Raw genomic sequence first — 288,358 nt, 5'->3', positions numbered from 1 at the left:
TTTTTTTTCCTTTACTTTTATAGAACTTTTATGTGTATGCTATGAATATACTTCTTAAACCTTATCTGTATATTTTTTAAAATATTCTCTATTAGTAATATTTTTTAATATTTTAAATATTCAGTAAAATTTCTGTCTGTTAAATATTATTTGCTTTCCATGAAATGTTTTTATATAATTTATTTATCTGTGTATAAACTATTTTATCATATTATGATGTAATAATTTGTAATATTATTCTTTAATATTTATTATATTATATTAATTATTAAAAAAATAATACAAATATTTTTGAAAGGTAATAATAATTTGTTTAGTTTTAGTATTTTTGGTTTAATATAATATTAGTTACTCTGGCAACCAGCTCATTTGCTAGAAATATTGGTTATGTTTAATATCTGAAAAATTGTTTAGATACTACTTCATACCTATGATTCCACAGTTTGTCAGACATTAAAGCTATGTTATATTAAATGCCTTACATTCTGTTTATTGTGTACATGAGCTTTTCTAATAGAGGCCAGACCCATATCATTTTTAAAAACGTAAATATTCAGTTCATCTATCTTCTAACTCTTGTGGTATTGTAACTTCACTTTTTATTTATCTTGTGATCTACATAGGTATTTAATAAAATTATATTTCTCTAGTTTTCAACAGTGGAAGCAAATCATGTGATTAAATATTTGATGAAACAACAGAAACACTTTGAGGGCAATAATATAATAAGTTATTAAAAATTAGACAAAATATTTTTAAGGAATTGCCAAAATTTGCATTCTATAATATAGGTATCATTATGAAGGTAATGTTTAAAATTTTGAAATGTTATAAAACTTATTTTTATGCTACAATATTTTCAGAAATTATCTAGGGAAAAATATCAAAAATCAATTAATTCTTAATTATTTAAAATTCTTATTAATTTTTTAAAAAATTTTCTGACATGCTCATTCCCACCCTTCAAGGTATATTTGTGGCAATTGCCAAACATTTTGATTTATAGTGTACTAACACACACACAACATATACACACTTACATATTCATCTTTATTGTTGATAGAAATATGTAAGGAATGAGAAATTTGCTAATGAAAATTTATTCTAAAATTATTATTTTTTTACTTTGAAATTTTTTATATCATTACTTTTCATTAATATTTACTTTTTATATAAATTTTGGAAATATCCTTCTTTATGTCTATTATTTCAAAATTCACATTTAATTTGCTACTTTTTACAGTTTTTATTTTTTCTGCTACTTTGCTAAGTTAATATAATTTTGGAAATTTATTTATGTATGTGTCATTTCACTCATGTAAGGAAATGGCCATTTATAAATTAAATAAAATGACACACAAACCAAAAAATATATTTTCCACTAAATATCAACATTTTAAATACAAGTTGAGTTGTTTTACTTCTACTGAAAATTTAGCACTATATTATTAGTAAAAAAAAATTATGAAACATTTGATTACAATGTAAAGCATATTTCTTCATAAATGTTGTGTTAATTCAAGTATCGCAGTTGATGATCATCAGATTTTTTTTCTGATGCAGTGAGATTAATTTTATTGATAACACACTCATATCTATCATATAAAAATATTCTTATTCATAATACATAAAAATAATAATACTTTAATGAATAACTGAAAATTTAAATATACTAAATAAATTATCTTAAATAATTTTTTATTAACAGATTTAATGCATCTACTCCGTTTACAATAATTTTTTGCTGTTTATTTTTTTAAATCTTTTTTTATTTAGATAACTGCCTCATATTTATATATTATATGATTATTAATGATGTCCATTAAATTCTTAAATTGAAATTAATGGTATTTAGCATTATTTTCTTAAGGAATCATCTAATTTATAACAGTATCTTTTGTGTGTGTGTGTTTGTTTGTTTGTTTGTTTAATACATAATATGATGTAATGAGTTTTTTGTAATTGTACTGTTATTATATTTTATACTTTCACTTCAGTATAATTATGTGATAATTGTTATCCTCAGGCACCATATATTTTGAAATATTCTTGTTCTGTAAGTGAGTATAGTAACTGTAGAGGTGACTAAAAAATTTGACTCATTGATGCATGCTTTTTAGTAGAAATATTGGACCGATAGAGTGAACCTTCATGTCAATCTGTGAGGGCCATTTGTTCTGAACTATTATTGATTTAAAAATTGATTATAACCTTGTGCAACAGTAAAAACGTTTTAGAGATTGCACAGTTCTCAGTGGAAAATATTTTTAGTTTGAAAATATAAAGATGAATGGTATACCTCACCATCTGGTTAAACATTTTGGGTACAAGCCATCCATATTTTGTCTAAGAGCAAATGCAAATTAAAGTTTTAGTGCAATATTTGTGTGTGAGAGTATGACTTTCTGCATATAACAAGTATGTAATTACTTTAAGCTGATATTTATTGTCAATTTTTCAGAGCATTTTAAAAAATCTGTAGCATTTTTACTTGCAATTTGGCTATCAACTTACTTATAGGTTCATTAGAAAATGTTTATATATACTATTTCTGTTATCTGATCTTCTAAGAAAAAATATTTAATTTTATAATTTAATTATCAATAATAATAATTAATAATTTAATTAATATAATTTAAATTATAAATCACTTGATTAATATAATTTTAAGAATATATAATTCGATTAATATTATTTAAGCAAGATTGTAATCATTTTAACCAATTAACTTTAATCTAATGTTTTCCTTTTTCTTAGCTTTTATGGCTTTTTAAATGTTTTTTAACTTATCACTTTAATATATCATTTAAAAAAATAGTAATGTGAATGATTAGTTTTTGGCTTGTTCTTAATGATGCAGAATGTATTAAATGGTTGATTCATTGAAGTGTATTTTAATTTGAAAATAAAAATTATATACATTTAGAAAATGCTGAAAGTATATACAGAAAACACTGATATGTATAAAAAAATGATCAAATATATTTTGCTTTCAGAAAAACAATTTTTATGCGAGATAAAGAGATTCTACAAGATTATCGTTTTATGCCTGAACCAAATCTCCCACCTATCCGAATCTGTGATGAAAACGATGATCATGAAATTTGTGATAACCTTCCAAATATTGATGAGATCCGAAAAAGGATGCCTGTCCTTCCAGAAACTGAAAGATCTCTCTTATTAGAAAAGTACAAATTGCCTTTAAGCATAGCGGACAGGATAGTGGTAATATTATTTTGCAAGTGCATGATTATATCTTTTAAATGCTATTGTAAAACCTAGTACATGTATATTATTGAAAGGAAATATTTTGCTAACTTTGTATATCGAAGTCATATTTTTTATATATTTATTAGTTTTTAAAGTATAGAATGCAACTTTTAAAATAATCATATATTGATTTCTGTCTATTTTTTGCAATAAAACATCTTATCTAAGAAGTGAAAGCAGTTTGATAATAAGGAACTAATTACTTGAATAGATGTCAATAAAAGTTTTGACTACTCATCACCCTGACTTACCCATTTTGAAATACAGCTGTTTTTGCAAAATATTATATAAAAATTTCTAATACCTGATTTTTTAAACTGAATTATTTTATTTAAAATGAATGTCTTTGAACCAATTAACATTCATCCACTTTTTAAAACATGTTATATATTAATGTATTAATGTACTATTTACAATAGTTACAGCCAATCATTGAAATAATGATTGGCTGTAATTGTTTAGCTGTTTGTTAGTAAAGTCTGAATACTGAGCAACATATTTTGCACTCATACTTATAAGACACAAAGCACGAATTTTAAAAAGATACAATAATGAATTTTTCTGAAACTAAGAAAGTGATTTTTCATTCTGCTGTGTGAAGGAATTTATTTCAGAATATTTTTTTTATAAATAATTAGCACTTCCAAAAATATTTGATGAAAATTTAGAATTTTTGATAAATTTCTGGAATTAAATATCGTATCAAAAGATTTATTGGTTTAGAATGGAATGGACTCTAAAATTATGCCCCATTGAAGAAAACAAAAGCATAAACCAGACTTCTACTCTTCAAATGTACATATGAATGTATTAGGAAAAAGAATCTAAAAATCTATTTTATAGGTTGCGATTACTTCTATCATTATAGTTACTGTTTAATTTAATGAAAGAAACTTAACACCTTTACTTATAATATTGTATCTGGCTCAAGAATGGAATAATTGAATTCTTTTTATAAATTTACATTCAAGTCATTTTAACTTACAAAAAAAATTATTTGATTTGTTACACTTTTATATATATTACCAGTATTGTTCAAAATAATTTTAATTGGGATATTGAAAAAGTTTTTTGACTAAAGGATCAATTGCATATTAAGGATAAATGGTGACAGGGGCATAACATGATTTTTTCGTCCCCATTTCATCATCATCAGCGGTTTAAAAAAAGTGAATAGCATTCGGAGTATTATGATCCCCCCCCCCCTCTTATCATATATGACTTTGAAGTGTGGCATAAATGCACTAATCTTTTGATGTCATGTCCTCATATGACTGCAAGGGATTAAATAGAAACAAACATAGATATAAATTGAAGTTTTTCAATGTAATGATTAATTTAAGATATTGATGAGTTCATTTATCCCAAAGAAAATTTTACTGATGTTAAAAAAAATGGTGCCAACAAAATTTTCATTAATGCATTTCTTCCTATTTTACTTTAGTACTCATATTTTATTTAATGTATTATTTTATGGATGTGCTGTGTATGAAATTTTGTAAATATTTAAATTTTAATACTGAAAATATTTTAACACTTTTGTGATTTTTTTAATAGCCTCTGTTTGTAATTACGAGTGATCACTTTTTTGAATTGTTAGCTTATTCTTTAATTTATTATTTAGCGTCTAATATCAGTTACATTTAAATTTTCTATGATTGTATTATAGTAGGAATAATATATTATTTTCCCTATATTTCTATTGCTCATGTAATTTATTCATTTAATGCTTAATGTAGCATTCTGAAGGTTTGAAAGAAGTTTTTGAAGTAATGGCATCAAGAATAGATGATAAAATAGCAATATGTAAATTTCTTTTTTATACTCTGAAAAGCCAACTTAATATTAAGAAAACATCTTTTAAAGAGAGGTAAGTAAATTTTCATTATATTTAATGACATTCAATGCATAATAAGCATGATTTTATTACATGATATTCACAAAAGAAATTGTTCATTAAAATAATAAAGCATTTTTTTAATTAATAGAAATACAAATATTAATTAATAAATCAAAACTGAAATTATTATAATATTTTATAAATGAAAATGGATGTAAAACTGGTAGGCACAAGCACTTTATGTTTTTATATTTTTCACCAGTAGTGTTACAAAATGAGCACATGTATATATGTAAATTTATTTTTATAATTTACATTCAACAAATATTAACTACCCAAAAATATAGCAATTTTTATATTCGTAATACAATGACTACTTGTAATATTTATTTATTGTTTAATTTTTTTTATTTTGAATTTTTTAATGGTTTATTATTTATTATTTTTTCTATAAATCCATTGATCCATTTTTATAAATCCACTGATCTTTTTCACATTTTCTCTCTCTTTTTCTCTACTTGCTACCTTCTTCTCTGTATTTCTGTATTTATTATTATTTTAGAGAATACATTAGAGAATTACAACTTTGAGAAACTTTTTTAATATGCATACATTTATCTTCTATTTCATTTTATTCAGTTAAGGCTATTGTGAAATTAAATAATGTATCATTTTTCTGCTAATCTTGCATTTAGTCACAAATTTAACAACAGAAATTCCAGGAAATACTTTACCTTGACCTGTGTAGATTTTCTGGGTTTTATGATAAAATTGTGAAAATATTTTTGTTTCTGATTCAACAGTTACAGAGGAAATTACAAAAAAAGATTTTTAAGGATTTAAAATTAAAAATAAATCTTTTACCCACAATTCTGATTGCAACCATATTTTGTTAATAGTGTGGTGAAGTTTGCATTTTTTTATAGAAGGGAAGTGAAGCTTTGCGTTCCTTTACTATAAGTTATCTGGTTTTCATGTTGGGAATATTACAAATCATTAAGTATATAAAAGAATATGCAAAACATTAGTTGTATTATACTCACAGTGTTGCTACTTGTTGACATTAATGCTATTTAGATGTATTTAGGTGCATTACTTTCATATGGAATTACCTCAAATTTTAAAATTTTTTGATGAAAAAAATTGTAATTTGTATAAAATGTTTGATTTGTTTGTTTACATTTATTATCATATGCAAATATAATGCTGATTTGAGTAAATATACAAAATCATGTATAAAATTATATTGCAATAAATAAGGTAGCATCATGCCACTGGCCCATCAGAATAACTGCCATAAAAATATTCATGAGAAAATGGAAACTCTATGTAACTTACAACTGACATTTAATGTATATTAAAAATGATAAGTAGTGGTTAAGTTAATAGATAAAAAATAAAAGTTATAGAATACAACATTTTCGACAATTTTAGATATGTTAGTAAATAAATTTAAACATATATACTTTTGAGACACTTAGTACTGAATTCATAAACCAATTGTTCATGATAATTTTTCATACTAATTGATTGATGATATATAGATGACAATTGTTTATTTCAGTGGACACCATTTAGTAGTGGATTGCACTTAAGGATAAATATATAAAAATATTAAACACATTTGCATTGCCTGATGATCAATTTCATGTACAAATAAAATGGCAATCCAAATCATTATTTAAAAAAAAAAAAATATGGAATATACTTTTGCACATAGCATTGTATTTATTTTTCTTTATGATAGTTACCTAACTGCAGACCAAGTGACAGACTTATTGGAACTTCTTTTGTCAAAAAAAATTAGTGATGCAACAACTAGTGATGTCTTACAAATGTTATTAAATGGAGATCAAAGATCTGCTTTAGAAGTAAGAATGTTTCTTTTCTTTTCTATGCTTTTGCACAGTCATTTTTTAAAGTTGTTTTAACCATGCTTATATATTTTCAGATTGTTGAAAAATACAATTGGTTTCTGATATCTGATCAAAAAGAACTGGAAAAATTATGCTCTGAAATAATAAACACACACCCAAAAGTAGTGAGTATCTGTTTACATTTAAGCAATATTTTAATAACACATAGACTAATATATTGCAAATCTTATATAGTATTTTACTATTTCTTTATATTAATTTTAATAAAAAATATTTTATTAACGAATAGAATAATATGTTGCAAATTTTATGTAGTTTTTTACTATTTCTTTATTTTAATTTTAAATTCATATTCACTATTAACTTTTTTATAATATTTCAATTTATTTTCAGGCAAAAAAATATGGAAATACTGGAAAACAAAGACATATGACATCTTTATTAGTAGCTTTAAATGAAAAAGTGAACAATAGAGCATCTATTAAAGATGCTGAAGCTGTGTTTAAAAAAATAATTAGTGAGAAATTTCAAATAAAGAAAAGTTAATATGTAATTTCTTTTTGTAAATTATTTCAAAATTTTTATTCATAATTGTGTATACGTTTTCGTTCATGAAACTAATTTAAACAAAAATAGTTTGTTCCTATTTTCATTATTGTAATTCATTTCTGTTTGGTGAAGTTCATTCACTCATTTTTACAGCTGTGTTAGGTTTAGAAAATTGTAAAGATTCAAGATAATGATGATGAAGTAGACACACAATATGTATCTACATTTGAAATTATGTATAATTTTAAAGATTTCCTGTTATTTTTCGAAAAATGTATTGCAATATGTATATAGATATATACAAACTGCATATAGATTTATTTTTTGAGTGCCTAAAAAAAATCTTTGCCTTTTAACAAATTGGCTAAAAAAGTACTAAACAAAAGTAAATGATTTATTTTGGTACTCAAAAACAAAAGTTTGTCAAAATTTTTGAAGAAAATACTTTAAAAAAAGTCAATGAATTTGTCATGATTTCAGTTCAGGATACAATATAAATAAATTATTAAATTTAAATTTGTATTGTATGTGAAACTCCAATATCTTACCTACATATAATGAAAATCAACCATCAAAACCAAACATGATTAAGTCAAATCATTATGGCCATCAAGTTATCAATTCTGGAATGCTTCATAGAACCTAGTTGTAAATCTCTTATTTCTTTGATAAGTTACTTGTGACAAATGTAGGCAAATTGAATGTTCTAAACATCTTCAAAATGAATTTTGTCTTTATTGAATATAAAAAAACCCATGAATATATGTCTTTGCTTTTTATTTATAATAAAATAACTATAGAAACTTTTTTGGTGTAAAGATATTTCTAAACGCCTTGTCTATAAATATTGTCACGAAGATGGGAATAATCATAGAGCACAATTTGGCAATAAACCAAATTTATTAACTTGAAACAATTCACAACTTAATGGAGCAGAAAACTTCCCCACAACTTGTAGACTCATTAGTAATGCATTTAAAGAATATTCTAAAATACTTCCGAATTTTAAAGGAAGTTCTAGAATATAAATTAACAGTAAATAAGAATTTGAATTAAAATGGTCCTCTTTAGATTAGTCAGTCTACTTAAGCCAGAAATCTGAACCGGTATTAGATAGGAAGAGATTTTACATAGATACGAACATTATTTAAATTGAAAACTTTTGTTTGGACTCCATTTTGATTTTACATCTCCTGAAAAAATAATTCTATGAAGAATATTTATATATTACTACATGAATTCAGAAAGTAAACCTCTAAAAAGTAAATGGACAATAGAAAAGGAGATAAAATTATAATTCCTTATTTTTATGAAAAGTTATTGGAATTTAATCTGATCAGTTATGAATTATTATCAAAAACTAACATAAAAAGTATAATTATTTAATTTTATATCAGTTTTCCATGTATCAGATTCTTTCTCTTAAATTAGATATGATTACAATTATTAAGAATGTTTCAATTAATGCAACATAAAAAAAAAATCCACAGTGTTTATAAAAATGCTTTTAGATAAAATGACTAACTAGAAGAAGAAAAAAAATCTTCAATAATATTTTTGTTGATGGTGGTTTCAGTTATTTTCATTGAAATCTCATCACTAACAATGTAGAAACAATCAATTCGGTATATTTGAAAGAAACTGCTTATTTACTATCGAAGATAGAAGTCTTGAAATTTTCTTACCATTGTCTGTAATCAGAATGTTTTCAATTTTAGCAAAATAATAAAGAAATGAATTAGTTGAAGAATTTTATGCAAAGACTTCTCATGTTAAGCTTTTAAAAAAGAATCCTCACATGAGAAAGCAATCGAAAAAGAAATTAGCAGAATATGTCAAAAACATTTATTTGGAATGATATTAACTTCAAAAGTATGTGTTTAAATAGTTACTTGTTATTTCTTTTTTAAACTCTATATTTTAATGTTGGAAATCATAAAATCAATTCATATTTTGTTACATTCTTGATGTAAAGTAAAAATGTCAAATTAAAAAAAGACAAAAGACATGTCAATTAAGAAGACATTTTTTTTTTTTTTGGAGCTTGATAAAATCAATAAAATAGTAAAATGTTTTAATACGATTCCATAATATTTAATTTGACGAAAGTTTAAAATTAATTTGAAAAGTAAATTGTTAAACTTCCATGTGATTAATACTGCATCTTCAAAAGGCATTGAATAATTTCATTTAAAATCAAAGATAATGGATTATCCTAGATTAACAATAACTCTTGCAGATGATTCAATAAAATATATATGAAGAAATGCATACTGACAAATTCAATGCAAGCATTTTCTTTTATTTTGCATTTAATTTTAATTCCATCTTTACTGAACAAAGCTTTGATCATTAATTGCGACCATGCATTGAAGCTTACACTCCTTTGTATAGGTGAAATCTGTAAGAGTTAAATGAATCCATTCATAGTTTAATAATTAGCATTATTTGCTGAAGCAATTAATTTAAGGGAAATCATTGGTATTGACGAATAAAATTATATACTATGTTTTGTTCTCCATGGAAAAATAATGAAGATATTAAAACAAGTTCAAAGGATCAACTAGACTTCAAGTTTGGTATTACCAGAAACAATAATTATAGAATGACTGAATAATATTAAATTAAAATATTTTGAGCATTTAAATGTGTCCAATTTAAAGCATTTAATGTCAGCAGTGATTATATTTTATATTTTGTATTTTCCTTCTTAATTAAATATTTCATTTCTGTATTTTTGTTCTAAAAGAAGGGAGTGGGTAAGTATACATTCGAAAACTTGTATATTAAAAATAATTAAATTGTAAAAGTGAATTTCAAAGGGATATATAAATAGAAACCTTTATAGCTCAGTGTATTAGTTCGCTATACTCATTAAAAATTTATGTTTTATCATATATATTCTGTAGTAAAGAAAATGTAATTTTTGTTCAATTAAGCATTCAATAATTATTCGCTCCCTCGGAACATTTCAGGATAATAAAACCTGTTTGACTTTAAAAAAATCTCTTGAATTGATTTGAAAGTAAAATATCTTTTCGGTTAAGATTATCAATTTTTCATAAATCAGAAGATATATATATATATATATATATATAGAGAGAGAGAGAGAGAGAGAAAAGCTAACAAATTTCGATTTTACTTTATATTAAGAGTTGCTCCTATCTTGCTTTATATTGACACGTTTTAAATTTAATATTAGATCTTAACAGTTCTGCATGTTCTAAAATCCTTTTTCCAATAACCTTTTTTTGTTGAAATGGGTGTCCTTCCGCTTATGTGGTGTGAAAGTTTGGAGGGGGCATTCCAGCTCAGATGTCGTCCTCGTCATCTGGCCCTGGTTCAAAATTACTAGGTCCTTCCCAAAACACCCTAATGTTGCATTAAAAACCGGATGTTAATATTACTAAACTAAACTGGATGGAATGAGCAGTTTCTGTCTATGGACTATTGCAACATACTTAATGAAACAATTGTTCAAATCGCCTATAGTGCAACCGTTCCTTAGCAGCACTAAATGTCCAGTGGCATTTTTATGATATCATCACTGTGTTTTAAGTATTTAGAATATCAAACTACACCGTGAAGATATCGTACAATATCTTGTACTGATTGAGTGTGACATAGGACTACCAAATTCGTCATTTTATTAATTCTTGGAAATTAGATCTTCATTAATATTTTTTTAAAAGCGTAATAATATTTTTAATTAGAGATTTTTCAAATGCTTAATTTTTTCACCTAATTATTGCTGAGATATTATCGCACAAAACCCATTCTGCATCACTTTAGAAACCCCAAAATAAGTTTTTAGTGTTTTTTTTTTTTTTTTTTTTTTTTCAATTGCTTCCTCTTAATGTTTTTCTTCAGTTTAATAAAGTTTAAAATATTTTTAAATATATTTTACAACAGTACTTTCCTTTGTTTTAGTTTCTGATATTATATTATATCAGAATTCGATATTTTTATACTCACACGCATGGCGACTCTAAACACATTTTTATATGTATGTATTAATGGCTTTATATAATTAAAAGTAAATATTTGATATAAAACAAAGATGAGTGAATAAAACTTAAAAAATTGCCATATTATGATGCTTCATACTACGGGTTCGAATAGTCCAGAATTTTTTTCTTTTAATTTAAAACCAGTCCTTGAATAGCCTTTTCGTGATACTTTACGAGTAATTTTCATGGTGCCATCTAGAGTCTTCTTTGAAAAATAAAAAAACTGTCCTAAATAAATAAATCTCGTAAAAAAAAAGTGAAAGTGGCATTATGACTTTTTGTGACGTCAGTCAAATAATTTTTAAGAAATCCATATTTAAAGCCAAATTTCTGACTGTAGGCTGAACATCGAATTGAAATTTTGTTCACTGAGTAATCATTCAACAAATAGTGTTAAAAACAAGCATCGATTCAAAATCCTGATATATTTTTGGTATACTTGATAGCTGAACTCATTTAGTCGGATAACATATTTGATTAAAGGTAAATAAAATTCAAAGTAATAGTTTCCACTTTGTTTTTCTTGGTATATTTTTAACTATTAACTTTGCTATTACTACTCTGTCTTAATATACTACTTAGCCACAAAATAGCGTGTATATATTAGCTACAAAATACTTGGAATTCATTTTTTTTTTTAAATCTGTTGAAGTGAATGAAAATAATTTCGATTTACATACTATTCTGATCATGAGATTTCGACTTACTTAAAAGAATTATAACTAATTCAAATGCCCACCATTAATTACAATATAGGCAATGTTGATTTGGTCTAAAAAAATACAGAAATCGTAAAAATTTTTCGATACATTTTATGTGGCATCGATGATACATGTTGGTATGCGAGTTGACTTTTTAAGTATTCCAAAAGATGCATACTTTGAACTGCATGGCGCAATTACCAAGGAAGAAGGTGGGGAACCTTGGGTCCCAGTCATAATAGGATCATGTGCACAAAACATTAGTGCATTTATAGCACTTTTTAAAGAAAAAATACCATAAAAAGACGACAAAATAATGTCATGCCCTGCATTCCTAGTCTCGTCATACCGCTATAAAAAATCAAGCATTTGAACTTGCAATATCCGTGTCCCTTCAATTAGATAGATTATCAATGTTCCAGTTCGAGGAATTCGAAAGCTATTTGCAAGGAAATGCATGCTTAATTACCTGTCATCCATACCATGTCGCATTGTTAGCAAAAACTGTTATAATGACATCAATCTGTCTTGCGTCTTAAACAATTTCAGCCTCAATTGTGTTTTCCTATATAAGTCAATTAATCTGAGAGTAAATCCATTGGACCATATATATCAATAATAAAATTTGTAGTTGGAAATTATGATTCCTGCAATTCCTACGGCTAATTAATTCTTAGGCAACTACGCTTACAGCGCCAGATTGCAGTCACTATATTACTATCATTATCCATATTTTTCATAAATTAAAATTTCATAATTGGCACAGTTAATTGATCAAATTTGGTTGCATTTGGCCGAACTGATTTTTTTTTTTTTTTTTTTTTGGCACAGAAGTCTAAGTATCTTGCATTATTGTATGACCATCCGGTGTATTAAATTAAACGGACAAATTAAGCCACCTATAAGTGTAAGTACATCCCCACTTCTTCCCAGTCGTAAATTAGCATCCCTATACCTAGATAGCATAAAAATATCCCAGTTCTCTACAATCCATGAGTTATACTACTCTTGCAGGGTAATGTATGGTATCAAGATGATATAGAGTCCAAATTCATGCAATATTACATCGAGGAGTCTTTCATTTCCAACTAGATAAAGGAACACGGACTTTATTTCATCGAATATCTTTACCATAACAGTTTTGCAAATTCAGATTCATCAATAGTAACATCTGCAGCTACCAAAGAATAGACACAGTATTATTCTATTACACAGAATTCTTTATTCTGTCCTATACATCTTTATTCTGTCCTAAGAATATTAAAGACAGTTGGGCCTAATTCACTCTTGGAGAGTGAATTAGGAAAATACCTATTGAGAGTGAATTAGGAATTAGAAAATGCCTATTGTATTATTTTATCGACTGTACATACGATCTACCAACTAGATGAGAGAAGATACATCTTATGTCAAAGAACATGGTCATTTACCATCATAACTTTGCAAGTTCAGATTCAACAATAAAAACTTCTGTAGTTGTAAAGGAATATACTAGTATTATTTTGCGCCAAATACTGTAACTTTGATGTGCCCTAGCATATAAATAGCTGTGGTAGAAAAAAAATTTTTTATACAAAAATGTTTAAAAAGAATTGCGATTCAATCGCTTCCTAAGCTGAAAATTCAAAGCATCATTAAATTCATGTACCAAATTCAGTGGGCGTGGTCTTCCCAAAACTTTCTACCATATTCTCCAATAACGGTCTTATAAAAGGTCTCCGTTAAAGGTCTTTTCTTCTCATAAAATTTTGGGTCCGGTAAGACCACGAATTCTTTGCATGACATTGGTAAACGATTATTACGTAATATTGATATTTGAAGTGAATCTAGTATTTTCACTGACTTTATCGCGATAATATGTATTTTAGATGCCATTTCTTTGGCCAACTGACAACAAAATTTCGCACAAAACCATAAGTTGACATAAGATTAATATACTAGATTTCATTGATTTAAATTATTGTAATTATCAGTTCTGGCTTTCACATGTATGCGAAAACACAGACCAACATGCGGTGAACCGTTTGACGAATTTGGTTCAAAATTTGATAAATATCTATATTTTGGATGTTTACCGTGTGTGCCAAATTTTGTTGATCTAGCTCTTTGTGCTTTATAGTTATCTAGCTCATTTTTACCCAAACAATCAGACAGACAGACTTACTGTGAATGGATATCGTTCAAAATATGATAGAAATCTACAAATTTGGTCGTAATTTCATATACCAGACATAATGCCAAAAATATGTTTTTGTACTTAAAAAGTTTTGAAACGTAGAGATTTGTCAAAATCTCGAATTCGAATTATTTTGACGATTGTAATATTTCCTCTGTATTTTATTCATGACACCATGTAAATGAAATCTATCGTTCCATTTTGCTTTTCAGCGGAAAACTGTGTTTCCGTCAAAACTATGTTTTACAGACTCTGAGACATAGAGATTCATTGAAATCTCAAGTTCGAATTTTTCGATTACAATACTTCCTATATCTTTCGTGTACGAGAAAATAAAAATAGTTATTTCCTCCTGATAGGAATTTAATAATTCTTCATTTCCTGGATAAAGTCAACAAAATATCTTCCTCGTCACCAAACTATCTATTACCAATCTCAAAGCTTTATAGGATCCTAGAAGTATATCCACATTCGATAAGAACCAAACCAAAGAGGTGACAAGATTGGTCGCTGTAAAGAGGCAGAGGAGGCTCTGCAAAACTGACCAACAAGAAACTAGAATTCGTTAAAATTCTTGACCTCATAATTCATAATTTACTTGCTGTTCCATTTTACTAACTACAATTCATCTTCTGAACATCCAAAAGATGAATAAAATATTCAATAACATTGAAATAGACGTGTGTGGGATGTTTTTAAAGGATAAGAGACATAGATAAGAACACATCAATCATTTGCGTTAGAAAACCAAACTATATGACAGATGAATAATAAAAAGAGATGACGCTTAACTCCTAGATGCTTACGGAAATTTTCACGCCCTATTTTCAACTGGAATGTATAAACACACACAAAAAAAAGAAATAAAAAAGCATTTTTATTACCTAAATGCTACAAGCGAAATTGAAAATAAAAATTGAAATTGACAGAAAAAGGAAATCTGGGTTATCTGTGCCAACGTAGTGAGTAATTCATGTCGGTATGAAGTTGATTATTATGATATGCCACTTCATTTTATAAATTTAAAAGTCCTTCATAAAATAAAGGCCACCGTGGAAGAAATGACCATTAAATTAACATCTGCCTCTGCAAGTCATCTCATCAATCAACATAAGAATAATAAAAAATAACCTTCTCTATTTTCTATTTGAGAAGTAAGTATATCTGAACACATTTGATTAAGAGATGTTTTTTTAAGAAAACTTTCATCCTACCTTTTTTGTAATATTCGGTGTTTTTTTTTTTTAGTTTTATTAGTTTTAATATGACTACTCTTTCTTTTGGTATATATATATCATATTTCTTCATATAAAATGAAATCTCTTTAAGGAATATAATTGATTCAGGAATTTTACTCATAATGGGAGACAATTTTTTTCCCCATAGGAATCCATGTAAAATTAGACAACGCGCTTTATTCCGAAAAAAGAACTCTAATGGATTTATAATTATGCAATTTATTATTTATAATACATGCTTTTTTTGTACAGTAAAATCGTTTAAAGAAATTTGAAATTGGCTACATTTCAATATTTGACGAAAAAGAAATCGCATTATCGTTTAATGATTCTGTTGAGCACATAGCTACTGCCTGATTTGGGCGATGTTATTCAATAACTTCACCTGCTTTCAGCATATCGCTTATTTTATTGGAAGGTTGTTGCTCTGCTCAGGCTATTATTTCCTCTTCTTGTAATCAGTAATTTTTTTTCTGTGATACAAGATCCAGCTCCATAATGCCAGAACATATAAGCTCCATAAGATAATAATTCCATAATGAACATACTATCTTCGATAGTTGTGGCTATGTTCTCTCATCACCTCGGTAATATCGTTTGTATCCCATCAGATAATGTCCCATAATCTTGGTCAGAGACACAATCTCGCTGATAAATCTAAAATATGCTGGATTTTTATTAAATTTCAAAACAAATCTCTCAAAGAGCTGGATATCTATTGGTCTTTATGTTTTCTAATTTGTGGAATCGTAATAAATCTTAAATGCAATGGCAAATCGTTGAAGATCAGAATGTGACCTTGTAACCACAGCTGTAGCTCTTTATCAAATAATGGCTTCAAACATTTGTGAAAAAGCTGTCCAAAACGCATATTCACATTATTGTGTAATGAATTAGTCCTATAATCTGGACCAGAGACACAATCTTGCAGATCAATCTAAAATATAGATTCTTGTTAAATTTTATACTGAATCTCTCAAAGTGTTGCCCATTTATTGGTCTTTATACTTCCGAATCTTTGTGAACACAATAAATCTTAAGTGAAATGACAAATCGATGAAGTTCAGTGTATGACCACAACTGTAGCTCCATATCAAATAATGGTTTAAGTTGTCCAAAACGTATATTCGTATTATTGTTTAATGAATTAGTCCCATAATCTGGACCAGAGACACAATCTCGCCGATCAATCTAAAATATAGATTCTTGTTAGATTTTATACCGAATCTCTCAAAGTGTTGCCCATTTATTGGTCTTTATACTTCCGAATTTGTGTAAACACAATAAATTTTATATGAAATGACAAATCGATGAAGTTCAGTCTGTGACTTTGTGACTATGGCTGTAGTTCCATGTCAAATAATAGTTTTAGTCATTTGGGAGAAAGTTGCCCAAAATACATATTCACACAATAGATTTAGTAAAAATATTAGATTCACGCCAAAGATCCATATTTTGTAACTATTATTCGCCAGTGCACTGCCAAGCATTCTTGGCCTTATCCAAGGTCCACAGTTTTATTGGTTGTGAAAGGATAAGACTTTTATTAGAAAGTATGCGAGAAATCTTCAAGGAGACCACTACCACTGGTTTTCCATTAGATTATGCATACCTATTACTAAAGGTTAAAGAATTAGAGCTTTGCCATTATTAGAATAGACAATTTACATATTTGTGACTGTTTTAAAGCTCGATCCCAGAAATATAACATTTTGCTTGCAATCTCAATGAAAAATGAACATATGATGCATTAACCATGAATAATCTATACTTATATAAAGCTCAATGTGTGTGTGTGTGTTGGCGCTCTACAGGCCAGGCCATTTGACCTACAGTTACCAAATTTGGTACATGTTTACCTTAGAGGTCGGGAATGTGCACCTGGGGTCCCTTTTTTTTTGAATTTTTAATAAAAATTTCAATTATTAATTAAAAACTAACTTTCTCGCCAAAAGTCTTCCATTTTCCCCACCGCCAAATGAGTAAGGCTTCAGTTGTTGTTTTTTCCCCCAACAGTAATGAGGCTAGGGTTAACATTTTTCGACCGATTATTTCAAACGATTCTGTTTATTTTCTTAATCTTTTATGCATTTAAAATTAAACATTGTTAATGAATCGATCTTTCAGATTCATCCTGAAGTACTTTTGAATTAAAATAATACAGAATAAATGAAATTAAAAATGTCTCATCTGCATAGCGTTACCCCAACTGGCGTAGAAAAATTCAAACATTTGCGTTACCGTAACTGGCATTGAAAATTCACGCATGCGCATTGTGTTCTGATTGTTGACAATATTATCAATGGATGATTCTTGATTTAAATTATTTTTTGGTTAGTTGCATGCTTTTCTAATTAAATTGTATTTATATTAGTTATATATTTTTTGTATATGCTTATAGTTTTAAGTACATCGTTTTTTAAGTATTTTTTTAAACCTGTTTTCGACCCATTATTTTAAACTATTCATTTTATTTTCTTAGTGTTTGATGCATTTAAAATTAAACATTGTTAATTAATCGATCTGTTCATGATGAATCTGAGAAAATGTTGTTGACAAATTCTTGAGATATTACATAAATTAAGAAAGATATTCTTTAGTGCCCATAAAGTTTAAACGCTCAGTGACTCTGTTATCAGTAATCATATTATAAAAAAATATTATTATATTGCAGATTAATTCTTTCCACTTTAATTTAAAGCATACATTCTACGGGAGCTAACAGAAAATTAGAGAGATACATATTACGTTATGACTGAAGGCCTTTATAATATTATGAGTGAATTATATGACTATCAAAATTTGAAGTTTTAAAATATTTTGATGAAGCATCTATTAAAGTAGGAATTGCGTAAAATATTTTATTAATAAAATTTAAACGAACATTAAGATTGGCGAACCAGCTGGTAGCCAAAGGCGGCTAGTTTAAAATAAAACAACTAACATTAGATTCTAAAAAAAATAATGAACGAAATTTAATTTAGAGTTATTCTGTATTTCAAATGAACTCGAGATACAGTAGGTAGTCGTGCCCTAATTATCTTGAGGTTATACCTATCCATTTATTTGAGAAAGTTAAAAAAGAAGAAATTACATACGGACATGAGGTGAATTGGTTTAATTTTAAAGCAATGAATGATTTTATTTATCAGTTACTTTCATTTATCTTAAACTACGATGTTAGTAGAGTTGGTAAAATAAAATGATGGTTATAACTTCTTTAATGAGATTTTAATGAGTTTATCGAATGATTATTTGACAATTTAATTTTTTTCTAATTTGTTTCTATTTTATTCCTCTTTAGAAAAAAATTGTTCCATTATCATGCCTGGTATGATTGGTAGCATTCGCAGAGCTCCAGTAAAACTCCCCAATTGAATAATAGAAAAAAAGGCTGTACTCAGCCATAAAATGACTCATTAAATTGATGACTTAAAATACGATTTCTTAGTGTACTATCAATATATTCAGTTTATTGTAGAACCTCAATTTTCCGGAGCTCTATCAATCGATGTTTCTTTTAACCAAATCAAAACCATAGCATTGCATTGTGTTTTACATTTTTTTAAAAAGTAAATCAGAAAATGTTGCTGAAAAGATATCAAAGTTGGCATTGGAATACAATGCAAAAGCTTGTAAAAATGTCTTATTTTTGACCTTATCTGTTATAACTCAAAAATTTATTTAGAAGAAAAACAAAAATAAAAACATAGTTCAATTCCGAAGTACTTCAATAGCAATTTGAGCAAATTCCATAAAGCTTCACGATTCTCTCCGAAACTTTCTCTCATGCTCTGTAATAAATGTGCATTACTGGCTGCATGCCACTGACGAACAGCAGTTAATCAACATGTATTTTTTAAAGATTTTTTTTCTTGGCCTTAATCGCTATGATACGGCTAATTAAGAAATAACAGAAAATCTGATATGTATTTTGAATGTCTTTTTTCCAATGGAGTAAAACCAAAGGGTGACATAGAAATAAAATATTGTCAAAAAATCACTTAACAAATTTCATACATTTAAAATCGTTTCGTTCTGAATTATTGCATTTAGATACTTGGAAAGTACAAACCGACAGGTGGACAATCCCGTGACAGATTTGGTTATAAATTTGACATGATTCATATTTTAGATGCTTAACCTGCGAGCCAAATTTTATGTATTTAGCTCTTTTCGTTTTGTAATTATCGTGTTCTCTAGAAAAATGATTCGGGCAGTCATACAAATAGATTTTCTCTTAATGGATTTCATTCAAAATTCGATAGAAACTGCAAATTTGAAATAAATATAATATACCAAATTTCATCTCTTTAGCTCCATGCGTTTTTAAGTTACCTTTTTCACAGAACCCCCTCCCCCCCTTTTTCTTCTTCTTCTTTTTCTTCTTTTGACTAAGGTATGTTAGAAACATGTAGATTCGCCAAAATGTCGAATTCGAATTTTTAGACGATTATAATACTTACTCTTTGTACATTTCGTATAAGAGAAAGTAAAGTAAAAAAGGAGGAGGCGAGGTAGCGGAAAGTCTCGCGTTACTGAGCGAGGGAAATATTCTTTTAAGAACAACATTCTCAAAGAATCATTCCGAAAATGTAAAGAAGAAGGAAAAAATCAGCAATATTCACTTATCTTCTGATCGATAATTAATTCTTAGATATGTCAAGATGTCATTACATGGTAATACTTGCGAAATTATTTTTATAATTTCAAGTAAACAAGTCATGATTAAAAATTTAGGGTATCGCGATTAAAAAAAAATCCATTAATCGATTATCCGAGGTAATTATAGTATCAGTCAGTCAGTGGCGTAGTGAAGGTAAGTGGTGCTCGTAGCATGGCATTATTTTATCGCCCTCTTAATATATTTCTCTATAAAAATTTACATAAAACGTATTAATGATGTGGGCCTATGATGCTCGCTAAAACTTCTTTACGACGTTCTATTGCCTTTATGGATATGGTCATAAATTTACCATTTAATCCATTGTAGGACCACTCTCACCTGTGGACGTCGATCAGTAGTTTCCTGCAAACTGTCGATAAAATGAACAGAACAGGTCGATCAAAGAACCTTGGAAAATCACAAGTGAGGGGAAAGAGAGCTAAATGCTCCGGACTCAAGGCGCGCACGGGCTGTCGGAACGGGGCTTTAGATTAGTTCTTTGATTTAGCTACGCACCCACATTTGGTCTTGATCTCTACGCATTGCATGGCTTTCCATGAAAATTGTTTGGACGTTCTGTTATCGGCATTCCTACGTTATTTAAATTCACGTCTCGGTTTGAAACTGTGCGAAAATAGTTGGACATTGCCTTAATGACTTTTAATTTTTCAATAATGGAAATAAACTGATCATGATTCTCATTCGATATACTATTTTTACATTATACCGGGTAATCTATACCCCCCCCCCCTTTGGTACCTGTCGCTACGCCACTGCATAACTTTCCAACGAAAAAATGTTTTGAGTTCTGGTCTATGTGGGTCTATTTTATTTAGATTAACGTCTCGGTTTGAAACTGTACGAAGTCTTGTTGGAGAGTGACTTAGTAATTTTGAAAAATGAGTGAATCCTGAATTTCTGCTCGACAAACGTAATACATTTTACAATATACGGTCATGAAAGAATTTTATACTTATTTCGCCTTTATCTTACAGTAATAAATGAAATATGCTTTCCTCGATTTTCTCGTATAAATAATTCGGCTTATTTTGTGATTCGCTTCATAGCACAGAGAATAAATTAACGTCAGTTAATTAAATTAATTAATGCAATTAATGCAGTTTGTTAGTTGCAGTTTGTTTTGCAGTTAATGCAGTCAGTTAATTAAATTAATTAATGCAGAGAATAAATTAAGGCAGTTTGGACTTTTTCCCTTTGACAAATTAGTGCACAATTTAAACAAATGTTCGATCATGACAACAAGATCTCAAAACAAATTTCATTTATCTAGCTAGTTAAATCATCCTGCTCACTCATGTATGAATAGACAAGCAAACAGATGGTCTATTGTTTGATAGTTTTAATTCAAAATTGGTACTAATCAACAGTTTTGGTTTAAAAAACTAAAATTCATCAATCAATCATTTTTAAATTCTCATGTTTGCACGCACACGAAAAAGAAAATGAATTAAAAAATAAACTTTTCGATGGTTTGGTTCAAATTTGATACAAATTTAGAATTTTAGTTAGAAAAGCAGGTACAAAATTCCACATATACAGTAAATTGCGTTCTTTAGTTATCATATTTGCATGCACAAAGACAGGTATGCTCTCAAAATACAAATAGAGTCCAAAATTTGACAAAAAGCAATAATTCGAATATAAAAACTGCATTCCAAATGTCATCAGAGGTCGATGTTATAGTTTTGAGACAAAATTCCAAAAATGATTTTAGTACTCAACGCATTTAAAAATTGGAAATTCATCAAAATTTATTCATTAATTTTTTAAAACGGATTTGGGGCTTTCACTTTATATATTTTGCATACGTGTATTTCGATACGTATACAAAATGTAAGAAAAATAAATACGATGAATAATTATTAGAACGACAAAAAAAATTATTGAAATCAATTAGCTTGATGGGATAATGCTATAGTTGACATCATTTTCAAATCATTTATCTATTTTATTTTTGTTGTAACCTGGAATTTTCTTTTGCCAAACTTATTTTTTTTTCCTCTCTCAAATAGAATAAATAAACTATCAGCAACACAGTACAAACCATTTGTACTCATAATGATGAAACGCTACATAAATATTTATTGTTATAGAAAACATGTATCATGCCTTGTCAATAATTTAGATTCAATATACATTTTCTTGTATTATTATTTTGCTTTTTTTCATTAAAAAAATTCTTTTGCAATAAAATAAGAATGAATATTACTAGTATAATTGTGAAATAAGGAAATTCAAATAAATAATTGCTGTTTCATAAAACCTGTTAAGTTTTGATAACTGAGATTCGATAAACATTTTCTCTTTCTGCCATTTTCAATTTTTTGCAATCAAATAAAAATAAATAATTTATTAATATTTAACATTATATTAATATTAAACATTATTATTTACATTATCAATTGACAAAAGCATTTTTATCAATAACAATGATTAGATTAAATTAATAATTATTATTTTAGGGAAAAAATGTTAAGAACCTTGTTGATACGTTTCCTTAATTTTCTTTCTGCTATTTTAAATTTTTTAGAAATCAAAAAATAATAAATGATTGAAAAAAATGGAAAAAAGCATTTTTATCAATAATATTAATTTTATGCCATTTTTAATTTTTTAGAAATCAAAAAATAGTAAATGAATTATCAGACACCTTGAGAAAAACATTCTTATCAATAATAATAATAATTTTATCAATAGTATCAATTTTTTACAATTTTTAATTTTTAGAAATCAAAGAATAATATAATAAAGATTATCAAAAACTTTGAAAAAAGTATTTTTATCAATAATGATAATATTTTTAACAGTAGTTTCAATTTTCTGCAATTTTTAATTTTTTAGAAATCAAAAAATAATAAAGGAATTATCAAAAGCATGGATAAAAGCATTTTTATCAATAATATCAATTTTTTGCTATTTTTAATTTTTTAGAAATCAAAGAATAGTAAATTAATTGTCAAAAACACTGAGAAAAGCATTTTTATCAATAATAATGAACTATTGAATAAATGGTAACTATTTTAGAAAATGTGTTATGCCTTGTCGTTAATCTAGATTCGAGATAATGTTTTCTCTTATATTACTTTCTACCTTTTTAATTTTATTTCTATCAAATAAATATAACTAAATTATCAGCAAGACTACGAAAAACATTTTTATCAGTAATAATGAACAAATAAATAAATTTTTATTGTTTTAGAAAAAGTGTTATGCCTTTCCGTAATGCAGATACAAAATATATTTTCTCTTAATTTTGTTTCTGACTTCTCCTTCTGCAATTCTTTGAAGCTAATTTAGAATTATCGTCTTTTTGTTTAGCCATACAAGTCGAAGGCTATCTAAACCTAAACAAACAAAACTCATTTAATGCGCTTTATTATCGGAAAACAGGGGCATTTTGTTGTAGCAATGAGCATTAGCAGTATCTGTATTACCCCATCCATCACCTGTAATAAACAAGAACTTCTAGCTGTGAGAGCCATTAAGCGAGATATAATTCAAGTCACTCGGACAAAGCCGTACGTGAAAGTCGAGACAATGAGAATTGTTGTGGCTGACTGTCTCGTCCAGTTTGCTGACCGGAAAACAATATGTTATTTTGACAAGGCGGACATCCAAGCGAAGGCAGCAGCAAAATGTGTATCCTATTGTTGGACCAACCGTGGATTGCATTTTATTGTGGCTGACATTTACATTCTTGCAGGTTCTATAGCGTTCATTACTCAATTTCAAAAACAATCTGATAGATGGAACAATTGGAATCAAATGCTAATTCAAGCATGGATAGGGTCATGAGGTGTTTATTGGTACTTCGTTGGATGAAATAAAAATTGGTGATTGACGCATAATCGCAAGGAATCGGTGGATTATTCATGGTATTCACGTAAAATTTGTAAGAAAACAGAATGCGAGTGTCATGGTATATATATATATATATATATATATATATATATATATATATATATATATATAATGGAAACTCTTGAACAAGAAATTGTTTCTAGTAGTAGGTTTTTCTCTGTTGAAATTTACTTTCATAGTTATTTATTTCCAAGGAAGTGTCAGAAAACGATAAAAAATAAAAAAAAATTGGAAAATTGGTGAAAGTGAATCATAGAAAATGTGTTTTCTATTTTATTTCTTGGATCTTATTCATAATATTCAAAAAGTAATTTTTCAAAAAAAAAAAAAAAAGCACAGCAACTTGTATTTGATTGAACTTTTCATATATTTGATGTTCGTAACGTATTAAACTTATAAAAATAACTATAGAACAAAAAATCGTTTTCTAATAGAAGTGTTTTTTTTTTCTGTTGAAATTCTCTCATAGTAATTGCTTTCCAGAAGAACGTCAGAAAAGTTTGGGAAAAAAATTTGGAAAACTGGTGAAAATGAATCATAGAAAATGTTTGTTCTATTTTATTTCTTGGATCTTATTCATAAAAATCAAAAAGTAATTTGTTTTTTAAATCACAGCAAATTGCATTTGATTGAACTTTTCATATATTTGATGTCCATAATGCATTAAATTAAAAAAAATAACTATTGAATAAAAAAAATCGTTTTCTAATAGGTTTTTTTTTTTCTGTTGAAATTCATTTTCATAGTTATTCATTCCCGGTTGAGTTTCAAAAAAAGATTTAAAAAAATGAAAAATTTGGTAAAAATTAGAAAATTGATGAAAGTGAATCACAGAAAATGTGTGTTCTATTTTATTTCTTGGATATTATTCATAAAATTAAAAAAGTAATTAAAAAATCTCAGTAACTTGCATTTGATTGAACTTTTCATATATTTGATGTTCATAATGTATTAAACTTATAAAAATAAAAAGTAAAATCATCGGATTTTTACAGATACAAAAATTGTAGATGCAATTAAGATTATTAAATTAATCCTACAGATTTATTAAATTAAATTAGGAAAATAAAAATGAGTTAAGTGCTGAAAATTCGGTTTGTGTTATGGTGTTTTTCCTATATCCAACAACGTCTTATTTTATTTCATAAGTAACCACTGTACCTGCCACTTCGCTTATATCTATTTGTTCTAAATGAATATACGGAAAAAATATATATGTAAGCCCACAATTTATAATCGTACAAAAAAAAAGTGGAATTGATAAAAGTTACTTTTTAAATGAACTTTGATAAATTGATTGAAAATCTGTTTTAAATGGTATTGGAACTGAAGTCACTATAAATCTAATTTGAATTTTAAGATAGTTTACAAGTACGTGTAATTTTTTTAATAACAAGTTATTAAAATTTAGCCTAAGATAGTATTAAGATAGTGCAATTTTTTTTAATTTTAAGATAGTGAAATATTTGTACGATGATTTGTTCAGAAATTATAGCAAAAAAATCTAAAATCTTTTCATTTCTATTCAATCATCTTAGAGAGAAGTTGAAGCTTTTTAAGTCCATTCAGTCATCTGGGTGCCAAGATACATATGAGCCAAATTTCATTAGAATCAGTCAGATGAAATAATATGAGGTATTGTATGAACAATCGTACGACGCTCAAGCGAATAGGTATTCAGTTTTATTTATATAATTAGATAATACAGTCTTCCATTTAACGAACGAACTTTCATTAATGATATTGTTGCAGAATTTTAGCTTTGATCGACATTAATATACTACTTAATCTCTATATTATAGAAGATAGTTTCAGTATAATTAAATTTTTTCGACTTAATTTTATATTATTATCCTTATTTTGTAATATTCCAATGTTTCTAATTTTTTACAGTTTCAAAAAAAAAAAAAAAAGGAACCAAATCATCTTCGTGGGGGAAAAAAAAGCAGCATAAAAAAAATGGCACGTTGATGAAGGCATAGGAACTAAAGAAAGTAAGAGCTGTTTAATTTTTTTCACGTTGATCAAGATATAGTAATTGTTGAATATCCTTTGGAGCATGACATATTGCAAAGTATTGCGAAATCTAATGAATACACTACTGTGAGTAATGGAGATAATAGTGAAGTATTAAATAACGTTCTCAAGAAGAAATGCAAAATGCATTTGTAAATAGTAGCAATATCTTTTTGCGAAAGGTGTTATATTATGTGTTTTAAACTTTAAAAAAGTGAGAAAATTTTATGTAAAATGTTTTCGTTATAATAAGTCTGCACAAAACAGGATTTGTAGATTTTTTTTCAAGTTTAGGATATTTAGTAAAGTGTATTAGTAAAACTTCATTCTTCGATTTTTTTTCTATTTTATATCTTAATTTAATTCCCTAATTTTCTATTTAGTGAATTTTCTTTATAACGAAATTTATAAGCGGAGTTGTGAAATTTATTTAAATAGAGACTCAACAGCATTTCTGTTTCCTCAATACAAATAAACTGAATACAAAGTTTTTTTTTTACTATTTTAGAATTTTTGCATTTTTAGACAATTGCAAAAATTCTGAAAATAAATCATAGACTTGTTTCTAAAAGCCTATTCATAGCTCATTCTGTTTAAATAAGAGGACTGATTCAACATAATTTTGTTAAAAGCAACATGAGAATTGCTTTGGAAAGGGTCTCATAATTTTGAATCGAAGTAAAAAAAACAAGTGAAAAATCTGAACTGGCAGCTCCTATTGAAACTTCCATGCAACGCTACGCTGGCAGTAATACATTTGATTCTTAAAAGCGAAATTAACGTTAAAGGCCCATATATATAGGATCTTTAGCGAATCGGGTAGCGAGCTTAAAAACCGCTGGCTTCAAAACCGAGACTTTACCACCAAGTCACTGTGATTGGAAAATTAAATGGACAGGAATTTAGAGATATAGCTGTTAATCATAAAAGACAAATATCATCATCATTTTCTTTAATCTAGTTACAAATGATATTTACAATACTTTGTAAAACTTTGAAAAAGTCATTTGATTGAGATTAAATTTTCCGCAAGGGGAATATACATAGTCATCAATAATATCCAGTTCAGTAGAGTAGCGACCGATAGTAAAAAAAATTCCTTGCAATAGTCCGGGAAAGACAGGCAGAAAGGAAATAGATACGAGAAAAAAGAATAAAAAAAAGAAAGAAAGCGTTATGCCCCTACTGACATTTTATTTTACTATGCCAGTTGTTCAGTCACTGAAATGGTTTTCTGGAAATATCTCACTGATACCAGTAAAAAGCAAAAAAGCGTTGGAGAAATATTCTTCATGTTCTTCTGTTTTAATATCCTCTGATATCACATAGATGAAATGGACTGAATGAAATATTCTTTGAATTGAATATTTTATATAATCATCAAAAATGAAATATCTATAGATTGACAGTCACTGAAATGGTTTTCTGGAAATATCCCACTGATACCAATAAAAAGCAAAAAAGCGTCGGAGAAATATTCTTCATGTTCTGTTATAATATCCTCTGATATCCCATAGATGAAATAGACTGAATGAAATATTCTTTGAATTGAATATTTTATATAATCATCAAAAATGAAATATCTATAGATTGACAGTCACTGAAATGGTTTTCTGGAAATATCCCACTGATACCAATAAAAAGCAAAAAAGCGTCAGAGAAATATTCTTCATGTTCTTCTGTTATAATATCCTCTGATATCACATAGATGAAATAGACTGAATGAAATATTCTTTGAATTGAATATTTTATATAATCATCAAAAATGAAATATCTATAGATTGACAGTCACTGAAATGGTTTTCTGGAAATATCCCACTGATACCAATAAAAAGCAAAAAAGCGTTGGAGAAATAATCTTCATGTTCTTCTGTTTTAATATCCTCTGATATCACATAGATGAAATAGGCTGAATGAAATATTCTTTGAATTGAATATTTTATATAATCATCAAAAATGAAATATCTATAGATTGACAGTCACTGAAATGGTTTTCTGGAAATATCCCACTGATACCAATAAAAAGCAAAAAACCGTTGGAGAAATATTCTTCATGTTCTTCTGTTATAATATCCTCTGATATCATATAGATGAAATAGACTGAATGAAATATTCTTTGAATTGAATATTTTATATAATCATCAAAAATGTAATATCTATAGATTGACAGTCACTGAAATGGTTTTCTGGAAATATCCCACTGATACCAATAAAAAGCAAAAAACCGTTGGAGAAATATTCTTCATGTTCTTCTGTTATAATATCCTCTGATATCATATAGATGAAATAGACTGAATGAATTATTCTTTGAATTGAATATTTTATATAATCATCAAAAATGAAATATCTATAGATTTTTTTAAATGCAAAGATCACACAATAGAAATCATAGCTTCATCAAACTTCCCTCAATTTCAGTACTTGCGTTTGTGTACCTAAATAAAGCGATATTGATTCTTCAGTAACAATAGCACTTCTTCAGTTGGGTATTGCTTACTATAACTCATTCGCCGCAGCAATTAGTTTAGAACAGTATAATGCACCAAATTTAGAGTTTCCTGCGATTGTTTTAAAGATGGTATCAACTCTAGTTGTTTCTGTATGATTGATTTTATTAAGATTAAGTTGTCGTTTTGTTTACTTAGAATAGTTAGATGTCTTGTTTTAACGCTAAACTTGGACTATTTTGGCACAGAGCTAGTAATATGAAACTAGCTGATGTGATGACATCTGAGGACGAACCCCCCTTCTGAACTTACACGCATAGCAGAGAGGAGGCATCTGATTTCTCTGAATCTAATATGCTACGAACTCAAACTCGCAGTATATCTTTGGTGGAATCAGTTTTCGAACCACGCACATTAGTTCCACAGCCGAGACTGTCACCAAATTATTGCTTTTTTACTTTCATTGAGAAACAACATTTATTTCTATGGGAATGGTAGGTATTCGTTATAATATTATCTGAATATATCGAAAATATGGTAATTGGAAAATACTGTAGAATTGAGATAATGTCTAATGAAGAAATGGATTTTGTGTACATGCATAGTGTCATACATTTGTAATAAAGTCTCAAAATTTTCTAAAAAAAAACTTAATAATCATTACAATCCAAAGAGTCTTAGTTTCTTTCTTTCTTTCTTTTCTCATTTTCTCATATATTTTTAAAAAGTTTCATGGCCGAAGAGAGAAACAGTCTTGTAATTTCAAACTTCGCTTTATTTCATCCCGGGAGGTATAATTTATGTACAAGTGAGAAACGATAAGGTACTTCAATCTAAATCAAGAGCAAAAGAGTCAAAGAAGACAGAAATATTTATTCCCAATGATTATATACTATGAGATTCTGATAGGGATTTCTTTACATGTGTCAATTTAGGTAAGGGAGAAATAGGTATCTTTTAAAAGAATTTGTTCAGGTTGGCAGATTTTTATCCCTTCATTCGGAGTGTGGGAATTGTCAATTTCAGTTTTAAAGAGCTCATCTTGAATTAATTAAATAAAAAAGGGGGAATTGGATCAGGAAATAAGAGAACATAATTTTGCAGATGCGTGGCTAAGAATAAAAAAACTTTTGGATTGAATTTCAATTTATTTTACCACGGGAGCCATAATTTGTACAAGAGGACGCAAGGCGGAACACGTTTGTTCACCCAGAACACAAGAACAAAAAGTGACAGAATTTCTTTCTCCTCAGTACTATGAGATTATTACTTACTATGAGATTCTTATAGGGATTTCAACAAGTGTCGACTTAGGAAAGGGAATCTTAGGTATCTTTGAAAAGGATGCATATTAATGTTAAGCATTTTTATCCATTTGTCCAGTGTGGAAACAAAGTAGTCAACAATTTCTTTTTGAGCACGTATTAGAAATAATTAAATGAAAAAGGGGGATTTGGATCAGGAAATAAGAGGAAATTTTAAAATGAGGTAACATGGGCTAATTTATAGTAAAAATTAGAAAGTAAATTAAGATTTAAATAAAATTCAGAGATATCATTACACACATAGTATCCCAATAAGCTTTGTGATCCATATTCTAAAAGGCCATATTTTAGTAAATAAAGTCTTTTTTTTTTTTTTTTTCGTTTTTTGAAGTATTGAGTATTATTATTAGTTATAATATAATCGCAATTCTCTAAAATGTTTTATTTAATTTGTAATGAAAGCAGAAAATTTAAATTGTGGTTTGAATATCCAAATGCGGCTTCCAAATTTGCAATTTTGAATTTGGTAACAGAACTGCTAATATAAATTAGATTAGTTAATTTTTGCAAGCTGATATTATTATAAAATTTATCAGGATTTATAATATTTTTTTCTGATAATTCAGATTTCTGATTTTTTTTTAATAAATGTATTATAGATCTTATTGCTTGGTCAGCTAGCTGATTTTCCCTTAAATTAAATCCGATACGATATTCGATCTTTTTTTTATGCGTTGTATTGAGTACCTGAGAGGGTCTATTAAAATGTCAGTATATTTAGTTTTTCTTCAGTATTAAAAATTCTCAAAATAAAAAAAAAAAATCTGATGATTAATGTTGAGAAGAATAGAGTAAAAACTTGTTTTCGGCCTCATTAAATTGTTATATATATATGCAATAAAATGATTTGACCAAAAAAATAATGAATCTAATGACATTGTCTTTAAAAAACCGACCTTGAAGAATTTTCGATATTTTTTTTAATCATTATCTTCCGAAACAAGAGGGAGATAAAAGCTGAAAAAAATTATCATAAAACTGTTTAAATTAAAGCAAAACTACAATAAATTATTGCAACTGCGAATCTGTAGCAATAATTTGTTGCTGTTTCGCGATTTTGTCGAAGCACTGACAATATAAATGATGCATATATAATTCTTACTTCAAGGAATTATAGAAATGGAAGTACAGCTACTTTAATTTTCATTTTCATTTTCCCCAAAACATTTCTGTTACATACACATTTGGAATCACTATGCATTTTTGGCACAAAAGACTCGACGAGTGAGAAATGTTTTAAGACCTATCTTAAAACACAAATCTTATAAAGTAAAATTGACTCTTGCAGTGTACCATGCTTCGTTTTAAATAAAGCGACCAGACATCTCAGATTACATATAATGGTCTCGAATTTTGAATGGTTGCTCAAGATTAAAAAATGTTCCCAGTTTTTTCAAATTTTATTTATCATTTAATATCTTGGTTAAATTTTTATTACAGTTAGTTTCTTTTGCGAAGTTCAATAGTTTCTTTTCTAGTTTAAAGCTAGTTTTTTTTTTTTTAAATCCCATCTTTACTATTCAAAGAATATAATCAAGCTAATATGAGTACGTTGATTAAATCAGCCTGAAGAAGAAAAAAAAATGATAAAAGTAATAACAAAATGCTTTTCATACTTCATCTCTTCTTATTTTTTTAGAAAATTTCCATCAACTATTTCTTAATTTTTACGTATGTTTCTTATTTACACATTATTTGGATTTTTACATTAAATCCTACATTTCCAGCATTTTATACTCGTACTTGGGCTCCAAAGAGTCCGGAGTCAAAGTCCAGAAAATGTGGTTACATTAATTTAAGCTTACTCCTATTCATCACCACCAACACATTCTTAGACTTTAAAAAAATGATCGATTGTTACCATTTTTACCATACTTCGTTGCAATGTAACATTGTACTTTTTATATTAAAAGACAACATAAAATATATTAGCCCTATTTTAGAGGAATTTTATTTTTATATAACATTTAATGCATGAAAAGTTTTTTTTAATCTATTAACTATGTATTTGGCGAAATATAAACGGATTTGGCTTTGCGCCATGAAATCACACAAATCCAATCGAATCCTTTCAAAATATATGTTAAGAATGCATGCTAGATTTCCCTTTTAAAGGCCATTTTCTTTTTTTATCAATACACATATGAGAGAGTAAGTAATGAACTAAGCTAATTTAGTTGTCTTAGTGAAAACCTAAACAACAACTCTATTGCACGCAAATTTTAACTCCTAAATCAGCTTTAACAGCTAAAAGAAGGATTTATTAACCGTAAGATTAAGAGAAAGCATTTCCTTTCTGGCTGCTTCCATCAGTTATTTTTTTGTCCAACGAGCTGTCGCGTGTGGGTTTGGACATGTATTGGCTTTTACTATCGACCTCATTACGATCAATCAGTGCGTAACTCCGATCAACAAGGCGTGTGAGGTTCGGGCTTTGTTTTACTCTCCAAGCTACAACTTCTCCAAAAGGACATGGCGGTTTGTGCTACAACTCTTATCACTTTGGGCTGGATCCGTAAAGGAAGTATCCTTGTTTTAGCCATATAAGTATTCTCTGCACACGACACTTGGCGACAATGGCTGATGAAAACACGATAGCAGCAGCCTGTTAGAATGTGTCCTTGGCCTCTTTAAATAAGGCATCCGTTGCCCATTCTCCTTCAATCACCTGTTTCGACGCATTTTCATTCCTGGGGCGTTGTTCACGCGGAAGCTATCAGATTTTTTTGAAAGAAATTCAGCGCTTTGCGGCATTTTTGTCACGAGGGACAGGCGTGGGTCGATGTTGATATCCGAACTCACGGATCATTTCCGCTCTTGTTCACTCAACGACAGCGTGAGTTTCGTACTCGACAATTGTTGATACAAATTTCGGTTTCATTTAATGTCATCTCAACCGAAAGACATCGGCTGGTAGAGTTGCATTCTTGGATTCGCCTGGAATCTCCTTTCTTTGTTTTTTTCTTCTTCCTTTCACCTTTTCTCTGTTACCTAAGAGTAAAAACGCACACACACACACACACAAAAAAAAAAAAAAAAAAAAAAAAATCGGGTAAGGAAATCATAGATATTACATTAAATTACGACCTCTAGTTTGTTTCCATCATTAATATCTTCACTTATAACGAAGCTCTCGGTTCTTTCAGCGAATTAAATAATTTTTGATAATTAAGGTAAAGCATCATTTAATTTATAAGTCAAAAATCATCGAGATACATTTTAGTATTGAAATAATAATTAATGTACCAAACTGGATGTGACATTTAGCTGGAAAAATAATTAAATTCTAAAGTCAAATGTTTAAATTTGGACAGCGGTCTAAAGAGAGCGGTAATAGAGGCTATGTTGCCTGATCGAAATTCATAGGATAAGTCAGATTTTGTCAGGGTAATAAGTCTGTAGAACAATTAAAAGGAATCTCAAAGAAAATCTTTCACTGAAGTATTTTTGATCCGAAATCGATTTCATCGAATCGTCTTATTACATGTCCTTCTGTTGGAATGGCCCGGAAAAATGGGAAGAGGAATTAACGGCTCAGGTGACAACGGTTAATTTCAAACGGTTCAACGGTTACTCAGGTTTAAAATTTCAAGCTCCGTCTTAAATTTGTCCTCTAATTTCAAAATTCGATATTGGTGTATGAACTCAACAAAACCAAACCACAACTGTTTGTTTCTTATGGCACTTGCCACTGACAAGCCCACTGTTACGAAGACAGCGATTTAAGCCTGAGGGGGAACGTCTCTTATTTTTTATAGCAGCGCCAACTAGGGCCAAGAGTACGACTTTGCCACTCACGCATCACTCATTCGCTTGCACAACCCCTTTTTACAGGAGGGCACATTCACACATCTCACAGATAGAACAACAGAAGAACTACCATGCCCAAACCGGGACTCGAACCCGGGACGCCCAGATCACGGGGAAGACGCGCTACCCCTATGCCAGGACGCCGGCAAACCACAACTAAATTTAAGATGAAGCACTATAGATAGATTTTACATTGAATTTTTGAAACACGATGGGATTCCATATAATTTTCTTTGTTTTCCTTTTGCTTCTTTAATTTTCTTACTGTTAACGAAGTATTGTACAAAAAAATATAAGAATTTTGACAATTATAAAGTGAATGAAGGATATTAAACAGAACTTTTACTCTTTTTGTTTGTCATTAGCTGCCTTCGGGGATTTAGTTTTCATTGATACCTTTACATGTAACGATGCGTTCGATTCGTGCAGGGAATCATATAATTTAATTTTTGATAATTAAGATAAAGTAGAAATTAATTTAAAAATCAAATGCCACCAGGACAGGTTTTAGTACTGAAATAATTAATATATCAAACAGGATGTGACATTTAACTGGAAAAATTAATTAAATTCTAAAGTTAAATGTTTAAATTTCGATAGCGGTGGACTTCTGATAGAATCTTTCTTTGTATTGCTTGACCGAAATTTATACATCAAAGTTGGCCAAGATTATAAATCTGTAGAACAATTAAAAGGAATCTAAAAACAAAACTTTTGACCAGCTTTTGACAAATCGATTTCACTGAATCGTCTTGTTACATGTCTTTCTATTAGAATGGTACGGAAAAATGAGAAAAGAAATCAACGGCTCAAGTAGCACCATCATTTTTTTCAAATTTCGAAATTTTAAGAACCATTGTAGATTTGCCCTCTAATTTCAAAATTAAAAGATCCGTCCTAAATTTGCCTTCCAATTTCAAAATTAAAAGATTCGTCCTAAATTTGTCCTCTAATTTCAAAACTCGAAATTGGTCCAAGAACTGAACCAAACCAAACCACAACTAAATTTAGGATGAATCAATAGAGATAGATTTTACATTGAATTTTGAAAACGCGATGAAATTTCGAATAATTTCATTTGTTTTCCTTTTGCACCTTTCATTTTCTTAGTGTTAACAGAGTATTGCAATAATAATAATATTAAAAAACTAAGTATTTGTCAGGAATAAAGTGAGAGAAGAATTGCAAAGCATATTAATAACAACTTTTACTCCTTTTATTTATCATTAGTTGCCTTTAGAGATATACTTTTCTCTAAAAATGTTGGTTGTGTTTAATTTAAATTCAATCTCTTACATCTAACTTGGGTTCATAATTCCTCAAAGATATATTTTTAGGTATCAAATAATTATAGACTTTAAAAGCGCTTATTTTAATAGACAAACTTTCTCTGTTTATTATATTTTTTAATAGACATTTATCATTTTTCTTAACAGAATTAAGTGCCATGACACGTTGCCAATAAAAACGTGATTGTCGAGGTAATATATTTATTAAATGCATGCTATCTTGTGTACTTGTAACTTCATCTGAACTACGCAAATAATAAGCAGAATTTGGAAATCTTAATTTTTAACCTGAAAAAATTGAAAAAAAAATTACACTACTTGATATTTGCTTTTAAAAAAATCTGTAAAAGATTTGAATGTAATTAATTACAACAATGAAAAATCCATAGAAAATTATGCAAAGATATAATCCTAAAATTTGTCAAAATTAAAAAAAAATGCATGATAGTTAAATTAATGTAATAAAAAGATATATTTTTAAATTTTAAAATCATTTAAAAGTTATTTTTTCTATAATACTTTCATAAATTATTCTAGAAACCTACTAATTTTTGCCGAATTTCAAATTTATTAACATTCTAAATGAAATAACCCTCCCCTCCCCTAAAAAAAGAAATCTAACTGTGCGGCAAATTTCCAACCTACAATGTATATTTTCAAAAGTTATGTTAAAGGTATTTCAAAAATAAATACAATTCAAACTGATTGGTCTTTACACCGAAAACAGTGGCATATGCATAGATGCTTGTTAACCTATGTTATTAGTTAAGTTTAATTTTAATATTAAGTTAATTTTTCTCTTACCTGTGGTACAAATGCCAAAATTATAGCATATTTTCATTTACATTCAAACCAATATAGTTAAGAGACCACGGTTGCTTTCATTGTAATTTCAGAATTTAATGGAATACTGGAAATCAGACCTGTTCTAAATGCAAATTGGAATATTTCTGCTATTAAATCATATGGCAATTAATGTACCTGTCATTATTTCAGAAGTACCAGAAAAAATTCAGTTTAATAAACTTTTTTCAGTCACAATCCACATTTCGAGCAAAAAAAAACATATTCCATGATTCGGTGTATATGATATAGTAAATGAGATTAATCGTAACATAGGCAGCAATTTTTTTTGCTGCAAATTTTCCGCTACACTGTGATTAATTTAATTAAAAACGCCAGAAATTTGAATAAAAGGGATTAAAATAAAATAAACTAATTTCCTCGTTATAGTCTTGGAATTATGATTGAAAAAGTTTTAAAAATTAGCAAATAAATAAATCAAACAATTTTAGAAAAAAAAAATTTAACAAAAAAAATTAAGTATAAAAATTTTTTTTTTCGTGTATTAAAAGACGGACTTTTAAAATTTAATCTTATCTTCTACTTTTTAGTCTTTAATTTATAACTAATGAATGAAAAAAACTATGTATGGTCCCTATTCCTATATAGGACACTTAATTACTCTTTTATTACACGAACTTTAATTCAATTTTTTTTAGAAATTCATTACAGACCCTTTTTAACTTCTAACTGCCTAAGCCTCCTTGGATGGTGAGGTACGGCAAGCAGGTGGATTTAAAAAATTGTTATTGGCCTAGTTCCAAAGAAAAAAATTATTAAAAAATGCAAATTCAAAATTTTAAAAATACGAATTTTATGAATTATAGATTTAAAAGAATAGTATCAGCATTTTGTCAAGTATTAGTCTGTTTCACAACGTTAAATTGGTACGGTATTTGATATACAGTAACATGTGGTTAAACAATCTTGGGTACAAATGTGATGCAACTCATTCATGAGTAATAATAAATATATAATACATTTTTACAAAATAAAGTAAAATGTTAACCTAAAATAAATAATAAACATGTCGATTAAGTTAAAAATGTATTGAAATGTGAAACTAAATTGATTAAAAAGAGGTGCTTAATAATGTATGCCACAAAATGCTTAAATCTACTTCTGGAAAAAAATTAACGAATTGCTGTCTGAATGCATAAGTGTGAAAACTTTTAAAATTCTGTACGTCGAGAAATGAGTAAAAAATGAACACTGAATTCCATTTTCATAAACATGAAATAAAAGTGTATAAAAATGCATACGTTTATCGTTTGGTTAACACCTGCTTATGTAACTCACGCTGAAACATAAACACCTTGTTTATTTATTTATCAGGAAATGATTATCTTACCAGTTTAATATATTCAGTGCGAGGGCGAGTTTCTGAATTTCGAATTGAAAAGAATTCCTTAAACCGGACACATAGTTCTATGAGGATGGAAAACTCAATGAGAGTTAAATTGATTTACAAAGCAAGGAGTAGCCATCATTACTTTGTCTTCCAAATAAGGTATGCATCTCTTATGCAAGAATACTTCGTTGTTCAACGGTAAGAGCGATCGTGCATTATCCAAATGAGGGCGCGGGAATTATTTATTAACAGAAGATATTATTTTGTACAAGATTTCATTATTCTGTATTTTTGTTTTGTTCAATATCTTCTTCAATCTCTAGCCATGGGTGTGTATTTGTAAATTAGGTCGGATGTTTATTATCATATACAAAAGCAGGAAAAAAATTATTAGGAAGGTTTGACTTTCTTGAGTTCATCTTTATTAACTTTGGCATGAATAATTCATTAGATTTCTTACTTAATGTTTATTTAATTTATATATAAGGTTAATAAATTCGGAAACTTAGCCTAGACGGGCAGATCAAATTGTACCGTAAAAGGAAGTTAAATGGAGTAAGCAAGGTTTTTGCTTTCTCGTACAAGCGTTACTAATAATAAATATTATAATCGTCAAAATAATTGACTTCCAGATCTTAATGAATCGCCTTGCTTTAGACTTTCACATTTGATAAAATATTTTTGTGATATTTTTCCCTAAATTCTTAAACAAAATGAGATGGATGGCTGATATTTTATTCAGAAATCTTTATACCAAAATTGTAGATTTATATCAATTCTGAGGGGAATCTGTCAGTAAGAAACATTATTTGTATATTCATCTACGTAAGCGTGAACACGATAATCCAAATGAGCAGCAAGCTTGATGAATTATCGATTAACAGTGAAAATCAACTTATTGAAACCACTAATAAACTTTATAACTTTGAATCGCTGGCTTTCGCTATTAGCCAGTAGAGCACATATTTATGCAATTTGTTTTGGTTCATTTTCACCACACCAAACACGATCTCATAGCTCCTGAAAATTAGAAACAGACAATTTTGTTATAAAATTGAGAAAAAGAGATATCTACTATTCAATATTCTACTATAAAAAATATATAACTACAAAATAATTCTTAGTTTCTTTTTTGTTGTTGTTGTTTTGGCGTCACATTATTCAACGCTTCAAGATAATAATCGTTATTATTAAGGTTTTTCATCATAATAAATATAAAATCTGGTCTTAGATACTTTAACGATAGACTATTAAGAAATGCATTCATCTAATAACATTTCATTTAGCAATATTAAATGTAAAAGTTGCAGTGATGTATTCGTACTTATCTTAAATAATTTCATATAAGATGAGATATGAAATAATCTTTTCAATAGTAATTTCAACTTATATTATAAAATTCTAATATTTAACAAGGGGAAATTTATTAATAATTTTATAATCGAAAAAATCTTCTAAAATCTAACCATATGAAAATAAATTTCCTTTTTATTGATTGATCCTCAATTATAATGCGATTAATATGAGCATGATTATACATTAGAGAACCAACTCCTCAATTTACATATAAGCCAGCAAGAAGTGCCTATTACTGCAAGATGTTTTAGCATATTTGCTGTGTTTAGCATATTTTGTAGGTGTGGTGAATGAGATAATGGATAAGATGAACACACTTTAAATACAAAAAAAAAAAAAAAAAAAAGACTTTATTTCATGTCGACATGAGGAAATGGGTATTGAAAGTTATTGTTAATATTGGTGGTTGATGTGTATGGCGCCAGAACTTTCATCAAATAAATCTAAATATAATCGCACCATTCTAATTCTATTATGTGGTTTTAATTATTTAGGATCTACATCTAAAATCTATTTCTAGCTTTCAATGAATCGAAGATATCATAAAATATAGAATAACATTTATTGACGAACACGAACACAGATACGTTACATCTCTAATTAGACATTCCAAATTCTGAATCGCAAAGTATAAAAAAAGAAGCGTATCAAAGTTCAACACAAACTGCGCATGCGCCGGTTTCATGATGACTACAGCTGGAATAGGGGAAAAGCATCTCTAAGATGGAACAATTTTTATAGATGCACATGTACAAATTATGGTTTTATCTAATATATGAGATGAAAAAGCTAGTTGGAGTATTGGTGGTAAACAGGGGGATAATCACTGAGATTGGAATCTGAGGTAATGACTTGCAGGCTTTTCCGCAATGTCATTACAGAAAAAATTCTAATGTTGCAACTCTCAATCCGTTTATCATACGTTTTTCGTTGTGCATTGTATCACATTTGACCTGTACTCAAGTTAGATGTGCAACTGACAACAATAAACTTGAAATTATGGCAATTCTTTTCCAATTGTATAATTGCGTCCATCTGTTTGGCATGTGGAAGTATGCACTGAATAGGCTATCTTTCTCAGAATTAATTGTCCAAAAATACTGCAAACTATTCTTCAGTTTTTGAAAACCTGTTTGATTTTTTTTTATTTTCTTTATCATTAGTAGGTGGAAGTATGTTGATTATTTTTTGACGAAAAAAATGAACTAAAATGTTTGTATCGTGGGTTACTTTGGGAACTTTTTCAGTATTATTCACTCTTTGTTTAAAAATAAGAAATTTTTCTTAAAACATTTTGAGTTAAATCATGATTTTCATAACGATTCAAACCTAACGCTCAACTAAAAACCTATAATCTTTAAATCCTTACTTTCTTGAAGACAATGCCTTCATTTTTTCCTTTAACCTCTTTTATCAAATCCGAAAAAATTCTTTTGATAAGGCAAGGTTAATTTTATTTAATTTTTTGCTTTTATCTCTTTTTGGGATTTCAAAAGTCATCGAAAAACTTCCCAGCAATTGTAGAATTTAAAACAATAAATCATGCCTTACTTTATGTCTTTTTGTAAAAGTACGTGCATCAGTTTATATAAAGATTCGACAAATCTCGAGTTCGAAATTTTGACCATTACAATACTTTCTCTATACTTATCAATACGAGAAAATAAAAAAAAATTGTATTACTGTTTATAAAATAAAAAATACCATCAGCTCTAAGACAGGATTACTTAAAGTTTTTTCACTTGTGACCCCGTTTTTGATGGAAAAGTGAAACCATGAGTAAAAAGTAATTTAACGAATCCAAGGCAATGTATAACTAAAAAAGATAATAAATAAAACAATAAAATTAATTAATTTTAAAAATTAATAAGATTTTTTGTATTTTGTGCAGTTTTAATGAAATGCTTCAAACTAAAAGGGTTTACTGCATTGATATCTGTATTAAATGCGCTTGAGAAAAATACTTCTCAATCCAATTTGAAATGGGATGCTTAATGTAAGATCTATGAAAATTCAAAATAATATGAAATATATTAGATCGCTAAAGCCAGTGGGGATTTCAAATTTATGAATCCATAGGTCTTCTGCTTCTTGTTATTTTTTACTTCTGATTCATATAGGGCAAGTAAAACGATCCAATTTTCTGAGACTTAATCCTTGGCATGCGGTTAATACACAAGAACCCGTTAATGGAATATATATATTAGAAGTCCTTTTCCGACTGTTTGAAATCAAAATTTCTCATAGAACCATAATTATAGCCACAGGATGACATAACAAGATTGACTCAAGATTTTGACAAATCTCCACGTTTCTGAACACCCTGTGTTCGAAAACACATTTTTGGAATTATAATTGTTTTCGGCACGATATCTAAAAATATTTTGAGCTACGTTGATAAAATTTAGTATATGAATTTCAGATTAAATTTGTAGATTTCTGTCAAATTTTCAACGAAATCCATTCAGCGGAAGTCTGCCTGCCTGATTATTAGAGTACAAATGAGTAGGCCACGGTGGCCTAGTGGTAAGATCTCGGCTTGTGAGCCGTCGGGTTTCAGGTTCGAGACCCGATTCCACCGAAGAACCGTCGTCTAAGGGGGTTTGTTGCACGTTAAATCCGTCATGCCAAACGTCCTCCAGCTGGTGTGGCGTGGAGAGGGGGGTTGCCAGCTGAGGTGTCGTCCCCGTCATCTGACCGCGGTTCAAAATTACGAGGTCCGTCCCAAAATAGCCCTAGTGTTGCTTTACAACGGGACGTTAATGTAAGTAAACTAAAGTACAAATGAACTCGATAGTTACAAAACGCAAGGAACTAGAAAAAATTTGGGAGAAGCTAAAATGTAGATTCTTATCAAATAATGAACCAAAATCTGCCAAAACATCGACCGTTTGTCTGTACTTCCGCATGAATATAAACGCAATGACTTAAATCAATGAAATTTGGCATGTGATTTTGTGATTTCGAGTTCCATAGCGAACTTTGAGTGTTATTGTTCAAGGAAAAGACCTCCAAAATACAAATTCGCCAAATCAATCAAAATGCTAGGGATTAGTCATGGCATTGGCGGACAATATTAATGCAATATAAATCTTTGGCGTGATTCTAATAGATAGATCTTTATTAAATTTACCGTGCAATCTAATAAATACATAAGTACCCGGAAATGAAATTAGTATTTTGGATGCTTCTTTTTCGGCCAAAAATTTGAAAGTAAATTTTCACGTAGAATTACAATTATAGTCACAAAATCATGAATAAAATTTCATTTAGAAAATATCATAATCGTCAAAAAGTTCGGAAGCTAGATTTGGACGAATCTCTATGTTTCAAATCTTTCTGAGTCAGAAAATGTATTTTTGGTATTATCTCTCTATCTATGCATACGATAACTCAAAAACGCTTTGAGCTAGACGAATGAAATTTAGTACTTAATCTCTTTCAATACTTAATCTACTTTCAGGACGTTTGTAAACTTCTGCAAAATCCATCCAGAAAAGGTCCGAATATACCTTTACAAAAAAAAAAAAAAATTCTCCCGGGGGGGCACCTTGAAATGAGGATGAGATGCTTCCTGCATGGTGGTTGGATTCTTCCTTCGGGGAAGGTTGTACCGTTGTCGATGACGGCCCTTAGGACTCAACCACAGTTCCCGTCAATGTTGCTGTTGCGGCGGTCCGGTCATTCAGTTTTTATGGTTTAAATCCGTGTGCCTTCGTGGCGGGTCGGAGAGTTAGATGGCTGACTATACCTTTACAAACGGTAAATAATAAAGAGCTATAAAATTTACTATTGACTATTCGGTTCACTTATTTTACATCTAAAGTGTATATTCGCACCAAATTTAAAGCAAAATGCATCCAGTGGTTGACCGTTTCTAAGTCTGTACTTTCATAAATATAAAGCGCGATGACTCAAAATAGATGAACTTTTTTCCGTGATTTTAAAGATCGTAATCTGGTTCTGCTTTAAAATTAGATTTTAATCGCACTTAAAAAAGGCATCCAAAACTCTCATTCGGTTTCTATTATTCGCATTCCAGCGATTAATCACCAAACAAATCGCCGAAGATCGCACTCTAACAAGCGCTTTCGTGACTGTTATTCGGCAACGGTATATGGTTAATAATACAGAAATACATTTTTTAAAGGATATTCAGAAAAGTGTAGAGGGCACTTCTTCCATTAGTTTAAATATACACAAATAGTTAAAATTCAGAACTGTCCTGGCTACCTAAGCCATTTAGTTTCTTCAGTTAAGAAGCTTGCAATTAATGAAATGATGCAATTAATTTATGGTTACAAAGTACAGAGGAGAATTAATTCACATTATGAACATTTTCGTGAAAGAATTTTGGATAATGTACGCAAGAAAAGTGACACTATATGCGTTATTCAGGACTATGCTGACTACATGAGATATTTGGTTCATGTAGTCAGCATAGTTCTGAATACCGCATATAGTGTCACTTTTCTTGTGTGTTTAGAGTGTTTTTTATTTTAGATATCATGCCTTTGAATCTTTGTTTACTAAGTACAGTGGGTGGTCAATTCAGATTATAAACATTTTTTATGAAAGATTTCTGGATAATGTACACAAGGAGAAATGAAGTGAAACTATACGCGACATTTTTCGAATGCACTAATGTTTGGATAATGATGCAGGCGATCAGATGAAAATGGAAATCCGGATTAAAAAGGAAAGCGAAGGTAGGATGAATGATATCATGTACATTTAAGTAGAGTTTTGTAATGAACAGAGAGAAAATCAAGAATGAAAATCTAAGTTTATACGTCTACGGATGTTCAGATGCAATAATATGATAATTCCGCACATTACTGCTAAATTTTTAAATAAATAATTTCCGTTCTTTGAATTTTTATAAGCTCCTTTTAGAACATTTTGTTAAAAATAATTTATATAATGGTCGTCTATAAAGAATGGTATGTCGATAATTTCTGTCACCATTTAGAGTAGAAAATATATGTTTGATAGTTATTACATATTAATTAACATAAAAACAATTTATAAATTTTAAACTAAAATTTTGAAAGAACAAATTCGAATGAAAATTGAATAAATTCATTAAAAGTGTATTGTAAATGGATGATTAGTTGAAGACATAATCTTTGAAACGATTACGTTCATTTATCTTCACAATATAGATAGTAATAATTTATTGAAATTATTGTAAATGATTTTTCATAAACATTCTGTTGGATCATGCTTTAATGATTGTGTTGCAAATTTACTAGAATTGCTTAAAAATAATGTTTAGTTTTATTAATTTTAAATAAAATATAACTCATTTATTGCTTTGAAAAAAAAAACTGAATAATTCACTGACCGTTTTAATTATTATAATTCACCATGTATCTATCCCCAAGGGAACCTTGAACTCTCGTTTCCAATAAATCTTGCTGAAACTTAAATTTATTGACGCTATTTATCATTTAAAAAATAGATCTAATTTTCTCATATTTCATAAATATATCAGTTACGTTCAAAAGATTACCAGTACCATTTGGAGGGGGGAGGACTGGTGATTTTTCTGAGAATGATGGAAAGCAGGTGCTAATCAGAAAAATAAATAAGAGTTGAGTATATGATCAAGTAGCACTGGGGGATTTATATTTCGAAAGATAATTACGCATTTTCATTTGATTATTAAGATTTTTTCATTAAATGGATAAAAGTTTAATCTCTATCTTTGAATAAAATATACAGTACACTCCCGATTATCCGCGGAATTGGGTAGCGCGGCCGCCGCGGATAACAAAAATCGCGGATAATCCAAAAAAAGCAAAAAACGAGTATAGCAAGAAAGAAAACAGTCATTCCAACTTTGAAAAATCGTTTTATGTACAATAAAACGTAAAATAAACAGCAGGAAATGTTTAACTAACGCTTAATATTTTAGTATATCACTCAAAACGAACCTAAAATGCATTTTGTTAATGAAAACAGAAAAGTGCTTTGTATTTACGAGAGGCGTCAAGGATACACAGAAAAATGAATACATATGTACTGTTTTAATACTGTAATGTATTATGTAATTACAAAAGCATAACTGTAAAACTGCACTTTTTTGAAAAAATCAGTCAAAAAAAAAAAAAAAAACTTTGTGCGGCAGGCGCGGATAATCCGCACCGCGGATAACCCGCCCGCGGATAATCGGGAGTCTACTGTAGTTGGAATTACTTTAAGCTTATTTATAACAGAAAAATGTTCTTGGCTTACATCGTATCGGTGCTGTTAAATCAAAATTTCTAATGGCAAATTTACGAAGCATTATATTTAAGCAAAACAGTTTCATAGATTTTCTGCATTTACTTTCAAATTGTTGCACCTGACATGCCATATTTAGTTAATACAAAATGCATAAAATATCATATATAACTATTGTGTTCAATTATCACCTCAAATTTTTATATTTTGTGTGTATATATTATATTTTGTTATGTGTGTATTTATATGTTTATGTGCTTTTAATGTGCGAACATTTTGATATAACGGTATTTTTGTAATTTCATATAGCGATTATATGAAATAATTTAAATATTGCTCATTACAAAGATTAAATGTTAAAAAAGAAATGTTTCATAAGAAAATCGTTGTTTTTTAAGTTTAATATTGATTTTGAACATTTGCGAAGGTTATTTCGATGCAGACATCGCAATTATGAACCGGAATATATGAAACAAAAAAGATCTGCATTCCTATTCCGAGCTTCAACACTCTAAACAACCGACACTTGACTTGACTTCTATAAATTTTCTGAACTTAAGTTCCGCTCTTGTGAAATCAAAGAACAATTTAGATACATTGACTAATAGAAAGTTTAACGAGAATTAGGTCAAGTTCAAATATATATAAATAATGGAATGAATAAAATTAAATTAAAAAAATATGAAAGCAGTAAGTAATTGATTATTTAAAAAAAAATTCTTTCCAGCATTTTTATAACATTAAAAGATTCAGGTAATAAAAATTTTCACTATATTTCTTCTCTTTTAATGAGACTAACTTAGAAAAATCGGGTGGAAGTTACAATATTTTGGACACTTGCTATTTAGAAATATTGTCTAGCTGTCAAAACAGTGCCAAGTGAATTGAAATTGTTATTTTTCTTCGCAAACTTATCCATTCAGAACCTCGACTGGCGACATTCGTAGTAATGTTTTATTGTCAGTTTTAATATTTAATTGTTTTGTATTTTATCCTATAATTAACCTCATCTTATCCTACGAATTTTCAGTGTTGATAACAAGCCCATTAACAAAAGGCATGGGAGACAAAAGTGATATAGATGTCCCGGGCATCAGTGGACGCCACGAGGACAAAGCATTATTGCGTTTATGCCCCTTTTTAAAGAGAAATCTCATAAGGGGGCGAAAATATGAAAGCCATGTCCTGAATACCTCTTGCCTTTGCTAAGCCATTGTTTAGAAGACGGAATTAAAATAATCTTTCGTGTTTTGAAATAACGCAAATTGTTATTGTGATATGTGCATTCACAAATATATGCATAGCCAGATATTCTTAAGCCATTTAATTCGTGAAACCTATAAATAATATATTATTTATAGGTTTCCCGAATTCAATGGCTTATCTTATAATCCTAATGTTAATTAAATGGCTATATATATATATATATATATATATAAATCTAATTTAAAATGTTATCTTAATTTCGCCGATATTAACTTCATTCTAAAATGCTTTCTTATTTCCGGATTCGATTACCCCTTTATTTAATTAATTTTGTACGAGCTCTATAAAATTGCAAATTCAGCAGGTTCCCAAGCTCTGATTGAAGGAATAAAATTCCTTAGTGTTTGCAACGTTCTTTTAAAGATACCTAAATTTCCATATCCTAAATAAACATGTCAAAGAAATCCTTATCAAAATTTCATTGTAAAAACCATGGAAGGGAAAATTTTGGTCTCTTTTGCTCTTGTGTCACGATGTAGACTAACGTATTTCTTCCTGCTATTTATCTGTACAAATTATGTCTCCAGGGATGGAATAAATCAAATTTTTAAAATTGCCACACACACACAATAAGTTGATTAGTGTTTTTATTCCATGAAGTACGATTTGTCAGTGTGTTCAATAAAAGATATAACGCAACTAATTTTCCACTTTTTGTTTGGTAGAACACAAATCGTTGCTATTTATTGCACAATCAAGGGAGCCATACAAAGGCACTGGTTATCCATATTTTCATTCTTAAACATGTGCAAAAATTAAAAATTAGGAAAAAACATTAAAAAAAATGGAAAATGATAAAATAAATGTATGAAGAGTTTACAGTGTTCATTAAAATTCTGTCTTGTGTATTTTTTTAGTTTAATATATATGATGTTTTAAAAATAAGTTTTAAATTAATGAAAATTTAATGATTAAAAACTTTATATTAATTGCAAGGTCTGATTTTCAATATTCTATTGCAGATTGAAATAAATATCTTTATCCCAAAATTGAATAATATGACATCAGTCTGCCACCATGTTATTTTTTATTAAGTAATTTAATTTAATTCTCAATCAAATTTTATTTTTTGCTGAATTTTATTTCTCAATTCTTATACATATAATTTATTATATATTTCTATTCATATAATGTAGATAATATATTTTAATAAATAATCCTAATTCCGCATCGGTGATCCTTTGAATATTATTTTGCGTTTAACCTCGCGTTATCACTCGCACCCATGTTACAGAAAAGGACGGATTTCCGACTAAACAGCTGTCTGTGGCTTCTGGGCTTAGACATGCTGCAGGAAAGCCGATAGTAAAATTATAGAAAACATAGTTGGAAAAAACTGTCAAAAAATCCAAATTTTATAAATTATAAAATATTATGACTACAGTGTTTACTTACAGCGAATTATTAAAATCAGTATTAAATAAATTATAATAAATTACTTATAATATACTGGAAAAGTCATTGTTAATGTTAAGTTTTAATTAGCAGATCTTGTGAAATAATAAATTTTGATGTTATATTTATTTTTTATTTAATTTTAATTACTAATTAATAATCATTTTTACGTTTTAAGTTTATTCTTTCTTTATAATTAATTAAATGCTTTTCTCGTACGTAAGAAAATCATTAAAAAATTAGGACTACTAATTTTTCCATCCCCTCCCTAAATTAAACATATATCAAACAAGTAATTTAAAATATACATAAATGTATTAAAGTCAGTTCCTACTTTCGCAAGAATTAAACTCGCATTCCTCATCTTCACGTGAAAAATACTGAAATCCTTGCTTTTTACCAATTGAGCTACTGCCTATTGATTTCAATTTTTATTACAAACTGCTAAAACTCTATTTAAAGTATTAAAAATTAATTAAATTTAATAATTAATGAATTAATATTTGAAAAAACTGTATTAATATCAAGTGTCATCCACTGCAAGTTTAAAAAAGTGTATTTGAACTTGAGTGGATGAATAAAAAGTATTTTATTAGCGATTGAAAATTTGAACAAGATATACAAATATATACAGGGAGAATGTGAACTAATAATAGGAATAAAAAAGAAAAATAAAAAAAAAAAGGAATATTTTTACAGCTACTAAAATTAAACTAAAATAAATGATTTATATGTGAATTTTATTTGAAAATTTAAGTGGGAAAATATATTAAAATGTGAAATTAAACAAATCGGTTGTTAAAAGATTGGGCCTTATAATATGCACTATCTAAGACCACAAAATGCCTAAATTCGTCTCTGGATATAGATTCCAGATGACCTAAATTTCGATTTATTGCCATTATATACCATTCTCCAATAGTTGAAGCATCCTTTGTAAATTTAAGATACCCTGGTTCTTTTAATTTAACTATAATCACTTGTATTTCGAATGAATTTTCTGTTCTAGGGAATTATGTAAATTGTGCTACGTATGCTTTAAAAATGTCAAGATTAATAAATCTTTCAGTTTCAGAATTTACATAAAAATGTCACATTCACTCTCCTATTAAATTAAAAAACTTGTATTAAATTTTCCTCACTTATATATTAAAAAATCTTTTAAAATTTATCTGAACAGAAACTATTCTTCTTATCCTTACCTTAAATACCTTATTTCCCGATTTAGCACTTTTCAAGGTATCAGAAAAATAATGGAGTAAAAAGAGGAAAGTGTTTATCGCAGGAAATCATTTTCTTCAATTACGACTTATTTCTATCTATCTATACTTATAATAAAGCTCAATGTGTGTGTGTGTGTGTTGGCGCTCTACAGGCCAGGTCATTTGACATACAGCTATCAAATTTGGTACATGTATACCTTAGAGGTCGGGAATGTGCACCTGGGGTCCCTTTTTTTTAAATTTTAATTAGAATTTTAATTATTAATTAAAAACTAACTTCCCGCCAAAAAATCTTCCATTTTCCACACCGCCAACTTTTGCGCCAAAAAGATCTTCCATTTTCTCCACCGCCAAATGAGCAAGGCTTCAGTTTCTTTTTCTCCCAACAGTCATGAGGCTAGGGTTAACATTTTCCGGCGGATTATTTCAAACGATTCTGTTTATTTTCTTAATGTTTTATGCATTTAAAATTAAACCTTGTTCATTAATCCATGTTTCAAATTCATTCTGAAGTACTTTTGAATTAAAATAACACAGAATAAAGGAAATTAAAAATGTCTAATCTGCATAGCGTTACCCCAACTGGCGTAGAAAAATTCACGCATTTGCGTTAACGTAACTGGCGAAGAAAATTCACGCTTGCGCATTGTGTGATAATGGTTGCCATGACAACCATTATCAACGGATGACTTAAATTATTTTTAGGTTAGTTGCATGCTTTTGTAATTAAATTGTATTTATGTTAGTTATATATTTTTTTGTATATGCTTATAGTTTTAAGTACATCGTTTTTTAAGTAGTTTTTTTTTAACCAGTTTTCGACCGATTATTTTAAACGATTCATTTTATTTTCTTACTGTTTGATGCATTTAAAATTAAACATTGTTAATTAATAGATCTGTTCATGATGAATCTGAGAAAATTTTGTTGACAAATTCTTGAGATATTACATAAATTAAGAAAGATATTCTTTAGTGCCCATAAAGTTTAAACGCTCAGTGACTTTATTATCAGTAATCATATTATTAAAAAAATGCTTTGTTTCAGTAAAAAATATTATTATATTCATTGCAGATTAATCATTTTCACTTTAATTTAAAGCATAAATTCTACGAGGCGTAACAGAAAATGAGAGAGATACATATCACGTTATGACTGAAGGCCTTTATAATATTATGAGTGAATTATATGACTATCAAAATTTGAAGTTTTAAAATATTTTGATGAAGAATCTATTAAAGTTGGAATTGCGTAAAATATTTAATGGTACGACCGGAGTTTAACCCCCTGCTTGCGCAATTTTTAAAAATCGCCAACAACGGCCTTGCGAAATGTTCAAAAGCAAAGGAGCAGATGTTCAATCATAGTGCATAATAAAGATTGCCAGCTTTGGCGCGTTATCGCAACTTGGCGAAGAAGGGGGTTAAACTCCGGTTCAAGCTATTTAATTATTAAAATTTAAACTAACATTAAGATTGGCGAACCGGCTGGTCGCCAAAGGCGGCTAGTTAATAATAAAGATGAATGTATATGTTAGCGCTGAAAAGACAAACTTGTAAAACTACAGCTGCCTATATTTGACACAAATATACTTTAGAAAGTAGAAATACGTACTCGATGAGATATTTTTTTAAATGTAATTATAATTTTTATTAATTAAAAATTAAAACACATTCTGTTACTTTTATGGGCTAACTTCAAAAAATATTATTTCAATAAATTAATATTTGCACCATTTTAAAATGTGAATAATTGAATTTTTAATAATGCCTATTTAATTGTTTTGAAATTTGCCTTTACTTCAGCAACTTTTTCTAATTTTTTTTGCACAATTTTTAACAATAGATTTCATTGTTGAACAGAAATTCAAAGCATTTTCAGTGCTTTATCAAATATTAAACTGCTTGATTTTCTTCCATTGTTTAAAGCTAAGGAAGAAGAATTCTGTTTGATATCTGTGTAGTTTTCATTAGGAATTTTAAAAAAAATGAAGATACAGATACGCGAAAGTTAAGATAGATGAACCGAACAGTTACGTTTTTAAAGCACTGTGAAGTCATAGGATCAGTATATATATACACAATGAATAGAGCACCAGAGTATTAAAACAACGCGACTTTATTGTCCGTTAAAATTTAATACTTGAAAATTCTTTGGTGGGAAAATCATAAGCAATAGTCTATGTTGTCAAAGGCAGCTAGGATTAAAGATGCGCAGACCAAAAAAAAAAAAAAATAAAAAAAAAAGTATTGTTAACGACGGTAATGTAAAAGTAAAGCCTTTTAGTAAATTTATTGACAGTATATACTGAAGATTGTCAAAATTTATTTTGAAAAGAGAAACAAATCCGACTGTCATTTTCATAACCGTTAAGAAGTTCGATTATCTGCCTACAGTTTTATCAATTCATATCAAAATTTGCTGAGTAAACATTTGCTGGGAGATAGTAGAAGTATTTTGAAAAACAATCATTCGTCTGCGGCAGAGGTTTTTGAGAGCCCGCACTGTGTGATACCTGAGTGAACTTTAAACCCGACGCCATCTGCGCCGCTCCAAACGGTCTCTCCGCGTCGATTGGCGAACGAGGCAAGCCAATGAGGGCTTTCCCTTCCGCGTCCCTCGTTACAGAGGTCACTACAAAACGTGATTTCTAGGTTTGCTTTATTTGGCAGTTTATCGCTTAAAGTTTGATTTTTTTTGTTTTCCTTAATGCAATTAAAACTTTTTTTAGGAGGAATTTCACTGGAAGTTTCAATACAAAATATAGTAAATAAAGAGAAATAATCAAATAAAAATCAAAAAAATACCACCAATTATAAAACAGTGACAGTTTATATCATTATTTTTCTAAAATGACTTCGCTATTTTCAGATATTTTTAACACAATTTCAACTTTAATTAAGATTTCTGATAAGCTCTGTAACTTATTTGGTTGCGAACTTCTGCTTAAGCAGAACAGGGCCACTTGGGGCTGAAGGGATCACACGCAGATCCATTGGAACACTGCTATTAGTCTAATTGTCAATAAATAAATTCATAAAAAATTCGAATTCTCTGCATTATGAAATAGTGTGACTAGATTATGCGTTTACTTACAATTAATAAAAGTATTATACAATATAGCGTAATTAATTATTTCTTTATATTATATTGGAATATTATTCTTTTACTGTATATATTATATTCCCTTACACATGTCCTGCGAGATAATAATTTTTAATAATGTATTTATAAGAAATTAATTACTTTCTTATAATCTGTTATAAAAATATAATTCCGTTATTTGTAAATAAGGTTGTAATTACATGATTATTATGGTTAATTTCTCGAGAATTTTAATCATTTTTTTTTTCATTACATACGAAAAAAATGTAATTTCACAAAGTTATTAAAATAGAAAAAATTAACTAAAAGAAACCATTTAATATCGATTAAGTTAAAAATTTATTAAAATTTAAAATCAAATAAAAAGAAGGACCTCATTATATGCTTACCTGAGATTGATAAATGGCTAAATCTGCCAGTAATCGGAAGAAAAATAGCCTTAATTTTGCAAGAAAAATTAAAGCTTTAAAATATAAATAATTAATTAAAAATCTTACTTTTAATTTTATAGCAATGATAACGTGCCAGTAAAAATGTATTTAATATCATTGCAATGTATATTTTATAATTTTTCTTTCTGAGTATAAATCCAATAAGTAAAATATTGAAAAGTATTTTGTAAAATATATTTAGAAATAAAAAAAATATTAAATTTAACATCATTAAAAAACTTATTTTTAAATTGAAAAAAAATAATAGAAATGTGATAGCAGTGCAAAAATACGCTCTGAATTATGGAGGAAGAAAACAATAAGATTTTCATTAATTTTCAAGTTAAATTTAATTAAAGTTTTAGAAAAATTCTTTCTTGGCAAACATTATCTACTCAAGAAGTAACTATTTGTCGAATTTGATAGCTCTCTATTCAACTATCTATCCTATAAAGCGTTTTGAATGTTTCTTTTTTCTTTAATGAATTCGGTCGGCAATCAAACATGATTAAAAATAGAACTGCAATGCATTACAAATTTTTTCTTCAAAATTAACTTGTTCATCATTTATTAGTTTTTAATATAAGTTCTTGCACTCGCAGTAGATCAATTTTTTTCTGTAAGCTTCATTTCAAAATGATATGAAAGCCTAAAAGAATAATAGTGTAAATTCAATTCATGTGAAACACATTAAATGCCTATCATTGGAATCCATAGCACATTTCAAAGGAAGGAAAATAGTGTGACATCATAGAACTACGTAAGACACCACGAAGTTGATATTCGATCACGTGAGTTACTATATTTATCATAGTGCTTACGTCATATGATTTAATCATATTTTTCTTAGAAATAATATCCTTTAGAGAGATATTAATATTGAAGCTTCATCAAAGAAAATAAGCTATGGTTCTTAACTATGTATTTTGTACATTTTTTTTTAAATATATGTTTCAACAGCAAAAATGTTAAATATTGTAGCAAATCGGGATAATCTTAAGTGAACAAATCTAATAATTTATATTTGGAATAAATAGTTTTATATTTATTCAATTTTAGCAAAATTTAATGCAGAAAAAATTTGATTATTTTCATAAATTAAATAAGGAAACACTTCACCATTTTTGTAATTTCAATTGTTTTTACTTTTTCGTATATGTAAAGTGCATTTGTATACGTACATTTTGTATAAAATGAGAAAGTATTATAATCTTCAAAAAATCTGAACTCGAGATTTTGACGAATCTCCTCGTTTAAAATACATTCTTGAGTTCGAAAAACATTTTTTGTTATTATTGTTCGTTTGTGAAAATAATTCACAACTGCTTTGAACAAAACGAACACATTTATAGAATACTACCAAAGTCAAATCTTTACACTAAATTTGCAGATTCCTGTCACATTTTAAAAGAAATCTATTCAGAAGGAGTCTGTATGTCCAATTGCACAATATAAATTAACATAATTTCAAAACGGAAAGAGCTATATGCAGAAATTTGCTATCCAGATTTACGCATCAAATAAATATATATCATGTATCAAATGAATATATATCCAATTAGGAATCACGTCTGTCGGTCTTTACTTTCATAAGATCGTAAAGACGATAACTCAATTCGGTTTTCGATTATTTGGTATATAATTTTATGACTACAATTTTAGCTCTGAGACAAATTTTGATTGCAATCTGTCGAAAAAAGAAGTCCAAAATTCGCATTCAGCTTTCTGTTACTTGTGTATAAACCGCATACCAGCGATTAATCGCCAAAGATCGTACGTGAATTATCTCTTTCATAATTATCATTCGTCAATGGTATGCAGTTAATAATACACCAGTACAATTATTAAAGAGTAAAATAGAAAGATTCGGAGTGATCACCACCGTCGGTTTAGCTTGGCATACAATCTTTAAATTGCGATATGGATGGGCAAAATTTGTATATAATGTTCGACAGGGATTGGACCTTCGTTGGATCTATAGTTACATAATTTAACACAATTTTATTTCTTAGACAACATGCATTCATTAAAAAAAAAATACACTTAGAAATTTATTTAACTTATTAGATTTCTAAAAAATTTCTATTTAAATTTCTAATTGAAAATCTAATAAAATAGTAGAAACTTATTTATTTTATTAGATTTTAAATTAAAAATATATTTAAATTTTAAAATTTTTTCCTCGCTAGCATATTATTGCACAAAAAACTTTTTTTTTTTTTTAACACTACTTAAATATTTTAAAAAAATTAGCTTTTAGAGGAATGAAATTTATTTCCGAGTAATTATTTCTTCAATTTAAGTTAATATTTCAGAATATTTATATTTTATATCTATTTCAGAACTATAGTTTTTAGTTCTTTAATTTATTTACACGAAAGTTTTAACGATATTAACTATATTTTTCTGAACATATATCGTTCCTTTTGTTTAAGAGCAAATTTAAAAAAAAAAAATTCGAATAAAATATGTGAGGATATAGGAAGATATATCATTTAACAATTGAGAATATGAAAGTCATTCTATACTCATATTTTTAAGGGGCTGAAATATCGCATTTCCTTTAATTTGTTTCTTTTTCTTTATTGAGATAATACTTAAAAAATACATTTAATTTATATTTAATTAAATAAAAATTTAACTGTCTATGCGTAAAGAATATTTTTAATTATCTTATTCCTGAAATATTGTGGATTACAAACGTTTCTGATACAATTTGATCTTGACATTAAGCCACCGTTTACACTAAGCAAACGCAGAAAGTAAATATAGCTACTTGATAGCTATAAATGTTAGATATCCATTCTGTAAGCTTTATATATATTCATTGTATTTGCTGAATAAACATATAAAGAACAAAATCTGACATGAAGAATTTCGAAAAATGTCAAATGTATCTTTGACTGGTATATAATTTTCAGATTTTTATTATTCTGACGTATTTTATAAAATTCCATTGCCCGTAATCATGAAACAATATTTTTCTATTCTCTAACATCAGAAAGTTTGTATATGATATTTTAGAAAATTTTAGAAGAAAATTTTTTATCCTACAAATCGCAGAAAATGTTTATACGTATGGATCAGTATAAATATATTCCGTTATACTATGTACAAAAGTGGTTCATTTAAGCTAAAGTATATTCAAATAATTAAAGTTAATCATCAATTAAATGATAATTCTGACAATTTTTTAAAAATATCAGTTAGATACTATAATAATATACGAAATTTTTTGTAAAACAATTTGTAGAATAAAAAATATATAGATATTAAAAAAAAGAATAATTAATTCTAGAATTAATCAGTTAATAAATAAATACGGTAAAATTTAATTATAAATTTTGGTTTCTGTTTTACTTAATATTATGGAATTCTATTTAAGCTTGAAATAGAAAATATAATTATTTTAGAATTAAATTTTTAAAAAAAAAATACTCAAAAAATTGCAGTATTTCACTTAAGAATAAGTAAAATTATTTTAAATACAATTTTTTTTTTTAAATTTAATCATTAATTAAATTATCTTATTTAATCATAGTAATATTATTCATTCAATATTATTCATGTTGCAATAAAATTTGAAACATTTTCTAAAATATTTTTATATTAATATTTTTATTACCAAAATTATCATTCCAAAGAAAAAGAAAGTTTTTCGAAGATGCAAAAATATTTTCGATATATTTATACAATTCTTATATAAATATTTTAAATTATCCTTTTTTAAAAAGGAGTGATATATTTATAATTATTTCCTGTTTCTAAATGTCATATTTATTTGTTTTTAGTATATAATGCTTTCTAACAAACTATTTTTGCATACTTGGAAAAGTCATTGATTTCTTCCTGGTGATTAAATTACTATTCAATGAATACAGGAAATTCACTGATATATTTAATTCGGGAACAAAATAGTTACACTCATTAAATTTGTTTTAAAAAAAACCAATTAATGTTTCGGAATTAGTAAAACGTAATGGTTTGAGTATAATGTTTCATCTGAAAAATTTAAACAGGAAGATAATTTGCTTACGGTTAAGAATAGCTAAAACGCATGTAAAAGTGCTAGCTTGAATTGTTTTTCCCATCTGTAAATTTAAAAGGTGTAAAAGCGATTTACTTGCTACCAATTACAGCTGTTATCTTTTTACACTTGTTTCAGAAATGACGAAAAGAAATAAGGAAAATAGTCTGTGGAGATGAAAGCTTTACGCACTGTTAAACATTTCTGTTTGGGAAAAAAATATAATATGATTTATATCTAAATAAAACGCAAAGAAAATGCAAATCAAGTTGAAGTAATGCAAATCAAGGAAATCGAGCATTACCGCGGTCTGATATTTTGAATCTAAATGCGTAATCGTTTAAGAAAAAGATGGAATGTTATTGAATAGTTGTAACAAGCGAACTATTGTTTTACTACTATACATTCCATTGTCATATTTTTCCTTCATTTTTTTTTCTGAGTTTTTGAATCCAGTGAACTTTAAAAGAATTGGATGATTTTAAATTCCATTACTGTATTAAGAATAAAAAAAGATCATTGTTGATGTTAGTTTATTTTAATTGAATTAAATATTAAAGTAATTGTTTTCCATTTACATTGCTAGAATAAAACCTGTTTCATTCGATATAATATTTATTCCAATCTTAAACAATTCTACCTATAATTTTATATTTATATTTTTGTTTATCTTTATACTGTTTGAAACCAAAAGAGATATAGCCAAACGATTAGGATGGAAAAAAATTAAATTTAATTCTAACCATTCATAGAATTCCAACTTGGACATCTGAATTTTTAAAGAAGTATTTTTCTCTACTTTCAAAATGCGAATTATTCTTTAAAATGTAAACGAATTTTTGTGAACAGTAGTTAAATTGAAAATTCTTTTTTGAAAGCGAAGATCAAAAAGCAGTTATTATTTTTGTCTGCATTCATTTGGAGATCTTTTCAAATATTTGAACGAATCTGAATTTAAATGGCGTCCGTAATTTTTTTTTTGGTGCTATTATTTAGATATCCTTTACATTATGAATCTTTTGGCTGAAGCTTTTGTCTTCATTCAAAAATTTTAGAATATTTTCTCTTTTAGAACTTCAAAATAAAAAAAAAAGTGATTTTTAACATATTTTGTTAAATATTTTGCATTTTTAATAAAATTCTTATAAATTTCAAATTTCAATTCGATAATTGCGATTTTCTGCCAAATTTGGCATGCAAATAAATAAAATAAAATAAACTAAACAAACAAAAAAGTAGGAAGCTCTGATTTAATTTAGAACAAAAAAAAAAAAACGTTTTATAGAAAGCACATTCTATAAATTTGTCATTATTTGAAATTTTGAAAATGTTGGAGCAACATGTAAATATAAATAAAATAAAAAATACTTACATGTAACAGTCTATGATAGCTTACAATTGTTCTACTAAATTATATTGGGTTATAATAGTTTAAGCATGATTTTATAAAATTTATTTTTTTATAAAATAAATAGTTTTAAGAAATAAAAATAAAATTAACAGATAATTAATTAAAAATAAAAGGATATTTCATCTCCGTGCAATGTTTTAATACGATAATGCTCATCATTTTATTATTTGAAAATTGAGATTACATGTGGTATGAAAATCTAACATGACAAATTACTCAAACTGCGCTGTAAAAAAATAAATATTTAAAATTTTAATCATGATTGTAGTTGATGTTTAATCAAAAAGTTTAAATTTTTCTCCAGTAACTTAACTATCTATTATTGCACAAAATCTATTTTACATCACAATAAAAAAAAAAAAAAATTGCTTTTTCAAAGATAAGTCTTATTTATTGAGAATTCACCAATTTTTGCAAATTTTAAAAAATATCTTCAGGTATATTTTACAATTTTTGCTTTGTTATAGTTTGTCGATTTATATTCATTCATGTTGCAGTAATCTGCTTTGCGTGCATATTATCACGGATATAAATTTAAATTTTTATCAAATGAATTTGAAAACTAAATAAAAATCTAATAATAACTAATATAAATATTGAATTCATCCATAGAATGAAATACATTAAAATTTAATAGAAATACTCTAATCAAACCAAAAATAATATTATGCTGCGACGTTCAAGATTCGAATTTTTTTCCCCCTCAAATCAATCTAACATATTATATAATATATTGAGCATGTGATCCTTAAAAATATTTATGCTGTTTGAATAAAATAGCTTTAGAAAAAGATAGTATTAGGTTAGAAAGTTAATACTATCTTTTATAGAAGTAGAAAAGAAAGAGAGCTGAATTTGTACTTTAGGAAGCTAATACTATACTTTAGAAAAGATAGTGTAATGTCTTGATCTAGACAGATCAAATAACTAAGCAAAATTTCCAGACAATTCTTTATTTTATAGCCCTATATATACAAAAGAACAACTTGTTCTAATCTTGGTTAAATAAATAGTTATTTACACCTGTAGTAGGAGACACAACAGTCGAAGTCGAAGATTTATCTTGAAACTCAGTTCTCCATCAATACGGGGAAACAACAACACAGGGAACTAACAGATTGTTAGTCAAGACGACCACTCCAGTGGTCGTCTTGACTAACAATCCCCATCAATACGGGGAAACAACAACACAGGGAACTAACAGATTGTTAGTCAAGACGACCACTCCAGTGGTAGTTTTCGAACTCCGAACTCGTGGGCGTAGTCCAACAGTCTGCCTCCAATTCGTTTCTTATCCTCTCCCTAAAAAAAATTTCCGCACTTTATTTCGGCGACAATTTTCCCGTCTTAATTTACATTGGTCATTTGAGTTTTCTTTTGGTCAATCGGGGTTCAGCAATAGGCTCCCTCAGCTGCCCCAGTCGGTCGTGGGAAGGTCCTTTTAGTGATGCACCTTTCATAACTGACTATTCTGGAACACGGAGTTATCATAGTCCTTTGACAATGAGAAACATTTAGCATCGAGATGTTTCGACATCCCTTTCTCTTTGAAGGTACTATCAATATCTCTTGGACGAGGAATTCCCACATGCGGTCTTTCAGTGTAGTCGCTAATGAATAGATGCGACCACCCAGGTGAAAAAATCCACCACCTGGCTATCTCGAGGAGTTTAGTAAGTAAAAGGGACGACACAGCTGGCTGTAAATGTCTTATCAGTACTGGGAAACGGGGAATGTTACAATAGTGTAAGCTTCATTCTCTTTATCAGTTTAATTTCATTATGTTATATTTTAAAAGAACACTAGGGCTATTTTGGAAGTGCCCTCTTTCCAAGCTTTCGCGCTTCATCAGCGGGAGGGCTTTCAGCCTCGCCGGATTTAGAGTGCACAATGGCCCCTTACACGGCGGTTCTTCGATAGAATCGGGTTTCAAACCTGGAACCCTCCGATCAGAAGACGAGATCTTATTTTTTTTTTCAGACTTATCGACAGCTTAACATCAAATTTAATTTAGGAATTCATTCACTTTATTATTCATGTTCTATAAAAATGTTTATATTTATTTATTTTTGAAATGCTTAAAAGCTTAGTTTTGGTTTTTCAAAAGAAATTAAGAATGTAGTCATTTTTCTAACACACACATGCACAAACATTATCCGATACTTTCTAAGGTAAATAAAATTAAACGTAAAATCCGGCTAAAATTTCAGAGCCACTTTCAGTTACCAACTTCTTTAACCGCATTTTTTTTTTTTTTTTTTTCCTGATTGGAAAAAAATAATCAAATTATGCGGAAAGAAATCAATTATGATGGGTTGAAGGATTTTTAAAGATATCATATCAGATAAAATATGATTTTTTTTAGGTTACATTGAACGATTCGGAAAAGATTCATTCGATTTTATTCGGTTCGATCAATAGAATTATTCGATTTCTTTCCACCCAAGGGATTAGTTTCAGGTCACGAGTAGCATGAGATTCCTACTAATTTAATTTGACGATTATATTACATTCATCTAGTGCAATCTTAAGCTTTAGGTTATTTTTTTTTTTATTTTTTTTTTTTTTGTACAGCATAAATGATATAATAAAATTATAGTTTTAAAAAAATGAGGTATTAAATTTTATTTAAAATCCGATCACGTCCTTTAGTGTTTCAGTTACATGTTTTGGTGTAATCTTGAAGATATGCAACATTTCTTCTTTTGTTTCAGTCTTCTTTCTTCTTAACTTCTTTATTTTCAATGAATTATATAAATTCTTATGTAAATATTCTTATTATCATTTTTTTGTTTAGATATAATCGGGTGAAAAAAAATTGATCATTGTTCAAGCTTAGCTTTCTAATTAAAATGGAAAGGATAATCTGCATGGAATAATGCTTTTTAATGCTACATTATTATATTTTTTCGCTATTTTTTTAAAATTTAAACTCTGTTGAAGGAAAATATACTATTTATCGATTTTAAATAAATTTCAGTTTTTTAGAGGCAATATTTCATAAATAAAATTTTCTTTTGGAGAACACTGTGAGAAGCTAAATTCACTTTTAAATCATGAAAAACAATTTTTTTTCTTGCTCAATCTTAATTTAAACTGACATTTTTTCATTTTCCTGTTCTTACACTTTAAAAGAAAAAATTGCCCTTTTTATTCTCAAGTTATACACTTTTTCTTCATTAAATATCATCTTAAGTATTATTTCCTACTCAATTTCCAACTTTTAGAATCGACATCTTATATGAGAATGCGTCTGTAAAGTTTAATTATCTCGATAGATTCTCACTGTATAAATTTTGTATTTCATTTTAAATCTTTTATTCAAAAGATTTTCTATAGAACTTGATATTTTTAATATGTCGTTTGGTGTTTTTAGGATCAAATGTCTACACTTTTAAAATCTTCAGGTGTTTTTAAATTTTTTTGCTATTGAATGAATTCAATTTATACATTTCTAATTATTTTTAATGTTTTAATCATTGATTATATTCGGTTTTTGAAATTTTATGTTTTTACGATTCATTATATTCCATTTCTAAAATTCATAAAAAATATTTCTAGGATTCAAAATTAGCAACTTTCTAATTAATTTTTAACGTGTTTTTTAATGTTTTTAGAATGACTGTATGTATTTAAATACTTAACATGTCTTATAACATTCGTATCATTTACTACTTATGGTTTTTATTTTCCATGTATTTGCTGTTCATATTGTTATTCGCTCTCTGTAAGTGGAATTTCTTCTGTTTTGTGCATTTTAAGTACTTGTTCTAAATAAGTACCCCATTGTAATTACATATAAAAAATATATGGTAAAGTTTAAACGACAGTAATTTCTACTCAATACTTTTATTGTAACAAAAACTATCTTAATTTTTGTCTTTCCAAAATTATTATAATTTTGAATTGTTTATATATATTATAACTTTGAATTTTAAATTTTCCGAAAGGAAAAACATTATTAACTAGATTTTAGTTTGCTACTTACTTTCTTTGTCTTTGATCACATAGGACATATGTTGCCATATGGACCTTCATAGATTATTAGGAAAATAAGAATTGGATAATTTTTCATTTTTCTTTTAAATTTATGGAACAACTTTACTTATATTGTTATTCTATAAAAAAGCTCATATAGTCACAAAAATAGTACTAAAAAAAAATAAAAGCACCATTTTTAAAATACAAAAAGAAAAATCAAATTTTGAACTAAAAAAAAACTGGAATTTTTAATTCTGGAAAACTATGTATATTTCTAACTTTTAAATTGTTGGGAACACTCACAAATTTCTTTGATTCGATCACATAGAACATATGCTGCCATATAGACATTCATAAGTCATCAGGAAAATAAGAATTAAATCTATTTTTTTTTTTTTCATTTTTCTTAAAAATGTATAGAATAATTTTACTTATATTGATTTTCTATATAAAAGCTCACAAAAATAGTACAAAAAATAAAAGCGCCATTCTTAAGGGAAAAAAAAAACCCTTGTACAAGATACAAAAAAAAAAAAAAAAACCTTGTACAAGATACACACACAAAAAAAAACAACCTTGGAATTTTTAATTCTGGAAAACCGGCTATATTATTTAAGTTTAAATTTCAAACTTTTAAATTATTGAGAACATACGCACATTTAGAAAATCTCATGTTAATTAAATTTGATTATAATTCAAAAATAATTGAATTAAGTTAATTAGTATATTTTGTGAATGTGTCTGATTACACTTTTATCAATTAATAGCTGTATTTATTACAAAAGCTTTCTTAGATCATGGATAAAAAGTAAGTCTGAGGTCTATCATTTTTGCACAACTTTAAAATTTAAAAAAAATATTTTCAATGACTCAACTTTTATTTCCATATATTTCTTCTTTAATTTTAATAAACTTCTTTCTGATAATGCGATCTTTTAAGTATATTTTACAACAATACTTCTCACTGTTTTAGTCACTTGATTTACACTCATGATTGTTAAATGCATTTCTTGTGACCACGTTATCATTGTAACATAATTTGAAACAAATTTTAAAAATAAAAAATATATTGCAGGTAGATGAATAAGTCAAAAGCATTATGAAGACCGATATTTTAAACTAGCCATTCCAATCTCTTTTTTAAACGGTTTTTTTTAATACTGAGATTCTCAATATTAGGATCTTCATTAAAAAAAGGGGGGGGGGGGGAATAATCCCACATGAGAAGGGACAAAAATTACAAAAATAAATTTATTTTTTACGATTTTTAATTTCTTTAGAGCGAGCTCTCATAAAGAATTTAAGAAAGAAAGAAAAAGAAAAAACCGCGGACAAAAATATTTCTATCTCTTTGTTTTCCACTATTCTCACGTTTAACAGCAAACTGCGCAATTTGAAATTTATTCTCTGATTCACCACTCTCATTTTCGGAGAAAAATCCGATCAACGGTGAGAAGGGACAAAAATTACAAAAATAAATTTATTTTTTACGATTTTTAATTTCTTCAGAGCGAGCTCTTATAAAGAATTTAAGAAAGAAAGAAAAAAAAACCGCGGACAAAAATATTTCTATCTCTTTGTTTTCCACTATTCTCACGTTTAACAGCAAACTGCGCAATTTGAAATTTATTCTCTGATTCACCACTCTCATTTTCGGAGAAAAATCCGATCAACGGTGAGAAGGGACAAAAATTACAAAAATAAATTTATTTTTTACGATTTTTAATTTCTTCAGAGCGAGCTCTTATAAAGAATTTAAGAAAGAAAGAAAAAAAAACCGCGGACAAAAATATTTCTATCTCTTTGTTTTCCACTATTCTCACGTTTAACAGCAAACTGCGCAATTTGAAATTTATTCTCTGATTCACCACTCTCATTTTCGGAGAAAAATCCGATCAACGGTGAGAAGGGACAAAAATTACAAAAATAAATTTATTTTTTACGATTTTTAATTTCTTCAGAGCGAGCTCTTATAAAGAATTTAAGAAAGAAAGAAAAAAAAACCGCGGACAAAAATATTTCTATCTCTTTGTTTTCCACTATTCTCACGTTTAACAGCAAACTGCGCAATTTGAAATTTATTCTCTGATTCACCACTCTCATTTTCGGAGAAAAATCCGATCAGCGGTTTCATTTTACATTCAAAATTTGGCGCCATTCTGGTGCGCAACTTGGCGCCGCTCTCTCCAATTATGGTTGCTTTTTTTTAACCGCGGCAACCCTAAAGTTGTTGTGTTCCCTAACCGCGCTGCTGGCTAAGTTCGAAAACTTTCGGCCGCGTGTGAGTGATTTCTAACTCATCGCAGGTAACAAAGACTTTTTTCGAGCGGCTTTGGAGGAGAAAGATTGCTGTGACGGTACTTCAATTGCAATAAATCTTCTGGCAAACGTACTGTAACTCGATTGTGGATACTGATTGATAGATATTGGCTTCATATCTCTTTTGCGATTGCTAGATAGTGGATTGAAACATTGTTTACGGTTAGTGGTCATCTTTACTGTGCTTGTGCTTATCCCAAGGTATATCTTGGGTTGTACTGCCTGGATTTTCTAAGTGAAGACTTCGTTATCTAGTGTTCACAACCTGGATTTTTTAAATGAAGATTTCAGAATCTGAGATATTATTTGTTTAAAACATTTATTTAGGCTTTTTCTTTCGTGGAATTGGATGTTTCTGAGGTGGTGTTGGAATATGGGTGAGAGTATGGGTTTTTAGTAATTATAGAAGTGCATTTCTTTGGGAAAAGTGTATTTCAGTGACGAGAAGTAATATTTTTATAGATTTTCTCTTTTATTATTATTATTTTTTTTATTATCAGAATTTTCTGTCTGGGTAAAACAACTTTTAAAGAAGACAGGCAAATTGTGTTAAATTATTCACTTATAAAATTTATCACTTATAAAACTTCTCTAAGAACGGCTGCATAATGAATTGAAATTTTTTTAAAAGCTTCTTCGGCTAGAAAGATAACAGAAATTCAATTCTTGTCCTTTACTTGTGGATTATCCATGTGTGTGTTTATCATCGGATCAGTTGATGGCTTAAATTGATTATTCGACAAGATCCTTGATTTGCGGATGTGATAAGCTATTTCTGGATCTTAGTCCTAAAAAGTGATTTCTCTGTCTTCATGGGCGAGCAACTGTTGATCAAAAACATCCCAACATGGGAGAGTGACAGTGGCAGCAATTCGAGCTTGAAGAGGTAGTTTTTTTAAATATTTTTTTTATCTTCTCTCGTTTGAGGATTTTTGTTCTAAGCAACGATTCTGTAACCGATTTTCCCAGGAGTGTGTGAAAGAAAATAAAAGAAAGCGTTCCCGAAGGCACGTCTCCGCGGTAAAACACCGCTGAAGCGAAAAAAGTTGAGACCTGATACTGAAAGTATGTGAGGATATTTGGAGAATTTTTTAGATCTTCCATTTCAGTGGATTTTGGATGGGGGGAGGGGCATACAAATGATTTTTTGTGACGTCATAAGGTAGGAAGTTGGTTCGGGAAAGGCAAGATGAAAGTGACAGTGAACTTTGGATCTGTGCGCGTCATAGTGCCATGTGGAAAGGGAGACCTGCCTGTGAGGAAGCTCATGGATCTAGCAATTACACGATATAAGAAAGCTACAGGAAAGGTAAGAGATTTTTTTTTTTATTTACATAGAGTTTACCTACAATAACACATTGTCGTATCTTTTATTTAATTTTTTTTAAAATTTAATTTATTAAATGAAATTTCTTAAGAGATTTATTCATCCAAATGGTTTAATTTATTTTTGAGTAAAACCATGGGAAAATTAGGAAAGTGAATATATTGTAAAACATATCGGGAAAGATTTGGTGGGAAAATCTGAATTTGAATTAAATATCCCGAATCGCCCCACTTTTTTTTATAAGTATGTAGTTTATTGAGGAAAAACTTTTTTAAATGTTAACTTCTGAATAATTTTGCTAAACAACTTTCACTCTATGTTACTTTACTTTGATAGAAGTTACTTTACTTTGTTAGTTAGTTGCATAGTTACTTTACTTTGATAGAAACCAGCTGGAGTAGCCTCCCCCAAACTTTCTCGCATTCTCTCTAATAAACATGTCATGCCAGGGATCGCCATACATGGTATTGGCATAGAACAGTTAGGAAATATTAACTTTTGGCGTTAATTTAATAATTTTACTGAATCTGCCGTTTATCCTTGGCGATTTATTTGGTAATTATTGCATGGCATGCGTTGATAGTATCCAAACACCGAATTTGTGTTTAAGACTCGGTTTTTCTCAAGCGATTGAAGCAAAAATATGGCAAAAAACTGCTCTTGTGGTTACAAAATTTCATATTAAATTTGATATATTTAAGTCAGCGTTTTTGAATTATCGCGTTTACATTTTCTAAAAGTTTAGATCGACAGATGATCAGCCCTTATTGGATGTGGCTCAAAATTTGACAGGTATCTACATTATACATGTTAAATTTATAACGTGGACACCGATTTATAATGCCGAATTTTATCTATCTAGCTCTCTTCGTTTTATAATTAAAGTGTTTAACTTGTGTTTTAACAGTCGGACTTTCTTTAAATAGATTTTACTGAAAATTTGATGGAAATCAGTAATGTTGATGTAAAGACCGTATATCAAATTTCAACCGGCTATCTCAAACCGTTTTTTGAGGTATCTTTGTCACAAACAGACGGACGGACATTTTCTGAAAATGTGTTTTTCGAATTCAGGGAGTTTCTGGAATGTGGAAAGTAACGAAAAACGTATACGAGAAAGTATACTTCAGGGGAAAAAGTGAATATATATGTTTGATGATTTAAGGAAATTTTTCTACTATACCGCACAGTGATTAAAAATTGAAATATGGTAGAAAAAATGAATTGATCTCCTTTCTGTTTTGAGAAATTTTCGTGTTACTTTTGTCTCATCTGGTGGGATATCTCTTTTTATTTAAAATATTTTTATTTTTTTTACTTAATTGAAAAATATGTTTGATGCTATTGTTTTACATTTTATGATTCATAAAAAGTCATTATTATTTAATTCCAAACATTTCATAATTAGAAAAGGTAATAGATTTTCTGTTTATATTATCTTTGTAAGAAAAATTCAAATTTACTATTTGTTTTGTTTGTGGGGAATTGGCTAAGAAGCGATCTCCTCCATTACTATTTACTTATTAAGGTGTTAAGTTGTGTGTGTGGGAGGGGCTCATAAAATTATATGAAGTTAAGATATTATGCTCGTGATGCGATTGCTAGAGAAAATTAACGATATATATTTCGTTTTGATTCCAATACACTTCTTATTAAACTTCTGAAAGACCAGTTTGAACAAATATAATTTATTTTTCTCGTTATTATTTTTTTTAAATATATTTTGCCACAAAAGTATAATATTGTATGAATAAAATTTACTAACTTAATTCTTACTTTTATGGTGGTGATTACATCTTCTATAAATATTCAAATGTAAGCGCTATTAAAAAGTATTAAATATAATACTACTAGGTTTATAATATAAAAAATTTTGATTCGTCGTACTGGGCAAATATTATTATACATTATTAGTCGTATTGGCCGTTAATAGACAAATATGTGATGAATATAGAGATGGCTTAATATTGAAAACTTTTCGCACCTCCTGAAATTCCAAAAACACAGATTCTGTTAAAAATTTCCACCCCTCCTTGTTTTCCTTCCCCGAATGTCCCTGCACTTGTTCTGTTCTACTCCCCGGCACCCCAATTCCTTCATTCTCGTCCCCTCTCGGAAGTCTTTCCCGTCCCAAATAGGAATGTCTTCAAGGTCACGGAAAGCGAGTTCAGGAGTTCATTTTCTTTGAGCTCGGTGTTGGCTCGAAACGAAAATTTTCCTGTCGTTGTAGCCTGTCAGTTTCATTTTTTGTAATATTTTTTGAAAGCAAAATCTTTACAATAGTATTTGAAAGAGTAATAGTTATTACAATTTCAGTAAATGGTAATTGATTAATTCTCTCCTCCATGTGGTACTTTAGAATATGTCATATATATAATTATATTTAGCTTCGAAGTAATTTAAAGAGAATCTAGTATGCATTTTGAACGTCTTTTTGCAGATCGCTGGTATCAAATTTTGATTCAGATCTAAAATGTGACTTCTAGACTACATATTAATTCGCTAACCTGCTGCATTTTGAGGTTGTTGCTTTCACATGCACACGAATCAGTGGTCACACTATTTTATGGCGGATTTGATTCAAAATTTGACACAAATGTACAATTCTGATATATTTATTAAAATTTGTTTGAATGAAATATACATGTAGAAAGACAGCAGTTCAACTATAGACAGATTTAGATCACTTCTTTAATTCTAATAGTAAAAATATATGTCTAACTAGTTGCATTTTCAAGTTATCATGTTATCGTTACTAATTTGATACACATTTTGATATAAATTGATACCTAAATTTGATACACATTTTGTGCAAAATCGTATGCCAAATTTTACTTATCTACTTGTTGCTTTTTTTATTTTTAAATAATTGCGTTCGCAGGTAAATGTAATTTAAACAATACGTTTTTTTTCTTTTATCGAATTTAGAAGTATCTGAATTGGGGAAGTTCTTCAATATCTCGTGGTTGAATTTTTCATCTGTTACAGAATTCTGCTTTCGTACAATACAATAGGGAAGCTATGGATAAGAGTAGAATCTCGTACAAACTTGGATACTGTTTATTTTTTTGTTATTGCTTTTTATATAAATATGGCTAATTTTTATTTAATTTATTAGCATAGTAAGGAAAAGTTGAGAAAAAGTACTGTTGATTGATAGCATCCAACGTTTTACAATTTGAGATAAGTTCCCAGTTATATAATTTTGATGCAAGGATACATCTTGAAATTTTATTCATCCACTGTTTTGAATAATGTTTTTTAAAGTTCATCTTTTTCTGATACTGAAAATGAATCGTTTTCACAGTAGTAATTTCGCTATTATGTCTGTCTACATTTCGTACGCAAGGGCAGACAGACATTCGAGCATAATATCATTTTTCGAACTCATGGATGACTAAAGCGTGGAGGCTCATTATAATTTCAAGGTCGATATTTTTTATTAATTCGATACTATTTTTTTTAATAAATGAGAAAGTTTTTTTTAAATCTTTTCCAGTCTCGCACGTGTAGAGCATAAAAATAAAATTTGATGCGTCTACCACAGATGGGAAGTGGAATATTAAAGGAGAGAATTACTACGGAAGAGAAAATCAGGTTTTATAAGTGGTTATCTACCACTTAGCCAGAGAGGAGAATCTCAAATGCTTCGTCGTTGTCTCGCAGTGATAAATGTCACTCAATTGATATTTATCTCATGAAACAAGGACGAGAGTTTTCTTTTATTCCAACAGTAAATGAGAATACATGGAATCAAGTTTGATTGACATATATTTCAGAATGAATGAAGTCGATTCTAGTCACGTTGTTGACATATGGCAGACGTAACTTCTCATGATATTTAGCATTTAACTGAACTCGGTCTTCTTGTATGTTATAAGCAAACGTTTTTTCCCGGTGTTTTTTATCCAGCAAATTTTGGATTTTCAATTCTCTGTTTCAGATAGGAGGGAAAAAATGGATAATCCATTTTTATTTTCTTGGATATGAAGTAAAGAACGAGAAGAACTCGCGATTTTGACGAATCTCCATGTTTCAGATCTCCCGGAATATCAAAAACACATTTTTGGAATTATATCGATCTGTTCTGTGAACACTATACTAGAATTTGTTACATATTCTCTACTCCAAATTTGTATTTTTCTATTGAATTTTGAATGAAATCCAATTATAGGACATCTGTCTTTCCGACTATCCGAATATAAATATGAAATGAAGAGAGTGATTGGGGTAAAATTCGGTGCATGTATTTAATATCTAAAATATAGATATCTATCAAATTTAATTCCAAATCCGTTTTTCTTTTCTTTCACAAGCATGTAAAGTGTTAACTCAAAAACGCAAGGGTTTAAATATATGGAATTTAGTATGGAATTTTTTTATTATAGTTGTAGTTCTGTGCTAATTTTTGGTTAATGTAGGCTGGAAAAAAGACCTAAATACGTTCGGTTTTCTGGTACTTTTATATTATAACTCATTCCAGCGATTGATCACTAAAGTTCCCACTCGTGTAGATTCTTTCTTAAACTATTGCTCGCCAGTGCATACAATTACCAATACCCAAGTACATTTATTAATAAATATGCGAGAATTTCGGGGAGACATTCCCTCTGTTTTTACTTATTACCAAAAAGTTCACTTTTTTTAAAGGAGTTTAACGATAATTTTTCAAAATAAAACTTTTCTTCTCAGTATTAATTACCATTAGAATATGCCTAATAGGAATAGATAAGCCTGAAGCGTAAAAGTCAAATCGATAACAGAACATCGTATATATAAATATTTACCATTTATGATTCAAAACATTTTAACTATTTCCTTGTTTCTTTATTTTTTATTTATTTGCTGGCCATCATTGGTGATCATTTGGTTCGCCGTGAACTTGATCTCCTCGATTCATTCAACATAATATTTTTTTATATGAAATTATGATAGACATTAAACACATAACTTTAATAGTCTTATACCTGTTTTGTTATCTGCATACATGAATCATTTTAATTGAGTCACATTCTATGTCCTACTCGTTATGTTTTAACTTAAGGTGTACTGTCATCGTAACTATAGTCTTAAGGAGTACTTCTATTGCAAGATATTCTTTCCCTTAATCTGTATGTAAGTTGCACTGTTGTTATACATTTCCTTTTCCTTTGCTTTTAACAGTAGAAGAAAGGCACACGATTAAATATTTGATGAAGCAATGAAAGCAATTTGAATTTGATTGCACCAATGAAATTTATTGTTAAAATATCTATGCATAAAAATATTTTTTTTAAAAATTGGCGAAATTTAGGGAGATTTTGCATTATAATTAAATCTGTATCATTAAACTTTGCAAATTTTGAAATGGTATTAAAATTAATTTTGTACAATACTATATTTTCAGGAGTTATTGCGGAAAAACGCCAATATTTCGCTTAATATTTTAATTAATTAGACTTCTATTTTTTAAAAAATATTGAACAAATGCGCACATCCTGACTTTCTAAAAGTACACCTTTGCAAAATGTGATAGCTGTTGTTCAAAATGTGTGTCTTGTGAAGTGTTACACACACACACACACACACACACACACACACACACACACACACACACACACACACACACACACACACACACACACACACACACACACACACACACACACACACACACTTCCACTTCCACTTTCTTATAAATAGAGATAATAGATACTTTCTTGTACTTTTTTAAATGTCATTCAATGCCTTTTTCAAATCTTCCAATGCATTGTCTTGGATTGTGTTTCCGATTCTTTAAACATTCTGGATTGATGTTTCAGAAAATTTGGTTGTTTTATCTTCTTGAAGCTATGCAAAATATTCTAAAATTAAATTGCTTCGATGCAATTGAAATTAAACTTATCAATATGAGTCCACTACTACTATAGCGAAAATGTACTGCTCATGCATAATTTAAATTCAGTTTTGTATTTTCCATTCATTCTGCTGATGTTTTGATTGCTGGTTATATAACAAGAGGCTATCCGAATATATATAACTGTGAAACCATGAAGAAAGGCGGATAAAATATGTCGTATCTATCTCTCTACATTGCAAAATCGTGACTGCTGTTATTATTTTACTGAATATCAGAATCCACAACAAAATGCTTAAATATATGTTTGCCAACAAAAGTAGACACACACTGTCTGCAATCGTAGGTATGAGACAGATCGAATTAGGAAATACACCGGATTAATACAGTTCATTTAAAACATCACATTTCAGAGGCAGTACCTGTGTTTATTACGTAGATTAGTACAAAAATAATCCAAATTATATAGAAAGTTATTCTGCAAATAATAAATATTGCAATTTAACTTAACATTTTTTTTCTTGCATCAGCCAAAATCATTGATATCCGGTTGCAATGACTTGTTTTTCAATTCATGCTCCCAAGTAGTTTTTTTTTTTTTTTTTTTTTTTAACTGTTGGATTATAAAGAAAGTTGGATTGTTACAGTGCCGAATTATTGAGAGTCCACCATATTTGTTCCAAAAGTCACTGTTTCATTCAAACTTTAATAATTATTAATCTTACTATTATAATAAAAATTATTTTTGGTTATACTGCTCACTAAAATTAGAGGATAGTTCAAAACGAGTCTGAAGTGAACGATGAAGTAAAGTGAAAAAAAAACCGATTATATATATAAAAAAACTTTATTGGACAAGAGCATCATAATACATCTTATAATATCCTTTTCAGATATTCTGGTCCAATAAAAAAAAATGAAAATGTTTTTTTTTTTTTTTTTTTTAATTTCTTGATATATAAGTTAATATTTCTAATTTTTGCAAATAATATATTTTTCATAATACATTTGTAAGATTTTATTTATTATATTCAATTTCAATTATCAGATAATATAAAAAATCAAAAATTTGTCAGTTTGGATGATTTTGTGGAACATTTGCTTTAAAAAGGAAAAGTTGCAAATGAGTAGCATTTGAATCTTCTATTTTTGAAGCTTATATTTATCTTAACTTCAATATTAAGACTGACTGTATGTTTGCAGTTTCTTCACCTTTTCGCCTAAATAATAATTCCATTTTCTTTTCCTCTGTTCTTATTCTTTATCTTGTTTGCATAGCCATATTTCTCTTCTCCTGCTTAGAGCATATACCAAGGGCGTATTTTTGAAAGAGCTGTTAAAGATTTCTTCTAAGCTTAGATGAAGAAACTCCAGGAGGCACAGTATGCGGACATTTTTGTATGAATCGAGTTATTATTATCCAATAATTACTTATAATTTACACGATTTATAGCACTAACTGCAATCTTTACATACAAGAGGCAATTCTTAAGAAAAGTAGCTGTGCTACTTATTTAACATCTAAGTGGCTTTTATTTATTCGGAAACAAGTTGATTTGCACATCATGTGGAACTGCCTTAGCTGCGCTTCCTCCTATATCACCATTATCCAGTGTGTTACATTTTTATTAATTTTTTATTCCTCTATGGTCCTCCTGCCTGATAAACCACTTTTCAGTAAATTTTTTTCCATCTAGATTAAGAAATTTTATATTTTTGGTTTAAATATATTAAATATGATATTATAGATTTCATATTTATTAATTTTATGTGCAAAGTCGATGAAAAATATTAAAGTCAATAAATATAATGCATCACGGTAGTAAATAGATTTCAAACTGCATATATATTTTTATAAACGTTTTTTGATTTAACCATAATTTTTAATCAATCACCACCTTATCCATAGCTCAAAGATGTTTGCAAACACAAGTATTACATCATTCATAGTTTGCAGTCTTGTATGTACTGTCAACTTGTATTGCCAGTGATGATTCAGGAAATGGAATCACTTGGTATTCACGCTATAATTTGAATTTTGGTGGGGTTCAGATTCGCAAAGTAAACTGATATCAATCGATATTGATAATCGTATATGAAAACATAAGGCATCCACTTAAATCTGAAATTAGTGATGATCTAGTCTATAAAAGCAAATGATGTGCAGCACTCCCAAAAATTATTTTAAAATTTTGTATTTTCCTTTTAAATCTTACTTGGCTATTTCCCACTCTGAGAATTCGATCTACATTGCAAATGAGAAATAATAATACTAAAAACGAAACACACAAAAATTAATCAAAAACGCAGAAGAGACACTGAGTGAGCTCTGAAGAGATCAAAACTTTCTCGCTATGCATGGCTAAACAATGGAGAAAAAGGATGCTTTTTTTCCTTTATACTTATCAACAACAAAGTTTGAGTTTTCACACAACTCTGGCTTGGCATTCAGCCAGCTGATGCTTCCCCTATCATCAACTCCCCTCAGGTACCCTACTATATTTCTTGATTTGTATTTTTTCGCTGTTCCTTGTTTCTATTTTCGTTTGTTTGTGTCGGTTTCGCTTTCATGTTGTTCCGAAGGAAAGGTATGTCAATTATTACATATTTGTTTTCTCTGGTTAAAAGTCATTCATCATTAAAAGATATGATGACAATTTTTCTAAAATGTAACGCAGAAAATTACAATTAAAAATTTGGAGCTACTTGGAAAATATATGAAATATGTAGAAAAGTGTCGTATTAAGTAAAAAAAAAAAAAAAACAGTTACTGCGAAGCTTTTGTGTTTATAGAATAAGTCGATATTTTGAGACTGGACCAGAAGCAGCTTTAAAATTGATTCCTATTTGTAATAAATAATAAAACTTCCTATTCCCCAAAGGGTTACAGTGGTGATTTTCTATGCCAGAAGTAAAATAGTGGCTGATTGCTTATTGTGGAACAAAAATTAATATAAGGGTCTTTCTGTCATAAAAATACAATACAAATGCTATATAAATCTTGTTAAAATTAACTCATGCAACGTTACCATATAAATTCTACTCTTTCAAATCGTTAAAAAAGAACGTTATAATGACAATACTCATGAGGACGACTGTTTCAAACCACGGGTGGATATATATAAAGTTCCAATGACATAATCAGCGAGTCACACGTAGTAACAGAAGGCTACTATTCTTTGTGACTGCGACCAGCTGTAGAGGTGTTCACTACGGATTTCCCCTTTTCGTATTCTGGATGCATAATCACTTCATGCACGCATATCCCCTGTCTCACCCTCCTCCCTGTGCCTTTTTCGACGTTATTTTATTTGTTGTTCAGCCCGGGGTAAAGGAAACCACCTGGCGGACTCACTGCTCCACTAGGTATAACCGGCATTCTATCAACCAGTCTGGAATGGTTATTATACCTTTGGAGTTGTCCTCTTTCAAAGGTTGGGGATGGGTTGGGTCGCTGGGAAGCTACTTGAAGGAATGGAGAGTTTGTTTATGAGAGGTCAGTTTGATTTCCTGAACTCTTGGTTTCCCTTTCAGTACTATGGAGATGAGTTAGTTGGAATTCCTGGCTGTTTACCCTAAGAGGAGTTTCTGATTCCAAAGGGAGCTTTTCAATTTAAGGAATTTACTTTATTTTTGGTAAGCAAAGTTTTGGCAAAAGCATCAAGACTAGAATATTTTTTGTTTTTGTTTTTATAAAAATAAATACACAAATAACAAGTAAATGGAAAAAGTGAAACGAAATAAAAACACATCATTTCTGCAATCTGGAAGGCATATTCATTTTATCTATCTGGCAACATAAAGAGTTGATGTTAGAAATAATCAATATTAGGGCTTGAAAATCACTTTTCAGACTCTAACTTCTAAGATATTGCAGTTATCAAAAAACTTCAAATACAAAAGTTGTTCGTCATAATGAGGTGCTAATTTGGCTAATTTATTTTTCTATCTTCAATATGAAGAAGGTTATAGCCCTTCAATGCCTCCTATTTTATTACTATTATAATGCATTCTATAATACATTAGGACTGTATGTATATTTTGTAGTACAAGAAAGTCAAAATTTTGCATTCTATTTTCAAAATCGAAATACTTGTAATATATTCAAATTCCTTTTTGATTGAATGGCAACAGAAAATGTTATTTATAAAAAATTGTAATGTAAACATTGTAACTTAAAATTTTTATATTACAATTGCTATGTATTATTTGCGTATAAAATTTTTTACTGTATAACTGTAAACATAAATATTAAGCCATAAAAATAATAAAGCTCACCGTTATTTATTTAACAACAAAATTAATTATTTTCTTTTTTTCTTTTTTTTAAAATTATGCTATATACAGTGAACACTTTAGAATTTGAATATTTTAATAAATTTAGAGGAACATGTGTAGTGTTGGAACAGAAAAAGGATTATTTGCAGATGATTTCAATTAATTTTTTTTGGGGGGAGGGGAGTTTAAATTTCATTTTTAAACCACTGAACAATTAAACGTGACAGCATACTTCAAAATCTGTTTCCCGCTTAGAAGAAGAGCGATAGCGAGTGCGCAGGTGTAATCGAATATCGTTTTCAATTGTACATTTATAAACAGATGGCCTGAACAGGATTCGTAGTAGTTATGAAGGCCAGACTTCTGCTGATTTGGGAGGGGGGAGTATAATTTTTTCATTCTTTTTTTTTTTCTTTTCAACTGAACGGTAATAAAATTTTGTTAAATACAAATTCTATTCGATACTTTAATGTAAGAATAATAATAGATTAAGTAACAAATTTTTTTATAGTAATAAAACCTTTGAAATATAAATATGTGGAATTAAATTAATCGTTATAAATAAATGTATTAATTTGCATATACTAGATTGAAGCCTTTGGAACTTTTTCGGTTTAAAGTAATATCTTTAAAAAGTTTTTCAGCTTTAGGATTTAAAAAAAATGTAATAAATAAATGTGTTTTTTCAGTTATTACTGGTTTATATCCTAAGGATTAACAGTGGCGCAGTATGGCCAAAAATGGCCCTTGTACCAAAAAAATCAAATCAACCAACCAACCTAAGGATTAACAGGTTCTTAGGCAGTAGAAAAAAGCTATTTTTTTTATTTATATGCTCCACTAATTAACTGACATGTTAAAATTATATTTATTCTAAAAAAATATTAATTGTGATATCTGCTAAAATAGTTTTTAAATTTGATTTTTTTAATGTTATATATATGTTACCGTTAAAGTATATAATGCAGTTATTTCATAGAATACCTAGTTATTCCATGAAATAACTGATCGTGTCCGTTAAAGTGTGTAATATGTTATTAATTTGACACTTTAACTAGTTATTCTAATAAATAACTAGGTATTCTATAAATTAACTAATGAGACAGTTAAAGTGTAAAATAAACAATTTATCTAAAATGAAATTAAAGTAATGATAGACAATTAAAATAAAAAAGAAGCAATTTATCTAATTTATGCAGCGTATAAATGGTATTTATGGAAACGTACCATAAAATCATTTGTTACAACAAGGATTACTAAAATGACACTTGGAATTACAAAGAACATTATTTCTAAAACAAAAACATTTTTTATTTCTAAAACAAACAAACAAAAACATAAATGCAGTAGGGGTGGAAGGTAAATGTATTTGTTGTGCGAGATATATGATATAGATTATTTTACACTTTAACGGTCTGCAGATCGTTATTCTATGAAATAACTAGTTAAACCATGAAATACAAGAGAGTTTTACACTTTAACGGACACGATCAGTTATTTCATGGAATAAGTAACTATTCTATAAAGTAACGGATTTCATACTTTAACGGTAACATATATTGAAAGAAATGTAGCAATTTCGTGCTTCCTTTATTATTAAATATTTATAATTATTTCTTCAAGTGCTGGATTTATTGTTCCATTTAATACACACGCACACACACACACACACACCATCATATTTTGCAGTGATAATGTGAATTTAGATTTGAGATGGGACAAATTATTGAAAGCTTTATGAAAAGTTTTCAGAAAAGAAATATCCGATAAAGTTATATGCTTTTCAGGCAGAATTATCAGTAATTTGTTTTAATTATGTTGGAATGCGTAATGAATATGTATTCGGTAAATTATGCTGTAAAAAATGTTGTTTTGGTAAGTGTAAAAAAAAAAAAATGAAACATGTTTTATGTTACTCTTTACATCACAAACATGAACATGTGTGGGATGCTGTTCATGGAGTACATAGATTTATTTTGTGGGATATATAGATGGTAGTTAAATCATCTGTACTCTATTTCAAGAATTTTAATGTTTGGAAAATGAGATTGGATGAGGGTTTTATTTTAATTCTTTATTTGAAGACAATAAAAACAATAAATTTACAAAACTGTGGAGAGATTTGAAAATAATCTTCATTATTTCTCATGAATAACCCTTTATAGTAAGAGGATTCACAGTTCATGAAAACATTGAAGAGGGGAATTAAAATGAAATACCTTGTTTCACAATGCACGTAAAGCAGTCTGATGGAACCAACTAAGTTAACGTTACTAAAGAATAGAGAATATCATCAACATCAGCTCATTCAAAATATTGCATATTTTTTGAGGAACAAATGGCTAAAGATAAAACAGATGGCCAAAGTCGTAATATTCTGATACCTTGATGTCTTTACTGAAATTAAATATAAAGCTAATGCACTTCAACAAGCCAAAGATTATTCATCGTTCTCAAATTCTAATGAGAAAGATTATTATTGATAATAGTCGAACAAATTGAAAAATTTGGGAAACATTTCTAAAAAGAAACAAATTTTTATGTATATATTTAATAGAATAGCTTGATTTTTATACCCAAGCTGTATTGTTTGTAACCTTTCCCCCAAGTATTTAACATTTTCATGAAATAGTGGTATAGTAATTTTTTTAAAGTTATTAAATGTAGTGTGATGAAATAAATTAAATATTAAATAAAAGTACTTTAATAAAATTTTTCAAATAAAACCTGCATAGAAATCATTTTAAATAATTTATTTTCAATGTTGGTGAAATATATGCGGAATTATTGGTCAGATTTTATGTTTAAAATTGGATACTTACTTAGTTAATACCTAACTTTCATTTTGTAATATGCTATTCTATGATCAAGAAACAATCTTAACGTTGGTTTTTATTTTTCTCTAAAAAAATGCTTAAAAAGTGTTTATTTTTAAAATTTAAATTTGACTAAGAACCCTATGTAAGAAATGCAGAAAACAAATAAAACTTAATTTCAAATTTTGTTTCAGTTAAAATTTATTGATTGAAATATATTTATTACTTGTGTAAATTAAAGAACCTATTATTTACACAAATAGGAAGATTTTTATTGAAGACTCTTCCTACGTGAAGTCATAAAATTTTGCAAAATTAATTGTAAAAGTTGCCGATCTAAATCAGAGCACAGAATAAGGTTAAGGCAATATATGCGTATAAATCCAGGAAGTTGTTCCGACAAGCCTTTGATATTTGAGGATGCTTCTAATTTTTCATATTGATTGACATTACCTGCTCTCAGTGAAAGTGGTATTCTAAAGGAGATACGGTGCCAAAAGGGCAGGCGGGAATTCAAATCGATCCATAGGCGTTGGCACTCTGGCGCAGTTGATGAAAACAAAAGCAAAAGTGTACCACAGATTATGGAACTCGCCAGGATGCGAGACAACTAATCTGGGCGTCGCATTCCGACACAAAAACCGCCAAGAAAAATCTAAAAAAACGAACAAAAAAAATGGAAACACGTAGAAATAGGATGGAAAAGCTACATTTAGTATTCAGATCCAAACAGAACAGGAAATTTATTGTGTATCGTCGTGAAAAGTACAAGGTATTTGCTAAATAGTGAATAGTGTTGAATGTTAACCACATGGCGGGAAAATACTGTGACAGTGAATGAAAGGTTATGGTATGATAAAAAAGAAAAAACTGTGTTGTCAGAGCAAGAGTTTGGCATTTGGGTCTTCCTCGTTTATTTGTTTATTTTTACTTGCCAGTGACGTTAATACTTCCATTCTGACCGATTTTTCACCTGCGTTTGTAGGTTATGAGTTGATCTGAAGGTTTAAGATTGTTTAAACGTCGATTTTTTTCTTCTAAGATCTGTATCAAGGTAAATAGAATTCCAATTAAGAATTGAACTAGAGGTGTTGTATACTTAAACATTAAAATTCTGAGGACTTTTTTAATATACTGTCTTTTTTTATCATCTGAAAGTCATTAAATTTTGATGATGAAAAACTGTTTTACGCCTCTCTTCAATCAATACGTCTCTCAGCAGCTCTTTTTCTAATTTCGGCAGATTGACATAAATAGAATTAAGTGTTTCATAGTATACTACTGAGATTTCAGCAAAATATTGTCAATTTTAAGATTTTACTTTTATACAAGTTACTTTATTTTACTTTCATACAAGTTACTTTATTTTACTTTCATACAAGTTACTTTATTTTTCTTTTATACAAGTTACTTTATTTTACTTTCATACAAGTTACTTTATTTTACTTTCATACAAGTTACTTTATTTTTCTTTTATACAAGTTACTTTATTTTACTTTCATACAAGTTACTTTATTTTACTTTCATACAAGTTACTTTATTTTACTTTCATACAAGTTACTTTATTTTACTTTCATACAAGTTACTTTATTTTACTTTTATACAAGTTACTTTATTTTACTTTTATACAAGTTACTAGATAAGTTATATTTGATTGAAAAATTTTTATTACAACAGGTGAAAAAAATTCTTAGGCTTTTAGAACAAAATAAATTCTTTTTCTTTGTTTCGCTGCCTAAAGAAGAATTTTTGTAAAATACTTCAGAAATAATGTATATAGAATACATGTAAATAAATACATGTAAAAATATAACATAAAATAATACATGTAAAATACATGTAGAATACATCAGCAATATTCGAATGAGGTAATTTACGTTTAATGAAAATTCTTTATTGCGTAGTAAATTTTTTTGGTAAATATTTAAGAATTTGTAAAAGTTTCTTTAATTTTTAGAATGCACTACAATCGGAGAAAATATCTTTGTCAAAAGCATATGCTTTAAAATTTTTGAGATCTAAAAATGTATATTAATTTTAGGCTACTGATATTAAATCAATAAATTTTATTAAATTATAACTTATTAATGTAAATATTATATGAATTGAATAATGATTTTGAATGCATCATTATTTTAATGTCTAATTTTGATGCATGCACCTGGCTTGATTGTTAAATATTAATGGAATTCAAATACTTCAATATCACAAAGCTTGATCATTAAATTTTGTTTAATATGATTGACATGTTAAACTAGATAGTTAGGTATACCAACGCATTATTTTGTTATTACATAGATATTACTTTTATGCTATAAATGTAGCATTAATATATTAATAATAATTATTATTTTAATACATTATAATTATGTAAATGTACACTTGAAATAATACACTAATTATATAAATATATTAGTGAAAATGGCTTACATATTTAATCAGTTGAATATCTTACTGGTGGTAGCTCGTCGTTCCAGCATGCAGTGCTGTAAAAAAAAATTTTTAAAAAGAATACAATTGATAATTTTATTTAAAAAATATTTTATTTCTGAGTAGCCCAAGGTTTTTAAATTAAATTTTATTTTGAGAAATTTTTCGGCTTATATTTTTTTAATTGTGTGACTTCTAACAAAAAATATTGCTGAAACGAATATGTATTAAAACAGATGAGTTTCCATTAACTTTAAATAAAAATTAAGAATAACAAGGAAATAGCTAAACTAAAACTATAAAACTAAAAATTAGTGAAAGAGAAAAAGAGAAATCGAGAATCCGGAGGCGAAATTTTAGAGAGAGAGAGGGAGAGAGTCATCGTATACAGCAACGATTTTAACTTCCGATTCATCGTTCAGGTAACCGCAGTGAGGAATTTTAATGCTTTCAAGGATTATTTCTTGTAGCCGTAATCTGGGTCTCTAATACTCGTTGATTCATTTTCTCTTCTTTTTTAAAAAACTTTTTTTTTCTCAATTTTCATTGATAACTAAGTTCTCAGTGTGGAAAAATTAGCACATAAGATAAAAAAAGAAAATTCAGATTTTTAACTTTATCAATAATAAAAGGCTCTCAAAGCTCGTTTAGTGAAATCATGGCTATTGTTTGAGACGCCAAGTATCTTTACGAAATTCCCCTCCTAACCTTTCGGTGAGATTGATTGAGTACTCGTTGTGCGTGCTTTGTTCATAGCTGACGTTCGCCCAGATGGGTTTGGATGATAGAGAGATTTCTTAAGAATCTTCAAAGAATATCCGAACATATATTTGTTTAGTAATCATCAGCTAAGAAGATTCCTGTTTTGTACATTAACCTCTTATGAATACGTGCTGTCATTGCGGCTTCTGAAGCGGCAGGTAATTTTTCTTATCTTTGAAAGAAAAATGAGGGTGTTTCAGTTTTTTTGAAGTACTTGAACTCGGAGGATCTTAAAAATGACGGTTAAAATAATATAAGAACTGGTACAGCTCTAATTTCATTAATCTTATCTTTAAAACATTAAGTATGTACCTTGGGCCGCGGTGGCCTGGTGGTAAGGTCTGGGCTTCGCAACCGCATGATTTCAGTTTCAAGACCCGTTTCCAAAAAAGAACTGTTGTGTAAGTGGGTCTGGTGCACGTTAAATCCTTCGGGACCAGACGTTCACCCGCTAGTGTGGTGTGTAACTTTGGAGAAGGGGTGCCAGCTCAGGTGTCGTCCGCGGTTCAAGATTACTAGGTCCGTCCCAAAATAGTCCTAGTGTTTCTTTAAAACGGGACGTTAATATAACTAAACTTTAAATAAAGTAAATACCTACCTTGTAGTTATCTTGACAATAGAATGGATGCGTTTGTTCAATATTCGCAATGATTATCGGTTAAGTCACTTCCATCAAATTTCCAATAAAACAGCTGACATGACTTGTAATTTTTATTAGAAGTTTTATAGAACTTAAAACAGACAGTTAATATATGTGAAACAATTAGGTGTATTGAGCAGTGTCTTTTTCAACTACCTCTAATAACTTCAAAAAAAATTTATTACCGTCGTAAATAATGCTAATCTTATTGAGATACGAAATATATAGATTTGGATGAAAGATAATTTCTTGCTCTATCTGACATCCATGTATATCTTTTCCCATTTCTTACTGTTGACAGAATGACAATTCTTATTGTGCGGGAGATAAAGTACTATGGTAAAGGATGACTGCACTCTGGAATTTTGTTTACATTCTCTCCCTTATTTAGTTATCGTCCAACCGGAACTAGAATATGAATGAGATGAGATGAGTATAAAATGCTCTAGTTCGGGAAAAAAATATTTTTTTTATCATTAAAATCATAAAGCGCTCTCATATTTTAAAATAAAATCTTAAATTATTTTCCGTATTTTCGTAAAAGGGAGGAAATATTCATTATTTTTGGAAATGGAATGCATCTTTTGTCGGCAGAGCTGTAATTTGTTTTTATCTTCTTCAAAGAGAAATTATTTACTAAATAAAGTCAAAATAATATAGAAAATGAAGATAAGCCGATGAAAAGGAAATTTGTGAAATATGAAATGTAGTAATCGTTTATAGAAAGTTTTATTAGTAGATCGTTTGCATTCTCTGCCATTATTCATTTTTCAAAAAATTTAATTTTCAACAGAAAAGTTGCTTTTCATACTGAAAACAATCATTTTTGAAAATTATGTTTACTATAATCTTTATGAAAACGCCTTTTGCCTTTGATATAAATACAGAGTATTTTTTTTTTTTTTTGTAGAAAAGATTTTCTACTGGAAATTATAGCAAATATTTATGAAACATTATGGAAGGACATTTTTGTTTTTTATTTATTACGATAAATAATTTCAACTGTGAAAATAAAATAATAGATGTGTTTTTTGGAGTTTATTTATCCTCACAACAAGTAAAAGAAGAATGTCTTATGTTATCAACTCTGTCAGGGAAGCTAGTTTCTCAAAAAGAACTAACAATACTATCTTTAAACACATTTAAAGCGGAAGTAATTTTTATAAAACCAATAAACTACATTGCTTTAGCTTTTGTTCCTTTCAAACCGATAAATAAATTTTTTAAATTCCATTTATTGTTTCTTGTTAAATTTCGGATTGTTCCACTTCCAAATGTGCGAGAACCAATAGTAATTATATCTTCTTTTCTTTAATTCCTTTAATTCAAAATAATAATTCCATCGATTTTTACATTCCAATTTAGATAAGCTTATGTGGTTCATTCTAAGCAAATTTTGACTGCAACAGCAAAAGTTGCATAACATTATCTGTAACTTATTGAAATAAAATTATTATAATAAGTTGTAGCTAAATAAGTTCTCTCGTTGAAGTTACAATCAAATATTTTTCTATTTTCTTTAAGCAACATCAGGTTACTATTTTTTATTAAATTATTTAATTGATATCCAAATGTAAATACTTGTTCTCTGATTGCAACATCACAGAGTTTCTTCCTAAAACGTCAAGTATCCTTTTGTTAGTGTGGAGTGGTGGTTAGGAATGGGATGACAAAGATCAGTTCCGCTATTGTATTTGTCTATGACTATGATTCATAATTGTGAGTTCTTCATCAAAACATCTGTATAATTTCAAAACGAGTATTAATGTAATCAACCAAAAGAAACGAACTCCCACAGTTTGTGTCTCGTGTCAGGAAAGAGAAGAAATTTGAAACCATGTTTTTGATTGAACAATTTTACTTTGATATCAAAATGCAAAATTTATAATTAAATAAGAAAACAAGCATTTTCTCAGATGTATAAAAGAAATTTAATTATTAATGCCATGATAATTTTTATTATTTTTACTGACAAATTTTGAAAAATAATAATAAAAAAATTATTTAAAGGTACCGTCTAAATTTGTGCAATTTCCATATTCTTTGAAGTGATTCCATTAGAAGGTTGCATCCTGTAGCACAGGAAATCTTGTTCTGTGTTAAATGTTTTGAATCAAAGCAAGTTTTTAAAAAGGAGGAGTCTGGGAGAACCTAATTCATAAAACTTTTTGTTATCTACTGCAAACGCATTCAGATCAAGGAGCTGCCAAGTCTGATGTGAGAGTTTTTGTTCCGAGCTAATACCCATGAGTTTTAACTCTTGTGCTTGAAAATGACTTCCTCACTCGTTAGTGGTTAATTTACAAGGCTTACAGATGTTTTTCTAAAAAAAAAATATTGAATCGTCTGTGGTTTAATTACCTTACTCAAGGATTTTTTTCCCTTCATTTTTTTTCAAAAAAGATCTTCCTTTCAATAATAGCCACGTGACTTTCTTGTTAGGTGTACCGTAAAAATGCGGTTGGCGGTAATACATGATCGGTTAAAAGTTTAGGCGCACAGTATCTTCTTCGGATCGTTGGAGTTCTAATGGCAAGCGTCGTAAGCATATTTGTCGATTGGCCTGAGGCAGCCCGAACCAGGTTTCGCTGCTGTCACCTTTTGAAAATTTTGGAGATTTTTTTTTCTAAGCTGCATTTTCCCCTTTCGCAGTTGTTTCTTTTCTGAAACTGCATGCTGTTTGGCGAATGTTTTTGGAAAATGCTGGATTATGATGGTGTTTTGACTTGTTCCTTGCTTTTCCTTTTATAAGATGTTTGCGGTATTTAGTGTTGAATTTTATAATCCTACAATATCTAATATTGTTAAGCAACAGTTTAAAAAGGGAGCCATAAAAGGGGCTTATTTAGCTGAGCAGAAAGAAAAATTGCCGGTAAGTGAAAAAGACGAGCCATACCGAAAATTTGTTTTCTATTTCATTTGAGATATTTTTTCTTCTTGTTGCTTTAGATTCGATTTAAAAAAATTTTGTCTGCTTTTGAGGATTTGTATTAATAAATTGTTTTCACTTTTATCATTATCAGATTGTTTTATTTGGATTAGAATAAAAGTATTTAATTATTCGATCGTATTAAATTGCAAGTAATTCTTTTGTTTTTATGATTTCAGTTAAAAAATCATGTGAGTATTTATTTATTTATTCTTTTATTAAAAACATTGTTTATTTGGGCTGTTTTATTATGTTTTTGTAGGTTTATTAATTTCAATAAAAAGTTTTAACTTATCACTTGCAAAATATAAATATCGTTTACTTATTTCTCGAAACTCTTAATTATTTTAATTAATAAGTTCTGAATTGTAAAAATTCTAAGATGTACGAAATTTTATGCGATTTTGATAAACTGATTATTGCTTTTTATAGTTGACTTTAATCCTTATGTAGATACCATACCAGGATTTATTATACAGTATTATCAGATTTTAATTTCCCTCATAGAGACTTGTAAAGAATGTTCCAAAATTAGCGAAAGATTTGAATTTGCCACCATTTGTGCAGTGCCGTTTTGGAAACCCGATTTAAAAAAACCCATTTGACAGCTGATAGTTAGGGTTTGTAAAAATGGAGCGTTGTACGATAGAATAACGTGTTTATGCAAGATTTGAATTAAATCAAAAACAGTTTTTCCTTTAAATTGTTATATTTTTATTGAATCGTAAAGTACACAGGATAGGGTTATGGAATAACACATAGGGCAAATGGCTTTGCTGGTACATACGCATTCATTTGTCGAAATTTTCTATGATCATTTTTTATAAATATGGCTCAATTTCGTAGATGCAGCGTTGAATTTCCACCTTCTTTGCAGGCTGCTTGTGGTCTTGTTGGCATAGGCCTTTGACTTCAAATAACTCCATAAAAAATATAATGGTGTTAAATCCCACGATTTAAGAGGCCAGTTCCCAAATTTTCGAACAGTGGCCGCCAGACTTTCATTATTTTTGAAATAATGTTCAACAATGAAAATGCGTTGTTCTCTCGAGTAACGCTCCATTTTTATTAACCCTAAACTGTCAACTGTCAAATGATTTTTAAAAAAAATAAGGTTGCCAACATTTTATTACACTAATGGTGGCAAATTCAAATCTTGCGTTAATTTTGGGATACCCTTTATTTGAGTAATCATAATCATAATTCATAATCTGCAATATTCATTAACTTCTTATTATGTTCAGCATTCAATTGAAATTCAGAAAACTTCATATCCCATTGCAATCTTAGTTTTCACATTTCTGCCATATTTAATTCAATGATTTTCTGAACGAAGTATTAAAAAGAGAGAAAAAAAATCACGTTCTCATAATGGTTGTATAACAGATATTAAAATGAAAGCCGTCGAATTGGCCTGAGAAATGTTATGTAATACTTTCTCTTATCAGTTTGTTTGTATATATGTAGAACTGTTCTCACGGATTATGCAAATAGCTACATCTTGAAATTGCTATTAGTCAAAACAGAATCAATTCTCATTATGAGAAAGACCATTCTTTTTTAATTCTCTGTATTAAAAAATGCTGAATTAACAATTTGTGTTAGTAGTTGGAACTTAATAGTTGCTTTAGATTCTGTATTTTGAATTTAAAATAATTAATAGAAGAAGCAAACTCTTAAAGTGTATCTCTTACGTGAGAATTGTTATGTCTTTATGGATGAAAGATGCGAGTCTTCAGTGATTGAACTGTTCAGGAGTGCTTATTGTGATAGCGACGCTCTCTGACATCATGGCGAGACAGTAAAAGCTGTGACCTTTCTTTGTGTCTGTGGCATCAATCACGTCTAGAAATCCGTTCTAAAAATATAACTTAAGTTCCCTCAGAAAAACGAGAATATTTTGAAAAATTTTTTTTTTTTCGCTTGATATGTTTGATGCCACTTTTCTGTTTCCTCTGAAATCTATTGTATGTCCTGTTTTGTGTCTTAAAAACATCTGAAACGGTCGGATATTTACGACAGTAAGAAAATTTTTATAGTTGTTTAAAAAAACGACATTCTTTTGGATAAAAAAAATCAGGAGAGATTCGATTTCTTGACCGAAACAGCTTCATGCTTGAAAGGCTTGTTGTTTTATAACGTGTTACACCTGATTCACCTGTCATCATTTTGCTTTTAAAATTTATTCGTAATAAATATATTTAAAATTACCTCGACACTCGTGCGTATAAGTCCAGTAGTTAAAATAATTAAAAGTATTGTTGTAAAATTGTTTTAAAATATTTTCCAAAATTTATAAAAATTGCGAATTTTTTAAAAATAAATGTCAAAAATTTATTGAAAAAGAATTGTGGTAATTACGGTTATAAAAATAATGTCTACTAATAAGCTTTTTTTTTCAAAAATGTATTAAAAAAATTGTACAGATATAAAATTAGTGTATACTAATTAGCTTATTTTCCTGATTTTGTTTATTATGTGACTTTTATATTTATTTTCCTTTATTTATTATTTGATTTTTATATTTATTTTTCTTTATTATTTGATTTTTATATTTATTTTTCTTTATTATTTTATTTTTATATTTATTTTTCTTTATTATTTTTTAAATATTTATATTTATTATTTGATTCTGACTGCTTCTTAATTGATTTTTGAATGTTTATTTTTTAATGGTGTAAAAAGGGTTTTTGTGCTGTAATATGCTCTGAAATTGAAAAACGTCAAAATACAAGTGAATTTTAAATTCAAAATCCAATTAAAAGTTTTTCTCAATAAGCACCTACTATTCAAGAAGTAACCACGTGTCAAATTTGATCCAACGGTCTGTATAGTAAAACATACTTGCCACAATTTGCAAATACTAGCCAGTCTATAAACATTATCATATAAAAGTTTGCATGCTTTGACTTTGAAATCATTAGTGAACCGTTATAAAGAGAGCTAATGCCCGTATTACCTTTGAGGCATATATGTTTTCTTTGGTGTCTTCTTCTTTTCTTTTTTTTATTAGACTGAAATAGAATAGCAGCATCATTTGGGTACTTGATTATATTTTAATAGTTCCAAAACCGGTTTTCTTTTGCATGTTATAATACCTATTTGTAGTTAATGTGTCATATCTGACTTATCCTATCTTATCCGTTGCCGCTTAAATAAAGTTTTCATAATATCATAAAATGAGATTATCTTTCTCCCTGATAAACGGATTTAAAAAACATGCCACAAAAGAGATATCCAATGCAAATTGAATCAAATAATCCTCACGAATTGAAAAAAAAAAAGTATCTTTTAAATCTGCAATACGGTTCGCGTGTTCCATGCACATTTCGTAGCATCGGTCAGGTACGGCCCTCAGGCTGGTCGGCAGTTATTTCAACGCGCATCGAAAAGTAAAAACAACTTCCTGATATGCTGTATATTTATAACGAAAGAATTCGTGCAGTCGGGGAGGTAGTTTACTGCTTTATCTGACAGTTCTCTCCTGTGCCTTGTAAATGCAATACTCTTCCTCAGTTTTTTCGGCGGCAGAAAGGAAATGGAATGCAGCAGAATGTAGTAGAACAGCGGGAATTGGAACTGCTCTATTTTGGTAGTCCGCACTTAATAATGCAATCCTTATCTTTTCGATGAAAGAGCTCCTTTATTTGTTGTCTCGATGGTTACATATATCGCTACCTTGATAATCGTGTAGGTATCAGTGTTATCAGATGAACATTCTGGCGAGGAAACTGAAGAAATCTGAAGTCATTTTTCTTTCCTGGATGTTTTGAATTTTTAATAAACCGATGTTTCTGGCGACACTATGCGCTATAAAAATTTATACAGGATAAATAAATAGTAATAAATAAATAAATAATATAACATAAGATAAAAATGTTCGCAATAAAAGATTTAAAATAGATATGACTGACTAAGATATGAATGAATGCTTTAATTAACTACGTTTTTATTTCAATAAAATAATTGACTTGAAGCGATAATCTATATCGTTTAATAAAAATAATATTTTTATGTCTTTCATTTATTAAAAATACAAATGTGTATTAATGGAATATTTTATTTTTACATTTTGTTAGATGTTAATTTAATAACATGTTTTCAATTGGTTTGAAAACGAATGAGATAAGAGTTAAAATTAAAATGACCAGATGTCCCGGATTAAACAAGAACTAAAATTATAGTTCTTAATATTAAATTAACTAGATCATTCTTTTTTTTTTCTTGCTTACAAATAAAAACAATTTAAATTGAAAAAGGACTAGAATCCCGGTCTTGCTTAGAAATTACGAAATTCTAACCACTTTATTAAAAAAAAATGTTTGTTTTATGTTTATTTTCAGCAAAATCAAGACCTGCAGAGAAAAATTTATTAATTTTTTATCAACTATTTAATCAGTTTATTTCTTATCTACTATTTTAATCAGTGAAGTTTAAAATCTACATAAAATTATGCATATAATAAAGGAATAATTTTTTTAAATATGGCCTTATAGTACTAATTTTATTTTCAAAAACCAGTATCCATCAAGGTTTATTTTAAGATTAAGTAAGTCAACTAAGTTAGCGCATCATTATTTTTAAATTCGATATATTCCATAGTACTCACTACTTTCCCTCTTTCTAGATTTTGTTTTACGAAAATCTAAAAGCTTTTTATTTTGATTTTGTGAAATTTGTATCATATTCAACTTTTTATCCGAAACAATTTTCTAAAGCTATGATGAACTCCATCTTATACGAATTATGAAGTGTTATTACTATATTGTCATAAAAAATATGCAATTAATCTTATCTTTTGAAAGGCATAGAGAACAGCATACTCAAGCATACACCTTCAAAATTTTGAACGGAACAATTAAAAAGATTCATTCACTCTCGCTTTTCTTACCTACTCATAAGAGATAAACAGTAATTACATGTATAAAAAATTGTATTGTTTTGATCGTGCGGAGGTGCATATGCTATATTTAATTCATGTGGCATCTTTCGATTGCTTCTAGGTGTGACAGAACTGAAATATGAGAAACAACAGTCGGTTCTAAATATGTGGGCAGTTTCTGGTTTAGGCCCTATTCTTTCCAGTGTATTGTTTGAGCTATAGTTACTATTGGTGATTCAAAAGAATTGTCTTTTGTATGGCTTTCCATTCCTTGTATAGTGATTATATGAATTATATTAATTTGTAAGTTTGAAATATAACGAGCAGAAAGAAATTTCCCTACTTTTGCTTAACTTTTCTTCCTTCTGGTTTTTCAGATTTGTACCATCTTTACACGTGAGACAAGCAGCTTTTGAAATGTTTTCAACAATCTAGGTTTTCTCCTACAAAAATTTCTTTGAACTGATTTTCTTCCAAAAATCAACCATTTTATTCGAATAAGAACAATTTTCACAACAATAAAAGAATATTGTTTTAATGCCATTTTCCAGTTCTTATGATAGAAAGGCAATGTTTTTTGAAATCATCTTTATGCAATATATTAAATTCAAATTGATTTTGATGCACTTTGGTTTAGCAGGTATCAACGAATTCCACAAAATAATAATTTATGTTCAAAAACTGGGGTGAAGTATTTGCAAGTATTTCGTTGATTCAGACTATTTGAATTAGGGAATTTAATTTTAATTAACTTACTCATAATCGATGCTAATGCTTCTATTACAAATCGTATTCTACAATGAATGAATGCTTACTATACCAAATGTTTTATTATTTTAGAACATGCCTAGAGAAATTGGCCGTGATATTCCTATGTTCCATGAAAATCTGGTTATGATTTTGGTGATGCTGATTTTGTTTTTTTAATTAAGCCATCAAAACATATAATTATAGATATTACAAATAAATTTTACTGGCGATTTTGCAAAACAATAATTTTTGTCCAAAGTATGTTTTCTTAGTGAATCTATCCGAAAGTATTCTGTTGTTTAAATTTGAAATTTAATTTAAATTAATTTACACGTGATTTATACTTCTATTTTTGATTATATTTCACATTATCTAATAAATACTTATTAAATCGATTATCTGGAGCACACACAGATAAAATGGTCGTATTATACTTATGTTCCTTACGACTTTGCCGCCGGCTTCCTGGCATAGGGGTAGCGCGTCTTCCCCGTGACCTGGGAGTCCTGGGTTCGAGTCCCGGTTCGGGCATGGTTGTTCTTAATCTGTTCTATCTGTGAGATTTGTGAATGTGCCCCCCCTGTAAAAAGGGGTTGTGCAAGCGAATGCGATGCGTGAGTAGCAAAGACGTACTCTTGGCCCTAAGTGGCGCTACTAAAACAAGAGACTCTCCCTTGGCTTAAAATCGCTGACTTCGTCAGCGAGCTTGCCCATGGCAAGTACCATTATAAACAACAACGACTTTGCCATGAACTTATGAGCTCAGTTATGATTTTGTGTAACTGCATTATTTAGTTTTTGTAATGAAACAATCAAAACAATGGCAAATAAATATTACTGACAATTTTGCAAAATAAAGATTTCTATTCAAAGTACGTTTTCTTAGAGAACCTATTTACAAATATTTTGTGGTTTGACTTTGAATTCGAACTTTAATTTAAATTAATTTACACGTGATTTGTGCTTCTGCTTTCGATTATGTCACACATTTTTCTAATAAGTACTTATTAAATCGGTCATTTTTTATAACATGTAGAGTGGTACTGACTCCACACATTTCTTGGAGTCTTCAGATTATAACTTCCTTAATGCTTTGTTAATTTCATTTTGCTCATGAAATTATGAACTCATGCAACTATGTCTATAGGAAGATAAATATTCAGCTGAAACGACACTTTATTGATAGGAAACAGATGTTACTCGTAAGGCTTCGTTGCAGTGTGTTTCCAACGATTTCAAAGGATTTACAGAGATGAACGGTTGAATGGTCTTGACTCACTTGATGTAATTAAAGGATTTTTTCAACCTTCGCGCACCTGCTGTTCTCTCGCGTCTCTTGTGTTTTTCTAAATGGTTTTGTACTTTTTTTTATTCATCTATCACCTCCTGTTTCTGTTTTTTTAAAAAAAATGTCCATTATTTCCGCCATGCGACTCTAGCGCCCCTCGTGTCGATTGTGAACTCCTCCCGAATCTTTTTTATTCTTTGTGTCTTAAGAAAGTGAACGCTACAGTGATAACAGTGACTGAAGGGGCAATTGAATTTGCTGTTTTTTTATTTTTGTTTTTTTCTGGAGGTCGACGTTTTTGTCTCACTCACTTTTCTTTTCTTCTTTTTTATGCATTAGGAGACTGAAAGTTTTGATAGAAACTTAGTAATGCACTTTTTCATGGGAAAACTTCAGGAACATTACGGTTTCTGCGGGTCAGCACTTAGTTTTGACCCCTTAGAGTAGCTCGAATGAAGGCCTGTTTAGTAAATCTACCCTTTCAAGTGTCCCGAATTCTGATAGCGGCCTGGATAAAAGGTTTTGAAATTTTAGTGGGGATGGTTCAAAATGGTATTCGGAGCTCCAACAATGGGCGACATAAACGATATGAGAGTTTTTTCTAAGAAATGTAATTTTATAAATGCTTTATTTTCCTTTTTTTTCTGACATGATTAATACATTTTTTACTTTCTTTACATTCATACTTACTTGTAGTATAAAGAAAATATAGTAATCGCCAGAAAATTGAAAAAAAATAGAGCATCATGAGTTCGAAAAACATATGTCTGTGACAAAGATAATTCAAAAACGATTGAAATTTGGTATACGGTCTTAACACCAAATTTCTATCAAATTTAGAATAAAATCTGTTCAGAGGAAGTCCATCTGTCCGGCTGTTTGAATATAAATTTACACGGTCATTACAAAACGAAGAGATCTAGATAGTCAAAATTTGTTACACAGATTTAGCATCTATAGTATAGACATCTGTCAAATTTTGAGCCAAATCCAACAAAGAGTTGATTATCTGACGGTTTGTATTTTCAAAAATAAATAAACGCGATAGTTCCAAAACGCAGTAACATAAATGTATCAAATTTAGCATGGGAATTTGTAATAACAAGTGCAGTTTTGTATCAAGTTTTTATCTCAATTGGTTGAGAGAAATGAGTCTAAACCAAAAATTCGATTTTTGAGATACTATTAGCTTATGCCAAGGATTAATCGCCAAATAATTAGCCAAGGATGATACAATACATTCAATAAAAATTTTAAATTCACGCCAAAAGTTAATATTTCGTAACTATTGTACGCCAATGCCATGGAAGGTGGTCTCTCTCATGAGTATTACATAATATGCGAGAAAGTTTAAGGGAAATAACTCCCGCTGGTTGAAAGCAGTTATAATTTTTACATTTTGGGTGTAAATTAAACCTAAAACATTGTTGTAGTAGTTTGTTAAACCAAAAAATATCGCATAAGGAAATATTTTAACATTCCTTGAAATTAAAAGGATTTGGCATTGATCCCTTAATTATTTATCCTACGATTTCTCTGATTAGGAAATCTATCTATTTTTTGATCACCCTGCGGTTTGCGTGAGCTAATTTCTTTATCTCTTGTTATTACAACATTAATTATTTTATTCTTTTATAAATAAACGTTTAAATAACCATGTTTTGTTGAAAAAAATATTTGAACTTGTTTACAAACATTCTAAATAATTATATAAACAAGTGCGAGTGGTCTACCCAAAACTTCATCGCATACTCTCAAATAAATTTGTCACGCCTTACATGACATTGGAGCACAATAGTTAAGAAATATTAACTTTGGTGTGAATTCAACATTTTTACTAAATTTATTGTCATAATTGGCGAGTTATTTGGCGATTAATCTCTGGCCCAAAATTGAATTTGTGTTTTAGACACGTTTTTCTCAACCGATAGAAACAATAATTTGACACACAATTTCGCTTGTAGTCACAGAATCACACACCAAATTTGATATATTTAAGTCACCGCATTCTTGAATTATCGCGTTTACATGTTTCTAAAAGTTCAGATCGACAGACGATCAACTCCTTGTTGGATTTGGCTCAAAATTTGACAGGCGTCTATGTTATAGATGTTAAATCTGTGTACCAAATTTTATCTATCTAACTTTCTTGACTATTTTAAATCATCGTGTTAACTGTTAACTTACATTCGAACAGCCATGCAGACGATTTTACTCAATATTTGATAAAAATCTGAAAATTTGATATAACGAACGTGTACCAAATTTTAAGCATCTAGCTAAAAGCGTTTTTGAGTTATCTTTGTCACAGACCGACAGACAGAAAGACATACGAACATTTTCCAAAAATGTGTTTTTATCAAAATCTCGAGTTCGAATTTTTTGAAAATTATTATACACTATCTATATTATGTATACGAGAAAGTGAAAATATGGCACTCAGATAGTTAATGGAAATATGAAATTTTTCAGGTAGATAGAACCAATATTAGAAAGAGTAAGGAAAAAATGTGCAAAAATTAAAATGTATATGGGGAAACTAAATAGTGTAGTTACATTAATTTTCCTATTTATAACATACAATATTTATTTCTGTAAAATATGTAGATTTCTTCCCTTTATGCATTTTGCTGTCCTACTTTCAAAGCTAAAATGGACTAACAAATTTCATTTTTACTTTCTGTCTCATTTTCATATTTCTCACACTGCCTTATAATGATAAGGAAGATATACGATTCATTCCTTGCTCTGAATTTTTAATAAGGAGATATAAAATTTGGCAAAGGAGAAAAAAAAATGCTACAAAACAGGTGCTGTTTAATGTTATCTAGATATAAAATTTGTCATAAAATACCTCTTATCATTTCTGTGAATTGAAGAATTTATACTTCTTAAAGTATTAACATAGAATGAATCTTTTACATCACGTAAATATGTAAAAAAAATCATTTTTATATCATTAAAATTATTTTAAAAGCAATTCATTTCCTACTACAATTAAGATTCTATAAACTTTTTTTAGAGAATATAATATATTCATATTTTCAAAAGAACTGATTTCCGTAAACTTAAAGGGATTTTATAAAAATATATATTGTTGCGTTTTGAAAATATAAATAACTTATGACTTTTAGATTAAATTAGAAACCTTAATTACCAAACTTTTCCGGTGCATTTATTTCAATCTTTTTTTATTAGTAATTTAAAGAGCAACGAACTCTGACTAACTTGTCATAATTGGTCCTATGTTTTCAGATTTATCTGTCATTTATTTCAGCATTTTCTTTATTGTAAAAGGGATTTAAGAAAGAACAATCGGGTAAGATCTAGAAATAAAGACATGTGAACATTTTCTCATTTAAAGAATCTCGAACTTATATATTTAATTAGGTTCGCTATAAGACTTTCCCGTTCTAATTGTGTCTAAGAAGATTTTGAAATATGGAATCTGAAACGGAAACATCTCTTATTGTCATTGTGTTGTTTTTGTCCTATTTTACGTTCTTTCTATAGATTTTATCACTATATAAACAAGGAATATTGTTATTTTAGTTTTATTTTGTCTCTAAAATGCTGAATTTTATGGTCTTTTCTAGTATATCTGTGGATAGCTATGTTCTTAATTTGTCTGATAGTTTGATTTAAAAGAATTTTTTTATTATTCCCAGTTTTAGCTGAGAGCACATTAATTAAGAATTAGAGGGAGTGGTCTCCATCAATCTTTCTCGCATACTCTCTAATAAAAGTGTTATTCCAAAGAACGCCTTGCATGAATGCAATTACGATATATTAACCTTTTGGCTTGAATATAGCACTTTTTACTGAATCTATTGTATAATCCTTGGCGAGTTATTTGGCTATTAATAATTGGTATGCGGTTAATAGTATCCAAAAATCAAATTTTTATTTTACACGCACTTTTCGCAACCGATTGAAATAAAAATTTGACACAGAATTAAATGTAATCAGAAAACCCCAATATCAAATTTGATATATTTATTACGTCTTTGAGTTATCACGGTTACATATTTCTGAAAGTACAGACGGACAGACGGTTCATTCCTTGTTGGATTTAGCTCAAAATTTGAAAGGAGTCTATACTATAAATATTAATCCTTTTAATGAATTTTATCTCTCCAGCTCTCTTCATTAAAAATATTATGTAGTTATTGTATTAAATTATATTTGAACAGCCGGACAGATAAACTTCCTCTGAGCATATTTTGATAGAAATCTACAAATTTGGTATAAAGACCGTACACCAAATTCCATCCGTTTAGATCAAAGCATTTTTGTCATAGACAGACGAACATTTTCCACAAATGGGTTTTTCGAGCCCAGGGAAGTCAAAAGCTTGGAAATTCGTCAAAATCTCGAGCTCTAATTTTTTGATGATTACTATACTTTCTGTATACTACGTATACAAGAAAATTAAAAAAAAAAAGCTTGTAAAAGTAAAATATGCTTTATTTGAAATCTTTGAAAAGGAATGGAAGCGAATTAGGCATAAAAAAACAATGAGTATATAACCCCCACCAAAAAAACAATGCTTGTTTAACAAGGTTAAAAATGATTATGAAGACTATAATATATTTATATACTATAATATAATATATAGACTATAATATAATAGACTATACTATAATATAATATATTAGACTATATTATATTTTAAAATGGCAGATATTTAAACAATGGAAACAAAATGATTTGGAAAAATAATTCGTTGGTTCCCCTTGCACTCCTGTTAAGATCCTGCCGCTATTTAAAACTTTTAAATCTTTCTTCCAACTATGCCAACTAGACATTCCATCTAGACATTTAATCTTTTGAGAGTCAGGCATTGTCCGAGAAGGGTTTGCTGTCTTTAATTCAGGAGGTATTTCTTAAAATCAAATGAGTTATTTTAAAACAAAGTAGGAGTCGTTTAGTTCTCAAAAGATGATCAGCAAAATGGTTGAAACGATAATGTTTAATAGGCAAGTCATGTTTGATAATTGATTCGTAATCCTTCTTTCCATTCTGTTGCATGATAATTATTTACAAATATAATTGTTAAAATGAAATTAATATATAAATGAATTTTTAATTAATAGACAATTTTCTTGTTAAACTTTTGTGTTCATAAAGTACACAAAAATACTTCCAAAACGAACTAATTTTATAATAGAAATCGTATTGACTGTGTCTCTGTCAAAAGATCACATATAAACGTAAATACTGTCTTTAATTTTTTTTTTTAAATCTGGTCTCCTTAGTAGTGTAGTTCTTTGTTTTCTAGAATTTGGATACATATTACACAATGTTTAATATAATCCGCATTGTATGATGACTATCTATAACCATCTGTGGAATGCAATGTATGAAGCATTGTATTTTTCATGTTCAAAGAAAAGCCCACTGATCTAATTCCTTTTTTGCAAGTTTTATTTACTTCCTAGTCGGATTCAAATTCTTGCTCCAAAATTAAAATATTCTTTTGTTAAAATGCTGCAGTCTTTGTGCTGAAAATAAAACTTTAGTGTTAAATATTTTTACCAGATGTTCATCATTTTACATAAAAGCTTAAATCTATTACCTTTTGAGGATTTAGATGCGTAAGATCTATGATGTCATCCATGAATCACATTAAAAGTTTGGGCCCACTGATCTAATGCCCTAATTTGGGTATTATTCAGGAACTATTCATTAAAAAAAATGCATCAAAATGAATCCACCTGTTAATTTGCAGTGTTATTATCCATAATGAGCCACCACAAAGGGGAAAACTTAACCATGGATAAACTTTGCCTGTTTTCTATGATTCTTGATGACAATTAAATACATGATATAGCCGTCACGGTCAATGTTTTAGAGGCGAGGAACTTCCTTTCCAGCCTATTTCACCATTCATGTCTTAAGCCGTAAAAGCGTTAATCTGTTATTATTTTCTTTTTATAATCTTCTAGTCTTTTGAAGTTTTCACACGGGATTAGCGAGTGTGTTAGTCTTCGAGATAGAATCTGGATTTTTTTTTTTTTTTTTGAGAGATATGACTTTCAGAATCCGTTAGTTGTTGCTGTTGCCACTTTGTTTGCATCATGTTGTTATTATTGTCTTAAGATTGATGATCTTTTCACCATTGAACCGCGTGCGCGTTAATCGTCTTGTACGAACTTGTTTACAATGAATGTTTGATTTTATTTTATTGAAGACTGGCTGCCTTTGGCGATCAGCTTATCTTTATTGGTTGTCAAACTATAATAACTATAAGCATTCAATAGATAAAGAATGCTTTCATTTAAAATTTCACCATGTTTTTTTTTAGGAATGATGAATTTGATGGAATGAGTCTGATACAAATTAATGGACACGCAACCTAAAAATTGTATAACATGAAGTAAAAGCAGAAGTAAAAAATCCTATTGTAACATTTTTTTTTTCAAATCTTAACTTTAACATTTGCTGAAGTACACGAATGAACGATTTATTGGCATAAGGAAATTAGTTGGAATTTCATAATAACGGTGAAAACATTGTTACAGATTGTACATCAAATTAATTTTTTTAAGAAAAAATATTAAAATTATAGAAATAAAACTATTTGGAATGAAATTGGTTTCGTTAAAAAAATTTTATTTTGCGTGATTATAAGGTAAAGTAAAAATCTTTTTTTACGAGTTAATATCGACGGAAGTTATGACTGAAAAGCACCAAAAACGTATTTAATTTTTTAACTCACTGATATTTTAATTAACTTTTGGACTTTGAAAAATTTGTAGCGACTGCTCTGTTGTCTTGTACATTTGGGCCGGATTTTAAAATGATTGGACAAAAACTGCAGATTTGTATGAAAGACACTTAAAAAAAACATTCATCTTTATGCATATATACACATTCATGAAAATTTGAGAGTTTTGCGTAAACATGAGTATGCTAAAACGAAATATAATATATACGCAACATAAACATGTACAAGTTTATGCATTTAATAATGTCATTTTTTGCGCATGTTATATGCATTTGTTTTGAGACGAGTTATACAGTTTTGATATCACTTTCTTAATAAATTAGAAATATATATAAATAATACAAGTTAAAAAATATATACATGGTTACCATGTTTGCCAACTTAATATTTAGTGTAGATGAATGAATTATATCGAATGGCTGATTAAGGGTCCAATCAATCCACACTTGCAACTTGATTGGTCACCTTCCGTTTCGAAATTAATATGAACTATTTGCGAAAAACTTTTTAATTTTGAATTGTAGTCCAGTTTCGAGACTGACTATTGAATTAACACTATTTTTTTTTCTAAAAATAGGACGACCACAAGAAGATATGAATGTGATGGGTTTTGAGTTGAATAGAATCTCCAATATGCGATTCTCTGATTTAGAAACTCGTAATTTGCCAGTGTATTACTTAGGTCCTATGGGTTTGTTATGAAGTATTCATAGACAAATGCAATGATTAATTCGTTTATCGAAGCATTTTAGCCTCGAGAAATCTTCGCTCACATGTATTTCTAATTTAGTGAATTATTTCGCATTTAAATTAATATATATTTCATATTGCTCAATTTTTTTTGTCCGGAAAGATGTAATCTTGTTACAACTCCATCCAATTGGCCATCTTGAAACACCATGTGTATATTTCAACCTTGCACTTACCTCTGTTAAATCCTAATATATATCATTGGCATACTGCTAAATGTGACTAAGTCGAAGTGACCATGTGTCAGTATTTTTTTGGACATTTTGAAACACCTTGTGTACGTTAAAACCTTGTTCTTACCTCTGCGAAATCGAAATATATATATATATCTCACTGGCATACTGCTAAATGTGATTAATTCGAAATAAAAAGGAACGAGTTAATGTCTTTTATTAGCTTAAAATGTATTTCTGTAACAGAAAAAAAAAAACCCCACTTTTATTTGTGTACAGTGTGTGGCAGAAAAACCCGGACAAACAATTTTATATAATTGTTTGTTAATTAAATTAACAAAATGTTGCAAATAATAATAAGAGAGACTGATAAATAAATTTTTTTTTCTTCAAAGTGGCCGCCTTTTGCAGTGACGCAGAGATGCAAACGCTTATCGAAATTTTCAGCAATGGGCCGCAAGTCTCCCTTTTTTATTTTATCCCATTCCTGCAGATCGCATTGCTTTAGAGAGTTCAAACTTTTATCTCGTTTAGTGCCAGCCCTAGACTCCAAAATGGGCTATACACTGTAATCATGAGATTGAGATTCGGCGAGTATTGGGCCCATTCTTCAGATGATATCACTTCCGGAAAATGCGCCTTACACCACTCTTCAGTCTTTCTAGCCTTGTGAGCTGGTGCAGAGTCTTGTTGAAACTCCTACTTTACATTGCCGAAGTGCGTTTTGGTCCACGGGAATACCACTGCTTCTAGAATTTCCCACTGGTACACTTTTTGATTTATTTTAACGTCCTCATCCACAAAAACCAGAGATGTTTTTCTTCTTGCGCATTCGGACGCCACAGACCATCATCTACTTTAGATTTTTGCGACGTTCAACAATTGCTGAAGTGCTTGGAGCGTCTACAGACTAGATCTTATAGTTCTAAGAGTTACAAGCTGTTGGACGGTAAAGAGCTTCTCATTAGTGAAAAGGAATCTCTCACAGCTTTGACTTGTGGCCCGCTTCAAAAGTTTTCGGCATCTTGGGAGCCGCACTAGTTTGTTTTCTTCAGAGAGAAACTGAATTTTTTGGGACTTGTAAGGCTTTAGTCCATAATCTGTTTTTACCATTCATTGCATAGATTGGTCCCTTATTCCCAGTTCATGAGTAATCTTTCTCATGGAAATCCTCGAATTTCATTGAACTCGCTTTTTGATAACCTTACGGCTGTTGAAAGTGTTCACCATACCTTTTCGTTCATTTCCTGGACTTTGACCATCATTGCCAAGCTCTTTGAAACGATAGATTGCATAAGAAACTGTTTGCCGAGACACATTAAGCAAACGAACGACTTCATACTGTCGTTTTCCATGCTTAAACAACTCTAAAATAGCATATCTGTTACTTGCCATTCTAAAAAAGCCAAAAAACAATACGTAACTAAAAGATACATTATAAAACATGTTATAATTGAAGTAGTAGACAAAAAGAAATGATCAAAAATTAAAAAAAATTATTAACTTCTATTCTATGATGTAGTAACTTTGTCCGAGTTTTTTTGCCGCACCCTCTATATACTGATATATACTACTCTTATATGGATATGCTCATTTTTCTGTTACAGAAAAAATTATCGTTGCTGCTCTAAATCATAATTGCATAGAAGAGAAGCATCATGTAATATAAAAAATATGTGTAGAAACTGAACTCTGTTTTAATGGTATGGACTTTGGAATTCCTATTGAGCATTTTGCTGTGATGAATAGCTTATAGTTCATTCCTACATTCAGAATGTATCATTAATAATATGCTCCAAAGCTTAATCAGAGTAGTTGCTGGCCTTCGGGATGTTGCGGTGTTCTCTACTTTATCATTTAATCATTATTTCGAAAGCTATTAATCGTTATTACGATTGTTACGTCAATTGTCGAATATTAGAGCATGAAATTGGATATATTTTCTGTTGCTGTATTTCCGATCCTTGGTAGCTCTTGCTATTGAGTATGTTATTTAATTCTAGATGATTTAACGTCTAATGCATTACTTGAATGAATGAATCATGGAAACTGAGATTTGGATGGCCAATTATTTAATTCCGTTTTATGGTATAGTGCCAATGGTTAAAGTAACCTTTTTTTTTATTATCACGGAGAAACGTCTAGAGTTCATAGAACATCATTTCTCAGCATTAAGTGTGGTAATGGATAATGCAAAAAACGTTTTTTTTAAATGAACAATGGCTAAACACAAGTGAACATAACCCATTTGCCCCCCAAAAGATGGCGTAAAGGATTTTTAAAAATTTTTAAGTAAATTTAAATCTTTTATCCAAAACATCATAGTATGTTAATATTTTGGGATTTACTGATCTATCTTTATATTACTTTTAAAATTGCTCTTAATTATAGCAACGATACGATCCACATATGCGAATATGTTTTAATATCTTTTCAACGCGCATGCGCATTAATACAATTACTAAAGCAATGGGACGTATTATTATGAAATATTCTTAAAAATATTTGAAAGAATTTTTAGTAAACTCGTATCATTGAAAAGTAATATTTTAAATTTTAAGGGAGTTAAAAAGCGTTTTTCTCGAAGTTATTGACAAAAACTTTTAACACCTGGATTAATTGTTTTCATTAAAAATCTATTTAATAATTTGAAAACTCTTTTCTTAATGAACATCTAATACCCAAGAAATACCCATCTGCCAAATTTGGTAGTTCCAAATATAATGATCTATCATGTAGAGCATTTTGTTATGTATGTTGCATGAGGCATTTTACATATATTCTGCTAGCTTATAAACATTGTCATTGTTCGAATAAGCATTTGAATTCGTTTATATAAGCATATTTCATCTGTGGTCATATTATAAATTATCATATCAATTAGATTTGCATATTAATTACATGTTTTTTTTTAAATTACAAAGTTTATTAACAAGTGTCTTAAACACCGAAATTTCAATTTAATTAATGCATGCCAACTTAATTTGAATATGCTTTTAATTTTAAGTCAAAATGAAAGAATTATTTTTGAAATAAAATTGATGAATGACTTTTACTTTTTAATTTCGAATCATTTATTAAATAAAAAGAATTTGTAAAAGTCTAATAAACTTACTTGAATTCAATAGTTTTGTTTGACATTTGATGTCTCCAAAATAACGGAACTCTAATCTAGTACATCTTGAGTAGAATCGAATCTGCCATCTTTCATTTGGTAGCTCAGATTCTGCCAGTTTTGCCCTGTGGGTTTGTTAGAAAGACATCTGTTATCAAATATGTAAGACCTTCCTCCAAGATAAGATTTCGTCTTTAGAACTGATGAAATTTGAGTTCGAAACCTCATTCTTCAAAAATATCCGCTTTGTATGTGGATCTGGTACAGGTAAAGCATGACTTCATTCAAAATGTGACTATCCTTTTGGGTTTATTAGAAAGAGGTTTGTTACTGAGACTATAAGACGTTCCTACAAGATAAGATTTCGTCTTTACAGCTGGTGGAATTTGAGATCGAAGCTGTATTCTACAAAAATATCCGCTTTTTATGGGGATCTGTAGTTTTATGTGGAACGCAGCCATGTTTTTTGGGGTGTAAATAAAACATGACTTCTTTCAAAATATAACTATTCCTTTGGTTTATTAAAAAGATGTTTGTTACGAGCTTGTAAGACCTTCCTACAAAATAAGATGCCGTCTTTAGAACTGATGGAATTTGAGTTCGAAACTTCATTCTACAATATCCGTCTTGGATGTGGATCTGGTAGAGATAAAATATGACTATCCTTTTGGGTTTATTAGAAGGACGTCTGTTACGGAGGTTGTAAGACTTTCGACAAGATAAGGTTTCGTCTTTAGAACTGGTGGAATTTGATTCAAAACTTTATTCTAAAAAATGTCAACCATGTATTTGGATTTGGTATAGATAAAATATGACTAGCCCTTTGGGTTTATTAGAAAGATTTTGAAATTTTGATGGTGAAATTTGAGTTCGAAACTTCATTCGACAAAAATATCCACTATGTATGTGTATTTGGTATAGATAAAATACAACTTGAAGGATTTCGCTGGTCTGACTTGGGAAAAAGAGTGTCGTCCTAGTGTCGTACGAGATTCAAAATAACGAGATTCATTTTTAAATGCCTTTATTGCATTTAAATTGATGTTGTGTCTTACCAAATGAAATCAGACTCTTCAATCATATTCTTGATCTGTGTCTTCTATCAGAATAGCTTACTGAAAAGGAATGATTTAGCTTCAAATTATTTAATGACATTTTATCGGTTACTTTGATTTAATCTTTTATCTCAGTGTTGTTTTTTAGCTGCTAATGGCAAACAAAGTTAGCGTGAGAATCGATTTTGTCGGGAAAGGCACAATTTATTTAAAATTCGCGTTACAACTTAGTTATGGTTTCCTTTTCATAAAAATTATTCGTCCATGCAATTTGTGATGGTATCTCGCTACAATATCCCATCAAATCGACAGCGGCAATAATCGTTTTAGACACACACACACAGCAGGATGCTCACGCAAGCCCATTAAAATAAAATAAAAAACTAACGGAGAAAATGAGTAAATCCGATTTCTATTTTTTTTTTTTTTTTTTTTTAACTCAGCCACCATCTTTTCGTGAAAAGTGTTGTGCATGCATAACCAGTCTGCTGCCACAGGGTAAGGTTCGTTGCTGAATGCAAATGAGACGGTTTTCTTCTTTTAGGATTTTTTTCCTTCTTTCCTGCTTTCGCTTCTCAATACCTGAAAGTAAAATGGGGAATAAGTGAGATTTATGGTTGTAATTATTTTTTCTGAGTGGCAGATACGTATTTTTTTTTATGCTCCTGTCGACCAAGCGCAGTAAAACCCAGCGTGTTCAGAAACTGGAAGTTATTTAGAAAAGGAACTCTGTTGGAAACAGTAAGTTTTTCGAATTCGGTTATTTTCTGTTAGCACGGATGTGGTATAAATTATGTTCTTTCTCTTTCCTTTTAAGTTATTGAAGGAAGTTATACAAAGTTTATACAAAGTATGTCTTGTTAAACTTTTTGAATCTTCTGAGAATAATCTCTCTGTGTGTAAAAATCAAACTCAAGTAGAGTCGCTTACAAATGGATTCTCTGAAAGTTGGTGTTTTAAAAATATTCTTAACTTTAATAAAGTCGATGATTTCATTTTGCAATTTTTATGCGTCACCTGACCGCGGTTTAAAATTACGAGGTCCGTCCCTAATGAAGCCTAATGTTGCTTTAAAAGGGGACATTAATATATAACTAAACTAATCTAAAGTTCTGAATTGAACCTTTCATCTACTTCTAATAGTATACCAAGACTAATAAATTGATTTCTGGACTTTAAGCTGCAAGCTTTTTAAAAATATATTCCCTATATAGCAATAACTTTTACGTTATGTGACTAAAATTCATTAAAATTATTTTTAGCTTTTTTTTCTGCTTTAGGTTTTTCCCCATAGTATTTTGTTTTCTTATTTTAATAATACAGGTCTTAGACGTGCTTGACGTATAGAAGTTTTGCGCGAAGTCTGCTCAATATTGTTGAATTGTATCAAATTTTAGAGTAAATTTATCACCGAAAAGTTCACTCTTGTGTAAATGTACACAATAACATAAGGCTATTTTAAATATTTTTATTATCAGAATTATAGATAATATCAGACTTTGAACCAAATCTGTCGAAAGGACGTCTCTCTATTACTCTGTATTCATGCTTATGTTAATATTATAACGAAAAAGCGCAAAAAGCTAGATAAATGAAATTTAGAATGCCTTTTTGAGATAAAATAATAGATCTATGTCAAATTTTCAGACTTCTCTATTATGCTCACTATTTTATGAAAATAAATAACATATCATTCTGACAGAAGCAAACGAGACAATCCTTTACTGTCCTTTATCCTTTGCTTTACTATGTTCTTTTCATTTACTATCTTCCTTTCCTTTACTATCTTTTCTTCCTTTACTGTCTTACTTTCCTTTACTGTAAATGAATATTGGGATTTTAAATGATTAATAGAGATTTGAATTACTTATGTGAATTCTATATCTGAAGGTGTTATTTTATTTTAATTTCTAGAGAATATTTTCACTTTCTCAGTCGTAACCTTTTATTTGTCAGATGGCAAAAAGCTATAATAAAGTGTTTTTTGGATGTACATACTAAGTAAGCAGGATATGTATATTGTATCTGGGGTCTCAAAAATTTATTTTAATTAATTAATTAACATTACTTTAAGTTTTTTCGACACAGGGAAATCTAAAACACAAAAATTTATCAAAATATCGGGTAACGGAATATTTTTGACAGTTACAATACTTTCTTTTTTGTGGCTTTCATATTTGTGAAAATAAATAGTACATCTTATATTTTTTTATTATTAAACTTAAGAAGATAATGAAAGGTCTCTTTAATTATTTTTATTACGTCACAGTCTTCTATTATATTATTATATAAGGAAATACAATGAATCTTCTTCCTTCTTGGTGGGGTTCACTCCTGGCAACAATAACGGCTAGCCGAGGGTGGAACCACATGCGAGGAACATTAATTTTTAAATGAATGAATCATCTGCGGTAAAAGTTCGTCAGGCTTCTGGTTTGTGGTCAGGTTCTCACCAAATGGCAGGACGGACGAACGAACAATAGTCAAGGGTTGCGATCCGGGCATTCCATAGAATACATTTTCAGAGTGAAACAATTGAAATTCCCAAAGCTTGTTGAGAATTAGCAATGTTCTGTTTATTATTATTTTTTCTTTCTTTCTCGGATGCAAACGAGAATCACGCAATACCTAAACAATGGAATTACATAGAATACATTCTGCGTGTTATATCGAAAGATTTCCAGCATTCTTTTACCGGCGAGTGAGAGATTCACGACTTTTTTTTTACTGGAATAGACGGTGACTGGGGGATGATTTTTTTTTATTAGAAAATATTCATGATTTTTTTTATTAGTGCATGTAGGTCATTGTTTATGGCTTGAGGTCATTTTTTGTTTTTATTCCAAAATTAGATTTTAGGTGAGGGATGTAAAACACGCATGCACATATCAAAAAAAAAAAAAAAAAAAAAAAACTCCTTTTTGTTGCTGTGGATTAAAAAAAAAATGCTTAAAAATAAGTGAAGAAAAACTACTAGAATTTTTTTTTTTTTTAATCATGTTCTTAATTGAAATATTTAGATAAAAATGAGGTTTTTTTTTCTAATATGAATTATCTTTAATAAAAAAAGTTTTGTTTTTGCACTATTTCGATTCTTTATTAATGTACCAAAAAAATTGCAATAATTTTTTGAATTTTTATCTCAGATTTTTAATTTCTTCTATCGCATTCTTTATTGATTTTTGCTTATAATTTTAAATTAAGATTAATTTAAAATTTAATTTGCAGAGATATGTATTAGTGTTCTTGAAAAGCGAAAAAGTATATTTTTCAAGATAGAACTCCCCACAGGGGGTGAGGGTGTCTCAGGTATGAGGATGAAAAGCATCTAGCCTTGTGTTTTGTTCTCGCTACCCCGGTGTACAGAAATGGTGGGGGTCGGCTACCTCCTGCCAATGACGGGACTTGCTTCCCACGGAAAGGGTTGTACCGTGACCGGTGATGGGCCTCAGGACTATCGCGGGGACTAAAGTTGAGTCCTAAGGACCAACCAGTGTTGCTGCCGTTCTTGTCGATGTTACTTCGTTCAGTGGTGGTTTGAAGGTCGACTAACACAAGAAGAAATGTTGCTGCCGTTGCGGTCCAGTCAATCGGATTAATGCACGTGTCTTATTGGTGGGTCGTAGTGACCGGTTATGGTTTTCAAGATAGAAACTTTACTCGTAATTACAATAATTCATTGTTATTCTACTACATCTTATATTGTTTGGATACTCTCTGACATATTTATGTAATCATATTTTAAATTCTAATTTAAATCCAAATTAATTCCCAAAGTTTTATCTTAATTTAACCCATAGTAACTTCATTCTAAAATATTCTCTTATTTCCTGATCGCATTCCACTTTTTCTATTTAATTAATTCAAGAGAAGCCTTATAAAATTGCTGAATCGGCTAAACGAAGACTCATTCACAAGCTCCGCCTGAAGGGCTAGAAAAATGTCCAATAAGCACATTCTTTTTTAAAAGATCCCTGTGTTTCCCTTACTTGTGATTGACATGCGTCAGAAGTCCCTATCAGAATCTTAATAATATATTAGCACTCTTAAAAATATTTTCCCTATCAATATCTCATGTTATATAAGACGAGGGATAATTTATTTCGTTCTTCCACACTTATGCGTTTGAGCCGCGATGTGGCGGACGTGCCTTGTCCGCGCCTTCTTGTAAATAAATGATTCCTGGGATGGATTAAAGAGAATAAATCAACTTAAAAATTCAAAGTCTTCTTCACTGTCTTCGAAATTTGCCTTCTGCTTTCAGAAAATTAAAGGCTTATATATATATATATATATATATATATATATATATATATATATATATATATATATATATATATATATATTCAGCTATTTTTTCGAATTGTTCTGCATGTGCAATTAAAATTTTGCAAAAAAATTGTGATTACATTATTCAACTGATAAATAAGAATGAGGGAATTAATGCTTAAATCCAGCTTTACTTTTTTTTTTCTTCATCACAGGGTGAAATTTAATTTAAAAAAAAGAATTTTAAAGTTTTTGTATAAACCCATAGCCAATTGGCATATGAAAAAACCATCACCAAGCCATGAACAGGAATGGCGGAAAAGAGTCGCCGTCAACTTCCTTTCCAGGCAAAAAATAACCAGTATAATCAAATTTATAAGTGGAAATAGAGACCTATTCTTGCCTCCATAGCACTCAACATCAAGTCTCCTACCAAAAAAGACTAAAGGAAAAAACAAGCACTGCAGTCTCCTGTCACACATTTCAATCAAACAGAGATTGTCTTCATTTCCATTTCTCAAATTATTTCCATCTGATTTTTTTTAACTGCATCCTGATGTACTATATCATAAAAAATAAGTGAACACAGATTATATGTATATTTTTACAAATTTTATCTCTCAATCTGCATTATATTTCTAAGTTTATTACTACAAATTATATTTCTAAGTTGAAAAATTATGTAAACGGTCTCATCATAATATAATTTCTTATATAATTGTAAATTCTGTAAATAGTTATTTTTGTTTCGTTTACCTATTGTAAATATTTTGTTAATTAAATAAAATTCCCGTAACATGCCTACCAAACCGTTCAGTGACCAGAATGGTCACGGATACGGGGGTATGAGACGGCGTTCTGTTCTATAAACCCATAGCCAGAATCCATAGTAGCTTTATCATATCAAAGATGCTAAGACGGAAGAAGACTGCGAGGGAATGCTTTCAAAGTTTATACATGTTCGAGAAAGTATTAACGAAACTTCTCCCCTTTTTAGACCCGTGCTTTCCACTCGATTTGACATCTCAATGCTTGGCCGATAAAAATACAGAAATTAGAATTTGAGAAGCATGAGAAATGCCCCCTCCCACCCGAAAAAAAAAAACAAAGCTAGTATCCTGCATTGTCTTATTTTATACTAATCAGTTATTAATTCATATAAAAAAAAGAATACTAGAACTGATTTTTTTTTAAAGCTGTTGCTGAAAAAATTTTCTTTTTCAACTTTTGTTCTATAGAATAAGCTGCCTTTAATAAAAAATGTGTAGAAAAATTAAGGAAAATCGATTGTCTAATCCGGAATGTAGTTGCTTGATAATTCTTTAGATTTGATTCGTTCATTCATTTAAAAATTTTATTATTGTATTTAGAGTTATTTTTAGAATGTAATTTTAATTGTATAAAAGTGGAAACGTCTAAAAAATTTTTTTAATATACTCACAACGCTTGAGGACATAAATCCCATTGCTAAAATAGTAAAATGTATTGTTATAAAATATATCTAAAATATTTAAGAAATTATTAAAATTAAGGCACAAAAATATAATTGGTAGCGCTGAAAAAGTTTTTTTTTTCCTTTTCTTAATGAATGTGGAAGTGTTGTGAAAATGGATTTTGTTCAATAATATTTCTACTAGCTATCAAGAAAAAAAACCCCATTAAAACATTTAATTAATTTTCTATTTAAAATCTAATTAAAATCTTTAAAAGAATTCTTAGTAAGTACCACTATCCAAGAAGTAACTCGGTGCCAAATTTTACTGCTGTAGCTCCAATAGTCTGACTTTTAAAGAAATTTGAATAGATTTTTCATTATACATGTCACAATTTATAAAAGTATGCCAATTTATAAATATTATAGTGTTAATAGTAAAAGTTAGAGCAAAATATTTTATTATTTTCCAATTTTTCTCTATTAGCTTTTTGTTTCAGTAATTATTTTACTATTTCTGAAATTTATAAATTTTTGGGGGAGTTTTTTTCCAAGAATTTTTTATTTAAAAACACTTTCATGCCAGTGACCAGACTTGTAGGTTGTGGTTCTAAATTATCGTTCTTTCAAGTTCAGATAATCTAGTCATTATTGTTATTTTAACATATTTAATTCAAATCACGTAATTTTAGATTGTTTATTTATAATTACTGTTTTTCAAAAATAAATGTCAAATTCCCATGTGTGAATAATGATGCTACTTTTAAAAATATATAATTAGGTGCATGACCTGTCACACTGCCCTACTGTTGCCGGATAAAATGTAACATCACGCACACTGTAAATTCACGCATGTACGAACGTGTTACTTTGCACGCAAAATACAAAAGATTTTTCATTTTTGTAGTGTAACAGTACCCTTGTTATCATTGTGATAATTATTATAATAGCCCCAAACAAGATGCTGTAAAATTTGAAAACATTTATAGATTGTTGTGAATGGTATGTTTAAATGAGTCACTGCCATAGTCGGAATTATTTATGGTGAAAATAAAGATAAATAAAATAATGTTGATCACTTAGATGCGTGCACAGATACAATTTCAAGTTACTTTTTTAAATAAAATTTTAAAAAATATTATAAGGTCACAAAACCTTTGCATATTTTTTTTTATAAACTTGTTAAAAAAAGTTTATTATGAAATTGAAATAAATACTTCAATAATTTTGATTCGTGCTTATGATTATCGCCAAATCAATTCAGTTATTGAGTCGATTTGAAAAAAAAAATCCCTGTAATTCAGCATTTAATTAAGTAAAAAAAAATCAATTTTTCTGGAATATTAGGTAATGCGTAAATAGGATTTCATGCGGACTGCAGCTGACTTTGGTTGTTGTAATTCTTTGGGCACCAATGTAAATATGATTATGTAAATTTCAGTTGGCAGAAGAAATGACGGATTTCTGACTGAGCAAAATAGACAGCTGCTTAAGACTGTTGTATAGAGAGAAAGCAGCAACCAAGTTGATTTAATAACTTCATTTTCAGTTGCTTAAGACTGCTGTATAGAGAGAAAGCAGCAACCAATTTGATTTAATAACTTCATTTTCAGCTGCTTAAGACTGCTGTATAGAGAGAAAGCAGCAAGCAAGTTGATTTAATAACTTCATTTTCATAGTTGCCAAATAATAAATTTGTAAAAATGCAAATTCAATTATTTATAAAGTATTTGGACAATATTGAACACTCTGTCCAATATAATTGGTTGGCTACTCTTATATGTTTCACTTCGTTCACTTTGTTATTAGAATGTTTATAAACACAAAACATCTGTTTCAATGATATTGTATACAAACGTGGATGCCCGGAGTCGTAATAAATAAATAAAAACAATTAGATAGATAATTGAAAACAATTGCATTCTCTCAAAGTTAATAAAATAATAAGTATTAACCTAAAATAAATAATTAATATGTTAAATGTTGAAATGTTAAATTTAAATTATCTTTTTATGTCCTGTTTATTAAAAAATGATTCTCGCAAGGTGTACTACTTAGAGCTGCAAAATATTTAAATTACCACCAGGTAGATGATATGAACCTTCTATACTTTCATTTTCTGATTGTCGATATTGTCCTAAAATTTAATATTTATAACCTCTAAATTTTTATCTTTTAGACCATGCATAAGTCAAATTATTGACATTATGTTAACGGTAATGTACAAAACGCCAGCATTCTATAGAATACCTATATACGTTTTGGAATACCAGACATTTTAGGCAAAGTATGAAATAACGAGATTTATTTTACACTTTCCCTAGGCATTGTATTTAATACGTAGGCATTCCATAGAATCGCACGCTGTACAATGTACAAAACGCCAGCATTCTATAGAATACCTAGATACTTTATAGAATACCAGGCATTTTAGGCGAAGTATGAAATAACGAGATTTATTACACACTTTCCTTAGGCATTGTATTTACGTAGGCATTTTATAGAATGACATGCTTTGGCAAGAAAAGAAAAAAGTTATTATAACGCTATTATTTAAACTGCTAGTTAGTTTACAAATAACAAAATGTTATGCCCAAAATATCGCTCTCATTATCTGTATTAGTATGGTTATAGACGGTATGAAATTTTTGATGACACTTAGTGCATGCAGGCATGCGTGTACATTATTAGTTTCCTTTAAATACGCACAACAGTTGATAGAAACGGGAATCTCTTCAGTAAGCATCTCATCTTGTTGGTTTAATCACTCCCCTCCATCGTATATAATCTTATTCATGTTTTTTTTTTTAAACAAATCCTTTTTTCTGCGCGGAAAATAGATTTATATTTTGCCTGATTGACATCTGGCATTCTGTACAATGTCTAGAAAATGTATGAAATGTTTGATCGCTTCATACATTGATGTCATTTTTCGGCATTCTAAAAAAAAAAATGTCTTTAAGTATTATATAGAATGCCTGCTTTCATTCATTGACGGTAACATATACATAAATGCGTAACCATCCCCTTTCGATTTATTTTGGGGCTTCCACTTCTTGATAACTTCCGGAAATCCTTTCAAAGTTAATGGACATATAACGATAGCTCAAATAAATTCTCTATTAATCATTCTCCGATCATCTAGGAATCATCTATATTAATACCCGTCTGTTCCACCCAAACGGTTCTATTCTTCAGAGAGTTATACGTAAACTCGTACACATATCAGAGATTCCAAAACGTGATTCTTTGGCGCACTTATTGGTTCCCTGGAATGTCTTGCTGAAGAGATCGTGAGCGGTAATCGTGAGTCTTGCCGCCTTCGTTCTTTGTTCCCTTCACAAACCAACGGAGCAAAACTATGATGCCTTAAATGAGAAGGACGATCGGTTAACGAAAAAAAAAAAAAAAAAAAAAAAACGCGGCAGTAAATTATCTTTATGCGATGATATGCTGCATTAGTTCTGCTAAATTCATTACTGCTGTAGACGTTGCGTTGATCTGCAATCTTTAAATTGAATTTATAAGACTTGTTAAGTTTAGTAGAATGCATTACATACAAGTTGTATTTATTAAACAGCTTGTTAAAATCTTTTATTGTTTTAATTTATGGTTAATGTGAAAAATAAAAGTTTGGGTAAGAAAAACATTTCTGTAATTTATTTGTTTTCTTAGAATAAATGAATTTTTTAAAAATTATTTTAATGTAGAATTTTATAAAATGTGGGTGGTGATCCCCCAATGGTCCTTCGCACCCACCGAATCTCATTCTCAATTGATTTCCTCTCTTGGGTGCATCTGAAACAGAGCAATTTCAAAGAAAAGTGGGAACTGATGCGAAATTGATTTGCAAGGAATTATACATTAAAGTAGTATTGTTTATACTTATATAGTTCTTAATTTATGTATCTTTATATAATATATATTATGTGCAATAAGTATTATGTAACTAATTTATGTATTTCAATGTAATTAATTTATTGTATTTCACTATTAATTTTCTACAAATTAATTCAATAAGGATTCAAAGGATATTTGAAAATGATTAATAAATAAATTATTTTTCTAAAATTAATATTTAAATCATAAAAAATAATCGCTAATAAATAATAAAAAAAACTAAGAGTAGTTGCGACATTAACATATAAAATACAAATTAATATGCGAATTGGTAGTAAATGTAATTTTTATTTTCTTACAAATTAGTTACAAATTTCTTAAAAGTTCTTAAAAATTTCTTTAATAGCAAATTTATTGATGTCATCATCATCATATATTTTATCTAACTCGAATTAGACATATAAAATGTATAAAGAAATGAATCAGCATTCTTGATTAATGCTAAACTTTAAATTACTATTTTTTTTTTCTATTTTCATGCTTAAAAAGGGATGCAAAGCAACCAACTTAACTTGGATTAGTTGACGTGAAATGTCCAATAATTGCATGGCAATTTTCAATTAAATGTATGCGAATTTAAAACAAAAACGAAAGAGTACAAATAAGCAACCTCGAAGGTATTTTTCTTGCAAAATCAGCCAGTGTTTTGGGGAGCGCAAAAATGCCTGCCATTGTGCATTCGGATTTTTCGTAACCAACTCGGACTAGTCCTGATTTGAAGCATATTGTTTGTAGCTCAAGATTAGCTATAATTGATGGATTAGATAACAACAAATTTCGAAAGATTATGCGTCCGAATTCCTTAGGTGGACTTAATTCCAAGGTGCCTAAACAATTGCAGCCAATTCTTTCAACACTTCAGTTGATGAATAATTTTCTACAATTGATGGATCATATCAGATTAGATGTCGAAAGATTATGCAGCTGGATTCTTTAGATGGATTTTATTCCATAGCATCTATACAATGGATCCTGATAATTTAATATTTTCAGCTGATATATATTTTTCTACATTTATATTAATTTATTGGAGTTATTAAATTTTATTATTTGTGGAAGTTTATTATTCAAAGTATGTATATACTTTTGAGACATGCTCTTAATCAATAAACAAACTCAGAAATGTAATTTGAATGAAAATCCAAAAATATATTTAAAAAAATAACAATTAATTGTAAACGTATACAACTTCTATTAATTTTCTGCATCTGAATTGTGTGTCCTGTCATCCTTTCAATTAATTTCAATCTGTGAGTTCAAGCCATTATCTGTAAGGTGTGGTTACTTTTGCATCTACCTGCATGAGGGCCAGTAAGGATCTATTGTTCTCGTTTCCTCTCTTCAATTAATAATTCAAGGAAATATTCGGTAAACGTTCTAGTATCGTTCATTATCGCGTTATGAAAGATAAGATCTCTAGAGATAAGCGTAATTTAATGTTCCTCCACCCTTTTCTGTTACAGACTAACAGTTTCTTTCACATGCGTGTGTTTTTAATTTATTTCGCAGATGAATCTACCTTTTGAAGTTTACAAATTCAGCAATATTTTAATACTGAAAGAGTGTTTGGATTTAAAAGAATGCAATAAAATGCTTAAATTATAGTATTTTTATAAATCAAAGGAAGCTATTATTTAAAAGGAATGATGTTTTATTGTTTTAAATAGTTCATTTTCTAACATGCCAAACTTTATAATTTCTTTTGTTTCTCGTAGGTCATTGTAAGGCCGATTCTTATCTAGGACTTAAAATTAAGGCTTATCTTTCTTTTTTTTTTTTTAAACTATGACTTTCTCAAACGAATTAACACTTTACGTTTCCGTTTTCATTCAGCAGTTTTTGTTGCAGTCTTAAAATTTAAAGACACACACACACTCACACGCACACACACAAAAGTTAATCGAATATTATAAGTTCGATTTAATCTGGTTATTTAGGAAAGTTGATTTATATGCTTGCTTGATTTATAACATTGCAATTATGCTAAAGTTTGAACAGTTGTTGTTTCTAGAAATATTAAAATATAAGAATGTACGCAAATTATATCTGAATCAAGAACTGCAAGATTACGAGATACGGAAATTATAAGAGTTAGAAATTACGAATACTTTCATAGCCTAAAAATTGCTATTCCTTATCTATATTTTAAAAGAACCTGAAAATTTTTATTATGAATAAGGAAGATCAAACATTGGAAAAAGCTTTTGTATTAATGTTTGTCAGTTTATACATGAAAGGAAAATATACTTTTTCTGTACAAAAACAGGGTTTTTTAAAAAATATTTTTTTAAAGAATTAAAGTTTAGAGTATAAAATAAATAATTTAGCCATAAAAATACCATAATTTAACCATTGATAATAACCATGTTACAATGGCAGAATCAAGCAGTTACAGTTAAATAGTATATGATAATGAAATATCTGGGTCCATTAAATCAGAAATTTTGAATAAAAAATATTTTTTTTAATTTTTAAAAATTAAAACAACATCTGTATTTATGTGGTCGACTATCTTAATGAAAATAGTGTGGTATTACAAAAGATCAGAGAAAAATCGAAATAGCTAACTAATATTCATGTAAGGATCATCACATGACAAAACTTTGTAATGGGGGAACAGATGCCAATGAATTTGTGTCAGGAAGCCTTAAATAAAACTGAATTCCACTTCAAATGTAATCTATATATGTATGTATAAGAATTTTATTATATATATTGTGTACACATTATAGTTCTTGTACGATCTTGATAAAATTTGGCACTCCAACTTTTCTAAGCAAAAGGAAGTTCACCATTAATACTTTTATCCTTTTACTCATTAATACTTATACTTTTTCATCATTTATACTTTTTAGCAAATTATAATTAAAATGTAAGATAATGAAAAATTAAATACGTTTTGAATGTTTTTCAACATTGCAGTTTCATTTAGCAAAAAAGCGATTAGTATAATATGTTAAAACTTATTCAATTATTATTTTAGTCATACTAATTTCATTTCTGTACTATTGTTTTTCTAACTTTGATAAATTTTTTGAAGCTTTTGAATGATTTATAATTTTAGCAATATTTTTATTGTTATAATGAAATTCGGACTAAATTATTTTTTCCACCAACCATTTAATCACGTGTTTTTGCCATTTCATTGTTACTTTGGATACAAACGCCACAATGAGTTTTCGCTTTCATTTCTGTTTCGTAGTATTTGCATTTTTAAAAAAATTGCAACCAATTTGTTGTAGATTGATTGCACTGTTGACGTTCTTTTCTGTTTTGTCATATAAGAAAGGGAAATTTTAAATAAAATCATCCCGTATTAATAGCTTAACAATAAGGAAAGCCTATATTCTTGGCAGAGAAATTGATCGCCAAAGTTATTTTATATATTAAGATTATGTATATCATCAGTAATATTTTATTTAACTATATTTACAATTGAATAAAATTCTATACCACTAATCCGAGCAAAAATTATTTCGATTAAATATTATATAGAGGCAGTTTAATTTTAATAGCATTTGATTGTCTTGACTCTGAGATTATTTCTATGAATGCTTAGTTATTAATTGAACGCTTGAACATTTATTTCACTTCGATTTGTAAAATGTATAATATTTTTAAATTAGATTTTAAAAAAACGATGGAAGGCATGTAGAAGAAGCAGGCTGATGAAGTAGAATTAAAAGAAAATCTTTAACGAATATAAACTTATTTCTGTCTTGAAGTTTATATTCATATTACAAAAGCAAAAATAGCTTTTTTACTGTTTCAAATCTCGTTAAAAGGCCGAATCCGGGTTTTCTCGAGCGATTACTAATTACTTTTTAATTAACTGTTCCTTTGAGTAGCGTAATTAGCATTATTAGTGCATTTATCTTTTCTTTTCTTTTCTTTCATATTCAATCCTTCTGTGTTAAATTATGTGAAAAATTATGTTAACTGTCAAAATACCTTGAAAACCGGATAAGGAGGGTGTATCGTAACCTGATTTTTGTTTCCAACTTCCACATGATTCAGTTTCACGTTAAGTTTATACGCCTGTTTGTATTTATTTGCACATCACTGAATTTTAAAACCATGTGGTTCCATGATCGTAATATGAATATTGTTCATTTTTATGCATTAAATATAATTGTGACGAATGCACCAAAAAATATTACTTTTATATATTGTTTCAATTCGTAAGTTGTATAAATTTTATTCATTTGTAGTTGAATATGATATATCGAAATTTCAATAATCCTTATATATCGAATTACAGTGGGTGAAATATTATATGCCAATAAAAAATAAAAGTATTGAATTCGAATAATTTTTATACGTGAATGAGAGCTTAGTTGTAATTGATTACTCCACCGATCAGGACGTATTGGAAACCAATTTAATCAGGATAAACTCAAAGATGAGGAATACGCGAAAAATTATTCAGAAAACAAGTATTATTTCTAACGATAATAATACTTGTTTTGATAACAAATTTATTTCTAACGTTTCTGAAGAAATTTTTACCTATCTTAATAAAAGAAAGCATTAGTTTGATGTGAAAGATTACGTTCAAAAAGAAATTGGAGTCTATTTTGTCCAATGTTACTTTTTTTAATATGTGGACTTTTCCATGTTTTGCATATGAAATTTGCATACATGTTTGAAATTTTTAAAAATAAATTTCTTGGCTAATTCACATTTTTGAAATTTTTTTAACCCTCAAAAAATTTAATATGCATAATTATTTTTGGTAAGAAAATGATAAAAATTTACAGTTTGCATTTCTTTGTATCGGAATTTCTATATATTGATATATATATCGAATTTTTTTCGTAGGAATTTTAAGATTCTATTATTTATTTTTAAGTGGACGATATTTTTTCCTTTTTCAAAAGTATTTTTTTTTCTTAAAAGTGATTTAACAAAATTTTAAATTAATAATGAGCAGTTTTATTTTCTAGCTTGTTATTTCTCATATTATCCTATAAACGCCGATAAAATAGCACACTATTTGGTGATTATTCATTAGTGTAACAAAATCAATAGAATAATTTTATAGTAATTTAATAATATTCGATGCTAGAATCAATTCAATAATATTCGATGCTATAACCATCTGAATTGATGCCGTACGTGACTGTGCTAGTTAATTCGAGATTTGTTGCATTGAATACGATGATAGTGCAAACATTACATATATTATAAATTAATAATTCTCCAAGGGAATTAAATTCTAATTGCTATTTCTCTCTACTAGAAAGGGAACTTATTCTGTGATAGTGAAGGTTGCTATTAACAATTCTTTAGAAACCTATTTTTTAGAAATTAAAATCTGGTTCCTTTTTTTCAAAAAAATTGGTTTGAGAAATTTACAATATGGTAATAGGACAGCTCAAGATATTTTCTAGATCCAATTCATTTCCTGGAAAAATCCGAAATATTCCCAACATATAGATTCATGTTGCATATAAAGTCTACAAATATTGGTTGTTATAAAAATCTAAAATAGTCTACTTTTTTCTGATAGAATTCATTCAGCATTATACATTTAATATTAAATGATAATATATCTATTTTATTATTATTGTTTGAAATGATATATTAACTGGGCCTGTAAATACTATTACACAGATTTTCTAGTGAAACTGATGAAAATATCTTAATGGACAGAACACTAATTCATAATATTTCTTTTGTTATCTTAAAGCCCTTTATTTTTTATTTGGGATTTGTCTGATGAAATTCGATAATGTAACTTTTAATGCATTGAGACAATTTAAATTTTTATTTTATGCTAATAATCCAACGACTGGAAATTAGGCATTATCAAATATAGTATTCTTGAAAAGTATTTTTCCGCAAACATGGGAATAGGGATAGAGTTTAAGAAGGATTCTGTCTCAAGTATAATTTTTTTGTCGACACGCGTTTAGAAATTTTGATGCTCGTTCCAAAATCGTAGTGTTCTAAAACGATGTATTAATCTAATTAAACTAAAATGTAGCAATCCTAATCTTCGTTAGTGGATCTCAATGGTTCTAAATATTTTGATCCAAGTGTATGTGTGTGACACTAGAATGAAAATAATTTAACTTACCAAAATTAATTTGAATTATTTTAGTAAATTATACTAAATTGAATTATTTTCAGTTCATGCAACATTGTTTAGCAATGCTCAAGGTTATACGTCCAAGTTTGGACTAACAGAAACAAAGCTCATTCTCTATTTGAGACCTGTCTATCAAAATAAAGTAAATTCTTTCAGATTTTTTCTTTTTCTTTTTTAATATCCGCGATACTTTGACATTTCATCTTCCCCAAGATCAAATTAATACTGTCCTTGCCTTTTTTTCCCCTTAATTTTTTTATCTATTACCGCATCCGTCCAAACCGACTATTAAAGAGGTTCCTTTTTATTCTCTCCATAAACTCTTAATGATCACAAAGAAACACTTTCTGCCCTGACTCTTTTTTTTTTCTACTTCCGAAAAGGTTATATAAATTTTTTTTCTGCCTTGCCGCAGGTAGTAATTTCACTCATCCCGTTCACTGTGATTGTTGTGACCGAATGAGTCATCCTCAACTCAAGTGGTGGCCCAATCCAGTTCTTGCCATTCTGTATCGTTTTGTTTCCATGGGCTTTGATACTCGCTTCTAACCATGCGTGAAGTTGGAGCGTTTGGAGTAAGAATATAAGGATTTCAACCACAAAGTTGCTGTTGTTTTGATTTTTTTTCCAATGTGATTTGAATTTTATGTTTTCCGTTACCTGCTAAATGAGTTTCATTAGGGCCGTTAAGCTGAACCCGGGGCAAAATACTGACTTGCGGGATACCACACATCCAACATCTCCCTTGTAAAATTAGAAATATGTACTTTTCTTTTCTTTTTCTTCTGTGTCTGGTCCCAGGGATTTTACTTTCTCTAGATGGACCTCAGTTTTGCTCTCTTCAGAACAAATATATTTCGTGAAAAAGTTCTGCAAGCTGGATAATGCTCTCTAATTTTTTCTATCTTTTTCCTGATCATTGCATATTCTTTTCGTAAAATTATAGTATTTGGAAAAAGAATATGAAATTTCCAACCACAAAATTGTTGCAGTTATGATTTTTTTAGTGTAATTTCATTTTCCGTTGTTTTCGAAATAATCCTCATCAGGACTGTTGAGACGAGTTGGGCTCGGTGTAAAATACTGACTTGCGGGTTGCCACACACCCAACATTTCCTTTGTAAAATAAGTAAATGAATAAAATATGTCCTTTGTAAAAGAAGTAAATGTCTCTGGGTCCTGTCCTTGGGAGTTTTTGGCCTTTTCTCGGCAAACCTGAGTTTCACTCATTTCAGAATTCACAAAATTTCTTGCAAAAGTTCTGTGAAATTGATTACACTCAATAATTTTTTTTTAATATTTTGCCTGATTTTTTTTCCAAGAAGAACCAGCGTGAAGTTGGAAAGGTTCGAATAACAATATAGTCTTTTTATCTGTAAAGATGTCACAATTGTAAATCTTTCTGTTAAAATTTTTAACCAATGTTTTTCGTTAATTGCTTAAAAGTTTAACTTATTAGATAAAAAAAATTTGATTCTGCATTTTTATTTTTTCAAATTTTGGAGTTTTATTCCTAAAAAACGATTACTAATTCGTGATTCAAGGTACTGTCCATCACTAGCTATTACTTTTCCCAATCTTTTTGATAACTGTTGGATACCATTTCGAAAAACCGATGCGTTTTTTTAAGGTGATCCACGAATCGATCCATTTTTGTATTTCTTCATAAAAGCGGAAATGTTGATCAGCCAGGCCGGATAAGACCTCCCATTTTAGCTTTTCCAAGTATTTCCCATTTCCACCAATTTTGGCTTATTTTGAGAAATATGAGAGAGCGTTATCAAGCTGGAGGATAACTTTGCCGTGCCCATTTGGTAGATTCTCTATTTCTTCTTCAGTGATCGGCTGAAACGCGCCAGTAGCGTTTGATACTGAAACCTTTGATGATTTCACTCTGTTTCAAGTATAATATATAACTTTGTAATATATAATATATAATTTTGAAGTTGTCCCACCAAACTAGAGCATGACTTAGGCAGTGTGAACATTCTTTTTGAAGCGTTGAAACCCCTCATGACATGTTCTTTCACTGAGATTAGACTTCCCGTTAGGGCATTCGATTTGCCAGAGCCGCAGTTTTCTTTTTAAATGGAAGTAGAAAATTGAAACTTCCCTCAAATGACAAGAATTTTACTCAAAAACTGACATCTTCGATTGAGAATAAATTCATGATGCCGACACAAATTCGTTAAGGTGGTTATGTTGACAGACGTCCAGGCTTACTGTGTGAAATTTTGTTCTGTAATTACAGCTGCAGCCATCAATCGTAAAACGGCGGTGCAAAATTTTACATCTAATAGTTCAGTATTTACAAAATTAATGGCACATCCCTTTAAAATAGAACTTCTTCCTTAACTTTTGCCAGATTATGCATGAGTGTTCTTTTTTTCAATAAAAGACCAATTTTCATTTCAAGTGAATTCTTGAAAAACAGTTTTATAAAATGAACTTAATTACTTTAGAACAAAATAATAAACAAAAATATCAAATTTGACGTTCACAGTCATGTGACAAGCGTAACTGCTCATCTAGTCTATTATCTAATTGCCATTTGTCTTTTACTGTACTTATATCACATCCTTTTTTTCCATCCATTATTATGGATATTTGATTTCAAATTTAATAAACGCTTTATGTGATCCAAGCTGCTGAACATGAATTATCTCTTTTGCTGTTTGGATAATCGTTTGCATTTCTTGTGACACTTTAAATATTGAAAGTTTAAGTTTATTTTTTTAAAAAATATAGATTTTTTTTTTCTAAATACGAGCAAATAATAATCGTACTAATTCTCGAGTGTTTATCGTAATTACGAAATTTTTCTAATTTTTATAAACATGTATGAATTTTGTTCAAAGAAGCTGAAATTAGAAAGATGAGATTGATTGATTACAGCCTGATTTATGTAGTATTTAGCACTTAAAATTACAATATTCCATTGTAAAATTAATGATCGGTATTTTGAGATTTTTTTATGCCATTTGGTTTCTCGGTTTCTCCATCGGTCTTTGCTTAAATTTGTTGTTATTACATTACTCATGTTTTTAAACATCCTTTTAAAGATGGAAAAAAAATTAGCAAATAGTTTCATTATTTTATGGAATTAACTCATTATTAAGTACAAAACTGATTACTAAGTTTTAACTAAGTATTAAACATTAAAATGCAAGTTGCTTAATTAAGCTTGCTGTAACAAAATGACTGTGATATATATGTGACATATATTTCTATTTGAAGTTGTAATTTAATATCTCGTTACTTATTTTAGTGTTTAACAAGATATTAAATGATTGTTTCAATTGTGTGTGTAACATCGAATAAATTATTGCCATTGTCAACAAAAGAAAGTAATTTACAATTCTTATATCTGCATTTTAAAATTATAGTTTTCCCTGACGAATTCTTTTTGGCCTACATTATCCTTTCACTGCATAATAGATTGTAATTTAATTCTCACGGGCTCGTTTTGGCATAGTTAATTTCCATGTGGTTATGGATGCTTGTCTGATGCTTTATAACAATGGATTAACGTATAGTTTCTTGCATGTCAATTGCAGATAGGTCATTTTGAATATGCAGCACACGTTCATCTAATGGGATATGTTGTGGTACCTTTTCATTCATCTGATTAGAATAAGATATAACTTTTTTTATATATCTTTCCTAACAATGCGTTCATTCATGAAACAATATAAACTTCTGCTGTCAAAAGGGAGAAATGGTAATGTCAAATTAGGCATCACGATGATAGATCTTTTCTGCATTGATAGATATAAATATTTTTAATCGATTTACATCGAGACATCACTTACATTTTGATGCCTACTGTGATGGATGCAGAATTCTGCAAAGGTAATATTTGTATTTCTGTGTAACATTTTAAATAAAAATATCGAATTGGTTTGTTTCTTGTTATTTAAATAAATAATTTTGTTTCTTATTGAAGTCAGAATGACTTTGGTGCTTTGTGAAAAATTTTGAAATTTGTTTTCTTTCTGTTATAAAAACAAATATAAATATTTCCATTATGTACTGAAATATGATTTTGAAATCTTAAATAATTACGCAAAAATACCCATTTAAAGTTTATAAAATATAAAAAAAGTAATTTGTGTTTCCCAAAGCTAATTATATAAGTTGCTTTACAAATTGTTTTTTTTTTTTTTATTAATTTCAATGTTTTCCATAGTTAATTCTTGAAAATTCGAAATTCCAGATGTCTTTTCCCACATTTTTCAATGTTCTAAAGTATTTCATGCTTCTAGACTATGGCATTCAATAACTTTAGCTAGAGAAGTTGGATACTCCAAGTATTTAAATTCATTATTTTTTGCTTGACAAAAACAACAGAACATTCTGCTAATTTTTTTTAAGATTATGCCAAAATTTGTTTGTATTATAAATGAGCAGCATTAATAGCAATATTTGTTTGTCTTATAAATGAGATATTTTTAACAATATTTTTGCCAAATGACTTCATTTAAGATGAAAATAAATTTTAAATACTATGCATATCTGCTAAAAATGTTTTTATGCTATAATCATGTTTTTCAATGAAATTAATAGCTCAATTATATGAAAATCTATTTATTTGCATTCTTAACAGCGATCGTATTAGAGTTGAGAGCAAATTTGGCTTATATGAAAATCTATTTATTTGCATTCTTAACAGCGATCGTATTAGAGTTGAGAGCAAATTTGGCGCTTTTTAGCCAAAGACTGGTTCCCTCGCCAATAATTGTGATAAGCGAAACAAAATCCTGAGAACAAGTTACATAAATTCTTTTAAATGTATTTCGTTATTGATACACAATCCATCTTGATGTAATCTTGCTAATTATTATCTGAAATTGTCGCCAGCATTCTATAAGATATTTGGAGTTAAATCTCACTGTACTCTATCATTTTTTTCTTTGATATCTGATTCAATAATTTGTAAGTGCTTTAGAAAATAAAAATATAGTCATTTTTTTAAAAGGATAAATTGAATATAGTAAGTTGAGAAACAGCCTTTATTTTATGGATTTTGAATTCAGTATTTAAATTGTGCTTTTGCGTTACTTCGTAAAATAGCATCGACTTTAATCCGTTGCGTTATTTAATAATTAATTGTGGAAAAATTAATTTTAGAATTTTTCTATTATGTTTTTCAAGTACATTTCAAAATATAAGTTTTGGATATAGTTCCGATTTTAGAACTGTGCTAATTTGCTCTTTTATCTTTTATGAGTTTTTGTTTCTTTTGAGGGTCAGTATCTCATTTGATTATTAAATTGTGCCTATGTGTTACTTCGTAAAATTGCAGTGGCTTTAGTCCATTGAGTTATACAATAATTAATTATGGAAAAATTTAACCTTTAAAATTTTTCTATTGTGTTTTCCATGTATATTTCAAAATATATTATTATGGGAAAAATCTAAACTTTAGAATTTTTCTATTATGTTTTTCAAGTGTATTTCAAAATATATGTTTTGGATATGATTCCTGTTTCAAAATTGTGCTAATTTATTCTTTTATCTTTTATGAGATTTATTTCTTTTGAGAGTCAGTGTCTCATTGATTATTATGCTTTTTAAACTAATATCCTCTAATAAGCGTGCGCTAAATAATACAAGTGTCTCATTTTTATTTAGGAAAGTGATAATCAACACTGTCAGGGATTTTTCAGCTGAAACAAATGTGAGAAATTAGATAAGAGTTTTTTCTGAAGATTTCTTACAAGATGCAGCTTTCTCACAAATATATTTTTCACAAGGACTAACTTATGTTTTTTTTTTTTTTTTTCATAAGAAATATTTCAACAGCTGCATCTGATTTCTCTCCCTCAAGATTCTCAAGGATTACACCACTAAAAAATTGGAACTAATAGAAAAAAAAAAGTTATTTTTTTATTAAAAAAGTACGTTCTTTACTTACCACGGCGAAGCTCCTCAAATGTTGCACCCACCCACCCTCAACTATTCGGAACGCCCCATTAAAAGTCGAGGAAAAGAGGGAGGAAGAGGGGAAACAGAACAGGGGGGTGTCAGTCGAACGAGAACATCTGTACCAAAAGTGCTGAAGTATCCGAGACGGGGAAGTAAATAAACAAAGATAAAGAGGGAGAAAACGAAATAAAAATAATAAAAAGGAAACGACGGGGGAGGGAGAACGGAAGTCCTTGTCTCACCTTTGACAAACACTCTTCGTTTGTGGTGGGGCGCGGGGCCGTTTTTAGGGTTTTCGCTTGTTTCGTTTCATTCTAGTGTAGACGGAAAAAACTGATTACAGCATGATGAATCATATAAATTGCGTGGACAATTTCGTTGGTGACTGCCGATCACGCTCTCAGTCTTGCATGAAGGGAGACAGATAGTGCATCTCCTGGATTATTGTTAGAAGAATGGAGGCAAATTGTAATGACTTAATCACCCTTTAAGTAGACTATGTTTCCTAAAGTTTATGTCATTTTAGTTGTAAAAAATTATATAGCTTCATTTCGTTTTTCATTTGTCAGATTTTCATGGTAGTTAGTGCAGTTATAAAAATTCCATTCGTGATATTCTTTATACCCTGGTAAATTACCTATAAATGGTGATATGATGTATGATTAAAAAAACCCAGACAGACCGTTTCTTCTAGAACTTTTTAAATCGGTCTTAAAACAGTAAATCCGTCCAGCATGGTCTTCTTGATCTGTAGTTCGCAACTATTTAAGAGACCTTGCTGTAAAATAAAAGGGCGCAAACTCTTAAAAAAAGCGTTTTATCCCCACACAAAAGTATTAGAAGCCACGAGATTTCTTAAAAGCCACTTTCTTTCAGATCCTTCAATTGCACCCTTTATTTTATTGTACGCTCTTTGAACTTTTTATACAATTTTAATTTTCTTATTGACCATATGTATGGCGCAGTATAGCCTTTTCTGGCTCTTGTGCCATTAAAACTAACAATCCAATCCAATTCAGATCCTTCAATACTTGTAAGAAAGCATTATTTAAAGTACGTGAATACTTTCAGGATGATATTTAAAAAAAATGGTATAAAAATGCGTATATTTTAATTAGATTAAAGTATATCAGATAAAGGCCAAGTATGCTTTAAAAATATTTTTAAAAAATGCCCCCAACCTTTTTTTTTTGTAAAGCTAAAATGTGATACAAAATAGAAACATTCTACTTCAGAAGTTTTCATCAAGCGATTTACTAAGATTTTTGTAAATAATTTAAGAAGCATGTTATTTAATTCCCCAAATAAGCAATAAACATAATTTCTATCGAAACTTCAAATACTGGAGTTCTTCTGATAAATAAAATGAAATTAAAAAATTTTTTCTCCTTATAAAGCATTAATCAAATGTAAAATCTTTTTAAATGAACAAATTGATTGCTTTGTAGATTAGGAATTGAACATATTAAGAAATTGTTATACCAAATACAAAACGATATTCAGTAGATTTGAATTGATAAAGTTCCAAAATTGTAAAAATTTAGAATTAGGATTAATAGCGCTCAGAAATATGTTATGTAAATATGAAAAAATGCACTGTAATTTAACAAAAAATAAACATCGAAACAAAATTCAAGATTTCTGTTAAAAAATTAAGAATACTGAATTAAAAAAAGATCGATATTTTTGCTGAAAACCGTCTTTTTAACGGAGTCATCTGCTTTAAGAAAACAGTTTTGACTTATTAATTACAATTTTCTAACTGATTTTTAATTATATTTAATAAATGTTTGATTTCCTTATTTACTATCCGATTTGGAAATCGTGTAAAATTTAGTTACAAAATTATCCTCGACCTTCAAGAATCTAGAAAGAAAGTTTTCTATCTGAACTGTCTTTCTAGTATGGCTACTTCTGTTTAAGACAAAGTATATAGAATATTTGAATTCAAAGACACTATCATCTGTAATCGATGCAATATTTTCAGTCATAGTCGTTATTATTACCATCAGCTCAGCAGCGGCATCCAAACGACCTGTGAGGCCAAGACAAAACAGCCTGTGAGATAATAATACATTCGGGGAAACAACGGAAAGCGACATTTCTTTCTCCACCCACCCACTTCACAACAGAGGCAATCTTCTGTATTTCCTCTCACCAAGAGTCTAGCCGGCCGATTTCCTCAATTTTCCATGGTCTGCTTCCCCTTCCAATATGAGTGGCTCCAGATTTACTGTCGACCTTGAAATGTGTAACGATTTGCAAGAGTTCTGGGATGTTTGACGAAAGTCACTGATCCTGACTGACATTGAAGCTGCAGATGTTTTATTAGAAGCATGAGAAACAAGTGCCAAATAAACAAGACCAATATTTATGAGAATTGAAATATAAATAGTGTTTACTGTAAAATCTGTTTCACATAATAAAAATCAATACGAAGCAGTTTTTGAAAGGAAAGAAAATCGCTTTTATTTGTGTACTTAAAAGTAGGAAATAATTCATTGTAAACCAAACTCTGAGAATCAAAAACATAAATAATTAAAAAGAGATCGGATGATAAAATATGCTTGAATTTCATTAATAATATACCATTTACCCCTAAAAATGTATACTCTGTTTAAGGGATCTTATAATATAATGAATAACACCTCATCATGTGCATTATAAATAACTGTTTCTAGAAATATACACATTGTTTAAAGGATCATTACTTATACCATAATAAGAGCTCATAAGTGATATTAAATAACGTTTTTTTACTCTGTTATCATGATAAAAAAATACATCATCATGAACAGTTTTTGAAAAAATTCACTTTTATTTATATATTTAAAAGTAGGAAATAATTCACTGTATACAAAATTCTGAGAATCAAAATCAAAAATTGAAAGCAAGAGATGATGATAGAAATATTCAAAGTAAATAGTTGAATCACATTAATAATATACGGATATCCTTAAAAATGTATGTATTGTTTAAAGAATCATGACTTATACTGTAATAAGTACATCAAATAAATAACATTATAAATAATAGAGTCCTGTTCACCCTATCATCTTGATATAAGAGCACATTTTCGTGAGCAGTTTTAGAAAAAATCCACTTTTATCTGTGTACTTAAAAGTTGGAAATAATTCATTGAAAACAGACTCAGAAAATCAAAAACAATATTAATTGAAAGCTAGAAATGATAGTAGAAACTTGTTACCTAAACCATAATAAAAGCTCGTAAGTAGTATTATAAATAATGTTCTTTTCACCCTGCCATCATGATATAAAAACATATCTTCATGAGCTGTTTTTTTTTTAAAAAAAATCACTTTTAGTTTGTGTACTTAAAAGTAGGAAATAATTCGTTGTTCACCAAACTCTGGAAAAGAAAAACAAAAGTAATTGAAAGCGAGAAACGATGATAGAAATACTCGAAATAAATAGTTGAATCACATCCATACTATACCGGGTGTCACTACAAATTTATGCATTGCTTAAGGGATCATAACTTAAAGCATAATAATTAGCACGTCATAAATAACAATATAAATAACAAGTCCTGTTCACACTGTCATTATGATATAAGAGCACATCCTCATAAGCAATTTTTGAAGGAAAATAAATCCGCTTTTTTGTGTCATTAAAAGTAGGATATAATTCATTAAATGCCAAGCTCTGAGAATCAAAAACAAAAATAATTGTAAAGGAGAGACGATGATAAAAAATACTCCATTCTCATTAATAATATAATATGTGTCCCAGAAAATATATACATTTTTTAAGGAATTATAATTTTTAACATGATAAATAACACCTCACATTAACATTAACATTATAAATAACTGAGCACCTCCGCCCTGCCATTATGATATAACATCATATCTTCATAAGCAATTTTTTTGAAAAAATTCGCTTTTATCTGTGTACTTAAAATTAAGAAATAATTGCATTGTTCATCAAATTCAGAAACATAAGTGATTGAAAGCGATAGACGATAATAGTCATACTCGAATCTCATTTATAATATACCAGGTGTCCTTAAAAATGTATACTTTGTGTCAGGGATCCTAATCCTTTGTTTAAGATATCTTTAACATAATATAATAAATAACACCTCATCAGTAACATTATAAATAACTGAACACCTCCGCCCTGTCTTCATGAAAAAAAGAGCTTATCTTAATGAGAATCTTCCATATTGATGGTTGGGAGGAAGAAGCACACTCCCTAGACCTGATGTCGACTTTTTACTGTGGGAATCCCTAAAAGATAAGGTCTACACCAGGAAACTGACGACTGAGGATAACATTTGAACCGGCGGATGATACTCTTTGGGCTTCGTTCCCTTCCTTCCTTTCGCTTGTTTTGTTTCTCAAAGTGAGAGAGATTGTTATTTTTTAAAAATTTATATTTATGCTTCTTCTAAAAGTATCTCGAGGACTGTTTTGGAATGGATGGTTAACGTGAATCCATAGTTTGGAACCGGGATCAGATGGAAAGGACAATATTTCAGCTTGCACACTTTCTTCCGCGCTTACTTTCCACATCAGTGGAAGAAGTTTTGGCCCAACGGATTTAACATTATTGGTCCGCAAATACGGCGGTTTCACTGTGAAATTGAGTTTAGAACACAAAACCCACTGGAGAAAAATTAACACATTGTTGACCGGGAACATCACATGATGTCCTTCGATAACTATACGTTGTTGATTGGGAGCGTCGTATGACGTCCTTCGATAACCATACTTGTCGACCGAGAACATCATACGACGTCCTTCGATAACCGAATGTAATTAATCGGCCTTCCGAAAAGATCACTGGCCACACGCGTTAATTTTTGCAAAGAAAAAAAAAAAAAGACCAACTATGTGTTAAGATTTTACCATTAAGTCCCCGCAGAAGAGAGAAAAAGAAACTGCTTTTAATTCAAATAAAAAGCATATTTATTTTATTAAATTTTTAATTAAATACTCTCTTGTATATTATGTGAAAAATGTAATAATTGTATTTTAGTTCTAATGATTAAAGTATGTAAAATTGCAATATCTTTAATGTTAATTATTATTTCCGCGAAAATAACATACTAATTATAAAAATAAGCTTAGAACTAGTTTCAGAAATGTCATTAACCGATAATATTTTAATAGTTAGCATCGTGAAAGCGAGATATCCTAGGTTTGTCAAGTTTTATAGATGATGTAGACACTATCAGTTAAAAGAAAAATGAGATAATAGTAAAAGCGATGATTCATTCATTCGGTCTTATTGCGAGCTGATTAAAATTACCTTTCTTTAAACAATAGTATTTGCCCAATTTAAATTTTTAATGCCATGTTCATACGCAACAAAAATTAAGTGGCGCATTTTTATTGGCCTTTCCTATAAAACTTGAATTTCTGAATATTTAAATGATTGCATTTGTTAAACCTTTATCTTTGATCGAAATTGCTTGGATTTCTCTACAACTATCAGTTCTCTATCTACTAATTCTCTATATCTATCAAGAAAATCAATGAAAACCTAATCTTCAGAAAAAATTTAAAACCAGTCAATATAATTTCAATTTCAGTTCCTTATTTTTCATTTAATTTATTGTTGGCATATTAGTAGGCTCTCAAAAAGAATCGTTGTGAATCTGGACTGAGAGATGCTTGCTTTATTAACTTCTTCCTACTGTAATTGGAAATTCTTTTTGAGAATGGGCGCGAAGAACAATTTCAATTAATTATTCAGTGTTTCTCGTTCCGCAGCGTGCGTTATAGAAAGACCGGAAACGCACGATTACAATCTGAGTCCATCACAAAACAAAGGGATCGCATAACCTTAGGATCCACCAGGCAAGGACTTTTGAAGAATATCAATGAACTTTTCTCTTTTGAAAAGTCTTTTCTGCGGCTTCCCTACAACAGAGACCACCCTCGTCATGTACGAACATCAATGGCCTCGAGTTTGACCAGCTTCCACTAATCAATGTTGATGACTCAACAATAACACAGCGTTTTTTTGGAGAAGTGAATGACAAGGTTTCTACATTATTGTTGGGAAAAGGTCACTGAATGTTTTCTCGTTTTTTACGTTTAATTAATGAATGAATAATTTAATGTTGCTACTTGCAAGAATTCGAATGTTGGGATGCCCGTTTTATTCGATTGCACATCGACGAAATCGAAATTTCAATTTTTGTTGTTGAAGGATATTCTTCCATAACAGCGGATATTTTTCGCTAACTTTCATGTTTCTGGTGAGTTGAAATTTCTCTTTATCTGTGTCTGTCTTGTAAACTGTGCTTTATCTCATTTGTATTATAAGTCCTTCATTTCGAAATTGTATCTATCTTTCTGTGAAATCCTTATTCGTTATTTTGATTAATAATAGAATCAGCATTTATGTATTTTATGTTAATTTAATAAATCTCGCATCTCATGAAAATTCAGATATTTACATTCAATGTAATTCAAGGTTTGTGAAATGTTTTTCTTTGCTTTACTGAATTTTGTTGGTTTCAGACAAAAATAACATATAACGTATTATATTTATAGCCTTTCAAATGCTTACTGAATACCTATTTAACATATTTATGAAAAATATGGATATTAATGTATAATGAACAGTCTTTTATTTGTCTGACTTTTTATGCCTATTTCGATTATTTTTTTTAATGTAATTATGTTTTACTGAATTCTGTTGATTTCAGACAAAAATAAATCATTATTCGTTATTAATCTTTATTATCGTTTATTAATTGTAAAAAGCAATTAAATTCTGGTTAATTCTTGCTTTCTCTCTATTTTAAAAATTAAAAAAATAATAATAAAACTGCATCAAAATTTTGATCAATATTAAGATTTACTGTAGTTCTCAACATTAGATTTTTGATTCATTAACATCCATATTTTGCATAAATGTGTGAATTATCGATGTTTTAAGAAATAACTTGAAATCAGTAGATACTTAAAAATTCATACAAATAATATAATCCGCTACATTAATAAGAAATCAACAGGATTCAATAAAATAGAAAACATTTTACAACCAGATACGAACAATATAAATATCTGGATTTTCATTAGCAGTGGGACTTATTTGATTCAAAATTTATATCTATATTACTGTTTCTTTTAATAATACTGAATAATGATTACATAAAAAAATAACTATATGCACTAAAAATCCAGACATATAAAAATTGATCAGTAGACATATTAACATTCATATTTTTCATAAATATGTAAATATGTATAATATTGAATGCTAAAATGCTGAAATGCTATGTATGACATTATTATAAATTCTTTTTTTCGGGGTGGGGGAGATTTTATAGTAGAGAATAAGCAAAATTAATGTGAATTTAGCTGCCTTTTATGAGTAATAAATGATGAAAAATACAATGTGGTAAAATTTTTTGTAATATAACATTAAGCTTCTATCAATTATTGTAAATAATTTTTTTTGAAATTTTATTGTATAGAGTATGCAAAAATTAATCGGAATTTAACCACCTTTTATAAGTAATGAATGGTGAAAATATTGGTGAAATACTGAATGATGAAATAAATGGTGAATAATGAAAAAAATGGTGAAATAAATAGTGAATAATGAAAAAAATGGTGAAATAAATGGTGAATAATGAAAAAAATAGTGAAATAATGAATGGTTTTCGGGGTGGGGGAGATTTTATAGAAGAGAATAAGCAACATTAATGTGAATTTAGCTGCCTTTTATAAGTAATAAATGATGAAAAATATAATGTAATTTTTTTTGTAATATAACATTAAGCTTCTATTAATTATTGTAAATAATTTTTTTTGAAATTTTATTGTATAGAGTATGCAAAAATTAATCGGAATTTAACTACCTTTTATAAGTAATGAATGGTGAAAATGTTGGTGAAATACTGAATGATGAAATAAATGGTGAATAATGAAAAAAATGGTGAAATAAATAGTGAATAATGAAAAAAATGGTGAAATAAATGGTGAATAATGAAAAAAATAGTGAAATAATGAATGGTTTTCGGGGTGGGGGAGATTTTATAGAAGAGAATAAGCAACATTAATGTGAATTTAGCTGCCTTTTATAAGTAATAAATGATGAAAAATATAATGTAATTTTTTTTGTAATATAACATTAAGCTTCTATTAATTATTGTAAATAATTTTTTTTGAAATTTTATTGTGTAGAGTATGCAAAAATTAATCGGAATTTAACTACCTTTTATAAGTAATGAATGGTGAAAATATTGGTGAAATACTGAATGATGAAATAAATGGTGAATAATGAAAAAAATGGTGAAATAAATGGTGAATAATGAAAAAAAATGGTGAAATAAATGGTGAATAATGAAAAAAATAGTGAAATAATGAATGGTTTTCGGGGTGGGGGAGATTTTATAGAAGAGAATAAGCAACATTAATGTGAATTTAGCTGCCTTTTATAAGTAATAAATAATGAAAAATATAATGTAATTTTTTTTGTAATATAACATTAAGCTTCTATTAATTATTGTAAATAATTTTTTTTGAAATTTTATTGTATAGAGTATGCAAAAATTAATCGGAATTTAACTCCCTTTTATAAGTAATGAATGGTGGAAATTGCATTGTTTCCAAAAATGTTTTTAAGATAACGTGATACAAATTTTTTTCGAATAAATATTTTTCATTAAAATATTATTCACATTAAATGATCCGTAGTTCATATATTTTAAAAAACTTGTAATAAAAAAAGGCAATTTTGAATTAAATAATTCTGTCGTAATTTAAACATGTGAGCTAGTTTATGCAATATTGATTTGACAAACATTTGAGTTAAAATAGCAAAATATAAAATTTTACATCTGTATTTAAAAAATATCGGTTTTCATACTTATTTAGAATTATTTTTATTTTTCGTATTTGTAATTCTTTTTGCTCATTTATTTAATTGGGTTTTTTTTGGTTCAGTTGCACAAATATGAATTTACTATATAAGATTCCCCCTAATATGAGGGTATTAATATTCCCTTAAATATGAGGGTAAAAATTATTTTCTTTGCAATGAACAACGTTATCTGACCAGCCAATAACGAGCTAGAAACACAATAAAATAAAAATAAAAAAATTCCCTTGTTTTTTGTGGCTGTGGCATATCCTGTATTATGAGATAACATTGGCCTCGAAAACAGTCATACCTTTTGTTATTCGAAACGAAACTAAATTTATTTCCTTTTTTGTTTTATTCCATTTTTTTTCTCCTACAGAAAGCGAAAGTTATTTCAGGATATGGCAGCGTCATTTTTTTATGTAGTCAATTAACCTTCCCATTCAGGTGTCTAGTTATGGAATTTGCTGACGCTTTTGTGTTGTCTATCAGAATAGGAAGAATCCTGCATCATCAAATCAGGAATGAAAGTTCAAGATCTTTTTTTACTTCTTCCGCGTGTATTCCATCTGATGGAAGAATACTTTTTTATGATGGCCTGCTGATTTGCATTTTCTCTATCGTATTCTGTGAAAGACGTTGAAAAGTTTATGATGTTTGAAAGAGAAAGTATTTTCAAAGAATTGTAAATGAACATAGAAATGGAAAGAATATTTGAATAATCCTACTTAATATTTTTCTGCATATATTGGGTTTTGAATATAAATGATGAAATAAAAAAAAGTTTATTATAAAATTTTTGTGCATTTTCAAAAATCTTTTTTTTTATTTCATTACTGTAGAAATTTTATAACTTTAATGCAATACATATCTTCTGATGTAAAAAAAATAATATTAAGGAAAAAATATTACAAAACCTAAAAATTTGTAAGGACAATACTTGCAAAAAAGGAATTTTTTTCACTTTTTTTGTGAAAAATTCACACAAAGAAAATGGAACTCTAAATGATCCAAATGAAATAAATTTAACGAAAAACAATATTATCACGTAGCCACAGTGTTAACAGCCATTTATTAAAAAAAAAAATATTATAATGTATTTAAAAAAAGAACTCAGTCTAAAATATGATCACCTCAGGAATATATATATATATATATATATAAAAAAGATGTACATGGAAATATGTGCTTCAAACTTTAGCATGATAGAACTTAATTGAATAAACACTTATTCTAACTATTCCTCTTCATCTTATTCTGTATTTACAGTATTATTTTTTACATCTACCTGATTCTCAAATTTAATTAATTAATATGAGGATTAATTTATTAATTAATTCCTTCATATATTAATTTTTAATAAGCACATGCAGTTTCATAAATAAAGCTCATTTACAGTACGACTTACTGTACTTACAGTGTTACTGTTACAGCTCATTTACAGTACTCAGTGTTTATTCAATTAAACTCTTATCATGCTAATTTTTGAAGCACATATTTCCATCACATCTTTTTTAAAAATACTTTTGAGATGATCATATTTTAGACTGAGTTCTTTTTTTTTAATGCATTACAATCTTTTTTAATATACTCCGCTATGAATGCTTCAAAACAAACATTTTTCATTCTGATGGTGTATTTTAAATGATGAAAATTTAAAAGCTAAAAGTAATGCAGTTCTTCCAACAATTTTGCATAATGTCATAAAATTTTCTTATATTTGATCAGTTTATTTATTTTAGTACTTTATTATTAAACTGATCAATTTACATGTAATACAGCAATAGTCATACTGACAGACAGTCCATCTCATGAATGATTTGTCACAAAATTTGCTACATATCCATAATTCTACTAATTAACCGTATGCTACATTTCATCTATCTAGCCAATCGCGTTTTTAAGTTTTCTTTTTAACAGGAACACGGACAATATTGTTTTTCGTTTATAGTTCTCGTGGATTCATTTGACCTTTAACAGATTTGGTTCAAAATTAGATTTTAGATTTAATAGATTTTTTTTATTTGAAAATTTTGTTCGTAGAAAGTTGCAAATGTATTAAAACCCATCCTTCCAGTTTGTCGCATTATGAGGTTCACTGTTCACTCACCGACTGATAGATAGACAGATACTATGATTGCAAGCATTGCTTTTGGAATTTAACGAGATAGAAAATGCATAATTTCTTCAAAATATTTGAGTTGAATTTTTTGACGATTATAGCAAATTATTATTGTTTGTTTCACGCACAATTAAATAAACAAACAAACAAAAAAAAACGATATTTTATTTAGTATCATGGGATGAGATTTTTATTAATTGCTTAATTTGCGGCATAAGATCTACTGATTTGGAGATATATTTTAGCCGGTTTCTTAATTTTGAACTGCTAAATTATATATATCAAGACCTATATTATCTGAAATACCTAAATTTAGGAATAATAAAGTTTAAAAATGAATTTATACTGAATAAATTTCATTTTAACACTTTTATTGTTTTGACTTTCAGTTTCTCGTTTACGTTGTTGTTGTTTATAATGACACTTGCCATGGACAAGCTCGCTGACGATTTAAGCCAAGGGAGCGTCTCTTGTTTTAGTAGCGCCAACTAGGGCCAAGAGTACGTCTTAGCTACTCACGCATCACATTCGCTTGCACAACCCCTTTTTACAGGGGGGGCGCATTCACACATCTCACAGATAGAACAGATGAAGAACAACCATGCCCGACCCGGGACTCGAACCCAGGACGCCCAGGTGACGGGGAAGACGCGCTACCCCTATGCCAGGGCGCCGGCCTCGTTTATGTAATATTGAAAAAGTATAGTAATCGTCAAAAAATTTGAACCCGAGATTTTGATGATTCTCCATGTTTTGGACTTCCCTGCGTTCGAAAAACACGTTTTTGAAAGATATCCGTCTGTCTATCGGTAGATAGACAGACGGACAGAGATAACACAAACGCTTTGTCAAACATACATAAAAAAAATGATTTTTGACGGATGAAATTTGGTATATAGTCTTTATAACAAATTTGAACATTTTTATCAGGTTTTGTGCAAAATCTGCTGTGAGAATGTCTGTCTATTTGGCTGTTCGAATATAATTTAACATATTAACTGCAAAACGAAGAGAGTTAGTTATATAAAATTCGATACACAGAATTAACATCTCTAGTCTAGACACCTTTAAAATTTTGTGCCAGATCCAATAAGGGGTTGACTGTCTGTCGGTCTGTACTTTTAGAATCATGTAAACGTGATAACTCAAAGACGCGCTGACTTAAATATATCAAATTGGTATGGGATTTTGCGACTACAATTGTAGTTTTTTTTTTGGGGGGGGGGTCAAATTTTGGTTTCAGTTCGGTTGGGAAAATCTCTTTTAAATTCTCGCCAAGGATTAATCGCCAAGTATTTTACTATAGCTGTATTTGCACCAAGGGTTCATATTTCGTAATTATTGTACTCCAATACCATGCAAGGCATTCACTGAGATAACACCTGTATTAGAGAAGATGCGAGAAAGTTTTGCGGAGTTCACTCTCTCTGGTTTTAATTATCTAATTAGATGTTGCTTTCCGTTTTGGGAATATGTTATCACTAGAGATTCGATTGAAATTTTATATTATAACAGTTTAAGATGTTTGTAGATTATATGTAATTTTTATGTCGAATTATATCATCTTTGAATCCTTTAATTTCAACTTAAAAGTTTGAGAAGCAATTTTTTATTACCTGTATGACGTAGGACATAGCTATTAAGGGGTTAATGCACGATCGTGTTTCTCTCCTTGGCAGAAAAAATTCATTAAACAATAGGTGTGAAAACATTAACTTTGATTTACAAAGTAATAAATTTCCAAAAATGACAGCAATATTTTTTATTGAATTTTCTTTCTGACAGTTATTATTAAGCCTAGTCATTCGGAAAGGAGTCTCTGTGACAAGCAAGGCCAGCTAGTTATACCATTTCATTGTTATTTGTATTATATTTTAACTCAGGTATAGTAATAAACTTTGCATGTAGATAGTGTTTTCTATCACTGAAGCAACAATGGGGAATACAATAGTGATGTTTGCAGAATTCGTATATTCTTCATGATGATTCATTCCAAACTTTCTACCAGGCTGAGAATGTAAATGAATGAGATGATGCAATCTTTGGTACATTTGAGTAATAAATTGGTGTAATAATGGTGTAATAATTGGTGTAATAAATGGTGTAGTTTCCAAGAAGGTGAGAAATTGACTTTATATTGGTAGACCATTAATATATCATATCAATGCAGCCTTTTGAATAATCGTAATTGTATAACTTGAAAAGAGCCATCATATACATATATTTCGTGTATCTCGGAAACGGTTCTAACGATTTGGATCAAAATTTATATTTAGATAAGGTATTGTTTTTTAAAATTTATCTGTATACATATCTTTCCTGAAGAAATGCGATTTTACACACACACGCACAAAAGGCATTTTTTAAAAAAATAACTATTAGAATAAGTATATTCCATTTCCTCCATTCCATTCGAAGTGTAGGCAGTGCAGTATAGTGGTCAGAACAACATGAATGACGCATGTGTTGCGGATTCTCGATTCGAGTCGCGCATTTTGCTTTATTTTTTTTATTTATATATTTATATTTAATATTTTTGCTTTTTTAAGTTTATCTGTATAGGCGTTTTTCCTAAAGAAACGCGATTTTAAACAAAAGAAACATTTTTTATAACTTGTGATGAATAGCTTATAAGCCAGTTAACAACTATGCTACCCTAGGGATTGCTTTTGTATCGTGGTCATGTTACTGGGCTGCGAACCACAAAGTCCCAGGTTCAGAGTCTGTAGTGAATAGCTTATAAACCAGTTAAAAGCTAAGCTGCACCGAGAAATTGCTTTTGTATCGTGGTCATGTTACTGGACTGCGAACCACAAGGTCCCAGGTTCTGTCCCCGCTCATTGCAATCCGCCACAAACTATTAGTCTTTTTTCTATCTGCTCTCATGCTGACGATGCCATATAGTGCCATCTCGGACCTGATTTCACCATGGTAAAACCGAGTGTAAGTCCAAAAATATAAGTAATCATAGATAAACTGTAAAATGAATACTGTAATATAGCAGATTGTTTCGAATAACATGTTAAACTAAGTGCATTTAAGATTTTTTTTGTTATTTAAATGACCAGTTCATATGTAGGTAAGATTGAAAAATATTCATATGTAATCAGTATGTGATACGTATTTAAATATTTTCGCAACAAAAAACAACTGAAAACAACTGGTTTTCCAAATTTTGTTTATAAGTGAAATGATATAGAGTGGCATTTATTAGCATAACAATATGCTGGCTCAATATAATTAAAATACTCCTATTACGAATAATGGTATGTAACTGAAAAGCGTATGAAGCACTATTGAAAATTATTATCCCTATTTAATTCTAAGACTTATTTCTAAGTCTTGATTATGTCTTTTCCATCTTTGTATCTGAAATCTGTGGTAAGAAACTAGATGGCCTAATTTTTAAAGATTTAAAAATTTTTTTTTTATTTGTTTAAGTTTAAAGAATCGGGAAAAAAAACCACTCTAACACAGGGAAAAAATAAATAATTAAAAAAAAATCGAAAGAAAGAAAAAGAAATCTTACATGAGGCATCCAAAGATACTTGTAAAACTTTTTGTCCACTACAAAATCTTTCTCGAACTAGTTCTATCCTACCCCAAGGCATGAGAATTCTAGGTTGAGGAATATCATAATACGTTTTGCAAGACCTTTGTGTAAAAGTTAATGACATATATAAAATGTTGAAACCTCTTCCCCCCCTTTTAAAGTATCCGGTTTCCCCCCTGTTTGCACTTGTTCAAGACAGGTTGTTGTCGACATAAAGCGATTGATACCAACTAGTCAATTCACACTTATTTGAAGCTACTATTTCAAAAGAGGCCCTTTTCGGTAATTTTTACAAAAAAAACAGATATTATTTTTCTGTTTTTGCCTTGAGTTTTACCTTCATATGCATATTTTTTTTAAACATCGTTTTTATCGTGTAAAGATATAAAAGAAAATGCTTGTTTCGTTAAAAAATATATTCTAGTTTCTAGTTTACGTTAATGCTGTTATAAGGTGTTCTTCAAAACCAGAACACATGCATTTCAAATAATGAAATGAAACCACTATTAGGATTGGAATTAACTATTAATTTGCTAACTATATCTTGCAAAGGCTGATTCATAACCTATAATAACCTTCATTATAATTTTAGTTATAATAAATGCTTAAAGAAAATTGGTGATTCATTCTTTTCTTCAAACTTTTTTCCTCCTAGTATAACAAAATTATAGATTAGTATTATCTAATTCCGACTTAAATTTCTTATGTATACATAGAAAAATTTATCATTAATAGTCTAATATTTAATAATAACATGTGAGGCGTGTATTGCGTCAGATGATAAGGCCTTTGAATTCCAAAGATTTTTTATTGATTTTCTTTCTACTCGCCTTTAACGTATTTGTAATGTTGCATGCGACTTGCATTATTGTTGCTCATGCAGTTGAACTGTTGTGCTATGGTAAATTTGTTTCCCATTATATCTGTGTTGTAATTTTATATGATATTCCTTTCAATCAATTCGCTGATACAGAGACTCTTTAGTTAGCTTCTTTTTTTCATTTTAGACCTCAGGTTCTGTTGGAGAATTAACTTATTTCTGTATGCCTGACTAACCCCTAAAGGACATTTCGGGAAACTTCTGTAGGTACACATTTTCATCCGGCCATTTAAATTCTTAAAATTCCATTCACGTAGAATTTTCTGATTATGTAAATATATTTAAACATTTTTGAATGCATCTGTTGTCTTAACTTAACAAAATAAAGAAATCTTCTTCGAGTTCTCTGAGAACTATTGTTCTGCCCCCCCCCCTCCTTCTCCACCAGAGATTAAAACTAAGAAAAGAAAATCTTTTAAGGAACAGTAAAGACATTTATTACTTCTCATCAGAGTACAGAAGTTCATTCGAAATTTCAGTTCTTTTCACCTGTCCAAAAAAAAAAAAAAAAAAAAAAAAATGGGGTGGGGATGAGGATTGGATCCATTGGTAAACTTTCATTTCCATTGAACTTAAGTGTCATTGGCCTTCAAAGCTGCTGTTCTCTTTAAACATGCTTCCAACATTCTCGATGACCTCTTCCCTCCCCCTTTCACCTTTTACCTCTCCTCGAGTCAGTGATTATAGAGATCATTAATCAGTGACATCAGCGGGTGGAAAACGAATTATTTACCACAGCATTATTTATTTGGTTGTTGTAGTGTGATGGCGTACATCATCTTCCATCTTTGACGAAAACTCATTGTTGCCGTAATTGGCGGACAAGTTTGCCCGCCTGCTTGGCTTCTTCGTTTCTGACGTATGACTTTCAAGTGACCGAAATGCGATGTGAAGCGAACAACTTTTTTTCCATTGTCTCTTTTTGGTGATCTTTATTGTTGATCCACCTGAAAGTATGTTTTCTTTATCTTTTTAAATTAGCGGCAAATTCATTTTAGACTTTCGATGGCGAGACTGTTTTGGAACATGGCGTGCTTGGTCTTTAAAGTGGCGTTTTCCTTTCGTATAATTAAAACTAATAGTGCGGAACCGTTTAGTTCCAAACGAGTGTATGATATAATGTACTTATATCGGCTTGTTTGTTGGAAGTAGGAACCTGACGAATATTTGGTTTTTAAGTAACATAAATGATGTAATGGAAGAAGTTTTTAAGGAATTTCCTACTAACATAGTCTAAAAATATTTTTTTTTCTGCTCGAATAAGACAAGTGAATGATTTTTTCCTTAAGGAAAAATGTCAAATAAGTGAAAATTGTGAATATTTGTAATACTTTTCTTTTAAAAGCTTCAGCAATTCGACAGTTTTTAGATGGTATTTTGGAAATGTAAGCATCATAAGTTTCTACCGATAGCAACAACTATTTTTAACAGCATAATTTTCTCATGCCATCAGATAATAACTATATAATGTGATTGAAACAAAATTATATTCATAAAATTCATTAGTTGCATAGGAAAAGGACATTTTATCGTAATAAGCATTAAGTACTGATTTTGATGAAGATAGTGTTAAATAGTTACTGTTACTTTAAAATGAATCAATTAATTTTCCTGTAAAAGCAGGAATTAATTATGTGTTAAACTGACTTGCATATTTTGCATTTGTGGATACGTCAAAATTTTTTAGATGAAATCTGTTTTAACTTTTCTGTTCTGTACAACTTATGAGCCATAAATTGACTATTTTTTTTCTCCTATATCCCATTCAGTGGAATATTCTAAAAAATTTATTGTCTGAGGGCAATTTTCATTTACCCCCGGGGGTACCTCCAAATGAGGATTAGAAGCTTCCGACATGGTGATTGGTTCTCGCAAAAAAGGAACATATTGCTCCTTTTTTAATCACTGGGAATGAGCTCATAATTAGTTCTACATTGAACTAATTGTGAATATAAATGCCATTATTTCTCTTATGAATATTCCCCCTCCCGGGGGAGCACATCGAAATGAGGATGAGATGCTTCCTGCATGGTGGTTGGATCTCAGCATCCTGGAGGGTACACAAAAAGGTGGGGATCTTGCTCCTTCCATCTATGATGGGACGTACTTCCTTAGGGAAGGGTTGTACCGTGGCCGGTGATGGCCCTTAAGACTCAACCACAGTTCCCGCCAGTGTTGCTGTTGTGGTGGTCCGGTCATTCAGTAATTTTTATCCGTGTGCCTTCGGGCGGGTTGGAGAGTCAGTGATATATATGACTTACCTATTTTCATTTCCATTTTACGTTAGAAATAAGAATTATTAGTGATGTTTCCACGTGAAAATTAGGTAACTCTTTAATTTTAATTTTTTAAATGTTCGTTATTTTTATAATTCACTTTTATAAATATAATGAGATCGTTAAATAAATTGTTCACAAATTTATTACTAGATGGCGCTACGAGTGAGAAATAAAAATTAAATTAAATTAGTAGAACTGATTATTAAGTTTTGTAAATATTACTGTAATGAAGAATACATAGATATATAGGATTCCAAAACTTTCGTACATCAGGAAGTGTGTATAAAATCGATTAATTTTTTTCCCTCGAAACATGAAAAAAGTCTAGTTTTGTAAAGCTTAATTAACATAGTGTGATCTCAGTAGAATAATGCAAATAGAATGGAAAGTAGAATAATGCAAATTGGTAAAAATAATGAGAAAATAATAAGAGTTGAAAAAGTCTTAAGTTATTTGAGGCTTAATCAGATTTGAAAATTTCTTATGAGTAATCTGAAAGTCGAATTCATAACTGCTGCAATAATAGATGTGTAGTTACAAATTTTATAGAAATTTCGGTGATAATAAATGTATTATTACATTATCATATTTTATTACTTTAATTCAGCATAATTTTTTAAGTACATACATAGAAACCGTAAAATCACTCCCCTTATTTTGTGTATCTGCGGCTAAATTTAATGAAGAAAACAAAATCGGTTTTCTTATACATAACTATGGCAGGCATAGAAAAATAAATTTCGCAATAAAATGGCGAAAAAAATGTCTGCGATTGGGGAAATTTTTGTCAATGTCAGAACAAAAATTGGTTACAATGAAGGCATGAAAGATGTATTATGCAAAATATTTTGGATGTTCGAGAGAGAGAGAGAGAAAATGCATATTTCAGAAATGAATGATACAGTATGTAACTCACATAAAATAATCCTTTATTGATCAACATTATAATCCTTTGACCCATGTGAAATTTCAGTGTGTGTTCTTCCCTCTTTACTAGATATTGCTCTTTCAACTGCATTCATATATATTGCTATCTTCATCTCCTGGTGTTTCCCATGGTATATATATGTAAGCATTATTGGTTAAAAAAAAGAATATATATATTGCTATCTTCATCTCCTGGTGTTTCCCATGGTATATATATGTAAGCATTATTGGTTAAAAAAAAGAATATATATATTGCTATCTTCATCTCCTGGTGTTTCCCATGGTATATATATGTAAGCATTATTGGTTAAAAAAAAGAATATATATATTGCTATCTTCATCTCCTGGTGTTTCCCATGGTATATATATGTAAGCATTATTGGTTAAAAAAAAAAGAATATATATATTGCTATCTTCATCTCCTGGTGTTTCCCATGTTATATATATGTAAGCATTATTGGTTAAAAAAAAGAATATATATATTGCTATCTTCATCTCCTGGTGTTTCCCATGGTATATATATGTAAGCATTATTGGTTAAAAAAAAGAATATATATATTGCTATCTTCATCTCCTGGTGTTTCCCATGGTATATATATGTAAGCATTATTGGTTAAAAAAAAGAATATATATATTGCTATCTTCATCTCCTGGTGTTTCCCATGGTATATATATGTAAGCATTATTGGTTAAAAAAAAGAATATATATATTGCTATCTTCATCTCCTGGTGTTTCCCATGGTATATATATGTAAGCATTATTGGTTAAAAAAAAAGAATATATATATTGCTATCTTCATCTCCTGGTGTTTCCCATGTTATATATATGTAAGCATTATTGGTTAAAAAAAGAATATATATATTGCTATCTTCATCTCCTGGTGTTTCCCATGGTATATATATGTAAGCATTATTGGTTAAAAAAAAGAATATATATATTGCTATCTTCATCTCCTGGTGTTTCCCATGGTATATATATGTAAGCATTATTCGTTAAAAAAAGAATGTGCTTATTGGACATTTTTCTAGCCCTTCAGGCGAAGCATAAGAATGTGTCGGCGTTTAGCCGATTCAGCAATTTTATAAATCTTTTCTTGAATTAATTAAGTAGAGAAAGTGGAATTGGATCACGAAATAAGAGAATATTTTAGAATGAAGTTACTATGGGCTAAATTAAGATAAAACCTTGGAAATTAATTAAATTGAAATTAAAGTTTAAAATATCATTACATATAGGAAATCTGTTTTCATATGTAGACCATTCATTGATTTCAATTCCAGTTGTTTGAAACCGAGAAAAATTGAAAAAGTCACATTTAGTACATATTTAATTGACTACTGATTAAATACAGGCGAATATCACAAAATCTTTTCATTAATGAAAAAAACTATCACACTATTGAAAATTTAGATTTTAGGGAAATAATAAATATAATTTAAATATTTTTATGTACATGTTTTCTATTGTTTGAAGCGAATATTGACCAAGTTTAGAAGATAAAATCTAGTCTACTAAATTTGGATCAATTTTTGTTTATTTTGCTATGCTAATTGAGTTAGGACGACAATGTATTCCTAACCTTATGTGCTCATTAGACTGCTCCAATTAATTTTACAGTACAATAAATAATTTAGAATTGATAAATCATTCTCTGTGTTAGTATTTTAATGCTATTGATAGGATAGTAATTATATTTCTCTGATCTACTAACACAGATATTGTTATTTAAAACTGAAATATTCAATTTCGAAAGTGATTATAATCTGAACACCTTATCAGGAACTTGATAATCAATCATTTTTAAAACAGGAATCTATTGTCTAAATGCATGCACTTATTGTTTTTTCTAAACATTGTTCTCATTTTTAAAATTATCTTCATCATTATAGCCATTTGTGAAAGGAAAAAGTTCGTTCGTGAGTCAATATCTCACTTTGCATTAAAGTAAAAAAATGCATATATAATGTCGATTGTACTGCTAAATCTTAAGGGATCTTAGCTGTACAATATATAGCTGTTATAAATAAGCTCAATTCGTATGAGTATACTGATTTGAAATCAAAAAATATTATTGATTAAAAGTATTTTTGAAATAAATTATTTGTTATTATTTCGATAAAAAATGCCTCATTATTTATTACGACGATAAGTTTATTATCCTTTCACTGACAAAAAAATCGTTTGGTTTTATATTGCAAATGATTTTGTGAGAATAAACACTTAGGCAATTCCGTAATGTATCTTTGCGTTTGAGAAATGCAAATATAATTCTTTGTAAATATATTTTCTTTGTAAATATAATTTTCTTTTATCTTTTATTCTAATATTACTAAGCATAAATTCTATATTTCTTCATTGTTTATAAAATTCTTTTTTTTAATCCCTTTTGGATATATATATTTTTGATAAGCAATTTCCAAAGACAAAGAATGTGCTGAAATGTAAGAAGAAGAAAAAGAAGGGGGGAAAAAACGAGGAGGTCATTATTAAACGAATATTTATAATATATTTTTGTCTGACGCTTTCCCCATTTCTTTTTATTAAAATGATTACGGAACTCAGAAATAAAAACGCATTTCTCAAACCAATTTCACTATCTCCTTAAAAGTCGACCTAAACTCAAAAGTCGTTGGGGTCACAGTGGCCTAATGATAAGATCTCGGCTTCGGGGGCAGAGGGCAGTTCGAGACCCGATTCCACTAAATATCCGTCGTTCATGTGGGTTAAACGACGTCAGTTAAATCTGACGTCGTTTGTGAAATGTCCTCCTACTGGTGTGGTCCGAAAGTTTGAAGAAGAGTTGCCAGCTCAGGTGTTCTTTATCTCACCAGGGCACAAAATTGCGAGGTTCGTTCCAAAATTGCTCTCGTGTTGTTTTCAAACACAATGTTTTTGTAACTAAACTAAAGTTCGCTAAACGTAATTTTGCTTGTTGGTTGTAATGTAGCTCGAAATATATTTTATATTAATACCTTTTCATCCATTTAGCGAGTATTTTGGAATAATTCTTGACACATTGACCTTGAAGTGGTGTAGTTCTGTTGCCTCACAGGTTAATACATTTCAATCGGCGATATTTTGTGGATTAAAATTGCACGAACAACTTATTTGAAAACGTCCCTTTTGAACGTATTAATACCCTTCATACCTGCATCTAATATATTTAAATTAAAATGAAAATCAAAAATAATTTGCATCTAAACTACAAAATATATTTTCTTCAAATTTTGCTCTAAATGCTGTTCAGCAAGAGAAAGGTTTTAGCGAATGTTTCTTGATAATTAATGAAATTCTTCATTTTTTTTTTATTGTAAGAGAAATGGTAATATTTTCAATCCGAGTAACGACAAATATATAATTTAATGGTAATAAAAATGTAATTATAGATTATTTGTTTGATGTACTGCTTACAATAGTTGAAATGTGTCGAATTGAAATGATGAATGGAAATTGAGGTCAGAATATACAAAAAAAAAAAGTGCTTAATTCCTTTTTGTATACTTTGATTGCTTTCATATCTTTGATAGCTATTAATAATAGTGTCGTCCCAAATAAACCCGTTATAATGATAACTGTAATAGAACCTTAACGTGTTTGTGAATGAAAAAAAAGTAGATGAAACAATTATCTTACTGAAGAAGTAGTGTGATTTATTTCAAATATTGACATCGTAAGGAATTAAAAAGGATTGGAAAATGGGAGAAAATCTAGTAGGTTGTGTTTCTATAATAACAATTACATAGTCATAATTTGTTTGTAATTTAGATTACGAATGAAATGGGATTTCTACTGCCTCATATTTTAACCGAATTGAACTATCGAAATTCTCTGTTGAAGTTTTATCTCAACACTGACCTTCAGAAATTTTGAAAATTTTCTATTTTATGTATATTTTCTATCTATAAAATAAATAAAAAAACTGATATTTCATTAATAATATTTAAAATATAATGTCCTACTTAAGTTTTCTTCATTTTATTTCCATTTTTTTTTAAATTTAATTTGTTGAAATTTTATGTTAAATTATGTTAGTATCCGTCCTAATGTTAGTTTTATTCTTTTTAAAATAATCATCTTTAAAAAACTTATAATTAAATAAAAATAGTTACATTTTTTTTAGCTTCTCACGCATGATGCATCATGCAATGAGAAAATAATGTGAATGTCAACTAATTCGAATTCGATATTTTGTTGAATTCGAATTTGTCAATTTTTGAAATCACTCCTTGCTACGCCATCACCCTTGGCAATCACTCTTTGAATACCAGTGACAAGGTGACACTTCACATCATGGCATTTTTTAGATCCTCCATTTAGGGCAGCCATTTGAGAACCTACAAATCCAGCATAATTCGAACTTACTCTTTGAACGTCTTGCTTGAGTACATCCTGAGTTAGCCGTCTAAACACTCTCCAAGCCTGTTCCAATCCAACTGCATCCACTGACTTGCCAATCTAAATAACATAGAACAATAGATACAGGTGTTCAACCATCGGCTCTCCACCAAGCTAAAACTGGGCGGTTTTCATACTAACGATTCGTTTATCGTGAATGATCACATTTTGATCCTCCTGAATCCGAGAAAAACTGTTTTGAGGAGTATGTCTGTTTGTCTATTTAATATTCTAAGAATACAATATCTCAAAAAATTAAAGAGCTAATGGAATTCTATTAAATATGTGATCTTTACCGAAAATTATTGCTTGTGTACATTTGTTCCTTGCTTGAATACATTTTGATTTTCTCGTCTAAACACTCACCAAGTCTCTCCCACTCCAACTGCATTTACTGACTGACCAGTCTAAATGGCATATAGAAATAAGACATCCAATCTTCGGCTCTCCACCAAGCCAAAATTGACCGGTTTTCATACTGACGATTCGTTTGGCTGTCGTGAATAATCTCATTCTGACCTTCCGGAATCCGGAAAAAAAAAAAAAAAAAAAAACCCTGTTTGGGAGATTATGTCCATTTGCCTATTTATTTCTGCAAATACGAAATTCAAGAAGACAAAGAACTCGTAGAATGCAGTTAGTTATGTGATCTTTACCCAAAATTATAAACTTTTATTGAATATTGGACTGAATTCTTTGAATGGAAGTTTGCCTTCTGTCTTTTTGAATGCAAGTACGGCAACTCCAAAATGAAATGAGTTATGTGGAATGAGATTTAACTTGCATTTTCATCACAAGTTGGGTATTGCAATATCGGACCAAAAGTTGAATACCGGTATTCGGTATTTTTTAGATCTTAATACCAGGATACCGGCTTTAATACCGGTAGTAGAAATTTTAGAAAAAGAAAGAACGCAAGTGCTTCTTTTTTTATTTGCCAGTTTTATTAGAGAGTGTAAATATCACAAAAAATAATTAGTAATTTATAAATTATAACAGTATGTAAAGAATCACAAAAAGTAAAGGAACATCTTATTTATTTAAATCGCAAAAAAGTGTAAATATCACTATTCAATCTGTGGTATTATTACAAATTTTTGAAATGTGATCTTAAAAAACATAATGCATCAATTGTACTGTCATTAAGCCTGGAACGTAATTTTGTACAAAAATTACCAGCTGTCGAAAATGCTCTTTCGGCATCTACGCTAGTTGGTGGTACTCTTAGCAATGCGCGATATACTTTTTCCAAGTATTTACCTCTAAATCCCTCATTTTCAAATAAATCGATTTCTCGTCCACATGTGTATTGTATTTTGGTTTGTTGAAAGTTTTCTATTTATCGTTAATTCTAATTTTTGTTTAAGAGACAATTCCTTTTCACTTTCGACATTAGTGCCATCATAATCTTCGATAACTGTACCTACTTCTTCTGAATGTGGATAGATTTGTGGGTAAAACATTTTAAGAAAATTTACTATAAACTTGATAAGATTTGAATTGGTTAGTTTCTTTTCTTCTTTTTCATTTTCATTTTTAAAATTATTATAATTATGTAAATACCGTAAGACAATTTCATTTATTCTTCATAATTTAATGTTTATATCTTATATTAAATAAAAATTGCTCTGAAATATTTTACTGTGCATTAATACTTTTTCCTTCTGTATTACTAATTATCTGTAATGTTTACGTCTCAAAAAACCGAGAATCTTGATTGTTAAATGTAAACATCTCCTCTTTTCATCTTTCCTCTCACCCCTATTTTTTCAAATTAAACCCATCCTAACGCTTGCGCAAAAGCGCGGACGGTTTTACAATCCGTTGTCAAAGAGTACTTTATATCTTATCTTGACTGTATGATGCAACTTTGTATTCACAGTTCTAATTAATTTCGCCCGTTAGGGAGACATAAAAACAAAAACTTATACTATTTTGCTTTGTTGGCGATCTCTGAACATATAGGGGAGACAATTTAAAACATTTCTAGTAAATACCGAAAAACCGGTATTTAAACTTGTGAATACCGGTATTACAAAATTGTACAAATGGCTCAAAATACCGATATTCGGTATCCCGGTATTGCAATCCCCAATCACAAGTATTACATATCGTTATCAAAGTTTTGATCAAAATAAATTTATGGTTGACTGCCTGTATTAATGAGAACGTGATATTCAAAAATGCAATTTGAAAGATGAAACTTGACGATAAGTTTAAATATCAAGATTGTAAATTTATACCAAATTTTAGATCCACTTATTCAACAGGAGCAAATGGCAAACTACATTGTTTATTATATTCACTCTTCGCCGAAGCTTAACTCAAAACGTACTATATTATAGAAATATATAAAACTATCAAAAGAAAAACACTCTCATTGATTTTGCTTAATATATTGAAGAATGACGACTTGTCGCATCAAAATTCAACAATATTTCAAAATATCTTTACCTTGATTAGAAATAAATTTTTCTGTCTTTGATTTTTTAAAGACAATTTTCCTCTATTTATTTCAAACTGTTGTTTTTCCACATTCAACTTTATTAAATGAACAACATTTTATCTCTTGAATTAAGTTACATTAAAAAGTATGTTTAAACAAATGTTTATTTTTATATACAAACAAACAAGAGTACCTTCCTTGCAAGTGCATTTAAATCATTATTCACCTTATTCAGTTAAAGTTGGAAGACCGCTTAAATAAAGATTTCAATGTAGGTTTATTTTTCTTTACTATTACGGAGCAATTCATTATTATTTATCTGAATAATACATGGCAGAAGACATCATGAATATTTTAAACTGCGCCCACTGAGAAAGAAATATTTAATTCTCACTGATTTCAAAGCGGAATTATGAGTATGGGGGAAAAAAAGTTAAAATAAATGGAGGGAGAAATTGAATTTCAAAATTTTATTCAAAGACATCGTAGCGTGCTATTGTGTTAGGCTTGATTCATTTATTTTTATTTTTAACATTTACTTTTAATTTTATAGCAAACTATAATATGTACAAAAGATTATCTATTATCTTACCACAGATAAACTCCAGTAAATAAATATATTTTAAAAAGTACTGTTGTAAAATATAAATATTTTAAAATTTATTGATATTAGATAAGAAGCATTATATGGAAATAAAATTAATATCACTAAAAGGCTAATTTTTAAAAAAAAATTTAATGCGGTGTAAAAATAATTTTTGCAGGATGATATATTAATTTCGAAATTATCGAAGAAAAATATTAATTAAATTTTTTTTAGTGATTTTTTTAAAATTGATTTTTTTTTTTTTTTTTTTGTTAGCAGCTATTACCCAAGGAATAACTGTGTGTCAAATAAGATAGCTCTAAGTTCCAATAGTCTGGGCAGTAGAGAGTTTTGAACGATTTGTTTTAATATGCCACCTGATTAAAAACATAGTATGCTAATCTGTAAACAATACCAGACTTTAAATAAAATGATAGGAGATGAAATTTTCCGTGTTTATAAGAACATGGTTGGGCCCAATACAGCTCGATAGCATCATGGCAGCATTAGAGGTTTTCTACATAAAACTGTGTTTTATGTGGGAAACTTAAAACTCAAAAAGCAGAATTTGATCAGAAATTTTTAGTTTTTTATTCCTTTCAATATTTTTTTGGGATTTGAAAAATTAATTAATTAGAAGAACAATTAAATAAATATTAAAAATGGATTTATTACTTTGAACTTCACGAATGTGCAAGTAAATTTATAATTTTGTCCTTTGTTTTAAACATAACAAAAGAATATCTATACATTTGATATAAATGACAGAAGAAAAAACTAGGAAAAGGCTTGAAGTTTTATAATTCGTATATGTTGCATACAATGGAAAAGATGACCTTATAAAGTGTTTTCTAAATATTATTAGATGCTTTTCCGTAATTAATGCTTTGACCTTCATTCCTTAATAAAGCTTTGGGAATTAAAAAGCGTTTTGCATAATAACCGAAGATATTGCTTCTTTATTAATGTATTTCATTCATTGTTTTAATCTCCACTTAATGTTTCTGTTTCTTTCTTTACGTGCAGAGAGAACTAATTATTCTACCTTATGCTTGGCGATTTAATAAAATGATGCCAATCTTATTGCAATAATGATAAGAGAGACTTTTCTTTTAATTTAATTTCTTTTTAATGATTGGTTTATTGAATACGTTATGTGGCTGAATCATCTTACAGTTTTTATTTTATTTTATTTTTTGTTTCTACATTTTATTCTTTAACTGACCACATACGTTAAATACGATGTAAGTAAGCGTCTTTTTTTTATGACACGCTTATATTTTAGGAGGAAATGAAATTTGTAACTTGATAGGAATATTTTTTACGCATTCTACATATGTAGCATTCTTTTATTTTTAATTTACATAGCAAGAAATGGCACAATGACTTGTTAGATTTCACCCAGTTTGCTAATCTTTTAATTAGTTATTTTCGAATAGAACATGGATATAGACCACTTAACTGTTTTTTTTTCCAACCTGCTTAAAAATGAATAGGCGGATAGTTGTATTATCTATCTATAAATCTGTATGTCTGTTGTATCTATAAATCTATGCTATCCAAAATTAAGTTTAAAAAATAAAAAAATTCCAATTTTTTCTTAATATCTTTCTTTCCATTATTAGCCAGTTTCTTGATCCATTTTCTAAATGTAATTTTGCTTTTATCCAATAATAACTGTTTTAATATTTTCTTTTTTTTATATTAAATGTAAATGCACAGCAAAATAAACATAATAAAAGGAGCTTTGGAAAACAAACTTTTGTTAGTAAATTAAATAATAGAATTAAAAAAATTTTTTAAATTATTTTTCAACTTTTTTAGTATTTCAATTTATTATTAAAAATGTTGTACTATGTTCAAATCAATTTCATTTCCAAATTACTATGTATGTGCAATTAAAATATACTTAGAGAAATCGAATTCTGAGAAATTAAATTTTAAAAATATTAAAATAATATACAAATGTCCAAAATTTGAGAAGTGGAGCACCAAGAAGTGAGTGAAAAATCTATTAAAATTTTATATACGGAAAGATATTAAATTAAAATAAATTATATTAATAGGAAACGAATTTTATGTAAACCCTTGAAAAACTCTAGATTGAATTTGATAATTATATTCGGCAACCTTTTAATGTATTTTTTTTTTCGCTGAGAACAAAATACTGTAATTTGATACTGAAAATAAGATTTCTTTTTATCTTTAAATTTAATTTAAAAACAAATTTTTTTCTGATATATGAAAAGAAAATATCGTAGTTTCTTTTTTATCTTAATTATCCTTCCATCTTAGGAACTTCCCAAAATAATTCTTGACGTTTTAAACCCCTTTCTTTAATTATTTATTTTCATCATCATTAGTTAAGATATTAATAATAATCTAACGGAAAAGTTCATTTGACCAAACGTGTACACCTTTTCATTAAAATTTCAGAAGAGATTGGAATTGTAGTAATTTTGCCGGCACTGATTACTTTTTCTGTATAATTATTCTTCTCATTCTTGCACGCAATATTTTAACTAAATAAAGAGTAGGTGGTTTAAGATAATATATTGCTAGATATTTTTAACTCAGATTAATTTAATTCAGATGAAATGATTTTTATGTATAATTACATTTAATTTTATCTGTAAGATATGATTAATTTGTTTTTTAGGGGATTTATTATTATTTTTTTTCTTCGGAATTATTTGGAAATAATAGCAATACAATCTGCACTAAAAAAAGTAATAACAAACTGAAATTCTGGTAAGATGACTGAAAAAAGAACATGATTTTGAAAGATACAAATAAACTGAAAAATGATACCAATTATGCGATTATGCCTATATTTTAAGTGGTGAAAATCGTGAAGAATCAATTTACACAGCATCACAATGTCATATCTATGATTCAATTATTGCGTGGCATCAAAAAGTTATCCTCGTGTTATCCCATCCTGTGTCATGCATTTTTTCTTTTTATAGTTGCGTGGTAGATTCCAAAATTATATTGGAACTGTGTATTTGGTGTTACCCATAGTTGCCATATCAGCATACATAGATTCATTAAAAATAAAAAAAAAATAAAAAAAAAAAAATATGATAACACTCTTACTTATATTTACATTCCCGTTTTTGAGATTTTCTTGCCGTTTCTTACATTTTTTGTAAATATATTCGCATTCTTCAATTCGATGCAGTTGTTTTCTTAAGTTGTTGCTTAAGATTTAAATTTTCTCCGTTTTACACCACTATTCCATTCGTGTCCTGGAAAATTGGAAAAATGTGGTAATACAGTATTAAAAAAAAACAATGAAATAAAATAAAATCGAGCAAATAAAACGCAAGAGCGTTATCTTACAAAAATCGCATGATTAAAAAAAATGTTATCCTAAAATTACTTTTACGCTGGTATGCCATCTGTAAATTGCGGCAAGCGGGATTCGACATTCCAGCACACACGCGCGCACACACACACGCCCGCCCGCCCGCTCGCACGCACGCATTTTATTATAAGTAAAGATACGCTTTTAGAGTTATTTGTTAATAAAAATAGTGTATGTTTTTATTACTTATTTGTTCCTTATTTGTAAAGAAAATACAAACTTTTACAAATAATGAATTGTAATGTACGAATATATATATATATATATATATATATATATATATATATATATATATATATATATATATATATATTTGAATATAAAGTATTCATTTTATTTATTTATTTTTTTTATTTTTCAGTCAGTGGATTCATGGGTAACGATTCACAATCTGAAACTTCTGAGCGATGGAGGAATTCTGGATCCTGATGATAAATTAAGTGATGTTGCGGATGATAGAGAACAGGTGAGCATCGCGCTTACTGAATTTTGATGCAACAAAGTGATTGCCATTATTTTTTTTTAATTCTTCAAATCAAAATTGATGTTTAAAAATGAATGTATTGATTTATCTGTTGAGTCTGTGTTCTTCTTTACAAAAGTAGGTAAATAAATCTGAGCAAATGCACCTTATAAAATCTGATGTTTTTTAAGACTAATATTATTCCTTTAAAATTAAATTTTATTTATAGTAATCATCTACTTATGCTGATGAACAAATATATATTATTTTGAGAATGAGAGTAATAAGGTTAAATAAGCAAAGTTATATATAATTTGTGTTATTTTCAGATATCTGCTTTTACAATTTTCTCAGTATTTGATCTAGTCGGATATTTTGGTTTACATTTAGACTATATTAAAGGCCCTCAATAAAACCTGTTGTAGATTCTTTAAATGCTTAAACGGTTCTTTGTTTATCTCATTTAATGCATAATAACAATATATTAATGTCTTGGCTATTAAAGATTTCCTTTCAGGATTCTGCTTACACAATTGTGTTTATATAATTTTCGATTCTTTTTCCAAATCAGAAATTCCCTATAAGTGATGATCATAAAAATTCTCAATCATATATGTGCAAATTGACGAACAATTTCACACTATTGAAATAGATTCATGGAAGTCTGAACTTAGTTCCAATGAATTTTTTGATTAAAAAAAAAGTTCACTTATACTTACAATATTATTATTATTATTTTAGATCACGGCAGTTTTTGATGAAGAAATATCATCATATCTGATGCACAATGGAGGTGATGGAACTAGTGCCAGTTCAGTTGGAACTGAAAGTCCGGACATCTTCCAAAACGGAGACTTGATATCAATTCCGCTAAGCAAATCTTCCTACGATGGATCTGATGTAGAAATTAAAGACGAAAAATTAACTTCAGGTATTTTTCCAACTCTAATCTATTCTGACATATGCATTTAGGTATTGATTTGTATGGTAGACAATTGGAATTGTACTATGGTAAATTGAAAACTTAAAAGTACTATGTTAGATTGGCAACTGAAGATAGATTGGCAGATGAAGTAATATCATGTAGACTGAAATTGTGCTATTCAAATCCATATCTTACTCTGAAAATACGAGATTAAGTTAAGAATTATTCTTCATTTTTGGAACGGAAGGTAAATTAGTGATGGAACTAACTAAAAGTAGCATGGAGATGTTATTTCCAGATATTGTGCAACGAATTTCACCCAGCGGCTCGAAAGCTTATCTATCCCTGATTGGAATTTGGTTTGGTGTTCCACCTTTCATGCACCGTATCTGTTAGGTTTTTTTCTGTAAATGGACGATTTTCGCATTTTTAAAAGGGTGTGATTGAGCACTTTATAGGATCGGATTTACACATTTATGTGACCTTGTCCCAAACAGATAATTATACATTCTTCCACCACGAAAAAAATTGATTTCATATATTCAGTTTAATTTTTAATTGATGTAAATTAGAATTGGAACCCTATTAGCACATGATATTGTAAGATATCTGCACGATGTTCGATATTCTGAATGCCGGCCAGTATCTCGAAGATGTCGTAACAATGTCGTTGGGCATTTTGTGCTAATAGAGAATTTGGTGCTAACAGGGATATGGCGCAAAACCTAAACTTGACCGTACTCATCAATGTAAGTAGTATGTATATATTCCCCATAAAACTGATTAACAAGTAAAATTTTGTTTTCTCCCAGTTAAAATATGAAAAGCATTATAATAGCAATAGAATTCTAAATTAAGATATAAATATCATAATTATGATTGCACAGATAAAAGAATTTCAAGAATCTTAAAAATTTATAGCCTTTATATAAAATTAATATATCAAAATTCAAAAATATTCCGTTAATGTTGTTTCCCTGCCAATTCACGCATCTCTAATGATGAACATTTAATATACCGCATACGATGAAAATGAAATTTAGGACATTGAATTAAAATTTATAGAACTGTTATCTTTTGCAACCTGACCACATCGATGCCCGCTCCCCAAACAAACGATGCTTGTAAGGTGGGTGTGACCAGTGCATAGTTTGATTAATTTGACATCTGTCCCTTGAACCGAGATGACAGATCATAAGCTAATTAATCGTCGTTTTATAAAACATATATGAAAAACAGTGAATAAACTGGCAAAAGATGTAAATGAATTCTCATTTAATATTGCAGAATTTTATTGAAATTTTTGGCATTTTGTGTTAGATGTACATTATATCACTAAAAATGCTACATAAAAAAAACTTTAATTATGCAAGTTTCACTTTTTTATAGGAACCTAAACTCTCTCATTATTTGGACCCCCCCCCCTCCCAAAAAAAGTAACGCTAAAACATTTAAAATTCAGATAATAAATCGAACTCAGAGTAAAATGAGGTACCACAATTATGGGCATTGAATGAAAGTAATAAAATCTTGATCCAAAATAAAGAGAGCACATTAATTGAAAAATTCGCCACAGTCAAATACATTGGAAATATACTAGGCATCATTGTATGCTTTACACGAATAAAATAATAAAGGTGCGAAGAAAAATTTAAAATGGCACATAGAAAGACATTTTCACTAAGCGACTTACTAATTAAAGCAACTTGCTTCCAGAAATTAGGACTGAGTTACTTTTAACTTACTAAATTTATATTTATATCCTCCCCAAACCTCTAACTTTTCTATATTTTATCATGATCAGATTTCACATGTTTACAATCTTATTGGTATTAACTCTTTAAAATAATATTATGACATAAGCTGAAATTCCGAGCAGCCAAATTTTATTATTAAAAGTGAAATTCATCTGAATCTATTAAATTATCTGAATGATCTGAAAAATCATCAGTCAATGATTAAAAATCATTTGATTTTATTAAATTGTTAAATCATCTGAATGATCTGAATAATCATCAATCAATGATTAAAAATCATCTGAATGATTGTTGTCACGACAGTATAGGATGAAATTGAAGGAAAAAAGCTGATGAAGGTGACTTAAACACCAGTGCTATTCAACGGGTTGCCACAGATCAGGTTCGCCCATAAGAGGTGCATTCTGTCATTGAGGTAGAAGTAACACACCAATGCTGTACTTACCAGGTGAACTTTCACCTAGCAGAAATTTCTCACTCACGAACTTTTGGTATCCCCTTAGTGAACAAGAGTATCTCCATAAAGTAAAATGAGACTAAGAATTTAAAAGTTGTTAAGAATTTATTAAGGTTTATAACTTTCCAAAGCTGGTAAAGATATTATTTATATTCTGATTCGGAAAACCAGAAGATTTTAGTAATTTGTTTTTATTTAATTTATTTTGCATTATTATATCGATGTTTTGTGCTGTTACATTGATTAATGCTACTACTGGGCAAATGAAAATTATTTTTCTCAAGTCCAAACGTGTTAAACCTAAACTGTGTACAGCTTGAAAAACGAGTGAATTAAGTTCGGTGCAATTTTGAAACTAGACAAATTTACTATTTAATTAAATTATATATTACAATGCATTACAAATACTTTGTAATTAGATTCTATTATCTTTGATCGTCATTGATTATTATATTTAAATGTTCATGTCAAAAATCATATGAATAAGATAAAAATTTTCCATTATAGGTCTCCTTCCCCTTCATGTCCGAAGAGGCAGCGAACCTGCATTAAACCGCCTTTCTCCGTCTTTGTTGCCTACAATCGATAACTGCAAGAGATGGTCTGCCGCTGTGTTAGCAATTGATGAATCCTATAAACGTCTCAATAGCGAAGTAAGCGAAACTTGTAGTTTTACAAATTAAATATGTTTTATACACGGTTTATTAAACTTGTCATTTGGATATGTTATTATTTTAAATAATAGAGAAAATTTACAAAACAAAGAAAAGCATCAATACATACCAGTTATGAATGATTCGAATATCTTATTTTTATAAATGCATCGACCATTGTTACGAATTTGTAATATTGCTTCGCAATTCGTTTCCTGGAAGGATGATAGTTTTATAAATTGCTTCAACGGATTCGTGTCAATCATTTCGATCTTGACGTCCATTGACTAATTTGGTGACAAAAATTAATGTCATAGAATATTCGATAATCTTTTGATATTTCCATTAGAACTTGAGTTCCGACGTTTTGTTCTAGAAGCTTCTTTACCTAATTACGGATACCATAAAAAATTGAGAGAGTCAATTGAGTTAAGCTCAGGCGAGTAATTGAACGAAGTCTTTCCAGCGAGATCTCTTTGCGCATTTTCCGCTATTACAATCGTTCATTGCCCGTGTGCTGCTGTTTACTGCAAATGCTGTTTTGTGTGTGCTTTGTCTGTGTTTTTGCTATTGTGTATTCGTGCTTCCGTACAGAATAAAGTGTCTTGGAGTTTTTACTGTACACCTACCTAAAAAAATTCTGAATTTTTCTGTAACGATATTGTACTCGCGTTAGAGAATAACGGGAAGGATCAATCACAGCTATCATAATAGTTCTTTCATGGCTTAACACAGTTAAATGATTGGACTTTTAGCCCTCATTCTTTTGATTTCAATGTTTTGCATTATTTTGTGTTCTCAAACCATTTGAATACAAATTGCATGCATGACAATAATAATAGTAATAATAAATAAATAAATAAAGATAAATTTAAAAAAATTGCAAGGAATATATCTGGAACAAGACTGTTTTGAACCATGAGTTAGAAATTATACGAATTAACCTTGAATTTGAACTAAAAAAAAGCATCCTATAATGCAAAGATTTTTTTCTTCTTCTGTAATAGCCATTATATTGAAGCAAGTAAAATATGTGGGAGTGTCTTAAATATAGTTCGATCAATTATATTCTTGATAGCGACATTATAAACTACATGGCTGTTCTGAATAAGAAAATTTTCCTTTTGCATATTTATCAAAAAGAAAATGAAATAGGTAATTATTAATTTTTATTATACAAGATAAAATTTATTTATGTGGAAAATCTTCGATAAATCTTTCAAATTAATAAATCTTCCGAAAACAGTTTTTGTTGCAAATAGTTTACAGCAAAATCACATGGTGGCCAAGTTTTCGTGACCTCAAAATTCTTGCATGCAAGTATTCATGACCCGAAATTTCAGCAGTCATGATAGTGACATAATATCCGGAGAAAAAGTCTTATCCTAACTTTAAGGGACGCATTGAGCTTAGTTTGATTTATATATATTATCGACTCGTTTGGAAACAACGCGAAGGATATATTAGGTCGGATCTCTTAATTTTGAATAACAATCAGATGACGAAGACGACACTTGAGCTGACATCCCCTCTCCAAACTTCTACTCCACATCAATGAAAGGACGTTTAGCCCACGACTTCAGATTTAACTTACATAACGATGAAATTTTAGTGGAATCGGGTCTCAAACTTGGAATCTACCGGCCTCGAAACCGATCTTGCTACTAAGCAACCGTAGCCAAGGGATGTGAAGACAAAACTGTAGAGTATTTATTTCACTTTATAATGCTAAATAGGAGATGAAGGCACTCAAGAATATTTTAATTATGTTCTACTTTTTTCTGCATGGTACTGAGTTCTAAAATATTTAGAAACCATATTCAAAGAATTCATTTCTTTCTATGCTTAAATTTTTTGACTTAAGACAAAATAAGAAGTTAAACTTAAGAATAAATATTATTACTATTTTTTATATTGTCTAAAAAAACGACAATAATTTAAAAATAGTCGGAGCAATCTAAATTTATTTGAATGATGTGATTTTAATGAAATAAATCATTTCAGTGTTTAAATTATCTGAATTATTTCATTTTGTCCTGTAATTTTCTAATATTTTCTTTAAAGTATTAATAGCTGCTATTTCATATACGTGACCAGGACAAAATTCAATCTTGCATTAAAATCAATATTTAAGCTTTGCAAATGAACATAAAGTTAATCTTGCTTTCTCTGAGAGGGTTGTTATTCTATAACACATGACTTTTACGGCTCACTTGTTCATATGTTTTACATCATTTATAAATTACGTCATAATTATGACCAAGCCTTAATTTCTTTTCTTCTCTATTCATTCTTATAATTATTAAGGACTTTTTAAGCAATTTATTGAAGGATCTGATATTACTATAAAGAACCTAATCAGATAAACGAGAATAGTTAATATCTGCAAAATATTCAGAAAAATCTGTAGAATTTTGATTGAAACCATTTTCTAATTCTGATCTCTTAATATTAAAGATTTTCCACAACATAACTTGTTATTAATGCAAGATACTGATTAAAGTACTTCCGTAGTTAAAGATGATAATCTCTATATAACGAATTTTTTTCGATCAGTTAGTAAATTCCTCGAGTCAATTAATCATTCGATATCACTGAGTGTTTTTTCGAGAAATTTCCGATCAAAAGATTCGCAGATATTATTTTAATAACCTTTAAACAAGTCTTAAACATCTAATTGTTCTGCTGCTTCCATTTTTTTAAACATTTCTTTCTTTTTAATTGTGAACCTGTTTTACAGCAAAATTTTAAAACTGAAATTGAATAAATATTTTGATTTAATTTTTTTCCTTATGACTTTTTGTATATTATTTTTGACATAACTATTTTTGAAGAGTGTGGATTCTAAGATGAATTTCATTTAAATTTACTAAGTTCAAACTTTCTGAATTGTGTAATAGAATTTTTTAACAACGTCACATGCCATCTAACATATAAATGCACATTATTTTATTCTGTGTTATGACGCCAGAACCTTTTACATTCTATATGATGTTTAATGAACTCTAAAATCAAATTGGCGTGGTATGCTTAATATGATAGCATGAATTGAATGATTTGAATTGTCTTTTCCTATATTCTTCTTTATTTGCCTCAAAGAATCAGCAATGGTGAGCAAATGTTAGTGGCGCCCTGGGCAAAATATGTTTTCGTCGTTCTAGTTATCATTTGTTAATTGGCAGGGTATTATTTTTCATAAGAAAATCTGAAAGTTATCTTTAAAATAATTCTTTCTCCCCCCCCCCCCCAAAAAAAAAATATAGGGAGAAGAACAATCGGAAGATGAACTTCCTCCAGGAGAAAGAGAGGATGGAAGTGGAGAAGAAAAATCATTGTCGTACCAACAATATTTGGATTCTTGGAATCATGAGATTTTCTACAGAAGTGTAAGTTTATTTATTTTATTTTGTGTATTTATTTATTTTTAGTTCAGAAAAAGTTATGAGAAAAAATTACAGAATTGTATTCATTTTTTTTTTAAATATTTTTTTTAGAATTTTGTTTAAAATCTGTGTAGTTTACATGAGGAAATATGAAGTGAAGTTACAATACCGCCAAATTTAGATGATAGATTATTCGAACGGTAGCGTTTTTAATAGCATTATGATGCTATGAGTTTTAACTCTGTTTGAGTGATTAAGTACACAATGAATAAAACAGATATATGATTATTAAAATTAACACGACTTTGATGTCTGTAACAATTTGGAGCTGAATATTATTTTCCAGAGGGAAGCATGAACATTAAGTTGTGTATAACATATTTAACTGAAATTAAACACAGTTTTTTCCAGGTGAAACAGCTAGTCATGAAACGCCACTAATATTTTAATTAATAAAGAAGAAAAAATAAGTATTTATTAGAATAAAAAAAAAAAAAAGGAATCTTTTAAGTGATGTTATTTTTACATAACAAATAAAACTGGAAATTCTATGAAACACATCTTTTTTTTTATGCTGTCCTGGGACATCATGTCCCCCTCCCTACTAGAATATGTTATAAAGGCTTAAATATTAAACTGATGCAATTCATTCTAATTCAGTGATTTGAGGATGAATTTATGATGTGATTTATTACTTATTGTCTAGAATTTTAAGTTTAATTAAAAGTTGAAATTTTCTGGAGCATCATGCCAGGATGGATTTTTCCTGCTTGACGATTCAGTAGAGCTTTAAAAAAATTAAATTGCCATTCAGATTCACCATATGAGGATGAATTTTTAATGTCGTTGATAATTTATTGATAAAATTTTTTAATTATTTAAAAATTGAACTTCTGCTAATATTTAAAAATAAACACTTTATCTCGTTTATTTATTTAAGTGTATTCAAAGATAAAAATGTTAAAAACCAAAATCATCTTTACTTGTATTGCATTTACAGGATCAAAGGAAAGAGCCTCTTGGTGGACCTATAACTTCTCCAAAGCACAGCACAGACGAAGCAGAAGACAGCGATTGTTCGCACTCCTCCAACTCCAAGTAATTTTTATTTTATTTCAAAATCATTAGTTTATGTTATTTTGTATTGATGTAATTTTATTTCAAAATTTCTAGTTTACAATATTAGATTGTACAATGGAGTATAACGCTCGGAATTTCGCATGATTCCCGAGAACCCAGTAGACATCATCATCATAGTTATATTAAATTCAAATTTTATTTCTATTTTTACATTACATAAAAAAAATCAAGGAAATCTAATTAGCATTTAAAAGGACACATTTCCTCGTAAAAGATATCTCAGGAAATATAAATAACTATAAAGATAATTTAAAGAGAAAAATCAATTAATTAAAGGTTTGCGTAGTAAAGATCCATGCCACAATATTAAGAAGAAAATTTTTTCAGTAGAAATAAATAAATGAAAAGCTAAGTGATAATAATGAAAAGAATTCAAGAATCACGACGAAATAACGTCGTCATTTACTTGAATTAAGACACTTTTATAAATTTACTTCAACTATTGATTTATTCTAAAATACGAAACTTTCATTATCATATTGTTCAGCATTATTAATCCTAATGATAAAAATAATAATAATAATAATAAAAAAAATAGAGAAATTGCTATTATGAAGAATTAAAAAAAAAAGTTAATATAAGGCAGTTAACAGCGGTAAACGTTAAAAGTTGAAATAAAGGCAGACGAATCAAGTCTAAAACCTTCATACTGCAATGTTTCAGACTAGCGATTCGAGTGTCTTAAATTTTTCTTTATTTTTCAGAGTGGAAGTGATGAAATTAAAAAATGAGGATGGACCTTTAGGCATTCGCATAGTTCCTGCTGATGAGAGCCCTGAAAGGTAAATTTAACTTTTCATTTTAAAAAGATTTGCTTCTCATTATATGCAGGGAGTGTATTTGTATCTTTAAACAATGAAATTACATTTTAACGAAAAATGTTAAAATTGTAAAAGTAATGCCTATCTCCAGCTTGGTAGTTATGTCCTATTTGAGATCAATCGTAATGGTCATAGAGACAAATATTGGGAATGATGTGTAAGACAGAGGTATAAAGCTTCATTCACTGCTATAAAATAATTTCTTGTATCTTAGCTACCAATATATTAATCTGAGACTCAGAAATGTCAAGGATTGTGATTACCATAAAAAAAATAAATATTTTGATACCATAAAATTATTATATTCAATAATAAATAAATGCTGATTAATTAATAAAAACAAATATTAAATAAGAAATTTATGCAACACCCGGATACTAATCAGATGAGAAACACAGAATAATGAATAATTTCCTGGCAGCTTTATTATATGTAAGTTATGTGTAAATCCAGAAAATTATTTTATACAAATAGGTGACACTCTACTCCAAGGAGATCATTTGAAATGTGAATTAGCAAAAATTTCGAATTCAAATCAACAAGATTTAAATTTATGTGTATCACAGAAAAAAAAATGCCTTTCAATTTTAATAAATAATTTAACCTTGTTTCGGAAATTAAATATAAAAAATGAATGAAGATTATGCAGAATTGAGGTTTTCTTCCTCATATTACCAAATCTTTTACTTAGTGCAATATTTTGTTCTCAGAGATTACTATCAAAACTGGTCCAAAGTGTCTGCCAGCAATTTTGGACCTGTTTGGAGAATATCTTTTCATAATTGAAAATGATTGCTTATACCGATAAAGATTTCTAAATTTGAAAATAATTTCATATGCTAATTTTCGTATTATAATAATAATCAAATTTGTAAATAATCAAATTTTATAAATATTTTCAAGCTTAACTTGTAAATATTTGTAAAATTTGATTCCAACTTCAACAAATTTTTCCTTCACATCAGAACACCATTGGATCTTGATTACTTTAATTTGCAAATGGTTAAGTACTGATTCAATGTTTAATAATAAAATTGCAGAAAACAAAGAAAACTTTTTTCTCCAAGCATTTAAAATCTACAAAACTTATTTCAGGCTTTAAAATTCCATGCGTGTGCTTTTGATCTGTTGCAGTTTCTCCTAACTTTGATTTGTTTCGAAGTAAAATTAGGAATTTTAAAAATTCAAATATAAAATTATTTATTGCAGAGTTGTTGCAACAAGTATAAAATCAAGATATGGAACTTTTCATTAAATATTTTGTTATGGCAGGTACAGAATCAGCACGTAAAATTTTGATTAAAATCTTGTTGCCCTGGGTATAAAATATTATTATATTTGCTGAGCCATTAGGGATCATGATATCCTTTTTCAACACTTTAAAATTTGATTTTTTTCTCTCTTTTCCTGTCATGATATTCAAGATACAGGCCTTTGAATGTTTTTCATTAGGTTCATAGCAATGTATCTTATATATAACTTACATATAGATACAACATAGATAACTTACATAGAATACAGATAGACATAACTTCCAAAATTCTTGATTTTTCCTGTTCGATTATAATTTGCTATATAAAGATGTAAGTATATATTCTTTATAATATCTGTAACTTCTTATACATTTTCAAATTATTTTCTACAGGAACAATGGTGTGATAATTCAAGGTATTGAACCTGGTGGAAGAATAGATCGAGATGGGCGTTTTGCTGTAGGAGATCGAATAACTGAAATCAATGGCTTGAAACTCAGTAAAGATTCTTATAGAAATGCTCATGAGATATTGAAAGATGCAATGAAAGCTCCTGAATTGAGCATTCATTGTATAAAAAAGGACTCGCTGTCGCGGAAAAACGGCACAAATAAATTACCTCCAGCTGTACTGCCAAAACCTCTCATTCCATTACCTACAGACGATAATAAAAGTGATAAAAATACAGAAAAAAGTGAAAAAGGTATGAATGTCATTATAACTCAAAATAAGTAAAGAAACATCATTAACAAAATGATAATAATGCTGATCAGCTGATCATAATACTATGTGTTGTTAATTAGACAACCTTGCCATCCATGTTTTGAACAATATTATTGAAGCAGATAGGCGATTTTATAAATATTCTAATAACTAAGTGATTGAGAGAAAACATAAGGGAACTAGACCAATAATATTTTATAAAGTGTTAATATTGTCCTAATATTTTCTCATTCATTGAATTTGTATTTTTTGCAAATTTTATTCACCAAATAGGGAGATAATTTTTAATGAAATTGTTAATGGCCATCTCTTAACTTAATGAGCCTAAGTGGCTGTATAGCCTACCTATTGAAAATTCATCATTAATTGATAAAAATTCTTATTCACTGATACCTTATTAATCACCTTAAGCTTTTTGCATTAGTCGGTAGAAAAGGAGAATCAATAGCAGAAATAATATAAAGAATTAAAATTCTTGTAAATGATGACTAGTAATAAATTTTATGTATATTTTTTTTATCTAAATAAAATACAAACAAAACGTAACATCTCATTTTAAAACAATGTGAAGATAATTTTGGGAAGACATTTTTATATTGAATGAAAGTCAGATAATAAGTGCAACACTTGTTGTAGAGTGTTTTTAATTTTACATGTCTATTTAGTTATGAAAGAAAAGAAAAAAGGTTTCCAGAGTTTTCTGTATTCCTAGTATGCTGGAAAGATTGTATAACTCTGGAATTAAAAAAAAAATAATTTATTGCCTTTTTTACCTTTTAGGAACTTTCATATTTTTATCAGAAAGTCCAAGTGTTACCTTTCACTTAGACAATTAGAGCAGTTAATTGTTCCTATTTATTGATTGTAAGAGCACAAGTTTATGTGTAAAAGTTAACTGAGTTCATATTTAGCTTCTTGTTTTATGATATATCGTGAAACAAAAGGTAAAAGAATTTATTTGAATAAATGTTTAGAAAAGAAATTAATATTAGGCAAAAAAAATTCTATTGTTTTTAATAAAATCTCCATGGGAAATTGGGCCTTTATTTAATATCTTTTTTATGAAAGAAATTAATTGTTTATATTTTTATTTTTATTGTCTCTTTGTTCAAAGGTTTTTTTTTTTTTTTTTTTTTGTATGAAAATGTAAAAGTGCTTTTGTCTCATATTTTTCTTATAAACAAAATTACTTGTATATAGTTTTATTACAATAGTCTCCTAGTTTTTTTGTGTTATGGCTTTTGTAAAAATTTAGAATTTAGTAATTTTATTAGTAAAATATTACACTTTCGTGAAACTTAGATTTTGATAAAAAATGCTTATAGTAATTAAATTTAAACAAATAATATAATCAAACTCAGAATACATCTTTATTGGCATTCCACTTACCAAAATTTCAATTTTCTCTTTTGGAAGTAAATTTGATTCTTATATATTTATTACACACCAGGCTAACATACATAGCAAGTGTTATTTTAAACACACTATTCTATAGGTCCACACCCAAAACTGCTATCAGAAAATTACAATTTTTGTAAGCAAATATAATTTTGATTTAACGTTTTACTGTGAAGATATTTTTATATTAATAAAATTCTTTTTTTATAGCAAAAAATACATGTAATTCTTCAACTCTTCCCTTAACAACACCTATAAAGAGACTTCTTGCCAATGCCATGAATAAAGGTACTCCGGTTCATTCAAGTATTAGGAAAATTGGCAGGCGTATTTTAGTTCACTTAACTAAAGGTATTTATATTTTATTTAATATGTAATTAATAAGAAAGTTCTATAGCCTCTTTATGCTCTTTTTAATATTCGATTATTTCCAGTAATTTTAGATACAAATTAATTTTCTTTGCATTTGTTAATATTCTCTTTGCATCTGTTAATATTCATATAAATAATATAAAACAGTTAAGAATATATACACATACTTCTGTTTATAAATCAAGAATTGTTGCTAAAATAAATTATGTGGATTGGCTTAGATGTGGAACCGCTAATTCACGCACGCACACACACACACACACAAATGTGTAGGTGCATTTATGTTATGTATATAGGTACATATTTCAAAAATAAATTTCTAAAATAAAACTGATTTGTTATGGAGAAATGCTAAGGAGTTATGTTGTTAGAAATGCCTGAAAATGCAATTTGTAATTTGAAATTAGCTATCTAAAAATTACTCTCCCTGATTATCTTTCAAACAAAATATAAATAAATAAATAAAAAGTTTCATAAAATAAAATTAGCACAGATACAAGAGATTATATGCAAGACAGCAAATGAATGAACAAAACTGTGCTAGTTTTAGATAGAATTGCTTTGTAGCAACTTGATAAGAAAATATTCCACCATTTTACCTACCCTCTTAGCAATATTTTAGTTTTTTTAACAATTATATATTTCATGTTTGAAAGTAACATGATTTAAAAAAAATACTTCAACTTATATATGAGTTTTGAATTTTGCATAAATTTTTGAAATAGACAGGCACTCTTAACTTATGCAAAGATTGGCTTATATTCAAAAATATACAGTATTAATGTTCTTTACTTGAAAGTAATATAATTTTGGATTATTATACACAATTCTTTACAAACTGTACACAAAATTGTTTGCAAACTTTAAGGTTAGGTCAGGTACACATAAATAGGTATTGCTTTTGTCACTTTATATCCCAAACTAAACTCTGTTTTCCAATTTTAGATATATAGGTAATTTTTTTTCAACAGATGGATAAATGAGGGGCTCTTTGTTAGACTTAAGTAAAACAGGGATATAATCAGACAAAATATAAAACATACATTTAATAGTAAGCAAATTTATAAAAGCATAACGATCTAATTGAATAATAAAATTACAAGTCAGAAGCAGCATCTTAGATAAGATAATAGCAAGTAGAACTAAAATTGAACGTTTTGCTTTAACATTATAAGAAAGGACAAAGCTACTATTTAAAGAACTAATCACTAGCTTATTTGCCTTGAAGATGTATAGGGAAAAAAAATCTGTATAGGGGGAAAAATAATCTAGCACTGTTTAAAATTTTTATTATGTGATATATCTCATTCAATTTTAACTCTTGTATGATGAAGGCTTCAACTGGTGACTTGTCTGTACTCCTGGAGGATTTTAATTTCTATAAAAGTAATTTAATTAATAATTTAAGTAAACAATAAACTTGCTATTGAAGATCATAAGGGGCTTTGCTTTTTAAAAATTTTATATCCCTATATAAATGGACTTTTGATCCTTTTATAAAGACATGAATGTTATAGGAAGTATATTCAACAGTTAATATTGCTAGATGATTTAAACTGATTTCTGTAATAAAAGAAATTGGTATGCAGATTTTCTTTGACACAATATAATGCATAAGATTTTGAAATGCATTGCCTTATTTTTACTTTTTTTTATCACTGGAAGCCAATCTTGTAAACCTAATGTTATATTTGAACATAAATAATACGAGATATCATACACAGTTTATTAACAATATAAACTTTTCATACTACTATATCTTCATAATGATCTTTCTTATTTAATGAAATAACAGTAGTTAACTACATAAAGTTGCAGTATTTTTTTTAACATTATATGTTGTAATTTGGTATTAAAAAAATAAGAACCTTCCTGTTTCTTTCTCAATTTTTCAGTGTTAATATTTTAATTTGAACCATCCTCAATTTTATCATAATCTTATTATATGATTTATATACCAACAATCATAAATTGGTATTCTATGTTTTATTATATTTTGCAAGGTCCTGAGGGTCTGGGTTTCAGCATTACTTCTAAAGATCCTAATAATGGACCACCCTTTTTCATAAAGAATATTCTTCCTGCTGGTGCAGCAGTAGATGATGGAAGGCTGAAGACAGGAGATAAACTTCTTGAGGTAAATAGAACAGTATTGGAATAGAATTTTTTAGTAAATCTAGTAAAATTTTTTAGTAAATCAATCTTCCTTTCTCAATACCTTTTTTCTTCATTTAGTGTTTAGTATAACTAAAACTGCTGTTAGCTAAACACTATATGTTAATACAATGCTATTCACTGGGTCTTTTCCTCTTAAAAGTGACTGCTGTTTGATTGCATCATTTGTTTCCTTTTTTTCCTTCTCATTTATCTTTATAAATGTGGTTTTAATTTCAATCTTTCATTGAAAAAATGTTGGTCTTGTATCAGCAAAATAGTTGAGTTAGTGTAATTTCTTATTTCTTTAAAATTTAAATTTGTAATAAAGATATTATTTTTATTTTAGTTTTAGTGGATTATTTTGTTCATCCTCCCCCTTTTTTGTACTTTAATCTTAGAAACTAAATAATTAATACTATTTACAGGTTAATAAGGTTGATGTCTCTAACTTAACACAACCAGAAGTTCTGAGTATTCTTAGAAAAGTTCCCTTTGGTGAAATGGTAGAACTTGTCATTTCAAGACAGGAAACTGATCTGTCACCTAGTCCAAGTTTACCAAGGCAGCTGGTATTATTTTTAGTTTTTATATTTCTTAAGGTATTATAAGAAATAAATAAATTTATATTCTTTAATCCTTTCAATTTTTAAAGAAAATAGCGTATAATTGAACTGATTTTCACTAAAATTAAAAATAAATAAATAAAACCCATTTTCAAAAAAAAAAAAAAAAAATGCAACTGTCAAAAATAAATTTTTGAAATTTTTTATCATCCTCAAAATAGGAGAATGCAACTCTTTTATGTTTTTGAAATTTTCAAACTTCTGTTGAAACAGAAAATATATTCTTTAGCTTCAATGAATTTCTAGCTAGCATTCTTATTGTTTTAAAATTTTCAGAAAAAGGATTTTGATCTTTTTTTGCTTAAAAATAGTTATTAAATTAAATTAATTTTGAGGATAAAAGGAGATCTTTGATCTTCTATTTTAAGTTAATAATTATTATGAAGTAGAATAACATAAGTTAAGATTTTAAAATTTCATAAGAAAAATTAATATTATTGTTTTATGCTTATTTCTTTTTCATATTAATAACATTTTTGGTTTTAATTTAAAATTAGAATATTCAGAATGCAAAAGAATTTTTTGCTTTAATTTAAAATTAGAATATTCATAATGTAAAAGAATTTTTTTTGCTTTAATTCAAAATTAGAATATTCAGAAATTTAAAATTTTCTGACAGATTCAAAACTAGAATTATGCTTCATAATTAATTAATTTTTTTATAATACAAAATATTTCTTTAAAACATTGCTATTTGTGAAGAAATATGTAATTTATTTTAATTTTTCCTTAGCCTGCAGAAAAATGCGAAGATGAAGTAGGTGTTGTTCCCTGGAAGAGAAGGGATATTTTCACTTTTGAAGTAGCTTTGAATGACACTGGCTCTGCTGGTCTTGGAGTGAGTGTGAAAGGTAAAACTTCAAACACAGAAAAAGGTCCACTGGATATGGGAATATTCTTGAAAAATATTTTTCATGGTGGTGCAGCTCATAAAGTAATTATCTTATATATTTTTTAATTTTATAATTGTTTCCCTTGTTTTATCTTAAATTTTACAATTTATTTTATTTTTTTATGTGGTTGACTAATATACATAATTCAAGTGCAACTGTTTAATTATAGAGTTATTATTACTTCATTCTGTCTTTATATCAATTTTTAATTTATTCTTTATAATTCATTGTTTCTAGAAAAAAATTTAACAAAATTTGAATGGAAAGGAGAGTATTATTGGTGTGGATAGAGATCAAAAGCACATAAATGCCCCCCTTCCTCCTTGTTTTGGTTCTTGTTCATCTCCTCAAAAGATAATTTTGGAAAATTACTATGATTAAATTGAATTCTCATATTTGAATTTAAAAACATGCTTTTTTTAAAGATATAAAGAAATAGCAAACATTTGGTCAAAAAATGAGTAATAATGTTTTTCAAATAACTTTATATTTTTGTTGTGCAACTGTATTTAATTTACATCTTAGTAATAATAAGAATATTTTTCGAAATTACCATTTTTTTTTCACAAGAGAAAAAAGAAAATTTTAAATAAAATAAATACAAGTGACTTAATAAAGTGTTGGAACTTTTATTTAAAGGTTTCTTGAAATTCATTAAACATTTTAAAACTATTATTAAATAAAATATACATATAAATAAGTAAACTTTCTAATTTCTTTCTAAATCATTACATTTTATTATCAGTATATATATATATAATCTCTTACAAATGTCCATAATTTGTGCTTTTTTTAAGTGTATAAAAATAATGTATGTAGACATATCCAGATTTTATTAATATGCATATGGATGGCTCTGATTCATTCTTTTATTCTATTCAGAATTTTATTTAATATTTGAAGATGCATTTTTCTCTTATTAGATCATTTGTCTCAATTCGAATTTATTTTTAATTTAAATATTCCTGAACATTATATAGATATGAGTCACAGACTTCTCCTTTAATTAATTTTTTTTTTGTTGGACAATAGAAAAAGTTAATGAGCTGAGGTCTGTTAATAATATTTTTATTTTATAATTGGCATTGCATTTCCATGAATATTACTATTTTCAGAATTAAATTTTATCTTTTATAAAATTGTTTATTTCTTTTATATAGTAATTCTATAATATTTCTAACGCATTAAATCCTTTGGTATAAATTTATTTATTTTACTTTTCTGTGTTTAAGTTTGGCAGATTTCATTATTTAATGAAGCTGATTTCTTCTTCTTCTTCTCTCTCTCTCTCTTTTTTTCTTTTTCCGAATTTGTATCACGTTTGATTTCTTTCTGTTATTGGATCACTATTTCAAACCAGTCTAGTAATTATTTTTTATTTGTTTCTTTATATTTACATCTCATATGTAGTATACAAATAGTAATTTTTTAAATTTCTTAAGCATTCTGTTAATGTGCATGATTTTTTGTACAAAAATTTTCATTAATTAAACTGTGATTATTATTATCTGAATTATTGTTGACAAGATAACAACAGTCTCTCTAGACAGGTCTTTTAGTTATAAATTATTGATATTCTTACTAACATAAAAATTGCATCAATTGCTTCATTTAAAATCATGTTTTTATACTTTTTATGAATTAATCAAACACTTTTTTCTTGCTAAATAGGATGGACGATTGTGTGTAAATGATCAGTTACTTAGTGTGAATGGCATTTCACTATTAGGAATGACTAATGGACAGGCAATGGAAACATTGCGAAGGGCTATGATTCAAGGTGAAGGTCCCAATGTAGCATCAAATGCAATAATTTTAACTGTTGCTCGACGTATGTCTTCACCAAGTTTAGATCATCCATCTGATCAAGGAGAGGGATCTGGACATGATAGAAGTGATTCTCTACTAAGTGAAAGTGGTGACTCTTTTTATGTTTCAAATGAAAATTTGTCATTTTCTAATAAATGTAATGGTGTAACACCAGATACTTCAACTAGTGATAATTCTGCTAATACAGTTATATTCACTGCATCAGTTCATAAAGACAAAGACAGCATTATTGATGAAGAACAAGACAGTGATAAACCATCTGCGACACAAGTCTCGGAGGTTCCCGTAACAGAGCTTATTAATGTACACAACAGTGAAACTTGTGATTTAGATGTAAATAATAAACATATTCAGCACAGCACAGAGATAAATAGTGATACTACTCAACAAAGAAATACATCAGATTTAATAGATTTGAATGAAAATTCATTTGTGTCAAATTATGATCACATGGAACAGCACAAAGGAAGTGGATCACTTCGTAATCATAATAAAACTTTTTCAAATTTGACTGAAATGGATCTTTATCAGTCAGACACTACAGAACAGGACAAAATACCAGATGTCAGTAACTGTGATAAACCATCATCTTTCAGAGAACAGACAAAAAGAAAAAGGTAATGATTTTAAAATATATTGATTGCGTGTAAATTTTATTTTATTTCTACTTCTTGAAATTCTTTTATGAAGCATAAAATATTCTCTTAAAAAGTCATTTTAACTTTCAGTTTCCATATATTTTTTGATGAGAGATAAAATCAATGTGCAGTTAAAAATAATTTCATTTATAAATTTTTAATTTTACTAGGTTATAATAATGTCTTTCAGAAAAATCTTATGTTTCTGTGATATTTAATTTTCATTTCTTGCACTAACTGCAGCTTAATTGTTGTCATAGATACATCTTTGTCTACATATAAAGTAAATTTTAAGATTTCCTAAAAATTATTAATTAAGGGACTATAAATGCAGATAAAAATTAATAAAACTGTTATTTAATAAATACTTGCATATTTTTGGTATAAAGCTTAAGTGGTTAAATCAAAACACAAGGAAAAAAAAATGTTTTTGTCAGTATAAAAGTTGTAAAGGGGAAAAAAAATCATGTATTGTCAGTATACAATATATACTGCATGATAAGCATGGATTTTTCTGTTTGATAAGCATGATGTTTTCTATTAAAGAGATGGCATTTAAAAAATAATACAAATATTTAAATTGTTTGTCTTTTTATTTGATCACCTTTAGCATTATATTTACAGTATCTTCTCTAAATGTAATGTAAGATAATTGTTACTATGGTAGTAATATATAATAATTTAAAACCCCATCTTTTCCCTTTGCCTCAGTTTAATATCTTTATTTGCCATCAGCATAATTTTTTTCCTTGTGAAATTCACCTAAAATCTACACATTCAAATATTTGATGGGGTTTTTTTTTTTTTTTAATATTTTGCCACTTGTTATAAACATTGTAGAAAAATTCAATAATTATTTAAAGTCCATAAAATTTTATAAGAAAAATTTTAATTACTTCATTTTTTTAATTAAATTATTGCATTATAAAGTGAGAATATACTTTATTTATTATAGGTATCCACAGGATGGAAGTAATAATTTTAAGAGAAGTGGTTTGGGTAGGCAAAGTATGCCTGAGAAAAAATTTCTCTGGGCATACCACAGAAACCAGTGTTCACCAAGTGAAAACATGATGCAAACTAGAGCAGATATTCATGCTCCTCATGACTCACATCAGATATATCCTTGTCAACATTATTCAGAAAATTTAGGCGTAAGAGAAATGCCAGTGGATGTTGGTCCTATAGAAAGTATGTTTGAATTTTCTTATTGCTTTAAATAATTAAACTACATATTTTGATATTCATTTCCTTATTGTTTCAGATTTTCATTTAATTTTGAAAATATAAACACATCATCTAATAGTATGAAACAATTTTGAACTTAAAATCAGAAACAACAATGTATAAGTGTTGATAATTCAAAGTAAATCAGTGTGACTATCATACAGATGACTATTACTTAGAATTTTTAATCCTGTAATCTTATATAAATCATATAGGTAGTGTCATTATACTATACAATATTAATCACATCAAATTTTTAAGAGCTGTGAAAACTCCCCCTCCCTTCCCCCCCCAAAAAAAACCACAACAAAAAAACTGTGATTTCAGTTATGTAATAGAAGTGTAGTAATGAGGTAGAAGTGTCCCAGATGTTCGTCAGTGGATTTTGCTAACAAATATTAGTTTCTATCTCACTTTTTAAAGCAAATATAAAGATAAATAAAAAAAAAAAAGTATATCTTGAGGTTTGCTTTGTCTTTGCTACATTAATGTTTAGGAGATTTGTAATTAAAATTTTTAACATGCTTTATTTTTGACAATTGATTATTTAAATTCTATTGTAATATTATTTTAGAAATATTACATTTGCAAGTAAGATGAAATTATTTTGAAGAATTTAAAATGTTATTAACTGAATTATCTATGATCATCTGCTCAATTATATTCATAATCATCGATTTATTTAAGACTAATAATAAATTAGATATGAAATTTTTTATAGTCTCACTTTCTTAAATAATTACATTGGCTTGGTTTGATCAAATTATATTTTTTAGTGGCTTCTATGACAATGACAGAAAGGAAACATCACAGGATCAGAGGTGAGCTTTTATCAACTTTTCTGCATTTTTATGTAATTAAAGAAATTAAAATTTGAAAAATATATAGCTACAATAATATAAATATATTAGAAATTATTTAATTCTTTCTAGAAAGTTTCATAAGATTATTATTATTAACTTTTCCACTATATTGTAATATAGTAGAAATGTATGTAATATAGTGGAAATATATATAATATAATCTTTTGAAAGAATGATAATATACATACCATTGTTCTAAACAGCAATTTAAAAATAGGCAATAAGATATCTATAATTTCTCCAAAAATCTATTTTTTGTTAAATTTAAGAAATCAGTACAACTTATTAGATATATTTTGTTTCTATATATTTAAACAAGATATAAAATATGAAATTATACTTATCATTATAAAAGTTCTTTATTCCTTATTAATATTATTTATTCAACTTCATTAACAAATTCTGTAATTTTCTGAAATCTAAAATTAAATTTTATATAGTTGCCAACAATGATTTGCCAATGGAAAGAACTCAACGAACTCCTATCTTCTATCCAACATGTTGTTGTAGGTAGCTTCTTCTAACATCTAATGCACTTCTAATTTTTGCACAATACACTAAAAGATTTTTTATTATTTGCATCCATTAAAATATTCTCTAACTTGGTTGTTTATAATATAATCACTTTTAAAATAATATGATTAAGCTATAATAAGTATTATTATTTTTTTTTCTACAATATTAAAATTTTTTTGTGTGTGTAATTATAAGCACAAAAAATCTTAATTTGGAATATATCTTAAGCATTTTTTATTCTTCTAAAAAGGAAGAAGGTATGCAGTAATAATTCTATAATGACATAATTTTAAGGAATTTTAATAGTCAGCAAAACATACTCACACAATAATTATGAATTTAAACCAAAAAATATTGATGATAAAGCAATTGTAGACTATTTTTAATGAAAAAATTTCTCCTAGTTATTAATACTAAAATTTTTTTTTAGCATTTCAATGCAACATTAAAATATATTTATTCTATCTACAAATCAATTCATTTTGTTTATTGTTATTAAATTTTAAATTTGCTTTAGCTTTCAGCCCTTCAATTAGCCAATTATTTATATTTAATTATTTTCAGTACTGAAAATTGGCTTTTAAAACTAATGAACAATTGTACTCTTTGACTTGAAATCAGATATTGGAAACATTAGGAAAAGAAGAGAATTACTAAGAAATTTTTAAAAATTATATAAAATTAATGCAAATTATCTATATTATTATTGAATACAAAAAATAGTTTAAAAAAAGGTTGGCTCTTGAAGGGTTAAAAATGTGTCATTTTAATATAAGAAGTATTTTTTAAAATTTTAGGGTGTAGTAATTCACCTGATTGTCCCTATCATGCTGTACCAACTACAACTGGGAGGGAAAGTGGTAGCAGTGATGAAATATGTGAGCAAGTGGGTCCATCTTTGGGATTATTCAAATCGAGTAGTCTTGAAAGTCTTCAAACTATGTTGCAAGAAAAACAGAAACAGAGTTTACTGTTGCCTGGGTCAAATGTAAATACAAGTAGAGGCTGTAATGAAAGTTTTAGAGCTGCTGTTGACAAGTCATTTGAAGTTGCTGATCAAAATGAAAGTAAGCAATATTATAAATTTTTTGTTAACCTTGTATTTATACTTACATTAATTGTGTCAAATAATGTAAATATTATATTTAGCAAGGCTCGAGTGTGAGAATATGTGAAATTTCAGTAAATATTATTTATCATCCTTTTCTTGAAATATTAAATAATTAGGATTTTTAGTAATTCCATAAAATTGTTATGAATAATATCTGTCAATTAAAAAAAAGCTTTAAGCATATATTAGAGTTTCATCATTTTATATTTTTCCAGATTCAGTTGTAAATGGAAATGATCAACAGCAAATTTCAACTATAAAACGTCATACACGTGCCAAAACTGTTGACAACATTGATAAGAAAGATTCCAAGCAACATAAAAAAAAAGGATTGTTTAGAGGGCTAGGATCTGTTTTCAGGTATCTTTCTTAAAATATTATTCAAAATATAGCATAGTATATTCACTTATAATTCTGTTACTATCTTTTAAATATATGCATCTTTTATTCTATTCATTTGTTAATTCATTTTCTTCGCTCTTGTATCAGTAAGAAATTTTATAATTTTTCTTTTCATACTTATAAATGTTTAGAAAAATTAAATTTCTTTAAGAAAATTATCTTAAATATTAGGAACATTTTTTTTTTCATATATGAAATATAGAAACAGTATAGTATTTAAAATACTACATATACACAAATCATCAAAAAATTTAAACTCATAATTTTGATGAATTTCCCCATTTTTGACCTTTCTGAGTTTAAAAAATAGATTTTTTTTTTTTTTTACATTGCATCTGTTTATTTATCAGTGAATACATTATATCAAAAACGCTTTGAGCAAGATAATGAAATTAGGTATATGGACTTTAGACCAAATTTGTGGATTTCTATAAAATTTTGCACAAAATCCATTCTGAAGAAGTCTGTCTGTTTGTGTACAAGTGAACTCGGTAGCTACAAAATGCAAAGAGCCAGATAGATAAAATTTGATACACAGGTTTTCACATCTAAAATGTATATTATCAAATTTTGAGCTTATTCTGTCAAAGATTGACCTTCTGTCTATAGTTTCATATGCATGTAAACACAATAACTGAAATCAATAAAATTCTGTATTTGATTTTGTGATAACTGTGGGTCTATGTCAAAATTTGATTTCAATCAGTTGAGGAAAAAAGCTGCCCAAAATATCTAATGCCACAATAAATGTAGTGAAAATGCTAGATTCATGCCAAAGATCTATATTTCATTTCTAATTTTGGCAATGCTATGCAAAGCAACCTAACTTAAGGTTCACAATTTTTAGTGGGGTGAAATCTTTATGAGAGTATGAAAGGACATTTCGGGGAGACCATTTCCTCTAATTTGATAAAATAAGTGGATATCAAATTTATTACACTTTGTGTTCAATAGTAAATCTAATAATTAAATCAAGGATAACAAGTGCAGGGATGTAGGCATGAGGATAGCTTCTTATATGAGCTTCCTCTACATAAGAAGCTTTCATAGATTTGATTTAATAAATGTTATAACTTCTAATCTACAATACTATGTGTGTACAGATAGTAGACTAAAGCTGAAATTAATTCCAAGTATACACAAGATAAGCACACATTTCTCCAGATTTTATGTGCATTGTATAATATTAATTGATTGCTAGAATTTTTACTGTTATATAAAAAAAAAGTAAAATAATTGAAAATTACACATACAGTCTTTATATCATAACAATTTTGGTCATCTTTTAATTTGTTTGAACTATTTTATATTATAGGTTTGGGAAATCAAACAAAAAGACTAATAAAGATTCAAGTTCTAATAAGCAATCTGAACCTACAAATATGCCAAGCCACAATGCTGTTCAAGCTGAACAGGAAAGGTATAAATATTTTACAAAACTTTCCTATTAAGTTGTTTAAAATTTTTATAATGTATTCAATATAAAATCTCTACAAAAAAATTATATTTTGCAAATTAACTACAAATAAAAACTGTATGTCAAATTGTCAAAAAGTAATTTCTAATCCCCCCCCCCTTCAAACAAGTACATCAGATTTTCAAAAATAACAATATACATTTTTGATTTATGTAGATATTCAACAAAATTTTTCGCATTTTTTTCCCTTAAGAGAATTTTTTATCACTAAGTTTTTTACAATTTATAATTTGTTTTCCCTTAGTATAAAGGAAAATATATGTATATATTTCCTTTATATATAAGATATATATAAAGGAAAATATATATCTTATAAAAAGTATTTGTTGTCAATGCTTTTATTTTTTATTTTTATTTTGATTCGATTTTAGGAGGATATGGTTATTTTGATTCAGTTTAGATTCATACAATACTTCAGATGTTCATGCAAAAAACATTTTTTCTTGAATTATAATCACTAGTATGACAATATTTTAGTTTTTAAGTTTACAAATATGATAATTTGGTATGTCCATTATGCATATGCAAATGATGTTAAGTGATGAAAGCAAATTAATATATACTTTTCTTTAAAAAAAGTTATTTGCTTTTCTTGTTTACTAATATTTCTCATTCGCTCCTTTATTAGAGTTCAGCAACATTATCAAGAACAGGCAGAACAACAATTAAAAGACAATCAGCTTTACAATCATTCTGTAAATAGGCATGCACAAAGACTCTCATTTACATTTCCTAGGAATAGAAACGTTTCTCAAATTCCTAATCAAAATGGTGCTATAATTCCTTTCCAAAGTCGTGAAGAAAGAATGTATGCCTTAAGAAATGAGCATCAAAAGAAACATAAATTAAGGAATGGGTATTATCCTAAAGAAGATCAAGAAGAAATTTATGAGCAAAGGTTAAAAGAACTAGTAGATACATCAATGGTAGGATATATTTTTCTCTATTACTTTTTATTACCATTAAAGATTAGTATTTTTGCTGCTCATTGCATAACATTTTTCATTTTATTGATAAATGGTTTAAATATACATTTTTTTAGTTATGATATCGCATTCATCATAAGTAATATGATGAAGTAAGATAACTATTGTATAAATGGAGGGACAATTTTACCCATAAGTATAAAATGATAATTAAGTCCAGCATTTGTTTCATAATTAATGAAAATATCTTAACGTACAATTCAAAAGTGTAGCAATACATTTAATACCTCAAATTATATACATGCTACAATACTACAAACAGCTAGTTTAAAAATCTTGTCTTTATTCTAAGTGAAAAATATGGTTTAATAGGTACAACAAATAAAAAAAAATCCTTTATGCATTTATAATTCTTACTTAAGTATTTGAAAATGTTAATCACATTGCATAAATAAAAATAAATTGCAAATACCTAAGTATATAAGGGATTCATTTACAGTACTGGATATTTTAAACTCTTCATTTAAATAATGTTGCCATATTTAGCATTTTTCTATTTTTTTAAAATTGTACAAGGTTTTGTGTTTTTGTATAAAAACATATACTTATTTTTTAGAATAAGATTTTTTAAAGTCTCTAAAATTTTAGTAATTAATTTCCTTATAAAAACATCAATGGCTGAAATTCAATTATTGCTTATTGGTGCTGAATTACAATTATTAATTTTTTCATTCAATAGATAAATCGCCCATTACCTCCATTACCTGATCAACAAATAAACTCGGACAGAGCTTCACAGGTAAGATAAAAATAAACACAAATGTTTGAAAAGCAAAAAATATTAATTACACAAGAAAGTTTTATGAATTAGGTATTTTAAATGACTCGTGCAACTTTGTTATAATTATTAAATGAATTTAAAATGTTTATTTTAAACAGAATTACTAATTTTATATTTCTTTTTAGATTAACAGTATAGAATTGACACCCAAAACAAAAAATTTGGAAATATTTAAAGAAATGTCAAAGTAAGTAAAAAATTATCACTCTTCATTAAAATTAAGAAAATTATTTATAAATATGTGTATGAAACAATAAATTTTAATTTTATAAATAAAGTACCAATAAAATGTCCTTTTGTAATAAAATCATAAATAATATGCAGATGATATTTCACATGTATGATATTCAATATTGTTTGCAATTGCTTAGACATGTATGCTATTATGACACTAGTAACAAAAGGTCATACTTAATAGAAATCTTTTGGATGCCCTTTGAAAGTTGCACAAATTCTGATAATTTTAATTGTCCAATCAAAACTATTATGCTTACAGTATTTCTTGAACTCACTGATGAAATGGATGTTACATAAGGACAGATCTGAATTATTGTGAGGGATGGTTCAAGATTTCCCACTAGGGATTTCAGGAGACAATTCTTTTGCATATGTAATCAGAAAGATATCACAAAAAATTTCATCAGGCTACTTCCATTGGATTGCTTTTCTAAGCTTCATTAATCTTTTACAATACCACTTAGCATTGGCCATGACACCACCTATTCCAGGAATTCAACAAGTTGCTGCCGTATATAATCATAATGAAATACATACACCACTACTATAATGCATGACACAAATTTTTTTGTCATCAATAACAATTGTCGAGAGCAAAAGCAAAACTATGGCTGGGGAGAAAGTCTTCTCCAGCATTATTATAACATTGTAATATTCTCTGCATATTATTTGTTGACTGTACCTATTATTTATTTTATCATACTTGGTGAATCATAAAACCATTTGCTTATGTTTAAGGAAATTATCTGGTTTAGGGTGTATAATCAGAATAATTGTTTTACAGGCCCGGAAGCAGAAAAGGATTTGCAGACCCTAACCGATATAGTCATTATATGAACTTTCAAGAAATACAACAACACTTACAACAGTTCCGTCATCACCAGAACTTATTTTTACATGATGGTGCAAATGAAGCACAAGCAAATTATTCTGTGTTCCTTCAAGAATCCAAGTATGCAGTTAGTCCAAATAAAAGACATTACAGGCATACTGTTAGCTCTCCTAGGTCAAGGCCAATTTCAGAACTGTATGATTTTAGCAATAGTAATATGGCTAATAATTCTCTTAGAGGAATGTCAGAATCTGGTTCATTACCTAGGAAAATGTTTTATAATAGTCGACAACGGCCACCCATACCAGCTGCGTTCATGGCACAACATATAAATGAAGGCAACTATGTTATGAATGGACATTCATCTAATATTTACAGCCAGTCTTCAAGAAATTCTGGTTCTAAAGTGTGATATGTTTTATATTAATAATATTTAGTGAAATTTCCCACCAGATCTACAAAGTAAAATGAACTAAGAAAGTTTGTAAATTTCATTAATGCAATTTAAATACTTTTATATTGGTGCCATTCTGTGAATATTTATAAAATATTCACAGAATAATTAAAATGATGATTCAATCAACTTTTGTTCAATTATTAAAAAAAATGGCTCTTAATGTAGATGTTAACTACATGGTTCTTGTTTCTTCATTAGGTTAAATAATAAAACTAATTTTATTATTCATTTATTTGTATAAATGATATATAATATCAATTAGAATTTTTCATTAACTTAAAAAAAGTTTTTATTTTTTCAGTTACTAAGCAATTAGTCTTTGCTATGTAAAAATTGAGGATACTTATAAAATATAAAGTACATTGTGGTTTTTTTTCTCTCAAGAATTAATAGTAATTATACTACGGTTTCAAATACTCAATTTGCTTGTGTAGTTATTATATAATTACTCAATATGAATTCCTCGAGTACAGTAACAAAGTTCATCAAAATGAGTGCAATGCCAAGAAAATATTTGATAGGTGTAATTTATCATTCATTGCATTTTTCATTAGTATCTGTATGATTTGATAACTAAGCAGTGTATATTTTTCTATTTATGTAAATATTTATATGAATATGTCCAATAAATTTGATTTCAGAATAATACTGATGCTATATATTTGTTTCCAAAACAATTTTTTTAAATGCAATACTAATTTTAATTAGCTTAAAGCCAAATGATAAATAAACACTTCAGGAACTATTTGTCATAATTTGAGTTCTGTTTATGTATATGATCAACATAAATCAAGAAAATATCCCTCTTATATTATGAATAATAAATAATGACATAAAATTAAGTATCATATGGTTACTCCTTTTTAATAAGCAATAATATGGTATTTTAATGATATATCAATTCAAAAATTGAGGTTTTAATCTGTAATTAAAAACACAAAATATAAAAATGCTGTTTTTTCAGATAGAAAATCAAACATTATATTCACAAGTTTTAAAACTTATATAAATAATGAGGAAACAATAATTATATAAAGACTGTTTTTTAAAATATTCTTCAAAGAATTCTACTTATTTCTTAACGCACATAGCAAAGATATAAAATTTTCTACAGCATTCTGGTAGAGATTTTTATATATCATAGAACCCATTCAATAACAGAGTTAAGTTTTAAACCAGTTCGGTTTAAGTACATTGATTGAATGAAATAATCTGAAATATGATTAAACTCTTGAACACTATAAAGAAATTTTTCTAAGTAATATTAATTTTGAAGAAATTTTTTTTCTAAGAAAAAAAAAAAAATGTAATTATCGTTATCTGAAACAAAATTTTCAGAAACTAGAAAAGATTGCAACATTACACATGTTATCTAAATATTTTTTTGCTGAATATTATATTCATTTAACAGCACAGCATAATTTAGATTATATTTTAGAATAAATGCTACTGCAATAATTAAAAATTAATCACATTATCATTTTAGCCCTAATATGAATTTTACTTTTAAATAATTGTAAAAACAAAGTTTCTTGAAATAGAAAAGAACTGCATTTCAAAAATAAATGACATTCAATTATTTAAAAACATTCTAGAGGAACATATGATCTGTCAGAAAACAAGTATTTTTTTTAGAGTAATGAATATTTGATATATGTATTACCATGCAGCAATCCAATAAAATTAATTTGAAAACAAAATAATTACAGAATGCTTTTATTGAAAAATTAGAATAACAAGTAGCAAATATTTGACATTTTATCAAACAACAAGAATTATAATTACAAGAAAAAAAAATTGAGCAAATCTTAACAAATTAAATTAAAGGAACATCTAGAGCAATTGCCATTGATGGATAGCAATCAAAACAAAATTAATCTGGGTAGTGATTGGATACATTGTAGCTAATATAATTGATAAAATGTAATAAAAGCTCTCACCAAGGAATTGGTTTTCCATCATAATTAAACATAATACCACAGTGTTTTTCATTTGCTTGTTGAATAGTATTTAGCATGCCACTAACACTCGTAGTTGTTGTAATCAAAGCATTTTTACCTCCCATATCAGTTTGAACCCAACCAGGGTGGAGAACAAAAGCTAAAATTCCATGTGGCTTTAAGTCTACAGATAATGATTTTGTAACCATATTTAAAGCAGTCTGTAAAAAGAAATGAATTTAGATCACAATAATGAATTTCAATGTAACTTACTTAACATGGAATAGAAATTGGAATTAAATACCCTAATTTAAATTCAACAAGCATTTTATACATATATTTCTGACATATCTTAAGAATATTGCAATTTTCTATTGTAATGTCTTAACATTTCAAATTATAAATGGGCAATTGACAGTTTTTCATCTTTTTACTAAAATGCTGGAGGGATATTGAATAAATTACATTTCTAGATCTGTATTTTATTTTAAGCAATAATACTTTAGATATCTTAATAGATGAGTAACTAAAATTTTAAAAGAAATTAAACTGTTGAAGCTACAAATTTACTGTTTATTAATTAACAATGTATGAATAACATGATTTGATCAATAATTAATACCATAATTCAGATTAAAATTGCTTTTTTACCCCCAAAAATTGAAACTTTGGTTTATTTAAAATTTTTAGTTTGTTTACAGATGGAAATTAGTCTTAATTCATTTTACTAATTTTCACAATTTTGTAAAATCTTATTTTTATCATTGTATTTTCCTGACCCTATGCATTTTGTACTATTGGAAATTTAATTAATGATAATATAAATTTTGAAAAAGAGTTGTTTAAACTAGTTAGCTTGCAAAATTCAAGATTTGTATCCATATGAATTTATAAAGGATGCTTGAATTTTTTTATCCAATAAATAATTAAACAAACAAAGAAACAATTGAGCACACAGCTAAAATGATTTAATTATTATAGCTAAAATGGAATGAAATTTATGTGCAATGATAAAACAAGGAACCAAATCATCAAACTCTTTGCAATTTTTCTGAATATTAAATAAATATATATATATTTAAAAAATATTAAATATGTATTGACAGTACAGTTCATGGAAGTTTTGGAACAGCAATTTTCTGAAGTTTGGAGAGAATCTAACCCAAACTTTAAATCAGAATTCCTTAAATTGTGGCTTGCAATTCCAAATAAAGTCTCTATAATTATTTTAACCCATTCTTTATTTAACCATTAAGATATTTTTAAGTAAAAAAATGTAAACATAACAACAAAATTAATTTTTTAAAAACAAACATGAATTAATATCTTTTCTTCGTAACCCTTTTCTTGTTATAGAGTCAGTAAGAAATATTACAGGAAAAATTGGAACCATAAAAACTTTTTTTAATTCATTTGAAAAGGAAACTATAAATAGTTTCTTTTGAATTTCAAGAGGCTGTATTTTAGATCAAGGAAACAAAATATAATTTTAAAATTTCCAATTACAAAATAAATATTTTTAATACAAGTTTACCTTGCTAGTTCTGTAAGGATAAAAGCCACCACTAGTATTATCATCGATTGAGCCCATTTTAGAGGTAATGTTAATGACAGCTGCACGAGCACATGATAAACTATCACCACCAATTTTTGAAGCAGCTGTTTTCAACAAAGGCAGTAGCTCCTATAAATAGATTTTAATTACGGAATAAATGACATATAAATTTAATGGCATTTTTTATCATTATGGAATTCTTGTAATATATCACAGATATAATGCAATCAAAATATTTCTGCAAAATCTTTTTAAATAATAAAAATTAATATATGCAAGAAAATATACAAAAAAAAACACCCCCCAAAACACATTTGCATATCATGTAAATGTTACTTATAAATATATAATTTTAAATATTTATTTTCTCTAGATAATTAAGCTGGAATTAAAAACCATTGCTTTAAGTAATATTTTATGCAGTTATTAGAATGATCCAAAAATTTCTAGTACTAGCATGTGCAATACTATTCAAATAGTATTTATATTAAAATATTATTGGCAATTTCTATAAACGATTTAAAGAATAAAACTATTCAATTTGTGAAGTCTCATTAGTACTATTATTGAACTTCAAACCATGCATGTAATTCAAATGTTTTTGTAACAAATGTTAACTGTAAACAGTCTCAGCATATGTGTGACACAACGAAACAATTCTTTTTAACAGAAGTTTATTTTGAAAACACCGTATTGAAAAAAGCTAATATTATATTGAAAACTATCTCTGTTATTTTTCCTGCTCTGAAAATTTTTAAGAATTTGTTACTATTGGTGGAGGTAAGGAAATCGTGCATTAATGTAACATAACTAATCATTAGCAACTAATAAATGCAATGATTCATTATAAATAATTCTGTCTCAATAATTTAAAAAAAAATTAAGCTACAAAACTTCTAACAGATTTTTATATCAAACACTATTATATTTGCTAAGCATTTAAGAAATTTGCTATGGACCACTTCATCAAGTTGGTTTTCAATAATTCTGAAATGTCACAAGAATAAATATACTTTGCTACTTATATGGTTTTAATCAAAGAGGGAGTGGGAATCAGTCAGTTCAAGTTAAACAATTTCTATCAATTGAGATTTAAAAAAAATTCAAGATAAAAGCTATTATATAAATTGAAATAAGAATAGTAATAATATTATAGCAACAATAAAATGTCATTTTAAAAAACTGGTTAATGTATAAAAGAAACAAAATAATGAATTAATATTAATTGTTTAAAATTCATTAAAAAGGAGCAAAGTTATATATCATAGTAAAAATATGGTTCTTGAAATTAAAAAATAAAATAAAATGATACACAAAATTAACTGAATAATTTAAACAATCCTTCAATAAAGTGTAAAAATTTCAAATTGATCTTTAAAAGCAAAACTCAAAATATTAAAACCTTTATTTAATGACGGTACTTAATACTACCATTTAAATTAGGCTATTTAATATAACAATTGTTTCTGATGGCATTCAAAAGAACATTAGGAGTGTAGCTATGGCAGTATGCAATAGATATCAACTAAAGGCAGAAATTAAAAAAATTAATTATATTAATTAAAAAATTTTTTTAATCTTCACTGAGATTATTCAACAACAAACTTAATTAATCAAACTGAAATAAAGTTGAAAAATTGATGATAAAATAATTTAGTAAATAAAGGGTTCAGTAACAAGAAAGCAATATTTATAGGTCTATTATTATTGCTTTTAAGATATATAATATGAAAAAAAAAAGTTTAAAAGAATGTATTATCTTAGACAATGAGAAAATAAAAATTTAATAAAAATTAGTTTAGAAAATATCTAAATTAACATATAACAAAAACTAATATATCATTAAACAATTTTTAGCAACAAAATTGGAGGTGACAGTTTGAAAAATCTTACTTTAGTTAAAAGAAGTGGGCTAACTGTATTGACTTCAAAATTTTCCATCATATCTTCCTTTGTCACATTATCTAAATCCTTCCAAATGGCTATACCAGCATTATTTATTAACAAATTTAAACCCGTTTCTGAAATTTCTTGTTCAAGTTGCTGACGAAATTTAGGGAAGCTCTTCTCATCTTTAACGTCTGTCAATATAAAATAAGTGGAATGAATAAAACGTGTAGGTGTAAATAAAATTAGCATTATAAACGTTTAAATTTATTACAAAAATCTGCAAGGCAAAAAAAAAAAAAAGTTTAAAATAAACAAAATGATTTATTGTAACTTACCTAGTTGCAATATCTTGACATTATCATGAGATTTTGCTAAATTCTGAAGATCCTAAAATGTCAAATGAAAAAAATCTGCATTTCAAGAAAACAAACAAAAAATTACTTCATCAATGAGATAATTTAAATATCTCAGCTCTCACTAAACAACATCTACTATAGATATCTGGATACTCATCGGTTGCAACAACAACCAAAAAGCGGCAAGAATTTTTTTTTTGCTAATTTGGCGATGTCAATCGTCAAACTGCTGTTGCATGCGATTCACGACCTGAGTATAGTTTTATAATTTGCCGAAATTTTTTCTTGGCTCTTTTTTGGTCGCTGTTAGAAATGAATTGAACTGATAAAATAACCGAATAAAACTGAACCGATATTTGCAATATCTTTGTAGTTGGATTAAATAAATTAGAACTAAGCATTTTCTTTTTAATGATCAAAGAACAAACAAAATATCAAACACTTGAATACAATTTTGTTCCGAAGTTATTGTTATTTTTTAAGCCTGGATTTTTATTTTACACAAAATTAAAACAGAATATTATATTACCTCACAATATGGTATTTTGGAAATCTTGTCAAAAATATTTAGTTCATAACAAGACATGCAACTAGAATTGTCATCAAAGCTGGCCTTCTCTATAAGAAGAAGAAACAATTTGGGGCCTTATTTTTTGTTTTTGTTTTGTACAGCAAAAAAAAATTGCTACCATGAACATACATTATTGCGTGATCTTGTTTTGTTATTAATAATTTCAGAAAAATTAAATTTTTTTTGTAGTTTCTTTTTTTGTGCTTAGTATAGGGAGTGGATTTAAGTGTTTTGCACACATGACACAATTCTTTATTAACTTGTTGCTGAGCACTAGTTATAGTAACTGGCAACATAAAGAAAGATTTTAACACAATCAATACCTTTAGAAATTATAATTATTTAATATATATTGCAATATGCCTTGTACATTATTTCCATCCTTTACATTCAAAATCAAATCTCGTAGCAAATCCATTTCCTGGATTGGGTTTTCTTCTACATCTTTGATATAAAACTTTAAAAAAATTTGGAACACTTTTCTAATTCATGCTTTTCTAAAGTTTTTATAATAGTGCTTAATTTGAAATACTTATAAATTCATCTTCTATATATACAATACAAATATTGATTTTAATATTAAAATATAACATCTAAATTCCTCTGTCGAGTTTTCAATAATTTCAAATTCTACTATTTTGGTATATAATCTTTTTCTTTTTTAAATTAGTTTTTTATGAAAAATGTTCTGAAATATGTAAATTACGAGGTATTTCTTTTGCTCCATCTAAAAAAATGCTTTGAATTTCATTCTTCAATTTTGGATTTCAATTTTATTGATTAAATTAAAAGCCAAGAACAATTGTTTTTGCTTGAAATAGGTTGTTGATAGTGTTAATTTTGGGCAATATTGCAAACCATACTATTAAACATAAAATAAATAGCATTTTTTGTATCGAATTCATAGACTTTTAGCCTCGGATACCGCTATATTACAGCTATTTCAATCAATAAATTCTTCTGAGTATTACAAATTTGTTCAAACAATGTTACACTGTTTTAACCGAATCTAATTATGTTTCCCAAAGAGTATTGTATAATGATTTAAGACTAACATTTAAATGCTTTTGTAGAATTTTCTATCTTTTTGTAGATGCAGAAAGCAATATGTAAATTGCAAAATCCCCCTAAAATTTCTATATCTACTGCTGGAAGTGGCATCACAAATTAATAAATTAAAAATGTATGAAAGGCAAGGTGCATAAACTGCATAAAGGTATAGAAAAATTATTCTAAATTGTAACTTTTATATTTCCTTTTCATTTTGGTAATATTGTTGTATGCCTGTCCTCCACATGCGTAACATTTAAATCAAGGTCACTTACTCTTTTCGATAGTTTTTGGTAGTCTTTATCATATCAGTTGCTTCAATTGACTCTTTATAATTAATTTTTTTCTCTTCAAAATTTGCATAACAAATAATTACTGAAGTTTGTTTCTTATGGAAATATCAGGAATACAATCTATTTGGATACTGCACTCCTGATATTGTACTGTCTTTTATTTTGTTAAGGATGTCATTTGCTAAAGCAGGAATAATTAGTTCCTGTGATCTATGTGCTAAATGATGCATTATTCTATTTATTGAATTTTTCAGATGGAATATTCATTGTTCAGAACATAATTTTAGTTCTTGATCAGGTTGGAGGCCCCTGAATTGCGTGGTCCTGATGCACAGCATTCGCTGCATCCTCCACATAACCGGCCCTGATTGTCATATGTCCTATATCAATGGAATTTGTCAATGCATTTCAACACCCAGTAAAACATTATCATTCTTATTATTTTCTCTCTAAATTATGCTGGATAATTCCCAAATCATGTATGAGAAGCAACAGAAAGTATTATAGCAAATTAAGAAATCTTGAAATTGACAAAACAGAAATGTTAATCAACAGTTTGTGTATCCAGAAACATTATTTAGAGAAAAATATAATTTCAATCAAAACTGCAAAGCAAGTCTAAAGTTAATTATTGAAGATCTTTGAATATACAAAATATATTAATCAGAAGTAATTCTAATAAGAGTTTTTAAACCAAGAAAAGACACCATACAGCTGATAAGCTATCGGTCCATTGCCCTATTACACACACTAAATAAATTTATAGAAAATCTCATGCTTAACCCCTTAAGCTCTATGACTTACGTTGTGCAGGTCAACGTATGGCATTTTAGTCATATTTCACAATGATGTATGGCTCAAATGTCATGCAATCATGTGAAGTAGCCACTGGTGAGAGTTCATCTGATAAAGTATTTATATCTATGGAACTTCCCAAATTAATGTGTTCAGCAAAATTTCTTTCCAATCGAGATATTTTGAGATTTTAAAATATTAAAGTCTTTAGAATCAAGAAAATCTCTTCACTAATGGAATATTTCAGCTAACAACTCTAGAGCTCAAGGGATTAAAAGATATAACAAATAATAAAAGAAAACCTGAATTTAGACATCACAATAATTTGGCTTTACAGCTCAACTATTTAGAAAATGCCAATTTCTCAGAGTAATTGAACTTTCCTCAAAGGTAAAACATAATAAATATACAACCAGGTAATTTCTTTTGAAAAAAAATCTTGAAAAAAAAATCCTATTAAAACTAAACAAATATATCCCTAAACTCGAAAAACAGATAATCAGAAAAAAGATCAAACTTGATGAAAAGATTAAAACTATCTTGTTTAAAAATTTCAAGACTGTCTTAAAATAAAAATCTATAATCAAAGACCCATGTGAAAAAGAATTTAAATATCAAAGAGTCCTAAATAAATCATTCATTTTCAAATCACTGTAAATCACCTGAAAAAACTTAATTTAATGATGCCCTCAGAGCACAATAAATGCTAATATGTAGAAATTCACCTCTCCAGTGAAAACAAGCAATTCACCTACATGTCCTATTTTAGATCAGTTATAGCATATATTAATTCTGGGATGCAACAGTAAAACCAAATCTCAATCAAATACAAATCACAAAAAATAAAACTTAAAATTGGAATACTAATGCCAGAAGTTATAAAGAAATATTGAACTTAGAAAAGCCTTAAACATTCAATAGTTTAAAGAATTTACAATCACAAATTTCCAACATCGAGAATCCAACTATCTAAATGATCTCAAATTCTTCAGAAAAATCCAACTCAAAAGACCTTAAGTTCTCTTGCTAAGCTGAATCGACTTTTTCTTGTCATTATTCTCCTGATCTTTGAATAATGATTAATCATAAATGGAGAATTACGATAATAGCCATATTCTATAATGCTTCTAATTTCAACCCAATTGTTACTCCACAGTAAGCGAGTGACAAGGGATTCTGATCATCACCAAAACAAAAAAAGTGTTTATTTCCCATAACAAACAATGCTAACATCGAGGGTTATCACCATATTCTTTTCGTTAAGGATCAGCTGATTCTGGCACATTTAAATTCTAGCCTCTTAGTTTCTTTCATATGGTCATGATAACCTTAAAATAAAATTTCTCTTTTTATACCTTTGTTAAATTACTTTCCAATTATTCTAAAGTATGAAAAAAATTATTTTCTAATTTTAAAGGACAATCATTATTGCACAAACCCTGTTACTTTGTAAAATAAATAGATTTGAACTGCAGCATATTCTATAATGGTGAATATACTGAATGGTGAATATGCTAATCAGTGTTGAAGGACAAAGACATAGCCAATGAACTATGTCTTTGTCCTTTAACACTGATAAGCTACGCAAATACATATTTAATATTCTAACTCACAAAGCAAGTGTGAATATAATATGAACTCAATGGTCAGATGACAGAGAAAACAGATAAATAATTTTGATTTTTTATATAATTATAATTATTATAGTTATAAAATGAATGATGGGATTCATAATAGTAGAAAAGAAAGTGAAACACAAACACTAAAATATGACTAGCCTTGCATCTTTCCAATTACTGAATAAGTTCATTCTGTTAGAATGCTTAAACTTTATTGATTGTTTACAAAAGTAAAATAAACCCTTGCTTACTCATTTTTTTACATATGTACTAAGCATTTAAACGACTCTCATCAATGTTTGGCAATTATGACAATCCTTTATATAAACGAGGTGCATTAAAAATACGAAATTCATGTCGGGAATTTTAAAATTTGAATTAATAGGCAAAATTTAACTATAAAAATAATATATTGAAATGAAAGGAATTCAATGTTAATAAAGAATTAAACATCCACAAGAAAATTTCATAGTTAAGCTTTTAAAATGCCAAAAAGGTAAAATATTAAACTTACGTCAGCTTTGTCAGGATTTCGGCAAGTAGCAAATATAAGATTAGGAGGAGAAGGGAGATTGAGAAATTGTTTTACAAACTCAAGGCCGATTCCACGATTAGCACCAGTTATCAGAACATGTGGGATACGCATTTTTTAACGAATGTCTTTATTAAATAACAAATATAAGTATGCGTAAAGTATTGAATTCAAACTAAAATCAAAACAAGAACCAATTCCCTCAAGGTCGGCAAACACAGTTACGATATCCTTTAGAAAATTAACAATGTTAATAATCTTTGCTTCAAGCTGATAAAACATGTTGCATTTTATTTTTATTTTTAAAAAATGTAAAAAATATATATTTAATTTTATACCGCATAAAAATAAGAAAAATATTAAAATAAAACTCGCTCCCATTTTGCAATTGGTATCAAATTACTGTTGCTCTAGAGCTCCAATCCTGTTAATAGAAATGCATAATTCACGATTTTTTGAATAACAAATAATTTTGCTATTGTTATTTTTAAATATTTGCTCCAGATATCTGTTATTTGAATCATATTATTAATTAAAATTATTAATTAGTATTAGATATAAAATTTATTAATTGTAATTAATACTTAATTTATTAATTTAAGTAATGTATGATTGAATTAATTTATCTCTTTCAGCTTACTTCTTAAATTTGATTTTTTTTCAGAGCTATTTATTTAATTTCTTTATAAAATAAATCATTTTCTGAAAAATTTGAATCAAAAATATATGTTATTTCTTTAAAATGTTTACTTTAGCTCTATATTCTACCAATAGATGGCACCAGCAGTAAATTGAATATATGCAGTCATATCACAAGCAATTAAAAATGATCAAAAGATGACAAAAACAAGCAAAATAAATGGAATAGTGCATCGTCAAATGCTAATATCCGCGAGTCAAAGTCATTCCGATGAAGTGGAGCGGTGATTTCACAATTTCCAGTGAAGTCACCGCTCCGATAAATTTCAGTGATATGCAATTCAATGATACTATAATTCCAAGAATAACCAGTTCGTTCACTTTTCAACCCATTCACAGATCGTATCGATTGTTACTTAATATCGTGATCCCAGACCTGTAATCGAAGTATCAACAGTAAGATCGTATCAAGAATTTGAATCATACCCCTCTTTGAAAAGTGTTGATCACTGGTATTTTTGACTTTTTGATATTGGTTACGTAATAACCGATCGTAAAATATTTGTTATCCCTACCTATTAAATGAAAAAAAGAAAAATACCTTCATTAGGAAAGCATGTATGGATTAATTTTTAAAAATCAGTCAGAAAGTTTAAAAGTAAATCTCACATTGAAAAAACCAATTAAATACAATTTCTGGTATCGCACGCACGCCCACACACGCGCATACACACACACCTGACCCTTTTAATATAGAGGAACATGATGATTTGACGATTTTAATTCTAAAAGAATCAAATCAGCTAATTAGAAACAAAAATTTGTGAGGAGTCTCTTAAAGAAGTCTATGAAAACTCAGTGAATTTCTACACGCATCTGTTTATTGGCATTTGAAGTATTTAATAGAATTTTTATCAAGACTAACATTAATAATATCAGAAGAATATCAATTTTCGGCAATAGTGAAAATACCGAGTGCCTTATCATAAATATGCACAATATATAAGAATTTTTAAGACACTGACATGTTAAAAGTATTGTAATCATAATATTCTAGTACAAAACTATTAATTATATTCTAATAATTTATTCAGTTGAAGATTTTATTTATAAAAAATCAATGCCATATTTTATCATGAACAATCGAATATTGTACGCCATTGTTGAAATAATATTGAAAATTCTGCTTTGAAGTGAACAATAGTGCGATTATACTTTATATTCTTTCTTTAACAATCCCCTTAGCACAAAATACTTCAAATACGATATTCCCACGATGTTATTCGATGTTCTGAATGCCGGTCAATGGCGGGAAGATATCAATGTTGTTTGGCATTTTCAACTAAAAGGAAATGAAAAACAAAACTTTGTTGAAATTAAAAATGCAAACTCTACATCACACAACTTTATCAAGAAATAACGATACTATTGTGAATTCTGGGAAATAATAATTAACAGTTTATTATTCATTTTAGTATTTTTTACATGCCTAGATCTGACAATCTAAATACGTTTGAGATGTCGATACTTTGCTGAGATTTCAAAAACATCCGATTAATAAAACGTTAGACAGTCCTTTATTTATTTAAAATAAAACAAATTAATATTAGAAAATAAAATGAAATTAACTATAAAAACATTTAGACATAAAAAAAGTCTGGGAAATTCTCCTTCGTTCTTACTTTTAATATATAAAGATTTTAAAATTATTGTGTTTATATATTATTATTTAAAATCATTAAAACATGCTTGTAAGTAAATTTCTAAGAGCTCTGATTTGCAAACCTTGCTTCGCAGAAAGCATTAATTTATCTTTTCCTCAATACTGAAATTATAATTTTTATGAGCAGAATCAACGCCGAAATCTTTAAAAATCTTTCTTGAAAGTACTCGTTTATGTCCTTTATTTTAAAAAGCGATTTCTTTTGAACCAAATTTCTATAATTTATTCAAATAGAGCAATTAGTTACGAAAGGAAATCACTGACTCTTTGATTTCAAATTACATTCCTTTTACAAAAACTTGTAGGAAGTTTATTTAATTAAAAGGATAATTTAAAAGTGGATATGATACATGATAACACCATATCCATAATCTAGAACGGTATATTTTCTCGCTATTAGAATAGATAAGACGCATTGCAACCAAACCAGAATGTTCCGAGTTCTAGTCTCGAGTTAAGTGGAAGTCCAAATTGTTAAAAAGTAGCGAAAAGCTGAAGTAAAACTTTAACTGCATTTAAATTTGTAAATATTTTTAATCTTAAAAATAAATCTGTATTGCATTGCGAAACTGCATTTTTCAATATTGATTGTAAAATTCTGATATTTTGTTGGATTTGAAAACTGTAATTTTTCTAATTTTCAAAATAATACAAAATTCAAACTTATTTTACAATAATACGCTGATTGGGATTAAAAAAATTTCCAAATATTACTCCAGAAATTTTCTTACTAAAGTATTACCGAGGTTATTGTTATTTTATGCGTGAATGTGATTGGTAGTATTGACATCTTCCCTCTACTTCAAAAGAAAAGTTTTCACTTGGACGAGAATTTGTCGGCTTTTATGTTTCCTAAGGATGATAGAAAGTCATTAGATATACAATCATCCTCCATTATTACTAGTTTACTAATACTTTATTTGTTTCTAGGATACTTAATTATTCAGGTTTTAAAGAAGGGCTGCCGAAGAAAAATTTTCTTTTCTGGATAGATTGAATGGTTGTAAAATATCCGTTTTCTTGGAATCTGAAGCTCGCGCTGTTGGTCAACTATAAAATATTGGTTTCTCTGTTTGTTACTCTTGACATAAAAGCTGTTATACAGGATGTTACTCAGGAAACACAAATGTCGAATTATACAGCAGAGTGCATCTCCCATCAGAACTTTGTTGAATTAATGTAAAATTCGATAGTCATGAATGTACTCCCTATAATATATATATTATATAAATATAATTAGAATCTAAGGAAAAAAATTCACTGTCACCCTCACAATTTCATTTCGAGGATGTGGAATGTTATATATATATATATATATATATATATATATATATATATATATATATATATATATATATAAGTAACCAATCTAAAGTAAGAAAAAGTTTGAAAACGAAACAAAACAGTTTCGAAATCGCAACTAAAATTTATTACCTATTAAAACTAAAACCAAAAAAGAACTTCATAGTATTGAGAGAGCGCAATTGCAGCTACTTCTAAAACACAGATGAATTGATACAAAAGTATTAGAATCAAGTTAATAGGAAAAACAAAAAATCAAATAAAAATTAAACCAAAAAAATTATTAAAAAAATATAAAAAATATAAAAAAAGAATCCGGCCTGAAGACTTTTTCAAGGGTCACCCTCAGGCAGGGATTCAAAGAAAGGGATTTTTTCTGTGAGGACATACAGACATTGTCTAATAATGATTCCTCGTGACCCGAAAATCCCCTGAAATTATGCTCAAGAGATATACCATTTTAACAGAAAGGAAATACAAAATAACAAATTAGAAGAAAATAACCATAACAAAGTAAAAATACAATATCAAAAATAACAATAAAAACAAAAACTAGCACTAAAATTAAAATTAAAAACGAAAAGTCCAGAACATACCATCCAACAGTCAAGGAAACTTTAAACTATCGATTGTGATTCCCTGTTTTTTAAAAAAATTAACGGTAAATTATGTAAACAGAGGTAGGCTCCCAGCGCCATCTATTGAGTGATCCAATATGCAAGGAAAGTTCTATTTTTATTTAAGCCAAAGGATTAATCCCAAACCATACCTTGTTTAATTAAAAAATTGACATTACAGTAATTTCTAGGAAATTATATTTTAATTAAATTTTTAAGGAGGATGTTTGATGCTTCAATATAAGAATTTTTATTATTGCAAACCCTTTTGATCCTGTTAACTTGTGAGAAAATTAGATTTTTGAAAATTTTAGAGTTTAGATTGGAATGGTAGTTACATAGTTTTGTTATTTTAAAGTTGAAATCATCCCTTTTATCGTATATACCAACTATTGTTTTATCATTAGCAATTTCGATTTTTAAATCCAGAAAGGTAGCCTCAAGTTGATTTTTATTTGTATCTTTTAGAATTAAATCTTTTGGATAGCAATTAGTAATAATATTAGTATTGTCGAAATTAATCAAAAGTAGGTCATCAATATATCTCCACCCGTTTATTAAATTATATTTAATTATTTTTTTCTCATAGTAATGCAGGAAAATATTAGTTAAAGCACTTGTGAAAGCTGTTCCCATTGGAATGCCCTTGACTTGTTTATAAAAATTAATACCATTAAACACGTAATTTTCAGTAATATTAAAATTACATAACTCAAGCCAGTTATTTTTAGGAATGATATTTTCATTTAAATATTCGTCATATATAAAAGTGCAGACCTTTATTAATTTTTCGTGAGGTAGATTAGTGTATAAATTTTCGAAATCAAAAGTATTAAGTTTATTAATGTTATCTTTAAGAAAATCCAATACTTCTTTGTTACTAGAAATAATACAGTTGTCTTCATTTTTTATTTTGTCCCGGATAATTTTTAAGTATTTAAAGAAATGTTTACCCGTATAGTAATTATAACTGCCAGTGCTACAGGTTACGAATCTGAATTTTAATGGATTTTTATGAAATTTAACTGTTGGGAATAAATAAGGATAGTTAAGAGAGCAAGTCTTAGTTTTGGTTTTTTTTGTGAAAGCTAGCATTCTTTTATCTAATTCCTTTTTCCCGGTGTTCTTTAACATATAAGTTGCATTAGAGTTATATTCATTAATTAAAAGTTCTTTATAATAATATTTACAAATTAAACAGAAATTATTTGCTGATTTATCTATTACTGTAATAACAAATTTTTCTTTTAAATTTTTTATTTCGTTTTTTAATGTTTTACTAAAATAAATCCCACGTTCTTTAGATCTGTCAAAATCAGTATTCATTTTTATTTTAATTTCCTTTAAAATTCTCACTTTCCATTCCCCGAAACCTTCCGCAGGCCAATGGTATTTTCTAGATAATTTGGCAATAAAAACACCCAAATCATTACCAATAGAAATCAAAATTTTGTTATGGTTTATTTTTTCTCTTAATCTAAATTTTGTTCCTCTTCCCATCAAATCTCTTAAAGAGTTGGATTCAATAATTTTTAAATTACCTGTAATAATATGACCTTTATCAATATCTATAAAATCTTTATATTTTTCTTTGTTACAGTAACAATCTGTTTTATTTATTTTGTCTAAATTTTTGCTATAGTAATTATAATTACAAATTTTTTTCTTTAAAGTTGAAGTGGAACTAAACGCTATTGATACAATAGTTTTATCTGTAAGAGGAAAAAATATATTATTATTATGTATAATTTTGGGTAATTTTAGATATTCGAAGTAAATATCCAAGAATTTAATCACACAGTATTCTTTGTAAACATTATTTTTATTATTAAAAAGTAAATCGTTTTTTCCAATGTTAAGTTTACATTTAATAAGATCTAGAATAATACATTTAGTGTACGAATTTTAAAACTCTAATTCCCCGAATTTATTATTTAAAAACCATTTCATTTTATTATTTCTAAGACCAAAAATGTATTTCCTAATTCTGTGAATATTTTCACTATTGTGTTCCAGATTACAGTAATTTTGAAATTCCTCAAATATAATTTGAAAATTGCCTCCTTTGCCTTTACCTCTTTTAAATCTTTTAGAAAAGTTATCTTTATTTAGAAAATTTTTAAAAATGTTAAATTTGTTATAAATGCAATTATTGTTTAAATCTGCATAACCTTCCCCATTTAATTTACTATTGAGACCATAAGGAAATAACGTTTTCAGGTTGCAAATATAAATGTTTTAAATATCTAATCTTTTGTTTAATTCGTTAATATTGTCTTCTAGAATGTAGATATTAATATTGTTAAAGTTATGGTTTTGAAAATGCTCCAGTTCGAAGTCAGTGGTCCTATTTTTTATGAAGTTTTTTATATCGGATCTGTGATAGTTAATTCTTAAATTAAGCTCGGTGCTAGTTTGGCCAATATATTTTAAATTACATTCTGAGTCTTCAGGCCGGATTCTTTTTTTATATTTTTTTAATAATTTTGGTTTAATTTTTATTTGATTTTTTTGTTTTTCCTATTAACTTGATTCTAATACTTTTATATATATATATAATCCCTGGTTGAAAGAATTTTAGTATGAATTTAATTTTTCATCCGGTATCTTTGCATACAGAGATAAAATTGATTTTCCATTATATTCAATCAATTTCGGGATACCCATCTATGAGCATATTTATTTTACAACAAAACGGTTATTTTTTTACCACAGGGATTTCTGTGTAATAGATACGAGAAGAATATTGAAAGAAGCAAGATACGAGAAGAATATTGAAATATGATTTTAAATTTTGACAAAGATATTATAATCCTTTCATTAGTAGAAAATATTTTCAATTATCTTTTATTTTTAAAATGTTTGGGATGAGCTGGAAATGAAAATTGATTCTTTTCTTGACCAGCAGATCAATATCCACAATTCAGAAGGCTGTAACAAAATTGAAGAACAAATATATCCAGTTAACCAAAATTTAATTCACAGTACGATTGAAGAATGCCGCACATGGGCCTTGTCATCGAAAGAGAGCTCATGATATTTTCAAATATTCTGAAAGTGTCATGAGGGTATTGTGGCAATATTGTAAAGCATTTTTATACTAACAGAAGAAACATTTTCCCTCTTAGTCTTGGGAATCTCTCTTGAACACTGGTGAGTATTGCGCGCTTCTGGTGACAACGTTTTTTCAAATGAGGTTTATTTTAATTATTATATGTATTCATTTGAACAATTTCTCAGAAATATTTATTTTAAAGTATGGAAAAAATGTGTTTTTATACCAATTTTGACACTTTCTGTAAATTTGATTTCTAAATTTTACTGTAACAATTTTTTTCTTTTCAAAGCTCACGAAAGAAGTAAATAAAAAAGTGAAAACAAGAGAGGTAGAAAGAGAGAGAGAGAGAGAGAGAGAGGCGATGCAACAAATTGTAATTTTTCTTGAGAATCTACATAAAATGACAGACTGCACAAAAAACACTTTGTACAAGATATTCAGGCAAATAGAGCAATAAGACTTTTTTTTAAAAAAGCGATTAAAAGTTATGACGAAATTACTGCTCTAGAATACACATTCCTTTATTCCAATTCAATCACATAACGCAGCGTACGGAATTTTCTGGTGATGTTAATATTAAAACCATCGATTACTATTCGTAATCGATGGTTTTTTTTTTTTTTTTTTTTTTTTTTTGATTTTGCAATTTTAGTTTAGTTTTAACATTAATAATTCATACTTCAAATGAATCTTGAAGAAAAAGACAATATATTCTAAAAATGATCTAATGGCCTACAAATCATATCACAGCATAATGCTAAAAAATTAATGCTAAAATTATATTTCCGTTGATTGACTTTAGGCTAACAAATCGAAAGCCAGAATTTATAGTTTAAATATGTATAAGATATAGGCATGATATGTAAGCTTTGGGAATAAGCTCGAGTGTGCAAATTGAGAAAATAAGGTTTTACGGCAACTTTTGAACATATTAAACCATACTTTTGATCAAATATCTATAATATTTAAGAATGCTCATAATTTTTTCACCACTTTTCTTGATTATAAGCTTGACTTTTCTGTTTTTTTGGGATGGAGGTGGGGTTGCAGTTTTCTAATTTCCTTTTAAACCCTTTTTCTTCATAATGAGTACTGCGGTAGGGCGTTGTCCATATAGCATTTCGAATCAGATGAAACTTTTAATAATAAAAAGAAAATATAAGCTAATAATATTAATTTGCATGCATATTTAATATTTTCTTCGGATATGGTGAACTTGTATGCAAGTATTAATGGCGAATAATTATTTACATAAATTTTTACAACAATTAGTAATTTTTATACTAGTTTTTCAATGAAAAAGAGCATTTTGATACAAAATATGTTTAGTTCCGTTAAATAATGTTTTAAACATAATAATATGCCGTGTATGCAGTTTTGATTAAATGAAAAAAATATTTTGTAAAACTGTGATCAAATAAAAAGAAGTTTTGAGTAAATTCTTCTATAAATTACCATAAAAACATTGTTTTAGATATTAATATGAAGATTAATATACAAAGAATATAGAAAGACATTTAACATCGATTAAATGAAGTTATCAGTAGCTGGAATCATCTAAAACTGTCGTATTTCATTGAAAAAAGTATCAAAAGATACTATTTTAATCGAATGAAATTAAGGAAATTTAAATTATTCTTTATCATTTGAATACAGAAAATATTTTATAGAGATAACAAAGCTTAATACGTCATTTTTCAGTCATGGAATTTCTTTGTAAATGCTACTATAGTAGTGCAAATGACTTTTCGGTAACAGTTATAATGTCAAAACAAATTAATATAATAAAAGTATTAGTTTAGAAATAACTTTTCTCTGTAAACTATTAACAATATAGTTCACATTTTTGATATGAGATTAAAAATTTTATATTTTTATACCGGTACAATTTTTTTCTATTTATATACTCTACAAAGTTACTATTACTACAACAATACTTGAGAGTGACGCTAGAAAAATTCTGAAAATAAAACCAAAACAGCAGAGTAACAACAACAATAATAACAACCCTCCCTCCTTAAGATATAAGACAAGTAACAATATGCAGAGGATAAATTAGTTTAGTTTAGTTTAGTTACATTAACATAAAGTTTTGAAGCAACTCTTAGGCTCTTTTGGGCTGGGCAGAGTAATTATGGATCGCAATCAGAGGACGAAGTCGTTACCCGAGCTGTGAACTCCTTTCATAACTTCTGAATTGCACCAACAATTTCAAACACGGTGCCAAATTTAACTTTCGCCAAGTCCACATACCAAATGGATAATTAGCGGAATCGAGTTTTGAATTTAGAGAATACTTCTCCTCTAAAGTTGGATCATTAGGTCACTGTGACTTTTAGGGATCAAATGGGAAAGTGAAATACATCGATGACCATCAAAAACCTTTCAAATGTTGTCAGCATAATCGCGAGATTCTAATCAAATTTAACAGAATTTTTAAAAGAAGCATCAATGTTAATATGGTTGTAATCAAGGAAATGAGAGTTGCAATCAGTTGTAGGAAGAGAAGAATTTAAAATCATATATATATATATACAGGTGGTTATCAAAATAATGGAAACACCTGTGAATAAAAGCGACATTTTTGAATGCGCTTCGTAAGCCTTAAAATATACCACCAGTTTTTTTTATAAATAGCAATGTATATATTCTAGTATTATGTGTTAACTTCAATGAAGTTCGGTAATTTTTGGATTTTTTTTTTTTCAAAAGCGAAAAATGTCGGTCATCTCAGATTTTCAAAGAGGCCGAATTGTAGGAGCCCGTCTAGCTGGAGCAAGTGCGACCGAAACATCCCGACTTTTAGGCGTTTCTTGAAGTACGGTGTCTAGAGTCAAGACAACATACACACAACGTGGCAAGACAAGCTCGGCAAAGCAAAATAGTGGACAGAAAAAGAAGCTCAGTGAAAGAGACCGACGGGTATTGAAGCGGATTGTAATGTTTAGAAAGGGAGCAACTGCAGCAAAAGTGACCGCAGAGCTCAATACTCATCTAGATTCTCCAGTATCAGTGAACACAGTTAAAAGGCACCGTCATAAACAGAACATTAATGGCAAAACATCAATTCCCAAGTCACTTGTCACAGATGTTAATGGTAAACGTCATCTACAGTGGTGCCACGCTCACAAAACCTGGTCTATTGATAAGAGGAAGAAATGTTGTCTGACGAATCGCGTTTCACACTTTCCGCTACAACAGGACGGGTACACGTTTGGAGGACACCTGCACAAGCGTATGATCGTGATTGTCTCCTTCCACCAGTCAAGCATAGAGGTGATATGGGCAGCCATGTCGTGGTTTTCTGCTGGACCAATCGTGACCCTGAAAGAAATAATCACTTGGGAGAAGTATAGAGAAATGTTTGCTGATTAGGTCCATACTATGATGCAAACTTTGTTTCTTGCAAGAGATGGAATTTCCCAGGATGCTAATGCACCTATCCATGCAGCGAGACTTGTCCAATCATGATTTGATGAGCACGAGGATGAAGTTAAACATCTGCCTTGGTCAGCACAGTCACTAAACCTCAATACAATTGAACCCTTATGGTCTATTTGAGAGGATTCAATACGGAATCGACATCCTCCACCGGCATCTCTCTCAGAACTTTCAAAATATCTCCAGGAAGAATGGTACAGTAATCCTCTAACACTATTCAACACTTGTATGAATCGATTCCTATGCGAATCCAAGTTGTATTACATGTCAGTGGCGGTTCCTACAATATATTAATAAAGGATTCTTTATAAATCTAAAGTATTTCCATTATTTTAATAACCACCTGCATATATATATATTTAGAATGGAAAAAAATTCACTCATTATGCAATCCTTAATTAAAAAAACACATCTTAAATAGTTTTGTTTTATGATTCTGTTAATGACATTCATTCAATTTTGAATATGTGAAAAAAGTCAATTGTTTAATTATTTTAAATTCTGAATTACTAAAAATTTTTTTTAGAATAATGTTGGATTTTACATATCGAAGTCACATTTTACATGGAATTGATTTCCAGCATTTAAAAAAAATGAATACTATCTTTTTAATGTATATGTAAAATGAATAAATAATTCTTTTGATGAAAATGTATAAACCAAGATCATTCCACTACTTTTTGAGTTTTTTAAAAAAATCTGACGAATAATGCAAAGTCTGGTTTATTTAATTTAAATTTAGTTTTCGAAATAAAGAATCTTAATAACAGATTGGCATTTACAGAGAAAATTGAAATATGAAATAACTTATTTACTTCTGCTCTCAATTTTCGAGCCATGATTTTAAATCAAAAAGTTCTTCAAAAATAAATTTTTGCATATTATTTTTGGGCGAAGATGAAAGTTTAACAGAGTTATTGTATATATAATTGTTTTCAAGGTAACTATTTTCTAATTTAATTATTTGATCGTTTTACTTGAGACGAAAATTTTTATTGTAATTTCAAACATATCTTATAAAGTTAAGCCACTCACAGATGCTGTAATTCAAAACAAGAAAAACATGAAATCCATGAATGACTCACATGAAATTCATGAATGACTCACACCATTTATGAGTTTTTGTTGAATTAAAATTACAAACCAACTAATTCGCTGTTGACTCACGGGTGATTCTTTCCACGATTGTCTTCAGCTTAAACTGCCGGCCTTTTATTGTTCCCGGAGCCGGGAAGAAAAGGTTCTGGAACAATCAGGCATATCACGGTTCCTATTGGCTCTATCGCTAAAATTCTAGAAAATTACAGTATTATCCACTTCGTCGCCAAAGTTGCCAAACTTGTCACCAAATAGTCGCCACACTCTGAGATCACTGATTCGGCATCCGATCAGCATCCAACAGAACTGATCATAAAACGATCTTTCCAGAGATTGAACTAACCATGTAAGGAAACAACATTACATATTTGTAACAATATGTTAAAAATGCTTTGAAATATGAAATTTAATCAACCAGTTTATTAAAGGAGAGTCTTATGATGTATAGGACTACAAAATACCTAAACTCACATCTGACAAACAAGGAAAATCCCCCCTGCATAATATATAGTTATTTGCTCATCAGTATTTTCTCACTGATATACAATTTAACAAACCTTTTTTTTTTATTATTTTTACTTGACGCCTTAAAATAAGTCGCATAAAAATTTTCGATATCAGCCTTATGATTGTGACTGGAGAGCTTTTTCGCTGTTTTTCTCAATAGATAATATATGAAACAATGCTTTTTGATACTTCTCTCAATTTGAATTTTTTTATTGGAATGTGATATTTGACAAGCGACCATTGATGACCTATCTAAAGGTCATGAACATTTATATGTAACAAAAATTAAAGTGTTATGGATTAAAGTGTTATTTATTATTTTAAATACACAGAAAATTCATTATATATATTGTAAAAAGTCGATAGGTTTCTAAATTTCTGTCAATAAGCAAAGAAGTATTGAAAATAAACATGATTTTACAGTATTTTTCAATATCACTATTCAATAACTTGCAGTGAGATAAAATGCAAAAAGTGTGTGAGTGTGTGTGGAAGGGGTTAAGTTTTTAAAATAAAAAAAAAAAAATGGAAACAATTTTTTTAGTGAAAAAAGTATCAACACAAAGATCAAAGTAAACAAGCATTACTGATAAATTTGAAACCTGATAATTTTATTTATTCTTAAAAATAAGCTATTTCAGAAATAAATAAAAAGAAAAGCGGTAATAAAAGCAACATGAGATTTCATTCTTTAATTATATTTTTTATTTATAAGAAATAAGCCATTTTTACGATGGAAGAAAAAGAAATAATAATCACAAAGAAAAATTTTCTAATTTAACCCATAAAATTTATGGCTAATAACAAAGTTATTAAAATGAAACGTGTCTACATATGAAAAAATTAAATATTTAATATGCATGAAAAAATATACACAGAAGGTCGCAAAAAGGACGCTTTTTTTGTACTGCGTCACAACACTTAATGTTGTAACTTAATATTCTAAGAAAATATCGATTTTCGCTTCTTATATGTTCCGCTTGAGCCATCAACTCAGATCCGTGAATAACTTTCGACATTTTCTAGCTTTTCTTCTTTCTTTATTGTGTATTTCGTTTCTTGGGTTTCAAGTCATTACAAGCAAACTTTGGAAAAAAAAAAATCTTAAAACACTTAAAACAAGTACTTAACCTCTCTTAATTATTTTCAGCACATGCTTATTGTGAGATGCTTGAAATATTTTTACATCGAAATTAAATGAAGTTTTTACAGATGGTAATATTTCAAATTTGAGTTGATTTTGGGCAGTAATGTTCGAAATTGTTTGTACTTTTAAAATGTTTGCAGATTTGTGGATTTAAAGTATGGCGTTTAATGTTTTGAAGTGTGCTCAAGTATTTATAAATAATTTTAAGTCGATTATGGGGCATCATTTTCGAATGTCTGTGGTGATTTTGATGGGAGCATGATTAAACTTTCAAATTACTTAGAATATTTATTTTATAAGTTAGTATTAGTATTAGTTATTTTGTTTTAATATTCATATTGATATAAAAGATTTAAAGATAAATTAAGAATAACAGATTAAATATTTTTTTGTAATAAAAATACTGCTAATGCGAACTAGAATATTAAATACATAAATTACTAGTTGGTATATTCAGTGTTGATTGGAATTAAAATTCTTTCATGTATAATACTTTAAAATAAAAATTAGTTACCTATAAATTATTGTACAATACAAATTAATTTTATCGTCTAAAACATTTTTTTAGAATAAAATTAGATTTGCAATTGAACCAGACGATTTTTTTTCTCCAAAAATTATAAATATTTATTATATACTAAGTACTGTAAATTTTATTCATAAATGCAGAAGAAAAGTCTAAAGAATAAAGACAGATTTTGAGACAATTAATTAAATGCTTTTCCATTAACAACAACAACAACAACAAAACGCCCCATGAAACTAAATCAAATGTTATTATCATCGAACATTTACTTTATTTGTTCTGCTGTTATTGTTGTTATTGATTATTCATTTGTTTACTTTTCTGACTTTCATTTGACCTTGAGCGATTGATTTAAATTTGCTGTTAAGCATCATTAAATCATTACTTTAAAATCAATGCAAGCACTGTCAAAAAAACATGTATTGAAATAAAAGAAATTAAAAAAATATAATGACGGAATAGTTCATAGTGCGAAATTTGATTAATTTCTAATTAGTTGAAAATTTAATTATTTTTTGTACTTTGAAAATCTTACAGTATTCTTGCTCTTGTCTTATATAATAAGTGCTCAAAATTTGGCTGGATTCGATCAAATGTTCCGAGAAATGTAGATTCATAACCAAAATGACTTTATTAATTTTAAGATTTAAAAATTAAAATATCTTGCTATTAAAAATCTGAAATACTAATAGTAAATAATTTTCTTTATGGTGAGATTTTACGATAGCTCAGAATATGAATGTAACTAAAAGAAATAAAGTCGATTTGTTACAGTGATTTCCACATTAGGTTGCATTGCAGGTGATCGGACTTGCAAGAGGTTGGATGCTTTTTTCACAATAATAAAAGTTCAACTTTGGTCGTGATTTGGAACTAAAAATGAAAGCGACAAGATAAATTTGGTTATTGTATGATGCATCATATTTTAGCATTTCTTCTTGTTTTTTTCCTGTGTTTATAAATTGATTTATTTTATTTTTGTTTTCTTAAGTTGAAGATACCCAAGAATAAATCATAATTTATGTTTTACATTTACAAAGTAATAGGGCTCAAATCCTAATAAAGGCTTAGGTGCTTTTTTTTAAAAATCAAACGCACTAAATTTTTTTTAAATCATATTTCGAATTGCTCATGTTTGTAAAGATGAAATCCTATGATCGTCTTTTTTATGCATTTTCTTATGTATCAGATCCAAGAATTTTATGCAATTCTTGGATTTATCCCACATAAAATAATGGACCTTGAACTAGATGATGAAATAGGAGAGTGCGCAGATTTTTATTTTCAGAGTCTTGCACGTCAAAATTTGGGGCTTCACAATACATGAAAGAAATATAGATTTTGTATGTCTTTTTATACGATTAATTTAAACTAAAATTCGACACAGAATTACAATTTTAGGTAATAGATTCCATACTAAATTTTCTTTATATAAGTTGTTGCATTTTTAAGATTTTCACATTCATGCAAATGCACAAACCAACCAATGGTTAATTCGTTGACGGATTTCTTTTGAAATTTGATATTAATCTATATATCAAATGTCAATATTGTGTGTATTCAAGCTGTTGTGTTCTCGAGTTATCGCATTCATATGCATAACTTCTGAACGCAACAGCAGACGAACAGACTGACAGACGTCAGCACTTCAATGGTTTTGGTTTTAAATTGACGTAGATATGGGCTGTAGATGAAAAACAAGTTTTTTAAAATTTTAGCCATCTAGGTTTTTTACTTTTTGTAATTATCACATTCAAGCTATATTCGGTTATTCAAGAATCCGTCTATTTAGCCATAGACGGATTCTTTGAGGATGGATTTCGTTCAAAATTGTTTTATATCTACAAATTTTATGCAAAGATCGCAGATTGCATCCATATTGTTTAAAGCGTTTCTGAATAATCTTGCTGACAGGCAGTGATATTTTCAAAAATGTGTTTTTCAGATTCAGGAAGTTTGTCAAAATCTGGCATTTGAATTTTTTGACGATTATGATATCGTTTCTTTTTATACTTTGTATACAAGAAATTAAAAATTTATAATTACATTATTAGTAGATTACTGTGTCACGGATTGTAATTGTTTCAACATTGCACTTAAAATTGTAATAATTTTGCTATGGAAAATGGGAAAATTGATACTTATAATTACTAGGATCGAATACAATAAAGTATTATCTGTTTGTTAGATCTACTGATATTGCTTATTATAATAATAATAAAAGATATCTAGATACATTTTTTGTACGACTTTCAACAGATAAAATTCTTATATCTGAATGAGGGACACAGTTCTAGATGAGCCAAGATAATCAGTTGCCATCCCTATTTTTATTAATAATAAAGACGAATGTGTGTGTGTGTGTTGGCGTTGTACAGGCCAGACCATTTGATCTAAAGAAACCGAACTTGGCATATTTATACTTGAAAGAATGGAAATGTGCATCTCGGTGGGATTTTTCTTTAAAATTTTAACACAAAATTTTATTAATTAAAAATTAATCTAAACTTTGGTGTTTTTCTGCCATAAGTTCCGAAAATATAATAGCCCAAAGCTGATTTTTACGTCATTTTGGAGTTCAAAAATTTATTTTTTTAATAATACCAATTTAATAGTCGTGCAAAAATTTTTTTTTGAATTTTGAAAATTTAAAATTATAATTTTTTTGCTTGATTTCAAACAATAGATTACATTCATATGCTGAAATTCAAACTGTTAAACATTGCTTCATCAGTTATTTAATCATTTGATTTTCCACCACTGCCGAAAGCGAAAGAAAAAGGCTTCTGCTTAATATTTATAAAGCTTACAAAGTGAGAAATTGTAATACCTTGAAACAAAAAAAGATAGACGAACCGGCCATTTACACTTGTAATAACGTTATGATGCTATAGGACTGGACACCATTAGAAAATTTATATAACAATCAATAGAACTTAAGTAAGGCAATTATATAACACGGCATTGTTGTCTGACAATTTAACGGAATTATGGACATGAAACAAAATCTAAACGAGATAACTTTCGATATTAAATATAGCCAATATCAACGGCGAACCAGCTGGTCGCTAAAGGCAACTAGTTCTTAATAGTTGGCTTTGAATAATTAGAGTTTTCTTCACATTTATTGGAATAGCGAAATTCCAAAAGGCTTCAGTTGTAACAAGATTGCCTATTTCAGACAGTCTTTTTTCTGATATAGTTTCATTAGACAAGCAATTGCTTATGGCGACCAACTGCTCCACTGGGAATAATGGTAATGTTGAATTTTAAATAAATCGCTTATACATAATTTGCTCAAAAGTACCTCATCAATTTTTAAGCCTCGATTTGTGATGGACATAAAGTCTTGTTAATTTAATAACCTTACACCTGCTCTGTTTATTTTGTACATGGCCTTCATAATGGAGTTAAGTACCATGATATTAATGAGTCATTAAATCCATAACTATACGGTTTATCCAGTTCTTAATTTAATATTCCCTTTCGCTATACTCTAATTTCATGCAAACTGTGCATATAGTATCTTTTTTCTTATCTTTAAACAATAAAAAAATGAGAATAAATTTTGATGATTGAATAAAATGGTTTGAATTTTAGTGCAACAATGAAAGTTATTATTGAAAATTACACAAAAAATATTTTAAAGAATTACCAAAATCCAAGGCAATTAAATTGGAATTATTGAAAATATATTCTTTGAATATTGAAACGATATAAATATAACTTATAAGCAGTAATATTTTCTGATTTTACTAAAGAAAAAAATTGTATAAAATCGTTTAATTTTTATTTAATTAAATGTGGAAAAAAAGCCTTTTCGAGGTGCGCGGTGGTGTAAATAGTATGGGGAAAACAGATCCAGTAGTCTGTATATTATTGTATAATTTATTTGCGATTAAAAGAGTAGTGTGTATTTACTTTTAAACTTTTATTTTCAGATTCTACAAAATTGTTATGGTTTTTCTCCTTCTTTAATTTTAACATATCGATATCTTAAATTTCTCTCGAAATTTTTAGAACTGGAATGAGTTTCATCTTTTATATCAATATTAAACTGACTGTAAGGAATAAAAAAAATCGAATTTGATACAAGTAAACTAGATTAAAAGATATTTTTTGTTTATCAAATTTTCCTTTAGTCTACAAGAAAGTGGCTGGTATTTTGAAAAACTTAACTGATTGTTCAGAAATTCTATGAAATAAACTGAATCAGAAGAATTAGAAATGAATTATCATAAAAATATAAGTTCTAAAAGCAAAAATCATTATCAAATAGCTCATTATCTTTACTGTGATGAAAGATGGCCGTGATAGAATAATGAACTATAAATGAGATATTTTCAATACTTATTGAATTAATTTGAATTGCCAAATCTCGAAGACGGAAGTGTTGACACACACACACACACTTTTTTTGACAGACGGTTTTTTCATCATTCTCAAAAACACGCACGCACTACAGGAGTCCATGAACGCCTACCACATATCAGCATTCCACTTATAGAACTGTTTCAATTAATGGGATCTTCCTAATAGGGAATATAAAGAATCTGACGTTTAAGAGTTTTTTTAGCGTTTTAAAGTTCTAAAGAAAGACAAAGGATTCGTAAAAAAAGAATCTCGCGTCTGGCATTTCTTGACGAATATACACTTCATCTAATTATCAATATATTGATTAATCAAAGAAATGGTGTTAAGTGATTGTTCTTTACTATTAGAGATAATAATTAACACGTTTCTATTTTGAAAACGAGTTCTGGCGAACTACTTCATGTATTTCACATCACGACATCGCATCATTTTACAGTGCCATTATTATTCACGAATTTTTGATCCACATGAAAATGGCATTAAAGTATATTTTGAGGTTAAGAAAATAGATTAATAAAGGAGATTAATTTGAAGCTGATGTAATAAATATCTATTAGCATATTGATATCTTTTATTTTACACCAACATTTCCTATATTTATAATCACAAAACATTTTGTATTTCTCTTGTTTTTCTTTTGGTACCTGGATTGACGTTAAAAATAACATTGAGCTTTATCTATATGTATTGAATGCTTGAATTCTCTTGCTATAATTAAATGGTTTACAACATTTATCTCCTTTTTGAGCCTTCGGAAGCCATACATATCTACACGAACATTAACGTTTGTGGGGCTTCGGAATGGTGTATTTGATATTTCTGGATCAATCCGGTTATGAAAGTAGCGTCAAATTTTGTATTTAACCGATGGGCTGAAAAATCATAACTTGCTTATCTTCTTTTGGATCTTTTTCAGTAGTAAAATTTGTAATACATTTCATTTTTTTTATTTTCTCGTAAACGAAGAATACAAAGAGAAATATTGAAATCGCCAAAAAATTCAACGTTGAAATTTTGATACATCTCCTCGCTTCAGACCTCCTGGGACCGAAAAATACGTTTTTTGGAGTTACATGTATCTGTCACTCTGTCAATCTATGAATGCGATCATACATAAATGCTTTGAGCTAGATGGATGAAATGTGGTATGTCATTTTTAATGCCATATTTGCAGATTTCTATCAAGAACGGAATTTATTTAGAGGAAATTTGTCTATATGGTTACCCGAATACATGTGAATTGGGTAACCAGAAGACATAAAGAGTTAAATGGATAAAATTTAACAGACATATTTAGTATTTAAAGCATAGATCTATATCAAATTTTGAGCCGAATCTATACAGGGTTGTCTGTCTGTCGGTCTGTTCTTCGTGTGAATTTAAAAGCTTATTTCAAAATCGCAATGAACTTATGGAAATGAAATGCTGCCTTGTTACTACAATTATACTTTTTTTGTTAAATTTTAGTTTTGATCGTTTGAAAGAAATCTACGCCAAAATGTATATTTGCTTTTACTAAATTATGAAGCATATAAAGCTCATATACAGAGCTCTGTAAATACAAACTGAATATTAGTGGCATTAAAGCTTTACTTATAATCATCAATTTTCCACAGCAGAGGGCAAAAAAAAATAATATATTATAGAATATGCGAGAAAGTTTTAGAGTGATAATTCACACTCTTTTACTTCATCGTAAATGGGAGTAAATATAGATAAAGTATTGCATTCTTCAAAAAGTTAGGTTATGAGGTTTGATGAATATCCACGTTTTTAAATTTCTTTGAATGTGATGCAATAATTTTTTTTCGGGGGGGGGACTATATCTGTCTCTCTGTGAATGACATAATTAAAAAACGCAAAATCTAATAAAATGAAATTTAATAGTAGGTGATTTTTGAGACGAAAATTGTAAATCTGCAACAAAATTTGTTCCACTATTTAATGGAAGAGATCCATATTGTATAAAGTTTACGAGAAAATTGATGGGTTGTTTTTCTTTCACGGTTTAAGTGAATTTGGTATCTCGTTTTTAAAATAATACATAAACTAAGCATTCTGGAAAATTTAAAATAAAAGTTCCATAAGAAATCCAAAGAATTTTTCTTAGCTAAATGTCCTATTTTCGAAATACGAATAATGTAGGTATATGGGCAAATATTTCATAACCATCAAGTATATCTCTATTTGCAATAATTATTTTAAAAATCAGATGAAAAATAAATAAGAAATAAAAAAATATATAAATAAAATCTTTATGAAAAAAATATAGAAAGAAATAGAATAATTAGATTTGCGATTTAACACGTTTTCTTTCGTTCAGTTATCACATCAGTTGATATAATAAATTTTCTAATGCTATTTCCTATGTCTTTCTGTCAGGCTCGTTTCAACTAACATGTGAAAAAAATATCAGCTGTTTCCAAATTTAATTTTATCATCAATAATATTCAAATCAAATGATAAAAATTCAGGAGTGATCTAGAAGACCTCTCTTTATATATATTTACTTAATGAATTATCCTTTCCCATAAAGAACAAAACAAATAAGCAAAAACAAAAAGAATAAAAAGATAAAATATGCTATTTCCTATTAACATAATATATTTTTTTTATTCGATATTCTGAAGAAAACACCATAAGGTTATTTGATGTTCTGAATGCCTGACAATTTAGAAATAATATTCTGCAACCTCTTATGCTATTAGTTATACAGTTGCCAAATCATTATGTTGCGAATAATAAAATAATCTTTCTTACACTTATGATTTAATAAGCAGTTTCAACATATCAGCGAAGATTTTAAAACAGTAGCTTCTTATAGCATATTTTTCATTTCTAGATTTTTTTTATCCTTAATTATAATTTAAAATGAGATGATAAAAAATTAATAAAATAATTAATGAACGCATATTTTTATCTGAAAGGTTTTCTAAAAATATTTTATAAAAAAAAATATATTTTTATTTAAAAAAAAAATGCCTCAAGCTCAAAGGCAAAAGGCGTTTCTTTGTTCTATAAAAGAGAAAAACTAAAATAATTTTCATAAGTTTGGAAGGAAAAAAAATCAAGTACTCCAACAGCGTCCTTTTAATTTCTAAATTATTTTTATCTCAGATTATAATTTAAAATCAAAAGACAAAAAATTGTTAAAATAATCACTGAATGCAAATTTTCATCTACTTGATCTTTCCAAAAGTGTTTTATGAAAAAAATTATATTTTTATTTTCAAAAAATCTCAGGCTCAGATACAAAAGGTTTTCCTTTATTCTATAAAAAAAAAATGAAATGATTTTTCTAAATTTGGGTAGAAGGAAAAAACCAAGTTTGTCCAAAGATAGAAAAATTCTGGAATAGTGTTTCAAATAAAGCAATCAAAGTTATATGGAGATGTACACTTTTTTTTTTCTAACGGCCTTTACGAAAGACATGTTAAGAAACAGAAAGTTTAGAACTACGATCCAAGTCTCTTTCTTCCTCTAAATTATCACGTCGCTGCACAAATAACTGCTCCTGTCCTACCCTATATTCTACCTCAGCTCACGAATGGAAAGAATTACAAGAACGTGCAAGCATTCGCAACACGGTACTGGCAACCGACTCTCGTGAATCGTCTGCAAGTGTGATCAAGACGACAAGGAAGGAAGTGTTTTACGTGAATAAAACAAAATAACAAAAAAAAAAACAAAAAAAAAAACAGCAGATGCAACCTATGAAAGATTATTGAACGAGGAGCAATGTTTGTGTGAGGTTGCGATGGCAACACAACCACCGTGAAGGTAATTCACCTTTGAGAGATTGAACCCTCCCCCAAAACAATGTTACTACACTCACAATATGTTCCGAAAACTCAGAAAATGATTCGAAAGTTCGATACCTTACCCTATCGATTCGAATGGAAATGTGTTTCTTTTCCAAACTGCTAAGAAATCTGGGAAAAGTAAGAAAAAGATATGAAGAAAATTGAAACAGATATACCTGCAACAAAATATTTTCTACTCCTTCGGATAAGCTGGAGAAATGGAAAAGAAAAACATTTTTGTTTTTCAGAAACTGTTTCTGGCATTGCAATTATTGTCGTCAGCAGATGTCTTCTTCTTCTTTAAAAAAATGATCCGGATTACGCTAAAATTGAGATTGAAGAATTTCAATAACTAAAGCTTACTCTAGAAATAAATTCTAAGTTTTGTAAGCAATAAATAAATTAAAAATAAAAAAAAGCCTTCAATTTTAAATTGTTACAAAGTACTTAAACATCAGCTTATAATAAAAGAATTTTTCTTAAAACAATTTTTTTTTCCATTTAATAAAATATCATTTTCCAGTAAAATGCATTTTTAGAATTAATTTATAATTCTTAGAATCATATCAATGGCAAAAACATTGAGTACTAAATATTGAAAAACATTTATTATGGATCAGAAAGTATATTATATAACTTTAAAAAAAAACGTTTCAGCAATATCAACATTATTTTTGTACTTTGCTTCCATAATTTTTTAAAAACATTTTTTAAACAACTTGTTCTTGAAATAGTTCTAAGTTTCTAAGTAAAAGAAAAAAAAGGCCCTCAGGTGTAAATTGTTGTAAAGTATTTAAACAACAGCTTATAATGAAAGAGTTTTCTTTAAAAGCATTTTAATTTTTTCATCCCATATAATGAAATATCGTTGTCAGTAAAATGCACTTTTAGAATTATTTCACAATTCTTAGAATCATATTAATGGCAAAAACAATGAGTACTATATATTGAACAAATATATATTATTGATCAAACACTATATTATAACACTTTTACAATAAAATAAATTTTTCAGCGAGACTAATTTTATTTTTGTAATTTTTTAATTAAACTAAATTTTTAAACAATTTTTTTAAAAATATTTTTAAGTACATTTTATAACGTTCTTTATTAGTTACTGTTAACATATTTTGATACTAATTCAAATATATTGTTTTTATGGGCACATTGTGGCTGCTATATAACTGAAAATAAATTTTAAGATAAAATAAAAATAGATAATTGAGCTTAAAATAATATTATGATACAATGTTTGAATCTTCTTTATTTTTTTTATTTTCCACGGGAACTAAACAATTCTATTTTTTATATATCATTACTGAAGACTATTCTAACCATGTGAACGATGCCAAGAAAACATTTGAAATTTTGTTCATTTTATAGACAAATAACATTTGTAAATATACTTTTTAATAAATAATTTAATTAAATCTCTATGAATGATTCTATATGAATTTCAAATATTCCTGAAATTCCTGCACATATACAGAATGCAGTGAACTGTTTCAACCCCGAATATAAAAGCTTTTTAGCATAAATCAGTAAGTTTAAAGTTATTTAGAATTTAAGTCGTTATTTATTTTCTTTTAAATAAATTCTAGAACACCAGAATATCTTTTTCTTAACCCAACTGAGTTGGAAATTATCGTTTGATTGATTGGCATGATTTCAAGCGATAAATTTCTATTTATTTAGATAAATGCATTGTTTTTTTTATTTCAGGATTATAGAATTACAATGATTTTTTTTTATTTTGCCTTTGGCCTTTAATCTTTAAAACGAAATTAGATTTTTTTTTACATCTTAGACGATGCAATTTAGTTTTACCAATCTGAAATTTTTATCTCTAAACCATTTTCTTCCTTTAAAAAAAACCTCTTTATAACCGTCTTTATTATTTCAACTTTTGGTGATTTTTTTTTTTTTTTTTTTTGCTCTTTTCAAAAGCAGTCTTTTTTTAATCTTAAAATAAATGATACTTTAATCCCTTGACGTCGTGTCAATTCTTGATATAGATATCGAATTATCGCTTTTCAAACTTATAAGTTGCTATTAAATTATTTAAAAATGCTATAATTCGATGCGAAAATTGCACATAATTCCCAAATATTTCAAGTTTTTTATGGATTCTTAATGGAATCAATAATACAACAAATTTCTGAAATAAAAAGTATCATCAAATTAGATAATAACAAACACAAAGCATTTAAGAGTTAAAAGAAAAATGCGGAATTTTGTCACATTTAATAATCATTACATTACTGACATAGCTCGTATTTGGAAATAATCTTAGATTTAAATGATACATTTGTTTCTTAAAATTGCATAAGTAATTGAATTTACCATGAAGTTCGAATCTATATCTTAGTTTAAAATTAGATATGTAACAATTCTGACAAATTCATTAAAACATTATTATGTATTTTTTTACAATTAGACTTTAAATTTTAAAACAATATCCAGAATTCATCAGGAATTCCAAAATAAACCAACAAAAATGATTTTTCATGTGAGATGATAGATAAATAATGCATAGTGAAAAATGTAAATTCATTGGTTTTAATATCTATGATGTCTAGAAAGATCACATACCAGGTAGAGTTGTAAAATTATGATAATCAATGCTGTAAACATTTTCAAAAATGTGTACCAAAATTGACGTTGTTTTAATTACAAAAGTTTTATTTCTTTCTCTTCTTCACAATTATCAATTTTTTTTTAATTTGACAGATGTTAAAATACAAATTAAACATATTTAAAGATTCTTCGGTCTATATTTGCTCAGGTTTATCCAAAACTCTAGTATTTCTTAGAATATTCGGTTTGCATACTTTTTTAAGAAATTAGATTTTTATTTGCATTACTAATAGACACCACATTATTGATTGCAAAAAGCTATTTATGAGAAAAAACTATTCTTTGATTGATGATTATTTCTTTGTTACAATTTTTTAAAACGTAAATATCTGATTAATTTTTCGTTTAAGTATGCTTATCCATTTAGTTTCATTTCTTAACTAAGAATATGCTCGATACTATTTAATAATACGGTCTCTTTCTTGTGTTTATCATCCAAATAAATTAATAATCATTCTTTTTCTAAGCACGTCGAAGTCGCAAGTAGTCTTAATTAATTACTGCCAAAATCCAAAGCTCATTTAATTTTACCTCGAGCGCATCCAGCCGCTCCGTTGCATTGATTGGATAACTTTTTCCCCCTCTGCACTGGAGCAGAAGTACATCTGCCGCTGTGCTTTTCTAAAAATACCGTTTCATCTTCTGTAACTGTAACTGTGTATGTGTCACTAAGCAACGAAAAGTCATTTAAAAGTGATGAATGCTCGTACAGTAAGACGAGTGAAAGACAGGTGATATTCTAATAAATGTCTCGTACTTTGCCCAGTAGGAAGTTCGGATTTGTTCTGCTTTTCAAAGTTTTATTGATGGATATGTATTCGCGATTTCTTTAAAACTTATTACTCGATTTATCTGGTGAATTTCTGATATAAAAGGCCGACACAGATTTTTCTTATATTTGTATTTTGTCAGTTATTGAGCATTGGTAAATAGCGTGCTAATAATGATTAATTCACAAAATGGGTATCTTCTTTGAGATAACATAATTAAATTGCAGCAATTATTGTGTTAAAAGAAAACATTTTCCTTTGAGAATTTGTACAGCATATAATTTAAATTTTATACGATGAATCAAAATATTGCAAACAGATATGGCTCAATTTTGCAATTGCACTTGAGCAATTGTAATAATTTGCTGTTAATAATTATCACTCCAAGAGGTTGTTCTTGGCGAAGTGGAATATTTTCGAATTTTAGCAGTTGCTGTGTATAACGAAACATCAAAAAGAAATAAATGGTAAAAAATAAAGTTTTTTTATAATAGAAAATATAATTATATATTTAATAGTATAGTAGAATATTTGAAATAGTAATCTACAATGATAATATTTTAAAATAGCCCTATTTTTTAACTGCTTAAGAGTAAAGACTGTAATATATAATTTTATAAACAGTGATTAACCCTCCAACTGGACATCCTCGACAATTTGTAAGTTAGCCATTTTACTGCCGCATTCCAAGATTTTTGTTGGTATTGTATGTTTACCTTTTATTACTAAAGTAATGAACATTATATTATTATAACAATTATAGTACAATATCATAAATTTAAATAATATACATTTCGTGTAAAAAGTATTTGTGCTAATTTGAAAAGGTTGCGTCTAAATAAATATTTATAAGTCCTTAGTTGGTGAGTTACGTAAAACTCTGTTTGAAAATCTTATATTTTTTGAAAATATTATGGTTGTATTAATGATTTTTTCTTCGTTTTGTTTTCGTAAATTCCCAAAGCACTGAGCATATAAATAAATGCAATACTTTTGATATATAATATGTTTAGTAGATGAAACAGATGGTTAAAAGTATTATACAGACGAGAAAAAAATTTGTAATATTTGAATGGCGTCATTTTCGGCATACTAATATTTGATCATTTTAAAAAAGCAACCAGGTAAATTAAAATTGTTTTTCTCTTTTTAGTGCTCTAATGGCGCCTCTACGGGGGCTTTGAACTGCATTGATACATCATTCTTAAAATACATTTAATGTAGTTTTTTTTTAAAAACAATATAGAGATTCTATTAGCACAAAATGACCAACAAAATGGTAACAACATTTTAGCACATTGCTTGGCAGTCAAAATATCAATAAATATAGTGGAGATGTCGCAACTACTTACTTTGTTGCTAATTAAAGTAATTGCTTTACGAAGAATACAAGTGGAGAATACAATATGGGAAAATTATTATAAGCATTTAATTAGTTTATTGTTTATGAAAGGTAAGTTAACGTTAAATTTATGCAGCTTCAGATAGATTCAAGATAAAAATTTTGTAGGTAAAGATTAAATCCAATTAGTTTCACATGCTTTTATTGTTCTAAAAATGGAAAAACGCGATTTTTAAGTAAAAAAAAAAGTCACTGATTAATATTATCTGCTTTAAATTTGATATCAGTGGTAGGTGATAATCTTGTAAATAAATAGAAATTCATAAAATTTGTTTGCAAATGATTTATTAAATAACTGGTATAAATAATATTTAATTATGTCACCAAGAATCAAGAGTCTACACACTTCGATGAATCAATGAATCACTGAACCAAGATGTGCTCTCCAAAGATAAAACTTACCATAAAACTGCGGAGATTTCATTACAATTATTTTTACATACTGAGAGAGAAATTTTTCATAAAACACATATAATTATTTCTAATAAGCCTTCTATGACTGATTGAAACTGGTTGTTGAGAATAATACCTTATGAGTATATTTTCTAAATTTTCGTTAGAGAACTATGCATTTCTCTGAGAACTGTAATTTATTAAAAAGTTCCACTTCTTTCCCTCTCATTTTCATTGCAAAATTATAAAAATCCCTAATTTTTTTCCCTAATTTTGGCACTTGCTTACGTAAATAATCACTCAGAATTTCATGCAATTCAATAAACACTTTCCCCAATTTTGTATGATAGCAATCATTTCATCAAACAGCTGTCATTACACTTTTCAAATGCAGCTGTTTGACACGACTTTCAAGAACTGTAACTGTAACGGTGGGATGATCCTCTAAACTTCCTCTGGAAAGTATTTCAGAGAAGTTAGAAACGAAATTGGCAACACTTTTGAAGGTGATGAACACTTAGAAGGTGCTTTCCTGTTTTGACGAAGCAGGAAACGCATTTCAAGTGCTGAGCGAAGAAACCAGTGTGCGTTCGAAACTCAGTGCCGATAATTGTCTATTAAACCACACTGTCTATGCTTCCGTAGCTGGATATCAGAGAGGGAGTCAGTGTTTCAGCACTAGCTAACGGAGGAAGGTTTTTTGCTCTTCTGAGTGACCTGAAAAAAAACATGGAGGAAATTTAGAATAGCTAAAAAATGTAGTAAAAATGATTTAGGTTGCTGAATATAAATGAAATAGAATTTATTTAATAATGCAATAAATTGAGCTTCAAAAATTTATTCATACGAATATACTCACGTCCGAATGACTGCTTTTAACGAAAATTATCTTCACAAGTTGATAATGTCTTTTCTTTTCAGTTCCATATGATATTTATTGATATTTAATACTTACGGTCAGCAGATCTTAATGAGTAAAATAATATTGACAACCAAGACGTTAATTTAAATTAAAAAATATTAATAGATTTAAATAATTGCCCCATAAGTACCTTTATACAGGGTCCGACAAAAAAACCCGGGCAAACCATTTTTAATGTAACTTGATTAAAAATAAATAAATTAACAAAATGTAACAAATAATAATAAGAGTAGACTTTTACTAATAAATAAATTTAATTTGTTTCATATTGTCATCCTTTTACAATGATGCAGAGGCGCAAACGTTTATCGAAATTTTCAGCAATGGACCGCAAGTCACCTACCTTTAATCTATCCCATTCCCGCCGAAGCGATTGCTTTAGAGAGTTCAAACTTTTATGTCGTTTAGTGCAAGCTCTAGACTCCAAAATGGACCATACACTGTAGTCATGGGATTGAGATTCGGCGAGTATTGTGCCCATTCTCCAGATGATATCACGTCCGGAAAATAAGCCATGCACCACTCTTCTGTCTTTTTAGCCTTGTGAGCTGGTGTGAAGTCTTATTGAAACTCCCATTTTACATTGCAGAAGTGAGTTTTGGCCCACGGAAATACAATAGCTTCTAAAATGTCTCGCAGATACACTTTTTGATTTATTTTAACGCCCTCATCCACAAAAACAACAGAGATGTTTTGCAGCTTGCGCAAATTCCGTCCTAGACCAAGACCGAATTTGGATATTTGCGATGTTCAACAATTGCTGAAGTGCCTGGAGTGTCTACAGACTAAATCCTATAGTTCTAGGAGTTATGAGCTTCTGTCGTGAGAGAGCTTCTCATTAATTAAAATAAATCTAATCTGACTTGCGGCCCGTTTCAAAAGTTATCATCGTCTTTGGTACTGCACGAGTTTGTTTTCTTCAGTGAGAAACTGAATTTTTTGGATCTTTTAAGGCTTTAGTCCAAGCTCTGATTTTGCCATTCGTTGCACTGATCGGTCCCTTATTCCAAGTTCACGAGCGATCCTTCTCATGGAAATCAACGAATTTCATTGAACTCGCTTTTTGATAACCTTACGGCGTGTAATGAAAGTGTTCACCATACGTTTTTATTCACTTCCTGGACTTTGACCATCATTGCCAAGCTCTTTGAAACTGATGATACATCAGACACTGTTTGCCGTGGCACATTCAGCAAATGAACGATTCATACTGTTCGCTTTCCTTGCTTAAATAGCATATCGTTTGCTTGGCATTGTGAAAAATGTCAAGAAACAATACGTAAACTAAAAAAATACATTATAAAATATGTTATAATTGAAGTGGCAGATAAAAAGAAATGAAGAAAAATAAAAACAAAATTAATTAACTTCTATTCAATGATGTAATAACTTTGTCCGAGTTTTTGTGCCGCACCTTACAATCGTTCTATTAAATACAATCGTTCTATAGATTGAATATGAGAAATATTGAAAAAAAAATTCCATTAAGTTATACAAATATTTATTCTCTTTTAAAAATATTTGAGTTTAGTCAATCCTTTTAGTGTTAAAAAGACTTTAAAAAATTATGTTGCCAAATAATATTTAAAAAGCATACACATATGTATGCCATATATTTATTTATTTACAATGCACTGAAAAATTTATTTTCACAAAAAGCAAAACTAAATATTTATTTATTTTTGAAAAATTAGTTCCTAATATCTTTTAGAGTACAATCTCCTGCTGATGCTAATTTAAAACATTGTTCCCTTTTATTCAGGGAGGAAACTTTTTTTAAGAACAATAGGAATAAAACTCAAGCCAAGTTGGATAATTTGATATCCTTTCATGGCTTGCGTTCTAGATGAATACCTCTTCATCATCAATATCTTTGAGTTTGATCAAAGTAATCGTCCATTATAACTTTATTTCTGGAGCAATCAGCAACAATAAAGTTCTCATTCACGTGTAAAAATGAGTTTATAATTTAGGGAAAGAATTTCTGAAACACAAACTAAGAATAACAGGTAACTCAACAGAAAATGTTAATTGCTCTTTTATGAATAAACTTTTAATCATCGGTGAATTTCTGTTCCTGTAAAAGTGGCCTTTTTTATGAAATCTTTAGACTTTTTTTTAACTACAATGGACCGGCCTAACTTTTCGCGCGTGAAAATTTTTCCTCGATATATAGAAGTTTCATAATATATACACAAATTAGTTTTTATCAATAAAAATTCCAAAATTACTGAAAAAAATTTCGATATGTGGGAAATATCATATACATATTCATCAGATTATATATTTTATTTGCTAAAAATATAATATGCCGCATTATTCCATCTTTATATACTTACAGGGGCAATAGAAAGAGGGATGTATATTGGAGTAAAATTGCTCTTTTACGAATTGGAAACCACTTACCCCAATTCGCACTTAAATTGAACTACCAATGAAAATTAGGGAGGAAATGTATAAGATGGGAACTTAAAGAGGAGTAATACAAGTAATATTATATTGATAATATGAATTCATTAACACTATTGTTTTGCATCGTTATGTTTCCAGCATACTTCAAAAATCGACGGTCAGAAGAGGAAGAAAAAGAAGAAGGGGATACCTCCTGAATTCATACATTTTTGATGCTTTAAAATATCATTTCTGCCACAAAAAATTATGTTTATTTATCACTTATGTTGTTGTTGTTTCCAATGGCACTTGTCCCACTGACTTTAGAAATCAGTGATTTTAAGTCAAGGGTGCGTCTCCTGTTTTTTCAGTAGTGCAATCTAGGACCAAGAGTACGACTTAGCAACATACACTTCATAACCCTTTTTACCCAACCCTTTTCATTCACTCATGCACAGATAGTAATTTAGACATGAATCAGAGAACGATCACTCCTGATCCAGTACCCCCAATGGTATTACACTCAGCATGGAGGACTTTGTGACCACGACAGATTTATACGTGCGCCAGGCACCACATGGACAGTCTTCGGCCGGCGGGGTTCGAAATCGTAACCTAAGGGACGCGAATACAACGCCCTACCAACCAGGCTATTCCGGTACATTTATCACTTATAAACAATATATATATTTCACATATATTGATATTAATAATTTTTCGTAGAAAGATGATATTTTAAAGCAAAAAGAATTCCTTAATTAGTCTTTCTTTTCTTCCGATTTTGTCATTCCACGTACCATACCGACGATATATTCGTTGACTCTCCAGCCATTGGTTTTAAAGCCAAGCTAGTATCCTACAGTGACCAGCTACTCATGCACTGTATTAATAACATTAATTTAGCAGCATCAACCAACATTGGTGGAATACATCTTATCACACCTAATGAAATGACCTTGGGTAATAAATATGGCGATTCTCATTTGTTAACTATGCTCACAAAATGGCGAAATAAATTGGCGATATCGGACCAGTTGTTAAGTCTGGAAGCTGTGGTATAAAGTTTTATTTTTCAATATTTCTTTTTAAAATGGAAGATGACACATTAAAGGCAATCTTTGATAACGTATGGGTCGAGAGATTTTAGCTGTTGGACTCTATCATGGCTTACCTCCCCACCCCCTCAAACAGAAGGTACAATGAATTTGTTTATTTGTCCTATATCTCCCGAAAAAAGGAGGAAGGAGGGAAGCAATTTTTGAAGTACATAGATTCTAAAAACAAGTGAAATCCGGCCATTGGTTAGTTGCGGAGGTTGATTCTATGTTTATTTTTTGTCAAAAATTTTAAATATATAGATTAACAATGTTTATTTTAACTTTAGTAAAGATGAATTTTTTTAGATTGATATTTAAACAAAATTTCAATTTAGAAATAATCGTATCTTTCATGAACTAAAATTTTATTTCGTATACGAATTGTATTTAAAACATCAGAATAATGTAAAATACTCTTTGTGATTATATATATATATATATATATATATATATATATATATATATATATATATATATATATATATATATATATATATATATATATATATATATATATATATATATATATATATATATATATATATATATATATATATATATATATATATGACAAGTTCAACTATTATTTTATTGTAAAAATAACATTACGATTTGCGATTCCATGATGTTTAAATTTACCACATTACCACATCTCAATGCATGAAAATCTATTTGTTTTTTTTAGCACCAGTAAGAGCAGAAAAGGCCAAGATTGTATTTATGAATTCCGCCAAATTGGCACATAATATCCATGGGCGTGTTCCTTTGAGAAAATGGGTGTGGTGTCGGGAAACAAATCATCAGACATTTTATTTATTTCCTTTTAGTCGCTAAATGATTCTCGAAATATGCTTAACACAACTGAAAAGATCTGGTAAATATCTCAAATCTATCCCTGAAATTATTCATAGAATATTGTAGAAATTTTTTTTCTTCTTAGAAATAAATATGGAATAAGGATTATTTGAAATGGCATACAATCGATACAAAGGTGATTTTATTCCAAGATGTCTTTAAGGGGATTTGAGATAATAAATCTTTTTCTTTGAAATACTGATATATGGGATAAATTAACAGTTTTAACGGGTTTTTAAAATTAATCTCTTTTTATCATTTAAATGCCAACCTAAATACATAGTTACTTTGTATTCTGAAGGGCTTTAGTTTCTGTGATTCCTCTCAAAATCTAGTACCTGCAACTATTTGTCAATGATCTGGCATTATGAGCTCCACTGTATACCAAATTTAACAATTTTCTATAGTTTGGATTTCCTAATTAGGGAAAATTCCATCTTGAATATGTAAAAACCTGAATATATAAATGTTTCAAAGAGTTCCTTTTGTTTTTGACTGCTTCATAGAGAATGCATCGATTTTATACTTAATCTTGCATAAAAGAATTAAAAACTGTTCTTAATATGAAAATTTGAACTTAAAGCACGAAGTGAATTATAATTGTGATTAATGGAAAATTCTCCGCTTTATGAAAATAATTTTATGAATGCATTCGTGGGCATACAGGGAAAATTAGATTTTTCAGTGTTTTTAAAATAAATTATTTTTTCAGAACATACACACATACATGATAAAACAGAAATATTTTTAATGTTACATATCACGCTTATTATAAGATAAAAATAAAATTATGTGTTAATTTTCTAATAGCTGTTCGTTGGCTATGACTGAATGAACAATTTTAATTTAATTATTAATTTTAACAATATTGTTTCAGTATAAAAACGTGATAATAAAAATAATACATCTGAGTTATCAAGTATTTCAATTTAAATAAATATCTTCAGAAATATTTCTCTTTAATTTAATTGTTTAATTCTTCCGAATTTTTTTCTGGTTGTTTATATATTTAAAAAACAACCACCGGCCTATAAAAATGCAACAATTTATTCTCTTTTTTATTTCACATAAAGCATACCTTTAGATACATCAACAATGGAGACTTACGCATCCTTTTCAAAGGATACAGCAAAATAACATATTAGGTAAAGTTTCTCAAGTTTTAATAAGCAGACCGATTTTGCTAATTTTATTTACCTGTTTATTTCTTCCTTTTTTAAATGTAGCTAACCATCGAAAGGCTCTATGGTTTTATGCAAATTGATAAATTTACAACAACACACACACACACACACACACACACACACACACACACACACACACACACACACACACACACACACACACACACACACACACACACACACGCGCGCGCGCGCGCGCGCGCGCGTGCGCACACACATTAAACACAGATCTTTATATTAGTATGAACAGCAAGTGTTATTCAATCTATCTCTATTCTTACTCAAGTTAAAGTGTTCAAAGAGAGAAAGATATAATTACAAACATTTTAAACTAATAACAACCTGACGGATTTAATTCTAAATTGACAGATATTTATATTTTAGATGCCTTAGTAAAAAATTTCATTCTCTGGAATTTCACGATTTTTAGCAATCGTGTTCACAGACAGATAAACAGAGCGAACCATAGACATAATTCCAAAAACTTGTTTTTCAGATTTACAGAGATTCCTAAAAATTGGTGTGATCGGATTTTTCGACGGGCGATTATATTTTTTTCTCTCTGTATAATTCGATTATGCGAAAATGATAAAAGTTGGACATTAAAACTTACACAATTTTTAATTTTTTTATAATCTTTTATATTTTTTATTTTAAATATTTTATTTTTCATTAATCTTTCATTTTAAATGCTTTCTTGAATTTTTAACTGTTGAATTTTAAAAAAAATTGGGAATACTTTAATTTTTAAATTATGGCTAATTATGGCGTTCATCTCATATTCTTAAACTATTTCACACTATAAAGAATCTAGGAAAAGTAAACATCACCCGATACCACTCCAAGAAACTTACATCGATTCTTAGATAGAATATCACTCATTTTTTCTTTGTTCAAGTACACGTACCGCGAAAGGGAAGACGAAAACGCTCGTCTATCGGTTCGGGCTATTAGCTTCCCAACATACATTTGCTTAATGGAAGTTCCCCCTCTGATTGGTGGCAAACATTCGCGGCCTTCCTCTAACTCAGATCAGTCACGGAAAACGCAAGATTGCAGGAAACAACCCAAGATAAATCTTGGAAGCTGCATTACTGCAGGCAAAGCTGAGCCGTTTCATGTTACCCAGAGCTGAAGCGTGAGACATTAAATTTCGAAAATAATTTTATTTTAAAACTGATACATTTGTCATGTTAAAAGATTAAAGTATAGAAAATAATATTTCAAAATTTTAATATTTCATTTTTCTTCTTGATATCTTAACATACTCTCCAGGTATTAACTTTTCTATGATAAGTGATTCGTTGGTGGATTACTTTATGTCAGTATTAAACCGTTATGAGAGCATCCTTAAGATCGCTTTTATAATCATAATGACTTAAAAGTATAGTGAAACCTCCCATATATCGGAATTCCATAAATAGAAAATCTCTATACATAGAACTTTTACAAAAATTTTGGGGTTTCAAAAGATAAATGGTTTAAATATGTTGAATAAATTTGTGTATACCTAATGATATTTTATATAAAAAAATTTATGCATACTATTGCCGTCAACAGGCGAAGATTTTTCTTTCTTGAGGAGGAATATAAATTAAAAAAAATGTTTCACCGATTCTTAATACAGTAGATGTTGGAAAAACCGGAATCAGGACGGGAAAAAAGGAAAAAAACAAACAAACAAAAAAAACTTCACACTTTTCGGTAAATCAAATGTTATTCTTATGTTTTATTTTACAAATATACATTTTTATAACTTTTATTAACTTTATTTTAAATACTTTTTTCTTTACATTTTTAAAATGAGTCAATTAACGGAAATCATTAATTATAAAGAAAGCTTGACGAATGCAATGTAAATATTTTATAATATATATCATAAAAACTTGTTTATATCTCATTAGTGTTAAAATTTGTGCTCTCACTTCAAAAGAAATAAATGGGAGGAGGTAAATTCTTTAGTGCCCTTAATTGTATTCAATTTCTCTTTCTTTTACAGATAGATATTTACCAGACATCTTTAATACCAACTTAAATCAATAAAATTTTAAATTGTAATATTTCGATGTATTATTCTGTTTTGTGCTGTTTTTACTATTTTCTGAAGGCTTCGGAACCGGAGGGTTTCAAGTTTGAGACCCAATTACACCAAAGAACCGTCGTTAAGCGGGTCTGGTGCACACCAAACGTCCCCCCCCCACTGGTATGGTGTTGTATGGAGAAGGAGGTGCCAGCTCAGGTGTCGTCCTCGTTATCTGACCGCGGTTCAAAATTATGACGTACGTCCCAAAATAGCCTTAGTATTGCTTTAAAACGGGGCGTTAATGTAACTAAACTAACTACTATTTTCTGAAAGTGTATATATACTTTGTTCTATTCATTGGCAACAATATTCATAGTTTTGCATTATTGCGGAAATTTCAATTTGATCATACACAGCATAAATTTTTTTAAAGAAATCGTAAGTAGTGAAAAATAGTAAGCAGTAATGTAAGCAGTTTCAGGAATATGCATCTCAGAGTATAATGAATGACGGAAAACAACAGAAAAATCAATATTAAATACATTCATTGAATTCTTCAACACTGAAATTTTCCTCTTCTATTAAAAGATTATGCAAATATGCTTTTTAAACAATTTAAATCTGAAAAAAAATTAATAAATATCAGCGGTGCAAATATGCATTGTTGAATTGTGTAATGTTAAAAGTAAGCCCGCCTCTATTGTCTCACTAGAATGAATTATTACATTACATTTCCAAACATTTCAACTACTTTTCTTATCAAATAATATATCATAGTTTTGAGAAATAAACTTTTTGAAAATTTTTTTTGGTCTTTTCAAAATAATGTTACCAGTGAAATATCCCACTAAATAATATAAAAAGTATTTTGAAAATTATTGTTTTGAATTTAGAAATTCTAACTAGAAAGGAGTTTTGATTAGAACTGATAATATTCGGGTACTAACACTAAGAGGCACTAACATTGAGAGGTACTGATATATATTCTATTTTTCTTTATGAAATAACAAATAATCAAACTTGAATTCTTATTTTTTTATCATAAAATAAGGAAACACGTCCAAACTTTAATGTATTTGATGTATGAAAATATATATATTGAGAGTGCAAAACTCTAGCTGTTAAGTAAATTCAATAATACACAATATACCGATATTCTTATATGAAAAGTGTTTTGTAAATTATTATATTGAGTTTATTAATTTTCATTGGAAAGGACTGTAAAACTGGTAATGTTGGAGTACTAATTAAAACTTTGAGAATTGCTAATATATATTTATTTCTTATCAAAGAAAAACAATAAATGCCTAGTTACAAAAATGTTTAATAAAATACTGCATTTCACATAAAAAAATAATTAAAAAGAAAAGAAACTAAAGCCTAATATTTGACAGCTGCAATCTTCGTTTTAAGGAATTGGTTTTTAAGAAGAAGAATAGATGAAAAGGTATTATTTTATATAAATAAAGAGTTCGGAGAAGCATAAAAGTAATTAATTTATTCCTCAAAAATTAGAAAATTCTTTTATAATGAACTTAGAAACTTGTAAGGATCAAACAATGCCGAATGAATGTAATAAAATAAATTTTATCATTGTGACTTTTATTAGAATAAAATAACTCCCATTGCAGTCACTAAAACCTTTTAGGTTTCATTAAAGGCCATAGAATGGGAAGCCATTGAAGATTTCGCACTTTTAATTGAGCCATCAGACTTCTGAAAATCACTTGGATTCCAATTTAAGAAATTTGAACATATTTGTGACCAATAAATTAAGTTTAAGCCTACATTTTTACATTTTCCCATTTGAATTAACATTAAGAGCAAACATATATTGCCACTTAATTTTACTTTGCAAGAAAAATTATTTTTCGAAATAAAGTGGATTTAATTTGAGATTTTAAATTTAAATTTTGATTTTAAATTAAGATTTAAATTTTAATTGATTTAAAAAATTTTAGTGCTTTTCAGAGGTAACACCAAAAATTACTATAGTATTAAAATGTTTTTTAAATAATCTCAAAATTTTTTTTAAAAAAAATTTCTTTTTTTCAATTGTATCTATTATTTTGCGCTATAATTTATTTTAAACTTTTAATTAAATTTTTAAAAATATTTTAAGCTTAATTTCTAACAATATGTATCATAGGAAATAAAAATGAAATTTAGCCTGCACGAGCACATTATACTTGCATAAAAAAATTATCTTTTCTTATCAACGCGTTGCCATTACTCTGACCTCAAGATGAGTCCAGAAAATTAATCTGGACTGTAAATTAAACCTAGAAAAGTTTAATTTTTAACGCGGGGCTGTAATAAATAAATAAATATGAAGGGTTATTTTCTAGAAAAAATAAATGCAAGAAAAAGGCATTTGTCATTATTAAAATATCTACACCAAATATAATGATTCTGTGGTATTTAAAGCAAACATTATTTAATGCATGTAGGATGTAGACGTTAATCTGGGCTCAGAAACTAATTTCTGCACCATTAATAATAGAGATATATATTTAAATAAAAATAGTCTAAATGAAGAAAAATTAATAATATTTTATGTAATATGTGTAATTTAGCTTAAATTAATACCTGTTCTAAGGAATTACAGAATTTAAATTTTTAAAACAAATTCTCGGTCCTATGAATTGTATTTCATAAAATATTCTTGAAATTCTAGTAAAAATTGTTTCACTCTTTTGCGACAAAAAAAAAAGCGTTATGAAAATCTGAAATATTAATATTTTATAAATCCGCCATGTCATTTTAGACATTTTCACTGACCACTTTGATAAAGTAACCCAATCAGAGTCCGGAGTTTCTTTAAACCTGATTGGCGTAAAACCGTTTCCTGATTGCCCTAAAATAATGACAATCTTCATAATTCTGCCAGATTTGGTTGCAGAAAATTGAAGCATATTTATTAAATTTGAAATTTGAGTGTCAAGAATATTTTACTGAGTTTGGTTAATATTATTATATGGTTATATTACAATCGTATATATTATATAAAAGAATGCATAAAATTTAATTTTCGGAATATTTTCAGAAATATATTTGCTGATTGAAATAAAAATAAATAATTATTATTTATGTTCATTTAAATACATTTGGGATTAAAACGGATTATCGGATTGAGTCATGATTCACATAAATGTATGATTCTTCGTACAAAAATAGTATTCCTTTAAGAAATACCATAAAATAAAATAAAATAAATAAATAAAAAAAAACGTAGATCACATAATACTTCAGTGTTGAACGATTTTATTTTTTCTGCATTCATAATAAAAAAAAAACATGTTTGGTTTCAGCAAAAAGAAAGTTAGTTGATGTTCAATAATTTCTTTTTATAATTAAATCTGAAATTTTAGGATAGATGACAAAAAGGTAGGGAAATACAGATTACAATGAACAAAAAAGTGCAGGGTTTCTAGAATAGTATGATTATCGAAATTGGAAGCTTAAAAATATTTTGCTGAATAAACTATTAAGAAAGCAAGTTACATAAAATATTTAATTGAAAATTTAGCTATCATTAATTCAAAAAACTAGCTGGTCGCCAATATAATGTGATGAATATAAATGTGCGATTGTATTGATGTGCTGATGTTGGAGCTCTGCAGGCTGGACCGTTTTTTTTCTAATACTACCAGACTTTGTACATATACAGTGAGAGTATACATCTTAGAGCGATTTTTCAAAAACTTTAGTTAGAATTTTGACTAATTAAAAGTTAAGAGAAATATTGATGTTTTTCCGCGATAATATCCGAAAACATTAATGCAAAAATAAATTTTACATAATCTTAAAATTCAAAGAAGTATCTTTTCAATTACACAGTCCAGTCTGATTAATGTGACCACTGCCTACTTTTGATGTCAACGTTAAATAACCAATCGTAGAAGGCACGTGCTATCAGAAATTTGGTGGATATATAAAGTGTGTCGTAGGCATTTGGAAAATATTTCAGTTCTTGCAGTCATGAAGAAATGGGACGATTTATCCGACGTCTAAATGGCCATGATCATTGACTTTTGGGCCAAGGGTGGAAGCATTTCCGGCTAATTTTGTAAACTGTTCGTGGACCACCGTGCTAAAAACTATCAAAACTACTTTGGCACTATTCAAAATCAGCGACGTGGCAAATGTGGTGCACCACTGGCCATAGATGGCAGGGGAGGATGACTGCTGCGGATATGCGTTCGGGCGAATAGATGTGCAATTGTTGAGCAACTGACCGCCCAGATGGACCAAAGGGCTACCAACAGTATCGGTAACAACGGTTCATCGAACATTGCTGCATATGGGCCTCCGCAGCAGACGCCTGGTTAATTTTAATTCACATATGCTGACTGCTGTTCATCGGTGACGAAGGCTGGAATTTGCACACCGGTACCGCAACTGAACTTCCACTGAGTTGATACAGGTGGCTTTTTCCGATGAATCACGTTTTATGCTCCATCAGACAGATGGACATTCGCGTATACTGCATGAAATGTCTGAAGGCAAACAGCCTGTAACAATTGCCGTAAGTGTACAAATTGGAGGAGGGAGCGTTATGGTCTGGGGAAGGTTTTTGTGGTATTCTCTGGATGCACTTATCATTGAGGAAGGCACGGTGGATCGACACAAGTATGCATCTATAATTGCAGGACCATGTTCACCCCTGAATTGTTTTTCTTCAAGATAATAGCATCTACCAGTAGGACAATTCGGTGTGTGATAACGCTGGTAGTGCATGTGCGTGGCTCGAAGAGCACCAGAATGAGTTTACAGTACTACCTTGGCGAGAAAATTCTCCGGGCTTAATCCAATCGAGAATCTATGGAACCACCTCGATCGGATTGCTCGCACCATGGATCCTCACTCACTTAACCTATCGCAGCTGACCACGGCACTGGAGTTGGCATGGCTCAACATCCCAGTGAACACCTTCAGGAACCTAACTGACTATCACACTGCACATCTGAAGCTGTCCGCTATGCAAAGGGTGGTTATTCTGGATTTTGATAGTTTGTCACATTAATGTGACTGGACCCTGTATATCAGTGTAAAATATTGATGACCTGAAGGAAGTAATTCACTGATACCAAATAAACTAAGAAGAATAAACAAGATCTATGAAGGTGTGGAAATAAAAGCTATCTATGAATTTTCCGGAAAAAATGAAAAATTAATTAAGCAGTTAATTTTCATGATTGCTTCATTGCATTGGTTGTCTTAGTAGCCATCTTATTTTTGTAGTTTTTTTTTTTTGCCATCAGCAAATTGGTATTTTTTGTCGATATGAATGGGTACCTACTTGTTGATTACAACCGAATGGAATTTTAATATATTACCCTTTGCATTTTTAACAATGGAACGTATTATATAATATTCCAGTTGCCCAAAATGATCAAGATTAAATAAATTTAATCAACAGATATTTCAGTATATTTTCCATACAATTTCCCTGATCCATATTTTCATCTGAATTCGATTTAAAATTACTAAAAATTACTTACTATTTAAAATTACTTACTATTACCTTGGAAAATCAAGCATAAAATTAGAGTTGGTTGTTTGACTAACAAAACGGCAATCTCAAACTTCCCAAGTTTATACATTGAAATTATAATATATATCATCTTTCTGTACTATAAATGTAGCATTTAAATTCTAAAATGATCCTAAATTTCTTTTAAATTCTTTACCGAATTTCACCAAAATAAATAATTTTAAATGTTTGGAGTGAGGAAACATCTTTCTATACAAAATCTATTTAATACAAAGTTTCGAAAACATATTAAAAAGTTAAATTTATTCGATAAAAATTCATGTGTTTTGAGAAAATTAAACGAAAGAAATCGAATCTCTGGTACTAATCAACAAAAGGAAATCCTTCGTTTAGTCATATTTCTGTGTTACATTTATATAAATTTGATTTTGAGATAGAAGCAAAATAATTCTAGAAAACTCAAAGTGACTGGGGAAGAGAAAATAAAGCATATTGTATTATTTATTCGACTTCGTATAAAGATTCTCTCGCCCGATTCCGATTTGAAAAATCTAATATCCAAAAAAGTAATTTTCTACCCGAAACAGGGAACACTGAGAATAGACAGACACCTTTAATGTCAGATGATGTTAAACAGATCTCTATTCATATGTGAGCAAATAGAAAGAACATTACCGATAATGTTTAATATTATTAAAAGAAACAGAATTTGAGTATAAGGTTTCTGGTTTTAATTTAAATATTTGATAAATAATTGTGACAGGAGGATGGTTTTTGGAGTTATTGATTTTCTTTCCTTTGCTATTCCTTTTCAATAAAAACTGTATGAATGAAATTCGAACAGTTTTGTTTAGATTTTGTTTCAGCTGACTTATTTACATATCAAAGGATAGAAAAGTAAAATTATGTCAAAAAGGGAAGAGTTAGGGGAATGTTGGATTTGATTTCATGAATAATTTATAATTTTATTCATGACTGTTATGCAAATACTTTCGCTTAAAATTTAACATGCGTTTAGAACATGTGGCAATAGTTAATATTATTTTGCTTTAAAATTTATTACTTTATATTTTATTAAAAATTTTTAATGCTTGTAAATTACAGGGTGTCACCAAAGAGTGGAACAACGCTTTTTTTGTAAACTTTCAATTACAAAGCTTCATGAAAAGAAAAATATTTTTTTCTATTTTAATAATTTTTTGATTATTATTCTTTTATCAAATGACATTGCAATGAACTTTGATTGCAATGAAAATAATATTTAAATTATTAATAGAATTTAATCATTTATATATTTATATAATTTCTTGGCACAATTACTCTTTGCTGATATCTACTAGTACCATGTTAACTCACTTTTGTTGGTATTAAAATTTAGATTTCTTTAATGATGCAATCATTTTTCTTTATTGAATTTACACACACACACACACACACACACACACACACACACACACACACACACACACACACACACACACACACACACACACACACACACACACACACACACACACACACACACACACACACACACACACACACACACACACACACACACACACACACACACACACACACACACACACACACACACACACGCGATAAAACAGAAATATTTTTAATGTTTCATATCACGTTTATTATAAGATAATATTAAAATTATGTGTTAATTTTCTAATAGCTTTTCGTTTACTATGGCTGATGAACAATTTTAATTAAATTTATAATTTAAACAATATTATTTCAGTAGAAAAACGTGATCGTAAAGAGTAACATCTGAATTATCAAGTATTTGGATTTAAATAAATATCTTCAGAAACATTTCTGTTGAATTTAAACTGTTTTATTCTTCTGTATTTTTTTCAGGTTATTTATATATTTAAAAAAACAACTGAAGTACTTGTCCTCCGGCCTATGCCAATACAACAATTTATTCACTTTTTTATTTCACATAAGGCATACCTTTAGATACATCAACAATGGAGACTTACTCATCCTTTCCTGAGTATACCGCAATATTACATTTTAGGTAAAGTTTCTCAACTTTTAATAAACAGATCAATTTTGCCAATTTCATTTGCCTGTTTATTTTTTTTCATTAATGTAGCTTATTGTCGAAAGGCTCTATGGTTTTATGCAAATTGATAAATTTACAACAATAGTTTTTTGTTATGATAAACGCAGCTTAACAATATGACTTTGCTAAATAAATCCTATAAATTTGACGAGCGAGCTGCTCATCATTGAGGGCGGTTGTTACTTTTGATTTATAAAATAAGAATAAAGGACTAATTTTTATGAAAAACATTTCTCAAATAAATAAATAAGAAAATAAAACTACATTCCATGTAGGTATTAGTGAGTATGATTATTTAAAATGTTTGAACATCTGTTATTATGATATAACAAATTATACATAATTATCTTTGAATATGAAATGGAAGTATCTTATCGCAACAAATGAATGGAAATGAAATCTTATATATAGAACAAACGAATTAAACAGAATGAAAAGAATGTAAAATCAAAAATTTAATTGACAGCAGCATATCACTCTTCAACGTTTGCTTGATATATAACATAGAATAACATTGAGTTAAAGCATTTTTATTAATAAAAATTATCATGTATTCAGCCCTGCTCGGTATAAGGTCATTCTTGTTGTTATAATCATTAAATATTTATCTGTACATCAAGTGTGTTATAAATCATTTCACATAAAAGACATTTTCATGAATCAGGATAATGCCGAGGTAGTTTTCGCATCGCTGTCAGTAGAAAAGCTTTGTTTCCTCGTATCCAGATACGAACACACTCAGCTGTTTGTGAAAAGGCAGAATATGTTATGTTACGCTATTCTTTCATGATCTCATAAATAACAGGTGTTTCAACATAATTAACATAGAATGCTTATTTCTCTACCAGAGAGTCTAGACGGAAGGCCCATACAATTGCACAAATAAATAAATAAATTCACCCATTTTTCCTGTACATACACTTTGAATTGGAAAATAATTACATTTTCACCGAGAAAAAAAATAATGTTATATCCTTATATGCTTAAAGGATGAAAAGTTGCAAGAATTTAGAATAAAACTAATTTATAATTCAGTTATAACTATAAATTTTTTTTTAACAACACGATAGTAACTATTAAGTGTCATTTAAATAGAAATATATACAAAGTACTTACATTTTTTTTCAGAATTTTTTCTCCAAAACGTAATAGCATTAGGTTGATTGATTTGTAAGTTACTACCATTAGCACAAAATATCCAACAATATTATTATGATATTTACATCATGTTGGCCGGCATTAAGAATGTTACATAGTGGAAATATCGTAAAATCTCTTGTGCTAATAGGGACGAAATATATGTAACGCTTTTTATAAAGCACTTTAGACGTATTTTTTAAAATTAAAATCTGGCGAAATTAAATAACTTAAAATCTTGAATACCTTTTTTCCTTTAAGAATTTTAAAGAATTTCAGTGTGCACTATTTAGTGATTTGATTTATGATGATTTGAACTTCTCTAAAGAGGGTGATTACGTATTTTTAAAATGATTTAGGGGCCGTGTAAATAATGTTCGTTCTTATAGAGTTTTATCTGGGTAATGTTTGTCTCGTGATTCTTATGGTAAAAGGACTTTTTGTAGTTTCCAGACGTATTGATTTCCATTCCTCTACTACTATTTTTCAGAGCTCCTCTATTGTGTAGTGTTTGCTCGAAGAAAGAGCTCTTTTTATCAAAGACACAATAGTTCCATAAATGAAGAGCCAAGGGACTTTACAGAAATATGATGAAAAGATATACAGGATGATTATAAAAAAACTATCCCGATGTAAGAAACCATAACTATCACATCATTGCTAAGAACGGAATAAAATTTTGGTTGAAGGTATTTTGAGGTATGCGTTTAAGAATCATATGAAAAACAACAGTTAATCTTAAAAAGTTACGATTACAGTGATTAATTTTCACAATTTTCAAAGGACAACACCAACTTTTTTTTGGAATGTATTCTCCATAGCAAAAAATAAAACAAAACAATAGATAATGTTGGAAAGGTAACTATAGCATGAAAACCATCAGCACTTGACAGACTAAGAAAAGAAAGAAAATAACCAATAACAGCATAGAAACAACAGAAAATAATATTGTATTATGCATGAGAAATTTTTTACTTGACCTATTTCAACCACAATGACACTTGCAACTTGCAATGCGGCAGATGGAGCCTAGAACAAAAGTATGTGCCCTGCTGAAAGGCATCTGTTGAACTTCACATCTCTTTTAAGCACACCACAGTTGTTTTGTTTTTTCTTCTTAGTCTGTCTATCGCTGGTGGTTTTCGTGCTATAAATACCGTTTCAATGCGATTTTTTGCTTTATTATTTTGCTTTGGAGAACACATTACAATAAAAGAAGTTGGTACTCCATTTGAAAATTTTGAAATTTTGTCACTGTAACTGTAACTGTTAGAGCTTAACTATTGTTTTTTATATGATTCTTGAGCGCATACCATAAAATATCTTGAATCAAAATTATATTCCTTTCCTGTGAACGATATGGAAGTTATGGTTTCATATATCGGGATAGTTTTTTTTTTATAATCACCTTTTTCAAAGAATGAAATGCCATTTTTTTGAAATATGGCTTGTAGCTTTCTTCGCCTTGGAGAAATCTTACTCTCTGAAAGTCAATTGGATAATGAAGTGATGTTTCTTCTATAATTAGTGATCTTAAAACTTTCTCTTGATAGTACGCTAACATATTTTCCTATTCTTCTTACATTTAATTTCAATAGATGGAGAACCCAGCGACAATCATAAATCATTTACTGTAACTTCTAACCATTTCACTTTAAAAGTATTTGAAACAGTATGTATCTTTATCGGGTATTCGTTTGGATTCTTCTTTTGCTGCAGAAGCAAAAATTCAGTTTTTCAACTTGCCAATTAATAATGTTGCTTATTTTACACATAGAAATTTTATTAGCATGCATTTTACAACGCTTTTGAATTATGAAATATGAGTATTTCCTTTCAAAAAACGCAAACATAAAATATCCTTAATCCACAGCTTGTTTACATTCGAGCCTTTTGAAGAATGAATGAATTTAAAAGAATCAGACAGTATTTCTATATATCAAATAATAAGCAGAATACTAGAAACTTTAATTCTAAAACATTTGCTTTAAAAAAATTCTTTATCAAAATCGCGTGAAAAATGCTTAAATACTTTTTGTATTTATAACAAAAGCAATTACATGACTTTGTGTGAACTATTCTGTAATACTACTCCTGGCTCTATAGAGAAGAGACATCTAAAATTACCAATTGTATCATAAATATGCTTTACAAGTAAAGAAAGTGCATATTTGATAATTTTGAGCTATTTATATATTTTGTAGAAAGAATTTTAGTACTGTCATTGTCTTATATGTTGCTTTTAAATTCATTCTGTAAACCTTAATTTTCATCCTGGTAAAAACCAAAACAGAAAAAAAGATGATAGTTTTATCAGCATTAATAATGTCATTAATTCTGAATTATTTTAAATGTCGATAGAACTGTCAGCTAGATCACGTTTAGGTAGCAGGCATCCTCTTTTGAAAATAATGTCAAAGTTTATAAATAGTTATTTATTTTTTACCTTCGGATAAATAACAGCCTTTTGAAAATACTTATCCTTGAAGATATTTATCCTTTATTGTTTTTAATTTATGCTTCCTGTGTTCATAAATCATCGTTCAAAAGACATGAATGCCAGTTGACATCGCTTTTGAACGACTGTAGTAAGGTTTCTTCCTGTCTGAACTATGCAATTTTTTCTTTCCTGTGGGTTCATAATTTGAATACAAAATCAAATAGGATTAGCATTCTTTATAGGATAAAAAACATTTTTTTTCTTGGTTTCTTTCAAAATTAAATACGTTGAAGTTTTTAGTTATTATTGTCGAGATTAAGTCAATGCGTGATTTGGACGCGTAAAAATATATTTACATGCTTTCAAAAAATAAATAAATATAAATCTGCTATCGCAAATTTCAAGTTAAGATGTGAGAACATTATTATTTTGTAAGTCATTATTTTATTTTTCCAGCTGGTAAACAAAGTTTTGGAGCTCGGACGATTTTGAAATGAAATAACAGCTATGATGTCATAGTTCTACGTCAACCTTTTAAAAACGCATTTGCTGTCAAAGAAACATACGTAATAATAAAGCAATACTGGTAAAAGCAGGTCAATCTTTTAAAAACGTATCTGCTGTCAAAGAAGCATACGTAATAATAATGCAATACTGGTAAAAACAGGTAAAAAAATACATGCGATTAAATGATGATGATGAAAATTGCCATTTATGCTTTATTCATTGCCTACGTGATTTCGAGCTTCAATATTCATTGCCTATGCTATTTCGAGCTTCAAAACCCCCTAATCAAAACATCATGCTCTCACATGATAAAAAAAATCTAAATTACAAGGAAGAGTTGATGCCACTAAAATTTCTTTTAAAACATATTTTTAATGGTCAATCATAAAAGAATATTTCTCTAAAAATGCAAGTTTGATTTTAAAGATAATTTTTGAATAATGTTTGAACATATCTCGTATTCCAATAGACGTAAAAAAATAAGTAAGTACTGAGGAGTTTCATTTTTAACATCACAATTAATGCATTAAATGTAATCGAAATGTTTGTTTTATCGAATTTAAATGCTCTTTATTTAACTACTACAGGTCTACATGAGCCAAGAGGGGACAGAAAATTATTTGTTTTGTAACACGTTGAGTCTGTTTATTAATTCATTTTGGCAAAGCAAAACAATTTATTAAAATTTTACTTTCTAAAATTAAAACTAATTAGAATTGTATAGTATAAGGTTTTTCACAATTTTGTTCATATAAACTGAAAGTTTAGTGATTTTTTTTTCAAATTTTTTTATTTCAAAATTTTACAATGCTTCGTATAAAATTATTTTAATTTATCTAACATAAAGAGAAAATAGTAAAAACAATTAATGTTTTATAAAAAATCATTTGTCAACAAAATTACTATTATTGAAACGCAACGAATGTAGAAGAATTAAAGATCTTTAAAATTTATTTATTTCCTAATTTCTAGTTTTTGATTTACGATATATTATCCAAATTTTTTGGAATTTATGAAATCGATTTTTCTTAAAATTCATCAGATGGAGTCACTAATACAAAATTAAGTTATTTAGATTGATTAATAAATTATTCATTCTAAAATTTTAAAATATTGTATTATCATCGAGAGTATTAAAATTTACGAAGTTTCCCAATTTTTAGCACATCAGGAAGTGAATGAGAATAGATTAGAAAATTGTATCTTTGCATAAAAGAAGCAAAGAAAATGAAATAAAATTGTTTAAAAGCGGAAAGAAAATACTGTAAACTTTTTAGTTAATAAAACGAAAATTAAATATATTTTTAATTTATAAATATATATCAATCAATACTATCAACATTGCATGACTTTATCATCAATATATCAACACTACATGTCAATCAATACTGTATACTTTATTGAATATCCTTCAATACTACATTATTTTATTGAAGTTATTTTCTAGAATTTAAATAATAACCTTAAAGTGTTTAATGGGATCATTTAGGCAAATCATATTTATGTCATAAATTTATCATGACTATTTGCCCATTATTAAAGATTCGTTTGCTAATTGAATGATATTGTTACGATTAGCTTTTTTATTTCTTCCTTTCATGTCTCTGACAGTATTTAAATACGCCGGTAGGTATTTTATCATAAACACATATTATAATTACAGTGTAATCAACTAAACAATGTTTCATAATCAAAACTAAAATTTTCTTGTTGTTGTTTATAATGGCACTTGCCATGGACAAGCTCGCTGACGAAGTCAGCGATTTTAAGCCGAGGGTGCGTCTCTTGTTTTTTAGTTGCGCCAACTAGGGCCAAGAGTACGTCTTTGTTACTCATGCATCACATTCGCTTGCACATCCCCTTTTTACAGGGAGGCACATTCACACATCTCACAGATAGAACAGATGAAGAAAAACCTTGCAATAACCAGGACTCGAACCCAGGACGCTCAAATCACGAGGAAGACTTGCTACTCCTATGCCAGGATGCCGGAAAAATTTCCTTTCAAATTTTAATGGAATAAATAAGATGAATTTAGACGGAAATCAAGTGCATATAACTTGAAAAGAAGATCTTTTGCTTAAACTTTGAAAATAAAATTTTAGATTAAATATATTTCTATAAAATTACAATTATAGGGGAAAAATAATTTAGTGAAGATATTTGTAGATATTCCATATATATCTGAGAAAGGATATTTAGTGAGGACCTTTTTATACATTTCATGACACATTTAGTAGTTCCACCTTTATCTTTATGAAAAGATATATGTCTTGAAATGATGATATAAATGAGATAAAAGAGATGAATTGTTTTTTTAGAATTTTATTTTAAATACTATATATTTATCTTTCAAATGTTTCTTCATTAAAAGAATCCGTAAAAGTTGTTAGAAATTAAAAATTCAATTTTTTTTATCTCTTTAGATGAAATTTAAAAATTTAACTCATCTTGTCCTATTATATAAATGGATCTTTTTTAATATTACTTTAGTTATTCAAAACCTAAACCTAAATGCCAAGTCTTTCTTGAAAGCACTTTGCATTATGTTCCACCAATGAATTTTGCTTTATCATTACCACATATCTTCTAAAATTGGCAATACACTTTTAATTTGAGGTATTGCGAAAACCCACATGGGATAAAATCCGATGGAGGTGGGCCCATTCAATCTCACCTAGCTGTGAATTAGAATAATTTGGAAACATTTCCCAAAGAATTCAGAATGAATATTGGGAGATATTGCTCAATGATTTCGTCTTGCTGGAATCATTGAACTTCCAAATTATGATTGTTGACTGGCTCAAGGATTTGTGGACGAAGAAAATCAATCTTCAAGGAATTCACAATAATGACCTGGTGTAGAAGTTACATTTTGTGTTTGGAAAAATGGCGTCTTAACTCGTTAAAGCCGTGTTACCCATATTCTCGTTAATGCCGTGTTACCCATATTCTCGTTAATGCCGTGTTACCCATATTTGATGAGAATAGAATACCCATTTCTTTAGTTTTTATTTCCTTGTTTTAACACATTGATCATTGCGTGAATCACACGTGATTCACAGTGATTAGCATTGTGAATCACTTTTACGTTAGTCGGGAGCAAGCAAACTGTAGCCAAATAATGTAGAATTTCGCCAAATTTCTTACGCCAAATTCGCGTTTGGTTCACAATTGGCGACATTTGCGTCCGGCTAATGGAAAAGTACCCACGTTTACTATGTAATTAGATATTCTCTTCTCTACTACAGTTAAAAATAGTAAAGAATTAAGAATCTTATTAGATAGTGGTCCGAATCACAGGTTACATCATGGCAACAAGCATGTTAAAGAAAAGACTTGACGAAAGCACTCATCTGATGTCCATAGGGTAAATCACTGCTGATCATAGACAATATCTGCACCCCTCCCCCCCCAAGTGGGGTGATCGAAATCAGAGGAAATATAATGAATAAAAGGGGGGTTTGAAAATGTCATGATCTCACGCATCTAAAGTGACCACGCCCTCTACCCTATTATCGGATCATGGCATAGATCGAGAAACACCCTCTATCCTGGATTTATACGCATAAATAATTAATGATCTATTTATCAATTTTATTTTCCTATTTGTATTTATATTTAAAAAGATATATTTTTCATTCTAAAGAAAGGAAATGAGTGAGAAAAAATCTGCTGCATATAACTAGAACGCTTCTCTGTCTTTGGAAATGGATTTGCCATTCTCGTTGGTGCGCATGCGCATAGCGAAGGGTGAGGAGATAAAAACAAGTTTGCTGAATTTTTTTAATTAGTAATATTGGGTAAGCGAATGAAAAGTTTTTGTTATTAATGCCTTGTAAAATTTTTAATAAATAGTTTATTTGAGAAACTTGAACAACCTATTTATTTCTGCATCCTGGGAATTCTAATGTGGTTAAGTAGATATAAGTATTCACCACAAACCTTATATCTAAAAGGCTTTTCAATGGGCCACTGAAAATTTACCTATTTCAATAACGAAATTTCATACAATTTTTTTTTTTCATATTTGATTTAAATTTTGTTGATAAACGAAGCAAAACGAACATAGTCAAAATTTAATTCTCAATTCAAACTTTCGCTTTCAAAATGACCTTCATTGAACTTGATTTGTTTCAAGATTGTGTGGATGAAATTTTATAATCGACTTTTGACTCATTTCCTAATGTATAAGAGGATTAAAATTTGACACACTTGCGTATTCTCGATGAAATATTCTATTTTCATATTTTGTCACTGACTGGGGCACTACATGCTAAGGAATTTGAGAAACAGTAAGTAGATCAAAAGATTAAATACACACAATGCTTTAAGAATGATAAAAAGATTGATCTTTCCTTTTTTGCAATTTTAAGATGACATATATAATCAGGAAATTTATATCTATATTTTATGGCTGATATCCAAGTAATTTTAAAGATATTTGAAATTTTCTATATTCTTTCAATCTCAACATTTGATTAGTTGACGAGTTGAGTATGATTTGTTTCGTTTTCATTTTGAATCCTTTTTGTATTCTTAAAATCAATTACATTAAATTTAATTTATCAAAATAAATTCTTAAAATTAAACTAGTTTTGAAAATTAAATGGGATATTCATGAATAAATCAAATTCTTAGATGATACGATCACTGATTTCACTTTTCACTAATCAAATCTGTTTCTTATTAATCTTCTACTTTCTTTTTGAAATATTTGCTTTACTACTTAACTAATATTCGTAAAATTGTCTTTTTAAAATTAATATTAGTTTTTAAACAAAGTTTTTTTAGAATACTTTCATTAAACTATATCATTGTGAATACTGAAAACTTTGTTTATAAATGTATATTATTCAGATCTAGTTGTACAATACATTTATTAACAAATATCAATTTTTTGAGTATAATATTTAGTATATATATCACAGTAGTATATATATTTATCTCTTTAATATATATTTTTATATATTTCAGAGTATAATGTTGGAACCTTAAAAAAAGTACTCGAAACAATTCAGGATGTAAATCTCCTTCCTGTTAATTCTTCAAATCACTGATTATAGGATAGCTTATTTTCAGAATGAAATCAAGCCAATGCAGTACAATGTCACACACATGCACGCACGCACGCACACACACACAAACACACACGCACTAAATGCAGTACAATGTCACACACACTACTTAAATTGCGCCGATTTAAAATTGAGAAGAAATTACGATGTGTTTAATTTTAATTTGCGCTTATATTATCATTCATTTGTGTAAGCTCTTTATGTTCAAAACTTTTATGAAAATATTGTTTTTATTAAGCTGATAATCTGTCGTCGTTAACTTAGTCAAATTATGCAAAAACATGGTGTTTTTGATTAAAAAATGTATAGTTAATCATATGGAATTAAAGTAGTATCCTAGTCCATTGTGTAACTTAAAAAAAAGCATACTAAAGATTACAGAACAACAAGCATTATTACTTTTTGTTTCATGCCTGTACAAATTTTAAACGTATTTTTCTCAGACTTAATTTTTGTTTTATATAAGTGGTTTCCTTACCCAATGATTTTATTTCTGATCAGGGTAGAGTCTTGAAATTTTTATTGGGAACTTTAAATATCTATACTGTAAAAATCAAATTGGATTTAACTTTAAAAGTTCAGATTTATTTTTTAAAAAAATGCTAAATTTAATGTTGCAGAATTTTTCATAATTTTTTTTGTAGATTTAGTTACAAAAATGATCATAAAAATTTATTAAAGAGTCATTCTTTTTTATATTCAATATTACATATTGTATGAAACCTTCTAAAATGAATCACTTGGGATAACTAAGAATATTAGAGAAATATATATTTTATATAAATTAAAAAACTTCAGAAATTGAAATTTTTGCAAATTTTAAAATAATAGCTCTTGCTAAATGGACTTTTATATGAGAATAGTTTAGTGATATAACATGAAAAAAGTTATTTTTAATATTACTCTATCCAAAAAAAAAAAAAAAAAAAAAAAATGAAAAAGGTTACCGTGTTTTTTTAAAAAGATTTAAATAAGAGAATTTTTGCTCTTTTGTCCAGTAATAATGGTATTTTAAGAATATTTTAAATCTAATTTATTATTAGAATTGTCTTAATATAAAATATTTTATATGAGTTATGTAACTTACTTTCTTTTCATGTACCGAGGTGTGTTTGGGGCACTGCAGTCTTCGCTGTCTATAGTACCAGTTCGGTCTCTGTGGTTGTGGGTTTTGGGCAAAGTCATGACGAGATAAGGCCCCATAGGAAAATCTGACTTCACACCATTTGGAACTTGAGAGTAGTAGTTAAACCCATTTACTGTTGAAATTTCCATTTTCCCAGATGGCATCTGAAAAGAAGTTTTTTACACATAACATAAATGTAACATATAAATGAAAAATGAATCGTATATCAATAAGAAATTAAAATTCCACAATCTTTTTATTTGTAACAGATATTAAACGTTTAAACGTTGAGGTGCTATTTTGAAGAATGCACCTGAAACTTGCGCATAAAAAGATTGAAATCAACTTTGAAATTCAGTAATTTATTTTTTCACCTAAGGTATTTACTTTTGAAATCAAAGTCATTTGCTAATGTAATTTTTTATTTTAATAGATGGTAGCTGAAAAAAGGAATTTTGCACAAAATATAAAATACAGATGAAAAAAAATGTACCATAGGGTACGATTCTGTTTTAATAAATAATAGCAAATTAAAAGTCCAAATTTTCTTTCAGATACTGAAAATTTAAGATTTGGTAACTCATCATAGAAAATTCATTTGAAACAAACATATAAAAATTGTTAAAATAGACTTGGAAATTCAATAGTTTAGTAGTTTCAGTAGTAAATAAAAAATATTTGTCGTTGAAATTTCCTTTTTTTTTATTAAGTTGCTTCAAATAAGTAACTTTAAGCAAATTATAAAAGAAGCATCGATTTTAAGAATGACCCCTAGATCGCTATGCTGTTTGATTAGGCAATAACAAACTTATTTATAATTCTAGGGAAACTGATATTTCATAAAACATATATTTTAGGCAGATAATATGCCAATACTAGTAGGAATAATCTTCCCAAAACTTTCTTGTATATTCTGTAACAAAAGAGTTATCACTAATCCACTGCAAAGAATTATGGACCATGGGTAAAGCAAAAAATGCCTTGCATGGACTTGGCGTAGAATATTAAAAAAATTATGAACCTTAGGCGTGAATTCAGCATTTCTGCTGAATCTATCATGTGATCCTTGGAGAGTTTTTTGATGTTTAATCTCTGTCATGCGATTAATATATTCGAAAATCGAATTTGTGTTTTAGATGCCTTTTCCTCATCCGACTGAAATCAAGATTCGGCACATAACTACAATTGCAGTCAAAAATCAGAAACCAAATTTGATATATATAATTGCGTTTACATTCTTCTGAAAATACAGATAGACAGACTATTCATCCTTTATTGGATTTGGCTCAAAATGAAATCTGATAGGTGTCTACATGGATTTTATTCAGTTAGCTCTTCACGTTTTTGTAATTATCAAATTATCTTATATTCGGACAGCTGGGAAAATATACTTTCTCAGAGTGGATTTTGCTCAAAATTGGTACAAGGACCCTATACCAAATTCCATCCATCTAGTTCAAAAGGATTTTGGGCTATCATTGTCACTGATAAACAGATGACAGATTTCCAAAAATATAATTTTTGAACCCAGAGTGGTCTAAAACGTGGTGATGCATCAAAATCTCGTGTTCGAATTTTTTGACGGCTATAATACTTTCTATATACATCACATACAAAAAAGTGAAAAAGCCATGAAGCTAAATCATCGAACTAATCCTATTGAAGATATTTTATTTTCCAGATTCTGGCTGTGAATAGATGGATATAAGATGAAAAATGAAATCATGAAAATGATTGGTATTGGAAGTATGAAAAATGATCAAATAAAACTTCATTTTTGCATCACTACAAATGAAGCATAACTTTTCTATCAATATTGTTGAGCAATTTATCACACTTACCTTGGCGGGGTAATCCATTTTCCAAAACGGACATCTTCTACTGAGCCAGATATAAAAAAGAATCAACATGGCTGCAGCGGAAAAGAGAACAGATGCAGCCACATAAAAGAAGACAGAATTCCTCGTAGCATAGAGTGCCCCGCACAAGATGAGTGCCACGAAGATGGAACACAATATCACGATGGTTATCAGAAGCACCCTGCGTATGAGAGCGCTGCTCCGTACCTCCTTGCTACAGAAGTAAGGAGAGCGGCGCGATATTTCTGTTGACAGTTTCTTATCCATTATAATGGTGACTTAAGTGTCTTTTTGTCTTCTAGCAGCATCCTGGAGACAGTTTGAATACTTAGCAACTTCTAGATGAAATCGTTTTGTCCCCATTTTGCTGCTGCCAATTTAGTTAACCTATAAATAGAAAAATATAGAGTTAATATGATACCTTAGTTTTGAAATTATATGGAAACTTTAAATATTTATATTTAAGACACTGAGAGAAAATTCTAATTTCCAATGAATGAAATGAGTTGCTTTTTTGCTTACTGAACTCTGAAAGTATTACTCATCTCCATTTTTTTAAGAATTTGACATTGAGATTCACTACTGATATTTTAATTTCTATAAAATGAAAGGTCTTCTGTCTATTGAAATATCATTATATCACCGATTTCTATGTCTTAAAAATCTGACAGAGGAATTCACTGGATGTAAATTTTAACTTCTAATGAATAAAAATAATTACTTTTTGCTTAAAGAAGTATCAGTCTGAAGAAAATATTCCCCGACAAGATTTTCTGTCTCATTTTTAACTTCAATATAAAATTCTAATAAATCATTTTAAAGTCAAAATTTTTTTAGTAGAGAAAAATAACCACTTTTAGAATATTAAAATTCAAAGCATAAATATATATATTACAGAATGTGATATAAAAAAATCTTGATAAATAGATTAAAAGAATTAACTAAAGATCTGGATTCGGTTAGAATTTCCATTTATTAAAAAAAGAGAAACATGGGGGAAAAAAAGTAACCGAAAGAAAACTGAATCTCTAATATACGTGGAACACTGCCTTTAACGAACAATTGATTCTTCAATACACTTAGTTGCTTTTTTACTACATTTAAACCTCTTTTTTTAATTTTTTACTTACTATCAACAAATTACTTTTAAACTTCAAATTGTGAGAGAATGTTTAAATTTCAAATTGTGAAATCATTAAGTGATGCTGTTTTAGTAGCCTAACACTTATTTTATTTATTGAGTACATTTATGCAACTTTAAGGGTGAAAAATAACTTTGCATTAAAAATATAGTTATTTTAACGAACATTGTGCGTTGCCTTATGTGTTGTTGTGACTTCTCTTTCTCATGCAATGCTAGATAATTAGTGATCCCACTCAGACCTACATAAAATTGCTCTGATTGGAACTTGTTTTATGCGTCATGTAAGTGATGAGAAAAAAGCAAACTGCAAAAAATAATAGTTTAAATTTTGACCACTAGATGAAATTTTTCCTTCAACGTAAAAGTTGTTATGAAAATTAGGAACACTAAAAAATGCCATTAATTAGTGCCTTAAAATCATTCTTTATAGAAGAAAAATCGTGCTTTACTGACATTTTTTAAAAATCAGAACTGCAGTAAAGGTTTAGGTATACTGACACAATATCAACATTTGAAAAGTTTGAAGAAAGGGTCTATCTAAAAGAAGGGACTGAAAAAGATAATTACTAAACATGAAGAGACTGGTGAGTTGAATGTGCTGTCAAGAAGAAGAAGGAAATTAATTTCCAATAAAACTGTAACAAGAAGAAGTTGAAAGAATGTCTGGCACCCAATATTATTCTATAAGTGCTCTAGCCGTATCACGTGATTTGTCTCATCCTTAGTTTACGGTAAGAAAAGTATTGTGATCTGTTTTGAAGTGGTATTCATATTAGAACAACATAGTGCAAATACTACACCTTCAAGACACGGGACAACGCATTAATTTTGTTTACAAGTTTCTGGCCAGAATAGAGTTGGCAAAGTCACAAACATCGATAGTCTATAAGTGTTTGCAAAGTACAGGCTTTGGATCATTTTGTGGTTAGATGAAGCAGATTTTATAGTAAACGAAGCAGTGAATACTCAAAACTTTTATATAAGAGATACTTCGCATTCTAGCTTGTGCATGATCAGCTTTTGGATGTTGCTTACAATATTGTATGGCATGGTTTTACTTCTGATTTTATTCTTGGCCCCTTTTTTCATTGTGAAGTACACTTTTCAAAGACCTAATTGGTGTTATATTGCAAGCTGGCAATATTGCGAACTTCTGTGGCAGCAAGTCATTCCTGTCTTACAAAAGCGTGAATGCTTAAGGTCTACTTTTTCCATGGTAGATAGTGTAGAATCAATGTTGCCCAACAAGTGAAGAACTTGCTTCGGGAAGATCAGATAATTTCGAGACATAGTCTGACAATCTTGTCTCCTCATTCTTCAAACTTGAAACCCTGTGATTTCTGGTTGTGGAAAGTCCAGAAATATCGTGTCCATGGAGAAAGCATACAGATTTTGCATGAACTAAAAACAAAATTAACACATCAAATTGCTGCAATTCTTCAAGAAACACATTGCTCTGTTGTTGAACAAGCTATGACTCTACACTTTGAACGCATGACTGAAATTGTAAAAAATGCATGTGAAACAAGTAATGTGTTTAATAATGTTTTGTGTTCCAAATTTGTATTTTTTACTCTTTATGCGTCATCGTTTCACTTAGTGGTCAAAATTTTAATTACGAACTTTTATAGCGAATTTATTTTTCCTATGGCCAAAAACTGTATGCTAAATTTCACCATGGTCCAAATAACATATATATTAATTTTAAAAAAATGCATCAAACAGAACAGTTTCTGCATAATTTTGAATAGGGTCAAATTGTTATAACCACTCTGCAGATGTGGTTGATTGAAATATTAAAATGATGAAGTGCATTTTATATGTCTTATGTAAGCATGGCCAACAGTAAGTCAACACATTTAAAAAGTAATGAAAAAAGATTATATAGTATACAACAAAACAGATTATTTTCGAATACGTCTTCATCTTGAGGCGATGTTTTATAGGTTAGGTAAAATAAAATGATATAATATAATAAATGCTTATTTGATTTCGTTAAAGAATATCGAATTTCGCTGGAATATAGAAGGTATTTTTGAAAATAATGCACAGAAGTTTAAAAAGAAATTCAAAATTAAGGGTAGATTTGAATGGCAAATAAACTGATATCAACGATTTTTTTTTTAATTTTAAGATGGCAGTTTTTTTAAAAAATATTTTTTGGAAACTTGATTTTCGGTGAGTTTAATTAAGAATTAATTCTCCTAAAAATTAAGCGAGAATTTATCGCTTAATTTTTAAGGGAATTAATTCTTAATTAAAATGAAAACAATTTTGTTCCGAATAACCCATTTTTACTTTCTAAAGTGTATTGTGCCAAATTTAGTAATTTATGCTCCAAATTTGGTAACTCTAGATTTAGGACAGATCCAAATTTGGCGGTTCTAGAATCTTTCTCTCTCTCTCTCACACACACATCGGATGCGCATTCATTTTAATAAGTAGCAACATTAGGATCCCAAATCATGGATGCATTGAATTTTCTTTGTTTAGTAATCATTAATTTAAATTATGTATAGGTAAAATATTTCATTGCTTTTTTGAATTATTTTTAAGTATTTTACCGAATTAAGAAAATAATACATTTTTTTGTTGGTTTAAATACAAGTAAAAACCATACACTGACAAAATGTTTTTATCATCTGATAACTGATATTAGACAAAAATGCTGCATCTCGGACTCACAGGAAATGAGCTTTATAAACAACATTTATTTCCCTTATTTCACGTCTAGCGTTCTTTTATGCATTAATTTTACTTTGAATGGAAGGATTTAGTTTGGTTTATGGTCTACCATTAACTGTATTTTATCCATCTTCGTAGCTAAGCCAAATCTTGAAGTTTTATGATTGGTTTTTATGGTATTCCTTTTTTGTAAACAAAAGGACACTTCATGCTTGTTGTTCAAATTTAATCGGTGTTAGTTTTCGATAAAATATGCATGTTAGAGCACTTTAAGTACTCATTAAATTTCTTCGGCGTCAATCCATTCTCTTATTCCGCCTTTATAGCCCATTATTTCTATCGATTCGTCTTTAAATGATATTTTATGTGGCAATATGCATTATGCTAATAGGGTTTTCAAATTTATTTTCTGATGTTTTGAATTTTTATACGGATGATACTTTGATGATGAAAGAAAAACTGAAAAATTTCAAGAAGTGAGAATACGAAATTTCTGCTATCAAGGTAAGGCTATTTTTAGACATTAGACGTATTAAGACGTATTTAGACGTATTAACATTATGCAATGGAGTTTTCGCAATGACTTTAAGACACTCTTGCTGAAGATGTCATAAATGTTAATAGAGTTTTAGTGGCAAGACTTCAGATTCGAGACTCAATTTAAGCTCTATAGATGGCGGGACATGCTAAATTTAATTACTGCAGATGCAGTTTCAAAGATATTGATTCACCATCGTCCTTTTTATCTAATCACTATTCAAAATTGCGAAGTTCGTTTACTAAATAGTAGTAGCGTGTAATTAAAATAAACCACTGATGCTTAATCTTAAGTAGGCGTTCTGATAATTGCAGATATAATAATTCTAATTTTATGCAAATTTTTGATTGCTTTAGTAAGAAGAAATATAAAAAAAATATTCAAATCAATCTGAGTTGGAAGTTTATTTTCAAAATTAGATAATCATACGAATGTGTAAAAATAATATGGATAGTTGTCCACATACTCAATTCAACAACGGCGTAAAAAAATAATATTTTTATTTAAAAAGCATTGACAAAAAGGTCTTTAGCTAGTTAATTGAATATATAATACTATATATAAATCTCGTGAACACAAAAAGAAATACAGTCCGCACGTGCATTGCATGATTAATCCGCTGTCACGAGCAAGCAGTTTCAACCGCGACATCCGCTTAATGAAAGCAGGATCACCACAGTTCTATATATCAGCCGTTAAGTATTTTAGAGATTGAACTTATGGATATCCAATTTTCATGCTTGTTTCATAAGACCTGAAAATTACCTATGAAATATTTTTTGTTAAAAAATAGAAAGCTGAAATGCAAATCATTTGTAATATTTATCACAATGTATCTGGATATAAGCATAATATTTTAGTCCCATTAAAAATTTGTTTAACTAGTTGGAACCTGATGAACTTCTTGCTGCAACAGTGTATTTTTTCAGAAGCAAAAATTTCTACTTGATCTTTTATAAATAAAAGTCGCATTGCATTGAGTTCAATGAAAGATTATTAAATACACTTTTAATAAAGGTAATATAATTATATTTTTGAGAATTTCTTAATATTGCTACAACAATATGCTTTTTAGTATTTTAATTGCATAATCTGAACAGCAACATATAACTTAGTAAATTAACAGAATTGCTCGTAGCTGCATTGACCTTTGATCAATGCTTTCATTTACTAATCGACGAACATGCTATGCTAATTATCATCTAATGAGACATTATGTCAGTACTTATTGCAATAAATAATTGCTCTTTGATCAATGCTTTCAATATCTTACCGTCAGATATGCTATGCTAATTATCTATTGGAAAATTATATCAGTATTCATTTCAATAAATAATTAAGGAATATTATTGGTAAAGAGAGGTTTACCATTGATCCAATATCAGCTTGTCAAATTTCTCTTATTAATCATAATGAATTGAGTTTGAAGTAATTAATAAGACGACAGTTTAACAGTTTCTTCTAATGAGACAAAATTCACAAATCGAATTACGCTCCTTTATTGATCCGAGCTTCTTAATTTAATTTTGATGAGTATCATTAAGCAATTTTCACTATCGATAACATTTAAAAGGCGATTAGTTTCCACAATGATTACATTTGGACCATTTACTTCATTCTTAATTTATCGTCTCTTTATTTATTTTTCATATCTTTGTCCAGAAAATCTATCTTACCATGAAAAAATAAATCTTACCAAGGAAAAAAAAATCATAAAAATAAAGATGGCCAAGAAAATGGAAAACAAATGAATTTCGCCAAGAAAATGGGTCCCATCTGGGCTTCTAAGTGTTTTTATTTAAGGGAAACAGAAACAATTTGCTAACGCAGACTGTGATTATCGATCGCCAAATAGTTTTGAAGCCACGCCCGTCTGCAATCAGAACCAGGTGCAATTTACTTTAACATCAGTTTTCTCCCCCCATATTGTCTGTCACATTAAAGAGCTGCTTTTAACCATTGATCGATCCTCTGGCAAAACAGTTATTATCTTTACCCGATAACAGACTCAATTTCTGTCGTGCTCAGTGAACTGTAAATGGAATTTATGGCGCTTTTAATTTTTCTAAAACGATAAAAAAGTAAATAAATTATCCATTAGATTTAGTTTTCATACAGCATATTAAGCAATTTATTTTCTTAACATTTTTTTATACTATTTAATTAAAAGTTTTATGTCAGAGGCTATTTGTTAAATAATGTGAGAGAAGCAGTTGACAGCTGCCGTATTGTCAAATATGTATTAAAAGCACGTACAATTGATATACATCTTTTAATAGGACATTGATTTATATGAAGTTATATTACAGTACACTCCTGAGTATACGACTTAATGTGACGGAAGGAATGGCCGGATAATAAAAAAAGCCGGATAGGTTAGAATTCTGTGAATTCCTTTCTTTGCCCACCAATACCAGAAGACAAAGTTTATATCCAAAACTCACTATTATAATCCCTATTTTCTTACTTCTTATTGAGTACTAAGTACTTATCTCAATGTGAATGCAGTCGCTGCCCAAGGAATCATAGAAGCAGTTGCCCGGGAACGTGGCGAGTTTAAATAGAAAGCTTTGTACTGGTATTTTATATAATTTTATATACTTCACTGAAGGTTTCAAGAATTTATTACAGAAAAAATAAGTTAAAGGATATAAACTGTTCACACTTTAACATAAATTCTGTAATGCCCAACTTAAATGCAGGAAACATAAACAAAGCAATAACGTAAATTCGAGGTCTGATTCTTAAGAAAATTGGCTCAAACTGATTTTATTGTTTCCTGATAAATGATTACACAGATATGAAAAAGTAACCCTGAATCAAAACTTTTTTTCGAAAACTAAAAGTCAAAACAAAACAGTTTTTAACATTTAAAGAGTCAAAATTAAACCATTTATAGGTTTTGAAGAAATTTTTAATAGATGACTTAACTGACGCCTTGCCTTCCTCATTTAATTACGATAAAAGAAAACTTGACCGGATAGTACTGAAGCCGGATAGTTGCGAGCCGGATACTCGAGAGTGTACTTATATAAAATCTCCATAAACAAAAATTACATTTTTTTTTAACTTAAAAAAATAGGCAAAAGATATACAAAAGAGAAATAATTTTCACAACTGTTATTCATTCAATAGAAAAAATATTGAGAAAAAATGTCTGGTATCAGTGCTTATATTTTATTTAAGTATCTTTTAAGAAATTATATTTTTATTCTGGATATTGAACATAGAACAATTATTTAATTTTGAAGAGGAAATTAATTCATTGTGAATTCTATTTCATTTCAAATGAGATAAACCAATGAAGGATCCAGGAATTCCCCGTATTTAGGTATATCATGACCTTTCATCAAGTGACGAAGATGTACTGGCCGTATGTAAAATTTGCCATCTATAGTTCAGTAGGTCATTGTTCAAGATTTAGGAATTTATTTTATTATAGGAAATAGCTTAAAAACTTAAAGGCCTTTGCCAGAATGTTTAGTTAAAAAGTTAGATGAAACAATAATGAAGTCACACAAAAAATTCACGCCTGACAACTGGCCTAGAAATATTTCCATAATTTAGCACCTTACAAATAACGGATTAACTATAATCGAAATCTACATTTCAATGCAAAAAATGGTATGAGCTACGTTTGTTTGCCTTTTAATTGATAAAAATTGTTCTAATTTAGCTTATTTTTTTCACCAAATATTTTAAGAACAAAATGAATTTATCATAAAATAGATGCCCATTTAATTCCATAAAATATCAAGTCAGAGATATTTTTATTCTGAAGTTAAATATTTTGATAATATTTTCAGAATTTATGGTTCAAATGAACTATAAGGATATGATCTGCTTTCTAAGTTTCGTTTGATTAATTTGTTAAAAAAATTGTTGTATGCCAAAGAGGAGTTAAAAAAAAAGAATATTGCGTATGGAAATTGGTTTTATCGTTTTAGCATTTTTATCATCCAGTAATTAAGTTAAAACTCAAATCTGTAAACACATATGGGTTATGAACACATTTGTGTTTTAAAAATAAAAAAAAGTTTAACTTTGATCTATTCTTTACTTGAATTTGTAATTATGAGTTTCAAAAATACACTGTCACAAATTTTCAAGACAATTTTATAGGAATATAAATCTATATGGTCGAAGAGAAATTAATTCATACTTTTTAGGTCATTTTCTAAAAACTTGATACATTAAAATAATTTTTATTGAAATAATTATTTTATGCGGTTTAGTATTGTGCGTGTGAAATTTTGCAATAGATTTTATATTAACATCTCTCTGAGCTACAGACGACTACAAAATTTGTACCGAATAGATAAGACAGCGATTTAATACCTCATTGTCTTCCTGTTTTGTTTTTTTTGACATTTCACGTTTTAAATCTTCTTTGCATCAGGAAGTACCATATTGTGCATTTCTTTAAAAGCGATTGCAACATTTTTACTGAACAAGTAAACAAATAGACATACAGACAGAGAGACAAGAAAACAAATTAATATTGCAATGCCATCCATTTCAGATCTATTTTTAAAGTTCATCGGAAAGTTAGTTTAAAATCGGTTAGAAAATTTGCATCGACCAAACAATAGACATATAAGAAAACGAGTTAATATAAACATATTAAAAAGATGGCCAAAAATTGCTTGAATGATTTTAGGATATCACAAATAAAATTTGTTCAAGGAAAAAACAAACAAACAAAAAAAACATTAGTTCCAAATTAATATTTTGCAGCAAATAATAATAATAATAATAAAAAAAAAACGGTACTTTTTGATTTTTTTTAAAGATTTAGGAAAGAAGATTTAAAATATTCCTTTTGAATGACGGAATTCAATGAAAATGCAAATAATCACTACAAGTATTTCAAAGATGTGTAAGATTTTACTGCATATTTTCATGTTTACGTTAAGCAACTTAAAAGTAGGAATGACACTGAAATACAATTTGTTAATCAATATACAAGAAAAATTCCAAAATTAAATTATAATATTCAATTTTCCAGAAAGGGAGGCATTCGTTGATAAAAAAATCTTTTCTAACAATTACCTAATCATTTTGGGACGGTGTCTCTTTCAATTTTAAAACATGTATCTCAAGATAATTTCCTTGATATTAGAAACATAGAACAGCATCAAGTAACTATATTTTAATAATATATAAAATTTAAATATTTTTTAATCATAGATATAGATTATTTTATCCTTTCCATAGAGTAGTTTAATAATGACAATTTCCTAAAGCAGATAGAAGCTATTTTTGGGGCAGATTCTGGAAGTTTCCAATCAGCGTCACAAAATTACTTACGCCATATTCACCAAATTTGCCCAATACACAAACATTATTTTACTTGATTCAGAAAGGCAATTAAACGTGCATTAAATCCATGTTGAAGTAAATGTCCAGAAAAAACAAGACTCAGACTTTTCAATTTTTGATTGCTTTCCATAGATTTTCCACTATTTCCTTCCCCCTGCTATATTTTCTTTACTTTTTTTGAAATAAACTTATAACTCAAGTGCATATTTTAGATTTTCATTCATTTGGAAATATTAAACAACAAAATATATCTGTAGAAAAAAAACTTAATATAAAACATTAGAAAAACAGTAGAGTAAGGAAATAATTTTTGGCAATGTATGGTTGACATAAATTCTAATATTGAATTTACTGTACGGATGAATACAAAGCTCTACGATTAAATATAAAAAAAACGTATGAAACCATTTTAATCCATTTAAAAATATAATACTTTTCAATTTATCGGTTGAAATTTTTCTGATGAACTTGCAATTCCTAATCATTAATTAATGAGAACCATTTCTGAAGAAATAACAAAATACGAGCAATCGAAATGTTGAATAATGGTGTGAAGAATCATTGCTCTTATTCTGATTGTTCATGAATAGAGAACGATATACTCAGAACATCCACGAACTGTTATTCCACTTATTGTTTTATCATATTTAGAACTATTTGCACTAGCTGTTGAATCTGAGATACTTTAAAACTGAAAAATATATTATGAGTAAATATTGGTTTCTTAAAAGAAAACACCGGAAGCATTTTTTCCAAATCTTTCTTGCATACTCTTCAATAAAGCTCTTTCCCTTTCCCTTTTTCCAAATCTTTCCCGCATGATTTCCTTGCATGATATTGGCGAATAATACCAACAAAATATAGATTTTTGGTATGAATCTAGCATTTTTATGAATTTATTGTGTGAATATGTACTCTGAAAGTTTTTTACCTGCGATAAATTGCAATTAAAATTTACCACGGAATTACAATTCTAGTCATAAGATCACATGCCAAATTCCATTTATTTAATTTCTTTCGTTTCTGACCCATTGCGCTTATATGCATTGGAAAATGCAGAGAAATAAGCAATCAACTCTTTGGTAGATTTAATTCAAAATTTAATAAAAATTTACATTTTAGATGCTAAACTTGTGCACCAAATTTTAACCATTTAGTTCCTTATGTTTTGTAGTTACGGAGTTCACTTGCATTCGAACAGCAAGACAGGCAGAGTTCCTCTGAATAGATTTTGTTCAAACTTTTATAAAAAATCTACAAATATGGTGTTAAGTCCATATGAAAATCTTCCTTTAAAAATATACAAATACATACAAAATTTTACAAATATATTCAAATTTTACATATACCTTTATACAAATTTTTATATCTTTTATGCAAATTTTAAAATGTTTTTTCATTTCCTGATCATAAAGATAGAATTAAAAAAAATGGAAAAATGAGGCTTTTGTTGCTAATGAAAACATCAAACATATTCCAACAAAATAGATATCGATAACGCAGACGATACGTATTTTTGAATTAAAAAAATACGACTATTTAATTCTAATAATCAATGCGATAATACAGGGTGTTTATAAAGTCCCGGACCCATTTTGATGTTTAATAACTCGTAAAATAATAAAGATATAAACAAACTTATGGCATTTATTGATGGAATATCTCATATATTTTCCTTTTCAGGTTTGAATATTTTTACTTTTGTAAATATCGTCTGCATGTGTGGTTATTTTCAGATAATTTCATTTTCCAGTCTAAATATCTGTACTTTTCTAAATATTGTCTGCTTATTAATTGCATTTTTCTCTCTTTTGTTTTTGGCAACTATTGCAATGTTATGTTTACTTTTGATGTGTTTGTTCTATGTAGTACTTTTGTATGTGATGTTTTATTCGAGTGGATATTAAGGAGAATGCGTACACCACAAGAGAAAGGACAGATTTTATGGGGGTTCATAGAAATGAAATCGATAGTGCAAGCACAGAGAAATTTCAGAAGAATTTACCAAAAATATCCTCCATCCAAAAACAGCATCTTGCGGTGGAAAAAGAATTTTCTAGAAATTGGAAGTATCGAAGATAAGAAACGTTCCAGACGTCCTTGCACAAGTGATTTTGATGTTGAGCGTGTCAGAGAGACAATTTTACACAATCCTAGAATATCTGTGAGATCAGCGGCAACATAATTGGATATGCCAATTTCGACGGTGTACAAGGTTATTAAGAAAAAATTAAGACTGCATGCATACAAAGTTCAAGTTTTGGAACCGAACGATAGGCCTAGGAGGATGGCCTTTGCAACAGATATGCTAAGGAGGATAGAAGATGCTGCTGATTTTCTGAAGAGCATAATGTTCTCCGATGAAGCATCCTTTCATGTTTCTGGCATTGTTAATCGCCATAATGTGCGCAAATGGCTCTGTGGATGCCGACATGCTTGTCGCTACCTGGCGTGAAATTGACTATCGACTTGATATTCTCCGTGCGACGAAGGGGGCACACGTGGAAGTTCATTGACAAGGGTCATGAAACTTTTTGAGTCTATTTAACCATTTATGTTATTAATTTTAATCTATCTTTATTATTTTATGAGTTATTAAACATCAAAATGGGTCCGGGACTTTATAAACACCCTGTATTGTTTTCCAAAATAAGTGTTAGAAATTCAAATACTTTAGTCATTAAATTAATTTTGTCCTTCTAAGATGAAAAGCAAAGAATTTACACCTAAATATTTCATATTATCAGTATATATTTTACATATGATTTTGCAATTAGTTATTATTTGGCAATTTTTCTTAGGATTGGCAATATGTTGAGTTTGGAATTTAAAAGAATAAAATCAGTATCATTTTGGTAGTGTTTCGATTTTGGCTGTCTTTGAAATTGTTATCTTATTATTAAATTATTTGGTAACATATATTAATTAGTATTAATTGTAAAAATTAAGAATAAAAATAAATAATGCATGATAATGATTTTCTACTAAGAATAATGACAGCCTGTGGAATGTTATTTCTTGCGAAAATTACTGCTATCGATCGTGTTAGTTTTAATGCTCTTTTCCTCTTGCTGAAGATTGGGATCACAGTTTAAAATGAAACATTATAACACTTACACTTTAAAGAAATTTATGAAAAGGAAATGTTTGCGAAGAATTTGATGAAGTAAGTATAAAATAATGATTTCCATTAAAAATTCCTTGAAGGTATCTGATCCATTCAATTATATTAAGTAAATAATTCATACTTGAATGTTACTGTTATCAATAGATTCATGCATATTCAATTAAAGGCGTAGTTGAATTCGAATTGGGTGTGGTTTCGATGGTCATACGTCTTTCAAATAATGAACATTTTAAATACTTCATTTCAGTGAAAATCTCTTATATTAAAAATTAATTCTACATTAACGAGTTAAAGTAATTGATTAAAAAATACATGAATTTTTTCTTGTTTTTCAGCGTTTTTTTTTACATAATATAATGTTAAAAACAGGTACGTATTCTTTTTATATTAAAATTTAATGCAAATATGATTTTGGAAACTTCTAAAAATTTATTAGCAGGCTTACAATATTTTTTATTTTTATAAAATGCACGGATGACTTTTAATTATCAGCTTATGAGTTTAGATTGTTGATATCTTAGATATTCACGGATCAATATTGGAAGCTCTTTTTATTAATGCTTACTTACAATAAACATTTCAAAAATTTCAATTGCTACTAACTATAATATGATTTTATTTTTTCCAACAAATAAGAATCATAGCAAATATAGAATGAAAAAGATGATTAATGCAGATTGGAATTTCAAAATAGAAAGCAATAACTTTATTATAATAATAATATGTTAACATATTGTAGCAGTTGCCTGGCTGAAAAGAAGAAACTTTTGAAATTTTAAAACTTCGGTTTATTTCACTACAGTAGACGTAATTTAAGTACAAAGAATAAATGGTAAGAAATACATCAATCTTCATTGCAACACAAAAGAAGAGCAAAAGAGACAAAAATTTTTCCTTCAGTAGTTTTACTATGAGATTCTGATAGGGATTTCTTTGACCCTTTAGATTTATGAAAGGAAAATTTAAGTATCTTTAAAGGAATGTTGTAAACATTAAGAAATTTTATCCCCTCACTTGGAGCGTGAGAAAATGCTGAGATCCTTAATTTTATAGAACGCGTGTTGGATTAATTAAATAAAAAATGAAAATTGGATCAGGAAAAGAAAGAAAATTTTAGAATAAAAAATATGGGCTAAATTAAGATAAAAATAAGAAATTAATTAGGATTTAAATAAGATTTTAAAATATCATTATATGTATATTAAACTTTTTCATATTAGTATAATTATAAACACAACAATATGAAAAACAAATTAGGGTTAATTTATTAGAAAAAATGATGAATTTGTTTAGAAAACAGAAAATAGGGTAAATATTTGTTTTATGGATTATATTTAAGGTTCAGGAACACAGTTAGAAATTTGTTTACCTTTAATGTTAGATAAATTTATGTTAGAAACGTTAGTCCTTTAACGTTAGAAAAATATTACAGAAACGATAGAAATGCTGTTATTTTACCTTTAATTACTTCAAATACATGGTCTTTCAACAAAAGTACTAAATTTTGAATTCCCTTTGGAGATAGTTCATACCATACTTATTTTATCACTGTTTTAAGGTACTAGATAGAAGAGCATTTGCCTTTCATTTTCAGATATTTCTTGTGTTAGATGTCCCCTCATGCTCTTCATTGCGTTTAAATTCAGATTAAGTGATCGACAATCCATAATATTGACATTTTTGATGTTAAATCACACGTTTGTCATGTTAGACACATGAAATGGTGCCCTTTCCAGTTGAAATGCACAGTTTGATACTACCAGAATATCTTGTAGTGGAATAAAATGGTCTCTAATATTTGCTGATAGTCCTGGATGTGCATTTTCTTGGTCTAAATCGGCAAAATATTTGTCCATTAAATCCAAAACCATCCCAGTCATCCACCTTATTGTCTACTAAAAAAATGTCTCCGTTCGTTTCTTAAATCTTGCCAGTAAAACTTATATTCATGGTTTTCATTATTATATTCATTAATTTTTGTCAACTTTGTCTTTTCTTATAGATGACTTGTCTCCATTATGCAAACTTTAAAAAATATATAAACACTTTAAAAAAATCTATTTAAAATCTTAGAATATATTTCGGATGATTATTTTTTAAGTTTTCAATCCAAAACTTTGATGATCTCCTCTTTTAAATTCTCTTTACTTCTAGGCAATTTGTCGAATTTATAAAAAATATCGGTTTGTTAGTTAAAAACAGACCAAACAATTATTCTAAATGAATAGAAATCAGAAAAGCAGATGCCAAGTATTTTGAAGAAATAAAAGTAAATGATCGTCTGCCGAAAAAAAAGTATTTAACCAATAATATTTCTAAGTAAACTCGAACAATATCTACATTCATGAAAAAGGCGATTTTTAATTTTAAAAAAATTACAAAGTCTTCACTTATTTTCTAATATTTTTTTACTGTAAAACCGAATAAATCAATTAAAAATATATTTGAATCATTTTTTTTAAATATATGTAAAATATTTCGGTTTTGGATGCCATTTTTGATCTGTTTATATATTTTTGGAAAAGTGGTAGTATGTGTATATAATTGCTAGAAATATTAAAAAGAATTTTGGTTGTCTAGACTATCTTATTTACTTCCCAGGAATTCAAAATGAATTTTCATCTTTCTGACGATTTAAAAAATATTTTATTGACTCGTGAACAGGAACTTGAGACACGTGCTTTCAATATATATATATGTATATGTATATTATATATATATATAAAATTAGATTCTTCGGCGTCTATATCTATATTTATTTCCCTCTGTCACTATGCATTAAGGATATAATTTTTCATAATTATTTCCTACATGTTTTGGTAAATGATATGGATATTATTTCCACATTTTTTGTGATTGAATAAAAATTCTATCAAAGTAGGATTAATTTTAAAGAAATGATAAAAAAGACGTGAAGTTAGTTTTTAAGAGGGATGAAAAAAATTGAATTTATGTATATAAAAATTGTATTATTTACTTAAAAAAATTAGAGTGATTTTTATGACAAAACCGGAAATCATCCGTAATTCAATAGAAAAAATATTTACATAAGATTAAAAGGAGACGATATCCCGAGACAGAAAAATGCACTGCCCCATGATAATAACAATGGGGAGGATTTATTTTATTTTGTAACAAGAACTTATGTTAATGCATGTAACAAGTAAGTTAACTGCGGCATGAAGTTTCTTCTCTCAGGAATATCTTTTCATCTTTCTGGCATTTCCCCAAATCAAACTTCATTAATGAGAACTTCATGTTAATGAAACGGACCCTTAACTACTCTACATCTACAGTCTTCTATTTTTGGTGACTGAATATCAAAAACTGGAATACCAATTGAGAAGTAATATTAAGATAAATAATTGAAATTGAATCAACATAATTAATAATTTTTTAAATGGATAATTCTTGTAGAATGGCAGTCAATCTGTAAATTCTGATTTGCTCGATACAGCAAGCATGTTAAAAGATCGTTCAAAATATCCACAGAACGGCAAACCGCTGGGAATTAAAGTTATAGAATTTGGTTGGTAGTTTACCAATTCGAATTATAGGTACTCACTAAGAAGATGTTATTTAATATTTTAATTAGATTTTTAACAAAAATTTACAGTATTTTAAAGCTTTCTCTTCATTGCATAAAGTCTATACATCACTTTAAAACTTAAAATATAAACTTTCCGGCGTTCCATTTGAGTACAATCTTTTCTTTAGCTTTGCTATATATTTTAAATTATATTCTGCAGCAATACTTTGTATTGTCAAAGTTACAGCATTTATATATAAGGCCATTATGACAAAAAAAATACATTTCTTTGTACAATTCATCACTATTTTGATGACATAAATTTTTTAAAAATTAATTTTTAAAAGTTATATATATTTCGTTAGTATTTCCTGAAATTCGTTACTGCTTTTTTTTAAATTAAAAGTTTTTTTATATTAAAATAAATTTTGATTCTCATCTATAGTTATCTCTCTTATGTTCCATTATAAGTCTTATTTTAAAATAGGAGCTTAGTACCCTACGATTAATTTTTGTTCTACGACCTTTGCCATGATTCTCCCAGCAGTAATAACGATGCATATTATATATAAAACAGTCATACGTTAAAAAATTTTATGAATTGTAGCCAGTCACAAGAATGAGAAATTATTTAAAAATAAATACTGAAAAGTCTAATTTTTATTAATTCTTTGTTTCAATCAGAAAAGAGCTCTTAAAATATTCAAATTCACTAAATTAAAAAATTGTTATGTAATATTCTACATGTGCAGAATGTCTTTCAGTGATTTGTTGTATCAATAGAATTCACTTATAAGTTGCAAATAATGGTACTTTTAGATCAAAAAGTTTTTTGCAAAGTTACAGAATAATGCATTGACTTGTAACATCGAAAGAGGCATTTTTGGAATTTTTTTTAATCTTGTTTGTACAACTAAGGCAGACAAATTAAAGGAAAGGAAAGATTAAAAGTTAAAAAACAAAGAATACATGTATACACATTCACAAACTCAAACAGAAAGAGAGGGAAGCAAAACGAGAAAGTCTTTATATGAAAATACCATTCACAAATCATTTACACAAAAAAAAATGTTTAATTAAATTGTAATATCATTTTAAATATCGGACCTAGTGGATTACAAACGCAAAACTGTAGTATAGTACGGTATAGATAGCAACGTACCTTGATGAGAATTGCTCGAAACATCTGAATTTTATAATACTGTATCAAAGTATCCGCGATAACGGCTGCTTTGAAAAGTGTTCCAATTGCAGTACGGCTGTACCAATTTGAAGCAGACTTCCGATTTAAAGAGGATCCGTTTTGTCCTACATAAAATATTTCAAATTGGCGTGTCATGTTCAGTATTCCCCAGTTACTCTTGTAGAATAATATTTACTAGATAATATTTAATGTCTGTAATTGTTGGATTATGTAATCTGCCAATGCATTTTCTAAAGAAAATTTCACTAAAATTTTTGGATGATTTGATATGTGATAATAAGATGGTTATTACCTATCCATTTCAACTAAAGACATTTTTCTTATATTCAACTGTTATACATTATGTGTGGTGATCTTACACAATGATCGAGGAAATACCTCTCCACTTTGCCTTGAGGACTTTCTCTGATGCAACTTAAAAGCTTTGTTAAACTATAGTTTCACAGATAGTTCCCAGGATAAATAGAATCTATGTGATCAAAGCTTAAGTGATAGTTTCCACATGAAGAAAGATATAATGTGCTGAGTATAACAGGAAGTAGAATTTTCCAAAGGTATCCTATTGTAATAAGGTAGGAGTGACTTGGATTAATGAAACAGGGAAAGTCAGTTTTGAATTCTCCCTTCTTGCTGTGCTTTAATCAACATTACTTAAATACTATTTGATAGATGTGTGTTTAAACAATGAATCGTAGTCTCAGTCTTCCTGGGTTCTATAGATTCACTAAGCGAAATGCAAGGCAAACCAACTTTCCTTGAAATTCTTCTAGAAACATAAGTTATTTCCACATATTAGAGTTAAGTCATATTTTCTTCTCAAGTATCTGACCATAAAAAGATACCAACCTAAGAATTTGAATGACCAATTATCATTCAGTAAAAAGCTATCTTCAACTCAAAAAGCATTAAAGTTCTACTCAACTTTAAATATTAGAAAAAAAAAATTAATAATCCTTAAATTAATTGTAACTTTATTTTGTCTTTCCGTAATTACAAAGAGTTTAGATTTCCATGAAGAAGCGCAAATCTACAAACTTGCGAGATTCTAAGCATAAATAAATTCTACGAACTTACGCAGAATTACTTAACTTACATGTCGTATAACATAAATAAAAACAGCTACATCAAGGAAAACTGATTCATTCATTACTTACTTGATAGGTAAACTCGACAAGAAAATACTAATGTATTTTCTCTTCAAAATTGTCAATCCAGGAAATGTTTTAATTGGCTTTTGTTTTGCTTTGCCATTTGTTGAAAAATCATAACTGTCGGACTGTTATTATGGTAACTCAGTACTTGTTGGAACTTTTACCCCTTTTCTCTTTTAAATTAAAATGTTCTGATTATAAAAATAAGTTCCACCTTTTTAAAAATTTGGACATGAAAGGTGAAAGAAATCATTTGCAAAACTTTTATATTTCTACATCATGAAAATCTACATTTCTTCATCAACAAAAATCATGGTTATGAAGATTTTATAACATTACTTTGGATGTGAGTCTTTATACTTTATATATTAATATGTATTTGATATCTAAAAATATCTTCCAAGTCGAAAAGAGATTTTAATGGAATCACGTATTTATATGAATCTTGAATAAGAATTACATAATTATTTAACTTTCATTAATAATCTTTCATTTTAATAATTATTTTTATCTGTTTTATATGAATAGATTATATTTAGTATTGAACTCGCCTAATTCATTCATTCTTGATGCACTTCTATCTTGACACATTATTGGTCGAAAACATCATATGACGTTTTTTCAAAAATAATGCGTTTTTGAACCGAGTAAGCATGTTTCTTCCGATAATGAGGACTGACTGGGTATAATAAAACTTAATTGTGATTAAGCAGTAATATATTGTTTAATTATGCTTAGCTAATATTTGAATGTGATTAGAGGAATTGTCATTTTGAGGAAAGCGGCTATTTGAATTCAAATTCCTTGAATTTTGTAACCAACGTTATTCGCTTTACGCATTTTATTAATCATTATTGTGCATTTTTAAAAAGGTGCACTGTGAATTTCTTAGAGGATAAACATCCCCCTGAATTTTTTGATAGCAATTTATCTCAATGCCAAAACGACATCTATTATAATGAAACAATTCTGATTAATGCCCTAAAATTCTTCATAACTACATTCTTTCTACAGAATGTTATTTATTCATTAATTCTATCAGAATGTTATTTTGTTTCAGGATGATATGAATATCAGCCCAATAAAATAACTGAAAACCTTTATGAATGATACTGACTCAAAAAAGATTAAAAAAAAAAAAATCACAAAAATGGAGACAAAATTCATGATGCTGAAAAATTCTTCTGTTTCCTCATAAGACTAGATTGAATGCAAAATTTAGAAGAACTCTTTTCGAAGAAATTTAGAAATCTGTACAAAAGTGATTGGTATAATTATTAAATGCAATAATGCCTAAAGTATTGTGAAGAAACCACTGGGAGTAATCGTCCCAAAACTTTCTGCATACTCTGTAATAAGCTTGTTATTCCAAAGAATGCCTTGAATGGCACTGGCTACAATAGTTACGAAATATTAATTTTTGGCGTGATTTTAGCATTTGTAATGAATCTGTCGTGTCATCCATCCCGAATTTTTTGGCAATTAATCCCTGGTATGCGATAAATAGTATTCGAAAATCGAATTTGTGTTTTAGACACTTTTTTTCTCAACCTATTGAAACAAAAATATGACACAAAACTGCACTTGGAGGTAATAAAAATCCTATACCAAATTTCATATATTTAAGTCATTGCGTTTTTTAATTATTTCTAAAAGTACACACGGACAGACGGTCAACTCTTTGTTGGATTTGGCTTAAAATTTGATAGATGTCTATACTAAGAATGTTGAATCTGTGTACCAAATTTTATCTATCTAGATTTCTTCGTTTTGTAGTTATCGTGTTAACTTACATTCAAACATTGCTCGATATATATCCTTAAATTCCTATTCTTTTGAAATAAAATTTAAAGTTAAAATTTGTAAGAAAAATCGCTAAATTTTCGACTAATCCAGCAAAATTCTTGATGAATCGGAGCAACTTCGTAATAAATATAAGGCCAGAAAGAAGTATAATTCAACGTTGAAGCTTTAAATGCATTATGAAATACATTTCTTGATTTAAGTATTATATCAGAAGATTATTCAATAACAATTTTCCTGACTCATTTAAAAAAAGATCAGCGAACTTTAATACAATAAAAACACTAAGCTAAAAGAATTAAAATATAAAAAGTGTTGCTTACTTCTGAAGTTAAATGCTAACGCAATTACAAGATTATTCCAAAGTTTTATTAAAAGCATCATTTAAACACCAAGATCTATTCAGTTTGGGAAAATAAAACAATGGGAGGAAAAAAAAATACCGGAATGAAAAATTAGTAGCAATAAAAAAATACCGAGTTTCATTCATACACGCACACACAGCAATTGGAATGATCACAAATCCTCTAATAAAAATGTTATTTACCCCTTCTCTCCCCCCCCCTTAATTACAGACCTTGGGCAAGGCCGTGAGCGTAGTTTATGCATATTGCTTTGTAGCAAAGTAAAGAAAACAAAATTTGCATCTTCGATGGATATTCTGGATATTCCTTACAGCATAACATACCGAATTTCACTTATTAAATCGCTTCATTTTTGAATTATAGTGTTTACATTGCATGCGAAACCACCAATTACCTATTTGATAAAATTCAAGATTTTCATTTCATTTAAAGATCACCTACCGAATTTTCCTCGTATAGCTCTATGTATTTTGAAGTTATCACATTCGTAACGCGACGGGTACAACTCCAAAAATGTGTTTTTCGGGTACTTTTCCGTTAGGCGGGCACAAATGTCGCCAATTGTGAACCAAACTCGAGTTTGGCGGAAATCCACTTTATTTGACGATTTTTCGCTTGCGCTCGACTAACGGATTGTGAACCAAACGCGAATTTGGCGTAAGAAATTTGGCAGAATTCTACATTATTTGGAAATTTTTTTACTTGTGCCTTGGCTAACGGAAAAGTACTGTTTTTCGGATTGAGATAGGTTTGAAGATTCAAGATTCATCAAAAGTTTGAGTTCGAATTTTACGATATTTCGAATATTTTCTCTTTATCTGTATTTCATATACAAGAAATTAAAAACGCTGAAATAATATTGAAATGTCCAATGTTCCTTTGGATGTTAGCGGATTCATTTTATTAAGTGAGAATATAGCATCCATTGGTTATAAAAAAAGACTATATCTGAATTGGCGCAACAGATGTTTTAGATGAGCAGACATACGGAACTTCTAAAGAACAATCCAATGCATCTTTCTCAGTTTTTGCTAGTGGCTGAAGTTTTATTTTGTTGAAGTTAACGTTTATGTATTTTAGATGTTGAGTTATATATATATGAAAAAGGTATATAAATGAGATCTGTAATGAGGCAAATGCAACGTGCGCATTAATCCAAAGCAGATTTTGTGGTATTACGTATGCGTCTAAAGCATACACCAAAAGGTCAGTTTTTTATAAGCCATTTAGCCACCTATAGCGCAAATGACATTCAATTGTAATTTGTGAATACTAATAAAAAGTAAATGGCACTTAACTGTAATTTCGTGGATACTGATAAAAGCATATGACAATTGTATTTTTTTGGATACTGATAAAAATGGATGGTACTTAAATGTAATTTTGGGTTTACTATAAAAATAACTTTATTAAAAAAATTGCATGCAAATGTTTTCTAATGACATAGCAAAAAGACAGATTTCTATAAGGTATTCGAAAAGCAAGTTTAAACTCCGAGTTTAAATTTAAGTACAAGAATCGGAATTTCGGCAATAGATAACACAGCTGATTCTTAATTAAATTTTTGGAAATATTAATAAAAATAGATGAATTTAAAAGTAATTTTATGAATATTGAGAAATGAAGAGCCTAATGAAAATAGGCTCTGAATAATTTGCATTCGAAAAAAAAAAAATGACCGTATCTTCCATGGTAAGAGTTTTTTTTTTTTTTTGTTCTTGCAAAATACTGTTTTCTTTTTCTTTTCAATATGTTGTTCCTTTCTTTTTGCTGTTATTTTTCGTTTAAGAAATTATTAGTTGTTTTTTATTGACTCCATTGAGTCAAAATTATCCAACAGATAATACTGATTTTTCTTATAATCCGATAAAACGATATGGTATTATGTAGCAGGTGTCGTTTTGAAAAATGCATGGGTAATAAAGAACAATAATAGTTTCGATACATCGGAGTACTTACTAAATGGATACTTCCTGGAGATAGTGTTGAAATTTATTTTAAATGCTTTCAAAAATAAGGCCACGGCACAATATTAAAAAAAAATATATTTGAGATAGTAATAGAAATAGTTAGCAGAAAATGATGTACTAGAAAATGGTCATTATAATAATGAAGTTTTCATTATATGTGTTATTAGATACAATATTGAAAAAAAATTACAAATAATTATTCTTTATTATTTTTGATAGTTGCATATACAGGTGGTTATCAAAATAATGGAAATACCTGCGAATAAAAGTCACATTTTTGAATGCGCTTTGTATGTATTAAAATATAATAATAGTCATAATTTTTTTTTTATAAATAGCAATGTATATATTATGTTAGTATGTATTAGCTTTATTAAAGTTCTGTAATTCTTGGATTTTTTTCAAAAATGTAAAATGTCGGTCATCTCAGATTTTCAAAGAGGCCAAATTGTAGGAGCCCGTCTAGCTGGAGCAAGTGCGACCGAAACATTCAGACTTTTAGGCGTTTCTCGAAGTATGGTGTCTAGAGTCAAGACAACATACACACAACGTGGCAAGACAAGCTCGGCAAAGGAAAATAGTGGGCAGAAAGAGAAGCTCAGTGAAAGAGACCGACGGGTATTGAAGCGGATTGTAATGTCTAGAAAGTGAGCAACTGCATCAAAAGTGGCCGCAGAGCTCAATACTCATCTGGATTCTCCAGTGTCAGTGAGTACAGTTAGAAGGCACCGTCATAAACAGAACATTAATGGCAGGGCATCAATTCCCAAGCCACTTCTCACAGATGTTAATGGTAAAAGTTGTCACCAGTGGTATCACACTCACAAAACCTGGTCTATGGATAAGTGGGAGAAATTAATATGGTCTTACGAATCGTGTTTCACACTTTTCCCTACAGCAAGACGGGTGCACGTTTGGAGGACACCTGCACAAGCGAATGATTGTGATGGTCTCCCTCCAACTGTAAAGCATGGAGGCGGATCTGGCATGATATGGGCAGCAGTGTTGAGATTTTCTACAGGACCAATCGTAATCCTGAAAGGAAGGATCACTGGGGAGAAGTATAGAGAAATTGACCAGGTCCATCCTATGATGAAACTTTGTTTCCGGCAAGAGAAGGCATTTTCCAGGATGATAATGCACCTATCCACGCAGAGAGACTTGTCCAATTATGGTCTGATGAACACGAGGATGAAGTTAAGCATCTTCCTTGGCCCGCACAGTCGCCCGACCTCAATATAATTGAACCATTATGGTTTATTTTATAGCGTTCAATACGGAATCGATATCCTCCAGCTGAATCTGTAGAACATCTGTACAACATCTGTGAACAAAACTGTAGAACATCTTCGGTTTGAAACGAAAACACACCTTCAGCGCAATAATGCCAAGAACAAAACGCGTAAAGTGCATGATAGATTGTTCGGGACTCCTGAATCTCTTTATTTCAGAAAAAGCGTTAGAAATAAAGCAAAGTAATTAGTTTTACTTTTTGTGTTTGAAATGCTGTCCGTTAGCTTCACCATCGAGTCGAGTCGACGTTTATTGTTCAAAAGAAGATCTTTCCTCCTTTTCTTGTAAGTTGTTACATCACTAGTTTGGCAAATCGCACCCAATCTAATGTGCCTTTAACACATTTTGTTCTTAGCATTTTTGTGCTTAAGGTATCTTTCCATACTAAATCGAAACCACCCTACAATTTTGCAATTGCTGTTTTCACCGTATCTTGTACTTTTTTCGAGATAGGAAAGCTAACTCCATAGTTTGCCATGAGATGAAGCTGTAACTGATATCGTGTGGCACACGATCACTTCACTGTTGCTAAACGCCAAGCTTACGGCAATGATTGTCGCCATTCGCACAAGTAATACAAGGAAGAAGGATTTAGTTGACATACTATAGATGACTTGTGAAAGCAGATTTCATTTCGATAATCAAACCTCAGAGATGGAATCCACTTTAATGGAAGACCTGAATTTATTGAATCTGACCTGAAGGTCAAAGTAATCCGGTGGTAAAGCGTGAAGATTCCAAACAGAGAAACTATCTCGTCATCGTGACCAAGGCTCAAATTCATGAGGCCCATAACAAAATAGCCTCTGGATGTTTCTAAAAGTCACCAAATGGATATATCAAATCTGCGATTGAACTTCAAACTCGAATTGTGCACCTTATAAACTGAAATTTGTGTTCTGCTGTTTTTATTTTTATTGTAATTATTAATTACTTATTCAACTTTAAAAATTCTTTTCCATCTTTTCATTTGTCTTATTTGTGCAATAATTTGTTCATTATATCATTTTTAATCTAGGAATTAGAAAAATTTCATCAGCTCACATTGCAATTTTATCTGCAAATGAAAAAAAATTCGAAAATTTTGCCCTTTTAAATAATATCACGAGTATACATGCTTAATTTACAATTTACTTAAAGCAGAATTCAATTAGGAAGAAAAAAAAATTAATCACTCAAGAATTTAATTTTGTAAGTGATAAAATTCAGTTTTTTATTGATAAAAAAACTTTTTGCGGTATACAATTTTAAAAAAAAGTTAAGAACTCTAATTAAAGATAGGCCCGAATCAAATATGTATTCTAATGAAACACTTCTATTCTAAATAATTCTTCGTGCAAAAAACATGACGACTATTTGAATTTTAATTTTATAAAATTAGTAAGAGGACACATTTATAAAGATTTCAAATCTAAAATGTAATTACAAGGAAAATTTAAAAATAAACAGATTAAAAATGCTATTACTTTTCTCTCTAAACAAGAAAATTTATTTTGCGTTACTTTTTATTTAGTATCATATATCCATTATGTCATGTTTTTTTAAAGTGCTTTTACCAAATCTAAAGGAGCCTTTATGTGATTGAAATAAATAAAACATCCTGTGCTTTACTTTAAAAAATAACCTTTTTCCTAAATTACTTTTTTGACGAAGATAGCAGTGAGAGAGTTTGAAGATAAAAACTAAATGTTTAAATGCAGCCACTGAGTTTTTCATTTAAGAATATTTATTAAAAAAAATATTTTATATTCTTCTTGGGGTATCAAATGATACGGCATATTTATAGCACACAGCGTATAAAATTTTTAAGTCGTTATTATATTAGTTTGTATTAACTAACATAATTTGACTTTAGAATAATTTTAAATTGCTATTGTTTTTTACTTGGTAGGATAAATTTAGGGTAAGTAAACTTACTAGGGTAAACAAGTGAAATGAACGGAAACTTTTTACTAATGGAATACAATTTGAATAAATGTTTTTATATCACTCATGTAAAATGGTTTAGGTTTAAATAATCGTTCGGTGTCGTTATGTTTTTCATATTTCCATTTATTTATTTTATCGAGCAATGAGTGAACATTAAAAAAGGGTATAGGGTAACAATAAAGGGTATAGTGTGCATGCTATAGGGTTCATGAGAAATTGTTCAAAATTTAAACAATTGTTTGGTTGTTTATTCATTAGCACAATGAATGATATGAAGCACCTAGTGCACTGCACAGAGAGTACTATTTACATTTTAAAATAATGGAAGATTCAAATCTGTCGAAATTCGGTACAGATGGTACCAATTCACTGATAATACGCTGTTCAGGTCTTAAATACGCATATGACAAACGTTGTCGTAAAGATGATGAACTTTTCACTCATAATCAGCATCTGAAAATAAGCACAACTATAGTGAAATGAATTTTTTTTTGCTTGACGATAAACATTTTACTACTGTGAGCTTTAGAAGAAGTTTAAAGCCGCAAACTGATTTAAATAACTTTCCATTCTAATTAGCAATATTCTCCTTTTCAAAGAAAATATAAGATCCCACTAAATTACTTTAATAAAAAAATTACAGAATCTTCACCGAACTTAGTTTACCATCCTACATCCAGACTTGACACTTTTGGGCTAATATATGTTAGAATCATTAAGTTAAAAAGCTTTAAAAATGAAAAAAAAATAGAAAGATTTGAGCGAAACTGAAGTTTTATGAAAAGAACTAACATTTTTAGAAGAACTAATATTTCTGAAGTAATAATACAGAAAAGATCTAAAACTGTTACTTATATTTGATCTACTTTCATATTTGTTTGTCAAAACCTCAAAGACCAGTAGCACAAAATGCCATTTATCAAACAAATTGCTAATATTGAAACCACAAATATTGTTGCAGTCAAGTATTTTGAAGGTCAAGTTGAAGAGGAAGCGTGCAGAAAGAAACATATTTTCTCACGCAATCGCATCGATTTTGGTAGATTTTGAAGTAAACAGATAGTAAATAGGAAATTATTGGAAAATAATTTACGGGGACATTTTATGGAGAAAATTGTGTCAAAGTTGTACATTTTTCTGTTGTTCGAGATATTTTAATCGTGTTTAATGTGTTCGAAAACATGACAATTCTTTTCAATTTCCTGAATTTTGTGTGTTAAAAGAAAATTTAACATTTCCATTAGGATAATGATCGACATTTCGTGCAGAGAACATAATAATTCATCCGCCTTTCCGTCTTTTGCGACATGGAATTTTAATCCATAATATTTTTTGCCTATCATATCACAGAATTATTTTTTAAGAGAGGCGAAAAGTAATTCGCTTTGGGTATTTATTATTATATAAGAAGGGAATATAGATTTTTGAGCATATTTTTAAATTTTGAAAGGTTCTGTGTAGTGAAAAAATTTTTGTAAGAAAATAATACTAGATTTTTAACTTGAGAAACTTGAGTCATACGATTCATACTAAAAAGCCAAATATATTCACCAGCTAATAATGGTCTCTTTTCACATCTATTCAAATGTATTAAAATACATCAACATATTCGGGCAGGGGACATAAAATTAAAATCTCAATCTTTACTTCGATTATGTAACTTTTTGCTTAATACATAGTATTTAAATATCTTCTTTATATTTCTGATGTAAATCAATTATTCCGATAGAAATAATGTTTCACCTGAATAAAGAAATATACTGTAGTGTACATTTCAAACAAGAAAAAAAATTGTAAACATAACTTGGAATTCCAGCAATACATCGTTATGCTTTAAATGATGATAGATTTATATAAGATATAAACTTTATAAATTAATGGTTTTAAAATACAGGAAGCTTTAAAGTTTTGGTAACTGTTGATTTAATTTAATGTTAAAATGCTATTTTAAGAGATAATATATCAATATTTTTTTTGCTGTACTTCTCTTTTCAATTTTATGTAGAAATTCAATTTATGATGTGCCTTTATGTAGAAAATATTTAAGTAGTATTCACTCCGTTATATTTAAGCATGACAAATTTTAAGATATAAAATTATCAACCAAACCAATTACTTAGCCATCCAGTCTGTTTGAATGATCAACTATTCGTAATTATGTCCTTAATTTTATAGATAATTCAGCTTTTTACAAGAAAATATAATTGGAATTGAATGTCCAACAGGAGATATGAGTTGCCATTGCCAAAAAATTTACCACGATTTCTGTTCAATACAGGAAATGGAGAACTCGTTTATTTGTTGCGATTATATTAAGTTATTTGATCAAGATATTATTCCTTTATTTTTTCAAATTCCTTTAGTTGCAATATTTAATGAAATATAATATTGTAAAACTACAAAATAAGTTCGTTAACTTATCGCAAATGAAGTTATATAAAACAAATTTCAAAAATTTACATTGCAAAACAAATTTGCTTTAATTTAGAAGAACTTTGCGTTCTAGTTTTCCTTAACAAATGCAATGTATAAATTTCTTGATACTCTTATTTCATTTAGGCAATTTTCGCAACTGAAATTTTTTAAATATATTTTTATAATTAAGTTCTTTGAATAGAATTTTTTTTTATAAAAGCAATTTTAATATAAATGTTTATACACATTGAAATAAATAAAAAAGATTCTATATTTAATAAAACAGCTAATTTGTGTTAAGTTCTAAATTTATATTTATATAAAAGCAACCCAGGAAAATCAAAAAGCAAATATTTCAATAAAACGTTAAAACTCTAAAGAATAAAAATAGCCCTTTGCATATTCCCAAATAGAGAATGAATGACCGAAAAATCCGGCATTTGTATTGGGAAGAAAAAATACTTTTTAGAGAAAGAAATTAATGCCGAATTCTCAATTACTGAACTATATTATCAGTAATTTTGATATAAAAATATAATCAAAAGCAAAACAATATAAATTTTTTCAATATTTTCTAAATCTTCGATAAAACCTACAGCGAACCTTTTTAGTTATTTAGTTTTGTCTATCAGTGAAAGATGGGAGAAAACTTGATGCGATATGTTATTAGAGAACCTTATATATCAAACTAGAACTTTTCTCCAAAACTTCCAAAGTTTTATGTATCGGTAAGAAATCGCCTAATCCTCCCTAGGGAGGGATTAACTCCCTGGCAAAGGACGAGTTTCTACTGAATAATTCATCACGAGGTTATGGATGGTATATAAGCCTTATTGCATTTTGTGCTTGAAATTCTAACTCATCAATCGGCTGGCAGATGTCTGGATGCCGGCTACAGCACAAAGATATATTCTTCCATGAACTCAGGCTGAATTCTACGTTGCATAATATTACATATTTTTTCCAGGCGAGGTATTTGAGACTATCTATATGGAAAATGGCTTCTTCGATCGCAATTTTCGAAGATATTTTACTTGATTTATAGATAGAACTGTGTGGAAATTCTCAGTTAAAAAAATATTTTGTTTATCATTTATTTTTGGCTTTTAATTTACAAGAAAAAATTTAAGCAAATCGTGAAATTTGTACACCAATGAATGAATATATTGTTAAATTCTTTATAAATGTTCAATTAATTTATATTATGTTTCCGAGACAAATAAAGAAATAATTAGCTTCCAATGGTTAAAAAATCCTCCAAATATATATTTGATGAAAACAGTTTGAACTTCCTTATAACTTTACTCTTGTCTTTTTATTAACAAGAAAAAATGTAAGAAATTCGTGGAATCTGGAACATCAGTGGGTGAATATATAGTAAATAAATAAATTTATAAATGCCAATTTATATTAAGTTTCTGAGACAAAGAAATAATTAGCTGTCAATGGTTAAAAAATCCTCCAAGTATATATTTATGAAAGTTGTTTGAATTTCATTATAATAATTTGAAAAGTCAGAAAGAAAAGTTACACAACAAATAAATTGCTATCACCCAAAAGATTACGTATTTTTAATTCTAAAAATACTTGACATTTTTTTTTGTGTGCATTTATGTTTTCGAGACATTGTGTGGAGGCACCAACTTAATTTTTCAATTAATTAAAATCTAAAATGTACACCGTGATGCACTCTCGCATCCTTCATAATAAAGCTTACAGAATTGTAGTAGGTTTTAGGTCAAATTATCTGCCCCGTAGAACGCCTAAACATAAAGGCATTCTCTTTTTTTGTTAGTAAAATTTAATTATTTTGATTCTTTAAATGTTCAATTCTATCTCTACTACTAATAAAGATGAATGTGCGTATTTGTTTGTGCGTTTGTTTCACTTTCAACCGGACCAAATTTGTCACATATATAAATTGGAGAATGGGAAATGTGCATCCTGTTGCTGTTTTTTGATTTTTAATTAGAATTTTAATTGGTAAAAATTTAAATAATTGCAGAAAAATTACTGCATGAAAATAGTTTTTATATCATTTTCAAAATTCAAAAAGTTATCTTTTGGATGATATCTAATACTCTTGCAAATATTTTTGAACTTCGGCAATTTTTTTTCTCGTATATATAGTACAGAAGAGTTATCGTCAAAAAATTCGAAATCAATGATGAATCTCCACTTTTAGACCTTCCTGAGTTCGAGAAACACAGTTTTAGAAAATGTTTTTCTGTCTATCCTTAAGAAAGGTAACTCAAAAAACGGTTTGAGCTAGATGGATGAAATTTGGTATATGGTCTTTATACTCAATTTGTAGGTGTCTGTCTCAATTTGTAGTTCGAGCAAAATCTATTCAGAGCAGGTCTGTCTATCCAGCTGCTCGAATATAAGTTATCAAGATAACCACAAAACGAAAAGAGCTGGATAGATAAAATTTGGTACATAGATTTAACATCTATAGTGTAGACACCAATCAAATTTTGAGCTATACCCAAGAAGGGACTGACCATCCGTCTGTCTGTTCCCTCAGATACATGCAAATGCGGTAATTCAAAAATGCAATTACTTAAAGATATCAAATTTGGTATGATATTTTGCGACTACAAGTGTAGTTTAGTGTCAAATTTTTGTTTCAATCAGTTGTGAAAAACACATTTAAAATCTAAATTTGTTTTTGGGATACTATTAACCGCATGCCAGGGAATAATCACCAAAACACTCGCCAATTATCCCACGATACATTAAATAAAAATGCTAAATTCGCATCAAAGGTTGATATTTTGTAACTATTGAACGCCAATGCCATGCCGGACGTTTTCTGGGATAGCACTTTTATTAGAAAGTATGCGACAAAGCTTTTATTTTTTCGCCTAATTTCCAATCATAAATTATATTAATGTCCTTTTTAATTGTTTCCTCAAATGCTTAATTGTAGGATACTCTTCCATTGCTTAAAGATGAAGAAGTATGCTGATTAATATCTGTGTAGCTTATAAGATGAATGAAAAGTAATTTCCAAAAGAAAGTTGCAAGAGGGAATTGCGTATTTAATAACTCACCATATCGTCATTGACTGATCCCCATTAAGAAAGCTTATATACGCATTGAACAGAAAGTATGTAAAACTAATAAAACGGAGCTTTATTTTGGATAATTTGGCGGAATTGAAATTAATACAACCATATTCCCACGGATCACCAAAGGCGGCTAGTTATTTATATATTAAGATAAATTCTCACTTTGAATAATCAGTAATCACTTTTAAAATACTCATATTACTATTAAGTTCAAAATAAGTTTATAATCAAAAGCAAAGAAAATAACAAGAATAACAAAAAATAAATAAATAAACAAGTAAATAAAAGATTAATTTTTTTACTGCCTTCTAAATAAGTGATTAAAGCTACAGCCTTACTTTGAATTTAGAGTCTAGCACACAATTTTTTGAAAAATGAAACAAACTTGACATGTGTTGAAAACCTTAGATAAAACTAGACAGGAACTAGAATTTCTTCAAATCTTCCGAAGTTTTAAGCACTAGTGAAAAATCTCGCAATCTTACATTTTTTCATCAAAGTTTTAAAATGCACGATTGTAATTTGAAAATCTCACATGAGTAAATACATATCTAAATTCTTCATAAATATAAGGCTCTTATAGAAAGAAAATGGCAGAGATGACAGTGCTGTTATATGAAGGAAATATATATAAAAGTTTTATATTGCAATTACATTTTATCAACACATTTTGCAATTATAATTATTATGGCATAATAATAAGTTTAAAGAACTATTAAAATTTATATTAATTAACTACTTTAGGTTTGACAACATTATTTCTAAATAGAATTTTTAATTAAATATTTTAAATAAGTTGGCTTTAATGATTTTCTCAGCAAAGTCATTTTTTAAGCTCTATATCTATCAAATTTTGATAGATTTAGAACTCGTATTACTCAAGAAGCATTACACAGTTCTATTCATTGTGCTAAATAAGGGATAATGTACTATCTAAAATTTAACGTCATCTCAAGTAAAATTTGAACTTTAATTTATAGCTGAACTTCAGTTATTTCATAAGTTAAATTTTATTAACAAATACTATAAAATTCCAAAAAAATTATTAAAAGCATGCCTTAAACAGAAACTTAACCAATGTAGGTATAATTTTCACATCTTCATCCAGGTAGAAAAATCCAGCACGGTGCAAATGATTTCAATTTCATGTCAGAAATTCAGTATATTTTTGTGAAATAATGATCAAATAACAAGATTTTGGATAGCACAAGAGTATTCAGAGGTAATAAAAACTCAAACAAATTATCCCTTGCGTCTTTTGTAAAGGCTGTAAAACGATTTCTCTTATTAAAAATAATAATAAACGGAAGATAAAAATAATCTTTGTAAAATTCCCTTATTAAATGATTTTTTTTACCATTTTTTGATTCCACGTGATATCATATTTACTGATTTACCTTTTCGAATCCATTTTTTATTATTTTTTGATGGTGAAGCTTCAATTTTTTACAACACAACATCGTTCAAAAATTGTTAAAAGCATAATCAGTAATTAAAAAAAATTATTATTAATTTTTTTAATTAAATAAATGAAATTTATTTAATTAATAATTATGAATATACTTATACAAAAATGTTTTAATTTCGTCATTTCACATTTTAGATTACATAAAATTCAACAAAAATATTTATCAAAATAACGGCATGGCAAAATAATGGCGTATATAATGTAATCTTATGGTATATCATTTGCGATTTTTTTTTATTATTAATGGAAATAAAACTGATTAATTGATCTTTATAAAATAATTTTTCAAAACAATTATCTTGAATTGGTAATTTGTGCTGAAAAAGTACTTTTTTCATGCGTATAAATACCGATAAAAAATATTTAAGGAAAATTTATTATTTTCACTTTCCCTTTGCTTCCAGAAAATATTCATAGCATTTTCAAATAAATTCAGTAAACGCAAAAAACAATGAGAAAGGATTAGAGATTTGCAATGATTTTTCATTTATTTAATATTCATTTCCTAATATTAATTAAATTAATTAATTAATTCAAATAGAAATAACAACACTTACATTCTTTAAAAGAAATTGGAATGCTACCACTTCTATTTTTAATTTGTTTCGTGTTCATTTAATCTTGAAACAATTTAATATATATATGGATAAGAAATATGAACTCAGTTAAAATTTAAGATCAACTATAAAATATATTATAATATTACCTAAGCACAAAAATATTTTTCAGTATTATTTAAATGTATATATATTATTTCGCATCAGAAATATTTAAAATGCTTTGAAATCTCATTTGTTTGAGTAGAAAATTTAAAAATTTTTCCTGAAAGTAAAATTTATTTTAAAGAAAAGAATTAACATATGTACATTAATATACAAAATAACAAATTTTTTATAAATGTAATGCGTAAGATAATACGTGAATTACAAATTTGATTTATCTGTATTTTTTTAGTATTTCTGACATGCAAAGTTTTTGACAAAATAAAAATAAAATTAAAATAGCAATTGTTATTTGAAAAATAATTTTTTTCCTAAAATGCATCATAATATATCTTTTAATTCTGTATAAACATGCGGTTTTCATTTCTTTTATATTTAATAAAATCAAAGTATGCATAAAATTTTACGTGCATGCAGAAATATTCATTTAGAAATTAACTCACGGACTAACTTTGTTTAGTGTTATCCTTCTTTCCCAGATAATCGGTTGAATCACTTCAAAGACACCTGCGAACTAAATCAACTCTTCATATTTACAAACTGATTGGCCATTCACCAGCGTTTTATAAATGCAGTTTTTCTGTAACCTTACGTGGCGCCATCTGTTAAAATATGGAACAAAAACTTATGATACTTTAAAAAGAAATCTTAATGAAAAGACCGTTACGTATTTTGTAAAAATATGCCTAATCAGATATAACAGAGAATATTTTTCATTCGAATTAAAAATAAGAAAAACGACTTCAAATAGAACGCTAAATATAATATTTATGATAATTTTATTATAAAATTGAACTGCTTATTTTTTTGTGCCTGTTTCTTCTATTATCTCAATAAAACGGTTGAAAGTAGAAGGATTATCATTAAATTATAAAAATAATATGTTTTTAGCCAATATGCAACAATAATGGCACAATGTAATAGTACACATAATTTAAATCGGGTAGAAATTCTTACTAAGTTTAATTTAAGTATGCCTAATATGTGTATAATATGCTTGATATAAGTAGGCTTAATAAGATATAAATAGATATAATAAGATAGGAGAGATATAAATATTTTTCTGATAAAAACAAAGCAATGTTCTATATAATTTTTCAATAATTCATGTTTTAATAAACTAATATTTCGAAAACTAAGGTGGACAATATTGAGGAAAAATTGAGAATACAAAAACGTTAAATAAAATCACAAAATGGTAGTTTTATTTTTGTTAAAAATATATCACAAATGTTACATTTTTATCATAAAAATCGAGTATTGTATCGCTATTATATGAATAATATCATCATTTCTTTCTAATTTTCTTTAAACTATGCTATAAAATGAAATAATATTATCTGCTAAGCATTTCAAAATATCTAGAAATCATTTAGTAAGTATAAGTATATTTAAAATAGCTGTTTGAATTGGACTAAGTGTAATAATGGCATTCCATAAAAGTGTTTTGTAAAAGTTGATTTGAAACTATAAATATATATCAATAAAATTTCGCAGTTTCTTGCTAAAAATATTGCAGACTGCAGAGATGATTTTTTTTTTTGAGTTTGGAATTTTTCCCTAATGTAATTACATATTTGTGGATTATAATAATAATACATAAATGGTTTTTTATTGGCTTCTGAAAATCCTTAACAACAAGCTACAAAGCAACATTTCAACATCATCTCTTGTACTGATATTAAAGTAGATAAATTTTTTGATTCGACAAAAGTAATTATTGGATATTCTTGCGAATATAGGTCCGAAATTATGATTTAGTCTTTACGCGGTACCATGGTTCTTTTTGCATTTATTAACGTATGCAATCGCATTTCCAACTTTAAAATGACTATTTATGAATGAATTTTCCTTACATATTTCGTATATTATTGTCTATCCTTATATAATATTCCACAGAAATAATATTGATATGTACATCTTTATTGGCTGAATTCCAATTTATAATTTTAAAAATAAATATATCGTTCAAAATTTTAAACTATTTTTTTTTGTTGCTGTTACAAAATATAAAATCAGTAACAATGTTCAAACCTCGGTTCATTTAATGCTCCAAACCTAAACTTCGACCGCCAGAATATGAATTTTTTGGGAAATGTCATTTGAGTAGAGTAATCAATTAGTAACTTTTGATTAATTTGTGAAGCTTCAAACATTCTATATATTATAAGAAGAAGCAGTTAGGTTATCTAACCTTCTTCGAACACTAGTGCTCCTAAATATAGTTTATATTTTTTCTTCTTCCACCATCATTGTAACATATTTAATTATAGGATATATCTTTCATCTGACTCTGTAAATGTTTTTTCTTCCGAAATGTAGAATTAGAGATAATATCTTCTTAAATTTTTTTGAATATTTTCCAAAATACGAGATTGAGAGATTTTTGTCACGCATTTGCAAATCTAAAAACTCTTGTAAGGATTCATGTGAGGTATAACTGATTTCAAAGAAAAATCTCACGGGGAAAACAAAATCTATCAAATTTATTGTCATTTTGTCTTGAAGAAGGCATGACGACGAAAACAGCTTTATAATTCTCACCACCACCAATGTCATACGATTCTATAGCGTGAACCATGTTTTCTCTGGTGCCATCTGGTGGCAAGTTTCGCAACTTTTTTATTTTGACTCTTTCTCCTTTATAAGATGTATTACGGCTTTCATAATTTTCTGATGAACAGTTATAGTTACAGCTATAAATATCTCTGAATCAATGAAGTTTAATTATAGATTTAGGATTAAGACTACACCGATGGATTATTTATATGCAACATTTAGTTTTAAGACATTGCCACCTAATGGATTATTTATACGCAAAAAGTTGCCAGCATTTACACTGTAAGACGAAGCGGCACATTGGATATTCTTTATAACATACTGATGAAATTGAACTTCTGCTGAGATATCAGTAAATGTTATCTCAGCAAACATTAATGTTCATGCTTTCTGATGAATCTTCTATTGAGATAACATTAAGTTTCTCGTGTAAAATCAGAGTCGAGAGAGTTCGTCTCATCTGCACTGCTTTGTAAGCTGTAGATGAAAATTCGTCAGTAACAACTGCTTTTATTTGTGCCAATTATTTAAATTGTTGATAATTCTGGATATTGTTTTGTAATGCCATTTATGTTGAAAAATTAATTTTCTTTTTAATCTTAAAATATAGGAAATCATTTTTATCCAATATCTGCAATAACACGTTTTCATACGATATTGCAAAATTACTCTTTATACATGTTTACATTTGTTCAGTAGCATGCAATAAAGTTTAAAATTATATTATGCTTAATGATTCGATTATTTATGGCAATGTTGAAGGAAATGCATGATTTCTGTGAAATTTTAGCAATTAAATACTGAATTGTTTTGCTTATTTTATTTTAAATATATAATATAAATTAAAATGCCTTTAAATATTCACATTAATTAAAATAAAAAAAAGCAATTTCTGTTAATTTGTGCCTTTTAGTCTTTAGTTTGCTAAATAATTCATTTCTACTAATATTCGCAACCTGATTATCAATTATCTTAAATTTAGCTCCAAGAGGCACCACACGATTTCAACTTAATTAAATATGATTTACTAGAAGACACAATTTTGTGTAAATAACATTGGCTCATATTATAATAAAAAACTATTTCAAAACGAAATTTTTCAAATTGAGCATACATTTTTCAAAATTTTCAAAATGCGCATAATATGCTTTGTGCTACATATATATTGCCATATATTGATATTTTAGTTAGTTCGTCTAGTAAATTCCAGAAAATATCTAGGGAATTTTAAATTTATAAATAATCAGTCACATTATTAAACTTTTAACGGCTAATCTTATATTATCATTAAATATATTTTGGAAGTCTTTAAATCTCAACTTTTTTTTGTAAACTAAAATGTGTTAGATAAGCTCTATTAAAATTAGATATACTTGATAACAAGCATATTACGGAGGAAGGGAGGAATTCAGAGAGGTGGACCATACGTGTCCCACTGTCCTTTTAGATAAGGGAGAGAAAAAATAGATCTCTTACAAATTTTTATTTTTTTAAGATTATTTACGCAGAATGTCTATGAACAAATATCATGTGGGATAAGAGGCAAAGCATAGTTTTCAGAGGGAAAAGCTGGCATATACTACTCCTATATAACTCCTACTAAGCTCTGAATCAATGGAAGAATATTCAAAATATTTTAGAATTACAAAAATTCCATTAGAATTCTATAATTTCGCGAGATTATGTTACAAGATTATCATATCAGAGATTATATTGTGTGATTATCATTCTTGTAATGCCAGAAAATAATAGTATCATAATTTTTATCACATGCGGCGTTGGGAAGATAAAAATTTAGAAAACAATCGCAATCATCACCTTCTTAACCCTTCCTTTTTTATCCAAAATGTTCATATTAGTAAGTTTTTCATATTTCCAATGAATTTGATTCTATTTTAATAGTTAATTTGCTGAAATAAATTTGATTTGATTTAATTTTTGAAAGGAATCCCCTCTCGCCTTACAGAAATGAGTTCAACTGCAACTTAATAAGGAAAAATCTTAACGAATCCGTTGAATTGCCAAAATGTTGCCAATATGATTAATAATGTTGTAGTAATTTTGATTATAGGTATTTATTCTTTTTTATGATTATTTTAAATAACATGCCTCTATTAAGCAATTTCTAATGTTTTGTTTCAATTTGTCACAAAATGAATTGAACTTCACTCATTTATACGAATTTAAATAATTTTCCATTTTGTATCAATGTAAAAACGTACCTATTTGCATTTTGCTATCAGAGCTTCACATGTATCTGATTATTTTGTAGGATCAAAATGGTGGCTCAATTTCAGCTTAAAGTTTTCATCACCAGATGGCGCCCGTAAAACTGCTCTTTTCATGCTTTTCCTAAATAAAGATATTAAAAAGATACATGTAGCACTTGATTTGAAAAATTCAATTCACATATTTAATTGGAAATCTCTTACAGTGTTATATCTTGAATGCAGTCTAAAGAATTAATGTTATCTTTGGCATGATATGAGTTAATTTTTTGCTAGTTAGGAGTTTGATTTTTTTTAAAAAAAAAGATTGGATTTATTTAAATTTGCATTAAATAAAAAATGACTTATTATATGATTTTTTTACTAAGCGATAAACACAATAATTCATAGCCTTTTTT

The 288,358-nt window shown here is 28.4% G+C and overlaps 4 protein-coding genes across 6 annotated transcripts in view; 2 read left to right on the top strand and 2 right to left on the bottom strand.

Moving 5' to 3' along the window:
- Positions 1 to 8,343, top strand: part of LOC129965881 (glutamyl-tRNA(Gln) amidotransferase subunit B, mitochondrial-like) — a 16,440-nt gene extending 8,097 nt beyond the window's left edge. The window contains exons 8-12 of the mRNA XM_056080136.1: positions 2,997 to 3,225; positions 5,010 to 5,140; positions 6,858 to 6,981; positions 7,062 to 7,151; positions 7,381 to 8,343. Coding sequence (XP_055936111.1) covers positions 2,997 to 3,225; positions 5,010 to 5,140; positions 6,858 to 6,981; positions 7,062 to 7,151; positions 7,381 to 7,533 — 727 coding nt within the window. The 3' untranslated portion in view covers positions 7,534 to 8,343. The remainder of the gene's footprint in view (positions 1 to 2,996; positions 3,226 to 5,009; positions 5,141 to 6,857; positions 6,982 to 7,061; positions 7,152 to 7,380) is intronic.
- Positions 8,344 to 63,983: 55,640 nt separating this feature from the next.
- LOC129966081 (partitioning defective 3 homolog) lies at positions 63,984 to 183,835 on the top strand. 2 transcript variants are annotated; one of them, XM_056080455.1, is made up of 23 exons: positions 63,984 to 65,341; positions 155,187 to 155,291; positions 156,030 to 156,219; positions 158,935 to 159,080; positions 162,344 to 162,466; positions 163,464 to 163,561; positions 164,308 to 164,385; positions 166,070 to 166,380; positions 168,009 to 168,149; positions 170,174 to 170,307; positions 170,753 to 170,896; positions 171,684 to 171,884; positions 173,515 to 174,290; positions 175,267 to 175,502; positions 176,315 to 176,359; positions 176,842 to 176,907; positions 177,715 to 177,984; positions 178,244 to 178,388; positions 179,746 to 179,850; positions 180,536 to 180,833; positions 181,573 to 181,632; positions 181,800 to 181,861; positions 182,696 to 183,835. In XM_056080455.1, the coding sequence occupies exons 1-23, from the start codon at positions 65,222 to 65,224 to the stop codon at positions 183,153 to 183,155; spliced, it is 4,314 nt and encodes a 1,437-aa protein (XP_055936430.1). In that variant the 5' UTR covers positions 63,984 to 65,221; the 3' UTR covers positions 183,156 to 183,835. The 2 variants fall into 2 exon arrangements, with proteins under 2 accessions (XP_055936430.1, XP_055936431.1); XM_056080456.1 differs by lacking the exon at positions 176,842 to 176,907.
- A 1,065-nt stretch (positions 183,836 to 184,900) lies between these two features.
- LOC129966134 (C-factor-like) lies at positions 184,901 to 194,014 on the bottom strand. Its single transcript, XM_056080521.1, has 5 exons — positions 193,784 to 194,014; positions 188,921 to 188,972; positions 188,589 to 188,776; positions 186,675 to 186,824; positions 184,901 to 185,361 (listed from the first exon to the last, which is right to left on the bottom strand). The coding sequence occupies exons 1-5, from the start codon at positions 193,913 to 193,915 to the stop codon at positions 185,137 to 185,139; spliced, it is 747 nt and encodes a 248-aa protein (XP_055936496.1). The 5' UTR covers positions 193,916 to 194,014; the 3' UTR covers positions 184,901 to 185,136.
- Positions 194,015 to 221,143: 27,129 nt separating this feature from the next.
- Positions 221,144 to 283,702, bottom strand: LOC129966742 (uncharacterized). Of its 2 annotated transcripts, none has more exons than XM_056081293.1 (4): positions 283,625 to 283,702; positions 249,417 to 249,821; positions 247,537 to 247,739; positions 221,144 to 221,955 (listed from the first exon to the last, which is right to left on the bottom strand). In XM_056081293.1, exons 2-4 carry the CDS (start codon positions 249,699 to 249,701, stop codon positions 221,856 to 221,858), a joined length of 588 nt encoding a protein of 195 aa, XP_055937268.1. In that variant the 5' UTR covers positions 249,702 to 249,821; positions 283,625 to 283,702; the 3' UTR covers positions 221,144 to 221,855. The 2 variants fall into 2 exon arrangements, with proteins under 2 accessions (XP_055937268.1, XP_055937269.1); XM_056081294.1 differs by having other exon boundaries at positions 283,617 to 283,697.
- Positions 283,703 to 288,358: the final 4,656 nt, after the last annotated feature.

The sequence above is a fragment of the Argiope bruennichi genome, chromosome 4, assembly GCF_947563725.1.
Source record: "Argiope bruennichi chromosome 4, qqArgBrue1.1, whole genome shotgun sequence".
NCBI lineage: Eukaryota > Metazoa > Arthropoda > Arachnida > Araneae > Araneidae > Argiope > Argiope bruennichi.
This window is presented reverse-complemented; position numbering and strand designations above follow the sequence as displayed.

Excerpts from the sequence above, each read along its gene's own strand:
- LOC129966081 (XM_056080455.1), top strand. The coding sequence starts at position 65,222 with ATGAAAGTGACAGTGAACTTTGGATCTGTGCGCGTCATAGTGCCATGT. Across the intron at positions 176,360-176,841 it reads GAAACATCACAGGATCAGAG|TTGCCAACAATGATTTGCCA; the intron begins GTGAGCTTTTAT and ends AATTTTATATAG. Across the intron at positions 181,862-182,695 it reads ATATTTAAAGAAATGTCAAA|GCCCGGAAGCAGAAAAGGAT; the intron begins GTAAGTAAAAAA and ends ATTGTTTTACAG.
- LOC129966134 (XM_056080521.1), bottom strand. The coding sequence starts at position 193,915 with ATGCGTATCCCACATGTTCTGATAACTGGTGCTAATCGTGGAATCGGC. Across the intron at positions 188,777-188,920 it reads TGTCAAGATATTGCAACTAG|ACGTTAAAGATGAGAAGAGC; the intron begins GTAAGTTACAAT and ends TTATATTGACAG. Across the intron at positions 185,362-186,674 it reads ATCCTTACAGAACTAGCAAG|ACTGCTTTAAATATGGTTAC; the intron begins GTAAACTTGTAT and ends TTCTTTTTACAG.
- LOC129966742 (XM_056081293.1), bottom strand. The coding sequence starts at position 249,701 with ATGGATAAGAAACTGTCAACAGAAATATCGCGCCGCTCTCCTTACTTC. Across the intron at positions 247,740-249,416 it reads AAATGGATTACCCCGCCAAG|ATGCCATCTGGGAAAATGGA; the intron begins GTAAGTGTGATA and ends ACTTCTTTTCAG. Across the intron at positions 221,956-247,536 it reads CCTCGGTACATGAAAAGAAA|GTCACTCAGAAGAGCAAAAA; the intron begins GTAAGTTACATA and ends GTTTTTTTTCAG.